Below are 281,095 nucleotides of genomic sequence, written 5' to 3' on the forward strand. Positions count from 1 at the left end.
CTACAGGAAAGTAGTTTCAAAATTTGGCACTAAACGTATGTTCTTTCATAAAAATTTTCAAAATATTGCTCGTCACGATATTACAACATTGAAGATATTAAAATATCATTTGTCTTAAATAATTACACCTTTGGTTCTCTCAAAACTTGGCCAATCTATTATCAACTATTTCTAAAAGGCTCGAGACTCTTATCTTTGAAAGATTTACATCTTTAGATTTGGAAGGTTATCTGCATTTTCGATCATATTATCTTAAGAGTTTTCTGTTTAATCATAAAATGACATTGGAATCAGAAAATCAATAAAACTATACTTGTCATGTTTTTCTTGGTCATATTCTTCGTGTGATCGTCATATTATTCCTACGGATATATGATTCTTATTAACCGCGTAGATATTAGATAGAGATGCGAAAATATCGAAACTGGTTACAGTTTCTGCGAATGGCCTTGCTTCTCATTACACTCGTGCCAAGAGAAGCTGTTTATTGAGTTAAGAGGAGTTCAATAGGATTCGAGAGGCCAATGAAAGAATCATTGCACGTTGGTGCAGTATTTCACATAAAAACAAGAAAAAGTACGGACAGACTCAGCTAGAAACGCAAGCGGGGTGAAAGTGATTTTTTTTTTAGAAATCTTGGCAATCGATCTCGCCAATGGCAAACTGTCAAGCCGATTGTCTGTAAGGCGGTTTATCTTGGCGTGAGAAAAGCAACTGAATGAGCAAGTCAGGGAATCGCAATTGCATAATTGATCACAACTGATTGCTTGAGTTTATCTCCTTGAATTTAAGTTCTTTTAAACTTACTGCCTTCTCTATTAGTGCTATATACTTATTCTAAAACCTTAGCGAGGAAATTATTCACTTAATATCAAACATTTTTGGAATCGATATTTAATTTTTAATTAAGATTCATTAATCTTTTCTTCGTAAGATTTGCATAAATTTTTAGAACGTGTATTTGAAGCATCTGTAGATTTACTGAAAGTTTGGAGTTCAAAAGTAGCACCATAGTATGCATCCTAAAAAAATGTTAGTATGGTACTTATACTCAAAAGCTTTATAAAGTAGACAGATTTATGGTTATCTTTTTTATATACAGTTTGAATAAAAAACAAAGCTACATATTACGTATTCTATCGGTACATATAACCCTGTTCAATAAATTTTTGATGACATTCCCAAGTCTGTTGCGAATTCCTTTTATTCGATATCAGATCGTAATCTTTATGTCAGATTTGGCTCATGCTAAAGAAACAGTATATCTAGTATGCGTGATTGTATGACGTAATTAAAAAAAATTTGTCGTAATAATATAACAAAATAGTCAAGTTGAATTAACAGCACTAACATTTTTGCATACGTTCAAGAGCAGTTTTAAAACGATCAATTATAATAAATCATTAATAATAATCAAAATTAAAATTGTACATGATATGTATATTGTATGTGTATACATAATTTCATATGAGATCTCCAGTTTGCCAGTCTATCTTCCTTATCCTCGCATATCGATACTTTCTCATCCTTACCTACGTTCGATTATCATTATACGTTCGAATTCGAAATTCAAAGATGCGCACAAATGAAATAATCCTGGCTTACGAACGTTTTTCGAAAATGTATTTAGAAACGTAAAATGGGTCACTTTGTGTAGCTATCTCCTTCTTATGGTGTGATCTGAACAGTCTATATTGTTTTCTCATTTACTATGCGCATGATAAGTTACCGACTGCATACACAACATAGTCATTGACAGATTGACTATGAATAATTAATATTATTTTACAAAATAAAAGATCTGTTGTTGTTTTACGCGACCGTTGCCAGCTACTTCGTTGCGTGTGGTTTGAAAAAGCTAAATCCAACCCACATCGAATATATTGATGATATTCATTTTTAATTGAGTTATAATAGGCATTTCTTACAGCCTCACATATGCAGTTGTGCATGGGGCTTTAAGCTTGTTAAACTCTTGTTTATATACATATGATATATGTATATATGCATGGATATATTGGGTTCCTCGTTTTCGATGATGAGTTGAATATTAATTCCTATGTTCGCCGTAGCAAATCGCAGAAGACGTAAGAAACACTGATTTTTCTCCAAGTTGGTATTTCAGGAACTGAGACACGAAGTTCCATTTAATATCACATCTATCCTGTTCTTGTCAGTCAATAGAATAATCACCACGTGTTTGGCAATGATTTGGCGCTAGTATAGAGCCTAAAAATGGCGCTAGTTCATCGTATTAATAGTAATTTTGGTTTTGTATTAAATACATTATATTGTAAATGTATAACAAATATAAGGAAATTTGTAGCGGAACACAATGCTATGAGATATTCCAATCAAGTTGGTATGCTTTCAGAAAGATAATTTTATAAAAAATTATATTTCTAGTGTCATAACCTTACTCGCAAGATCATAACTTTCAATGAACGTATTATTTTCTCTCCTGCCTTTTTTTTCTTAAATGTGCCTTCAACTCTATATCAATTGGTTCTTTTCCTTCATTATAATTTAGTTATTGTTTTATTCGTTTCTTATTTCATTTATTAAAGGTTATCTTACTAATTGAAGCCTTAACATTTATTTGTATAATATAATATAATTGATAAATATCTAATATTTAATAAAAGACTATAAATAACTTAACACATATAATATAACTAATCTCCTTTAATTAAATAACATAACAAGTGTTATCAGCATTGTTATATGTATATTGTTCAGTAAATATCAGTATTTAAAGCAGTATGAAGTGAGAAAATATTTTGTAGGTGCAAATGAACTTAATTATAAATCATTTGAGCAAATGCTTAAATTCAGGCAGAATGAAGCAAGAAAATCTATTTTAGTAAAGCTAAATAATATGAATCATATTGGTCAATTGGAAGATTTTTGTAACCATTATGCAACTATTGTAAACATTTTTCCTTATCACACAATGAATAATAACGTAAGTGTAGACATCAGAAATTTTTATTTCATAGATCTTTATTTAAACATTATAATATACAATTTAATGAACTTTATATATAATTTCAATGTAGCATGATTATTTATAGAATTTTGTATTAATCGAATTACAATCGGCTGAAGCTGTGAGACACATCAGAGATATAGCTGTCCTTAAAAGAGATATAGGACATGTAAAAAGTGTGACATCATTATTTGTATATAGATCACTGAATAAATCCTGTTCAAATGTATCAAAAAAAGATATATATTCCAACTTTAATGTTCCAGAGCTAGATGAAATCAGAAAATTACTGGAACAAGTAGATTCTGTAATGTATTAACGTATTAAACTATAAATTTAATTTTATGATTATAAATTACATATAATAATAGAAAATGTTTTAATGTTTTAGGTGTCAGATCAAATGATATACCTATATAATGGTTTAAAAATTACAGATCTAGACATAAGATTGAGATTTTATACTGCTAATCAGATTTCTTATCACTTATCTAAGTTATTTCTCAATATATGTGTGGTACCATTTGGATCCTCTGTTAATGGGTTTGGTCAATTAGGATGTGATCTTGATTTACTATGTAAAACTATTGTGGATATTGATAAAAATATTGTAAGTATGAAGAAGTATTTTGACGTATATATAATTATGTTATCAGTTTTGTATATCTTTGATAAAAAAAAATTGCTTTGTTTTCAGAACTGGAGGAAGTTCTTGTTTATGACACGAAATATCCCTCTTACAGAAAGAAATGAACAAAAAGAATTCTTAGAAGCAGTAGGTACAGTAATGAAAATATGTGTTCCTGGAATCATTGATATAAAAAAGGTTCTTGGAGCTCGGGTTCCCATAATTAAATTTTATAACACATATACAAATATGCAATGTGATCTTAGTAGCACAAACATGTATGTAATAAATATATATTTTTCATCTTTTTGGGGTATTACAATAGTTTTTAAATTATTTGTACAGGATTGCATTACACATGTCCGAGTTGTTATATACATATGGACAATTGGATTGGCGCATTAAGCCACTTGTTTTCACCATTCGTAAGTGGGCAAGAGTTATGAATTTGACAAAGGAACATCCGGGTCACTGGATAACAAATTTTTCCCTTACTTTGTTAATTATATTTTATTTACAAGTGAAAAATATATTACCATCTGTGAAAACCATAAACCACTTTGTAGGTAAGTATGAACATTAAAAAAATTCTTTATATTCACTTATTGTATTGTACTTTTTATTTCTCTGTTTGCAGGACTCAATAAGAGTAACAAGACTTCAACAACTCCTGATTTTGATTGGTTTGTAGATTACAAAAAATCCATAAAGTGTACCAATAATGAAAATTTGCACAGTCTTTTATTTAATTTTTTTGAATATTATAGTATTTTCGATTTTAAAACGCAAGCAATTTGTATAAGAGAGGGAACATCCAAACCGAAATCTGATTTCTCACCTCTTTATATTCATAATCCATTTGATACAACATTAAATGTCAGTAAAAACGTTACCTTATGTGAACTAATACGTTTGATAGATCACTTTCAAAAAGCATTTAATACAATGTTAAATTCAGCTGAAAAAGACATTATTTTGAAACTAATTAATTTAAAATCAAAACCAACAAAAACTAATTATGTACTTAACAATCAAAAAACAGGAATAGAACTAGAGGAAAAGCTTTTTTCAACCGTAACTAATATTAATAGTTTGAAAAAAGTACAAGGGAATATAATGAAGTAATAATAAATATGACATTTCAAATTAATTTATTTGTAGCTGATTTTTCTAAACTTCGCCTGTCCTGTAAATATAATTTTGATATTAAAAATTTTGAAATTAGGAGATGGATAATGCAAGAATCGTCATCATGTATTTATTCTTAAATTTAAGTAGATGTATGAAAAATAGAATAAGTATTTGATAGAAAAACTTTGATAATTAAAAAAGAAATGAAAAATGTAAATTTACTTCTATATACTATCATAGCTAATAAATCGTGCATTATATACTTTATTAAGATAAAAATGACATAATTCAGATTACAATCTAAATACTAATGTTATAATACCATATGTATAAAACAGATAGATTTTACCGAATAGTAGTGTATATAAAATCAGCAAGTTTTTATAGTCAAGCAAAAAAAATTGTATAACGTCTTCATTTTAATATTTTTTATTATACCCCATATCTTTTTTTTAAATCTTATTAAAATTTAGAAATATAAAGCAAACTGTGTTGGAAAAACGTGTTGCACCAGTTCTACAAAAAATAATTGTATAAATAGCTTGTTTTAGTAATATAAACTGTACATACAAAATTGTAGGACTTGCTCTAGTAGGAAAAAAAAATAAAAGAATACGTAAAATCATGTTAGTAAATCGTCTGCATCGAATAATGGAAATATCTATCGATAATTAAACGATTTTTATAATTTATAACTTGTATATTTCTCTATATTATCAGCAATTTGATATTTTTCATACATAATTAATCGTGTACATTTACTATAATTATAACTCATGATCTGTACGAAGACCGTGATATCTTCTTAATTTTTTAACGATTGTATTTAACTTTCACGAGGAACCTTCGTTTTTCGTGGAAGCTGAGTATTGTGTATTTCTGATGAAACAATCACTTCAATATTTGACACGTGTATGTAATTGTAAAAACATTTATCGCAATTATACTCCTATATAATTGAAGTACAATTGTAGACGATGGATCCTCGTGTGTTTGGCAAATTACAAGTACACTTGTAATTAGGCTATCTTTTCTTATCAGGACAAAATGCTATCACTTCGATTTTCCATGTACAATCGATGATTCGTTCGTCGTTCAATTATAGGGTTTGAGTGTGCATTGTATTTGTTATATATAAAATTTGAATTTGTTATATATAAATTCTAATTCTTCCTTTTTTTTTACGATTCAATTTTAATTGTTCACTTTACAAAATCCATTCTTCTTAATCCAATTCTAATTTCAAATTAAAGAAAACACATGATTTGAGCAGTATAGGAAATTATTTCCTTCATTTCCACTCTCCTTCTTCTTCTTCTTCTCCTTCTTGCTTATTTCCTTCTTATACTTTTTCATAGTAGGAGTAGGAGTAGTGGTAGTAGTGGTGGTAGTAGTAATAGTAGTAATAATAGTAGCAGTAGTAGTAGTAGTAGCAGTAGTAGTAGTAGTAGTAGTAAGTAGTAGTAGTAGTAATTAAATCGTAACTGTATGTATACCCACATATAGTTTATCGACGTATTCCTATAATCCTATTTTGAGCCTCTGAATGTTTATGCAGCATGTAAGGATTGCATCAACAGTAAGAGTATCATTTATTAATTTCTTTTTTCTCTTTTATATACGTATATGTAATATGTATACTTTTTTTACGTATTATTTGACTATTGGCAGCAATATTATGACCTTCGGCGCTTCAAAGTGCAATCAAAACGCTGTTCGATAAAAAATTGAAGACTGCTCTACGTTGAAGGCTGGTTGACCCTGAAACAACTCTGACTAGACATACATGGGAGTAGAAATTACTCGATCAATTATACAAGATGATTATATAAACGTTGAAAACACTTCTTGGTCCAGACCGAGAAATAAAACATTCGAAAAATTTACAATGTCTCGTAAAAGTAAAAACATGCACTTGTCGAAGGTGCTTTAATCAATAGCAGTTTATAGCGATAAACGATTCCTAATTCGTAAGATCATCTTCGTCTGTGGTATTATATACATCACACGAAATGCCCTTTATATTTATTATAATACCTCTAATAAAACGCTCAAAATACTTGGAAAAAAATCCTCGTAGTACCATTTTGCGTAACAATGTATTATTTTTTTTCTACCAATAACAATATGTTATCGATCGAAAAAGTACAGTCCTTCTATAATACTTTCCCCGATGTATGCTAGGCATTATTTTGGAGGGTATCGATTCCTTCCCGGATAGCCAAACGCAGCCTAACTACTCAGAACAGCCTAGTAAATACTTTTATTTCGATATAATTTTCTTCCTACTTAACATCTACTTCCACACTTTGGCCATCCGGGCTGGATACCTCTTGAAAGAAAGCTTCTTTAAAACCTTCACCGTAGCTTCCTTTGAATCATTTTAATTTGTCTTGCTCTTTCGGTGATGACGATGATGATGCACGTGACGATGATGCAGGTGTGACCTTGTTTCCTGTACGGCCGCCACCAGTGTTCTCACGGTTTCCTCGTGCCCCTCGAAACTGTCCGTTTTCTTCAGCTGGCTAAGAGATGAGGCTCCCCCCTCGCTGGCCGTTACACTGCGTTTGCTTTTTGGCCGAGGAAATGTTTCCCAGGAACGCTGCTTCTGCACCAGAGACGATGACTTCGGTGTAGGCCCGATCAAAAGAACCATTGTTTTCCTGGGATCCTGCGCGGATTGACCTACCGTCCCATCGACAATACTCGATCGCCTGCTTCCCGAGCCGGTGGTACTTAGGCTGTCACAGCTCGCACGTCGACGTCTCCTCACCTCCGTCGAGGCCTTCTCATCCGCGTAGAACACGTCCTCCGAGTCACTAGCTGGATACACCTTGGTTCCCTTGCCTGCAGGAATCGATTGCTCGTCGGGAACCGCGTGTACCTGAGCCTGAACTCGCTTCTTCACCTCTCCCGTGCTGGACGCCTCCGAAATTCGTTGATATTCTCCTTCTTCCCCTGCTAGAAGTATGTGAATGATTTAAATGAATGAACTAGGATGATAAAATCAAATATGTCGCTTCATGCATCCTTCTTTGAGAAATTAGTCATATTAATGTTTCGGAGAACCGATATTGTAAAATTAAAAGAAACAATGTAGCTAAGATATATGGTTTTTAAATGATGTTTGATATGAAATGTTTGTTCTATTATGTAGAAGAATTTGAAGAATTTGGCATGAGAGATAGGTAATTGAATGATGAATTGAATTGAACCGTGCATTTACACAGACATTGGTTTAATTAAAATTTTCATGATGTGCACCGAATGAAAAGAATACTCGAACTGTGTAACTTGGAAGGAAGGTGGAAATATCATCCATCATCCATTAATACCCATTACATTGTTTTAAGTGGAACAGTATGTAATAACCGCATCACTTGTCAGTACGTTTGCTCCCAAACGAGCCACTCTGTGCATCAACTTATACCTTAATTAATTAGCCGGCGTAACTTTGAATGAAAGCGATACTTTGCCGCACTCGTTCCTGAATTGGGCGCGATAGTACAATAATTCTCGTGTACATTCATCAGGGTTTTATTTACATCGATCATAAATGCTATCTACATAATCCTCTGAACTATCGTCAAATTTATAGCATCAAATTCTTTCTAGCAACATTATTTACTCGTGCATACAATCCTCACAGATCGATTCTTACCAGTCGTATGCGACTGTGGTTGCTGGGAATCCGTGCATCTTTCTGGTTGATCGAGTCCCTCGGCAGAATTATCTCCACTGCCACCCTTCAGAGATCGATACAAAGATCGTACTTTGCTGGCAGACCAGTGACCAGGCGGTGTTTTAGGCTTCGTACTATCGGGAGACTTCCTCGGTCGTCGGCTCTGACTACGATCACGACTTTCCTCTCTTCCTGGCGATTTCTTACGATCTTCTTTACTTCTAGCTTTTTCGATCAATTGGCTAAGCATTCCTCTTTTCGAGTCCGTTGATTTGGCCGTTCCATAGACAATAATGTTTCCACTCGAATCCAAGATAGCTTCGACATCAGCGGAAGGAGTACGGCAACGTGTTGGTACCTCCTTCGTTTCTAAATGAAAAATTCACGTGGATCACGTGATAATCTTGAAATTGGAGTATATTGAAATTAAGAGTAGATACCTTTCATGTAAAGCGCATTATCTGCACTAGTTGCAGTAGCACGCGAATGTCGATGATCCTTGGTCGGGGCTTGGGTTTGCGGTTGCGGTGGTTCCTGCATTTGTAAACGTGCCAAGTGATCCAGTAACGCCTGCAAATGCTGATTACTGGCTGCATCAGAGGCTATCATGCTTACTTCACCAGCACTAACTCCGGTTGCGAAAGATTTTATATACGGTTCTAATTGTTGAGCAAGATTCTGCAATTGTTTTACCTGACTTCTCAATGATAGGATATCGTTCATCTGAATGAACAAAGGAATTCATTAATCAACGTATCTTCAAGACGTTTAAGCTTTGCCAATAATAAAATCTAAATAATACCTGAGAATGGAATATTTCTTTTTCTATGTGAATTCTACATAACTGTTCATCCCAAAGTGTATCGAACACGTTTCTAAGACGTTCTAGTTCCATCTGATAATGCTCTAATTGTTGCTCTAGCACCCGACAATCCCTCGCAACCTGTTCGTAACGTATGCCCAACGGAGGTGTGTTAGCTCTTCTCAGAACTGCCACATCACGATGTAATTCTTCTAAACGTTCCTTCACAGTGAGCAATTGCTGATTCAATTCCTTCAGCTGACTATCAAATGTTCGACAGTGGCTGGAAAACGGTCCACCGTCGGTCCCGCTCTTGGTTGGAATCCTCTGAGCAGACTTGCTGCTCTGCTTGGAAAAGAAATATCTCACGTAAACTCTGAGCCATTTCTTCCCAGAACGTCAGACGTGTATATAGATATATACGGGTCTGAATAAACTGTCTGATACTGACTACCACATCATCGGCTAAGAAACTAACAAGAAACGAAACGTTTTCACGTCTGCCGAGAACAGTCAATTTGCTACAAGAATGACTGTATTCTAATCTGGCTACTAACTACCACCATACGATTAAGTACAAGCCACATCATATATCGAGTAAAATCCTGTAAACAAAAATACTTACACAGAAGTGTGCGCGAGAAATGCAATGAAAAAGAAACTTGTAATATGAACGTAAAGATGGAATTCGTAATCGAGAGGTGGCCAGGCTAAATGTATCTAAGTACCTGAATCACTGGCGGATCCTGTTGAGCCGTCGTGTGAGTTTGGTCATATAATGATTCCTTCTGGGACTGACCGACGTACGGTTGCAGTGCGCGAGCAAATTCATTCTTATAATTAGTCTTCAAATGTGCAGTCAGTAGAGGCGGCCTCGATGGATATCCTAATTGCGCGACTCGACTTAGTCGTTCCAACATCGGATGGGCTAGCTCGAGAAATTGATATTTCGTCGCGCCGCTAGTAAAGGCAGTGCATAGCATTAAATGCATCTGCAGCACGGGAAGTGCGCTACCTAATGAAAGCAATTGGCTTCGAACCATCCTTTCCTTCGTTTCAAACTGTCGCTGCAATTCTGTCAGAGTACTTCCGTGCGTCTTCGTTATGGCCTCCTGCATTCCCTGACAGAAAGAATTCAATGTCCTTTTTTCGGAATCCAAACTATGTCGTAGTTCATCCAATTGTGATTTTAAAGCCAACACTCCGTCTCGCACGCCAGCTTGCAGCTCACAAATGGAATTAACAGCTCGTTCCATCTTCTTCGAAGCCTGTTGCCAGGCACTTTCAATATCAACGCAGTGAAGCCTCGCATCCGCAGGAGTGTCGCGAAAACAAGTAGCACAGAGCATGCACTTGGCACTTTGACTATACATTATGTATTGTTCTCCGTGGGTCGGGCAACGACGTTGTGTATCCTTGGTGCATTTGCTCATATGTAACACCTCGTGTGTGGAGAACATCTTCGCACGATGGGTATTCTCCCTGCAGTGTGTACACAATGCTTGTCCTATATTCAAAAATAGTTTTAAGTTTCAAGGATAAGATAGTAGAATGATTGGGGTTACATTTATTATTGTTTGCTACTTACCACATGTTGTACAAAAAAACATAGTAGACTTGTCCCGTTTATCACAGTTGGCACAAGGTGGATTCTCAGAGTTTGCCAACTCAACTAGCTGACGTATCAGTTGATCAGGTGGTGGTTGTTGTGCTCCATCTTTCAACTGTGTCTGTTGCCTATGAGCAGTAATGTATTGCAAATTTGTGGTAACAGGCAATAGAAAGTATAAAGAATGATATGAAAAATACTTCAACTCTTGCAAAAGAATATTATCATAAACTATATAGAAAAATTCTCAGAGAAGTCATATATAAAGAGAAAAAGATTTCAGAGAACCATTACAACAGAATAAACAATTACAATAAGATGAATCTACAGAATTCCATTCTGAACGATAAATCAGAAACACGTACACTTTACAATAAAGAAATATGTCTAAACAAGTACTTGCAAAACAAACATAATTTACAACTTATACAAACAATAAAAATAAGTTTAGCTATATGGGTTTTATTTCATATATATCTCAATGGAGTTAAGCAAAACTTATCGCACCCATACATTCTATGCCACAAACATCAAAACGATTAGGAAATTTCATTCTTTAAACCCAAGATTATTGAAACAAAAGTGTACGAAGCAAAAGATCATCGTAGAGAAGGAACTGGCAAAGACATAACAAATTTTGTCATTATGTTAAGACACAAAATTTACACACAGACATTAGAACTAATAGGAAATGTAATAACATGCACATAGTAGCCGAACCTAACCCAGACCTGGGATCGTCACCCACCCTAAGGACGCCATGCAATAACAGTCGTTGTTATCTACCCGCAGATGGGACAGGAGACTTTTCCCTCAAGATGAGGGCCACGGATGCAGCGGGCACAAAAGGTGTGAAAGCAGGACAGCAGACAAGGCTCGTTGTAATAGTCATGACAGACACCGCAGATGAGAGGATTCCTAGGCCCGCCACCGGTCACACCTGTCGTACCGTCATTCTCGCCGACGTCGATGCCGTCGACCGTCGTCCCCGCCGAGTTCGCCATCGTCGGCCAAACCAACGGCGGCCACCTGGAAACCAGAATCCAGAACGTGCTTCACCGACCACCACCTCAGCACCCTCCTTCATTTTTTTCTTTCTTTACGGTTACTTCACTATCAAAATTAAATCACTATTTAATAAAATCAAATGAAATACAACGTGCAACTACTTGAAATGATAAAAAGAAGGAATGTTTACCCTAAGACCGTTGGCCCGCCCGCCGCAGAAAAACCTGATAGGTAGTTTATCGGCTCGTCATTCTGACGTAGTATGGTGGGCGCAAACCCCCAGTTTGCGCCTGACGATCGACTCTGACGTCACTGAAATGGCACCAATCTCACCCCCTCCACTAAGGATGATACGTGCACGTAGAAAAGAGGACGGGCTGCTGCTGCTGTTGCTGCTGCTGCACGCGCTGCTACGTGGTAAGGGTGCACCGGCCTGCACACAAGGTAACTATGACGTAAGTGTGCAGGAGTAGTGATGCACATACGTGCATGCATTCACAATGGATATTTGACCCTTTCTCCTACAAATTTTCAAATAATTTTATTGTTTCTATAAGGAATATGTTTGAAAATTTTAAAAATTTGTTTATATAGAATCTTATTTAAGCATTGAACATTTTTAAGAGCTATCTTTGCGTATAATGGATACGTGAGTAGTGATGCACGAATGTACGCCCACAGATAATGGGTATTTGACCCCTTTTTCTACAAATTTTCAAATAATTTTATTGTTTCTATAAGATATATATTTGAAAATTTGAAAAAATTGCCTACGTATAGTTCAAAATCTTATTTACACATTGGAAACTCTTAAAAACTTTCTTTGCATTTAATAGATACTAAAACGGATATGTATATAAGAACAGAGAATTTAAACTCTCTGAATAATAATTCATAATAATCGCTCGAAATATACAACCTGTAATTTAATAATCACTGTAAATAAAATAATAAATAATTATAGATATAGTTTAAATAATAAATAATAACAAGTTTCGTTATCATCTGCAAAATTCTAACATTTTCAAACACGCGGTAATCGTGAGACACGATAAATGATGTAAGATACTGTAAAAATTGTAAATAGCAAAACTTGTAATAAACGGCATTTTTCGCGTGTCCCAGAACTTCAGAGTAATATCTTCTGCCCATAAGCAAAGATGAGTACCATATTCATCTTCACTTATAAGTAACAGCTAGAGTTGCATATGGCAATAAAATAGTACTGCGTTAACTGGCCGGGATTTTGCTTTGTTAACTGGCCATCGCTATCCCCACTAGTTCTTCAAACTGATTCCATGCCTTTGGTTTTAGACATATATGTAAAATAAACAAATATGTAAAAAATATGTGTGGGTATTCGTATCTCATTTGTCTTCTATCAAGAAAAACGATACTTGAGATTTTCTGTAACTAGCTAAATGAAATTTTAACCCATGACCAGAGTCAAATACTGTATACATTTGTAGGCTAGATCTATATGGGTGAAAACAGCACCTCGACGTTCTCACCCCTCAGCACCGTCATCATTCGTTTTCTACACTTCTGCAGGGACCTACATACACATTGATATATGAGCCCTTCAGAAACCACATTGATCAACTGTATAAGTGGAAAGGCACAGAAAAGTAACGATTAGTCTACTAACACAACTAATGAAGTGTGACTAAGTAAAGATTTTATATATTAGATTTTATATAATTAAAGATTTTATATATATAAGATTGTATATATTTTTTTTTATATTATATATATTTTGCGCATTTTTATAGTTTTAAATTTTCTTTAAGTAGATCAAAATTCGCAGTCTACCGATGATATTACAGATACTGCCTTCTAAGTTCACCTTAGAATTTATTTACATTTATTTTTTGAAAATTAAACATTGATTACTTATGTAATGGAAATAGGAAATCAACAAAATACAGAGTTGATCAATCTGACTTCTGAAAGATTCATATACAGTAATAATAAGAGAATCATTCGATCCTCATTATGTATATCACGACAGATTGCGATTATTCAGATACAGTTTGACGAACGATGTCCGATAATGATTATGCATTTGAGAAAAATATATTTTTAGTGATATCACGATATCTTTTCTCATCGTTATGGTAATCTCGTTTTCATGAAATTATTGTGAGATTTATGAAATACTATCGTAACATAGCGGTGAAAAGGCGAACTAATTTCTCTATCTGTCCTTGTCCACACTAGTGCCACAGACAAGGTACAGAATAGACGTGACATTCAATGCATTTTCGTTTTGGAGGTCATTCTACTCTTATAATATTTTCGAATCGCATACGACGTAATCGATTTAGTATAGTAGCGGATCCTATGACATTACAAATAGGGTGTATAGGACAAGACATTTTACGCATGAAGTAAAATAACAATATGTACTCTTTGTACTCCAACTGTATTATGATACAACTGATCGGAAAGGTAATTTCGTGCAAAAACTATTGACGAATTAATGCAAACCGCTCGTCTGCACCGGTCCAAAAATTGGGCGCGCAAACGCGTCGGCGTTTATACAGATATTATACATATTATTATACATATTTTATACAGATTATAATTTACGATTCGATTGTGAATGATTAATTGGATTGAGCATGACTAATCGTTTTTTTGACTAATCGTTTCACCGATTCTGTTTCCTAGATCCTATTAGGCTCGAATGTCACTTACTCATTTTAAAACAAGTACCTGTCTGGAGGTTACACTGTCTATAAATGCATACACTAAGGCACCAAACCTCCCACTTCGGCCCATATAAACCATATAAACAATACATCTACAATAGTATATACATTTAAAGGTGTTATACCATCTAATATAGCATAGCTTATGGGTAATATGTTACATTATATTATAAAACTAAATTTGATGTAAATTACTGTATATTCTCACAATTTCATTGAAGAAATCAATATCACAAAGAGAATCCTCCCGTTTTATCATTCGCCCTTAACTGTCGTCATTCTAAGCCCTCATCCTCGCCATCTTCACAAATTAGAAAAAAGGAATATACAAACATTTCGAAATATATTTTTGTTTACATATTAAATGTAAATGAAAATTCAAAGTGGGAATAAACAAGTAAATGTTTATAATTAACACAAAATATTTAGAAATACGAACAATTTTCAGAAACATTCACAAAAACCTATATAAATTAATTAAACAGTCTCCGTCTTTCATCTTAATCATAGTCATATCGTCTATATTTGTCATGTGACATATCAGCCCCTCTACATCTATTATCAATCGTACCCTCTGTCTTTGTCGAATACTGTGATGGTGTCTTTCTATCGCCACTCCTATCGTTTGTTCTTGTCGCACGCTATCCCCTTCCTGTCTGCGGTCGTCATGTACTGCCAACTGTTAGGTAGTGAAGGAACTGAAACTTGGCTCATTTATGGATAGATGGCAAAACGTGGTATGTCCGAACACAAAAATGGAGCTACATGATCTGAAACGTGTGTTGGATAAGCCATATGATGCCATCTATCCAAAAACAGCCTAAGTTATAATTCCTTCGATATGTAATAGATGGCGGGATGTGGCATATCCGTAGACAAAACTTGAGCTACTTGATCTGAAACATGGCTTGGGTAAGCCATTGAGTGTCATCTACCTTATAACGCTCCAAGTTTCAGTTCCTTCGCTATATAATAGATGGCAACACATGCCTTGATCGCAGACAAAGAGGGTAATAGTGTACGACAAAGACAAACAATAGGAGTGCCGATAGAAAAAGAGGGGTACAGTGTGCAACAAAGACACACGATACAGACAAAATAGAGGATACAATAGTAGAAACAAAGAGCACAGCGCGCGACAAAAATGGACTGTACGAAGGAAATGGGCAGAGTTATGGTTTATGATGAAAGTGTGGGATTTCTTTCAAAAATCTATTTTATCTAATAATGTTGGGAAAATCTATCCAATATAAGTAATATCCAATATAATTGACAATTAGTCTTAACTTTTTTACAATATGGATATTTATATGTCGGAGATGAAAGGACATCGGGGCCTCCCTTTTGGAATGTTGGAGAAAACCCCAATACCCTAGTCCAGACTTTTACTATAGCTACACTTAAGTAACAAAAATAAGAAATAGTTTTAATGTTCTAATCCGATTTTATGACGATGGGCTTGGGCTCGAAGTGACATAGCGGGTCACTGAACGTAGCCACGGTCACGGGAGGGACGTGTACCTGACAGAGGAATGGAATGATTATATGGCTTTTCTTAAAAACAAAGATTGACCTGAGAGGTGGGGAGAGGAATATATAAGGGCAGTTCCACTTGGATTTTGGTAGAGTTCATGCAAATAAGTTTTACTTGTACGTGGAGTTATACGTGTATCACATCGCATTCGTCGTCTCGTGGACCGTGGATTCGTTATCGAACCTGAATTCGTTGTCATCAGCATCTCGACCATCCGATCGCCGCTATTACTTATAGCCTTTTGTAGTGCCCACATTTGTACCAATAAATATCAGCTATATCCGCGATGGTAAATTTGAGTGAAGGTTCATCGAACACCCAAAATTCCAACCCTAATCCGACATATATAATATTAACAAAGGTCTACAAAGGAAAAAGAAATAAAAAATGCTAAGATATGTACTACTTACAACATATATCGCATCGAGAAGGAAACCATTAAGAATAATGTACGGTAATAACATAAAATATAATATAGTGTTTCTTATTTTTATTATATAACTAATATGCTATGACATATATCGTATTCGAAAATATTAAGATTTGCCTTGAAAAGCTGATATGCAGTAGTAAAGTAATAAATCGATCTATTCTTAAATCTAGTTTCAATTAATTGAGGAAATTTGTTTAATTTAGTTCATTTTTCAGGCCCATTTTCTCTGTATTATTAATAATTGAAATAAATCACAATATTTATCAGATTAATTAAACTATAAATTTATACAATATTTATATAGGCAACTACCATTTTATTATTAGATAAAATAAGTTTTATCGAACAAGACGAAATTAAACTACAAAGCGACAAATGCTTTATCCATTCTTGCCTTGCTATTTTATATTCTGGTTAATAATACATCTCATTACGAAATTGAGATCTAAATTAACTTCCAGAATTGTAGAAAAAGAAACGAAGGACCAATAAGGATCAAGGACAGTTACGATAATTTGTCATTTGCAATTGATCCTAAATGCATGTATTAACCATAAAAAGCGAATGTTCAAACTTGATTTATTTAAAAACAAAGAATTTTTTAATAAAATATTTATCATTTGACTTTTCTAGACATCAGTATTAAAGACTAGAAATTAACGTTATTACAACGACGATACTGATTTTTGCTCGTATTCCTACAATACCTATACAAATTTCCTAAAAATTGAATTACAACAGATTGGTACTAATCAATCAAAGAAAGAACATGTTATCCATAACTGATAGTATATCCCATAGAAATCATAAGTGTTTCTTTAATAGCAGGATGTAGCTGTTTCTCTATGTATCTGGTCAAAGCCTGGCTGGCACCGCGTAAAAACACATCTTCCATTTCTCTGGCGACGTGTTCTTTCGACTGCCAATTTCTACTATCGTTTTCTAAGTCAATCGGGAAAATATTATCCAACGTTTCATCGATATACAAATGTCTGGTTTCTTTCGGCGCATCGTTTTCACTTATGTGATAGCTATTTTCTCTTTTAACGTTCGCCTTTGATTCGTTGTTGTCGTCTAAACTTTTCGGAAGAATCTTCGTTATATTGTTCAAGTTGCTTTGCCTCGTTTGATGTTGTTCGGTGCAATTGCCAGTTTCGTTGGTTTTTGACCGTTTACTGGTCAATGCTGTTGCAAAATCTTCAGGAGTAATTGTCTCCGTAGATCGTAATATCTTTATGGGATGACTGCTGGCTTCCTGACCACTTTCGAAAGATCCTGGAAAGCGGCGAACGCTCGAGGAACTTACGACAACGTCAGATTCGACCAGGGCTCGCTTTTCTCTTGGTGAAGATTTAGTGAGCCAAATGTTTTTTCTCCATATTCCTAATTTCGTAAGAGGTGCGCTTACGATACGAGACTGACGAGTTTCGTTTGGTATAACGATATCTACTTCTTTTGAAACACCCACCAATTGACGTGGTTCCGCTGCTTCATAATCATCGTGCAATGTTAGGGGCAGAAGTCCATACTGCAGAAGATTAAATGTTTTATTCTTGATACAGCAGAAATTAAAAGTCAGTTAGAGGATAACTTATCAATACCTGAGCACTTACAATGGCTATAAAAAGTATTTACATATCATTGTATTTATTATAGCATTTATATGCTAAAGGGTTAATTAGGCCCAGAGTATATTAGATTTTGTATCATTTGGTAGTACTTTCGTATAAGTACAGGACTTGGATATTACGAAGATGAAATGTAGAACTTGATAAAAACGCTCCAGTGGAAAATAAAGGAATGTACCCATAATTTTTGTAGCCACTGTATCATAGAAAACTTTTATGGATATATTGTATGTATATTTTTAATATATTATAAAATTTCATTCTCTCATTTTATCTGTGAAATGAGGCACCACTTTTATGATTATATTGGTAAAAAGATTTCTATAAGTGTTCGCGTGTCTTTTTGAGCTACTATAGACTACAGATATTTACGCAAAGTCATAGTTTTATGAAAAAGATTAAAGAAATGGAACCTAAGCAAAAATATGTTGTTACGTATTATATGTAATCTCTATATTTTTGCACTTTTAAGTTTCCCATAAATACATCAATATCCGCAGTCTACTTATTAGAAGCGAAATAAATGAATTACCTCGTCTCGAGGTGGATAAAATGGAGGCCACTTGTCTTGTCTTTTAATTTGCTTGTCTAAACGCGTAGGGCGACAACCGTAAGCGTAGATAGAAGCAAATCTGGGCTCTAAGAAGCTGGACTCCGTTCGAATGCGCATCTGTCCTCTACCACGAGCGATTGGACTTGTTAAAAAGTCAACACCTGCTCGTCTCAATCTTAGAGTCATCGTACAAGATTCAGCCTGTATAGGTGGCTGATGATCCCGTGGCATTAACGAAACTATCCCAGAGACGGATAAATCATTAAACATCACCCGAGTCTGCAGAGAATTGTTGCTAGGCTCGTAAATACATTTTTCGACCCTGGCCCATGGATTTCCGGTGTTTCTAGCACCTTGTGGCAACTAAACAGCAGAGAACTATGTTAAAAAGGAATTAACGTTTAGAATTCTTTTTTAATAATAAAGTTTAAATATAAGTTTCCCGCTTAAAGCTTTTGATAAATCTCAACAGGCAACTATTCTGTGTGTATAATTTATTAAAGAAAAAATTCAATTTTCCATCCGAGACTTGTTTTAAACTCCTATCTTTGATGTAAATTTGAATGCAATTCACGTAATAAATATTACTTTAACAGCAATCCGGGAGACTGACATCTCAAGTGGTACAGAACGGAGTTCTTGTTGATAAAACATTCCCGCTTCCTCCTCTTCAAGTCCTTTCCTTCTGCTCGAGTCTTTGTGAAGTGCATCTAGGGCACGTTCCAATCTTCCGCCGCAGGCTTCCCAATTGCCGATGTTCGAACGAGCAGAACTGATCGATGAATATGTCAGTAGCAAGATCACTGATACCTTAAAGGCTGACACCATCTCTGTAAACAACAGAAGAAGTGAAGTAGCATGGTTATAAAATAATTTTGAACATTTATGCAATTATACATAATCACATAAATATCACTGCATACATTTCAATTTCAACATGATAAGACTGCAACCGTAAATCGCAATAAGAAGAAAAAGATTTGCAGATTGCCAAAACGTAAAATACTCAAGGCAAAAACTGATAAAAATCTAGCATTTAAACGAGGAGAAAAGTAGCCAGGTCATTGTCCTTTCTATGTTTCTGTGATAAAGACAACTGCAATGACACTTTCAAGGCTCATAAAAAGGCAAGAAGGCGCATCTACGTGTGGTGGCATCATTAAAATATCTCAGTAGGTATATCCTGTAGAAACTCAGTGAATTCGAGCCGCTGAAACAGAGCATGAATGCGTCTTCCTTCCGTCTATTTCAGCGACAATCGAGTGAAACCAGGAAGCACAATTTGGACGCGAACTGCCTCTATTTTATTCACCGATTATTATTCATTCTTCCGAGTAACTATCGAATTAGTCGCACTGATATTCCAAAACGCTAGAATATATTCTAATCTTTTCCTTAATATCTAATTAGAAAAAAATATCATAAAATAAAAAAAAATCTACGAAATTTTGTAAAATGTTATCAATTCGTGAAAATACAAGTTTCACAAAACTTGCAACTGAAAAATCTTACACAAATTTAATACTATCAAACGCTTCTGTGTAATATCCAATTTTTAAAAATACTACAAAATAAAGCAATATTTGCAATATTTCTAATCCATAAAAATGTAATGTTCACTTTTGCCAAGTTCCAATTGAGAAATCTTATACAAAATCAATGCTATTTAGCGTTTCGTACGAAACACGTTGGCTTCAGTCTTACAAGTTGTTAAATGGTGGACGATGTTATAACACGAAAAACAATACGATTTCCCAGCACAGATGCAACACGAGTTTCTCAATTTCCTAATTGACCGATATTGAAACGCTGTAGTGTACGTAGGCGTAGTGTTTCATTCGGGTACACGCAACCTTTTTACGGGATCTCAAGTACGAAATCTTATTGTTTAGACGGAATGTATGAATCTTGGTTGGCAAGGTGAATAAGGCCAGCACCACTATTTTTGTATGCTAATGCGCGATTCGATGTTGATTTCATCTGCTGGTGCTTTCGCGCTCCGTTAACCGGTACTCTAATGTCGATTTTGCAATTTTTTTGCCAGGGAGTATTCATATCTTCGTAGTATCATCTTTTCTACCTTAGTTCCTGTGCCATAAGCCGTATATTTCTTTGACAAAACTTTGAAGAATCCACTTTAGAGAATACTATTATTGTAAATTCTAATTATCTATATGAATGATCAATTCCAGAAAAAGAGAGAGAAAGATTCAGTACAAAAAAAATGGAACAAACTTAGACAATTATTTTCATCCAGATTTGTTCTCAGATAAATTCTTTATATCAGATAAAATTGTTAAAGTATACAACGACAAATGTAATTTTTATTGTCTGTAATTAATATATAATATTATATATAATATTATTGTATTAATTAACAATAATTATTAATTATTTCTGTAAAAATTATATACCGATAAATATCAAATGACATCGAGTAAGAGTAAAGTAAAGTGTAAGGGAAAGTGCAAAGATTTTCTCTCTAATATAAAGTAAAAAAAGAAAGAAAGTATATACTTTGATTATTACCAGCGAAAAGTAGCAGCTAAAATAGTGCATGTCAAAGTAGTGAGAAGTATGAATTAAAATTTATACATATACGTATGTACTTACTGAAAACTCGATATTAAATGACGAAAAATTTCGTACAAATTTTCTGATTATTCCTTCGGGAGATGGAAGTACTCAGCTTGCACCTTTGGTGTAAGGCAGATCGAATAACAATGAAAGTGGCTAGATACGCGAGGCAACTCCTACTCTTAAGTCTTTCTTTCTTTCTTCTTCCGCTGGTGCGTGGAATACACTCGAAAGCAACGAGCTTGATCGCAGCATCGCGTGAGATTTATTCTGTAAATTAACGATTTCATAATTTACAAATGAATCAGTAATTATGGCATGGTAATCTTTAAATAAATAAGCACTTACACGCTTTAATATAATGTAAACAAATTCATATGTTAATAATAATAATAATAATAATAAATAAAAATATTAACATATATATATAATTAAATTGAAATGTTACTCAAATTTTTTAAAAATTGAACTTGCAATTTTTTAAATCTACGATTTGATATTGTCTAATATCGTATTCTGATTATAGATATCAAACTTACATTAATACAAGAGTATAAAAATAATTTCGGATTGTATTTCATATTTCACACTTCAAGTGATTATAGTGAAATTAATCGGGCGAATTATAGATAAATTGAAATTGAAGGATACGCGATCGATGCGACCTCAAACAGTCTATCACGCTATGCCTCTATTTCTTAATTGAGAATGGAAATAAACATGATGCATCAACTTGCTTATTACGTGTGTGATAGTGCGAATTATGCTGCAATTACGAACATTCGTTAGATATCATGTGTTTATAGGAAAACGTCCAAGTTACTTGTGAATTGAATCACCTTCAAATTCCTAACAGAAACACACGAACAGTTTTCTAGGTTATGTACATAAAATGTATTTTTCTCAAAGGAATTTGTGTTTACTTATTATAATTTTAGGTGAGATATTCATATATTTTATTGCACTTTCTATCATAATACAATTTCAATCTTCCCTATCTGCTTAGTTCATGTGATAGGTGTTTTCGCACGAATGGACAAATGCGAGATGCTAGAAGTAATTTCGTTCAAAAATTCTGATGGAGAACCTGAACCTGATACGGGAAACATCAAATATGAAGAAGAGAATAAAATTATCGAAGCGAACGTGACAATAAACAATTCAACTGCTAATGTGACTAAAGTCAATTGCCTAACGGATAAAGTCTATGGACCAGTAGAAGTAACATAATAAAATATTTGAGAATATTAAATTTAAAATGGAAGGGAATAAATTACAAGCATTAACTATTTCAGATTGTTAATGCAACCAGATTAATGAAATTATTAATCTTAGAACCTGGACCATCAAACAAAAGTAGAAATGATAAAGAAGGCAGACTTTTACCAGGAACTTGTGTGATAGTATTATTTTATGCTAGATGGAGTATATTCAGTAGTCAAGCTGCACCGCACTTTAATGCATTACCACGTTCATTTCCACATATTAAGGCAGTGGCATTAGATGCAATTAAATACCAAAAGTAATAAGTACAATAAAGTAAAACAATTTATTTATATGATTAAAAGAAGTCTATAAACATTTTGCGTTTTCCATGTTTTTAGTTTCAATGCTCAATATGGAATTGTTGGAGTCCCAACATTAATGCTTGTTCACAATGGAAAACCTGTAGCAAAATTTAATTACACTGTTTATACATTAGAAGCTTTTGCAAGATTTATAACACAAATAACTAATTTACAACCAAATGGGTCATTATATGTTACATCTTTGGATTTTTCTGGCCCTGTTTCTAGTACACCTTCTAATGGGACGGATTATTGTCTAGTCCTTTCATGGATCTTCATTACTGCATGTGCTTTATACTTCACATCTCAAAGCAGGTGGTGGCAACAGTTTGTAGAATTAATTCAAAATACATGGCGTGAAAGTAATGCTCAACACGAGCATGCTGATTAGAATATAAAAAGGGACTATCTTATATTCCATACAAGAAATTATGTCATGAGATACAAACATAAGATCTTTCTTATTAATTCGCATGATATTCTATGCGGTATAAATGTTAAAAGAATGTAAATATACTTCGATAAATAAGTAAAATGTATGTTATTTAAAAAAAACACGTAATTAACAATTCTTTTACCTTCCTCCAGTATTCATAAAATTATCTATGCTACAAATTTTGCATTTTGCACATGAGTAATATACATTACGATCAATTTATATACTATAATGAAAATATTGCAAAACTTAATTTTTAGTGGTAGTAGAAATTACAAAATAAGCTACGGGAAGTTTCGTAATTATGAAGTTCAAACGGAACTTGAACACACCGCGCGCCTTTTGTCAATTGAGCATCTAATTTATTTCCAACAGTTTTCAATTGTTTTAACATATGTCTACAATTGCAAATGGTCTGACATTCTCAAAATAGGAAATACAACGATATTATGATAATTCGTGTTACAGTGAGACAATTATTATGTTGTATATGATAAAGCTTGAATTTGACTTCGATAGTTCTATACCGAAACTCGCATGTAATGGCCGACTTCGCGATTCACTTATCACATCCCTAACTTCATGATTGTTGTGTGCGGCATTTGTTTGCGCTGAAGTTCGTCTCTAATGAGTTTTGTTATCGCTGTTATTATAAGAAAGAGATGCTGTTTATTTTTATGTAATATAATTGATCATACTTGAGTAAACATCCTATGGGAAATCAAGTCTCCTGAAGAAACATCATGACATTATTCTGTATCTGGACACAATTAAGAGATTTTACTGATTTTTGTGATTCATCGTCAGGTTAGGTTCTTAACGAGAAGCCGGCTTTATTTTTTAATTAAGGATAGGGATAGGCGAACGAGAAAAGAACCAGTTAAGTTTGTAAAAGGAGTAGAGGGCCAGGTTAAGGTCAACAAAGACTCTCTACGAAGTCGGTAGTAAAACGATAAAAATGGGCTCGTTGAATCTCATTTGCCCGATGTGCTGCGGTGAAACGTTTAACAATCCACAGTCATTAAAGTATCATTTATTAAGCATGACGGACAACCTATACTGTCCTAGTTGTTCGCAGCGATCTGACTCAGTAATGGCACTCATTCAACATTTGGATCGATGTGGACAAAGCGTTGAATCAGAGGCATCATCTGAATCAAAGTACGAGCCTAAGGAAGAAACTCAACAAGAATCTCAACCGGACACAGAAGTGCTAATGGTTGGCACCAAATAAATCTTTTTTTATAACTATATGTATTTTAGTGTTTGCTTAATAATTTTAATTTTAGGACACAAATGTTGAAGGAATAGATCAAAGTTTTCTAGCAACTGTAAATGATAGTGGAATTATGATAGTTGGAGGACCTCAAACTATACAAGTTGATGAAAATGGTGTGTAGAAATTTTAATTTAATCTATGTTAATTATATTTATTTGATTATTGTTTCTAATAAAAATATCAGGAGATATTAAAGTCGTAGAAAAGATGGAAACTGAAGAGACACAAATGGAGCAAAATTCTCTGGAATTTAAGATTACAGAAAAAGTTCCTAATATCACAAGCAAAGCAGAAGAGAAATCTTTATCCCAGGATCAACTAGTAACAATTTCAACCACTTCAGAGGCAGATGATAAAAACGGAAATAAAAATGTAATTACTATTTTACCTGATGGGTCAGAACTTTTAGATGGAGAAACTGGCGCTCTGATAAATATGGATCATATAAATGATGTAGGTGAATTAGATGAAGATGGACTTCTACATGTTAAACAAGAACTTTGTGAGGTATAAACAAGGAAGGCATTATTTATTAGCATGTATACAAATGAATAAATTGTATAATAGAGAGAATATTTAATTATTATAGATAGAACCAGAAGCAGTTTATAGTTGTACTAGTTGTGATATGAGCTTTAATTCTGTTGTGGAACATATAAAACAATTTCATGATGGACAAGAAGTATTACTTGAAATAGCTGATCAGTTAGATGATATACCTACAGTACCTGCAACTAACACCTTACATACAGAATCAGGAAATGTAATCAATACTAGACAAAGACAGAGTATGAATACTCTGCGTACAGAAGAGTGTGTAGACAGTGAAGGAAGATTATATACAAGAAAAGTAGTACAAATAGAAAGATTCTGGGATAGAACTCCAGCACAAACATCACTTCAATCTACTAAAGCACCAATGATTGAAAAGTTCTTTTCCAATGTAGAAGGAGTGAAAGTATGACAAACATCTATTTCTTTTTATATTATAAAAAAAATTTTATATTTTTTGGTATATATATATATATATATATTGACTATAGGTACGAGAAAAAAGATTAGCTGCAACACCAATGAGAATGTATAGATGTAATCAGTGCCTTCAGCAGTTCTCCAAATTAGGAAACTTCCGAGTGCATGCATGTCTTCACGGCAATAATCGTTGCGATAGTTGTGACCAAACTTTCGCAACACCGAAAGCATTACAACTACATGCAAAGGTACACGAAGGTGAACCTGATCCAAATCAAAAAACTTTCATATGCGAAACTTGTGGTACAGAATTTTGTTCGCACAAAAGCTTGCGCTTGCATTCTCGAATGCACGCGCCAGTCAGAGCAAGGCATGTTGATGCACCTGAAGGAACACCTAGTGCAACATTTACGTGTCCCGAGTGTGGTAATATCTTGAATATTTAGTTCAAGAATATAATTGGTTTTTTCATCTTAAAACACATTTGCATTTAGTCAACTGTTAATTATTCATAGGTAAAACGTTAGCGGAATCATACAAAGAAGCACACATGGCATTACATTCTGGTGACTCTGTAACTTGTACTGTATGCAATAGAAAATTCGATTCTGCTGATAGCTTAGCAATGCATGCCGCAGTACATACAGAACTAAGTCAACCACATTCGCCAACACCACCTACTACTGAAACAGCTACAACTGCCGAACCTGCAGAAAGTCAAAAGCCTTATCAGTGTCAACATTGTGGTCGAAGATTTACGAGACCTCACGAGAAAGTGAAACACGAACGTATTCATACCGGAGAAAAGCCACACGCGTGTGAAGTAAACATAGTATAAGTAATATAATTAAGATGTTGTGATTTCTATTATAGTACTATACAAATACTTTATTATTTCTTAGGTTTGCGGTAAAACTTTTCGTGTTTCTTATTGTCTGACTTTACACATGAGAACTCACACTGGTGTCAGACCATATGGATGCCAACATTGTGGTAAAAGATTTAAAGCTTCTTCTGTGTACAATCATCATTTACTTACACACGGGGAAGAACGTGCTTACACGTGCCCTTATTGCCCAAAAACTTTCAAAACACGTGTTCAATTAGCAGGACACAAAAACAGCCACACTAAACCATTTCGATGTACTGAGTGTTCCCGCCCATTTGCTTCCTTGTACGCCGCACGTGCTCATATACAAACTCACAAAAAAGACAATAACCTAAAATTCAGTTGTTATATTTGTGGTGCATCCTATGGTAGAGCATTTGCATTGAAAGATCATTTGAAACAACATGGTCAAGATGTAATAGCTCCACCGGAGCCGGTAAGAGAAGAAGAAATTCACGAAGGAGAAGATTTTTTACTTGCAGAAGAAGAGGTTGAGGATGATGAACTAGTTATTCCGTCACCGTTACCCGTTGCGCAATCATCAGAAGCTGATGACACAGAATGAGACTACAAAAGCTAGTCAGATGTTTGTTACAAAAATTGTAGTTTAACATTGTTCAATATAGCAAAAAAAGGATAATGACGGATAAATACCTATTTTCTGTAGTGTTCAAAGAATATCAGAAAAATTTGTATTCATGCATTGAATATTATAAAATTTTAATTTTTATGAACAAATGACATTCTAATATGAACTGCTGCTGTGACTAAATATGGTAGTATTCATTTGTAAATAACATGCTATGAATTTGTATATCCTTGATAGTATTGTGTGGATAGAACTTGTTAAATACGAATAACGATTGTATGAGAGACTAGTTTTATTATGTCTGTTTAATATATTAAAGTAAAAAAATCTATATTATTTAATTTATGATATATTTTGACAATTCAGTTCCATTATTAGTTGTGTTCAATACTTCAGACCTTTCTTAATTTTTATTTTCATTGTTATTTATTAGCTATATAAGAAAACATACAATAAAAAGGTTAAAAAATATTACTTTATTTTAACTATAAAAGAATAAAAATCTGATAAGAGAGAGGGAAAGAGAAGATCAAAGATTAATTTTAGAATTAATTTAAGTTCTAATGATGTTAAAATTTGTAACAAGAAATATAAGTGTATTTGTAAAAATATCTTATGTAAAGATTAATAATTTCAATTACTTTTATTCTTTTACTATCGAAAATTAAGTAGAATTATTTGCACAATTAAATCGTACTAGCCTACTTTTATGTATTTTTTCTATAAAAAAGTTAAGAATCGTAACGTTTATCTAGATAATTCTAGATATGACTGACTAGAAAATAATCTATCAAGTACAAACTATATAGAAAGTATAATAAGAAATATATAATACAATGTTCTTCATTATATTATATATTGTTATGCAATTACATAAAATGTTGTACGAGATATCTTTATTTAAGTGTGCCAAATTTATATGCTTGTAAATAAGCAAACAGATGAACTAATTTATATACATAAAAAATCTATCACGCATCATTATAGAGATATTTATATAAAATTCGCGTGTACTTATATGTACATCTTCGCAAGCAAATAAAATACGATTATAAATCGAAATATGGATCAGGCGATAAATAGTCATTATTTTTCATAAAAAGAAAATATTCTTTTAAATATTAGAATTTATCGGAAATTAGTCTGAACCAACATGACATATTTTGGATCTTACTAAAGAGCTAAATAAACAAGCTTGCTCTTAATGTTAATGTACCATCTGTTGCATTTAGATTAAACTCTTGGGATTATGATTAAACCCTCAGTACCTTATTAGAATTCATATAATTCTTATACCTTAGTATATTAAAGGACATGGATTTTTTACATCTGTTGAATAAAACTTGCATATTAGACATACAGTGGAATTATCATATGAAGAATATCTACGAGTTTATAACTACCAAGTCGGAAGTATGATTTTGTGTTTAAAAAATCATCCTGTTATTATATTCACTATCAGTGTAATTGATAAATATATAAATTCTTAGTGGGAAAATGTCGACACTAGTAAGCATATGTTTCCTTCAGAAATTTGGGAAATACGACCTACATTGGAATTAATCGGAAAAATCATCAGTGTTTTACCAATTATCATCATTGGGTCCTTAGCTAATGGTGGATTAATTTATGTGGTGCTCAAAGAAAGATCATTACGCACTACGACAAATCTCTTGATTGTGAACATGTGTATCGCAGATTTTGGTATGTGTTTGATTTGTCCGTGGATGTTTCTTTGCATTGATCTGTTCCAAAATTATATTTTGGGAGATATTGGCTGTCGAACGGATGGGGCATTAGTGCATGCTTTAACATTAGTTGCAGTTTTTAACTTGAGTGCAATCAGTTATGATCGCGTTTCAGCTATTGTTCTTAATTGCTCGGGAAAATTATCAAGAAGGTGATAAAACGAAGTACTAATAATATCAAAAACTTATACGAGAAATTGTATACATTTTTATATTTCTTTATTGAAGGATGATGCATATTTTACTTTTCTCTACTTGGATTTGTGGAATATCTGTTGCTATCCCTTTAATCTATTTTCGACATTACTACGAAAGACAATGGAAAAATTATTTAGAAACGTATTGTACTGAAGACACTGTGCTTGTCTACCCCTATTGGCATATCTTTGCCAGTTTAAGCGTTTGGGCACCATTGGCTATTATGGCAATATGTTACTCAGCCATTCTTATAAAAGTATTTAAATAATAAATATTTAATCTTCCTTACATGTAATATAAAAATATAGATAAAACTCCACATTTTATTTTCAATTTCTAGTTAGATCGCTATGAATCACAAGCTCTGAGAAGTAAGTATCCTATTGTAGTAAAATATAAAAGAAGAGTAGCACGAGTACTGGCATTAATAGTTCTAGCATTCATTGTATGCCGTGTACCATTTACTGTGTTAATAATTCAAAGGGCACAGTTATTGGAAGAAACGCCTAAAACAGGACAAGCAGAATCTATGTACCCATTATGGTAATTATTTCAAAATCATTTCATTAATAAAATATTCCTTCAGTGTAGCGTATAATATACGTATAAATTTTTATAGGTATATTAGTAGGTATTTAATACTGCTTAATGCAGCAATAAATCCTTTATTATATGGTTGTAGTAGTAGTTCACTAAGAAAGGAATTAGCATTGTGCCCAGCTACATCTTGGTTAATCTACAAGAAGAAAGAACGAAAATCGAAATCGTGCAATGTTTCACAATTAAAGGCACAGAATGTCAATGATCTAAGACCACGATCTCCTTGTGTACGAACAAATTATAATGACAGAGATACAATACCGAATATTTCATCAACTACTATATAAGTAAATTTAGAAATCAATCTACTTTAATTTCGATATGCCTTATATATTTTATTGAGAAATATAACAAGGATATGATGAACAGCATCTAATATATCAAATCCCTTACACGGATGCACTTTTTATCTATTTTTGTGTTGCATACTTACATTTCAAAAATATAAAATAGTAATGCAATCAGTTAAACAAAGTAAAAATGGCAGTTTTAAATATAAAGCACTTCTCGATCAAATCGAGATTCAATCTATTTTTGTACAAGTAGAAAATAAAAATGCATGTATACCTAGACATCTGAAGTATTATTATTTAATCGCTACATTTTTAAGACTGTCAGCTGTAAGTTTTCCACCACTGGCAGTAAGTAAAACGTTTCCACTCCAAGATGCCTCTCCACTACCATTTACTACAAGATCAACCTGTATAGAGAATTAAATTCTGGTAATTTAAAAATATATAATCCTTTTTACTTTATTAAATAAAAAATAATAAACGTACCTGTAATTTTTCCCATACTTTTTTCTTTGGATTAAGTACATCGTCTGGCGATCCATCTTCGTATCCATCAACAATGACTTTTTCACCTGGTTTACTATCAAGTGGAGGTCTCAATGGTTCAACTCGCCTTACTGGTTCATCCCTACATATTAAATTATGATTAGAGAAATTATTTATGTAATAAAAGAAATTTATTGATTCAACTGAAACATACACAGAAGCACATAAAACCATTCCATGAGATTGGACACCTCTTAAATTTGCTGGTTTCAAGTTTGCAAGGATAACTACCATTCTGTCTTGCATCTCTTCTATGGGTACATAATTTACAAGTCCACTGATTATTGTACGAGGTCCACTAGCTTCTCCAATATCAATTTTTTCTATATAAAGTGAATCAGCATCAGGATGTTTTGATACTTCAACTATTTTTCCAACTCTGATGTCTAACCGAGCTGGTGTTAATTCCTCTACCACTTCTAGATGTTTGATATAAATATTATAATATTATATAAATTTATAATTTGCTTAATGTTCATATTTCATATAAAAAGTATTACTTGGTTTTTGTGGAGGATATGCTTTACTCAACAAACTTTTTAATTTTGGATCTGCTTCAAATTCTTTCCTAATTGGATCTAAAAGTCTATTAATATAAACCTCAACCGCACTTTTCAAATCTCCAGGATGTATTTCTTCTTTAGCAAAGGCATTCTCTAGATTCTCAAATGTATCAAATGATATATCTCCACCTAAAAATAATAAAATTTATATTACAATAAATTTACTAAAAATTCCAAGAATAATAAAAGTGACACAAACCAAATTCAGCTGTCCTTTGTATATTAAAGGTTTCTCCTTCTTTTAATAAAGGGTATATTACATGTTTGGCAAATGAAAGAACTCCATTGTCATTCACATTACCAGGTTCACAAAATGCTTTTTTTAATTTCTTTTTAATAGCTGCAGCATTATCCAACAAATCAATCTTTGAATCTTCTTCAGAAGAAGACATTTTTGATCCTGCTAAGCCAGGAACTAAAATACAATTTCATATATTGTATACAGTAATCTTAAAGTTGTTATATTTAATGGTTTTATATTGCATACATACTCATTGGATTCATTAAATGGATACGTTTTTCATATCCAAGCAATGGCAAATACTTTTCTGAGAAGGTGAAGATCTTTCTTTGATCTAACCCACCAAATTGAGCATCAACTTCCAAATAATGTTCATCTAAAGCTTGCAAACCTGGATACAATAATCCAGAGAGCAAAGGGTTTGCAACTTGTTTAACTACTTCAGCACCTGCTTTTTTTGCGTCATGCTCAGTTACAATAGAACTTAAACGATACACATCTAATGTATATTCCCTATAATATATTTGATTAATAAAAAATGATTAATATAGCATGATCATAGCAAATTATATATGATTACTTACTTAGATAACTGATAATCTGTTCCCTTAACAAACTTCAACTTTTCCAAAGGTACATCTATAGACCTAAGCATAGCTTTGATTATTATTTCATAATATTGAGTACGAAGTTCTAAAAGTTCCCATGGTGCTTTCATGTTATCCAAATACGCATGAAGATCAGCAAATAATACAGTAACCTCTGCACCAGATTTTAAGAAATCTGCTATTTTAGATATTGGTGTAAAGTAGCCAATATGAGGTTTACCAGTTGTAGCAGTACCCCAATAAAGCTTCAAATCTCGTTGTTTGAGAATACTTTTAAGTTTCTCATCACCAAGCCACTCAGCTAAGTTTCTGGTAATGAATTCATACTTCTCCTCCCATTTTAATTCGACCATGTTTGTTGCTCTAAATAAAATACGAAATAAAATATTAAAATTACAACATAATTTAAAATAACATTGCCAACAACAATAATAACAATTAAGTAAAATAACACACGTATTTGGCCACGTGTACAACACGTCAAATTCTTAGATTTAACCTCGTAATATTTTATTACAAATTTAATTTCAATAATATTGATTTCATTTCGACATTACATAATCAGACATAATCATTACAAAATCAGATATTATTAAGTAAAGTACAACAAATTAATACCAACAGTATAACCTGATAGTGACAGATAATTGTAATTACTTATTTTACAACTATTCGGAATGAATTAATTAAAAATAAAAATTAAGAAACAATTTACTTATTATAACCTATATGTTTTAATATTACAATTAAATTAATTACATCGCGTAACTTCTGCTAAAGTACCAAAATTTCGCGACTTGCGAAACTGGAAAGAGCTGATAAATCGAACTCATATAACTGAATACGAGTTGCGACTGACTGACACTCGACATATGTATAAGAAGTAGGTTGTACTCTACACTGTGTATAATATATAGGCAAATGCAACTTGTAAATTCGCAATAATGTTACATCATTTATTTCTTTTTAATATTGAAAAGACATGAAATGTAATACAATAAACAGCAAAAATGTATAAATATTTAAACGATTAATCTAATATTTCAATTTTCTTTATTGTCATTTCCTCTCAATATTATTATCTTAATTATTAACCTAAATTTTTATATCTTCTTTCTCCTGACTAGTTTCATTGCTTTGTTTTGGCGTACTTGGTTCCAAATTAACATCTTTACTACTAATACCTAATTTAGTAATTAATTCATATCTTTCCTTAGCAACCTTTTCCAATCTCTTATAAAAAGTTGATGTTACAGTAAACATACGTTTGAAATCACGGCGATCTAAGCGCAGTAATTCACATACTTCTAACGCAATTGCACTTTCTAATCTTCTTCGATCGGGATATATTAAAGCTGCTTCACCGAAATAACCTCCATCCTTCTCGTGACATATCTTACGAAAAAAAATAACAATTGTATCTGTCATATGGAAGAAAAACGACTTTTTATAATCTATGTCAATACTGAATTTTATATACTTCTTTTGCATTGAATGTAATAAGAGCAACGGTTCCACTGACTATAAAGAACATACAGTCACCGTCAGTTCTACTTTTATATATGATATCTTCGTTGAGATAAATAACCGGCTTTAAAATTCCTATAAAGATTATTATAATCATAAAAGAAAACCAAACAACTTTCAAAATAAACACACAAATAAAAAAACATACATATGTACATATTTTTTCTATATCTTACCCATTAAATTTCCAATAATGGCGCGTGGTAAAGAATGTAAAATGGTCGCTATATCTACTAATCCGCGGCTACCGTGGATCATGATTTCTTGATTCAAATGATCTAAATATGAAAATGCAAATAGCAAATGAAATACAAGCTATATACGAACTATAATACAAGCTATATGTATGTATATTAACTTGATAAAGTTCGGGATATAGCATTCTCTTTAAAATAACTGCCCTGAAAACGATACTCATAATAAGCAATAAGCTTTTTCTTAAGATTCTCTGGAAGTTTCTTTTCGTGAATATATTCTTTCACTTGATGCATAATTCGCTGATATTTTAATTCTGGTTCTGCAGCTGATTGAACTAATTGTAAAACTATGACTTATAATATGAAAAATGATTAGACATTTGTTCTCAATGCATAATTAAAAATTAATTATGTTAAAAAAAAGGATTACCCATAAAATATATTGTACATCCTTTTCCAAACAACAATAAGATACAACGTATTATTGTATCGGATTTACCCAAGGAATGGAACTCTATGAAACTTGATGCAAAGAAATTGCTCATACCTATGTGATAATAGGTCAGATAAATATCAAAGTCAGATTTCTTATACAATCCGGTAGTAATCAGAAACATATCTGAATTCTGCAATAGATTGTAATTCTACAATAAATCAGTCATTGAAGAGTTGAGAAAGTAAGCTCAAAGTAAAAATAAATTTATACCTCTTTAGTAACGCCAGTTATATGTGCAATAATAAATGGAAAGATGTGTGTTATACAGCTACACCAATGAAATATTAACAGTACCAAAAACGCTAACCAGATGGACTTCTCTTCAGCTTGAGAAATTGCAAAATTCTGAAAGATATTTCTCTTTATGTATCAACATAATAATTAAATAATACACACACACATATATATATATATATTTGTTTTTCTATCTGCAAAGTTTTGTTCACTCTTATGACTATTTCTTACTGCAATAATTTGTCGCACGTAAAAACGCAATGTATAAATACGTGCAATTTTTATAAGCGGCAAAATTTCAGGAATTAGTAAAATAGAATTTGAATTGGGCCCAGGAGGTAAAATACGATCTTTATAAAACCAAATGTATGGAACCGACGATATAAAATCGATAAAAAAATATCCTTTCACGTAATGCCTATATAAAAACAATAGTTTTAGTATTTCGTTAATTATAATAAAAAAAGGATCTTAATGGATTACCGGATTATTAAAACTGGATCTAGAAAAATTTCATGACCATCTTGTGATTTGAAACCTGTTATAAAATTAAGTACAATATCAAATATGCAGATAATGTATGCAGGATGCACTGGATCCCAACTTTCTGGACTAGAACTTTTAGCTACTCTCTGAAACGCCAAAATGTATGGTACCATAATGAACATGTACAGGTATATAAATGTCATTAGAAGGTCCCAATAATATCTACATAAATATAAATACACGTTACGATTGAATTTCATCACAATTCTAAGAAAACTGTCTGAAAAATTGAAATTACCTTAAGTCACTACAGGGATGTATTACCCACCATGTTAAAGAACGTCCATGTCTTCTCTTTTCAAAAGCAATCGCAGCTAGACTGCGTAAGAAATTTCGTGTTAACGGATGATCCACAGAAACAAGAAAAATTTTCTGAAAGCTTCGTTTCCAGCGGGTATAAAATCTTGCATTTGGCGGTAATTTAGGTAAATTACTGTCGGATGTTTTCGGTAGTTCACAGATATGAATGTCTAACAATCTCTTTGGTACTCCTCGTTTAATCTTCATTTCATAATCCTTTTAATAAAGTAACGCGTAGTGCAATGATATAATATGATTTCTACAACTGTATGTAGAATGTATCTTTATAGAGAAGTTACTTTCAAATCCAAATGTAAACAAAAGATAATAGCTTGCTTCTGTCCCTTTTTTTCAATAAAAGAAATTGAAATATAAAAAAAGTTAACATGTCGAATACAGAAGAAATTTTATGTAAACTATTTGATATTCGAGATTGGATCCCTGAGTTTTCAATTGGTAAATCCATTTTCTTTTTCCGCCTTTTAATAAATAGACAAGTAGACAAATTATCGCAGAAACGTACAACTTTTTAAGCGACGTAAAAAATTTATATATTAATTATACTTTACACATTATTATTGTTCTACACTGCAACTTAGACACAATATTTACATGGAGACCTAGATAAAATATCTTAGGTATAGCTGTGACATTATGGATAAATCGTGTACTCATAAAATCTCTTAATACCACAGAACACACACCAAAATTATTTTATACAATGATGGCACCTTGTTGTACAAAATACAGAATATTATATATCGTAACAATTTGACAAATTTCTTACTGTACATATTAAAGCATAAATCATAATGTCCCTAAGTTTTATTGTAAAATAATTTCATTCTGAAATCGTAATCTATACGTTAGTATGTACAATAAATTATGAACTTACGATCGATCAGTTTTGAACAAAACAAGTAAATATTAATAATGAACCTGTTAAAAATTTTTCACTATAATAAAATGTTTGCACCCCATATCCTATTAAAACAATTCGCTCTAACTAAATTCCTCCAACAACGAATAAAGATATTCCATAAATAAAACAAATAAACGTCCATAAAAAACGGTACGTAATAAAATATAATATAGAAAAATATCTAATGTACAAGTTGGTAAATTTATTCGCTGCTGGTGAAATGAATTGTATTTGGAATGTAATTTTTTTGATACTTATAAACTATGTCGTTTTCACTATTAGACTGTAAATTCTTTTTTGAAAAAAATATTATGCTGTTCTAAATACTCAGCTTCTTTCTTTTTGTACTTCAGACGATGTAAATCAAGCAGATTTATGTTTCCGGGAGACCTTAATAATTTCTTTAAAAAATGAACCTATGAAGAAGACAGAACCAATAGGCGGTTATTGTATTCTGGTAGAATCCATCGGGCCCAAGGCTCGGGAATTTTTAGTGCATGTGCAATCTTCGATGTCTATTGATGGTCATTTCGGTGGGTCAAAAATTATTAGTTCGGCAACGTCGAAATTCCACTGCCTAGAAGAAAAAAGGACAGAGTTGGTTAATTTTAATAAACCTGTGTTTCTATAATAATATTAATGTTATATAATATTGCAGATTCATATACGAAGATGGACTGCATGAAAAAACAATTTTTATAGGCATTGAAGAGAATTGTTACTCTGTAAAATTGACACGCACTTGTCTGTGCGATAAATCTACTGAAACTAAAGATTTATCCTTTTGCACTAACAGCAACCTAATAAGTGAAGGAGTAAATATATTACTTATGCGATATTTGGCGCTTATAAATTATGAGGGAACATTAACTTTTGAAAGCATTTCCATAGATGGAGATCTTGCTGAATCCAACTATGTAAGAAAATATGAACGAGTACCGATAAATTTAAAATAAATAACGAGATACTTTCTCTATTAGATATGTATTCCTGCTGAACGTATGGAATTAGATGGACATTATTTAGATGTTTATACGATCGAACGTAAAATATGCAAAGAAGATGGAACTATTCATACTATAAGAACTTATTTAACTCCGAAAGCTAGAATACTCCGACATAATTGGTTGGATGTGCCATACGTATTAAAAATTAATCCATTAACTGATCCAGATGTCCGAAGTAAAACAATAAGAATAGAAACTCCTCTCAGAGATTGCTGGATAGAAGATATTGAAATGTTTTCTAAATATTTAGATATGAAAGTAAGAAAGTAAAATATTAAGTATTTTTCCTGTGGAATAATTTATCAAAATAAAATGCATATTTTACACCATCAATAGTTTTCCAAAATTGCTGAACAAACAGAATATCTAGCTGACCATCCAGAAATAAAGCAATTGATCGCAGATTACGTTCAAACACTATTAGTTGGTAATCATCTTTTCAACTGCGGAAACATTGTACCAATACTTCTCAAACAGGTCAAATGCACAGTATTTTATGATAATGTATTAATATTATTTATAAATTACTGGTCTCCACAGTAAAACCTGAAAACGTGATAGACTTTACAATACAACATTTTAAAGCGTTTGCAAAGAATCCAATGACCTGGGAGACCAGTACATTGAAAGAAGATTATGATAGTAGTGTAACATCACAGCTAGCAGAAAAGAAGTTGGATACATTTTGCGGTATCTGTGGATTTTATATAGATTATACCACATTGAAGAAATTTTCTTCCACATCTTTTATAGAGGAATGTCATGAGATGAAGGCAAATACTTTGAATTATATAACGAAGACAAGCTCATTATTAAAATAAACAATCAATTTCAGAGTTCTGATGGCTTTACAAAATCTATCTGCTCGGAAGATTCAAACAATACTGCACCTGATAATCAAGAAAAATTTGATGTATCTACTCCAATAAATTCTATGCCTGATATCTTACCGCAATTAAAGAGAACTTGTGATCAATGTCAAGCTATTATTCAAATTTGTGGAGATCATAAAGTAAATTTTATATGTATTTATAATACAATTTTATATCGGTATTATATTTATAAAACAATCATATAATTCTTTAATTTCCAGTCTTATTCGATATGTCCTGGATGTCTTAAAGTATTCAAAATATGTACTAAATGTACTACTATTGATCAAATATTACAAAAGCTAAAATAATAAAACACATAGTTACAGATTATATTTGAATTTATGAAGAATATTTTCTATTAACACTAAAGTTTACCTGTATCATTTTCTGCTAGGAGATATATCTTTTTGCGAGTTACATATAACACAATTTTCCTAAAAAATAAGATTGAAACATAAAAAAATTGAAAAACTTTCTAAATTACTTAAATTATTTACTAAAAGTAAAATACTTACCACTACCTCGAAATTTGGTAGACAATCTTCATGAAACGAATGTTTACAATAAAATACAACTAGATTCCTTGGTTCTGTAATGAATAACATATTGCAATTAAAGTAATACTAATAATATATTTGAATAATTCATATTATTTTAATAGATACCTCTTACAATTATTTTCCTATGGCAAGCTCCACACATTTGGTCATCTATAGAATGTGACCATAATCATTAACGTAAATGAAATTTGTGCAATCGTTTTAGAATTACAATTATTTAATACTAACCATCTATAAATATCCCTTTTTGATAACATTTAACTAGCCTTTCATGTAAATTGAAATAATCATTGGATAACATTTTTCTACATCCTTCTTGTACTGACACTTGGAGATTGTAGTCACACATCATCTTAACTAAAGCTTTCTTTAAACCAGGAATTTCTAAAGACGGTTCTATTCTTTGTACCATAAGTCTAGGATCAACATATGTGCCTATTTTTTGCAACAAAAATGTAATAGCCTCTGAAAGAAACAAATTAATTTAGTCCGATTAAGGATTATAATTTTATTATTTAATAATAATTTTATGAAATATTAAAAATATTAGCACTTCATTATTACTTACTGGGCTTATCCAGAGAATAAATAATCAAATCATTCCACAGTTCCTCGTCATCGTGTTCTTGACAAAATGCGATCGCACTCTGCATATCGTTTAATTCTCGAGTCATAAGTGCTAAAGCTTCAGAAGTGTTTCCAATTCTACCAAGTAGATATACCATTTCTGGATAAAATTTTCGCTGACTACAGATATCTAGTGCTTGTTGTATTGGATAATTATTAGAACGGCGTAGAAGAGGTAACAATTTATCTCTTGAATAATTAGCATAAAGCTGGACTAACAATCCATGATATTTATCTTCTGTATCTTTTTTATTTAATTCATCTAAATACTGTTATAAGTCATCTTTGAAATGTAGTTATTATGAAAGAGAAATTATTATATTTATTTCACATCTGTTTTTTATATCTTACCAAGTATAAGTATCGATGATTATGCTGCAATTTTTGTACAACGATATCAGATGGTACTGCATCCTTTTCTAAAAAAAATTGTATAGCACGTTCCGCATCTAAATCCATTAAACCTTCTATCATGTCGTAAACGGTATTATACAGATGGTATTTTTTAATAAGCTGAAATACATCTTTATGTCTCAATTTTAAATACATGGCTAACGCTTTGTCGTATTTTTCATCATGAATATATAGAATAGCTAAAGCTTCTAACAGTACATTTTGTCGTTGATTATCAACGATAAGATGTTCCAAAACACCATTTACAACAGCTGCAACTTTATATAATTTAGGAGACCATTCTTTGACTAGTTGAAGAAATCCATCAGGATCCATTTTCAAATATTCATAAAGAACCATTTCGTAAATCAATGGATCTAACGTGACATCGCCTCTTGGGAGATAAGAAGAAATAGACCTCAGTTGGTGAACTCTTGCAAATTTATATACCTGCAATGAAATAGTATTACTCAATGGAACTATGAATGAAACTGGGACATTGTAAAGTAAAAAATGATACTAACTTCTTCCTCCCATAATTTTTTATCCTTTCCTAAAATTTTAGAGCAGAGTTTTCCTGCCTCATCATATTTTCCACAAGCTAACAAATGATCTAAGTATATACGGCCAACATAAACAAAAGTGTACTTCTTACAATCTTTGCCATTATCTAATGTTACTGCCTCTAATGCTTGTTCGAATTTTCCATGACTCAATAGCCACTCAATTCTGTCATCCGCATCATATAAACTAGCTACAACAATATCTTTTGGACTGACAATAAAAAACCTAAAAATAATCATATAAAAATAAGATTAGTTTTAATATAATAAATTTAGTAGAATTGAACTAAATACCTGTTTTCCTCTTTCAAACAGTCTAAATGATAATCATTACAACTGTATTCTTTATAACCACGAAGTGTAAGTGAATTTGCACACACAAGAGTAAAATCATGATACTTTGGTTCAACAACATGTAATGTGGGTCTCTGACTCTTTCCATCTTCATCCAATTCTTTCAAGCAACCTAGTAATACTAACTGATTTTCTAAAGGTGCAATACCGGAAATGTAAAAGTCCACTTGGAAAGTTGAAACTAAAATTGAAGTTTTATCATTATTGTCTACCATTTCTTATATATTTAATAATATCTTTTTTATTACATATAAAATGTATACCTGGATCTACCACAAATTCCGGTAGGTCTCTATTAACCATTTCCTGTATCGACCTCTTTCTAATTTGACAAATTCGCACTATGTCAACCCAACCAATTAATAATGTTCTATCATCTGACCATCGAAGATTACATCTGTAGTGTTCTGGTAATGCACTGTATAGAATATGATTAAGAATTAATTTAGCCTCAATAACATATAAAAATTTTGCATACCATTTTCCTACTTACTCAGTAGATCTAGTCCACTTAATGAGACCTAATGAACATTTGGCATTTAAATCATAGATTCTGACACCAGTATCAGATGCCCAAGCCACAAAATGTCCAATCCATGCAATTGATCTTACTCCTCCCTCTGCATCGCACAATACAGTTAGTTTCATTCTGGATAAAAATGTTTTTTCATACAAAACCAATTTATCATCCCCTAGAAATAATTTTCATCTCTGAGAAGCTAATTTTTAAATGTATTTAAGAACTAAATATATAAAACAAAATAACCACCTGTAATAAATCTTCTTCCGCTACAACTTTTATAATAATTTGGATCTATAGCTATACTTTTAACTAATCTACCCATGCTCATATTATGATTATTCTCTGTGCTATAAAGACCATATATAAAAACTTTTCCATCATCACTACAGGATGCAATGAAATCTCCATTATGGTCTATAGAAATCTGATTGACAGCAACTGTATGTGCTTGTAAACTTTTAGACTGTATATTATTTCCTTGATGATCTAAAAGATGTATCATACCCCAGTGTGAACCCAGACAAAGGAACTAAACAAAGATTAAATTACTGTAATAAGCATTAATGTAGCGATAGTAGTATGTCATGCAAAAAATTAACCAAGATTTAGAATTTCGACTATATAATGTATACATTCTACTATGCTTAACCTTCATAACACAACATTATTTTTATCATATAATTTTTACAAGTAGTATTAATTATATTTCACACCTTAGGATGTACTGCAATGCAACTAGCTGCATCATTTTGTAATATATGTTCTAAATCATTTCGTACTCTGACGTATTTGAGTCTAGGTTCTACCTCATCTACCTCAGAGTCTGAATCATTCTGATTATTCTGTTCTTCCTATAAAATATAATTTTACACAATTAATAATCTCCAAAGCATTTTATTAATAAAGAATTATAAGTAATACCTTATTCGAGGTATTTTCCATGCCCGTTTCTTTAATTTTTTTATTATAAGGAAGCTTACTAATGTTCGTAACCACGAAATGTCAAATCTGTTCTTCGTATACAGTTATATATCATAAACTTTCTTTTTCCTAGTTTCGTTCCGTTATTTTCACTTTACATTAATTTACATCATGAAAGAATCATTAGAGGAATTAAAAATGTTCAAAAATACATTTTCAATAAATAATTTTGTAAAACAGATAATCATACAACATACTAATACAAATACAGTGGCTCTTTTCTAGTGGGGCTAGTTTCTATATTACCAAATATTAGTACAGTTTATTTCACTATGATGAAAGATCAATGTCAATTAGTGTTGGGTTTGGAGATAGTTATTGTATACAAAAATAACGAAAACACTGTTTCTCCTTGTTAATTACTCATTGTGTTCTGCAAATATATTGTCTTTCAATAGAAAATAACTCAAAATGTCCAGAAATAGTAACAATTGTAACGATAGCACGTCGTCTACACGATCACCACAACAACGCAAAGAGATTCTAAGGAGGATTATAACTAGAGCACAATCTTTACGTATGGTTTTTAATAATATGCATTATAGAAAAATTATATATTATACGCAATGTAAATTTTTTAGAAGATGCAGTTAATGCTGATACTATACACACTTTGGAATTATGTATGGAAGAGACAGATAATATAAACTCTGAAACAACTTTAGAAGAAAAGGGTATATAATTCTTAAGCGTATTGTTCTTCATTTGATTTATTTTGATTTCTTCAAATATTTTCTTATCATTTTATATGTTATTTTTTTAGTGCATAATCAAGAAGAGGTATTAATGGATTCAGAAATGATGAGCATATCTTCTAACATTTTAAAACAATGTACAAGATCTTTGACAAAATTTGTATGTTCATATAATCAAGCAGAATTTGCTGAAAAATTGGTACGTGTTGCATCAATAAGTACTTTTCTTGTTAACAACTATTGTTCTTAAATAAGTTATTTATTAATTTAGGTGGAATATATGAAGAAATGTTCTGATATTACATCAAAAACACCAGATTGGTCATTTCTAGAATCACGAGTTACAAAATGTTTTAAAAGAACACCACATTATACCACATTACTAGGTTTTTATCAAATTTTACTGTTACAATTTTGTATGACTAATATGAAGAAGATATTGTATTGTATTTTTATCTTTCATATTTCTAGGTACTTTGGTACCATTAGAAAAAAAGGAAATTAACAAAAGAAAACCAACAGTTAGAGAAGCTCAAGCACAAATAAAAAAACCAGATAAAGTAGTGGCAGTTGAAAAAGAAGAAGAAAGTGCAGAACAAACTGTAAAAATGAACAAAATCATCTCTAAATATTATAAAACCTACTCCAAACCTCTTGATTTTTTTAAATTAATTTTACATCCAAATGATTTTGGAAAAACTATTCAAAATATTTTACAAATGTCCTTTCTTGTCCGAGATGGAAGGGTAATAGTAGCAAAAGGTAATATTAGTTTTGACAATTACAAACTATGATTTCTATTTATTAAATTCTACTTTGTCAACAGATGAATCTGGAATACTTGTTGTTCAACCCTGCTCTAGAGACATGACAACTGAAGTAATGGCAGGAAAAAGATCTAACATTCAAAACGTGATGTATCTAAACATGGAACAATGGAAGGTAATCAGAACTTCATTCATGTATACATATTCATGTAATTAAATGTTGCTCTATACTAAATAATTTTATATTTCAGATTTTAAGGGACACTTATCGATTAAAAAAACCAATGATTAAATCTGATACTGAAACATAATAATAATTACTCTTAAAGAGCAATAATTTTTTATAAAATGTAAACTATTTCCATAATTAAACTAAACAAATTATACTTCTTTCTGTATTTGGAAGTAAACTAATTTCCCCTCCCTAATTGGAGGAAAAATGCTTTACAAAAACGGAAAATTGTTAAACTGTACATTTATCTGTATATTTTTGTAAAACTTTTATTAATTCCTAACATATCCTATAATGTTAAAGTAAATGTTAAATAACAATATCGATTTCATCTGCAATGAAAACATCCGGAACAAAATTATAAAATTTATATAATATTTACGATTATGTTCATGATCTCGACAAGTTTCTATACTTTTTATGTATTTTTGGGCGAAAAACAATCTTCTAATCCCCTTTTTGTAATGTTTAAAGATCCCAATACTTTTGGATGAAAGTCAATATTTATAAATAAAAAGAAACAAGCCTCTATTATTAGAAGATCGTTTTAATTATTTCTTAATGACATGATTATGATGGCTGTGAATCAAGTTTATTATTTTGCCAACGATTCTGCTTTTGCTACTACTTCTTCAATCGGTCCGACCATGTAGAACGCGACTTCTGGTAAATGATCATACTCTCCACCAAGGATTTTCTTGAATCCTTTAATAGTTTCTTCTAGCGGTACTAATTTGCCGGGATGACCAGTGAACACTTCAGCAACCTACACATAAATGATCAGTTAACAGAAACAATACATTATGGAAGATTAATATTATAAAGTATAATGTATGTACATACCTGGAATGGTTGAGACAAGAACCTTTGGATCTTACGAGCACGCGCTACAGTCAGTTTATCTTCTTCCGATAATTCATCCATACCTAAGATGGCAATAATATCTTGAAGTGATTTATAATCTTGTAAGATTTTTTGCACACCGCGAGCAACACTATAATGTTCAGCACCAATAATGTTAGGGTCCATGATACGAGAAGTGGAGTCGAGTGGATCGACAGCAGGATAGATACCTACAGTAATGAAAAAATTATAAATTTTTATATAATTTATTTTTATCAGTTATGAAAGTAAGCGGTTATAAATACATATACTTACCCAATTCGGCAATAGCTCGAGACAATACAGTCGTAGCGTCCAAGTGAGCAAAAGTGGTTGCTGGAGCAGGATCTGTCAAATCATCAGCAGGTACATAAATAGCCTGTACAGATGTGATAGATCCTTTTCTTGTAGTCGTAATACGCTCCTGCATGCTACCCATATCAGTTGCCAATGTTGGTTGATAACCTACAGCAGATGGAATACGACCTAACAAGGCTGACACCTATAAAAGAGAACGATTTTAATAATAATAATAATAATATTCAAATTATAATACATACTTCAGAACCAGCTTGAGTAAACCGGAAGATGTTATCAATGAATAATAATACATCCTGTCCTTCTTGATCTCGGAAGTATTCGGCAACGGTTAAACCAGTTAAAGCAACACGAGCACGAGCGCCTGGCGGTTCGTTCATTTGACCATATACCAGAGCTACTTTGGAGGTTTTATCTTTCAATGAAATGACACCAGATTCAATCATTTCATGATACAAGTCATTGCCTTCACGGGTTCGTTCACCTACACCAGCAAACACAGAATAACCGCCATGGGCCTTTGCTACGTTATTAATCAGTTCCATAATCAATACAGTTTTCCCGACCCCGGCACCGCCAAACAAACCTATTCAATTAGTAATAAAAACTAGTAACAATTATATATTATAAAAGTAAATCAAATTTTGAATGATAAAATATGAATTTTACCAATTTTTCCTCCCTTAGCATAAGGAGCAAGAAGATCTACGACTTTTATTCCAGTTACTAAAATCTCCTGTTCGACAGACATTTCTACAAATTCAGGAGCGTCCGCATGGATGGCAGCAAGTTTGTCAGTAGGAATAGGTCCACGTTCATCAATTGGTTCACCAATAACATTAATAATGCGACCCAGTGTCTCAGCACCAACTGGAATACGAATTGGATATCCAGAATCCAGGACAGTTTGTCCACGAACCAGACCTTCAGTACCTACATACATATAATTGTGTTTCAGTAAAAGTAAAAACTATTTATATGAAATATTCTTTTACTAAATTACTTCTTTTCTAAATTATAGAATTACAACATGAAATTACCATCCATAGCAATGGTGCGCACTGTGTTCTCTCCCAAATGCTGAGCTACTTCAAGTACCAGCCTGGGGGTACGATTTTGGACTTCCAAGGCATTAAGAATTGGAGGGAGATCATCATCAAATTGTACATCAACAACTGCACCAATGACAGCTACAACTTTTCCTTGTGCACCAGCTTTAGATCCTGCAGCTTTTGCATAATCTCTGCCTAATTATAAAAAATTATTTCTTTTAATATTTGCTTTGTATATAATTGAATATTGCTTATATGAAATTTTTGAAATTATATAATAATATTTTATAAATTAGACAATGATACAAAAAAATCATAAATGAAATAAAGTAAAGTAAAGAAAAAATCATAAAGTTGAAATAATATTAGATAATCCTTATGAAGGTAAGTTACATAATACAAACTACATGTGAGTGCTTCATAGAAAACTGAACTGTTTTATATTCTTCATTATTTCTTTCAGATCTAAATCTCATAGTAAGTAGTATTGACTGTTTACATGTGACTATTTAAAACATCGTATCAAGACACGAAGATTCCCTCTAATCCACGAGACATGACTGCCGAAAACAGTCAAAAAGACAAGAAGGATTTTTTATGATACAAAATAATAAAATGCATCAACTAGAATTCGAATAAGGTTTAAGTGATAATATTGATAATAATCGTAATCGAACTAACAAATTATTTTGATGTCGTCAAAAATTAATCGATGACCTTAATGCCGCCATGTTGCACAGTAGAGTTACCACTACAGTTTGATCAAATAATATGTATTATATAATCAATACAACACCTTTCTTTTTCAATACTTAGGTGTCAATCGAGCAAAGAAGAATTACTTTCCGTACAAGCATGAAGAAGGAATAACAAACTACGTGAAGTAATAATAAATAACGAGTATCATCAATAACAAGTAAAATACAATTCCATGAAGCACAGTGTTGTGATCTGAATAAAAATGAATATTAATAAAACTTAGGAGATAATTTTTTTTGTACTCACTATTTACTGATAATGCCCCGGAGATTCTAGCAACTTCATTTTGAAGAAGAGTGGGTTTGACGGCCCTTAAGGCGCCAGCAGCTGCTTTCGATACGACGTTCAACATTTTAACCGGCCAAGTGAAGAAGAGCGACCGGAATGGTCTCTGATTCGTATGGACCGTGCCCCGTACTAACGGCGTATGCGCATACACAAAATTCTATCTCTGCGCATGTTTCTAGCGCACCTTCATTACACGATCACATACACAGGTCTAACACTCCCGTGGTAAGGCTCTTAACGTCATAAGATGTATTTTCCAAATCAACTGATAGCCATAGAGCGTTGCAATCTAAAAGTGAGAACAACGCATAAAATGCCCCGCAGTTAACGTACAAACTTTGCCAGTATGTTCTATTTAGTTCTATAAGTAAAAACAGGTAAAAATGAGACCAAAATGAAATATGGAGAGGCGAAGACAGTGGAATTGGAAGTAAACGAAGTAGCAATATAAAAGTAGAATGCTTTTGAGAACACCATCTTTCGCTGTAACATTAATAAAAGATATAACTCAAACTCAAAATGTAGCAAAAAGTCCATAGATGCTTCGTTAAAAAGTTATAATAAATATATAATGTTGATATAATATTTGATATAATCGATATAATTCTTTGTTACAACTTTTTAATGAAACATTTATGGAGTTTTTGCTACATAACATTTTAGTCTTATTTTTATTTATAGAACACAGTTGCAAAGCTTGTACAATAAATTATGGAACACTATATAGTTATACTCCACGGTTGTGTGTATCCTACCCATATGTACATTTATACAACTGTATTACATATATGTAATTCAAATTCTTGGCTTGAACCGCCATACTGCTTACCGAACAAATCGAGAAACATTTGTCGTTCACTAGCTCACAGAGTGTTATTTCCATTCATCACAGGAGTTGCTCGATCGTGCTTCACTATCAGATTGTTCTATCTTTTCTTTAAGCCTTGTTCTTAAAGAAATATAGGTTTCCCTTTTTCCTTTAAGTTACAATATGATTGGGGGAAATTATTCGTTTAATAAACATTCGATTTGTATTATGTAACTACACATGCGCTATTAGCAATCTGACTTGTATTCTATTCACTGGATCATGTGGCGTGTAGTTTCATAGGAAGCCGGTTAAATTAAGTTTAGTTTATTTTGATATTAATGAGTTTTTAGGAAAATAAGTACAAAATGGTTGAAGAACAACAGAAACGAGTCGAAGAACATACTAGCAAAATAGTCGAAGAAATTGATAAATCAATGAGAAAAATGAAGGTGCTTTGAATTTATAGTATTTTTAGGTTATATCGTGAAACACGCGCATTTGGAAGCTTTTATTGTTAAAAGAAATTATGTATATATTAATATGAAGTACATATGAAGAATTTATAAAGAATGATGGGAAGAATAAATTAGTAGACTATATAGAGAATTTGGTATTCAATTTTAGGGTGATGCATATAGATGTGCTGCAATTTGTTGTGATAATGAGACCTATAGTATACAACGAGTACAGAACTGTGTAAAAAATTGCAATAATTCACTAGATCAAGCTCAAGAATATGCTAGAGAAGAACTGGAAAGAGTTCAAGTACGTTTTATCGTCTTTTTTCTCTAAATGAAAAGTCTGCAAATCAACAGAATATTTAATGATATTATTTTTTAGAATCGATTACAAAGGTGTGTTATGGATTGTAATGATAGAATAAAAGATGCAGCAGGTCCAAATCCATCACAGCGTGATTTGGAAAAATATAGTGAGATATTTGATAAGTGTGTAACAAAATGTGTAGATAATTATTGTGAAACATTACCTACCTTACAAAAAACAATGAAAAATGTTTTATCTGAGAAGAAATATCAACAGTAACATAAATAAAACTAATGACTTGCAATCTATAGATAATAAAGTTATTAGATACTAAACTGCCAATATTTTGTGTATATTGCATAGAATTTTTTCTTATTATGTATAAATACAATTTTTAGTACTACTTTATAAAAATGTTTCAATAATATACATTTTAATTGCATTTAAATATAAAAGACAACTATGTGTAAACGATATTTTATACACAAGAAAATAGTGAACATAATGAATTTTATGATTATTGTATTTATTAATTAATACACTTGATGATTGCAGTGGTACATTTTCATTTCTCTTTTTATTCTTTTCTCTCACTCGCTTTCATTCTCTCTCCCTCTCCCTCCCAGCCTTTCTATTTTGTTCAACGTAATAACAAATTCTGTGTTGCAATCAATATCATTTCTTTATTGTTACAATAGACATTACGCTTATTGCACACTTTTTTCATGATATAAAACCTTTCCACCACTCTCGCTCAAAATACAAAATAATTGGTCAAAATATGTTGCGTAAATTTTGTTCTAAACTGTAGGTAATCTGCGAATAAATTGTTTAAATAATAATAATTTAAATATAAATATCAACACAACATAATTCAATTGTTTCTTCACGTGTACAAGTTCCTATAAAATTAGCCATTGGGCTTAGTATTCATTTTCTTTCGTTTTTTTCTTTCTGAAAGGATCATTGTAACATTCAATTCTTATCATAGCTGCAAAGATTAAGGTGGCTCAGTGCACTTCTTGTGCAATGTAAGGTATGAGCGAAGTGCCCCATTTTTTGCAATAAACAGCCCTTTGCTGATATGCAAACTCGCAAAAATTCGACGAGAGTGATTACATTTCAAGTAACGACACAACTTCTCGCTTATCACCTTTTTTTTTGTCTTTTTTTATATTTTTTTTCTTTTTTTTTTAATACGCGTCTCAAATTCCTAAATGCGACTCGTACATGTGTCGATTATGACTCAATGTCGTCAAATGGAATGGCATGAGTGTTTTTTTTAGTTTTGGAAAATGTCAATTTTCTCAGATGTCTCGAGGTATAAGTGAATGCTGCGGTATTTATTTCGCACCTGGCGTCGCACGGATTGAGAAAAAAGGTCTATGTAACATTTTGTATCCCAATCAGTCAGACTCTTCGGACTAGATTTTTTTTTCTTTTAATAAGATTGAGATTACGCGCTTCTTTATTAAACGCTGGTCATATGTGAATAACTGTAGGTACATCTGGTAGAAAAAGAATTGAAGGTACAAGGTGAATGTAAGTTATGGCGCTGTGGCAACAAATTTGGCCAGTGCGTTTCGCCCTTATGAAAATTTGAATTCCAATCGTTCGCGCATTATCCTCTTTTTCTTCTTTTCTTTTCGTAGAAACTCAATTAAATTCGAAGATGGTACAAAACAAGACAAGTACCTACATATTCTGCTTTAGATTTTGAGGTAATCAGATATCACAAAATACAAAGAACAGTAGTTAATTTTTTTAGGAAGTTCCTGCGTTTTTTAACGGTGCAAAAATTGAAAACGTTGGATGAATTTTGTTTTTGAAACCAATACATAATTTCCTTCAAACAATAAACTTGATTCATAAAAATTTAACTAATAGAATTCTCAAAGCAGAATAGAAATCACTTTGATTCACCGTTAATTAAATTGTAACTTATTTTAATCTCAATTAAAGAGCAAAAAGTCACTTTTGTTTACATCACAGATAGGTATTTGAAAATACCCATCCTCATTAAAGCCCAATGCGAAACATATTAGAGTACTGGTCAAGTTTGCCGGAACACCTATTCGAAAACTTCTAAATAGAACTGCGTTTCTTGGTCCTATCCTAAGCTATCACCGATTGTAAATTAGTTTCTTCGATCTCCATTGCTTAATTAATATCGTGTTTAATTGTGCACCTGCAGAATGGAACATTTCAAGTATCCTATCAGCAGGTTCACCGTACTATATGCCTATGATCGCGGAGCAAAACAGTCGTTTTCGTAGCTGTGTGCAACTAGTTATTCTTTTTTCACAATCTGCAGGATTTCTGTCTCTTCGTTCTTTGAAATAGATCTCAAGTTTCTCAGAAAATAGTATGTAGTTGTTAACAACATTCTGCACTGTATATTAAATTATAGGCGTTACGAACTCGCTGCGTTGCTTACCGTATCATTACCGCAACATCGCCTAATATGGCTGACATAAGGCTTGACCCCGTCGTTACGAACTTTCCCTCTACTTACATGGATATTCAATTTGTACTTTGAAATTGAGTCAACTATTTGTTTCCTTCGTGAGCTTTGGTCGAATTCAGTTCCCACATAGTTACTATGCAACTTGACACGAACAAAGAAAACTTGGACAATGTTACTATGTTTACAATGCTTACGGAGAGAACGTACTTATATGGTATTTTTTGAATATTATATTACCGACCAGTTCGAATAGTTACACGGGTGCTTATTGAAAAGACAAAGTAACGTTTATTGGGGAATTCCAGTCACTACATGGTAACTGTTTCAATCAAAGCACAATTTTAACCCGCTTATAGAAATTCGAACGCCGCGGGCAAGCCTTTCATTTCAATTAAATAATAACTTTGTTAGCCGACCTAGCTAATCTGCATTTAAAAAAGAAACATCAAACAACTAGGAAGAAAGACTACTGATTTTAAAGAAGAGAGTGCGTACTTTTAGGTAGAGTAGGTAAGTATCTTTGAAGTCGATTGAATACGTGAGAATCTTCGGTATATTTTATAATTTTGAACTTTGTCGTTTGGCACTCGAGCCTTGAACATCGCTTATACATATTTTATAATCATAAAATGCGTCAAAATTACATAATGATTTTAATGACGTGAAAAAGGAACCATTTCAAACATTTCTCTCTCTACTGCCCTTACTAAAATTTTTATCAAAAAAAAAAAAAAAGAGAATAATAAAAGTTTCCTATGTACTACTAATTGTTCGCTAAATTACAAGTATAATGCGCAACAAATAACCTCATCAACTACGAATGACTCTCACGCATTCCTCAGGCTCCTATCACGAACATGTTCTTTTTTTCCTAAACGTTGGGGCTATGATGACCTTTTTTCACGTTGGAAAAGAAACTTCATTGGAGCATTAAAAGCTCCAAAGGAAAAAAATATCGAAAAAAAATATAGTCGTCTAGAAAGTAACAGAAATAACGCGAGCAACCCCTTTGCTCTTCGGTTTGCCTTGCAGAAAACCAAGTCGCGCTTAAAAAAGGCTTAGAACACACTTTGAATATCGATCCCTGTAGGCGAATAAGACAACTCGCATCCACTGGTGCATGTATTCACCCGCTAACTCTAAAAAGAAGAACAACACCGTGTTCCCTACTCTCGCTCGCGTTTAACATCACTTTTATAAAATAAAAATGGAACATCTCGTGCGTTTTGAAATGTCTCGTTAACTGCATTAAATACGAAAAGGTAAAACTTTTTTTAGATCACATAATTGAAATTTTCCATTTTCAAAAAGAATTTTATAGCATTCGTAATATTAAATGTACGGATTCTGTTATATTAATACAACTTAACGTCGCGTGACAATCGAGTAATTTAAAATAATATCTTGTATTTTTAAATAACCATCATTTTCTTAAATTTTAGTTTAAGTACGTCGAGGAATCATTTATCATTTGATCGTTACCATCAAGAGATAACGAAATATCATCGAAGACCTACAATTTCACTTTTACGCATCTTTAGTTTACAAAATGTGCTTTTGGTTTTTTTTTCGAGTTATTTCAAATAGCTGTTTTTTTTCTCAATCATATAACTGGTGCCGCACGAGTCTTCCCTTCTTAATGTTTCTCTTAAATCTCATAGTATGATGTATGCGCCGACCGATAGCTAAAATTTGAAAATCGCATTGTGCACCGATAACTATACGTCACATATAAATCTGTGACAAGAAAAAACTAACGAGCTAACAGAAAATATACTAAGCACTTTTAGAATATTAGCGAATTAGAAAGTGCTATTTTTGCGATCGGTCTACGCACAAGATATACTAATTAATAGCTGCTCCCAATGTGAAAATAGTAGAATTCTAACATAAATCAGATTTGCCTACATGGATCATCTCGACAACAATGCCTTTGTTAGACTTAGTGTTTCACAAAAGGTTTAATGGTTTACCAAAAGGTGTAACCGCCTTCTGTTCCCCCTCCTAGGAAATTTTTCTTTTGCGATATAGCCACGCTGTGACTCGCCATTGCAGCTAGTTGGGCGGCATTTGGAACTGTTGGGGGTGGTGGCAAGACAGGTTGTGAGATACTATCAAATCGATTAGTAGCATCGAATCCATTCTTCAAAAGAGTTTATCAAATTAGTATGCTCATATATATAATAACAAAGAATATGCAATAAAATTTAATTACTTACAGGCATCACAAGTGTAGGGGGCCTAACTGGAGGCTGCATTGCTGCTGCAGGGTAATATGCTGCAGCTGCAGCTAATGGTGGATAATATTGCAATGGACCATATGCAGGATAACCCGCTAAGTATCCTGGGTATCCTTGACCATACATTGGTTGATACATCTATACAAATTAATTACAAAGTTCTGAAGAAAATTTCTAATGTATCAACACATTTTTCTTAGATGAATGCAACAAAGTCCTCACCATCGGATGAGTAAGAGTTTGATCATACGTTGGCGGCGGTGGTCCTTGCGCTGCATAAAGTTGTGGTTGATTAGGAAATACTCCATACGGTGCGGCACCTGCAACTATATTGTAAAATTCGCATGTAATCGGATCACTAAAACCTGACGGAATCGACACATCGAAACACAGAGATGATTCTCTTACGTGTACTACCGTAGGTAGCAGGCTGTGCCGGCGCAGGGACAAAACCTGTTGGTGGATGAGGTGTCACCGGGTATGCTGTAACACATGCAATGGAAAATGCAAGTCCGTTCAGTTTGTTGGCCGTAGGTTCGATCTAAGCCAACGGTACGTGGTACCACTGCCAGAAAGGATAAGAGAGAACATGAATTATCAAACAATAGGAAACATCGGAACTCTTCATTCACTTTCAATTCTTTCACACTATATACTTCATAAGTTCCTTTTCTGTCTCCTATTGATCGTATAACTCATATCCTCAGCATCGAAACGTTTTTGACGCTAATCTTTTTCTATTGTACATTATTACTAAGAAACTATTCTTTTTCCATCTTTGATTAAAAATTTAATTCTAATGTAAAGAATGCGTCAAATACGTCTTGATTCCAAAAGTGGTACTCCCACACCCAAGTATATCTTACACATGACATACACCGTTTTTATCAAGGTACTATTCAAAGCTCAAACAATGTTAGTCACTAAATAATGGTGAAAAGAAATAACCGAAAAAACGGTATCGTTGCCTTCTTGTTACCTTTAGAGTTTACAGCAGTTTTCACAGTCTTATATATTCATACAAGTGGAGAGCAAACGTTGCAATCGAAACGTGTCAAGAAAAAAGGAAATCAATGAAGAAACTAATAATGCATGTCCGCGTAAACTTCAGTGGTACAAGACAGGCTTCGTAGTAAAAACATTTACGGCTCTTTCGAAAATCCATCATCCATCAGTGCTTTCCTTTTTACATAATATCTTGAATAATCTCAGTGACGCACAAAAACACAGAGGGTAGTAGAAAATTTGAATTTGGGGGATTCTCGAAAGAAGCGTAGTTGAAAGCGAGACACTTGAGAATAGCTTAGCAAACTATACTTCTGGTACCTTAACTGTGAATAAATAAACAACAGCACGTATATATATATGTATATATATGTGTATATATATATATATATATATATATATATATATATATATGTTTGGAATTTGACATGGAGCAATCTGTGGTACATCTTGTCACTAGTATAATTAAAATGAAAAAAAGTCTCGGACAATGTTCTTTATTTTCTGTTTGTTCTTTTTCTTTTTAAAGAAACAAAGAACCGCGTTGAAAAAAAAAGAAAAATAAGAGAAGAACGGGAAGGTTCTTCGTCGAATTCTTTTCACCTTCTTGAAACATAATACACAGAAAAGTTATACAAACAAGTCTAACAATACAGCCACTACGGGTGTGATATGTAATGTTCGACAGTCAAAAGAATCGTCAGGCAGTCAGTCAAGAATTAAAAAAAAAAATTAAGAAAAAGAAAGAAGAAGAATAACAAGAATAAAATGAGAAACTATTCTCAAATGAAAACTCGCGTTAATCGACCTACCTTTACTTCTAAACTAAGATATACGAAACCGATCTCAAAGCAAATAGCGTTACGCAATCAAGGTAAAAGCCAAATACATTCGTCTAAATAGTCGAACCTCTGAATATTCATGAACTGATATTAAGTGTTTGAGGAGTTAAATGCATCAGATGATTCCGATAGAAAAATGTTACTTTTCAGCATCCGTCTCGTATCTCATAGGAAAATATGCAGGGGAAAAGCCCTAATTTCCTCGATTAGTTTTCCTGATATTGAAAAGTGTCATAAAATTTAAAAATAAAGATATAAAGTTCTCGACAAATTCGCAAACATGTTTGAACACAGTTATGAAACATTCTGGTTCGACTAGATCAAAAAAGGAAATAAATGACAAAAAACAGAGCTAAAATAAAGCCAGGAATAAATAGGGTAAATGGATTGTTCCAAAAAGTGATGTTAAAAAACAAGCCCAGTAATTAAAAATCGATTAAGTGAGACAGAATTTCTTTTTCTCTTGTCGTTTTTTTTTTTTTAAAGTAACGGTATAAGTAATCCAATTAAATTGAATTCTCATTCGAATTAACTAAGAAATCGTCATTGCTTTCGGGCGGTGAATGTGTAATTTATACAATGAGTACAGTGGTACGATGAAAAAGGTATACATATATATATATGTCCGTAATATGTACATATATATATGTATATGTATATCAAGTTCCACACATTCAAAAAGTTGTGACAAGATTCAGCAAACCACAAATTTCTGCAAATATCCATAAATAAAGATCAAACATGATTAAAAGTTCTTTATAATTGCATAATATATATTATTAATTGGGCGCTGTTCGCGTAAACATTGCCACGAGCAGATTTTCGTCATCGGCCAGGTTCAACTCTTATTCTCGTAAGCAAACACGAGAACGCCCAATTTTCATGTTTTTTTAAAAGTAGAGACTAAATTATGCCCTGTTCCATAGCCATTTAACATACGCAAAGCACACACAAGAAATATGTTATTCTCTTATTTCTTTCTTTTAAAGCAATAATTATCTCCATATTAAAAAGACGAATGGAACGCATATATGCTTCATTTGGCGTAGCAATCGTTCATTTGTCATTCGAAATTTCTTGTTAATGCAACAAATTCTGAACGTTAACATAGATCTAGAACGCGTATGATAAATAGCTCAAGCCCAGTAGCAGTGGATGGACATGTTGTACTCTAACATAGACGTCAGCCCACACCAAATTGTCCATGATAATTGAACACTGGTCCAACGCATGGAAACGAGCACTCTCCTCAAATTATGTTATATTGCACTTTATACAAGCCTATGTGTAGGATGATACCGTTTCCTTCATCCTCCGCGTAACTAGAAGCGTTCATATAGCTTGTGCATTTTCCCATTTGTAAAAGATGAGGCTCGTTATATCCATTCTTAGATCAGCCTTCAATCGAATAATAAATTTATGTGTCAGTGCCACGGTGCAAACAATCATCGAATCCAATAACAATTGATTATAATATTAATATGCTAGTACGAGTTTACTGGGTAACTTGAACAGTGTTCTTTCTTTTTTTTCTTTCTTTTCTTCTTTTTTTGCTTTATATTCTCCTAATTCCTTTCTTTCTCTTTTCCCTCTTTCTGCCTCTCCCACTTTTTCATCCCCTTTCTTTCTGCTCTTTATTCGACCCGCCTTTCTCTCGTACACGCACGCATTCCCTCTCATCTTCTGCTCTCTGTTATTACTTTCGTAACCTAATTTGTCCCAATGAGCATATTCGACCTAATTTGCCATCAGAACCAAATGGTCTATCGCGTTTTACCCACTCACGCGAGAAACTGGGCGAAACCTGCCCGTTTTGTTTCGTTATAATCGCGATTCATCTATTTCATTCTTTTTTTAAACTAGACGATTTTATTCATCGAAATGCTTCGGTGGAACAGTTTTTGTGCCTCAGAGAACCCAGCGACCGAGGAATGATCGAAGATTTCACTTTCACTGTATTCACATAATATTTAGAGGAATCTTCAAAAGCAAGTATTCTTTGAGAAATAATAATTATATTGAAATTATTGAAAATTATATTAATAGTAATAGCTTAATTATTGTTATTCAATCTCTATTAATTGGTCATTTTTATAAAAGAACATAATAATGTACTAAACTAAGATTATTTTCAATATATAACATGATCTAATTTTATTAATCTCATTTTCCCATGTTTCTGTTAAAACAACGTGTATTTAAGATCATTTAAAAATATTTCTATATTTTGCTCAGTATTTTGATATTTTGTTCCACTTGCTATAATTTCAAGAACATCCCTGTAGAAGAACAATGTTACAAGCTTTACCATCAGGTGATATCTATTCATCTGCTATTCTTCCCTTGGTTTCTAGTCTTGATATAAATTTAATCGACTTTTTATCGAACATGTCTAGACCGCTGGGTTTAAGAAGGTAGAGACATCCTTATATTCACAACTCTCGATGAATATCGTTGAATACTATCTCATATTTAAGCTCACTATTAACAGTATACATGATATATTCTGCCAAACATGCACATGCAACTCAAAAACGCTCGAGAGATTCCTATGACCTTGTAGCAACAATCCGACTGGACCAATTTCTTAATAATTTCCCAGAATTTTCGTTGAAGGAAGAAAAGCAATTTTTAGAGATGTTAATGAATTCGATGGTTTGTTCACGACAGGAATAGGAACGTCTCTGTGTCGTGTCTAAAAGACCATTTATAAAATTCCTCAACTACACGATTAAAAACCGACGAAAATAATTCGTTCGATTCCTTCTTAACCATTTTCTATCTTTCTTCAGAACAAAATGTTACAGTTTATTCGTAAGAAAAGCTTATATCTGCAAAAAAGGAAACACATCGACCATTAGAAAGTTAAGAAGGCAACGAGCGAAGGCAAACATAAAAGATAGAATTATGAAAAAATCTACAACATGTTACGAACATGCATTACGTTAAAACGTGCGAGCAACTTCTATACGAAAAAAAAAAATTAAATAAGATATATTTATATTCTTTCTTTTCTCGATCGTTTTTTGATCGGATATAAATGAAGGAATAAAATGTTAGTCATCGAAGAAGCTCACACGTCACGCGTCTTTCTAGCAACGCATTCCAAGCATGCAAACTAAAATACAAATATGTAAAAAATGATCAAAGCTATGTATATATGTATATATTTGCACACAAAGTAGGTAAGGAGGCAAACAAACATAATTTCGCTCTTGAAATATTTTTCGTTACATATTATATTCATCTAAAAGATATCTATGAAACATGCTTCATCGTTTTGTTTGTTATTTTTAGTCGACGAAGCATGTTTTTATTTTCATGTCATTTTTATCAACTTTTCTTCCTTTTATAATTTGATCATGATTTTATTACGTTTCTTCCTTTTTTACTTTTAAAGTTATTACCGAGAGAGGCAATATTTATTTATAAGTTACATATATGAATGTATACACGCTATACATTTTTCTTTCTTTTATTTGTTTCTTTCCAATTAAACGGAAATAAACTAATGCGCTACTATTGTTGAAGAAAGTATATTTTTCCCTTGTATATCAACTACAAGTAAGTACGTGCAAAACTGACCACAAGTTTCATCTTTTATATCATTAATTAACTTCTGATTTATTTCAACATATTATTAAAAGAATAGAAAACGATAATTATCAAATATTTTAACAAATATATACTTATTTTTAGTGTTTCTTTTCATCTTGAGAAACTTGTAGCCGGAATCAAAGCAACATGCACTATTGTTAAAAGTGAGCTACCAAGTTTCTATTGAGTAAAAATATTATAAATACGCTGAGCTTAAATACAGCATTCGTGTCCACCCCGTTGACTCACTGTGAAATCTTGCGACGCATCATTTATAAGAGAATTTATTTACTTTTTTGCATTCTTAATTTACCCAAAAAAAGAAACGAAACCAAATATTGTATATATACTGTAAGAAACTTGAATTCTCTCTTTAATAAAAGCCACAAGAGATACAGTGAGTATTGAAACAAAGAAAATAAAAAAAAAGAAAAAAATAGAAAAAGAGAAAAATAAGCAATCAGCCAATACCACGATTTCATTACGAAATATTTGTACACCCATATCAATATCTTACGTTCATATTGATTTGGATATATAGCAGCCGACGTCTCCAATTCAAAAAGTATAACTCTCTGATCATGTGTTTAAACTCATTCACAAAAAGACTTACAAATACCATTGATGATCCTAAGCGATCTCTGTTTACGAGGGTATTCGTTTTCTAATATCGCGAGATGACAGTTTCGCTCAAAACGCCTGCGATACAACTTTTTACGCGGTCGGAAGAGTACGTATCATTGTTCAACTATGTACAAGCGTGCGGTACAAGCAATCTCTTAACACATGGAACGGATTTTTCGATCCTTTTAATACCTGATGATCGTGGATTAATAACCAACGTAGGCCTGGAAAAATGAGGAAACTGGTATTAGTCTATTAGGGATTGATTTTAATTCACGTGACATTCCTACAATTTTTTCACGATATTTATAAAATATATATTCTTCACATTATTTCCTTTTATAATTTTACAAACCAGGCATTCCACGATCTCTTGGTATTACGGTTAGCTAATAAAAAAATTAATGATAAGAGGAATATTGGAAGGGGTTGGAGACAAAATTTGATCGCTTGAAACATCGAAGGCGGGAAAATAAGGGTGATTCGATGTTGAATATTTTTGTTCGTTTTCTTTTCACTTTTTGAATCAGGAGGCGCACGGTGCGTTTATATCTTCATATATATATTTGGTAGAATATATATATATATGTGTGTGTATGTGTGTGTGTGTGTATACGTAATATATGTTGGTATATAAACACGTAGTGAGTTAGGTAATATATAGAGTAAGGTGAGGTTAGATACGTGGCTTAGGCTGCGCGAACGCCGGTCTCCGAAGCTCCACCTACTGACTGGGATCAAATCGTCTTTGTAATGGTCCGCTGCAAACATATTGACAGCCACAACTGTAGGCGCTATCCTTCGGTTTTTTAGCGGCTATACCGTCACGGTAATATGCTCGCAGATTTGCACCAGTATAATCCTCAATTTCTCGTCGTAATCATTAACGGTGTAATACTGATCTACTTACAGACTAAACTTTTACACATCCCTTAAACGCTATTGCTCTGTAATCATACATTTGCCTTAGGAACAGAGCGGACTGAATTAGGAATAATCACATAAGTGTCCGAGCTGTTAATTAAGTACAATAGTAGATTACTATAAAATCATGTAGTCATGGTCCAAGCTGTACGTCAATTAAATATTTCCATCAGCACGTAAAAGACTTGGAAAGCCAGTAGTAATATTAAATTACATACCTCACTCGTACGAGTTATTAAACAGCTTCTTTATAAAAGCTTCTACTGAGCATTATAGACAATCTATATATACTGATACATTTTTGGAGGTTATAGAAAAAGATAATTTCAAACGCTCCTCTATAATCTATTTTATGATATATCAATTGAAATTAAGACATCTCATAGATGTGAAAAAATTATAAATTGAAATTAATGCTTGATGACTCTCTTAAATATATAAAATGTTTTTTAAGGTATAACGAATCTTAATTCATCAAAATTATATCATTCATGTATCTTAACTATAAATTAGAAAAATAATATAATTGTGTCAGAACAAAATTATCCATTATTAACCTTAGTATATCTATAAGCACTACAAAATAAAAAAAATGTAAATGGCTTCCAGAAGTCTGTTGTATAATATTACACAATCTAACTTTATTTTTTACCTTCTTTTCTTAAAGCATCAATAGAAACTGAATTATTTATGGAAAATTAAATTACAAATTACAATATTAATGTAGATGTGTATCATAAAAAAAAATATTATTCTTTCTTTGCCATGACAATGTTACTAATGCTTTTAAGTTCCAATTACCAAAAAATATAATTTCTAATAAAAAGCTTAACACAACTTTTGAGAAATATGAAAAATATTTGTATTCTTCTATTTAGAGTTCGATAAAATTTAAAATTTTTATTTTCAGTAAGAACGCTATAATACATGATAAAATTTAATAATAATGATATTTTTGAACTCGATAAAATTTTTCTTGAACGCATAAAGCGTACATTATTCGTACATGTATACTAAATTCTTGAATACATACAGTAGTTTGTGAAATGTAACATAGAGATAAAGTTACATGTGATACGAAACTAATAATATTGATAACATTCGAATGAAATTATATCGTTTTAGATAGCATACGATTTTTAATAAAGAGTCATCGTGAAAATTATTCAAGACGAACTTTGGAAGCCATTTTGTATTTCCCACACACAATGCGGTATTGATTTATCTGTCACTGGGCAGAAATTCAAGTTTCTCTCATCGCATTAAAACGAGACTTTATATGTGTAATAATGATACGAGTCTCGATCAAATTTAAACGTGCACCATTCTTCACAGGTGTCGGATAGCATTGCTAACATAAAAAAAACTCGTCGTCGTACGAGTGACAAGTGGTATTCTCGACTTGAAAACACGAGATATTCTTAACGTGTATAACACATATTGCTAGTCGTATTACACGATTACGATATATAGTTACCTTTCTTGTCGGTCATTATTGCTTAATGTTTCACAAATTCTAGAAAAAAATACGTTATTCTTAATTAAATCACCGATTTAAATTACAATACTGAGGAGACAAGCAACGGCTGTGACACTTGACGTACACTAGCGCCCTTTATTGAGCCTTCCCGTGGCTCGCTCGATGCTTTGCTTCCATTGGCTTGAATCTTACATCACGCTGTCCAATCATTACAAAATAACCCGCTCATAATTGGGCGGTAAAAATTCAATACATTTTATTGTATAATCATTTTTCTAGTTATTTAATATTAAAGCAAAAATGACTTGGACATAAGCCTTTATATCTGAATCTAAGTAAAAAGATTTCACAATAACTTTTGGAATATCTTTCGCAATAATTTTTTAGCACGAAATATTTAAAATTGCATTCGATCATTTAAAAATAATTATTATTATTCAAATGTTCGAAATTTGAAAAACAAGTTTTTTTATTCGTATTTCTCTTCATTTCATATTCCATAAATCTTAAACAATGGCACTAATTCTAATTTAATAAAATAATTACTTCCTTTGTTTAAATATAGTATAACTTACATCTATTGTACCAAAAATTGTTTACATTAGATGGAAAATTACGTAAATTAAAGATTAATATTTTGTTAGACAAGAACAGAGGAGAAAATTCCTCTCTAATGAAAACTATGAAATTATGTCGCTTGCATTGAAAAGTTAACCATAGTCGTTATACTTGTGAATTTGTAAATTGTATACAGCTGTACAAGTGAGGTTCTTGTGTGCAAATTTATTTGATTCAAAGAAAAAAGTTGTTATCTTTCATTTAGTAAGAGAAATTTATTCTGCTTTTATTTATATTTTATAGTTTAAAAGTATATTTAACAACTTCATACAATTTGATTATGTCACGTAAACTTTATTGTGACATTTGACAATAGTTCGATAATACATTTGATAATAGTCCAAGTATTATATGTTTATTATAAATATTTATAAAAAATGCCATTATAAAGAGTAATTATTAATATAACGATATATAATGTTTATTTTGTTATCTATTTATTATTAAAAAGATAACGAATATTTATGGCTTTAGCTGTATAACCTCTCAAAGTAGTTCATTAATCACTTGTGGATATTATTCCAATCAATCAATTTAAACACAATTAATTTGTAGAATTTTCAATGGCCCATGATAAAAAAACTGTAAGACGAAGTCGATCACGTGAACGCGATCGCGAACGTGAAAGAGAGCGAGAACGTCGAGATAGAAGACGTTCAAGAAGTAGATCAAAGGATCGAAAAAAAGATAGGAAACGTTCAAGATCGCGTGAAAGATCAAGGGAAAGGGATAGATCACGCGAAAAAGATAGAGATAGATCAAGAGAAAGGCGAGAATTTAAAGACAAATCAAAGGATGACAAAAAGCGTAAACCAAGTCCTATATTTGTCATAGAAGACGAAAGTAAGAAAGAGAACAAAACTGAACCAAAGAAAGAGGAGGAGGAAACTGATGAAAAACCAAAGCCTCCTCCAAAGAAAGAACCATTAAGTTTAGAAGAATTATTAGCTAAGAAAAAGGCAGAAGAAGAAGCACGTGCTAAACCAAAGTTTCTAACTAAAGAAGAACGTACTGCTTTAGCATTACAAAAACGACAAGAAGAAGTTGAAGCAATAAGAAAACAACAGGAGGATATACGTAAATCTTTTCATAGTGAAAATGTTGGGAAAGATAAGGAGTGGGATGAGAGAGACAGGTATATATATATATATATATATATAATATTTATTTACATAAATTAAATTCATAAAATAACAATTTATATTTTATTACAACTTTTCAAACAGACGTAGAGATGGTCAGCGTACAAGAGAGGATGAAATTAAAGACAAGGATAAAGAGAAAGAAGTAGAAGCTATTAAGGAACGTTATTTAGGATTAGTGAAGAAAAAACGACGTGTTAGAAGATTAAATGACAGAAAATTTGTATTTGACTGGGATACTTCAGAAGACACATCTGTTGACTATAATAATATATACAAGGAAAGGCATCAGGTACAATTTTTTGGTAGAGGGAACTTTGCTGGAATAGATATTAAAGCACAAAAACGAGATCAAAGTAAATTTTATGGAGAATTACTAGAAAAACGAAGAACAGAAGCTGAAAAGGAACAGGAAAAGTATGTATCCTTTCCTAAAAGTACAATTTATTTATGTAAAAATATACAATTTTTTCATGAATTTATATGTTCTTTTCTAGAATGCGATTAAAGAAAGTGAAGAGAAAAGAAGAGAAGCAAAAGTGGGATGACAGACATTGGTCAGAGAAAGCTCTTCATGAAATGACAGAAAGAGATTGGCGTATATTCAGAGAGGATTATAATATTACAATAAAAGGAGGACGTATACCTGATCCAATTAGATCATGGAAAGAATCAGGATTTCCAAAAGAAATTCTTGACATCATTGATAAAGTGGGATATAAAGATTTAACACCTATACAGAGACAAGCTATTCCCATAGGACTTCAGAATCGCGATATTATTGGAGTTGCTGAAACTGGATCTGGAAAAACGCTAGCATTTTTAATTCCATTACTATTATGGATTACTAGTTTACCAAAAATTGAAAGATTAGAAGAAGCAGATCAAGGTCCTTATAGTATAATTTTAGCACCAACTCGGTATGTTTATTATCTATATTTTTAATCCTTTTAATTTACCAGTAAATACTCTATAAATTACATTTTACCAGGGAGTTGGCTCAACAAATTGAAGAAGAGACTAATAAATTTGGACAACCATTGGGTATAAGAACAGTTGTAGTTGTAGGTGGTCTCTCAAGAGAAGAACAAGGATTCAGGTTGAGAATGGGATGCGAGGTACTATTTTTATATATTTATAATGTAAAAAACCATTTCCTACATCTTAAATTAACTTCTACTATTACAGATTGTTATAGCCACACCAGGACGATTAATTGATGTATTAGAAAACCGATACTTAGTTTTAAACCAGTGTACTTATATTGTATTGGATGAAGCTGATAGAATGATAGATATGGGTTTTGAGCCAGGTATGTAAACTACTAATTCATCTTGTGTATAAGGTAAGTAAATATTAATTATCAAAATTATCAATTTTTAGATGTCCAAAAAATTCTGGAATATATGCCAGTTACAAATCTAAAACCAGACAACGAGGACGCTGAAAATGAAGAAAAACTTTTAGCTAATTACAATACAAAGAAAAAATATAGACAAGTAAGAAATAATATTTAATATTACATTTTATCTAAATCCAAATATATATAATGAACAAATTTATTGTTTTTCTAGACTGTTATGTTTACAGCAACAATGCCACCTGCAGTAGAACGATTAGCTAGAACGTATTTAAGGCGACCTGCTGTTGTATACATCGGCAGCGTAGGAAAACCGACGGAGAGAACAGAACAAATTGTACATATAATGGGTGAAGCTGATAAGCGTAAGAAATTAATGGAAATACTTAGCAGAGGAGTTGAACCGCCAGTCATCATATTCGTTAATCAAAAGAAGGGAGCTGATGTTCTTGCAAGAGGTTTAGAGAAACTGGGCGTACGTTTGAGTTTTAAATATTATATAATATCCTAAATTCAGCAAGAACATATCCTATTTGTATTGTAAAACTCGACATGTGGTGCAATATTTTACTTAATTTTTCAGTATAATGCTTGCACTCTTCATGGTGGTAAAGGACAAGAACAAAGAGAGTATGCACTTGCTTCTCTGAAAAGTGGTAGTAAAGATATTTTGGTTGCCACTGATGTAGCAGGCCGTGGTATTGATATTAAAGATGTGTCTATGGTCATTAATTACGATATGGCTAAGACTATAGAAGGTAAATATATATTATTAAAAGAAATCGAATTGTGTGGACAGGAATATATGTTGCTTTTCACATGTTTGTAGACTACACGCATCGTATTGGTAGAACTGGACGTGCTGGAAAAGCTGGTCTTGCCATTTCATTCTGTACCAAAGACGATAGTCATCTGTTCTACGATCTGAAGCAAACTATTCTTGCAAGTCCTATATCTACTTGTCCACCTGAATTACTAAATCATCCAGATGCTCAACATAAACCTGGAACAGTGGTTACAAAAAAACGTCGAGAAGAGAAAATATTTGCCTAAAAAGAAAAAAAAATGTATTTGTAAGTATTTGTTTACAACTATCATGTACGTTTATTTCTTATACGCAAGTACATATTTTTTCATAGAAAATAAGTAGGATATGGACAAAGTATATATGTAACAGAAAAGTAAATAGATAAAAATATAAATAAATACATTTTAGGAAAATAATTGTTATTATTATTACAAATCAGTTTATGTAAATTAAAAAGTTGCTAACATGTATATTTTAGGATTACAATTAAAAAATAAGTGTCTTCAACTATCGTTTTGAAAAAATGAATATATTTATTTTACATGTATTGTACTCTTAGATAATTTTAAAAATATACATGTTTTCATTTACTTAGAGTTGTTAAATTAATTTATTTTCTTAAATGAAATTATTTATTGTCATCAAAATTAATGACTTATATAATACTTTTATCGCAATCCTTATGATTCATATTTACCAAATAACTATAGTCAAGGAAGCGGGGCAGGTGGAGGAGTATAGTCTCCATCGACTTTACACTCTTCATCCCAATTATCTGGAATCATTGGTTTTAAAATCTGTACTAACTTTTCAAGAGGACATACTGTTGTACACCCAGGAACATTCAGAGGATATGGTTTATGTTCAGTGCTATTTTTTAAAAACATCTAAAAAGGATAGAATGTAAATCAGTAATAAAAATGACTTTTACATTTAAGATTTGTTATGCTATAATTTACCTGAACATTCCATCCACCGTTTTTTTCATGCAACTCAATCATTATCATAATATTATAATGTGGCATTTGATTGTTCCATACATGCATAAGATCCATTAAAGTTACAATAGTACTGTCATGACCAACATACATAAACATTTTTCTTTCTTCAGGTTTCAAAATATTATTTTTTTTCGCTAACATATCGCTAACAATCTTTTTTAGAAAAGGTCCTCCTTTAAGTTTCTTAAGATCATCATTATACACATTAAGTTGAAAATCGTATAATGTAAGCGGTATTAGTTTATCAGGATAATAATCTTTAGTCCACTCGGGAAGAGTCAAGTTCATATGTTTCTAAAGCAATCAATTTGTGTTATTAATGCAATTTTTATAATGTATAATTTCCCATTTTTGTTAGAAAATCAATACAAACCTCTGCTGTTAAAGTTCCGTAAAGTGAACTCACATCACCGGGAGTTGAAATCACCATACCTGTTAAATTCGTCAATTCTTCGTAGAGTTGTTTATTTTCGTCTTGAATTCGTTGAACTTCTGACAAGTTCGTAATTGTATGTCGTAATTTAGTATATTTTGGACATGTATCCCATATTAACATTAACTAAAAATATAAAATTATATAAAATATATAATTATTTAAATATTTAAATAAAATGTGTACCCTATCTTCCGAACGTGGTTGATAAAATAAGGTAACAGGTTGCCAAGCTAAATCACGTTTAAAAGACTGTTTCTCAGTTGGTTTCCACAAAGCTGCTGCTTCTAACATGGCAGACATTTTTGTACGGTCAACAGCAGTGGATTGCAAGTAAAATATGTTAGGGCTATAAGTTGGACCCAAAAAATTATTGTACTGTTTCCTTAAGAAAACACCTTGATTGTATTGATTTCTTCTTCCTTCCTATAGAAGATTATTTATGTTGATAATAAAAATGTTGATATAGTAATAGAAAACGTATAAAGCATTACATTTGTTAATTGACCCCAACCATAAGGCTCCATGGAATTATTGATATAAGGATCATTTGGATAAGTGTCTTGTGGTGCTCTGTCTCCATGCCTCATTACCTGAAAGTTTATTGCCATAGTTAGAAATTCCATATCTTTTTTATTGATTATGTGATAACATTAATCAAATTACAAACAAATTTAGCTCAAATATGGAAGAAAAAAGAAATGCTCTTTTTTCATTTGATTTTTTTATATTTACCACTGTTACTAGTCGAAGGGTATCACTTTCAATATCTTTATTATCTTCATCATTACTTGTCTCAACATTTTCAAGTAATGTAGGCAATTCTAGAAGATAAGAACATATGTTACTTTAAATTATTATTTCAAGGACATTCTGAAACTAAACACTCAAACATTAGAAATAGTCATAATTGCAGAAATATCGATAAATTGCAATATTTTTCATGTTTTTTGTCACGTTTAAAGACAAACACATATTCGTTCACAGTTTGATACGCGATATTTGGAAATTTACGAAATATGATTCGCATAGGTATAAAAAAAAATTACCTAAAGTTAAACAGATAACACTCAGGAAAAGAAAGAGTTTAAAAACAATCATTATCGAATTATAATTTTTTTTCTAAGATTTCTATTGACACTGAACTTCCACAAGCTATTCTGTAAACAGAACGAAAGCATATTGGTGCTTAAATAAGTGTCAGCAAATTAATCCTTTGTCCCCACCATGTGAAAACCGGTATTATACGGTATAATGTTACTTGCAATAAATCTATGTTGTATACTCAAATATCCAACATTTATTTCATTCATATTAACTATACTATATAAGTGTAGAATATTCCCCGCACGTACTTCAAGTACTTCACGTATCGTTATCACTTCGTGAAACCTAAAAAAAGGGCATAAATTAGTAATATGTTAAAAGAAAATCCTACAATTATTTTTTAACAAACTAAATATTTTTGGTGAAATTACGAATACGAAATACTGTTTTCACTAATTTACTTTAATGAGGTTTAGTCAGCGAATTTTTAATGTCGTTTGAATTTTTTACAAATAATATATACATTTGAAGGAAGTACAAAGAAAACTATGCGTTGTTATGCAATAAGCACATTGACTTGCAATAATTTCTATTTTCACGTTATACTATCTTATTCTTGAATTTCATGTTTTATAAAGAACATGTACTAATAAAAATATATTGTAATATATCCTTGAAAGTGAATAGTATGAAACTAGAACAGTTTAAAAATATTAGAATATATTATTCTATTGTATGAATTGCATCAAAGCGTTGGAGTAAAAGATGTAGTTCTCGGGTGCTGTGGATTTGATCTTACTAAATAATAAATTAAAAAGTAATTGCGTAAAAAAGAACAAATCCAATACTCGAAACCGATACTAACCCGTTTTTAATGAAATGCAAATTTAATAATGTCATTATAGTAACCGTTAAACACTGCTGGCTATAAGAAAATATTTTAAAAAACATTTTGTACATAATAGAATCGATACTCAAACATGCGAAAAAAAACATCATTGTCAAATTTATTAGAAAAGTATGCGGATAATGTTAATAATTGACAATTGTATTGTACAATTGATAATAATTAATGATAGTAGATACTTATGTAATTCTTGATTATCAATTGTCACCTTCACCTTGATCGTAGTTAATGACTATTTCTTGGTGTTAATATTTTACGAACGTTAAAAATGACTTTTCAAAATGCTAATATTTGAGAAAATGAAACAACAAAAGAGAAATATTAATCAGAATATTCCTTTAAAGTTTAAATACATTTTCAAAGAAAATGAAAGTTCAAAGACTGAAGAAAAATTAAAATGATATGCTCGTTATAAAAGGAGTACCGATTGAAAAATTATACTTTTGAAATTGTAGTATTGTACATTGTAGTATTATTATATCAACATATGTAGGAAAACGGAAAATACATTAATGCGAGGATATAACAAATGTTAAAGAAATCATTGCATTTGAATCCGAGAAACCTTGCCTACTCTCATTTTAGTGGAATTTGTCTACTACATCAGTCTCTTGTCATTTTTTATTGTCAAGGCAACGACATAATCAACCAGGATATTCATTCGTTTTACCGAAATATCTTCCAACCGCGTTATCCTCTAAACAAGTTTTTATAGGCATCTACGAGGATTGATTTCCCTCAGCGCGATCCGAAAATTCTTAATCGCTAAGTAGAAACCTTTAAAATCAAAGTTACGTATGCAAGCGTCTTCGTGAAGTTAAGAATCATCAGAAACGTCGAAGACGTGATTTCACTGAAAGGACCTGGACCTGTAGATACGAAAACCGCTTCAGCCGTGGATCGCATAAACGAGGGTAGTCAAACGGCGGTGTCGAAACCCCGGAAATCCCGTCGCAAGAAGCCAAAAAACGCTACAGCCAATTCCAAGGTCTTTTTTCAAACTCTTTGATCTATTATTTTTCAATCTTCAATTCTTAAATTATTTATTGATCGAGTTCATTCCCGTTAACTTCTTTCGATATATATAATACGAACGATAAATATAATATATATAATATATTACAATACGATAAAAAAATTTGTTTCTCAATATAACATTTACAGAAATCGTTAGTGGAGTTGAAGAACGTCTATCTTTCTTTCATTTTTTATTAATTAATATTTAGATGATTTTTATTATATCATATTAATTAAAGGCAAAAGCTATGTCAACTCCTTGCGGCGAATTTCGAAAGGAGATCCAAAAGTGTAATGTCCAAGCTGGAGCACAAGTGATGAATCAACAACCATGTTCCATACCAACAATTCAAAATCAAACTACCTCGGCGGCACCGATGCGACCTAGATCTGTCTATACGGCGCATAGTTATCATGCACAGACAGATGAAACTAATTTCCAGGTACTTTACATAATAATTAGCGTGGTTACTAATTATTAAAGGTAATCTTCATTCTTTAAAATAATTTATCTTTCTTCTTTAGCGATACAGTGAATTTCCCAAGTACTTTGAAGCACCACCGTCGGAGCAATGGGGTGGATTAGCCGGTACAACGGCATTTTCTAATTCAACAGCACTTTGGCGACAACCACGAAATTCTAAAACTATTGCACCATATTATGAAGAGACATGTCTCTACGCAGAAAACTGGAGAGAACATGATACCGATGCTGCTATTGTAGCTACACCGCATGGTACAATTTCATTGAGACTTCACAACAGAATTCGGGTTGATATGACGATCGATCGTGCAGTTAGAGTAATTAATTTTAAGGTATCTTCTTTTTTCTATTTTATAACCAAATTCCTGTTTCAAGCAAATCTGAATACCATAATTAAGCCATCTGTGTAAAAACAACATAATACGAGTTCATAGTAATGCAGTAACACAAACGGAAAGCAATCTCTAATACCTACATGATTATTATCTGAATTGCATTTATCGTCAGCGTAGAATAATATTGTACTATCGTTGAGCGGTTCTGGAGCGGCTGCGGCATTACTCCATCCAAATGGAAGAATATATCAGTATGGATCAAGAGTTGAAATCCTGGCCCATGACGCCCATGGCAATAACAAGTCAGTGGTATCTATAACATTATTAAAGTATCATTAACAAGTATTATTATCCTTCATCAGATATGCGAAGATGTGGTATAAAGGGGTGAGCTTTACTTCAGAGCAGTGTGCTCTAGTTTATTTAGTTGATACGGCGGGGACAAGAACAACTACGGATTCATTTTCAGATATGGGTCAGGTATGAAAAACAGATATCATTATATAAACTGTATAACTGTACTAAGAGGAGATGTTTAACTTTTAGGACTTTTCTCTTAGTGTTTTTTACTCTCGTTCTCGACATGGTGCAGCATGCTTACAAGAAGCTGCAGCAGCTTTAAGTGCTGCTCAATACTGGTTAACTAATGAGGGTGTAGAAAATTGGATCATTAATAATGTTAGAGTTTCACAAACACCTGATGGTCTTGTCAGGTAATTTTATTCATGAAAATTGTAAGAAAAAGTCATTTATACAATAGCGCAACAGTCAATAAGCACACAAATTTTTATTTATTAGGATTGCACGAAATAGTAACAAATACCAATTACGAACATCGCCTAGTAATGGAACAGCTTCATTAACAACACCATTTTTACATTGTACGGCATCTCTTGGTCAAACTTCCCATCTTTTTGTTCGTCGTGGTGAGCGACGTATGCATTATGATGGAACTAGTTTTATTGTACGAAACGCGGGTCACAGTGCTGGATTTGATGATAACAATCAATTGAAAGTTTATTAAGAAAATTTGACATGAACTTATTACCGTAAGCTTTAGAAATGTTTATTGGCGGCAATAATAACACTTACATTCAGTATATAGATTTAATTTTAATGCCGTAAATATACATAAAGCTACATGAAAATGGAAAGTTACATCTTTGAAAATTAATCTCTGATAAAGTAACTTCTTCACGAAATCTATAATACATTTTACTCAGTTTTTAAGTTTAGAAATTTAATCCATTTTAAAGACGTTTAGCCATTTAATTGAATTGTCTTTACTTAAAGTCTGTGCAAAACACAGTTACAGTAAGGTAGAGTACAATATATTCTACAAAAAGTTTTCTTAAAATTTAGAATGATTGATATTTCCACTGACTTGTTCCTTGTACTTATTTTGTATACTTCCCAATAAAACACAATTTATCAAATATCATTTAGTCGTTATGGCTTTTACATAAATTATGAACATGCGCATACTGTATTCCATACTATTATAAAATAATACACTTACGTATGAAAGATGTATACTTCATATCTTTTTCTCTCCTTTGCTGTTAAGAATCTATTGGTAACTCCGAATATGAATCATCACTTTCATTAGATAATATTTCACCTTCTTCAGATTCACTTTCAGGTTCAATACCATCAATTAATGGTCGCATTTTGCGTTTGGCGGGCCCTCTTCTAGAATATTGAATTATGATACAATACAATTTAATAAATATACAATAAGTGTATTATTTACACAAATGTACATACAACTGTAATTTTGTATGTTCGTTTGAAGATTGTCCTTTTAAAGTAGAACAAGATGGTTTTTCAAAATCAATTGTATTTTTCTGTTGATCCCTTCTCTGTTCTTCAAACTCTTGAATATCATTAATGATTTCCTGTGCTATATTTGAATTGAATAATTTTAAACTAGCATCTGATAGATTTATGAATTTTGATGCTTCTTTCTTCTGTTCATAAGCTTTACTAAGTTCATTAATTTTTGACAATATTTGATTCTTGTCACTTAAATCTTTTAGTGTTGGCAATATAGAATATGGATTAAAACACTGTGAATTCTTTACAATATATGGTTTTTCCATACCGTACTAGAAATACAAAATTATATATGATATATACATATAATTCACAAGCACTATTTATATGTATTTAAGAGTTTTCATCAAATTTACCTCTGAATCAAAAAGACAGAAATGAAATGCATTACTTTCAATTAGTTTACACAATATATAATTAGCATCTAAATGTTCTGCTTCTTTTATTTCTGCATGAAGTTCCAGAATACTTTTCCAATCATCTAGTTTAATTTTAATTCTAAATTGATCTATTGGCATTTTGAAGTATATTCCATATAAAAGATATAATCCTCCAATACGTTCTTTAAAACGAGGAGGTAGAAGAATGAATTGTTTACATATATGTAATGCTTCTTCGCAAAATTCTAATAGCTCCAAAAAGGATGGACGGCCCCTACAAATATAGAGAAAAGATTTATGCAATTTTAAACAATTTATTATTTACTTCAATGATTCCAAATGCATATTCGAAATAAGATTATAGCAAAATTAACCATAACAATTAAATTTAGTGAAATTTAATCTCAACTTACGCAAAGACCAGTGAAAACTTCATTGCTTTCCAGATATCGCAAAAAGTTTCAAATCTAATGTTATCTGCACGTTCAAAACGAGTAATTAATTGTTCGCAATCTTCTTTGAAGCCGTTCATAAACAATGATTTGTTTGTTGCCATTTCAGATCTTGGTAACACAGCTATTATTATATTTAATGAGTACGACAATAAAAGGAATATTTTCTTAAAGACTATAAATTATTATTTTAACCTTCTTTGATACGAACTTCAACTTGTTTGTATTTGAAAACACTTCATCAACATATAGCATTACTTCAAGTTATGTGTGATGGGAGATGTGCATTATGACCGCTGCTATCCCCTCCATTTCTTGGAACTGCCTTCGTGGAGCATGCACTATTATACATATACTATACTATATACATATATACATGCATGAAACTAACATAGTACGCACCCTTGCACTATGACTTATGACCAGTTTCGGCCCCGAACTGTGATTAGGACGCAAAATATGTCGTAATTTGCATGTGACATATGTATAACATCTGTGAATGTTCATAGACACTTTATTTAAAAAATGACATAAAAAGGAAAATAAGACGAGTTTTAAAAAAATAATGACTAACTGATCACAGAGTTGTCTTCAGTTTTAGACACCACATCATTAGTGTATATTGCGAAAACTGCAATACTTTCTTTTATTATTATTACAATTTACATATACGATATATTATAAATCACTATAAACATTATACCTAACTGAAAACGTACTCAAAATGTCTGTTTATTGCTTTTTTTCAATGATATAGTAATTACAAATGATACAAATGTATTCATTATACATTAATATATATGTACTGCACGAATTATTTTAAAGTTGAAATTTTATGGCGTAATACGTTTAGGATCACGAGGGAACATCGAGACTTTTCTAATGTTGTCTAAGCCAAGATATAACATAACAACACGCTCCAATCCAATACCACCACCAGCATGAGGAGGGCAACCATATTTAAATGCATCAATATATGATCTTATCTTTTCTATGTCTACAATTAAAAAAAATATGTTACATTATTACTGCAAACATATAAAAATATAAAATATTCCTACCAATTTCATGATGCTTTGCACGTTCTGTAAGAAGTTCAGGATCATGAATACGTTGCGCACCAGACATAATTTCTTCACCGCGCATGAACATGTCGTAAGAATTTGATGCTTTCTATAATAAATGTAACATATTTAATGTATTATTGTAACGCATTATTCTAAAAATGGGTATTCTAAGAGCTTACCGGATTATTTGGATTTGGCATGGTATAAAACGGTCTTACTGCCAATGGATAATTATCCAAGATGTAAAAATCCGTATCATACTAGAAGTAAGACAATATTGAAAAAAGTAGATTCATATTTACAAATAATATTTTAAAGAAAAACCCACTTTTGCTTTAACAAGTTTGCCTAACAATTTTTCATCCGGCGTAGATAAATCATCTTCTTCGCCCAAAGTTACACCAGCTTCCGATAATAATTCAATAGCATCCTTAAATTCTAATTTCAAAGGCGGATCTAAAAATTTAAATGGTTCGACATTATACTGCTGACGTACAGCCTCGATTTCGGCAGCGTAACTAAAATTAAATATAAGATTAGTATTTTATAATTACAGAAAAAGTATTTTACATCTTTTAGTCAACTTTACTAACTTGTCACGGAGACCTTTAAACATCTCTACAAATAACTGTCCAATAGTATCAACTACTTCGTGATAATGGTATTTAAATGCCATTTCTAAATCGAGACCGACGAATTCTGTCAAATGTCTATGAGTATTTGAATCTTCAGCTCTAAAAACTAAGAAATTCCCATACATAATAACATATTTCCAAAAAACGAAATGAAAGAATTAAATTTTTTAAATTAAACATTACCTGCTCCTGTTGTAAAAACTTTATCAAAGTCAGCAGCTATTGCCATTTGTTTGTAAAGTTGTGGAGACTGTGCTAAATAAGCATTTCCTTTAAAATATGATACTGTGAATACATTTGCACCACCTTCACTTGCAGCAGATATAATTTTTGGTGTATGAATTTCAACAAATCCCTATAAATTAAAATGTGTGAATAAAATTCTATATGCTGTTTATGATTTTATAAAATTTATTACTTTTCTGACAACCTACTTTACTTGTAAGTATATCTCTGAATAATTTACAGACACCTGCTTCTATTCTATATATAGCCTGATTAGCAGGAGTCCTTAGATCCAAGACTCTGTTATCTAGTCTAGTATCTTGATTCACTTTTATGTTCAAAGCATTATCATCGGCTTCCCCTACAGGTCTTGAAGCATCTTCAATTTGTAAAGGCAATTGTGGTTTTGCAACACTTATTACAAAAACTTTTTCAATGTGAACTTCAACATCTTTTTGAGTACATGAACCAATTTTGGAAGAAACACATTTTACAACTGCTTCTACATCCACAATAGATTCTTTGGTAATGCTACAAAATAATTTTGTAAAATAAAAAGTAACATTAATTTTTATTAACTCATTTACACCACTTACTTGGATATAAATTTAATCATTTGTTTGCTGACTTTTTCATTGACTGCAACTAAACCTTGTATTGTATAAGATTGCTGTCTTAGAACGATAAAACACTGTTTACCTGTTTAAGGGAGAAATATTTAATTTGATTATATAAATATTAAATGTTCTTGCTTTATTTTTAAATGGTATACCTTTAGCACGACTAGTATGTAAACGTCCCCTTAACCATATAGTCTGATTTTCTAAATTGGGATTCAAATTTTTAACATCAGTAAATTTCCTTTCTGTGTGTTTTTCTTTACTCTGTATTAATCCTATTTCTCCATATTTCCCAACTGATATATCCTCTTCCTGAACTGCATCTTGTTGTGCTTGCTATATATATAAATCAAAAATGCTTTGTTGAAAGCCTATACATCAAACTTTAGAAAATAATTTTTTTTTATTAAAATATGCAATGATTTAACTTACAATCTGAGCTTTACGTTCAGCTTTCTTTGCTGCTTTTTCTGCCTCTCTTTGCTGTTTTTTAAGAGCCTTCTTAGAAAGCTCATCGCTTAAGAAAGAAAAATAGAGAAACTCAAAAACATAATTTTGAAATAACTGTCTTTTAAAAATAATAATTTATCTTACCTCTCTGTAGTTAGATTATCACGTTTATCTTCTGTCATCTACAAATGTAATGCAATACCATATTAATTTAACAAAATATATGGTTAAGTATATTATATAAAGAAAAAATAGAATAGATACAGAAAGAATAAAAATAAACGTTTGCTTAAAATTACAACCTGAAATTTATTAAATTGAAAATACGCACCTTTATTTTATTCAAACTTGAAAATAGCACGTAATTAATGACAAATTGGCAGTACTTTTCTTATCACATACGAGTAGAGGTTATCTACATTGACTACATTAAATACATATATATGCAAGCTAATAGAAATCAAAGAAAAAGCATTAAAAAGAGCACCAAGAAATAAAAAATGAACTAGTAAAGGAGTGTATAAAGGAAAGAGAGAGAAACTGAGGAAATGGCCAAGAGCAAAGAGCAAGAAAGAGAAAAAAGGGACTAGAAGAGGTGAGAAATGGAGAAACGCAGATAGAAGCAAGAGAAGAGCAAGAAAGGATGACAGCAGACCAAATTTTAGAAGAAAGAAGAAAGAGAGAAGCAGAAGAGAGGGGGAAAAGGATAAGGGAATCCAAATATAACATACATTACAGAAATATCGCCAAAGAAGAATTACCAAAGTACTTAGAAGGGAGGATGAAGTGGAAAGACAGAAGAATATTAGCAAGATTCAGATGTGGAAACGAGACCAAAGCAAAGGAATACTGGAAAGAAGAGGGAGAAAAAAGATGCAGACTATGTAGAAGGAAAGAAGAAGACCTGAGACATGTAATAGAAGAATGTGAAATAACGGGAGGACCAAAGGACATAGGAAAAACACTAAATGATACTGGAGAAGGTTTAACAGAAATAAAAGCAATAACAGAGAGGAGAAGGGCAATACAAGACGGGAAGGAAGCACAGCAAGGAGGCAAAAGCCCAAAGTTGCAACAGTTTTTAGTCATTAGTTGTTAATTTTTAGTTTTTAGTTTTAGTTTTTAGAGATAGAATAATTAAGGGAGTGCAATATAATAGAGTGGATAAGAGGGGAGATAGACATATAAGAAGCGAAACAGGTATAAGAGATATAAAATCGCAAGTTCGTCCAAAACCGAAAGGCACGAACTAAGCAATAATAAAATAATAAAATAAATACATATATACTTATTCAAAAATTTGCCGGAAGTGCACCTCCCAAGTGCGTTCCGAAATTTACCATTTTTTAAAGATAAGTTTTAAGTAACAAGGATACAAAGATATTACATAATTCCGAAACGTTGTTCATTCAACATTCACGCTTTTAAATAAATGATTAATTAGAATATTATATCATAATATTTTTATTATAAATGTCCAGACGAAGATCATGATTGTCGAGTACCAAATGATTTGCATTTCTAAGAATAAAAGAAGGATAAGGGGACAAACTGTAAATTAACTTTATTTTCTTATGTCGATAATTTGTAAAGACGTCTTGTTAAAAGATTATTAAAATATGAATTCCTTAATGTAAAATAAAAAGATCTTTATCTAGTCTATGACATTAACAAGATTTAGGTGAGGAATATGTTAGAGAAGATGAGCTCGCATCGCAATCTCTTTTTAAATATAGAATTAAAAGTTTGAGTTCAAGAAACAATCATTTTTGCTCCACCGTCTGCAGAATCCAATAAAATAGATACTTGTTCTTCTGGAGATATTGGTACAGAATCTCTAATTAATGGCCTTTCATTGGTTTTCACTGTTGCTTGTTGCTCAGATTTTAAAGTTTTCACAGCACTTTGCATAGCATCATTCCAATTTTCCAAGCCCAGCCTTTTATCACCTGAAAAAACAGGAGCTCGAGATTTGCGAGCGAGCATCACCTTACCACAGGATATTAAAACAAATAACAAGAAATAGGTGCAATGGCATTTTTATATCTACAATCATCTAATGAATCTTTTTAATAATTTCTTTTGTTATCTACATATATATAACGTTGAAAATCATATTACATATGATAGGTATGAAAAAATATTTTGTCGTCTTTATTTCTTACTTTTCAGTTTGTCTGATGAATCATCAAATGATGGATCTTGAATATTTAGCATCAAGCCATTACCACTAAGATACAAACGATTGGGAGAATTAGCAATCTAAAACAAAAATTACGTTTATCATATAATTTTTCGATAATTCATTACAAAAAACAGAATTTTTCTATAATTACCGTGCGAGAAATGTTTTGTGCTGCACGGATTTTTCGTAATTTTAAATAACCTGGGTTTTGACTAAGAGCCAAGCCAAGGTACACTGGAGTTAAGGATATTTCCATTCAGAAAGAATATATGCAACATTATAATCATTTATATTGTTTTTTAAAGGATATCATTTTGGCAGCTTCTGCTTCACCCTCTGCTTGAACAATTTTTTGTTGTTTCTCCTGTTTTGCTTTTTCTACGAAGAACGCAGCTCTTTGCGCCTCCTGTTGAGCAACTTGCTTAGATTCTACAGCAGCTGTATATTCTTTACCAAAACTTAATTCAGTTATTGACACATCATCTAAGACAATATTAAAATCTCTAGCACGTTCAGTTAATTCTTTTCTTACTAAATTTGAAACCTGTTGTCTCTGCGTAATTAGCTGAGATGCATTAAACTTTGCTACAACTGATTTTAATACTTCATTACAAATACTTGGCAAAACCTAAAACACAAACGATTATATTTCAATAACAATTTTATTGAAATTTTAATATGAAAATATTTTGATATTTTACACCAACCTTTTCATCATAATCAAGACCTAAATGACGATACATTGCTGGTAACATAGTTGCATCAGGACGAGACAGCACACGAAGAGAAATATTGACCATTTGTAAATCTTTGGAGCCTGTAGGGGAAGATAATTTCCTAGGCCTACTTCTAATGTCGTAAATAATTGGCCAATGAAACCATGGAATACGAAAATGAAGACCTTCGGTTAATATATCTTGTTGAATTCCTCCCAAACGAGAGAATATAATTGCTCTATGACCAGCTTCCACTGAAATAAGACATAATCATATAACTACAAATGTTTAAAAGCAAATGTTTTTTGCTTTGAATTTTATTTTTTTCATTAGTTTTTTTATCAAATTTTATATATATATACATATCGATAATAATTTGTATATATTACTTGTAATATATAAATATTAATTTTTTTCTTCTTTCTTTAGTAAATTATGTAAACCAAACCTGTATACATAGATTTCCAAAAGCCATAACTCGTCACGCCGACCGCTGCAAGGCATGAAGCGGCAACTCCTATACCATTAGGAGTTTTAGGCAATTTAAATTCGTTCATTTTATTGTATAATATTATTTACTGCAATTATGTCTATATCTTCTCACGATGACCTAAAAATTAATAATTTCTAACAAATATATTGTACTTCGAGATCAAAAATGCAATAACGAACTTTGAATGAGAAATGCTAAGCACGAGCCGGGATTCACAGTAAAGAACGATACCACAGAAAGCTTACATACTTGCAAACCATAAGGTGGCTATACTATATGCATATGATTTGTCCCCTATGAAGCCTTATTTTCAAGTGACGATGACGAAGAATATCTTCGTTTATTGCAATAGATAAAACACTAAATTTTCTAGTCTTCTCTACTGTCTCATTAATAAAATAATTTACTTAGTAATAAGTAAAAAATAATATCGGTATGAAAGACATATATAATCTATAATTGCTGACTAGACTAACACTAGTCAGCAATAGTTATAGTCGCAGCAATCAAATTTTGTTTACGTTTACTATCTCGTCTTGTTAAACAGACTATAGAAATCATATATCCCAATATGAGATAATTCTTTTAACTTTTATCTAATCGAATTACTTATATTACGCAATTTTGTCTAAGCCAAATAGCCAGAATAAATACTATAAAAAGACACATAATTTATATCTCTGTTCTATACTTCAACATCTATGTATGTACGTTTAGAATATAGAATTACGAATATAGTCACATGAACATGGCGCTGTGTTATATGAGGTAGTGAACTGTCGCTGAACTTTTTTAACAAATTTTGTTGTATTTAATAAGACTAATGTTAAAAATTGTTTTTGTTTAGATTGCTTTGCCGGCGAAGCATCAATCCTTGTACTTTCCGGAATTTATATACCTCCAGGTAACTTATTATATAATGTGTAACCTTCGCTCTATTTAAATGTCATTTATGCTTTTTATAAATGAAATTATGAAAGTAATTTTCTAGCCCACGAAATGTTGCCATATCTAAACCACTGTTCACGGGAAGTACAATTTGCGAAACTCATGATGAGAAAAACATGCGCCTTAAGAGACCCATGTCACCACATTTGTCTATTTACCAAATTCAATTAACATCTTTTCTTTCAATTACACATCGCACAACAGGCATGATATTATCAAGTTATGCCATGTTGCTTGGTATAGGTAAAATTATTATTTATCTCTGCAGAATAAAGCTAGAGATAAAAATCTGTAAACAAATAATTTTTGTTGTAATTGCAGGAACATTACTTATCCCAGGTGGTATTCCTTGCCTCATAGAAATCATTACAAATTTAGGTTTGTCTGTACCTGTTCTTTTCATGGGAAAAGTTTTGCTTGCTTTACCTGCTACGTATCATGTACTTAATGGATTTCGTCACTTGGTAGTTAAAGTTTCTTAAAAACTATTGGATTTATATATGTTTCTAATTAATATTTTGTTACTAATAAAATCTTGTTTATAGGCTTGGGATTTAGGAATGTTTCTTTCAATTAAGGAAGTGTATTACACTGGTTATGTGGTAATTATATTATCAGCAGCTTTTGCTGCTAATCTTGCTGCAATGTAAATTTAAATAATTATATTGTCACATTGTGATGTAATTTCTATTGAAAATTAATTGTACTGTTAGATTAATGTGTTTCATCTTGTACTTTCGAAATTATATCTAATTTATGACAAAAACTAAAAGTAGACATTATTAGTAATTAATTTATAATAGTAAATACAAAATAATTTAGGAATGTATAAGCTGGTTTAAAAATTATATTTTAATATATGCAAATATGTGAATAAATATATCACACAAAACCTTCAAGAGATGAGTCGATAAATTTTTTGTAAATTGCCATAAATCGTGCGACAAATGCTTCTAAATGGAAAATTGGTTTTGATCCTCTGTGCATTCTATGTTCATATTCTGCTGCAACTGTTGCAATTTCAATTTTTAGCTGAAGATCACAATTTTTTATACATTCTTGTAAAAGACCCTTAAATATTAAATCACATGGTATAGCATGTGTTAATAATTCATAGAGCCTGTTTCTTATTGTAAGAAGCTTTTTTGGATTCTGTTCACTGACCATCATATTTGCTGTATTACGAATATACACTTGCCAATCTGGTTCTGTAATACTTTGGTCTGCAGTAAATGGATATCTAAAAATAAAAAGTGAATAAAGTGATATACTGTTTTAGTTAAATGTATCAAAACAAATTTATTGATGGATGAATATACTTACTGCTCAACTTTACAAGCTTCAAGCATTAATATCGCTCGTCTGAGATTTCTGCCACTACATTCAGCCAATCTTGTAGCCAGTTCATCTGGTAAAGTTAAACCTTCGCGTTTACAAATTGAATGCAAAATATCTTTTATATCTGATATTGATGGTGCTGGAACTCTAATCCCTAAACACCGTGATCTGATAGCTGGCAGAACACGAGATGTTGAATTTGCACAAAGTATTAGCCTACATGTAGTGACATATTTCTCCATTGTTCTTCGAAGAGCATGCTGTGCCTCTTTTGTAAGTTGATCCACATTAGTCAGTAATACCACTAATAAAAAATTATGGTTATTAAAGAATGCACAAAATTAAATAATGATCAATTGTTAAATGAAACTTGAAATATACCTTTAAATTCTTTTTGTCCACTGGGATCTATTTGATGTGTTTGAGCTGTTGTTTTTACCAAGTCCATCACTACTACCCTATCATGTATACCAACATCGCTTGGGTTTACTTCAATGTGATAGTTGCTACTTATTGTTGTTATCTCTAGCTTCTTCTTGGAAGGTGTCTGAAATCATAAAGTTATCATTTTCAAAATCAAACTAAATATATAAAAATATACCTTACTTCAAATGTCATAGTTTCCATTCTTAATCTGTCAACACCACTTCCATATAATTCTCTTATGATACACATTATACGGGTCTTTTTTCCTGCCCCTGATGGTCCATAAACTAATAAATGTGGAAAATCTCCTTTTTCTATCTAAAATTATAGTATAAGTCATTTGAATTCATTTATATTTAATGATATTACAAATAAAATAAATAACGTCATACTTCCAGTATAACCTATTTTTTAACTTACTATTTACTGAACATACTTTAATTATATTTTAAGGCAATATTACCATGTTTTTTAAATATTCTGCTTGTTCTTTATGATAATCCAATTTTCCAAGTACTGTTGGGCGATATTTATCTACCCAGAGACTCATATTTGCTTAAAGAATGTAGAAAACAAGTGTTGTTATTTGAATTCCACTTAATTGAAGACGTAATAAATGATTATTAAATATTATATTAACAGTATAAACACATTTCGAACATTTACTCGATTATTTAGCAGCAATTTTTTCTTTCACTTATGTATATGTGTATAATTCTAAACAAAGGATTAAATTAACCCGGTATATATTGCTTCTATGACGCTATGAAGTAACGAATTAAAAAGCGCGCGAAACTGTGAGCTATTTTTTTACACTTCTTACAACCCTATAATTAGGGTATATACATTAGATGCCTTTGTAAAATTAGATCAATAGATCCAAATAGATCAATAAACAATTCCATTTCAACTTTTAATTAAATTTTATCTTTTATTTGTATATTTTATTATACAATATATGTTTATTTCTAATAAAAAATTAACACACTTTGGTAGACACATTGTAAAAAACAGATAAGTATTATCGACAATGAAATAATTACATACTCCAAGAGTATGTAGATTTTGTGAAAATGAAATTACATACGAAGTAAACTTAATCATAGTATCATACTTAAAAGATCATTACTAATAATGGCAGTGTGAAGATGCTATGATATGCACTAATAATATAATTTATATGCACATATAAATCAATGAAGACTGTTATCATGTAAAATGAAGCGAATTTTTCATTTAAAACTACAATCAAATACAATCAAACACAATCAGATTTTTTATATAGGGTTAAGTTTGGTTGATAAAATAGAATGAACTCAATTTTGAAATTAGATTTGAATAGTAGATTCTTAAATGTTTAGAAATAAACTTGAAGTAAATTAGCTTACTTCAACAGAAGATAGAGTAGAATATTTCAGATTTCATTATCACATGCTTTCAAGGATATGTACAAGATACACAACATATGTGTACTAGATTAATATTTTAAGTGCAAATTAAATTAATATTGTATAGTGCACCAATATGTAAATGCTCTTAATTCACAGAATCATTTTGATTATAGAAAATATATAATCTTATCTCAAGTAATAATTCCATGAAATTTGCAACAATTTATAAGTACATTTACTTAAATTATATCATGCAAGCAGGTCGCATGATTTATAATTGTGACACTTTGGATAAATGTATTGTCCAATATTTTTTCTTTTGTCTTGGATATATACAAATAATGTTTAAGACTATTAATATGACTTATACTTATTACTTAAGCTTGTTCAAAATTATATGGCCAGTAGATAAAAATAATTAGTGTATACATAAACAGTACGAAAGTAAAATATCTTATTCACTTACATTGATTTTACTAGAGGTGCAAACTGCACATGTAACCCTACATGAAATATTTAATTGTTTACTGTATTAAAAATAAAAAATATTACGTTCGATATCTTAAAGTATATCGAATAATATATGTTTATACCCAAACACCATGTGGATTTTTACTCGTAGGTACCGCAGTCTCCAATTGTCTTGGTGAACCTATCATTTTACGCGTACTACCAGGTTTATGGGTACCTATATGTAGAAATCGATAAATTAATTAACATTTTCAGTTGTATTTTAATTTAAGTCACAAATACCTTCAAATAATGATTTGACTTGTTCATCTTGACAAGCAACAGCAAGACTTTGTAAATTAGCTTCTTTCATATCCGCTACTAATCGTTCTACTTGTAATTTTTTCTCAACAATTGCTGACTCTAAACTTACTACTTCCAATTTTAATGTTTCCGCACATTGAGAAGCTAGTTCAGCAGAACGTTTAGCTTGTTCTACTTCATTTTGAAGATGTTCGACTTCAGTAATGATTTTACGTTCCATTATTTGTCTTTCATCTGTTTCACGACTTATATTATGTTGTTCTATAGCAAGTTCTTCCATAACTAATCTGCAATGCAAAAGAACACAATTAATTTTGTGTTATATCAAAAAAGTTAAGCTTATAATCTTTTACCTAATTTTATTTTTGCACTGAAGTAATTCTGTTTCACAATTTGCAAGTTTTGATCTCAGTAAAGTAATTTCTGATTTTAATGTCTTTTCTTGTTGTCTAACTATTTCACTTTCTTCTTCGACATGTGCTAGTTCTTTTAGCTATAAAAACAAACACTATTATAAGAAGAGTTACCAAAATACTTAGAAGGGAGGATGAAATGGAAGGACAGAAAAATATTAGCAAGATTCAGATGTGGAAACGAGACCAAAGCAAGGGAATACTGGAAAGAAGAGGGAGAAAAAAGATGCAGACTATGTAAAAAGGAAGAAGAAGACCTGAGGCATGTAATAGAAGAATGCGAAATAACAGAAGGACCAAAGGACATAGAAAAAATACTAAATGAGACTGAAGAAGGACTAACAGAACTAAAAGCAATAATAGAGAAGAGAAGGGCAATACAAGACAGGGAGGAATGACAATAATGAAGTACAGCAAGGAGGCAAAAGCTCAAAAGTTGCCATAGTTTTAGAGACAGAATAATTAAGGGAGTGCAATATAATAGAGTAGATAAGAGGGGAGGTAGATATATAAGAAGCGGAATAGGTAAAAGAGATGTAAAACCGAAAGCTCACCCAAAGCTGAAAGGCACGGACTAAGCAATAATAAAATAAAATAAAATAAAATAATAAAAACAAACACTATTACAATCATGATAATTATACAAAGTATTGTCATATTATATAAAATACATACCTGTTCTTCAATAAGACGTCCTGTAGTTTCCATGCGATTTACTTCCTGAGAAATGAAATCCATCTGATGCATTTGTTCTCTATTTTTAGTTTCCCAATACAATATTTCAGCATCAAACTGAAGATAAATTATGAAATATATGTTTAAAAATTTTGTCACGATTAAATTATTAAAAATATAACTAAATATATAATTACGTAATTCGTACTTTAGTAAGATCCGCTTGCTGTGCATTAATAGTATCACGTTGTTTATTGACTAGTCTAATAAGTTCAACATAGCGTTGAGTGTAAGCAACTGTAACCATATTTTGAGCTTGACCAGATAATTGGTTTACAGATTGAGCTTGTCCTTTTGTTTCTTGAAATTCCTAAGCATACAAGAAAGATTAACAGCATTAATTGCAGTAACTATATTATTGTTATCATTATATTATGTCTACACCAACATATTGTTCTAGCTATCTATATCTGTGTATACCAATGTATTGATCTAGCTATCTATATTTGTGTATATATTTAAAAAATATCTTGTCTGTAGAACCTGAATAAGATTTCTCTTTAGTTTGACAGAATTACTGGAAGATGGTTGATCTTCTTTATGAACATGAGGACTTCCAATATTTGTACTAGATTGAAACTGTGATCTTCCAGGACTATTTAAATTAGGTGGTGGAGGATCTCTGTATGGGGGTAAAGTTCTTAAAGGTGGTGAAGCTGGACCTGGAGGATCCCTATATGGGGGAACTTCACGCACTTTCTTTTGTGATAAATGTGTGTTACTTTCACTGCTACTAGCACGGGTAGGAGACTGAGCTGGTTTTTGCATATTTTTTCTTATATTCAATTCCTTATTTTTTAAATGCAACGTAGGTTGAACTATGGCAACATTTTCCATCGGAATCTAAAATATAAATGTAAAATATGGAAAGATATTATACACAATTAATTATGAGAATGCACAAATAACTTAAATATTATTTACTTCTGTATTATTTTCCATAACATGTCCATGTAATCCTCCAAACGTTAATGATTTTCTGATGTCACGATTTCTATCAAGACATCCTTGTAAGTCATCAAATTCGGAATTTGGGGTTGTGGTATTCTTAGCATCATCTTGTGCACTATTATGTTCTGAGGCAGAACTCATCACACCATTTGATCGTGTACCATGGTTTAAACGAGTTCCTAATGAACTAGAAGCCTTATTATTTTCTGGGGTAGAACGTCTTAATATCAATTGAACTTCTGAAGAATATTCTCCCCATTTCATCAGAATCTTATTAAAAAAGATTATATTATTATACAAACCCATATAAGTTATAAATTAATTATTTAAAAATTGAATGCATTAATACCTTTAAAGGATTCTCATATGGAGCTAAAAGACGTTCGTTAGTTCTCCACCTTTCTATTAAAGTAAATCTACCTGTTTGGCCCGTTGCATGGGCAAGAGCATATACTACATCCTAAAAGTTACATTTTATTATACAGACTATGCTTCTATTAAATTATTAAAGTATAGAATTCAGTGTTTAAAATTATAAATATTACATCATCCAACGCACTTGTGATATTTAAATAAACATTGCTAACCTGACATGTAGTGGTTTCCGTAACACCACATACAATACGCTGTATTCCTTCTACCCATACTTTTAACTCCATAACGTCACCAATTTAGAATCCCAAGATTAAGCCTTTGCATTGCAAAATTTTATTCCTGCAAAATGATAGACCACTCGTCAAACTTAAATTTACGTCGTATCATTAGAGTGAATATTTCACGCAATAAGAAAGTCAATGATTACATGCGTTCACTGATAATTATTATCAAGCTTCATTAAATAAATACGCTTGATAAAACTTAAATAATATTGCAATAATCGTTGCTTATAACCTTAACTATATAATTATCAAAATGACAGATTTACGTCCATGTTAATGCAGAAGATAGGTAAACGCTTTTCTCTACGTTCATTAGCAGTTTGGCCACTTTGTTAGAAAATTAGGCTTTTTTAAACAATAATTAATCGATATGTATCTTTAACAGACAAATGCATTTCTTTTACATATCCTCAAATTATACAACTCATAATATTTGATACTAAATAATCAAAGAAATTTGATAAGAAACATTCAGTAGTACACGTAATTCTAATTTTACTACATCACACAAGAGGGAGTTGAAAACCTCCGTATAGGGAAATGAGTTATTCCTTTCATATCACAATCTATTTTATTTTAGAATGTGGTTTTCCTCGTTCTGTGTTTATTGTTGACATGTGATTAATTTTATATGATTAATGTTTTTATAATATCTTGCATATAGTTTGAAATATATAGTATAAATAAAATGCCGAAAGTACGCACGCAAAAAACAACTCGTATTCATAAAGAAGTCGCAAAACAGGGTATGATATATCTATAATATGTATTTTTCTTGTGAAATGATTAATTTTTAATGATACATTAATTTTCCAGGAATTTTATTCAATACGAATATTGGACAACATATTCTAAAAAATCCGCTTGTTATTCAAAGTATGGTTGAAAAAGCGGCAGTTAGACCAACAGATGTAGTATTAGAAATAGGTCCAGGTACTGGTAATATGACAGTAAAATTACTGGACAAAGCTAAAAAAGTAATAGCATGTGAATTGGATACTCGAATGGTAGCTGAGTTACAGAAACGTGTGCAAGGTACAATTTATCAGTCAAAATTACAAATTATGATAGGCGATGTCTTGAAAACAGACTTACCATTTTTTGATTTATGTGTTGCCAATATACCCTATCAAATATCATCACCTTTAGTATTCAAATTACTTTTACATAGGCCACTGTTCAGGTATGTTCAGTTTGTTTAAAAATTTATTTATTGATATTTGAGAAATTATTAATTTTTAACATACAGGGAATACAAGCAGAAATGGACTTAGCACATTATTTTCTGCAGATGTGCCGTACTTATGTTTCAAAGAGAGTTTGCTGAACGTTTAGTAGCTAAACCAGGAGATAAATTATATTGTCGTTTAAGTATAAATACTCAGTTGTTAGCACGAGTGGACTTGCTTATGAAAGTAGGGAAAAACAATTTTAGACCACCACCAAAAGTAGAGTCAAATGTAGTTAGAATAGAACCACGTAATCCACCACCTCCAATTAATTACCAAGAATGGGATGGTTTAACACGAATTGCATTTGTCAGAAAAAATAAAACTCTCTCAGCAGCATTTAAGCAAACTACAGTCTTAACAATGTTAGAGAAAAATTACAAGCTTCATTGTAGTTTGAATAACAAGGTAATTAAAGATGTAATAAGTATTACAAGAATATTAGTTTAAATGTTACAAAACTTCTTGTTTTATGATATGTAGGAAATTCCAGAGGGATTTAATATCAAGGAAATGATAAATGATATTTTACAAATAGCAGATGCAGAAAATAAACGTGCAAGAACTATGGATATAGATGATTTTATCAGGTATGCAAATGTTATATTAATTATTTTAATAATCATAACTGTAAGATTAATTTTATATTAAAATTTTTAGCCTTTTACATGCGTTTAACGCGCGAGGAGTGCATTTTACATAAATCAAAATTTGATTAATGTAAAAAAACTGTGTTATGTTTTGAGAAAATGTAAGGAAAATACAGTTTTTTGAATAATTTAAAAGTATTATTTTCATTCTCTCACATTTTATACCTCAGAACATTACTTAAAAAAGAAAAAAAAAGAGGAAACAATATTATCTGTTATAAACTAATTACTTTATGATTCATACATAACATGTATAATTTTACACATAGCACTTCTAAATCTACGTACTTTACAAAAAATTATATCTGTGTAAAGTTTTAATTAAATTATTAGCTTATAACATACAAATATATTTACAAACATTCTTTGGGAATTAAAGTCGTAGGGAAATATAATAAGGACTGTTGTACCTTTATGAAAGTAATAGTGATATATATATACACACACACGCGCACACACGCACGCACACATATATATGTTCGTACGTATTTATGCAGAATATTTTCTTTTCCATATATTGCCCAAAATTTAACATAAATTTTAACACATTAAGTTTGGTCGCATCTTTTATGTAAACAATTTATACATTAGAAAAAATTATAAATAAAGCCTGTAATTTTACGTCAGTACTTTATACACAATTTCCATATATTTTACAACACATGTGGAAGCCATTTTTATTAAAAATATAGAGAAATAAAATAATATTTCATATAATGCAGTATGTTTCCATTTAAAAATGTTAAACGTCTCTGCACCCTTATAACCATATTGATGATGATGAACAAATGAATATATTCAAAATTAATGTGAATTCATCATGTTTTATCGTTGTTGTATTTCACGTGCACATGATAATTTAAAAAAATTCATTAGTAACTTTCAATTAAATAGGTAATCGTTAAATGGTTTTAATTAAATTCAGTGATATCGTTCTGAATCCAAGCCAATTAACAATCAAATGCATCATTTTCATCGATTTTGATTTGGCGTTACCCTGAGATCTTTTGTAACCCCTTGCAAATTTTGTAGGAGTTGCACACGTTTATTTCTTTTTCTAATTAAATCATTTTTCGAATCGGAATGTTTCAATATTGTATTTCAATTTCAAGCTGGATGTCGTCGAGTTAGTCGTGATCGATTTGATGAACTATGTGTTCTACTGCTAGATCGTTTCCTCTTTTTACTTTTATGCCTATCTTTATGCTTCGATTTTTTTTTACGTGTATACGATTTACTTGAATAATTACTGCATTGACTGTGCGACCTAAAATCTCCATCGGAATCTGAACTACTTAGAATTACTTCTCTTGTCTTGGACTTAAATTCACGATCTTTTCTTAACACGTCTCTGGCTGTCCAAGAGCTGTCATTATCACTCATATCTCGTTGAGATTCCCGTCTTCTAGAACTATCTCTTTTTTCTTTCTGGGATGCATAAGAAGATACACTGCTACTTCTAGACTCAGATTGTCGATCACTCTTGTATCTTGACTCTTTTCGGTGAGCTTCTTTTGTATCTGATACTTGTCTGGTTTTACCTCTGGTTCTAATTATCTTCTCACTTCTGCTCGTATCAAAATCACTTGAACTAGTGGCATATTTCCTTTTAGATTTTCGCAGTGTACGAGATTTCACATTCTTCACAACTTCGTCTGAATCAGTACTATTACTACTGAATGATTCATTATCCGAATATCGAGTTTCTTTCTTAATTAAATCTTTACGAACCCGTACAGTGCCTTTCGTAGAATATTGTAAAGTTCTCGATTTTTTTTCATCCAAAGGTTTTGATTCGATTTCATGAGAACTGCTGCCACTACTACTACTACTTAATCTTCTTTTCGACGTCCGTTGAGTATTCCTCTTCGATGCCTTTTTTCTAGCATCACTTTCACCTGAACTGGATAAATTCTTACTCGTTCGATTACGAACTCTTGCTTCTATAGATCGCTTGCGCCTTTTACTAGTTGTACTTCTTTTCGTATGTTTTCTAGTGCGACTTTGATATTTTCTGCTTCTTCGGAAATTGTAATCGCTGTCTGAATCAGAATTACTTTCGTTAGATGATGATGCCAATGCTCGGTTCTTAATACTGTGAGATGTACTAGGTTGGATAATATCTTCATATGAAGCAGGTGCTGGAACTCTAATAATGATATTAAAATAACATAGCTATGATTTCGATTGATGTCAAGTGTTCTGAAATAAAATATTTTCACTTACTGAGCGTTATCGTTTGATATGTGAGAAATGTTTATTTCTTCAGGATCGGATGAAAGTAATTCTATGATTTCTGGAGTTCTTTCATGACGAGGTTTCACATAACCAATCACTTCGCAATCATTATCTGATGTGGAGGAATCAGAGGAAATAGTTAATACATCTGGTACATTGTACGGGATTTCCAATTGGAACGTTTGTGCTACGGTACTTGGACCTAATTAAAAAAATACTTTACATTTTAATTTCATGTAAAATAACGATGTGAAACAAAAAAAACAAATGAAAGTTTTACCAGGCATATTAATTGTATGTGGTCCTACACTAGGCATATCTGTGTTCATTCTAAGGTCGATTGCTTCATCTAGAACTCGGACATCTGAATCATCAGAACTAGTGCTAGTACTGCTAGATGCAGGTGACAAAATATGTGATACATATTCATTTGACAATCCTATAATGAATATTACTAATTTTAGAAAGAAAGGGTGTAAGGTATCACGTATGATATACAAATAAGTAATGGAACTATATCACATACCTTGTGGTAAATAAGTTACAGATTGATCATAGCCAACTAAATCGAAATTAGTTCGCGCATAATTAAGTAATTCATGTACAAAGTGATCTGTATATGTGCTGAAATGAGGGCGTACTAACTCTCGAAATTCTGGGCTTCTGATATCATAGTGACTAAGAGCATCCAATATGATACTTAATACATATGCAACAAGTGAAGAATTGTTATTAAGTAATACTTGCAATTCTCTATTTAACCATGGTATAAGTCGGTTTAATTCTCTCGGTTCTCTCCTTAGACAGAATAAGAAAACGTTATATTGATTTTTCATGCAAATAATGTATAAATAGTACCAAGTACTAATACTTACCGATAAAAATCGGCACTACATTCGCGAAAGCGGCCAAATACATCTGGTAATGCAGTAGCCCAAATTCCGAGCCTATAGATGGTGCGACGATAATCAGCTGGATTTACACGTCTACGTAAGCGCTCTCCTATTGGAACTTGTGGTGCTATGCTTGGTAATTGTTCTCTTCTTGCAACCTGTTCTGGATTAAGCACTATTTCATGTGGGCGTCTGTGATGTCCTGTCATAGTTGTTCTACAATGATTTAATTTATTTGTTTATGACATTGTTATATATTTAATATTAAATATTAATCTTAGATTAAGATTTATATGATACCTATAATGAAAACGATGAGTGGCAACATCCACAGCATGACCCAATTCAAAATTAAGGTCAAAAGTGGCAAATTCTCTAGGTACATGATACTGGTCATAATCTTCTTCTGATCTAACATTGTGTATGATGGATTTGAATGTCTGCTTACATAATGGACATTCTGTCTTTATTTTAGACCACTGAAGTAAACAAGTAAAACAAAATTGATGAAGGCAACTATCAGTGAACGAGGTATTCACTAATTTGCCCAAACAAATGCTACAATTTGGCGGAGGTGACACTGCACCATCACTCCGATCACTACTATCTGGATTCTGTACAGGTGCTTCTGATTTAATAGGTTCTTCTGCACCTGCGGTTGAATCTTTTACTTCTAATGGGCCTTCCATTATAGATTAATATATTTGTCCATTTATTAAAAGGAACTACCCTGAAATACATTAAATCATATATAAATTCAACAAAGTTAACATTAATATACTTGTATAAAAAAAAATTCCATCTATAATATATTATATATAAATTAAGTATATACACTATAAAGTGAAATTAGTAAACTGTAAGTTAAATAATGTCATTAGTAATATTAATAATTATCCACTAATTTATGAAGACTATACAAGATATTTTACATATATCTAATTGTTATTATTATTACAGTTTATAAATATTCACAGACTACGATAGGTTGTTTAAAATGTTACATAAATAATTTCAGTTTACGATAAAAATGAATAATTAACAAAAATACAAGACTGTATATAAACTCTATTACGTCGACGTAAATGTCATACGTACGTGTAAAAATATCAAGATAAAAATTTTTTCGTCTTAAAATTCATTGAAAAAAGATAAGCTTGTATTAACCTTCAAGAACGTATTTTTATTAAAACAAGAAAGAAAGTGAAGAAAAAGACGTCATACGGAAAAGAAAGAGGCGTCATAAAGCTGTTTTATAATCGGTATGTTTCCATTTTATTCAACTTGTTATTGATTATCGATGTCACTATTTTTTTTCATAAATCATACGGTTCTAGAAGTGTGAGTTTTTACCTTCGAGAAACGAGAAGGAAATTTTAATGTCGGCGTTTAAACGAAAAATAATTAATATCTCAATGAAACTATCTTTTCTCGGGAACAGTACTTTTATAGCAACCCATGATCGCAGAACGGAAACTGGTGTAGCATAATGCTATGAATGAGATATTAACCGAAGGTAAGAATTATTATCATCAGTGATACCTTCTTAAAAAAAATTCCTAGCAGAAAGAAGATAGCACATAAATACACGGTCTGGTTGAAATAATATTTATTTGTTCAAACTTTATCTTCAATATTTTAAGTTATTAGTATTAACTACTTATATTGTTTATTACCTCATTTATAATAATATAAAAATAAGTAATAATACATATAATTGTAAATTTTTGTTAATTTGCTTCAACTGTATCGACTAACTTAATAGTAGTGAAAATTAAGTAATCCCAGTAGTACCAACATTTTATCTCGAAATAATTTATTGCACAAAGACAAAAAAGCTTGAATACTTGATGCTTTTTATTCAATTCGATCGTGATTACGTAGAATTACCTAACATGGTACAAATAGTACTTTTATCAATTTCTTTTATTTATTATGTATATTTGTTATTTCTAAATATTTGAAAAATCAAATAATATAAATACTTTTTATACGTTGTTTTGATGTACTTTTATTTTTCTTATACATTCATAATATTATATTTTAAACAGATGGTTTACGAACATAATTTGTCAGAATCAACCGATAACTATAACCAGTTTATTTTCTAAAATATTATATTGTAAAATGATGGAGATAAAATAGAAATAATTCTTCAATTAAAGAAAGCCTTGTACGTATCATGATCATAAGATAAAGCTGCTATGTTAGGAGATTATGTTTCATATCATTAGCCAAAGAGAAGAATGGAAACATACATATATAGTTCGCAAATAATGCTTTATCATGTCATTACTAAATCATTTCAACTGTCTTGCTAAGATATGTATTACTTAAAGAATCGTAGTTATTTCACTATTGATAATATATAGATTGCAGATTTTTACGCAAATTTATTTTTTTGAAAATATAATTAAAAAGGTAGAGCCTCGGTAGAAAATTTTACCTACCAAATATTATAGAAAGCATTATACTTTGAATACTTTATATATATTTTCATGCGTATTCTGTGTAATTTTGTACTTTCAAATTAGTAGTTTAAGCGTAGTCTAATAATATAATACTCAATAGATTATAGGGGCAAAATGATGGATATATTTTTACGAATATTTTGTTAAAATTAATGAATCCTTTTGGTACTAACTGTAATATCTCCGTAATTATCCCTGAACTTGCAATAGTGCCGCGTTATTTGACCGGAAGTTTTGCCTTCAGTTCATTGACTTTTACTATTCCCATTAGTTTTTGGAAGTAATTTCGTTCAGTAAAACCGAATATGTCTGTTTTAATAAAATATCAATTCCATATTTTATACTAGGTTCTAACGTATTACACTTGCACTTAATGAGGAACACTTAAGATTTCCTGGAACTCTATTTTTCTTAAGAACTGGTCAGATATGGTCCTGAGTCGCAGTCAGTTAATGTAAAATTACGGTGACTCTGATTTCGTGAGGTAAAAATAGCTTATTGTTACGTAGTCGAACAGCAGCGATGTTCATTAATATTGCCGTAAAAATATCCCGTATACAATATTGTATCTAAATATTTTTATGTAGCAGGTACATTAATTTGTGACAATAACGGGTATTTGCGTCTTGCCGTTCAATACTAGCCATAGTTATTTTTTAATCTACATATACATACATATGTATTTTTATGATAACGTTATTCAATAAAAAAGAAAGAGGATGGAGAAAGTATTACATACATTAAATACAAAATTAATTGCTGCAAATAAACATCAAGATTTGATTAATAAATACAAAACATTATGTACAGATGAAGAACGTATAGTATTTACTCTTAATGTTATGCTAGAATATAATATAATTCCACAAGCTTGTGGTGATATAAAAGATGCAAAGAAATCTGAGAAATTGAGAGAGCAAGGTAATAAACTATTTGTTTCAACACCATTGAAAAATTATACATGTATGGACGCATTAAAATTGTATACAAAAAGCATAGCTTATGCTCCTTATCCATCTGAACAACTTGCTTTGGCATATGCCAACAGATCTGCTGTTCTAATGAAGTTACATAAATGTGAGTTATGTATTCAAGACATAGATAGAGCACTAGCACTCACATATCCAGATAATTTACGTGCTAAACTTTGTGTAAGAAAAGTTGAGTGTTTAAATGCTCTGAAACATCCTCGTATGGAAGATGCCATAAAAGAAGCACAATATTGGTTGGAAAAGATGTCTTCAGATGATATCAACCGAAAAAAATTAAGTGAAAAACTAAATAATACAAAACACAATTTAGCATCTCAAAAGTTGAAGAAACAGAATATCATAAAACAACCACCGCTTCCTAAGATAAAAACTCATAATATTGAAGTTCCTTGCGCTTCTGATGCAGTAACTATAAAGTATAATGAAGAATATGGCAGACATATTGTAGCTACTCGTAAAATAAGACCTGGTGAAGTAATTGCAGTAGAAAAACCATACTCATTAATATTAACACCTGATAATATACATACACATTGCTCAAATTGTTTGGAGGTGTCTTGGGCCAATATACCTTGTGAGCACTGTACATATGCTATGTATTGTTCAGAGGAATGTAAGGCTATGGAATGGAAAAAGTATCATGATGTTGAATGCACAGTATTTCCCTCTATGTTAAAGATGAATTTTGTCAAATTAGATCTGTTTAGTCTAAGACTTGCAATTCAGGCTGTGAGAGAAGCTACAAATATACAAGAACTAAGGAAGGAGTTAAAAGAAGTTGATAGTTGTGTTGGTAAATAGCTATATACATTACCATGATGAAATTAATATGAGTGTTAATTTTGTATTTTCTTACATTCTTTTCAGCTTCTCGAACAAAAGGTTTTTCTAAAGATGGAACTTTTCCTAGTGATAAATATAGGAGTTTATTAGGTCTTGTGACTAATACTGAAAAACGTTCAGTACAAGATCTCTTTAGAAGATCTTTAGATGCAAGCTTTATTTTATATTTTGTAGCAACATGTACTAATATGTTTGGAAATCCATTAAGCAAAGATTTATCTGTGTTAATAAAAAATGCTGATGTTACATTTGTTGGTAGTCTTATTTTGAGACATCAGCAACTGATTCCTAGTAATATTCATAGTGTATGTGATTTTCATATTGCTTTAGTGCAATTACTTTTTTTCGTCATAAATTATTAATATTGGGTTGCTCGGAATGTTCGTGCCGATTTTCGGTAGATGATATTAGGACATAATAGATAATTAATGTAAATGACTATTTGTAGTTCTCTGAGGAATGTGGATTAGAGGCAGTTGAACGTGGTGCTGCAGCCATGCCATTCTCCAGCTTAATTAATCACAGTTGTAATCCAAATATCTTAAGGCATTCAAGATCTAAATATGTTATTATCTATGCTATATATCCTATTGAAGAAGGTGAACAGGTATATACAGAGTGGTTGGTAAGGGGGTGATTCTACGCGAAAAAAGAAGTCGAAAATATAGAATAGAAATTTTTCGTTTGAGGCTTTGTTTTCGAGAAAATCGACTTTGAATTTTCGTTCGATACGCGTGCACTTTATCACGTCTCGTTATAACGGATCTCACTGTAGATCGTTGTCTCGATGGAAAAATTAAAAAAAAAAATTAAAAAAAAAATTGTTATTTTATATTTTCGACTTCTTTTTTCGCGTAGAATCACCCCCTTTCCGCTTGTACCACCAGTTACCAACCACCCTGTATATTTAAGTGATACATAAATAGTACATTATGATACTAATGTTTTGCCATTCACAAATTTTTTATTCTTCTTTTTAAGTTATATGATATTTATACTCAACATTATGCTATTACACCAAAAGCTGTGAGACAAAAAAAACTTTTGAAGCAGTATTATTTTAAGTGTAATTGTCTACCATGTCAAGAGGATTGGCCACTATACTATAATCTAAAATCTTTCAGAGTAAGTTATTAGTTAATTAGGAATATTTTAAAGTATTACTTTGTACTATTATTTACCTCCGCGATTTATTATTTTATAGAATTTAGTTAAGAAGGAGGAAGATAAGAATAGGATTAGACATGTGTTAAGAAAATTTAATAAATATGTCGATATTGCAACAGAAGGAAATATATCGGATAAACATATCGTTGATGATTTGTTAAAAATGATTGAAGTACTATATGAATTGGTGCCAATGCCATGTACTGAAATGAATAATGTAGTAGAAACTTTGAAGCGTGTCTACGATTTAAATGGAAATCGGTTTGAAATCCCTGAACTGTAAATAAAGTCTTATATGATAAAATTTATACAAAACAAAATTTTAATATGTTTTGTATAAAAATAATGTGTAAAATAATGTGTAAAAATGTGTATGAAAAATAAATGTGTGTTTTAAACTATTTGTCTCTTCTTTACATCGAATATTTCTATATATGTTTTAATATTTAATAATATTTATTTATAATAATATCTATTTATATTATATATTTGTATATATTAAAAATATATGTGCTATGAATACGACGTCAATGTGTATTTGATGTCAATAACATTTTATATATTGACATATAAAATATGTATTATATTATTTTTATTAAGTACAAATTGACAGAGATCGAGAAAATAAAATACCTGTAAAACCATACAAATGTTATAATGTTCAATTGCCAATAAGGTTGGATAGTAACTAAAATAATGATTAAAGTATGTTCATTGGAACCGAATAATTATATAGATACTGCAGTGATGTTCTTACTGAACTTCAAAGGGTACAGTTTATAGCATATATTTGAGGTAGTGAAGAAGGTAAAAGGTGCATAAAAAATTGGTATAAATTATGAACTTTCAAAATACTGAATGTCAATTCCTCAAAATGTATCCTATGTATTAGGATCTATCTTGCTAGCAACCAGCTGAATATTGGTAATAAAATTGTTAACCCTATTGAGTGGTATATACTATTTGTACCACTGCAAGTGGTACAAACTGTTTGGAAATGATTATTGAAGTAAGTAATTCTCCATTCTACAGCAGGATGTACAGGACTATGTTTTTCTAAATACATCATTAATGTATTTGATGTAGTGACACCTACAAAAGAAAGTGCATTGTTACATTGTTTATTAAACAGTCTGTTAAACGATAAGTAACTCATTTAAAAAATTATATTTAACAAAACTTATATAAATGTACCAAGAGATGTGGTTTTGAGATCCTTTAGCATAGAATATCCATCACCACCGCTTTGCAAGAAGTCAGTCAGAAGTACATTATAAGTTCGATTTTTTTCAAGTTTGTTATATGTTGGTACATCACAGGATGCACACAATACTTCTACTGAAATTACTCTTGAATTTTTTGGTTGAGTTAAATCATAGACCACCTGTAGTCATTTAAATAAAGTAATATGATTAATTACTATTTAACAATATTCAATTATTGGTTAGTAGTAATAGCTAGAATGTTATGTATATTTAATCACATACTTGAAGTCCTGAAACTTGCAAAAATGCTCCAAAGAGATTAGCAGTATTATCCTTGTCTAGATTGTAAACGCTCCATTCTAATACAGACAATAACAATTCTCCAGTCATTGAAACTTTTAGGATAGTGTTATGAAAGGGTAGCACGTTAAGAACATCACCCATGGTAATTTTATCTTCATTGCCTCTTGTGATAGAACTTCTGATACTGCCACTATTATGAATAGCTATTGCAGCATCCGTCCAACTGGATTGGTCTGCATATTCACCAACATTGTAATCAATCATGCTATCTGTGATTAAATTGCCCAGGTTACACTCTCTTAGTCTACAAACTTTACTATCTCCTTCGAGGAGGACTCGTGTCTTTCCGAGTATTCTTAAGCTAATATTATCAATAGCATCTCTCATCTGTTCTAATTCGTTTAAAATATCTTTCGCCTATTACGAAACAAAACAAACAATTATATAATTAATATAATTTCTAGTTTGATGTTACTGGTTCTATTTAATTGATAAATGCACATTGTTGAATGTATTTTATAACATGATTTTTCAATAATAACAAGCAATAATTATTATTAATCTGTGGATTTGTTATAGATCTATAAGGAGATTCTACTCTTTTAATCATATTCTCAAGAATATGAAATTGCATAAAAATCCATAGTCTAATCATTATTATAAAAGTACATTTTGAAAGTCATGATATGTTAATAGGAGCATAGAAATCCTTCAAATGAAGTCAGGAACAAGGAAAGTAAATGTTTTGGGAGAGACAGAGAATATAAACCATCTCCTCTGGTTACATACTCCTAATACATACTTCCTATAGCCTGGTTAAGGAAAAATAAAATTTCTGAGGTCGAAAAGTGGGAGTAGTAGAGATGATTAAAATCAAATCGGTATTGAAAATGAACCAATTACTTGATTTTTAAGTATAATTTCTACACTTTTAGAATCACATTGTAGAGATGATACATCTATTTAATATTCAAATATAACTTAAAAGATAATCTTTTATTTTAATAATTACTAACAAAAAATTGTTCTACAATATCTCTCAAAGAAGTTATATGTATATGGCACATGTTACAGTTATATGTTATAGTATATGGCAACAATAATAGTAGAGTTAACAAAATTTTATAAAAAACTATTGCATTCTATGTATGATGCAATGGAATTTAGAACAGTTTAGCAATGAACTTTTCTTGTCTATAATATTCTGTTATGGACAGGGCTAATATATTAGGAGCATATTTAAATCGAATTGGTAACTTCTATTTTCTATCTTTCTCATATAATAGTGCGAATCTTGTCTGTGACACCACACTAGAAATTTAACGACATCCTCGAGTATTCTATGTTCCTGTTAACATTTCTCGATTTTCGGACTAAGTTCAAACACTCAATAGATGGCACTGATCTCTAATTCTTTCTTATCGTTATCCTTGTACAGTTTATCGGGACGTGTGTATAAAGGTACTGCTGCATTAAGGAGCTATAGATCTATTTTTCAATAATTTGAGAAAACTAACAAGAATCAATTCAATGTCAATCAAAATCAAATTACTTTTTGAAATATCAACTAATTAGTCAACCATCGGTTAAATTGATAATAATAAACTTTTGTTTTTTTGAATATGAAACTTGTCTTCTTCTTCCAATAAATATAATTAAGATATTAGAGCTGCCTTTTTATTGTTATAAACCTTATATGCCTATGTTACCATGTATATATATTTGCATCGATAATGTTGTCAATTTCATTACAAGATATGGATTTATATAATTGCACATCAAAAGAAGATCCGACTTTGATATCGAATAATGTAGATGACAATTATTTCTGTTATATATATACAAATTTAACGCTCACCTGTTCAATACTGCTATCAACAAGAATAGGATTGCCATTAATATCAGTCACTTCTCCCTTATCATCGAAGGTCACCGTAAGATTGCCAAGATACTTAGTATAAGCGTAAGCTTGAACCACATAAACCTTTCTTCCACTTTTCTGTATTACTTCTGTTGGATATAAACCTTCTGGTACCTCCAAATCCGGTTGTATGCCATTATAAAGGAAAGTATTCGTGTGTCCACCGATCACTATATCGATATCTTCCACTTCTCGACCAATCTTCTTGTCCATCTCAAATCCAGAATGTCCCACAGCGATCAATATGTTCACACCCTGGCTTTTTAATTGTTTTGCTTCTCTACGAATGCTCTCCACTTCGTCTAAGAAAATCACGTTTTCCGTTCTGGCAATTATCTTGGTTTCTGGTGTTAGATAACCGATTACGCCGATTTTTACTCCATTTACGGTTAGAATTGTACTGTTTTTTAACTTTGTGGCTGCCAGATCTGGTTGTTTGCTTAAGTCCAGGTTGGAAGTGACTATGGGGAACGAGGCGTTCTGGATGAAAGGTATTAAACCTTCCACGCTATCGTCGAACTCGTGGTTTCCTAAACTCTGTAATTTTGTGACAGAAAAAAATAGAGAACGATAAAAGATCGACGGCATGGATGGATAGTACGGAAGTATTTTCACACGAGATACTCTACCGTGACATTTGGAGCCAGAAGATTCAAGAATTTGGCTACAATTTCCCACTTGTACACGCTGAACCACATAGATCCTTGATAAGTATCGCCAGCGTTGAGGAAGAGACATGGGACCGATGAGTTTCTGGCTTGTCGAACCAGAGTAGCTATTCTCGCGAATCCACCATAGCATTTCTTCTCCTCTGCTTCTTTCTTCGAGCAAACGCTTGATAATCTTGATGTTTGCTCGAATCTGTGAACATTAATCGGGCAATTTTTTAGGCTAATTGACAGATTAATAGTGTAATTAACAGGTTAATTGTTTGAGTTAAAAGGATGTATCTGAATCAAGCTGATAGTCTAATTTGTCTTGTAATTGGCTAGATTCAGTTATGAATAATTTATAAGTAATCTGCGTTTGAAAACAGGCTACTCGACTCGTTATTAGTGATGTGATAAACAGTGGAATATAATACCAAGTATATGAAAACACACTACTTTCTAGATATTGAGTATCATCGAAATTAGAAAATCATCGCGAAAACAAACTGATTTTCTTTCGTATGGCCTTCATACGTGAAGGTATTTCACTGGATAATTAACGTGAAAACTAACGTTTAAATCGCACGTGGAGTATTAGTTATCGTTACGTTGTTCGTAATTAATGTCGATGCGTTGCGATCGCGTAGCGCCGATATTTTGACTATTTGAATATTTAGCTGAAATAATTTGCGATGGAGCGTACTGAAAAACTTACTGAACGCAATAAATAGCGACAATCCGCGAGAAACAAACTGACTGTTAGACTGGGGATATTTACGCAAATGCGCATCTTATTAGTATTTCTACATCTGGAGATTTTTAGAAGATGGACGAACATAAAATGGGACGATCGAAGTGAAACAATGGAGAAATACGGCGATAAGAATGCTACTCGATGTCTGTGCATCTTGAAAACCTTTCGCAACATCTATTTTTTTATTTTATTTCTTTTAATTGCGGGAACTACAGAGTCTCCGCTGTTCGAATCAATATAAAAGTCGACTAATCGCGATAAAATCAATCTCTTATCTTATTCCTTTTTTTTTTATAGAATGATTTTTACAAAGATAAATCTGATAACAGGGAAACGTTGTGGCGAAAGCGAATAATTTCCGACGATTATTACTATCAGACAATTTGCGACTGTAGATGTTTCTTATCTTTACTCGTTTTTTTTTTTTTTTTAAATAATGAAAATAAAGAAAGAGGCAAAAGTAAGAAATTGTGATAAAAATTAATAATCACGCTAACTATTAATTTGAACAAATTCAGAATATACGTACGCATTTCTTTTTCTATATTTCTTCCTTCTGTAAAGATACGAAACGTATCCTTTTATGATATCCATATATTCTTTAGAAAATCAGAGATATCTTTCCTCCCGAATTCTCCTTTTGTAAAAAGTAAAAAAATAAAAAAAAAAGAAATAAAAAGGAAAGAGAAGCGGAAGAAGGATATAAAATCCAGGTACCTCGAATGCATATCATTGGTGTGAACGATTCGAAGGGTGAGTCCCTCAGATTCCTGGGGTTCCGTAGGCACAGGGTTGCCGAGGACTTCACTGGAGAACGCCAGAACGGTCGTAATCATGATCCAAGCGACGAGCATTTTGTCACACGGCTGTTCACGCTTCGGCTGCATTCTTGTTCAATTTCACACTGTTCCGTTAACCGGTTGTTTTAAATGTAATAAGGCAAGCGACTTGGGTATCGTGGTGGCTATCAGCCAGAAAGAATGGAGAGGAAGGGGACAAATTGGTTCACCAATTGCGACCTTGTCCGATTCGTAGTTTCATCGCTGACTAATATTCCTTTCTTTTCTATTATCTGTCCCGTTTTTCTCCTTCGTTTTAACGATCAGCCGTTTCGTTTTAAGACAATCCATTCATTTTCTGGATCATTAGGTTTCTCGTTTTCGAGGAAGTCGCCAGGATCCTTTGTTTGGATTTTCTATTAAACCAAGAAAAGAAAAAGATGCATCGTGACTATCCGCTATCGTCTAGCTCGTTAATTTTTATTGTAAACGAGGTTTTGTCGTTAAATTACTTCTCGTTGAATACCGCGCAGAATACTCACGTAACGAGAAACAATCTCCACTATCTTAACGAACTTACATCTCCTGAGGACTGTTATAAATTATCCATCATGTGTTCCTTAGAAATATTATTTTGCATACTTGTAGTTTTATCATAAACGCAAAAAATCCTAGAGCCTAATCGTTGATAGTGGGGACACAATTTTTAGGATGGTTTTGTAACGAGGACATAGCGTACGTATTATAATTTGCGGCCAGTTTTATCGAAGACAGATTCATTTATGGTTTAGCGAATTAATTAATATTAGTTATTAATTAATAATAATGAATAATTAATAACTCGTTGAACTATATCGCGTGTTTTATCGAGCGTGAAAGTGTTAATGATGAATCAGCTGGATCGAGGATACTTGGGAGAAAAGTCGCGAGAAGAAGGTAAAGGACTTAAAAAAGTAGTTTACCGAGATGAACGATGAGGCAATAATTGCATACTGTCATCCACGACACGGGTGAATATAATTTCCTTGCACAACATTTCTTGTACAACGACAAATGACTTAAATATCCTTTCGATAATCAATTACGTGTATTCCGGTTATCCGTGTGAATGCTTTACTATCCAATTCTGTTACTTGTCTTCTAACTGAATCGTTTTCAACCGATACATATATTTCTATTTTAGAAAAAGCGTGGCATTTTCGTTAAATTCTTGCATATTCGAAGATCTTCAAGTTCGAGAGAAATACGAAAGAACCGTTTCGATAATCGTACGATAATGATTTCTTAAAACATTGACAATTTCTTTTTCTCACCGAGGCGAAAGCGAGATCGAGACAAAAAAATTCGAAGATCGCAGAAGAGCTAATTTGCCTACTTTTAATTTTGCGATACAGAATTTAGACGAAGCTCGATAGAAATTTTCTAGCCGTCTAAGCTGCAAGTTGTGCCGCTGACAAAGCAGGTATTGATTGCTTTATCGGATCCAGAAATTGTTTAACGATACCTGACATTTTTTGAGGTACCTCGTCGGCATGTATTTATTATTTATACTTCTATTTCACGCATGCCGAGATTTTTTGTCGCGAGTAAGCAAAAATTCCACTCACACGCATTATGCGTAATATACACCACCGCTCGAAAGTATTCGGGTATTGGTATATTTCTGACATGATGCATTTTGATTACAGAATTACGGGCAAATCAATCTGCAATGATTTTATCCTCTACAATTATCACAGCTACGTGTAATAGTATTAGGCCATCCTATAAGTAACGTCGGTTTTTGATTAATAACTTACAGCGAAAAGAATTAAAACCTATTGACGTTTATTTCTAATCGTCAATTTCAATCATCGGTTTCTATGATCTTTCCCTATTTTTTCCTATTTTTCTCTCGAAGTTTTGAGTCAAACAACTCATTCAACGCTGATTCTATTTGCCTACTACCATTGAATTTTTTACTAAACGATTTTCTTCTAAAAATGAGTCTTCGATATTTTCTCACGCTTAGAGCACGACCTGTATTTCACGAACGTTTTTAAAAATATCCTTAGTTGTGCTGGCTTTTTAAAATTCCCATAGTATGCAATTTTGTAACTGACACATATTTTATAAATTCTATTAATATGAAAATATTTTCTTTCTAAGAAACAAAGGGAGAAGGCCTTATAAAATACATCACCATTATCTAAGGCAAATTACTTATGACGGATTAAATTGATTTCTGAAAGACAAAATGTAATACTACTATTGATGTTTGTTATTGTAAAACCTTGTAGAATTCCGCTAACAAGTTGTTTATCTTCAAATTCTTCAATTTCTGAATTGTACATCAGATTTAAGAAGGTCTAAGACTAAAATGACTTTCAGAGATATGGTGTGGAGTGCTGATAAGGAATATTGTAAAGCAAGTCCACTTTATGGCCTCACGGAGGTTGGAATTACAATAAATTTATCTCCCTCTCTCCTCTCCCTCTCTTTCTAAAACGATTATTGAGTATTTATGTTATATAATTATTATACAATTAATATACTATGTCATTTTTACATACATTACGCCATATAACTACACATATATAATTATATAATTATACATACATACACTATATAATCAAACACTAAATAAGTTTGTTAATTTTTTACTAAATATAATACAACCGGTGATACTGAAACAACAAATTTGACAATTTCAAAAGTAAAGTGAAAGGTAAGAGGAAAACGCAATTTAGCACTGTAGTCTGATTCGTAAATTCGAAGTTTCATAAAAAGGTAGTGACTGTTGCTTCTAATTATTAATTCATCGTTAATTTGCACGCTTTGGTACGACTGCTATTACTAGACTGCTAGATTTTTATGCAAATTCATACGTTTGAAAATACTTATAGGTAAAAAAGTACAGACTGTGTAGAAAATTGCTCTATCTACCAAGCACTGTACAAAGTACCACATGTGGAATATTTTACATACGTTCTGCGCATTTATCATGTGCATTTTATGCAATTCTGCATTTTCAAATTCCCTCTAAATGCACATGTAAAATGTATTTCCTACAAATGTATACGAGGAAACGATTGACCTCAATTAGCTATGAGCGTTTAACATTTAGGACTTAGAAAGGTGGCACTTGCGATAAATACGGTTACATAACGAGTTATTTAGCATTGCATTAGAAAAATGACAATGACAAATCAACTACGCGGCTTTGTTTTGTCTCACGTCTAATTGATACGCTGTACTTTCTCATATTGGAAAAAATGAATCAACTATATCCGGTTTGTATTAATTTAACGAATGTAACTTCTGAATGAAATGGCCTTCGTACCACTCGGCAGATGTCTATCTACTTCGCGTTTTCTATTTCCTCATCGAGTTCCGTTCAATGAGAACTGATTTCCATTCGAACAAACGAAGGCTCCGTTATTTCATTTAATTGCTACAGATTAAAAAACTGGATAGCATAGCTACATGTGACTATGTTTATCTTCTCGTCGGATCATCGAATAGAATCTATCATTAAATTTTCAAATGTAGAAGTTTCATGAATCTAAAATATAAAAAGTCATACTTTGCTGAATCGCGAGACAACTTAAACTAACAATGAGCCATTAAAACCACGGTTGATAAGAATTTCGACAAGCGTCTATGACAGAAAGCATACTATTAGATTAAAGATCTTAAAATATTCAAGCGTAATAAAGACGTGTGTGATGCCTCATGACAAGTGATAAAGGGTGTTCTTTATCATTGTTAGATGTTTATGACTCGGACAACACATCTCCCTTTTTTGAGAAAATTCGAATTGTCTACCTCACCAAGCTGTAAACTTCACGATGCGGACCTCATTAACACGTTGACTGCCACGACACCCGTATTAGGGTGTCAGCAAAGTTTCTACTACTTGCGAAGGATCGTCGTAGGTATTTGAAAAGATATTCCATAATAATAAAACTGTTGAATTGTTATAAAAGTAATATGAAAATGGTTTATTAAAAAAATTATTTAGAATGTAAAACTAAGAAATAAGTTTTCAATTTTTCTTTTCGACATTGTAACGAATTAGGGCAGAGATTTTAAGTTATACCGTTCGTTGCTCGGCCAAGATTCAAACTGATTTTGTAGAAAGTGGAGAGGAATGGAAACAAAAGAAACGAGAAATCATTCTTGAGACCACCACTGGAGCGACTCGAATTACTAAAATATCGATGGGAGCACCCAGCAGAGAACGCTTGGTACTGCTGATGGAGATTTCTTTGAAAACGTGTTAAGGGGCTAAAAGACGAGGGTACAATTAAACCATGGAAAACCCGGGGACGGAAAGTCAGGATATAAGGACGAAACGGAGCTTTTGGTGGGAGGAGCAACAACATCCTACGATAATTTTCATCAGAGCGTCGTACTGTTCCTATATACTAAAAGTGCAAATAAACTGCCAAACCATATTAATACTCGATATATTTAATTTACCTTCACCTCGAGCGTTAATCTCATTTAAGGTTCGCGATATCAATCGATCGGTTGAACCTGACCGATCGCTATTTAGTTGATAATTCGCAACAAAGTGAATGTGGCGATCGAAGGGGCTCGTTTCTAACTATACATACTAAGATCACGCAAACAAGAAATAAGCAATTTTTTAATTTAAAAATGAATTCTATGTTCCCAAAACTGTCATCTCAATTGATTGTAGAATTTAATGTGTATTTTTACGTCCTATCAATACACGATACAGAAACATTTAAAAAATGATTCTTCACCCGATTGTTTATGAAATTTCATAGATTTATTAGTTATTTTCAGGAAACTTATATTTCTGAATTATAAAAAAATTATATTGTTCGAAATTAAGAAATTAATAAAAATGTACTTGTAATGTCCCTTTCGTGTGCTGTTCATATAATACTAGATCTATCTAAATGTATTATATATACAAGATTATAAAAATAAATATGTGTACGCAAACGTATCTGTGCCTAGATAAAATTCCACGTTAATTCTGTTAGAAAACCTTGAATGTTTTCAGCAATCACGAAAGATAAAAATCTGAAGCCAATCATATCGATTGACACAAAGATCTAATTGATAATCTAATCCTGACAAATGCTAATCTGTTTATTAAAGATTCCTACGTAAGTACACAAAGATTTTATTAAGCCGCTGGTTGTACCTTGAAAAGCGAAAACATGATAGTTAGATATTTTAACTAAAGATAATAAAAATACCGCACCAATCGTACCGCGTTGAGCCACATGATCGATTGGCATTAATCACGAATCACTTGAACGAAATTTTAAAAGGATCCGAAGACGTACTACGTCTTACGACGTGGCTGTGACAATAATAAATCTTCACAAATCACTCGATGTCCATGTACCGCCTGTCACCTTTGCCATTGTTCAACAAATTTCCAAATTTTCATCCCTTTCGAACACGTAATTCTGTATACTGTACTCAATAGAAGGGATTTAAAGAAGAATGATCTATCGAGGAACGATCAGGCATCCGGAGCGCGCTCATTCGAATGTATTCGACTGTCGAACTAAAAATATCTCACTCCTCATAACGAGGAGAGATCCTGATGCCAATCACTCACCGATGGATCTCCTCTGTGCAATGAAAGTTGGCCGCTGGTTACACAACGATCACACGGCTGACTCGAGCACGACGTCGAGTGCACGACGGCGATGAAGTTGCGTTTCCGCTAACGAACCGATTTTGCCGAGCGACCGACGTCGACTGAACACGATCGCCGACCGAAAACCTCGAGCCGCCTCCGTTTGTCCCCCGATCCATCCACGAATTGCTCCTCCGGCTCGTGGATTTCAGAGCAAACCGGTTGAGACGGTGGTAAATTCTGCCGAGTGCACGTGGTTCATCCTCGACGCGGAGAAGGTGGGAAGGCAGCTTTTGGAAAAATCTGTTTGACGTGCGGCGAACGGTGAACGATAAACGACGAATGTGCGTGAAATTTGAATTTTTCTTGTATCTTGGCAGTTTTTAATTTTCACCTGTAAATTGCGCGCGGTTGTCTTTCGGCGAGAGATTTTTAGAATCACCGAATTCAAATTTGATAGGGAGAAATTAATTTCGGTTGGATCGATATTGACTCTTAAAAATGTGAAATTAGATAAGGGGATTATTATGGCCAAGAGAGTGGCGATCTAATTAGCTTGATCTTCTTGATTAACAGGCTAACTTTCCAATTCTCGTAGGCAGCTAGAAGTTAGAAGTTAGAGCAGTTAGAAGTTTAGAGGTTGTGAATCGTAATGATGGAAGTTCGTCTATAATAGTTGTTATTCTACGAAGAGAATTTACAAATTGCCGATACATTATTCATCGATAGATACCATAAAGCTTTAACGTTTCGAATACCACGAATATTGCGTATGACATTATTTAATTTAAAAACAATCTGTTAAAATTTGTTTATCAGAGCTGGAAGATATAAAAATCATTAGCATAATAGTTTTCGTGCTGTTTTTGTGAAAGTTTGAAAATTGTCCAAATATATATGTCGGGTTATCGTTAGGTTTAGGGGCGTGTAACGAATCTTCATTCGGACTAGCCATCGTTGTTGTATGATAGAGATTTACTGGTATAAATATGATTTTTACAAAGTTTGACAAATAACCGTGATGATTAGACACTCGAGATGTTAATGACAATGTTCTTAGCTTCAATAACGAATCCACGGTCAACGGGGTAACTCTTTGTTAAACGTAGAATATATTTTGGAGCACAAAGTAACATTTGCTGTGACGCTCGGTATAATACTGCACGTAAAGACGATGTGAAAACTCTCCAAGGTGATCGCAAGAATAAAAGACTGATGAAAACTTTCCTCTCCTTACGATCGCGTTCGTTTTGTTATATATTGGCTGGGGATACCAACAAAATTCCAGCCGCTGTTGCTAAGCAGTTCCGCGTAGCGGCGACATTGTTCCTGCCCGGGGTTTGATTGTTAATACAACGAGTGTCCCATAATATTGGCACTTCTCTGTTAGGTAAAAACGTTCATCCCGTGACCGTGGCTACGTTCAGCGACCAGTTGTGTCACCTCGTGCCCAAGCCCACTGTCACAAATCTCGGCCAAACATAATCGGATTGAATCATAACAACTACTTCTAATAGTTATAATAAATAGTCTAGACTAAAGTATTGGGGATTTTCTCAAAAATTCTAAAAGAAAGGCCCCGATGTCTATTCATCTCCGACATATATATACTACATAATTTCTTAGTACCTTCTTTTCGAACGAACGATCGATTGTGTCAGTTCAGCGTTGTAGTTTTTAAAGTTTTTAAAGTTGGTGCTTTTAAAGTTCAATGGCAGACTCGCAAACGAGTTTGTTTGATCGATTAGAGGTAGTTGAGATCGTCTTGATTTTATTCTTTTTCAGAGCTAAATATATACGTTCACATTTGACTTTACCTCGTGAACACGACGTGATCATAAACTATGCATAATGCATAACGTATAAATGTGATGGAAATATATATGGAATAAAAATAGAAGATGAAATAAATTGACCAGCGTTCGAGCGTATCTATTCTGTTGGCACATGGCCTTTATAAAAATTGCTCCAATTATTCTCAATTTAATTGTCGTATGCATACGATCTTACCCATGATAAAGCGTCACGTCGTTCGATACGATCGCGAAAATATTTCTGGCTGCAGAGTAAATCTGTGATAATATCACTAATTCGCGTATTTTTATGTCGAGTATTAAAAATTTTCCACTCTATTAAAGATATATCCCTCCCACTGTTCGTGTTATCATCTCTATAGATATAGAATAATATCTTTGTTCTATACTATTTTTTCATTGCAACTTAATTTTGAAAGGAATAATAGCTTCTGACACCATGTTCTTTCATCGTGAAATAAATGAGAAATAACGGCCGTTTTATCTCTCGATAACTCGTTATCAAATCGTTCATCAAATTTAACAAATCTCGAGGCAACGAAAATCCAAATGATTTGTCAATAGATTTCACACAGAGTCGTCACGCTTCGAATCATTTTCCGTCTTTCTTTCGTATTTCTTCACATTTCTTATATTCCTGTTACTTCGACAACGTTAAACAAGAACTTGAACAGCTTGCATTCATCTGTTTCGAAATTTTACCATTTTAATAGAAATTCGAAATTATATCGAAGAGTCAAGGAGAACTTCTCTGTGTTTACGTAATGCCACTTTGTGATCAAACAAGCGCATCAATAGCACCTTATCGCGAATTACGGTACACGAGGATGACGATGCACTCATCTTCCGGTAGAAGATTCGCCTTGCGGATCGTTACTCGATCACAGACGCGGCTTTATTAAGCGACATGGTCAGAACTCGAATATAGAACGATTTTGTCATCGCGCCAGGATGCGCGGCATCGACTAGCGACGTTTCTTCTCTTTTGACTTCGTCTCTTCTCACTTTGTCTCTTAGAGGCAAACAGAGGATGGTTGAAGATCGTGGCTGAAGATGCGACGAGTCGTAATTCTCGTCTTTTGCAAAGAAGCAATTAAAAGATTCGTAAGAGTAAGCACATCTTTGCGCGTGCTGGTCTTCCCTCAGGAAAGCAATATTCTAGCATCTTTCACTTTTGTTCGATCTACTATAATTTTTCAAAACGAAATATTCATTGTGCTAAATAATTTTTATCAGTATCTTGTAGCTATATATGGCAGAAGAATTTTTTTCCATAAATATTCCGATCTTCGTAAATGTTCCCCGTGTATGTTTGCATAATCTTTGTTCGATGTATTTCAATTTCTTTAAACGAAATATTCATCGTATAAAGTTATTTAAAGATTATAAATTATAAATTTTATCATGAAAGGTAATACGAGAATAAACTGATTGCTCAGTTTGGTACGTTTGAATCTGTCAGATTATTTTTCAATTGTATGTCGCATTAAGATACTTTTTCTCGGTCGTCAAATTGGTTAACCACGTAATATAATCATATAAAAGTGATAAACAAGTCACCAGGTATGGAGGCATCATGTTTTTCCTGTATGATCTGCATTTGCTAACTTCGATTAGGGTATATGCAAATATTTCATCAATACGACTATCTCGAAAATGACAGTTGAGTATGATAGGGAAATCGATGAATTGGAAGTGTGACGTTCAAAGGAAATGACCTCGTCGGTTGCTTAGGCGTAACGAAGAAATAATAGAAGAAATAACAAGTAAATATACAATAGTAATGATACCGTTGATGATTGTGAAGCTTGCTGATAGCGTTCTTATCGATAGTAAAGCGGGACTGTAAAAAGCTTTGCGTTCTTGCATTGATATACGTTATACGTACATATATATTTGCATGAGGAATACGCGAAAACACGGATTTTACATTACTTTTAATCGAATTTCTGTTGACTGCATTTGCCAGTGTACATTATCGTCTATAACGCTATGCGAATTTTACCTGAGGAATTAATGGTAAATTAATAATCGAACCAACGTTTATTACGTTTTTATGGAAATAGCAGAATATAAATCTGAATTGTTAACGTTTGATATTAAATATAAATTTATCATTAAAATATCGATGCGCGCATTAAGGTAGTTGTTAACACTGAAAGAATTTTCTTGATTCGATTAAAAATTTATAAAATTACAAAATTTGAAATGATAGACGTTGTCAAGTTACCTAACAGTTACACAAGGTTTTGCAATAATTACATCGGTTTCATTGTTGTATATTGTTCTTCAAGATTCAACTTAATTGTTGTAATATCATATTTTATGTAGCTAAGGCGATTACGAAGAATAAGATCATTGCAAATTGATTTATTTGTAACTGTATGATCAACACATTCATCGTTATTAAAATACCACCTGTATTTGTTTCTCATCGAAAGTGTCTTCGTTCTAAATAACGATGTTTGCTCTGGAACCGCCTTTGTTTTATGTGTTTAGTCATCTTATCGGAATATCTGAAATGCCAGTTGTATCAGCAGCATTACTTAAGCATGTTATTAAACGGACGTAATATATGCGTAGTAATGAATGTTAAACTAAGTACATCTTTTTCTTTTTGCAAAACAAGCAAATGTTGGAATACTTTTGAATTTGCAATATACATAGCGTTTCTCAAACGTACATATCTACGTAGATCTTTAATCGATCAAAAACTTTTTAAATAATTGAATTTCTTCTTCCTAAATATATTCTGTTTCAATATAATTTAATTTCTTTCTCAACATATTTATTAAAAATTGTTGGTTTGTTTAAGTCAGTTGAGACATCACGTATACATATATTACTGAAACAAGAAATCGATTTAAATCACGATAAGGGGAAACGCAATAGCGAGCGATTTTGCAAGGGTTTTAGCGAAGTATTACAAAGTTCGTTAGCTGGTTAATTAGGCCGAATTTTGAAATCTATTGTCTGATGTATCGGGAGATTTTCCATGGATATAAATTATCGAGGTCGTTTCGCCATCTGTTTTATATACGGAGTTACCTTTTCTATCGAAGTCGCAAAAAAAAATCGTACGAATAACTTAACAACCAGTTTCTACATGAGTAAGGAAACACGCGATAAAGAGTACATTAGTAACCACGTAAAAACGCATTGACGTAATAAACTCAAGCTTATACTTCAAGAGCACCGTAATTAAAACACGTTTACACGGTAATCCTTAATATAATGGCTAATTGACTGATCAAATAGTTTTTTATCTCTTACGAAGCGTACACTTTCGACAAATATCTTGTCGATTAAACCTTATCAATTTCGATGATGATCACATTATATCATGTCGTATTTTCCTCTCTCAAATCTTTCAGATGACACATATAACTCGTAGGAAGTTGCTACAAGTGTCCGAATACTTTGGCTATACGTGTAACTGCGGGGACGAGAAAGGCTGAAATTTCTCATTTCGATTTTTTCTAGCGTTAATTAACTTTGTATCGTTTAACGATTAAAAGAGACATCATTCGCCTCCATTCGGCGAGATGATCGACGAAGAATCGGGTTGTTAGACAGTTCGCTTTCTACCACGAGTGATTTCAATTCCTGGGATACTGCTCGTACGAAGAACAAGAGCAAATCGAGCCAGATAAAAAGGATTCCTAAGGTAAGAGAGCCTGCCAATTGTTCGAGGGTCCCTTAGTTTGAAATTCTTTTACCTGCAGCCCTTCTCCTTTCATCCGCATTTATCCATATAAGTCAGCCTCTTTTTGCCCTAAACTAGTTAATCTACCTTCGACGAAGCCTTCGTGGAATCGTTGGTCAGACTTCAATCGAGGCAAGAATGTAATCGTGTAACCTTGATCTTCACGTGCAACAGCCGCTTCAAAATTTATATTCTTAATTCTTCTTTGATATACTTCGTTGTTAATTGTAGGATAAAGTTTCAGCATGTTTTGTGTTTCTTAGTTTTAGGATGATGTTAATCTCGGAACGCTACAGTAGGTACACTGTATCACTTACTGGCTTTTGTTTTACCCATTTTCCAGAGAAGCTCTTTGTTACTTATACTTCCTGCATCCTTTTTGCAAGTATACGATATTATTACAAGTTGTTTTACAGGTTAAAAATTATCAGTGTTAATTATATCATTTTGCAGTAATATTCTATCATCAGTAACAGTTCTGACAATAGAGTTTCAGAATAGGTATGTTTGACGCGCGATGCGAGATGTTTATGGGATACATTTTATTAAACATATTTCATTCATTTTATTATACAATTTGTTATTAGTCGGCTGTAAGTCAATCATCTTACTATGAACTGTCGTGAAACGTATTAATGATATCAGAGATTAATTTGTAACGTATAAAATGGTAAAAATTGTTTATACAATAGGATTTTACAAGTTATAACTTGTAACTTGTAAATTTACCAATGTTATTAAGTAATAGCTTACCATGCAAGAGGATTCTGAGAAAGTAGAATATTTCAAGATTAATACACAGTGGATACAAAAAGAACCTGCATGTCGCTGTACATATTACGAAATTTACATAATTAACTAGCTTATACCAAGTATAATCAAATTTTGTGTCAATTAGTAGTACTTTCATGTATATTATAAAAATTTGATACTACGAAAATGAAACGTAGAATTTGTTAAAGGAACGTTTCACTGGACGATAATGGTACATGCAAATCCTCTTTATAGCCACTCTAATTAAAAAATATTATTCGAATCTTACTTATATATCAAACACACGTATTTTCGACGTTCTGATGATATTTAATCGACAGAGACGTTAACGATCGTCACTAAACAATGTCACTAAGCGTATTTATCTCGACGAAACGATACGGCAATATGCTAAGCACCTACGAATAAGACTGTCATCCAGGATCCCGAGACAAATAACGTGTGTCTCAAAGCATTCCACGTGATTCGTTAAACAAGAAAATCCAATTGCAATTTAATTAACCTACCTCATACTGATTCTATTGATTGATAAGAAAAAAGAACCTTGAAATAAAGAGACACCCCAGTCTATATATACGTTGGCGTATCACGCAAAGACCTCGACTTCAGAGTTTTAATCGTCAAGAACAATATTAGCGATCTGAAGTAAAAGTTTCCGAAAAATTTCCGTGTTTACACCGGTACGAACGTTCCGAGCAACAAAAGAGACAATCTGCCTTCTCCCGGCGGAATTTTTTATCGTGTTTGTTGTATAACCAGCATTGTATTATCCTGATAGTGAATTTGTCTGGTCGTGGAAGGAATGCAAACGTGGTTCCTTCCGTCAGCTAGACAGTTGAGGACGAGCGTTCACGACCGACAGGTGTGTTGCGTGATTGTTAAATTTGCGATTAATCACGACGCGTTTTGCGGCTAATTATGGCCGCGTTTTGGCAAATCGACCGATTACGCGGCAAATTGCGACATTTCCGCCGAGAAATTAGATTCTCCGCGACGCGGATTGTGACAATTATTTCGCGCTCCCTTTCGTAACTCTGTTCTCGCTGTTTTGTCATCTGGAATTTTTTTTCTATCGTTGCCCGCTGGTTCAGCCACAAATTACAACATTCGCGTACGATGAAATTCATACTCGTGCTTAATATTAGGTTGTCGCATACAGTTTGCCCGTCGTTTCGTTTATATACAGAGTGTGTCCTGGATGGTTTTCGCAAACGAAGTGGTGTTCTACGAGTAAAACTAGGAAACGGATGTCGTATAAACACAAGTTAATGAATACTTTATTAAAGATCAGAGAAAAAGTACGAAACGAGTCTCTCGGAAGGCAAACTGATCAACTCCGCTTCTCGTAAGTTTCTCGATTTCATTACATATTTGGACACGTGATTGATATTGGACTTGGCGAGGAAACGAGCTGTTTGCTTCCACGGGCTTATTTATTGCAAGAAAATATACATAAATTAACGTGAATCCCCAGGTATTAAAAAGTTGTAACTTTAAAAACAATTTCCTTCGCTTCGTAATTTATGGAGTTAATCAGTACGGCTTCTGAGCGGCTGAAATAACAATGAACTGATGCTTTATTCGATCGATGATATTTATGTTAATGATGTTTATGTCAATTTCGCTTCAAAGTAATTGAATAACAAGTTCAATTTGGGATACCTGGCATGAACAAGTTATCAGTATTAAATATGGAATTGTTATCTAATTCTCTAGAGCTGACAGAAGATAACAGTGAAATATCTTACACTGTAAATGTTTATGCATTTATGGAAAATTTTCAAACATGAAAAAACGCAAAATGCAGCTAAGAAATTTCTATTTAGGTGTTGTTTGTTTGGTTACTTTAGTTTTACTCTTGTTTAGTCTAGTTATACATTTGTTTAGATCCACGGTTTATCGATCAGATATTCAAAACACTGAATTTTATAATCATAGATTTGATAACCGACTTTAAGCTTTTCTTAAGCATTGCAAAACGGTATAAATGGAGAAGATTAAGTAATTTTGAGGCTGTAAAAAATATAATATACATTCCTTTTTTAGTAACGGATTCGGAAACTTTTGTAAAAAGTATGATAAAAATATATCTAAATGAATGAACGTAAATTGAATTTGTAAAATATACTTCTGCAGCAACCTAATATTTAGTATCTTGTACAGATAGCGTAACAGTCTTTATAAGCTATCATTACATCTCACAGATAAGACATCAAGTCACGTTGCTGTTTAGTAATCTAAACATTTCATGGCCAAGTAGTCTATACGTTTCAAGGTAGAAATTAACTGTTGAAATTCGTGGAATGTAGAAAAAGAAAGAAGAATAATACGCTGCCTACAAATATGCAGAGTGTCACACACAATTGGACCAAGCCACAGCGTTCAAACGGTAAAAGATAGGAAAAAGCATTAGGAAAAGTTAAATGGTTCGAGTGAATGGCGCAATTGTTTCGTCCGAAAGTGGAGACGTTTTAAAAATTTCAAAGCCACCTCTACTTTTTTATATAGAACTACACATTTTTTTATACACTTTTTAATTCTCCACAGAAAAGCATCGAGGTACATTCGAATCGAAAAATTAGTTTAAAGGATATTTTAATCTTGTTGTAACTTGTTGTAAAACTTATCGTATAAAAGACAAGGAGAAACGATACAGTGCTTTTATGATCATGTTTCCCTTGTCTTGCATACGCTCAATTTGATGAAATCAACATCGAAATATTTTTCAGACTATCATTTTAAATATAAATATCTTTTGAAATGGTTTTTTTGCAGATAAAAAGATGTATGCATAGTTCCATTTAAAAAAAACGTAAGTGACCCTAAAATCATCGACAGGCCTTCACTTTTGGAGAAGTTAACTGCACCATATGATGTATCGCTCGAAGTTATTTAATTTTTCCTAATCAGGTCCGTTTCTATTTTCTGTCATTTTAACGTTACGGCTTGACTCAGTTTTCTGAGACACTTTACATACGATGTCACGATGAATTAGACCATTAATCATTCCGTCAATCGTCCCTCCCAGCGAATTAATTAATGCCAAATTAGTTCTGTCAGTGGCGAATGATAAATTCACTGTACTGTTACGAAACAACGCGATAATGATATCGCGATTGCTTTAACCTAATTATACATAAAGGACGGTTATTGTTTTCGAGGATCTGAAGGGATTGAAAGAATAGGCTGTTTGTCCACTTTATCGACGTTTAATCTTTTCAGAAGCCAAATTCATCGCCAGTGCTTTTTCTACGTCCTTAGATTTCATGAAACAGGTATCATTTTCAATTATTTTAACGGTTACTTTTGAAGGGTTATTAACGACACACAGCGATCTAATCGCTCGAGGTTTACAACGAAGCCAACATCGTTGTTTTTCTCTTATCATTATTTTTCAATTTATCCTTTCAGTTTAGCTTCCGAAAGACACGCGTGACCAATAATCAAGATTGTAGCTTTTATTTATGTATTTCAAGAAATATTTGTTTTGACATTGTATGTATCTACAAACCTTTACTTTACACACTTTACACGCAGGTAGCCATCTAACAGAAGACTTAAATGAAATGGATATAGTAGTCCGATAATCTCATTTAGTGTTCCTCCTTGCTGGTTTACTTCGGCTATCTACTTAGGCTATCTACACCAACGATACGAATTCATCCTCCTATTAGCTTTGACAACGCAATACACGCCAAGAAGAACCTGCAAACAACTTGACATTTTGAGAACCGTATGCTCTGACAAGCACATAGCCTGAATTGTCGCGTATCTTTGCACAATGATCGAAAAGATTAGAAAGGTCGCTCGCAAAGTTCGTTGCGATTTACATTTCTATTCGATATACATTTATCGAATTATATAAATGTCATTTTGTTCCATAAGCTCTCTCCATCTTTCACGTAACTCCAATATTCCATCCTTCCAGAAGGTCTCAAGTTTTTCGGCGAAAACCTTTCCAATATGATTTTTTATATCGACTTTATAACGAACTTTTCGAGCAGCATTTAACACGTGTAATATTTTATTAAAAATCAACGAACATATTTAGGGATGCTTCTAGTAATGTTTTCCAGTGTGATATGCTTGAAAACAATTTCCTCGACGGAGAGGTGCTAAGCAAAATTTATTATTTTATTAAATTCCTTAAAAATCCGAACGAACTTTCCGACCAAACAATATTACATCTGATATATTGATAATGGTTTCGTATTATTCAAGCATGTAATGTAAAAACACATTCATAACGCTTTCTTTACAGCGTCCATTGCTTCTTTTTATTGTCTTATTTAACAGTAATTAACATTTTTATATGTAATACGTGAATTCGCGTCTCCAGTCCATGAAATGTTAAAAGAAACCTAAAGGCAAGCTTAAGACAAGATATATACAATTTCTATCGTAGAAAGTCAATCCAAACACTATGCAACTACAACAACTATTCATATCGTTTAGAAAGATTGAATATGTATTCTTTGATCTTCGTTCGTAAGAAGGTCGCATAGATCGACGGTCCAGACTAATCTTGGTTAAAGTTACGTTCGAACATATTCCTTTCAGATTCTCCTTTCTCTTAAAAGTCGTCGAATAAGACTCGACGAAGTTTCACGTTTCAATGTGCAAACTTGAAAGCTCGAGCAGTGATCGCGAGAGCCTTCGTCGTAGTGCCTAATGTCGTCTAAATCGTGGTACGAACTAGTTTCCAACTATGAATGCAGGACACGTTATTTCGTTCTCGTAGAGAAACTCGAGGGAAGCGACTTGGATGCGGTGAAGAAGATTCCAGAGACGTAATTCCTGGAGGAGAGTCGTGACGTTCCCGATGCACGAATTCAATCCACGATGCTTCCGTTTTTGCTGTTACCGTTTCTGCTTCAGATATGTTACGGATTCACCGGAAGGGGACTGTATTATCCGGGACGATCGGATTTATTCGAGTTGTCGGTGATACACCTAAATGATTTCCACGCGAGGTAAGCCGCATGCTTGTCTCTGATAACACGCGTTTTAATTGTAAAACGAATTAAACTTCGGTGATTTCATTTTCTGGCTATTTTATAACATTCTTTCAATCTCGAGAGATTGCATACTGTAGGAGAGCTTGAAGGAACTCGAGTAAAAAAATAACGAAACTTTTTCGTGAAGCTATCTCTAGGATATCTGCCAAAAAGCCATCGAAAGAAATGAAATGTGGTTAATAAAATGGCAAACTGTTTTTAAATTTGTTTGTTAAAATCGTCATATTTAAACAGCAAGTTTGTATAGTAGAATATGTAGTAAATGGTAAGATGCGTTGTTCCTATGTCTTTTAAGAAATAATTTCGATTTAATAATCTAATGATTCCGCAGGAAGGTAGTGCGCGTTTCTTCTAACTACTGATTCAACCTTGATTTCTAATTGTTTTACAGAATCCATATATATAGTTACTACAAAAAAGCCGAACGGCAGAATGTATATTATATATTCAGTGAATGGTAATTCAATGAGAACGCGAATGACGTTGCGAGAATCGAAAAAACTGGGTCAATGGAAACGTTTTATGTTAATTAATGTTAATGTTGCTGTTGTATACATACTAAGTTTATTATTCGCGATAATTGTTTGTACTGTTAGGATGCAGAGGAACTAGCGTATTAAGTATTGACAAGGAAGCCTAATTTTTCTCAGATCTGCTAGGATTAAGTTAGTACAAATTAACTAATTAAACAATTTACAAGTTACAACTTATACTTAAAGATATGTAATATATTATTGATATATCATTTATATAGTAATGGTAGTAATGGTATTTATATAGTATGGTAATACTTTGCAAAGTATGCTAATGATGTTAGTGATTAGCCTTGAACAGAGAAATTAATATTATAACGAATATTATATTCCGTATATTTCACGTTCTATTTTTGTACACTGTTCTCGCGTTCTCTGCATTTTTACGTCAAAACATAGACATCCATATCTACAAACACGACATGAAATTTTATTACACTTCCACAAACAATTCAGATGATTCACGATAATTCGCATCGAGTGGTTTTCAATATAAAATAATTTGTTGAATTGATCATATTGATCGATCGTAAACACATCGATGTTTAATACACGATGCATAAATAACATCGATAACAGTCGTAATTAACAATTTTATGATCGAACGACGATTCGCATTAAAGGAGAGACACTACGCAGAAAAGGGGAATGAAAATTGGTTACATAATCGACTGGTCGTTCAACAATGGAAACGGAATTCTAAAAGCGTGAGCTGCTTGATTTCCGAGGTCTTAGCAAGTGAAATCTCAAGGTCAGGGAAGCGATGATTCGGACTAATCGTGACAACTCTTTTTTATCGCGTTCGTTTTTCTATTAACGAGCTTCGTTTTGCTCAATATCTACCCTCGACGCGAGTTTCCATTCTGTTCGAGTAATATTTGTACTCGATTTGTACATTTGTACTGTATTTGTTTTTTCGGAATTCAATTATAGCATCATAAAAGTATCGCGAAAGTATCTGAATACTCGCCATGGAGAACTTTTATCATCATATTGTACGTATTGTATGAAACATTACGAAATTTCATTGCCACTATAACGAGACGATATTGTTTACGTTCATAAAATTTGTATCAGTTTGAAAACGTGTACAAAAGTAACAATATAGTCGTTGCAAAAGTACATACGGTAAAACATTAGTACACAGGCTGAATATTCATTTTAAGCGTATAATTAGTTTCAAGCATAGTCTTGAATATAGCGATTTGCTAATACGATGAATAGTTGACTGTCAAAGATAATAAATAAATCATGACATTAAATATTTTGTAACTTTTACGTACGTATTGTTCTGATATTTTATCGATATAACGATGACAGTCGAGTCTCATTACAATGCTAATAAAATTCAAAATGTTTTACGTAACGCAATATACGTGTTAAAGCTTTCTGTGATAGCTATTAGAATACTATTAAAGTACTTTCTATCTGTCGACATCATCTTTTGCGAACCACTGTATTGCTCAAACTTATTCACGAAGGAAAATATTTTCTAGATTCGAGCAAACAGGTCCTCGATCCGAAGCGTGTCACGAAGGCGAGGAGAAGGATTGCGTCGGTGGAATCTCAAGAGTCTCCACGGCAGTGAATCGTTTAATGAATGAAAGGCCGAATCCAATTTTCTTGAACGCTGGCGATCACTATCAAGGGACACTGTGGTACAACGTTCACCGTTGGAACGCGACTGCTACCTTCATGAACATGTTACCGCACGATGTTATGGTAAGATGGCCTCATGAAATAATCACGCGAAAACAAGTATGTTGAGGCTGAACTATCGCCAATTATCAGCACGAGAGAAGAGATTTTAAATATGTGATAAGGAAAAAAACATTTTATTTTTTTCTATTGATTCGAAACGAAACTTGAAGCGTATCGTGATAATTAAAGCCAACTAAAGTAACAAAATGATAATCATCCCTGGAAATAAATGACAGAGATGGAGTTAGAGATAGAGTCTTCCGAAGAACGATGTAAAAGTGGAACGAAATTGGAGAGACGATAAGCTGATAAAAAAGAATAGGAAAAGGGGTTTCTTTCCGCTGTTGATCGGTCGACCGGTTTAATTGGGTCAGAAAGTTAACAATCGATCATTTGAACGTGGCTCGTTCTCGTCGTTAAACGAAATTTAATGTTTGAAACCGATGGAGCTGAATTTATCGTGTCAAATTTGGTCGATAAAGCCACGGGAAAACATGGTTTCGCTCGTGATCGCGTAACAGTCTGTTAATTAAATTGATCCAGATATTGAGTGCGAGGATCTACGCGACCGAGTCAGTAAATTTCTGACGATCATGGAAGATTATGGTTTTGTTGTAAAAGAAGGTCGATTGATTGTAATAATTGCGGAATTGGCAAATGGTAACTTATAGATAATAATAAAATACTAAAATAATAATAAAATAGTGATAATAACAACATAAATGTTGATAACTTATATCTATTTGATAATACAAAATCTGATATGTAAACATGACATTCTTGAATCGTACCGATAATAATCGATAATCAATGTTATCTCAGTTTATTTAGATTTCGTAGATAAAACCATTTAATAAAATAATAAAATAAATCGTAGATAGAGTTCGTACTTACAATTATTAGAAGAAAAGATTATAAGATGATTAATTTTTCAGACAATAGGAAACCATGAATTTGACGATGATATCGAGGGTGTGGTTCCGTTTTTAAAAATGGTCAAGGCACCAGTAGTAGTCACCAATATCGATGCAAGTGAAGAGCCAACGATGCAGGTTAATACATTATATTATAACTAAGATTTCCATTGAAATTTCAAGCCTAAAGCATGAATGTTGCTGCAATATTTTTAGGGACTCTATAAGAACAGCACAATCATTGAAAGGAATGGCACGAAGATCGGAGTCATCGGCGTTATTATATCGACTACGGACGTTCGTATCGAATTTTAATTTCACGTTTGATTAATCCTTCGTCGACGTAATTGAGCGAATCATGAGTTTTTTATAAGGATAGAATGCACTTGCAACATTAAGGTCTCGTCATCTTCCAATATTGACTAATTAACTGAAGATATTTTGTTTAAGATCAATATAGAAAATAATAATAAATAATAAATTATTAAATAATAGAAAATAATAAATAATTCCAAGTATTTTATCGTTTAACAATACTAAACTAATAATACTAAAATTTAATCGATGCATTTAATCGAAATTCCAAACAGAGGATAACGCTATGTATTTTACAAAGGTACTTAAAAAATTCAAGAATATCTAGATTTCGTTTTTGAAAATATTCCGGAAGGAGATTTAACAGAAACGAAAAAGAAAGATTGTTTTGGGTTAACTAGCAAATCATTTCGATTTTTATTTTATGCTAAATAGGATAAACAAAAGTTTGATAATTAAGTAAAGAAATAACTGGAAGAAAAATTGTTTGCTTATTTAAATAAACTAATACAAACGACATCTTCAAAACGACATCTGATAAAATAATATATTAGTTAAATGATTATTTTCTAAATATTTTATTCGATTAGTCTAACATAATCGAATATGATGTATTGTATTTGAATAGTTGAATAATTTAATAGCTGAAACTTATTTCACATTCAACGAGACAAACCATCAGTTTTATTCTTAATTTATCTTGTTTCTCTTATGGCCTTATATATGAATGAGATAAAAATGGTCATAAAAGTCACTATTAAACTATATCTTAATCATCAATACGTTTAAACGGATTCCAAGAAGCACGGAGATAATTGCACGAGACAGAAAACGGGAGAAGATTACGTTGACGAAGGTTTAACCGGAAGAGTGATTCGACGTTACTCTGGTCCTTAATTGAAACTTACAAATTACCAGACAATTTCCATTACCGGGAAATTAAAGTTTCTGGATGAGGTGGAATCGGTGAATGACGAGGCACGGAGATTGAAGTCCCGAGGGATCGACATTATTATCGTTTTAAGCCATTGTGGATTGGATGTGGACAGAATAATGGCAGCCAAGTGTCCTCTGATCGACCTTATCGTTGGTGGACATTCTCATACGTTTCTTTATTCAGGTAATTACAACATTTGCAAGTATTCGAAAGTATTCTGTCTATCTCGATTAAGATAAATATACTTTTGCTTTTTGTTAAAACAAGTTGTTGATCGAAGTACTGTATTATTGGAACTGATACACTCTTGCCATTCTTGTCTTGAATTTTATATAGTTTTTCTAGATCTGCCTCTTTTTTCTTCGTTTCTCTTCAATTTCCTTTTAAGACTCTTTTAAAAACAAAATCTAGATATTCTCGAACTTTTCAAGTATTTTTTAAAATACGTAATAGTGTTATCCTGTATTTGGAATATTAGTTAAACATATTGATTAAAATTTTCTATTATCCTGTAGTATTCATCGTCCCAAATGTTCAAATAGAACAGTACTGAAAGTTTGTATATAGTTAGCACTCATGCAACCTTCGACGATGGCCATGGCCAGCTCTGCCTCTAAAACAATCGAATATAAACTCGTAAAGAAAGATGACTCATTGTACTACCGCAAAGAGAATAATTTACTGAAAACCTTGCAACGGTATTTCAAACAGATGATACGCGAAACAAAATATTATAAGTTGAATCATTTTGAATTTTATACGAATCATATCGTAGGTAAATGATATACTTCTTCGTATGATCGATCAGGAAGGAAAATATCAAACACTTAATCAGAGAATTCATATGTTACGATCTAACGATCATCTTCGTTCTACCCTCAAAAATAAATAAGAATGTCAAACTGAAGTTTGGAGTTTTATTTTTTTATTAGAGTGATGTTTAAAAAATAAAATAGTGGTTTTAAATTAGAGTGCTAAAATAAATTAGAATGGTTTTTAAAATATTATTTTATTACTATTATTATCGTTATTTTACTATCGACTACTGTGATTATCCTGTGAAAAAATTTTTAAATAGTATTACTATTAGTATAGTTATAGTATATTATTATTATTAGCATATTATGTGTATATTTTATCAGACCATAGCGATCATTTGCTGGAAGATCTTATTTCTATTGATTGTTAAACCTTGTGTCGATAAAATACTTATCATTTAGGACCAGCCCCTTTCATCGACGAGCCAGAGGATGAATATCCCGTGGTGGTGGTTCAAGAGGAGACCAACAGAACAGTGTTGATCGTTCAGGCAGCTGCTTTCACAAAGTTGGTAATTTGTTCTAGATAAAAAAAGAAACTGCCTGTTGTTTCGTCTACTTCTCTTCTTGAAAATGAGGAAGTGGTTTCCTGTTTGTGCCAGGTACCTGGGGAACTTGACGGTGTGGTTCGATGCGGATGGTGAAGTGGTTGATTGGGACGGAAATCCGATTCTCCTTGATTACTCTATCGAGGAAGGTTAGAATAAATCTCTGCTTTTATTATATGTACACATTATACCAAACATTTAGGGGATGGTTACCGTAAGCGGTCTTTTTTGTATCAATCAAGTAAATGAAAATGAAGGAATCTTGTAATATTGATGGATTCATGTATTATTCATATAAATTATCTGTACAAAATTCCAGTTCGAAATTTTAAATAATTACCTCTTAACTTGTACTTTATTTATATTTTTCTGATTGAAAGAATCGATCTTTTTTTAATTTGTTAGGCATTAATCAAAATTAATTTTTTATTAATTGAGAATGTGTTTTTTCGTGAAACGTAATTAGATGATTACTTATCAAAATTTTTCTTCAGATCCTGAGATGCTGAAGGCTTTGGCACCATGGAAAGTAAGGGTGGATGAGAAGGCAGGAACGAAGATTGCTCGAACGAGAGTTTTCCTCGACAATAAATGTCGCAGAAACGAATGCAACCTTGGAAATTTGATCACAGATGCCATGGTCGATGCTGTATGTCACAAATATTTCGTCTGTCCCCTGGAATTAACGATTAAACAATTATTTTGAGGCAAATTAAAGTGATGTCTATACACGGATTTTCTAATGAAATGTGTTTGCTAAATGATCGTAGTATGTGGAGAGAGCAGAGAATAAAACTGTGTGGACATACGCTGCAGTTGGTGTTTACAATCCTGGAGGAATACGCGCTCCTATAGACTCCATAGGTCAAGATATCACTTTTGCCGATCTGATAATGGCTCAACCTTTCGAGAACACTTGGGACATCCTCGAATTAAAAGGCAGCTGCATTCTGCAGGTATAACATTTTATCTTAATTCACATTAATTTAAAGAAACTTAATATCGGCCGGAGCATGTACCGTAACTGGAACTGCTTCAATTACACAGCAATTAATTCGGTGAAAAATATTTCGAATAAAAGTCGAATGGTTTCGAGAAAGTATAATTTCACTTAATTAATTTGTTTTATAAGTAGACACGTGAAGTGTCCATTTACAAAGTCGTAATCACAAATCGTTTCTGAAATTATAATACAATAAATTGTTAATATACGTACATATGTAATCTTTTGCTAAATTTTCTAAATGGAATTTTATTATAATTATATAAATATATAATTTCACCAAAAATTTCCTTTCAATTACGTGCTTCACCCTGTGTGTGTTCATTATTAGAAAGCTGTAGCTTATTCTAGAGAAGATTGTACGAAACGAATGAATTTACTTTTTACAGAAAGCGTAATCAACTTTTACGTTTTTATGTTTACATACTTTTACGTTCCAACTCCTATCAACGAGCACCGTTTCTACCGACGTGTAACAAGTGCTGCCATGCGCTAGGCTCTCGTTCTCTTTTGCTTTCCCTGTGTCCTCCTCAAAGCCAACTAACTTATATATAGATATCTGATAAATATTTTATTAATATATACCGTGACGTTATATATTTAATTTAACCATTTCAGATCTTAGAAATGGAAGAAGATATTTTAATATGGTCAGGGCTAAAAGTGGTTTATAAAATAAAAGGAAATTCCAGGAAGGTGGAGGATGTCAAAATAAGGTGAGTACTTATATTTTCACCGATAACTTCAATAAATCTTCGTAATTCGCGTATTCTTCTAGATGTAGAGCTTGCGAGGTACCAAGGTACGAAGAGCTGGTGTTAGATCAGTGGTACAGAATTGTACTTCCAACCTTCTTAGTCCAAGGCGGGGATGGATTCGTCCCATTCGAAACCTGTGGTAGAAATCACGAAGTCGGTTACTTGGACTGGGTAGTATTGTCTAAATATATGAAGAAGATCAGCCCTATATTAACTGGACGAGATCGTCGAGTGATCTTTTTAGATGGAAATAGTTCTTAGTTAGCTCGGTAAATATTCATTTTCCTAGCAAAACGATAGGTAAGGAAGATTCAAAGACTTTCTAGAATCATATTTCGCAAACTGATGTTAATATCACAGTATTGTAAAGTGCATTTAATCTAAAATGAACTTGTGCAATATAAATGTAAATTTAATAAAAATGCTATTTCATAATCTCGCTTGTTCGTTCGCTTCATTCCTTCGATAATACACAGGATAGCTAGCAAGGTACTAACTGATAAGGAAATTTAATTACTTGAGAACGATAACAGATAATTTTAATCTATTTCTTTTTCATGTTACGAAAGAAACGTTAAGCACATTAAGGGAGAGAATTAATGATAAAACGATTCAAAATGTCCAACATTCTTGGCAATCACGGTAATGAAGCAACTCTGGGAATCATAACCATTTAAGATTAGATTACTTAATTTCGGAATTTTTAATTTTATCGAATTTCATTACTAATTAAACTAAATTACCTTAAATTTCAACAATCTGATATAAATTATTATCTATAACTCGAACGAAACTTAATATTTACGAGCAATAATCCCTAAAGGATAATAAATCTTTAAATAATAATAATGATATTAATAAAAAATACATAAAAATAGAATAATAATAACGATTATGACTATTAAATGCTCAAAGAATATTTAAGAGCTAAAATTAGTCAGTACCCGGTGTCTCGCCGTTCACCCTCTATCTTTCAAAGCGGGAGAAAATCGAATTACGACAGATCGATCAATTTCGTTCGATTTCAACGAGGCATTTGCTAAAAAGCTTTTAATGAAAAAGCGACGACGAAGAGGTCGCGATATCGTGGTATCGTCGTGAAAGCAGGAAACGTCTCGCTTATCTCGCGGTATCTGGACATCGCGGCAGGTGAAGCATTTAAATAATATATCGAACAGGTGAAATAGCAGCTGTTCGTCTGCATCGCCCTCCGCCAGCACGCGTGAACAGCTTTGTAGTGCCGCGAGAACTCTCTTTTTTCGCTCGAAATTCGCGTTCCACGTTCTCCTCTTACTGTGACACAGTTTCTTCAGAGTCCAGTCTTTCTCGTTTTCAAACACGATTTCCAGACATCTGGAAAATATTAGCTTCCTACATTTAATTCATAGCATCACCCCAGTTCATACACGTGTTAATAATTCACTTGTACATTACATAAAAATCAATTTCAAGGTTATTCCAATATACGATTTGTGTAACAGTAATTCACGAGATAAACGTCAAGAAACTAATACTTGTAGCTTCGTTGCTTTGTTCCATTTTCCCAATTTACGAACCTGATCAATATCCCATTCTAACGCGCGAATATTCTATCCTATCGTAATACGTAAACCAATCTTCCACGAACAAGAACAATACAACAAACTAAATTTCGCAACTTGGAAATGTTCCCCAAGTTGCTCGAGTCCGAGCAACCCTCCGATCATTTACCTCCAGCTAACCATCATCCATTCTGCTCGCCAACCAATCCCATCCCGCGGCTCAGCCAAAACACGTTGTCAGTTTGAAATCCGCGGTCAGATCGAGCCATTTGCTTGCATCGTGTTGCGATTCATCGGTGGCTGAGTTCCTCCTAGGCTCGGCTTGGAGCAAAGAGGGGATCGCGCGAGTATCCAAAGAAAGGAGGAGTGGAGCCAGTAGCTATGTATCTACTTATCAACCAGAGAGAAACGGAACCAGTATCTGGCAAGTGGTAGGAAAATGTAAGCTGGACGACCGAGTAGAGGGGAATATAGAAAAAGATAGTATTAAGACTCTCGTGTAAGAATGAGAATGAGCGAGAGAATCTTTAGTTGAAGGGGAACGCAGAGGGTGAATTTGAGGAATAACGCGGAGGAGGGGCCGAGAAAAGAGAAAAGACGAAGAGGGTTTCATCGAAGAAGAGAGAGGGAAGAGAGAGAGAGAGAGAGAGAGGAGAGAGAGAGCAGAGAGAGAGAGAGGAGAGAGAGAGAGAGAAGAGAGTGAAAAGGAGGGGATGGTCGGTCGGAGGGGAGGAAAGGCAGCTGCAAGCAGCAGTCGGTGCAAGGGAGAGATCGCGCGAGGGTAGAGGGAGACGGGACCAGTGTCATGGAGGCAGGTCTGCCTAGTGGCTGTCCGTCGACCTGCTCCCTTGCTTTACCTGACAGCGCTCGCCAGTGTTTCGAAAGCCGCGTTCACCGATGGGTCGACTCGCGATCCACTCGTGAGCTCGTTAAGCTCGCCACGCTCGGATCGTCGACCCCCTTTTTTTTTTTTTCGAAAAGATCAACGACGCCGGGACCCGTTCGTTCGTCGTCTAACTCCAAGTAAAGCCCGGTCGAATCGACTTGGAAAACGGAAGCTGTGCGTGTCTGCCGCGGGAGAAGAACACGTTAGAGGGAAACGGAGTGGGTGAACACGGAGGAGCATATAGAGGGCAATACAGAGAGGGAGAGGTAGTGGAGAAAGAGGGAGGAAAGTGACACGTTGCGATACGATCGATCCAACGACCAAGTTATACGTGCGTTTTAAACGAACACGCTCCGAAAACACGATCGGCACAATGTGCTCGTGACAAGAGCGTTTTTTGGAGTCTCTCCTGTGACCGATCGTGCTCCTTTTTTCTTTTTTTTTCTTTTTTTTTCTACAAATTAAGTCAGAAACAGCGGGTCTTTTCGTTGCTTGTTCGTCGGTTAGAGAAGTTTGAGAATATTAGAAAGAGTGGAGGAGAAGAAGGAGGAAGAGAGGAACGTATAACAGAGACAGTGAAAGATACAGGCCCGGAGGAGGAAACGGATAAAACGTGGGCGTTGAGTGATTGTTGTCGGTGCTAGTTTCCATTGGGAGTCATGAGAGATACCAGCGATATGATGGAGGACTCCTTGTCCGAGGTATGTAATAGCTGATAAATCAGTCTTGTTTCGTTTTCGGTTCCCTCGTGTATATAACATGGTCCTCAACTCGTGCTGTGCTGATTGAAATTAGAGGGATTCTATGGCACGAAATAAGAGCACAATCAGGAATAACAAAATTGCCTCGGAGGTTTCAATTCCGGGAAAATCGAGTTTGAAAAGTTACCAAACGGACGTGCATTTGTCTAATCCCACTGGACAGGAATGGAAAATTGACAAGGAGATTGTTCTACATGCGACAACAAGTCGGGTATGTAGAACGAAGCTTTTTCGTTTGAGGCCTTGTTTTCGAGAAAACAACGTCCGAACGTGTTTAACCAAGAATTAGCCTGGCACACGTGCATTTTACAAATTTTCGGATAAAGTTATACATGGAATTCTGAAAGAAATTTCGAACATAGTTTTTCGTTTAAAGCTTTGTTACGGAGAAGATAAAGTTTGAACATGTTTAACCGGGTCCAAACTAGTCGGTTTGAACGAGAATTAGCCGGATACATGCTGTTTGACAAATTTTCAAATTCCATTTCCTCAAGAACGAAGCCTGACATAAAAAGATCTTATTCTACATTTTCCACTTATCTTCGTACGTAGAATAATCTTCCGTCAATGGTCCATTCCTATTCGGAATTAATCAAATACACGTATACTTGACAACTTTTCAAGACATAGGATTTCTAATTTCAATTGTACCCAATTTCTAAATAAAATGTGGGATCACAGCGTGCACATTGTTCGTTCGTTTTTTGGCTGTTACTCGTTTTATTTAAATTATCATGAGGGCTTGACTCGATATCATTCTTTGACATCGCTAATCCAATCAATTTCTATCTTTCGATCCGTATGCGGGCCACTAAATGATTTTGTCCCGAGTGAAAAGGTTGAAAAGAAGATAAGGTTCCTTACATAAATTGTGTATAACGATCGAAAGGTCTTGGATATAAAATAGAAGGTAAAATGATCCAAGATCGCGGGACGTTCGCGCGAGAATGTGTGGACGTAACGCGACGATTTAGAAACACCTTGTGCACCGTGTAGTGGCCCGTTTATGGGGTCCCGGAAAGGAAACGCGTTCCAGCTCGACCTGTACGCTTCAGAATTTCGTTTGTACTGGTGCTTCTACTTTATCCGGAGTTTAATGCCGCATCGTGGAAACCTCGAGAACGCTTATTTGCATTTTACACGAAAATTCGTAACTTCTTTTTTCTTTATTCGTGTCTCTATTCGTGACGGTTTCCACGAAATTCTGCGAACATTTCCTTGGTTGTTTATTTTTTCTCTCCGAGGATAATTCATTGTGGATAGAAGAAGAAAAGAAAAGAACGAATAGTCGATGAATGTTCCTTCAATAATTGAAATTTAACTCTGACCTGGTGGTTCTCGAATTTTTTATGTCTCAATCTTTCTCAGTTTCAAGAGAGAAAAGCAGTTTTAACATTTAACGAATAAGCGTTCTTTTGTATTTTCCTAAAATTTAAGAAATTATCTAGTGATAGAAAAGTGCGATTCAAAAATGGCCCGAAGAACACCAGCTTAAGACACCAACAGCTTCGAAGCACATTTTCGTGCACTGTTGCAAACAAAAATTAACAAACAATAGCTTTTTAAATTTGTATTGATACGTCAAATAAAATGTGACGTGTGCACTTGAATGATATCAAGCATTTTAAAAATCACTTTAAGGTAAAACCAACGTTCATTGTTTCGTTACAAATGAAATAAAATATAAAATCTCTATCGTGTCGAATAATTACAAATAATTATGTACATTCGACTTACGATTTCTCAGAAATCTAATAAAAGAGAAATCCTTCATCTGTGAAGGAATATTAGAAGATTAATATACATACACCGTTTTGTATAATGTATGATGAATAGCGGATTATCATTGCAGATCCATACTTTTATGAATACAGCTGAAAGAACTTATAAAATATAAAGAATATCGGATATTTTATCTATATTTTCCCGCGTATTATGTATATTTCTACGTCTTTTGATTTTCCTTGAACGCATAAAAATTCCCGTTCTAGCGAATAAATGTCAGAGTAAATTACGGCATTTGTATATAGCTCGTCTGTCTACAGCTTGTCTATAGTTAGTCGAAATTTGATTTAATTTCTCGCTGCATCGTGCCATGAAATTTGCTATGTATCCGCGGGATCATGAATCCAGTGCCATTATCGGTTATGTTCTCTCGTGTCTTCCTCACCATACGTATGTAAATTTGCATTCGTTTTATGTTCAGACACTCGTCCCCGTTTTCTATAGCTTCCCTTATATGCGCATTTTATTGGACTCTTTCTCGTCGTCCTTCCACCCAGGGGAATAGAATTTGTTCTCAATTTTCTCGACTCTACTTCGTCGAAGATGGAACAAATTTTCCTTTGGCCAGATTGCCGGATATACAGTGGCTCACGAAGGTATTTCAACGAGTTTGGGAATATGCTACGTGTGTTGCAGGAAATACTTGGAAGTTTCATTAGCACCGTAACGAGTACACCATGGATTTTTATGAAAATTTATATTTTTATGGACACAGCTTATTCGTTTCAAGTATTAAAAGCCATGACCAATACTTTTATTATTACTCTGCTTTGAATATTTTACATATCTTTGTTTACTGCAGGTATCTTGTACGTTTTTGCAACTTCGGTTGTAAATGGATTTTGCATAAATGCATAAAAATCCCCGGTCTAGTAACGAGTTTCAACTGTCATGATCGTATTGGCGAAATTTGAAAGCAATATAAAAATGTGTATGAAGACTGTAAGACAAGTTACGTACGATAAGTTGCGTTTCATATTTTCCTACACCAGCAAAATTGTCTCTTTATTTGGCTTTGAAGCTAAATAAAATTTCCAAGCTATAATCTTAATAATTACGACATTGGGCTTCGGCAAAATTTCTTCGTCCTATTAGCCGTTCTTAAAAGACATACGTACGTCCAACCTAATTGAATCTCTTCATCTTCTATTTTGTCACGTTAAAATTGTTCTGTGTACTCGTTAAGCGGCATCGAAATCAGTAAATCAACATTAATGGACTTAGCATATTCTTCGTACGTGGTCTTTATTTGCGACCGAATGCACGAAAAATACGGGAGCAAAACGGTTCTCGTTTGCTTCACGAAAACCGTGTACCGTTAATTCCTTTCAACTTGTTTCGTTGTAGAAAAAAAAAAGAAGAAAGTGGGTTCGAGAAGCGACGTTATTTTTAAAACTCGCGACTAATTAAAAAGTTCAACCTCGCGGCGACTTCTTTCCAGCGTGGCTTGCCACGCGAGAAAGCACTGGATCAATTAAAAAACTTCTAACGTTGCAGTAAACAGCTTCCCTTTTTCCCAACGAAAACCCAGCTGAAAACTCGTCATTCAAGGAAAAAACGTTTCAACGCGACGACGCGAGTAACTTTCCTTTTTCCCACAAAACCCTTCTGCTGTAGCAAATCACGATGTAACACAATCTTGCTTCTCATAGAATATCCTGTAGAACGTTTACAATCGCTTCCATTGAAAACCGAGTAACAATTCTCGCACGAGTAACAATCGGAGAATGTGGAAAGATAAGGCGAATCGAGAAAAACAATCTAGTCCCGGAGCAGAGATTAAGCAACGTGTAATGGACAGATTCTTATGCAAATTCGTATCTCGGAATGTAATGAAAAAAAGCAGAAGCTTGGTGGTAAATTGTTTTACCTACAGTTACAAGCATTGTAGAAAGCACTGTACTACGGATGCTTTATATACTTTTTCGTATTATCTGCTCCTCTGACAGTTGTTAGATTTCCTTCAAAATTGGGAAAAGTTAAGTTGCAAAGTAGGAAGTTTAGTTTCGTATTTCGAACGCCTACGTTCGCTTAAAGGTATTTTGTGAATGCTCGAGTTGCTGTTCCTTGACGGCACAAAAAATAATTTCTTCCCTCTAACGTTTCGGTCGAATCATTATTCATGAGTACTCAACGAACCTGCGGATAATGCAACAGTATGCAAACACAGAAAAAAAGGGGGCCACTTTGGACGACGACAGGAAATATTTCGCCAAATAAGGTGCACTTTAAACACGAACCCGAGTTTCTTTATTTTCGTGTACTGTAACTTTGCCCTCCTGGAAGTTGTTACGTAGACTACGGATTTTTCAATTTTCAATTTATGTCACATATACAAAAGATTGTTGAATAAATGTGGTACTCTCTGCGCGTGTATACGCGTTTCTGAATCTCATTGTACGTGTGTGTAAAGAATAATAAAGCTACAAAAGGGTACAGAATAAATATACGAATAAATAGTATGGAAAGATATGTATAAAATATTCAAAGTAATTTACTGGGGAAAATATTGAAGAAAACTCTTCATTTAAGATCTTCGTTTAAATTTAATTTACAGTCGAGGACTTGTAGGCTGTAACACTGTAAATATCGAACATCGAATGTTTTAGAAGCCGGGAAAGAAAACTTCCTCAACCCAAAATTATTTTCGAAATTTAATTTGTTCCCATTACTATAAAACTTTATGCGTACAGTAATCTACGTGCGTCATAAAATTTTCTATTTTTGCGCTAGTATAGTCGAAATTCATCGATAAAAGAAATAATATCTGTAGAAAATTACCTCTTAATAGTAGAGAAAATTGAATATGCCATTCATTTAAATTTGCCAGCACTGTAATAAATAGCAGTCCTGTTTGTTCCTAAATAACTCGTATAAAGGACGAAAAATATATTTTTCCAAGACGATTCTTCTCGTTTCTTTTTCAAAAGAATATTTTGTAATGCTTCAAGTAAGAATTGTTACAAAATCGGTGACATTTAACGTCCATGTGTTCGGGCATGTTTACATTGCATGGCACATCATCTTTCAACATTATTAGTAATTATTTACAAATGGAAATTGCTTTTAAATTCTTTTATTTCTACCCTTACAGCGTTCCCTACAAGCAATCCTCGTTCCAATTTAGTCATTTTTTTAGAGATCGTGGTTCTTCGTTATTTGTACTATCTTTTGTACTTTCGTGCGAATGGTCCGATATCGCGAACAAAATTTTACAATTCACGCATTGGGAACGATTTTCAAGACTGTTTGCTCGATAACACAATAGTTGCATGTTAAGGGTAGAAAATCGCGTTTGTTCCATAAATAGAATGTTAACGTTTAGCGGGTAATGCGACTGCATCGATCGCTAACGCCGAAAGGAAATGTCGGTCGACGTGTATCGGGCTTGTCCGCCGCTAATTAAAACGTTAATGGTACTCGGCGCATACCAATTAAAGTCGATGCATTCGCGTCGACTGTATTAACAGTAATTTCGTGCGTTTAATAATCGTCCTCTGCCCGAAGCTATTCGCTCTCTCTCTCTCTTCTTCTCCCTCTCCCTCTCCGCCAAGAGAACTGTTTCCCTCGAAATTCTCTCCTGTTCACCGTCGCTCGAAACGCGTTCTGTCCGCTCCCAAAACGTTCCACTTCTGTACGAAACTTGTCCCGTGCTGCGATTCACAGTGTGGCGAAGCTCGTTACTCCAGACGAAATTTTAATTAAAGTCGATGGGAATCACGCGGGCCTGTTAGAGTGCTACGAATTGCTAAATAATTCGCTGCCAGTTATTTCCGAGACGCGGATGCTACGAGATGATTAACGTTGCTACGGTGGTTTTGATTAGGCAAAAGAATGGAGACGAGGTCTCGGTTGAGCTTTTCGGAAGTCAAATTAACTTCACTTGGCCGAATTTTTCAATTTCATCGTCGAATTACCATCGACTCTTTGAAGAATGTATGGAAGAATCGTCGTTGTTCATGATCGCTTCATTATCATCTTCGAAGATGTACAAGGACAAGTTGAGACTTTATGAATCTGTTATTTTTACTTAAACCTTATTCCTCGTCGTTGGCGATTATTACCAAACAAACGCGATTTGACGTAAGAAATTATGCAAGTGTTGTCGAGAGTGACAAAGTTCGAAAACGCCTCATCGTCCTAATTAGCAATTCAATTAACTTAACTAACTACGCTTTAATCGCGTTACGATCTAAACAATCTAGCGGAACGAACGAGCAACGTTTCTTTATCAATTTCCAGCAATTTCTAGCCAAAATGTTGTCATTTTTCAATAGATATAATAACTAATAAATCTTTCCTGTCTACATCCACCGCGTCTTTCGATTAATTACTGTAACTGATTATATTATTAATTCTTCCAATAGTCCAATAGCTTCTACAAGCTTTTCCTTTTCGATTAATCGTTCCTTCGGCAATGAACAAAGTAAACTCACATCTCGTATGAAACCTGTCGGTGTCTCGATCCTTACGAACACGAGCCGTGTACGTCTTTATAGATTTCTGCGCAAATTTAATTTAAGGCCAAACAAGTAGAACTAATGCATTCCTTTTTCTTCCATTGTACCGAAAATAAGCCCTGTCCGTGTACGAGATAAATTTCAGCCTCTTCGTCGTTCGCTCGCGGGAAGACTTTTTCGCGGAATTAATGCCGGGATTATCCTATCTCGCTTCGTACGAAACAATTGCGCCCGGTTAAATTACACGGGACAAAATCGCGAGGAAATTTAAATCCCAGAGCGAGCGATGATATTCTTTTCTTCTTTTCGTTGGATCTTTGGATTACCTCGAGCAACATCGTGATACGGGGTCGCGCTAATTAAAACCTCATTTCGCCTGGAAACATTCAGAGCTTCCAATCTTCTCCAAACTCACCCTTTCGTCGAGGGGTGGAAAAGGGAGAGAGAGAGGGAGGAAGAAAAAAAAAGATAGTCAGGTCGACGTGTATTTTCTTCCTCGTCGTCGTCCTCCTCGTCGACGTCGTCGCGGTTGGTCCACCATTCTGCAATTTCCAGCGGGGAACTTTTTATCCACAATTTTTCTATATCAAGCCTTGAGCGACCGTCAAAGGGGGGGGGGAAACATTTTCTTCGTCGTGAACGTTTTCAATGTTCAAAAAGAGCTTGCCCGCGACGGCGGAAGGGAAAAAGCGTTGCAATTACATAATTCACCGTCGCATCAGAATCCTGATAAGATATAAAGCGCGATTACACGCCCGTTGCGGCGTAAGTTCGCGCTGCCAGATATTACTTTCCGCAGCGCACTCTGCTCTTTGAACTTCTCTCTTCCGGCTAGATATAGTTATACAGAGTATCCCAGTAATCGCAGTACAATCTTTCTCTGTGTGAAAAAATACACAGAAAACGTGAAATAAAAATTCACACGGTGCTTCATTTTCGATGAGATCGAATTCACGTATCAAGATCAGTGTACGAAGATTATTGGCAAAAATATTGGCGAATATACGTGTTGTAAGTATTTGTTAATTTTGTAATTTCGACGTTGTTCGATGGAAGTTGTTCTAAGCTAGAAAGAAGTACTTTAATTATATTTACGTAACTGGAAAGAAGGCTAGATGCAAAGATAAAAAAACATAATTCTAGAAACAGCTGCTGCATTTATGAAATTTTGTAACAAATTGTCCTAATGTTACGACAAAAATATTTTTAAAATGTTCATAAATACCAGGATATACAATGTTTAATACCAAGATCGAATAAGAAGAGGTAAATTGGTAGTATAAAATCGATTGATAAGATATTGCATTTTAAAATTGTGCCTCTGTAAAACATGAAACGTGTGATAATGTTTCGAGTTTATATGATTACGTGCACGATGTTCTTCTGCTGTGAGTTCTAGGTATGAAAAAAAACAAATTTTTAAATTCCATCTTCTCGAGAATGAACCGTTTCGAACGAGCAAATTTTATTCTATATTTTCGACATTTTTTCACGTAGAATCGCCCTCTCGTCGATTGTACCACGATTCTTGGTCCACCTTATATATACACGATGTCGATCTTTGGTTAGATTGCGGTTTTCCACGTAGTTGAAAGTTTAACCAAAGTCACAATGCCTCCGACTGTTGGATCGATTCGAATTTTCCCAGTGTCTCCTTTGCTACGGGACCGTTCTTTTCCGATATCGGGATAGAAATTGTCTAAATGCGCCTGGCTCTGGGCAATAATGTTTCTTTACTAGCGTTTCATCCGCTCTCATAGTGGAAATGTAGCTATTGGATGAATTGATTTCCATTGACTTTGAAAATCAATTTCGTTTGGAATTTCAATCCCGTTTCATTCTTTTACGATACTTTAACAGACACTTCAGTTGTGATCTTCTGTACAATAATTTACTAACTAGTAATATCAATAAATTGAGACAATTACAAATTAGAATTACAAATTAGGAACAACTGAAATTTATGATCCACTAATTCTATAAGAAAATAAAATAAACTGTCTTTAATTACTAATTTGTTATTAATTCGTACATTTTGATCAAATTTATAATTGATACATATAATTGATACATATAATTCACATAATATATTGTTATTGTAAATCTACTAAAACGATCAAACACTTGCAAACAATAGGGTGTATTGTCTAATCTCTATCGTCAATCAGTATGATTTTCGAAATTATCAAGTTAGAATCAATTGCGTAAATCGTCCAGGTTCGTTACAATTTGTAAAATATCTTACAATTTCAAGAAAGTCTAGTGACGTTCCCCTTCGCCTTTTCTCTTTCTAAGAATCGTTAACGGTTCCTTGGATACGACGTGGAATCTAAATTTCAAATGGAATCTTATTTCGCGATCGAAAACTTTCCACCTTTTTACACGGCGCGAGTATCCCTTTGAACTTTGCTCCCTGTTCCATCACGGAATTGTCTCGTGAATTCAATCCGAGTACTACGACTATCTTTCACCGCTTTTAATTCCATTTGCTCTTTCTTAAATACAAAGAGACCATTTCAAAAATTGCAGCACGTATAATTTAATTGTAATTTTTTAAGCAATGTTTTTCGTACAGTTCGATAAGAATTATTTAATGTTAAATAAGTGAACCTTGTTATAATAAGCGAAATTTCAAAGGCATAAAATTTGTATCAAAAATATCCTGATGTAGACGAAAGATGATTTAAGAAAAAAATATATAGGAAAGATACATAACGCGAGAAGAAAAGTATTGTACGTGTAGTCACTTCTATGAATTTTTTCTAATTTTTTCAGACAATTCTACGAAAAACTATGAATTTGTTACTTTGACCATTCTAATGCCATAATTTTGATATGTAAGACCTGGCTTCTAAGTAGATATGTAATTACTTACAAAAATATAAAAATACACCTTATTTTATCGAGAACAAATTGCGTTGGAATGTCAAATGTTGCTCGAACCACAAAAAGTTAAGCAAACCAAATTCCTAAATTTGAGGTATCCTTTAAATTTAATCGAGGTCAAATAAAACCTCCATTCGACCAGAGTTTCAGTTTGCTCGATGTACAACAAGCCTGCAAATTTTTACGATAAATGCCCTTCTCTTCTTCTTTCTCTTTTTTTTTTTTTTTTTTTAAATTGCTGCCGTATAAAGCCGGCTATTTGTCGAATGGATTTCTCTGCCTCTTTCACCAACCCCTAACATTTTCTCTTGCTCTCCCTCTCTCTCACTCTCTCTCTCTCTCTCTTTGTGAACTTTCTCTCTTACCGTGAAGAGTACATTATTCGAGATACAACAACGATCCTGTTAAGCGTCCCGTTTTATCGGTTCTCGGTGTAAAATCGATTTATAACATGCAAAACGCGGACGGCCCGTATCGGTATCATATTTACGATGTATGAATATATCGTTTACGAGCCGAACCTCCGCGTTTTGTTCGCCTTTTTATGGCCACCTTGCACATCCGCGCCGCGTAAGAGTATCGATATTCGATATTGCTACCTGCCGATAACTGCGTTTCAATAAAACGGGCAACGCATAAAAACGTTATAAGCGAATTATACGACTATAAGGGAAACACGTTTCGTGCCTTTATTTCCATCAATTAGTCGATTATCAGTCCCAAATAGCGATTATACGTTGCGTTACGACGTTCTGTTCCATTTTACGCGCGCATTCGTATTTCATCGTTTAACACGTTGGCTATCGTGCCAATTTTATTGTTATATATTATTATATATTTTCGCACTCTGGCAGCCGCAATAGATTGAAATATATTACAAATACTGTGCCATAACGGCCATCTGGAAGTACAAAAGAAAAATAGTACCGGTGTATGGCGTAAAGATGATGTACTACGGTAAAGTGGAAGCCGGAGGCCATTCAAAGCCGAAAGACAGTAGATTTAATAAATAGTAATAAATAAAATAAAATACAACGTCATAACGTTTAGCTTTTTCAAGATGTCGTATTGCATTCTCTGCTTTTTCCTCTCGACATTATCTAAAATCTATGTTCCTGGAAGCGCGTGCTTCGCTTCTATCTCGTTGTGTGAAATCTGTGTCGTTCACATTGCTAGTAATTTTGAAGCCTAAGACGTTTATTTTATCTTCATCGGTCTGTATAACTTAACGTGGGTTATCGATGACCACCGGTGGCGGACAACGTGTTAAGAGGAATTTTCGTCCGTGTTCGTAATTTCCTATCTCTGCAGGAAATCCTTTACAATAACACCGATGGTAGCCAGTAATTCCTGCTTTTATCTCCTCTTTTTCTTTTTTTCCCTAGTGTTCTATGAATTTATATTTTCATCCAGTCATCCAACGATTAATTCAGCACGTCTTCGTATTATCGCGTACACGTATTTACCACGTCTTTTTTTAATTAGCCTTACAAAGTCCGCAATCCGCATGAATTTGTATTTTTTCTCTACATCGCCGAAGACCGTTTCCTACTTCCGTCTTGTATTCCGTTTAATTATGATTCCCGCATATCGGTGTTCGTAAGCGTTAGGACAGTTGAGAAGATGAGATAAGCTTGAAACGTCATTAAGAACTTATTGAATATTACATTAAATCTTTATGATTCTATATATAGTACGTACTTCATGAAAAATCCATATATTCTATAATAAAAAATCTCATAAATGATAAGATAAAAATACGCATTGGTGTTATTAGATTTCCCACTGCGTTTCTTATTAATCTCCAATTCCATGCATTCTATAAATGATTCCACGAGAATCAGATTTTCGAATCTGTGCGAACTCCGTTGAATTTCCTAACAAATTCGTTTGAACATTTCTTAATTAGATTTAACGTTTAACATGCACCAATCTAATAATCTTTTATTATAATATATACACGTTGCAGATGGATGTTCTGTGATTTCTGTATATATTTCCAGATTAGTTTCAAATTTGATCAATGGTAGTCGAGTAACGTTATATAATTGTGTTAATGAAATTTCACAGTATCTCGTAAAGCATACATAATAAAATTCATAAAAATGTTCTATGTTGGGCGTCTAAATACTTTGACGAGCCACTCTACGTACAAATATTTTTAGAGGACCGATCTCATTACTTTTCTGACGAACTTTGTATGTACAGACACGCATGTAAGCACAAATATAAGCACGAGCACACAGAGAGAATAAAATTCGATAATTCAACAAGAGGAAATACAGTGGTCGCCGATAGGATCGTTTATTGTATCATGTCAATATTTTTCCACCCCCTCTTCCGGCTTATCGTTCCGCTACCTTGCCAGCAAAAATATCGGTTTTCGATAGCAGACAGTGCACCGACCTGGCAGCATTGTAGTTACAAGAATTAAACGATACGGAAACGCGTGAATAAAAAATCAAAATCACACACCCGCGCGCTCGCTAACCCTTCAACGATCAAAGCCTTAAATCGCCATTTGAAAATTGCGAAACAGATATACAGAATTATTATAATTAATATATATGCATAATATATATTTTCTTATTTTCACTATTTTAACATATAATAATATAATATAATAATAATTTATTGTATTCTAGACTACATGTCTAGAATACAACTGTTGCTTTTTTACGATTAATCGATTAAATCATTAGCACTACAGTGATCTGAGCACAATAATGAAAACTTAATTCCTATAACGAATCATAGAGAATTTTAAAAGAATACTCGAGATATTTCCCTGCGTTAAATATAGATCTCATCGATCTTTACGAAATATCAAACGCAAAGCTGAAAATTAATAAACTTTGTACTTTACCGTAAAGATTATTATGTATAGGAAATTTCATAAAATTCAGCGTCCAAATATATAATTTGAGTTTCTCAATAATTTGAGTTTCTAATAGAACGTAGAATCGAAATAGGAGAGTAAAAGAAGGCAAACAAGAGTTCGCTGCAATTATAAAATCATTGTGTTACGTTAATGTAATAAAGATAAAGAGTTAAGGGTTACCGACTCGCTAATTTATTAACTGGCGAACCTGGAACTTTCCAGCGATATTTATCAGGAATTTTTCAATTTATTCACGTCAATGGAGAAAGTATCAATCCAATTTCACGTTGTATTAACGCGAGTTAATTTGTTTAATTTATATTAATGCTCGTCGAGTGAACGACCGGGGCGTTATTAAAATTCCTTTTGTATTTGTAATTTAGATCGATGACGGGCGGAGAGGTGGCCGGAAGTAATTTGCGCCAGCATTTTATGGACAAATTAGTCGCGTTTATCGGGCATTTATGCGCGTTTAAAATTGATAAGTCTGTCGAGGGGTTGTTGGCCATAACGAGGCTAATTTGTGATTAACGTTTCACGGATAAATTAACCATGCTGCGTAACGAGCAGAGTGGAAACGGAGATTGAATGTTTTGACGTGTTCCATGAAAGTGGTCCTGGATATCTGCTTTTGCAACACCAACGAAATTACTATGGAAGATAATAGGGAAAAATTTACGATAAAGACATTTACGCATTTACGTTTACGATATATATTTTTGCCAATTTTTAATTTTAATATCACTAGATGACTAAAGAGAAGTATTTCAGTACGAAATAAGGAAATGATAGGATAAGTTCGAAGATGTAAAATCTTTCAAAATTAGACGATAAATTCACAATGTTTCGTAAAAAATAATTTAATATTAGTCCATTAATTAACTTTTTAAACGTTCAATATGACTACAATACATAAAAGATAATTTTAAATTGTCGACAATCTTGATATTGATAAAAAATTGGAAATCATGAGAAGAAACGTAACAAGCATAGTTTTGTTGTTTCTTTTCGCTTTATAATAAAAAAAGGGATATTTCAATATAAAATACGTAGAAAAAGAACCTGCTTAAAAGAACCTGTTAGATGCAAATCTGACGAAGTTTTAACGATGAGTTTTAAACGATATTTTTGTAAGGGGACAATTTTAATAACATGATATTAACACGCCGAAGATTAAAACTGCTTCTTCGTAAAAAAATGAAGACTATGACTTATCGACGTTATTCAAATGGAATCTTTAATTAAGGAATTAACTGAGTCTACAATTAAGAAATTGAGAAAAACTACAGGTACACGCGAGATTGCTGTTCGCTCATGTAGAAAAGATCAATCGACGCTCGTGACTAATGGAGTATCGCAAAAAGCGAACGACTGCAACGGCTTGTTAGCTTATTAGACTTTTTTCACTATGCTAATCTATCTTTTCGTGCGTTCGTTTTCTACCTCGTTTCAGATTTTTATTTAACGAGCCCCGGTTTGTTACTCTTCACCCTTTTGTTGTCTCGTCGTTTCATCGCGAAAACGTGCCGGTTTATCGCGTGAAATATGGCAGAGGGTTTTCAACGTTGCTCTTGAAAACATTCAACCACCGCGACGTGCCTTCTTTCGCGTGCTTATCGACGATCTTACATATTTCGCGGTGCATGATTTCAATTTATTCTCGCGCGCGATCGTAGTAATAATCGCAGCAATAATCGGGCGAAAGTTTCCTACGAGATTCGTTCGCAAATACTATATTTAGTAAATTACGTAACGGGCAGCATGCTATTTAAACCTAACTTTCACGTGATTCGTGTTTTTATCGAATCAGATACTTTCCAAGATTTCCAGATTCTATCGAGTTAAGTGGTTCGTTCTACATTTTGTCTCGAGATGGAATATAGTTCAGAGTAATGCAAATTGCCTGCCTTTCTAAAAATAGATCACAAGCCACTGCTTATATTATCGTTCGCAAGAATCGGAATAGTTTGGTCGATTCGTGGTAATAAGTTGAAGAATCTGGAGCGTATCCTCTCCAATCGTATTCTTTGTTCCTTAAAATCGCGTTTCTGATGTAGCTGCATCTCTGTCCGTGTCAAGGCCACAATTAACTACGACTCTGAAGTGAAAACCGGGTCAGAGTTTGCAGAGGAGCTTTATTTACTCTGCGAATCAATATTGCGGATGTGCTATTAATCTTCCGAGCTGCTAACACGGTCTTGCCGCAAAGCTGCCTCTAAACTTAGTTGAAATTAAACGAAGAAACTGTGTTCTTAACAAAGAGCCGCGACTAAAGCGAAGGAGCTTTGCGAGATTGCAAAGAACTGTTCTGTTACCTTCGTGTAATAAAGAGAGACGAAACGTGGTGAGAGCGAAGAAAATAAATTTCTTCGAGTTTCCACCGCAAACAAAAGTTTGCTAGTTTTGCTTTTTAAACGCCTCCACGGGCGTTACTCCTCTATTTTCTATTTCATCCACGGTCTGCTTGATCGGCGTTTATTACCCTCGTTCCGCGAATAATCTCCCCTTCGTTCGAAGCTGGTGGATGAAAATATTCTTCCGTCGTCCTTTTTCCACATTTTTTTTTATCTTATTTCCCTTCGGCCCCGAGCATTCTCAAAGGGACTTCTCTTTTTTGAAATTACAATGAACCAGAGGCTTTAGTAGGTGTGTATGTGTGTGTACGTGTATCAGAGCGTACGATCGATCCGATTCTCGTCCGCGTTTAATCGCGCATAAATTGAGCAATCCTCTTTAATTGCAGCCTGAACGGACCGTGGAAGTTGTTCCCGCATCGCCAGGATTTACATATTCGAAGCTACTTTATAGGAGACGAAATCGCGTTTCCTGGTCGGGCAACGTGCTGCATACGCTTTTCACGCAAATCAGATTTTACCCCTTTTTATCCCTTTTCTCTACGAGACGAATCGCTTATTTTTATTGTCGTTTTCGAGAAAGAGTCTTGCGCTCCTCGCAGTTTGATCGGATCCTTCTTTTTCCCTTTTTATTCTTCTATATTTCTATCTCTCTATATCTCTCTTTATTCTCTTTTTATTTTTTCTACGCGAAGAATTATTTTCATTCTCGTTTTCCAAAAACATTTGCGTATCCCTGGTAATTCGACGGGATGCTTTCTTTTTCCTCTGTTTTCTTTTTCTCTTCTTTTCATTTTTCTACGTGAAGAATGATTTGTTCTCTTTTTCGAAAAGTATCTTTGTATTTCTTTTGTATTTCTTGATGGGTTTCTCCTTTCCCCCCCTCCCTTTACCTCTTTTCTTTCGTACGCGAAGAATCATTTTCTTTAGTTTCATTTTCGTGTTCGAGAAATACTTTGTATCGCTTGTAGTCCGATAGGGTTCATCTGTGTGATTAAAAACCGACACATTTGCATATGGAGATTTATATACGGTGTAGGTAATTTGACGTCCTAAAATCACGTGCTCGGATCGATTAAAATGCATGCACCTCGAGATTCCACGATCTTCGTGCACGATCTTTTACCTCGTTGGTAAAAGACGATGACGAGCATCATCAAATTTTTTGCGCTGCCTTTGAACCTCGTAAACGATCCCCTTCACGATGCTTCGCGTGGAACCACCCCTTTATCTGCTTCTTGGATAATTATCTTGCAAATTCTTCGCGTCTTCTTCAATGTAGAAGATACGCTTCTAGGCTTTAACCCTTTTCGTTCGTTATTTCATAAATTTAAGTGCGTCTTGTCGAGTAAAATCCGCCTTATAACCGCAAAGGTTAAGAATTTTTATTATCAATTTACGAAAACTTTAATACTTTGCTGTTGTAATACTACTTTACGTACGAATGCCTTGCTCGTCGAAATTAATTTGGTTGAAATTGAACGAACGTTAATTAAAATTGAACTCAGTCACATCTTTTCCCGAATGTATTAATTCGTTCTAATAAATTACATTAATTATACAAAAATGGAAGAATTCGTTTCTTCCAAATGTAATCCAAACAACATGATAAAATCAGTTGTACTTATGTACTGTAATGATTAATGCTGATTTCTCTTTATTACATCGGTAGTCAGTTCGTGCATGTATAACGATGTATATCGACCATTTCCGTGAGTGTCTTAAATTATCGTAATTCGTTTTCTGCAATAACGAGATAACGCTCCGCACGCGAAATATGAAACATTCCAACATTACGATACCGTATGTTTTACTGTATACCTTAGACAGCAAATTATTCAGTTCGTCGAGCATTAGGGTTGGTCCATTAATGTCTATATAATTTTGCATATAATAAAATGTTCAATTTTATTATCTGAATTTTCCAATCTTTCTTTCCTTTTTTCAATAAATGTTTTTTATCGTTGTACGTATATCATCAGACATTATTTTACAGCTGAGAATTTTCTCTTTCATATGTGATATTGATTCAATACCTACATATATGAATTTCCTTTCATTGTGTTTAAGATTCAGTGAAGTTGAAATAATTAAACATCGATCGTTTTATATACAGACAACCTAGCAGAAAATTGAAAACTTTCCTCGTGGGTTTAATTCAATGATCAGAGACTGTGATTCGAATGTCTACCAAAAAAAAAAAAAAATATCGGAAAGCTTGGAATTGCTTGAAAATGAATATTCGACAATTTCTACATAGGACTATGGTCGAACGGTTCAAGTTTTATTTCTTTTCGTTTTTGTCCTTAGAAATTTTCAGGAAGCTATTTTTCAGTTACCGAGTGACCAGTTTATGGCTGACCTTGGACCCTAAATTCGGGAAATTTATTGCGAGCATAACGAGGGTGCGCGTATCTGGGAAAACGCGTTCATACCCAGTGACCCAGAGAAACCGGACAATAAAGGAGAAAATAGTTGACAGTAGTGGGTTACTATATTGCATCGTTGGCACCAAGTGACTTTTCCTTTCTACCGATAACCCTCGCCAATTTTGTTAGCACAATATGACTACCCTTAATCACCAAAGCAAAGTACCTTCCTGAAAATATATTGGACTGGGTCAACACGTTTCGAACGTACATACTAATAGCTATTTTTATTACTTGTATATAAAATAAAATATTATATAGAACTGAACAAATGTTAAAAAATTATTGATATTTTTAAGAACTACTGCCTCATTTGAAATTCCATATTATATAGAATTTACATATTCAATGGTATAATAGGTTCATCAATTTTGTGTAATTAAATTAAATTTTGTCTTCTATTTATGCAACAAATAGATTGAGTCTAGTATAATCTATATATACCTATTTATCTGTCTATTTTCTATCTATATTCATAGTTACTTGTATCCATCAATGTTATTCAGACGAATACCCAAAGAAATCGACATATATATTAGAGGCCCTAATAGAATATTATGGGGTCAACGCATAATTGTCCTCATTATTTTCGTATGACTCTTGCAAACTTTTATTTTGATCATTATTTTGCACCAATCTGAAAATTCCAATCCATCGATCGTTTTTCTAATCTAACTTCTCACCTAGGATCTAGCTCTGAGAAGTTGTGGCAAATGTGTATCGTGTGTTCAAACGTTTATGTTACATACGATTGTGAACATACTCGAAGCTGTTGAAAGCGTTTCAAATATCGTGACTAGATCTGTTCCGTTTAATCTATCCACAGATGTGCTCGTACTTTTATAGAAGTAACACGACAATTTCCCTCAGAATGTCGCCGCTCGGTTAGTCTTGTTCTTGCAAGCGGTCTATTTGGTTTTATTCGGCTTTCTCTCTCTTCGTGCCCTCTCTTTTTGCGTTTTTGGTCAGCTTAAAAGATTTCACGAGCTACGTTTAACTTGTGCCGCCTAACGAACGGACGCTGCCACGTATTGGCGGCTCTTGATGCAGAGCGAGGGACTTTATGGTAAATGGAGTGGATAATTAAGCGTTTACCGCCAAGTCAATCGGCATCTTGGAATTTTCTTCTAAATAAGCGTTATTTCCGCGGCGATAGTGACAACGTACGATCGTCGATTACGAAGTACTACATTAACCAGACCGCCACGCCGGTCGACCGGTTTCTCTGCGCCTTTGCACGTTTCAATTTTTAAAAATTATCAACGTTCTGGAAGACAGGAAGCGCCGACAACCGCGCGCAATCTCGTTAAACCCCCTGGCGGATATTATTTTTTTTTTTGCAACTGTCTTCTTCCCTTTCATAACGAGGATGTCCTTTTTTTCTTGGTTTGGTACAAACGTGGTCAATTTTCGTGCGCTTCACGTCTCTGTTGCATTCCCTCGGGGATGGTTCATCGCATCATTTATTTTATGCCCGTATTAAACAGCAGTCTCGTCCGAGTTTAACACTTTTGCGAATAACGTTAAATTCTTCCTATATTATCGCGTTTTGAACGTGAAATGTTTATTTTACGAAGTGGAATGTTATAGTTGATTATTTTAAGCTATTCAGAAGCGAATTTTTATTAAGGACTCAAAGAGAAATTACTTTTTCCTATTTACCTATTTATTTTTTCTTCGTTTCTTTTAGGTAATGTACGTACGTAGATAACGTACATTGGTAGATTAGAATGTTCATGGATTTATATGAAATTTGAAATTGTAAAAATGCACAGAATTCACATAGTATATACAGTGATTCCAGAAATATTTAAATACATTAAATTTTTGTTATCACATGAAAGTGTACTATCAAGTCGCATGAAACTTAATGTGTTTGGACTTAATTAGTATATAGATGTAATTAGAAATACAATACCGTACAAGTACATTTTGTGGTCTCTATAAAAGTCTATATATAAAGCACCCAAAGCACAGTACTCGTTGTAATACTTGCATGGTGGTTTCATTTTTTAAATTGTATTCGTAAAAGTATATCATTGAACGTTAAAGTTAATCCTGAAAGGATTTTTAGGTCTAGCATTGAAAATTTAGATGATAAATAAAATGGAATCGACGAACCGTAAAAAGAAACTTTTGATTTCAGGAGACGATGATGGACTACGAGGGTGACGGAGGGGAGTTGGAAGAGCTCGTTGATCTGGCAACCGACGTAGCGGATTCATCCTCGACAATTCGAGGTAATTAAACTTTCATTCTTCACCCCACGTTTCCCTCTCCCCCTCTCTCTTCCCTATAGATAAAGAAGAGACCGCGGTTCAATGAACAGGATGTTTTCGTTTAAATAGGGAAGCTTTCCAAGGGGTCGCAATTAGGGGTGCAATTGAGTAAAATGTACACGAATCTGAATTTTCCTCCAACAATCGTGGCACTAACAATCCAATTAATTAGCAACGACTGAAAAGCCACTCTGATAATAATGATCTTTCATAAAATAAACTTATAATAAATTGTTCAAGTATAGTAAATTGTATAGTAAATTGTTGATGAAGTTCACGACGTCTATTGCTCTGGTTCTTTAATAGTTTCCATTTCCTTCAAGTAAACGGTTGATTTTGGAATATTCACAACTCTAGGTAAGTTGTGAATAAACTTTTCATTTCATACCTGAAATCCCAAATTGCATCTTTGTTTCCTCGAGGTGAAATCCTGAAGCACCCTTAAAAACTCCTTCGAGTAAATACAGTGACGGATAAAAGAAAGTTTAAAATGATAAAAACATTATGAATTTTGGTAGCTTCCGTACTGAAAATTCTTTGCCATATTGATAACAGTGCTATAATATTTTACCATATGTCCTACTGGACAAATTGTAAAATTTAAATAAATAAAAAAAAAATATCGATAACAGTGATCCATTCTATGTATCATACATATATATACATTGCTTTTATCAAATATAAATTCATTTTGTAAAATTATCGTGTCTCTCTATTGTCTTCTTATTTTACGAACCTTATCTTGTACCATTGTATAAAGCTACAATACATTCTATTGTTTTATCTCCTTTATATCACTTAACGATTGAAGTTTCAAAATGTTTCATACAACGCGCATAATATATTCATAAAAGGTGTCTTCTATTGTTCAAATACCTGTATGAGCTTGTGTATGTTTCGTTCGAGAGTTCTCTTCACTTCAGCTAACGTTATTATCCCTCGAGGCATTCATAAAGCTTGCAAACAAGTTCCTTGCAATTCAAATGCTCCTTCGAATATCCTCGTTTCCATTTCTATTCCTAACTACCCTCTTGTTTTACACCCCCTTTCCGTCCCGGTGAAACCAGTGCATTCGTGCAGTTTATTTGCTCGTTAATTAGATTGTCGTAGAATAGCGGGGTAGAGAAAACGGCATTAAGAGAGTAGGTTCGCGTGTAACGAGGCGGAATAACGCCGAGACCTGTGCGGTGGATAGGCTGGAGGAAGAGGGTGGATGGGTGCTCGCGGGCGTAAGGGGTGGCTCTCGAAAATTGTTAAGCTAAATAAACGTTCAGCTGCGGGGAAAATTGGTAGAAACGCAATTACTGTGCTATCCTGCACAAAAGGGGAATATTTTCACCCTAATATTCCCGAGACAGAATAATTATTTACAGCCGCAAGAGAAAACTGTTTGTCACGGTCTTTCACTTTGTGCTGACTTAGTCATAGAGAAAACCACTTCCAGGTAGCGCCTTGTAAGCGTATCGTTAAAACGTTTCGTGTCAGACCCTTGATCGGATGGGTTCCTTCCAGGAGACGAGAATGGTTAGAAAGGGGACAAGTGTTCTTGCGTGGAAGACTGTGATGTAAGAAAAAATGTGACGGTTATGGTTAATTACTTCCGTTAGTGTCGGTCGAGGGATGAAAGATCGAGCAATCTTTCCAACCCCTCGGCTTGTAAGTAAATTCTTCTTCAATTTACAAAATTTAAAAGTCATCACAGTAATATCTCTTCAACATAAATATATGCAACATTAGGATCGATCGATAAATGATTTTTGGAAATATATTTTTGAATATCTTTGTAACGACTACTTCAAAACAGCGGCTATAATTGCAACAACTCAAAAACATATGATCCTTGTTCTTCTTCCGACATATTGCGTATAGTTCATCAATCTCGTGTATCAATCGTTGAAATTTTTCATTGTCTACAAATATTTCTATCCTTTTACAAATCCTATTTTACATATATCTTCCTAAAATTGAGAATCTTCTCTTTCATACATGATTTCAATGTCTTAACTTTCCCATATAAAAATCTCATTTCATTGGGGGATTCAACGAAGAAGGACCTATGTGTCAGTCACGGTTTTTTAATACCAGTTAATTACTATTAACTCCAACAATTTCAGCCATAAAACAAATCCCAAAAAAGGTGATGAAACTATTCTAAAGCTCACTAGAAACGAGGTTGCTCGAACGAGAATGCCAATCTTCCACAATTCTATAAAGAAAGAAACTCAAAGGAATCCGTTCTGGACCGGTCAGAAGGGACGCAGAAGATGCAATAACATCGAGATTGTCAAAAGTGGAGCCAAGCTTCCGTGTTCTCGGTCAGAAAGAGTCAAAGTCCTCGAGTCGAACGGTTAAGGGGCGAAGGAAAAAGGAACGAGGCGATTCCCTTTTTGGCGAAGAAGAGATTTTCTCGCGCGATTATTTTGACCAGGCGAAATTGTCCGGATCCCAGGATTCGTGTAATTACGTCCTTGGTTCTCGCGCGATGACTTTACGACAAAGTATACCTTTGGTTTACCACTTTATAATCAAGCAACCTCGCCTGTTCCCCTTCCGCGATTTGAGCTGTCCACTTAAACGCGTTCGGTAATCGCTCCTAATTACCCGGTCCTCCTGCTCAGCCTGTCTTTCACTTTCGAATGGTGGCTAGTGGATTCCTCGAGGCAACGTGGAACTTTCGGTCACGCGATCTTCCCGAAACGATCCACGATCGTATCGATCGCGACTACATAACGTCGAAACTGATACCGGATTGATATAGCAAAATACATGTATCGACGACAGCTTTTAAAAAGTATTTCTCAACGACGTAACGAATGTTCTGGAAATTTTTCAAGTAAAACCAAGTGAAAAGAACTATTCCCAATGTTAGTCCTGAAGATAGGAATCGTGGAAATCCTTTTGCAACTGAACGTGCTAGGCTTCAACGTCTTAAAGTTCGATTTTCAACATTGCATTCGTTGCGTATTTTGAGACACACCGTTAGTCTTAGATGTAATAACGAAAGAATGAGAAAGGGTCGTATATCATACGTCCGGCAAGAGAAAATAATCAAAATTGAGCGAATGACTTGAATAACCCTATGCTAGGATTATTTGAGTTCACAAAAAGGTATTACGTAAGAATTAAACTTCATTGAGACAATTTTAAACGAATAAAAAATACGATGGAGGATTTAGTAGAATATTTAATAGAGATACCAAAATTAATTTGATTATTTATAAAATTGTTATTGCAACAAAGAATATCTGAATTTTTGATGGGTCACTATATAGTATGATATACGTCGTAAAAATTTTAAGAAGACTCCAATGATTTTGCAAACTTATTTAATTTTCTGCAAGTGTTTTAATACTGATAAATTGGTTGAATATCAATATATATCGTGTCATTCCCATCACTAGTTCCAACTTCGTTCGGTTTCACGACGAGCTACCAAAAACTTCTGTTTTTTTTTTAATTCTTTCTGGTTGCTTTTAATTGCTTCTACCGGTCTCTCCGGTCCATCGTCTTCGATCGATAATTTGTAGGGTCGACAGGGATTGCGATCGAAATTTCTTCCTTGGTTTCTTCCAATCGTCTTTAATTGGCTCAAACGGTAATTATTTCAAGCTTCTCATTTCAACCTACCGCGACAAGCTTCTTTTATGCCCTGTTTTGCATATACAAAAAATTGTACCTTAACAAGACATGATCTAATTAAAAATTACTATATTCCACGAATTAATTTTAGTTTTAGTTAAAACTGATCTCTAAACTGATCAAAGCAGATATGTTTCTACCGTTAATAAAAGAAATTGATAAAAAGAAAGCTTTGTCTGACAATCTTCGAAAGCTCGGTCTCGAGAGGACTGGAACTTTTACTTTCCATGTGATATAACCAGTCCAAAATTATTTTTGCGTCGCTTCCTTCAGCATAAAATGATTATTAGCAATCATCTTCCACATCAACTCTATCAAATCAAATTTATTTATACGATTCTCGATTCTCTGCCAATTTACGAACGTCCTCGTGAATTTCGTTCCCCTGGGCTTCGCCTTGTCGCGTAAATAACTTATCGATGCGTCTGTAGGTTTGCTGTTCGTGAGCTCACGGTTCGTCGTCTCGGCTCTTTTGTCAAAGAACAAAGGTAATCGAGTTTCCCCAGGAATATGGGAAATTTGTTGCTCTCCAGCAGTCTCATGCGAGACAGAAATGTTTCTCGATCCCTTCTCGAACCGTACCTGCTTTCGTAGGATGCGCAGAAATCCTAGAAAATTTTTATTCCAAGGGCCATGGGGAAGGGTCGTGCCTTTTCTGCCAACAATTTTTCCCCTATCATCAGTCTGCCTGGGAATTTCGATGATCTTTCCCCGTGTGTCATGTGGACGGCTTACTATTTCCATATACATTTGATAATATAAAAAAAGAAAGAAATGAATTTTTTATAACTAATTCCGATAAGTAGAGTAAGATTAATAGAGCTTCTCTCAAAAATACAATTTTCGATTCGTTTAGGTGAGTTGAGTTTGATAAATTGAAATTCAGATTACCGGAAAAGAAACATCGATCCATTATCAAGTTCTTACGCTTCGTTAGAATTATCGAAGCTCATCTGTTTTACTGAAATTAATCAAATAATCGCAATTTGATTAATCTGAATCTAGGACGTCATTTCATAAAGCGTTATTTCATAAAATTTACATTTAGTAAAAACAACATATATTCTGATTTTATTTGAAAGTTTAATCGTCTAATTCATATACTTCACTAGAATTATTAATATTCTATTTTTCATTCAGCTAATCGAACCTAAACAACTTGACTAATCCAAATCAAAATTATTATACACCAAGGCCACCGTATATTAATTTATCAAGATCTCGATAGCCTGCAACACAGAATCGATCGACCTGATTCTAACACATCTCCGCCATTAATCGTTGCCCCTTAACCGTCTGAAATAAATTTTCAACTGACTCGATCGGGCTTCTTGGTCTCGTTACCATCTCGGTATCGAGAGTTAGAGCGGCTCCCAGTTTCCGGGACAACATCAGGACACCAGATAACGACATCATCTTTCTCTCTCTTTTCGACTGTTTCAAAGTCCATTTATAAGATTCATTAAAGTTTTGCCGGTCGTTACCATTAATCACAAAGCGGTGGGATGCCTGTTCGTGCGCTATACACGGGGAAAATAACTTTCCGCTTACGGGCGTACGAATCTACTGACCCCTTTTTGAAATATGAATTTTATATGCTAATGGCGGCTCGCTTCGGCGAGTTACTTCGGCCGCTTACAACCGTAGGCGTTTCAATCTTCCGACAAAAATTCCGGCAGCCGAGCAATTTCTGTTCCAAGGGGTGGCTGAATAATAGAAAGAGCCGTACGGATCGAATTCGCTGCGATTTACGATCTATAAATTTCGTTTCTCTTTCTCTCTCGCTTATTTGTAATCCGCGTCGAAATTTGTTTGCGATGAAAGTTTTTTTGATTTTGAAAGATGAAAAGTCCGTGAAACCGAAAAGAACGCGGGAAAGTCAAACCTCCGTTCCATTTTTGTCATTCGAATCCCTCTAAACGATAAATAACGTTAAATTCGATTCGTGCGATTGATTTTCCAGAATATTGCCACGATATGAATTTGTCTTTATTTTAATAACAGCGACAATACGATTGAGTTTGCGTTTACATTTGCTGGGTTTTAATTGCTACGATCTTAAGACTTTAAGAGCACATTTTTCTTCATTCTTTGATCTTAATTTCATTTTACGAACGAGCAGGAAAATTGAAGTTTTATCAATCGAAAAATCAAGTTTCAACCCATCTCTAGTTCTTGCTTTTCCCAATGGAACCGCTAATCTTTCCAGAAGAACGTTTCCTCTCACCCTAGGAGAATTTGTTCCAACGGTCTTTACGTAATCTTCGATAGTCGAAGAATCTTTAAGGGGTGTCATAAGTTGACAGAAGACGTCCGGACTTATTCTTCTTTCCCATCAGGCTATCATCATCCGTCTTCTTGACTTCCTAACGATGAGTGGAAGAACATTTTACATGGACCTTATGAAACTTTTATCTATGGTACACCTTCCTTATTCTCGAAAAGGGAGATCGTTCCTATTATTATTCAAGTTTGCTATATTTATAACTCGAGGTAACTTTTATATTTTTATTATGTGGGGTGATTTGGAAAGTGTTTATTCATGAAAATCTAATTGATCTTTCTATTTTAATGTCCCTTGACTTGAATCAATAGAGTTCAAAAGGGAACAACTCGTCAGTTTCAAAGTGAATTACAGTCATTTTTTAAATGTTCGATAGTACTCAGGGAAATTTTGAATTTGATTGTTTATGTATGTATGGAAGCGCCAAAGGAATTTTTATGTATTGTTTACGAGAAATTCAAAGGTGAAAGAATGCACATAACCCTTATGATAATATCCAACAGATAAAACAAAAGTATAAATTCCAAATATTCGCAGTCTAATAACGATTTCAGTGAAAAATATATCACGTGAAAGTTGAAGTGTTTCAATGGCGATGTAATTTGATTTGCCTGAAACGTATCGATTTACCGAATCTATAGAATAGTTCTTGTTCGCCTGTTCAACAATAGAACGTTTGATAGACTCAGTTGGTAATAGAACCGTTCAAGGAGGTGATCCTGTAATTGTTTTAAACAGTATAGATCATATCCGTGGGACATGGACACGTTGTTTACCCTTCGAGCCCTTTAAATCTCTGACTAACCTAACTCAATCCATACAACTTTTCCTCGCCTGAGAGACCATAGAAAGGAGACATTTAAATCTGGCTATCCCTGTGGGAACGTCCGGCGTCCACGTCCCGGGGGTTTGTCGTCCGGTGGGAAAAAAACAATGAACTCGTTTCTGACTGGTCCAGACTCCGTTCTGGTGTCGATCGTATGAAAGGAAAAAAGAAGAGAGCGACTAACGTTCGAGGCTTTTTAAAAAAGCAAAAGAAAAAAAGGGAACGATTTACGTATCGAGAAAAAATCGTTTGGTTCGTGAGACATGATCTCAACTGGTTCCTCTCAAATAATTTTCTTGTTAATCTACGTACGCGAATCGAGATTTTAATCGGGACTCGTTTGACCGTTATATCGACTTGCCTAATTAATGTTCGTCTAAATTATAATTAAAAATATTATTTACATATATAAAAATATAATTTTAATTTAAAATTTTTATCATTACATTTTTTAGTAGTAAAGTGATATAACTTTTTGTAGTTATTGTCTACATTTTGTACTTATTGTAGTTATATGTTGTTACAGTCCCATAATTTAATTTCAGCATGTTTACCGAATCTGAATTTAATTAATTACCTTTCATTGTGTATTTCATTAAATAATAATAGAACTTTCATTCAGTTTTTAAATTAAAGGACAGCAAATTCTAGTTCAAGTAGATTATTAAAATCCTTGGTTTCTGTGATTTGATCAATTTTGTTTATCAGATTTGATTATGTTTTGCTAGAAATGGTACAAGTGCAATTTCCAACATTCGCCAAGGATATTCCCTCCACCCTCTCGTTTATCAAAAGCAACATCCTTTACCGTGCAGGAAAATACGATATATCCATACAAACACCATTTCCCTAAACGAACGCAAATTCTGCTTTCCAACTATCCTCCCAACCCCAACACGTTGTTACATAATTCATAACGAGAACAGACTTTCTTGTTCAATCCTCTCGCTTCTCATCCCTTGGAAAGTAATAATTCTCAACTTATTTAATCTCCCTTATTCAGATATAATACACTTTGTAGACTATCTTTTTAATTCTACGAACTCTGCGTAAATATTTATATCTAATTTAAATAAAATTTTATTTATACTCTATCGTTACACACTCCTAAACGTGACTTTTCAAACATTCGATACTCCCTACCCGATGTTCACAATCAGATTTGATCTCCTTTCTACCACCTCGTCCTCCACCAAACGCCAATTCTCCCACAAATTCCCAGGGAGTATCACCATGATCGTTTAATTACGAACGACACTTATCCTTAAGAGTGCTTTAAAATATCGATTTAGATTCACAAATTATTTAATTTTCAACTTAGACCTAACAATTTTGTGATCCGACTATTCATCTGTACAAACGCATCTGTTTTAGAATTTGCTTGAACGTGATTTCTTAAGAGTCAAGAATCTCATATTAAATATCCACTGTGAAACCCAATTTCATTTTTTTCACCATCCCATTCTCCTCGAAACATCTACCAACTCTCCCATCAGTTTCCCAAAAGGTATCCTATACCGAAATATCGTTTAATCGAACACCATATTCCGGATGTCCACGGTATCCACGTTCCCAGGAATAGGTGAGCAATGAACTGGCCCTACCTGACGTCTCGTCGAGGGTTCTCAGAAGGGTGTACTCGTACAGGGGTGTGTGTGTGTATATATATATGTATATATACAGAGTATGGTTGGGCACTATTACAACGAATAAGAGAGAAGGGAAGAGAGTAAAGGAGGCTCGTGCGAAATTCGATGATTCGCAGGAACGGATGACGGGGTGTTTAGCGACAGGTAGTTCCCATGGGAGGTTCATGGCGGAGGATTCCCACAGGAACGAGACGCGAAACCGGGCCACGAGACTCGAGGCGAATTCCGGTCGGCGATTCTCTTTGATTCTTTCGCGAGGCTCGCTTTTATCGAGTCGAGAATCGAGTTCTATGGCTTTTCACGTATTCCGCTTCATTTGTGTGCTCTCTCTCTCTCTCCCTCTCTCTCTCGATCCCTGACAAAAATTCATCGGTAAGCTAAGGATTTTTATGCATTTATGGGAAACTTAAAACTGCAAAAATGAATAGAATCGTATAACGTGAAAGGACATATAAAATATCTTAAGTATACTTGCTCGTTATAACATTTAGCGAGTGAAATAAATCTCTGATTAAGTTTTACTTCCTTAGTTGCGTTGAGAAAACATTTAATTTGCATAAACGTTCGCAGTCTACTCATCACCAATGTTTAACTGTCCCTCAGGAAGTTTGTTCTGCTTTTGCATAAATCATTTAAGCGATCGTTCTCTTTTTACCTTCCCCTCTTTTTCCTTGCTTTTTTAAAATCAGCGTTTGCAAACTGGGGAAAAATTCTCTTCTCTGTATGAACGATAATTCGTGGAAATTTGCGAATTTGCCAGAGGAACGACGTACAGTTGCTCGTGAAAGCATTCGAACATTTAACGTAGAAAGTTTTTACCCGTATATCATATGTGTTACGTAAAACGTTTTGAAGTTTCATTTCGATTTATTAAAATTTTTTCACCGGTAGTTTCCATATATATTTATAGATTGGTTACAAATTTTATCAATATGATCACGATAGATGGCACAGCTAATTCGACTGTAATTGGCAGCTAATAGACTGCAGAAAAGGACACAATAAATCAAATTTCTTATCTTCTACGGGGAAGCAGTAAATCAATTGGGATAATTGGGATTTCCAAATTATCTTCTTATTTCATGTTCTTCAAAATTTTCAAGTTATTGCTAGCCATAATAATTACACCTTTGGTATCCTCCAAACTTGTCAGTTTCGTTTTCAACGGACTCACCTTTTAATCCAACAGACTGTTTTCTTTCGAGATTACCATATCAATTAAAATCTTTCTGTTTAATCATAACGTAAGACCAAAGTCAAGAAATTAACAAAACTGTACCTATTACATGTTTCCTCTGTGAACCTCATATTCATACAGAACTTCATAGAACTTTCCTGCAAACGACGTATTTGTGATTCTTTAGGATCGCGTTTTTAATGACTGGTTGCGCTTCCTTGCGAACAAACGTTTCGTAAACATTGCAGTACAACGAAGAACCACAAACACGTCATCTAATAACTATCCTAAAACTTCAAAATCTAAGAAAGTTTCTCAAGTGTAATACTTTCACGAACCACTCTCGAAAGACAAACTGCAAACTGGATTGCTAAACTTTCAAAATCCCATACTTCGTCACTACTCACCCCCGTGCGAACCTTTATACATACATACACACGCAAATGCATTGCTGGGTCTCTGCGCAGATGCCGCGGAGAGGTTGCTGACGTTACTGGGCGTGGACGAGGATCTCGAGGACCTGGTGTCGTCCTCCGAAGACGAAGGTGTCGAACTGGATGATCTCGACGAGGACGAGGAGGAAGACCAGCGCGAGAACGTCAGACTGTTGCATCAGTTGGCCGCTTCTTTGGCTGAGGAATTGAAGCAATCTCATCAGAAACAGACTTCGAACAGGCTCCTGGCCAGAGGTGATCCCTTCGATAGGGATCGAATGGAGCTGATTGGGACGAGTTACCTGGAACACAGTTGCCTTGATGAGTTCGAAGACCCGAAAGGAAGCAGCTGTTATCGAGACAGCGTGGCCGATAAGTGTCACAGACAAGATTCGTCTCATTCGTTTGGCAAACAACACGCGATCTTCGAGCCTTATCAATGTTTGGAGGGCCGTTTGAGGATGGACCAGGAGAGAGATGAAGGCAACAGCGACGTCGAGCAGGTTCCAGCGTCCTGGAATGCCGGTTGGGACGCCTGTGCTACGGAAGCCCTCAGATATCTCGTGGAGGACGAGGGACTGCCGCCTCATCATCCTACAGTCTTGGCGATGAAGGATCATCTGGAACTCCAAAGGGAACGCGCCTTCGCTCGATACACCACGTAAAGGAGTCGCTCTGATTTTTATCGGATGAGGTACTTCTTTTTTTTTCATTTTTGTTTATTCTTAAAGGGAGGCCCGTCTGGCTTTTACCGATAGGAAAGCTCCCAGTGATGGAGAGCAATCGCGAGCCGAACAGAATGGAAACGAGGGGGTATTTCCTGTTCGGAAGCGGAGGTTGAAAGATGAATGTGGGGATGGATGATCGGAGGTGGTCAGATTCTTGTGGAATTAAGGAAGTCTAAGGTAATAGGTGTAGTTATGGGTCTGGGGTGGAGGAATTTATAAGAGGATTAATAATTATGTACATTATCGGTTGGGAAGTATTAGGCCACTTACTGAGTGAATTTGAAAATTAATTGGAAGATTATTAAACGTTGAGATTGTTAACAAGTGATTAGTAAAGCGATTAGTCTTGAAGATTGTTATCTGGTTTGGAACCTACGTAGACATATGAGATATTTTTCTAATGTGCAAAATTATCTCAAGTTCGTTTTACATATAACTTTTTTCTTAATAACATGTTAAACATGTCCTTATTATGAGTCTTTCTGTACTTTGTACAAATATTTCTTATAAATTCTCAAGTACAAAATCATGATCAATTAGTAATTTCCTTGATAATTTGAACCAGCTATCGCATTTTATATCGAATCATAAAGTGTCCTAATACATTGATCAACTCCATAAAATGAGAACTACAAAAAGGTAATGATGTTACTTACAATCGCTGTCATTTAAGTCATATTATTATTATATCATCATAGAATAAATAACTAATGGAAATAAGTCGTTTATTTTTCGAAACTCAAATACTAATCGCGTATCTGTGTGATAAAATTGAGAAATTTAAATTATTCGATTTACATAATTTAAATAAAAGCAGGAGTTGATCAGTTTGGCTTTCAAGAGGTTCACTTATGAACAGGGCTGTATTCATCCACTTTTCAAGAAAACCTTTTCAAGAAAAATCTAGAAAAGGTTAAATCGTTGATATTCGACTTCTGAGATATCTTAAAGTTTGGACTTCAGCAGCGAATTTCAATGGTTATACACTGGAAGCCTCGTGTCCCACATTCACTTTTCAATCATCTCGAGTGGAAGCTTCGTGATCGTCCGCACCTTGGCGATTTTGCTCGAGCAGAGAAGTTCCTGTCACAATAAAAAGAAGGAAACATGACGAAACGAAGAAGGAGAATCTCTTTCCATTCAGAATAAAATGCATTCACCGTGTGTTTGTAAAGTGAACGACGCTTTCATACGGCGCACCGTGAGAGAGACACTGTGCTCGTCAAGTAGATTCGAACTTCTCCATAGATTTTTCTGGAGGATGTGGCTGTGGCTTCGTTCCGGGCAACTTTTTTTCAGGACGAGTTTTCTCGTCCAGCAATTACCGTGAGAATGTCGCGCGACTGATTTCTTCATAGCTTTGTCGCACGTCAAAAGTGAACGCCCGCTCGTCAATCCCTTTCTACGACCTTTCTCCTCACCTGAAAATTAACAATTAAGTGTTAGATCGTGTAATAAGTTCGTTCGCATTTCCTTGACAGAGCACCAAACTTTTATATAAGATTACTTTTATATAAGAGCTATTTAATCGCCGATCTATCCTTTGCAATTGAATCGAGTAACTTACCATATTCATGTAGTTATTTAATAACTGATATTCCACTCACATTCTTGATGTTATTTAACGATTAGCCGTGAACAAAATTTTCCGAGCATCGAAATAATAGAAGGAAACAGGAATAATTTCACGATGATCCAAGAACGTTGTTCTTCCTTCGTTACTATCGTTAGATAATAGAATTATAAGCAATATTTATATTATATCACTTGTCATATATCAACCAGCTAATATAGATAACGTTTATGTAAAATTCCTGAGAATATTCATCAGAAGACAGATGAACTTGTTACACGATTTAATAAATAATCAACCAAAAATTCTAAAAACTCTAGGCTAATTAATACTAAGTACTATACTCTTCAAAGAGTTGAGATTCACGTTTGACGAAGGCTTCCAGCGACAAAACGATTCCGTTTTTTACTAGGCATTGTACAGTCACTGATATATTCCGTTTCTGGCTAAAAGACGATCGTGGATTGATAGATCTGCGATTCCTCAGGTTCCTACATCGATGATACAGCAGAAGGAGGATGAACTTAACATCCAATGGCGCGTACAGATTCACGTGTTTGCATTCAATTACCAAATCAGCATACTTTTCTTTTTTATTAATTCGTCCAACCATAAAGCGAGCCACCTTTTTTATTATTTTTTTTTTTCTTTAGTAGCACAATTTTGTACTGGTTTTCATGTATTGTCGTTAATAATATTATAATCGCCATCCTTACTAGCATTATCGATTATTTTTCTTTTCCATTTTTTACTATTTTTTTTTTAATTATTTTTTTATATTATTTATTGTACCCTTATCGTGTTAGGCTAAGGAAATAAAGTTCTCTTTTCTCGCACGCTTTCGATCCATTGGACGTTAGATTCACTCCACGGAAAACGAATGTCAATAAACGATGTCAATACAAAGGGGTTCATACGCTGGATCGATATGAACGAGAGAAAAAAAAGGGCTGAACATCCCATGGGGCAGAATTTCTTAATTAATGTCGACAAAGAGAAACCTGTAGATTTTTATCATGTATCGCTTTCGACTTTTTAACCTTTCAAACTTGCAAACAATGAAATATCATGTTAAGCCTGATATTAAAGAGTTAAATTATTTTTAAGGATACGAAAATAATTCGATCGATCGATTGATCAGGTCGATTGAAGAAATTTTAGATTTGATAAAAACGATTTTTTTTTATATTTGTCTTTTTTCGGAGAAGTGAACGGATACACTTCATATAGTGTCCTGTACATTTCAATTTTTTTAAACAAAATAGTCATCGTGTTACGTTATTTTTATTACCGCGGATATTTATACAAATATGGGAAATCTTAGTGTTCAAATATGCACGTAATGTTCAAAAACATATAAACTATATAAAGTGATATCCATTATGATATTTATCAAACTATCTAAGTTCTATTTCTTTGGCTTTATTCCCCAATGCAAATTTGCTTGAACATCTGCAGTTTAGTGCGTCAGTTTTATCGATATCGACTGATTTTGCACATTTGAAGGGTTGAAAAGCGAGGAGAGACGTCCGTTGAAATCAGAACTAAATACTCCTAGAACAAACTTGTAGATTATTTTACCGTAACCGTGTGATAATTCTAAATTATCAAGTTTTTTAATCGTTCGAATATTGCATCGCATTTGTGCCCGTTTTCTCAACATTTTCACCAAAAGTTTACCAAGTGCCTCCGTTTAAGTCAGGCTCGTAAATCTTGACCTCATAAATAGACGGTGGATTTTTATGCAGATTCATATTTTTGAAGATAAACATAAAGAAAATAGAACTCTCGGTAGAAAATTGTTTTGCCTGCCAAATATTATAGAAAGCAGTATACGTTGGACATTTTATACATTTTTTCATATTACGTGCACTCCCTGCAGTTTTCATATAAACGCATAAAAATTTGTGCAAGCTATACTCGTAAAACTTACTCTACACGCTAATTTCAAAACAGGAATGCTCAAGAACTTACAAAAAAAAAAAAAAAAAAAAAAAAAGAAAGGAAAGGAAAAACAGTGCAATGCAATGTTCGATCGATTCCGATTAAAAATTCGTATACGATTGGGGGATCCAGTGTCGTCGATGGAGCGACGAAAATATTTAACGCTAGCTAATATCGAATTCTAAAAAGACAGTTCATCGATTAGATAGGTTTATAGAATATTTCTAGATGATTAAGTCAGCGACGAATCGTTCCTGGTGTACGAGGACAATTGTTCAACGTCGACATTGGATCGATGAAAAAGTCGTAAATCGGAGCATAAATTGTGGCGAGTGATTTTCGATCGACGATCGAATCTTTGATCACGAATCACTCGCTCGAAGAACCAGAGAGAATTTTCTGCCACGATCATCGATCTCGTGGGGACGACGTTCCATTTCGTTTATTTTTACGCTTTAATCTTTACGATGCCTATGTTTGATTATAATTAAATAATTACTGTGTACGCAGTTTCATTGAAAAATTCAATTTCAATCTATTACAATCCGTTATAACTAGACTGCTAGAATACTCGTGCAGATTTATACTTTCACACACATGATTTAAAAATTGAAATCGAAGAGAAGAGATCTTTTCTACTTATTAAATATTGAAACAAATATTTATACTCTTTATGTATTTTTAACTGTTTATCGTGCAGTTTATGTGTTTTTAAATACTATGTGTATTCTATGGACTCGTGCACAGTTAAATTTTTTATATATACGTTTACTTATAATTTAAGTCCACTTATAATTTATATTTTTCAACGTAAAGATCGAGGACGACTGGACGCACTATTATTTTTGTAACTAATAAAATTGCGAACGAATATTTCATGTAAAAGTAGTTTGATTCCATAATGGGGAATTTAATGAAATACTTGAATGTTTTCCAAGTTCTTAATTACTATTTTTTAGAATAAAATTATTAATAGCTAGTTGCACATTCCAATACGAACTTAACAATATGTGTAATACAGCATTGAAACCATTAAAGATGGCAATTAAGAGAGAAATTCAGATCTTTAATTAAATTACCTTTATGAAATCAAACAACTTTCACTTTCATCGAACATTTTTCCCTATCTTTGATAATTTGAAACATTGTGCGAATATTAAAGAATCTGTTTTTTTCTTTAATAATCGAGATTATTCAAAAATGGCTGGAAAAATGAATCACGCAGCGTGAAGATGAAATCGCGTGTCTCCTCTGAACGACAACTTCCTCTAAATATTCGCGATGAACACGTTTCCACGAGATCGAGTCAGGATCGACTCACCACTTGTACATATGTGTAATATATCGTTTTAACTTATATACGACTATTGTTACTTTTACAATAAATCATTGTAGATAACATTGACCAGTAAATAAACGAGCGCTAAGTTAATTGAACTCTTTTTTTCATAACTCCATTCCACGATGATTAATCATGCATCATTATTAGAATGCGGATATTTATGCAAATTTGCATTTTTATACACATAATTTACAAAATGGAACTTACGTAGAAGGTTGTCTAATTTACTAGATATCGTAAAGGGTGCTGTATCGAATATCGAAAAGAGTTTCAATGTTTTCTACATTTTTTCATATTACGTGTATTCTATGCATCTTTGTATGCTTGAATTTTCAATAAACGCATAAAAATCCGCGTTTTGTTTTCTACAGTGCTAATGAAAGCTCAAAATATTTTATATAGCACGTCTAATACATACATTGCTGATCATAAGTATTAGAACATTTATTCGTTATATTTATCGGAAAAATTGAACGAATTTTATTTCATGTAGTATTCTATGTTGCAAGTCGTGTATGTGTGGCACGAATAAAATTACAGATCCATAATAAAATAAGTAGAAAATAAAAGTGAAAGGCATATATGTATTTGTATCAAATATCATCAACTGACCTAATTCTTATGGCCGTCGGTGTACACAAAAGGTTTCCACGGTAAGTATTGAAATATCATACTTTTCTCAAGCACAGTACCTTCAGAAATGACATAGTAAACAACGATCGCTTGTCGTCGAAAAACAATTTTCCAGATAATTTGTCTTTTCATCTGCCACAAAGGAACAGACGAAGGGAACGTCCTTTCAGCTTGTCCAGCTTGAAGAAGTCGAGGAACGTGTACATTGTACATTATCGAGATTTCGGAGGGATCCAAGAGAACAGAGAAATCCAGGAAGCATCATGGTGGCTGTGGGCTGTGGACACTAGAAGAACCCATAGGAAGGCTCTATCTGGCACGCGACCAGGTTGAAAAGGATCCCATGGGCAGGTTTATCGTGGCAGCTTGCCTTGGGGATCTCTCTACGCCAATGGGGCATCTGGTGTCGGTTCGTAGCACATGCCATGCATCTGCTCCGTCGAGGTACTTTTGTTGTCTTCGACGTTCGTTCGGCGAAAATACGTCCAAGCTGCTGTTACCAAGGGAATCTATGCTCTTTCTCACACCGAATCGTTCCTCCATCAAAGATTTACCGATGCTGATTTATCTTTATTCGAGATTTTAATTAGCGATCGATTAAAGAAACCGTTAGCCTCGATTCGAATCTCCCGCCGATTCTAATCGATGACCACCTTCGTAGCATTTTCGAGCAGCAACGGTTGCCAGATGAACGAGACTGATTTTGTAGGGCGGCAAGGAAAGATCATATCTAGTAATTTCTCGTTGAAAATTGGAAGATCTGGTGGATATATACGAAGATAAGAGTTTAAGCTCTCCTAATTGGACACGTTTCTTGATTCTCTCGAAGGACATCGTATCTCGTATCTCGAAGATTGAAATTCTCAGAGGACGTTCGATTTTTTGATATCGCTATTCCGAAACTTTTTATTATCGTTCGAAAATCTTCGTCTGGCGATTTCTGTTTCAAAAATTTATAAATCTTACTTGTACGCTTTGCGAGAGTTTTAAGTTCTTCCTTGGAATATAATTGGACGTGTTTCTTCATTTTCCTGGAGAAGACGCAAACTTACGTATCTAGAGGATTTAAATTCCCAGAGGGGACAATAAATCCAACGTCCAAGTTCTCGGAATTGCCATTCCACTTTGCAATCTTCATTGAAAGTTACGAACAACTGCTTCTGAAACTTTCTGCTATCGTTCGAACGTGGCAATCTCTATCGAGACTTACGAAGTCCGATAACATCACTTTTTTCACCCATCTGACATTCAATGTTCAAATAGCCTGTTTCATAAATTTTATTCCGAAACGCGAATTTGAAACGCCTTCTGCACGATCATTTACTAACTAATTCGATTCGATTATCTATAAATACATATAAATCTACGTGTCTCCGTGTACTGTAAAACGCTGTAGCTAACGCTATAATACCATGAACGAGGATTTACGAACCAATTGCATAATTCATTTCATAGCGCATCTCGCTATAGTCGAAAATCCAAAATCGAATTATCCAAAAGGGTGCTGATCGTTGGCCTACGCTTCTCGCGAGTTTAATTCGCCTCCTTTTAATTCCGACGATCTCTAATCATCCCCGGGAACATCCTGCCGGGTGTTCGAGTTGGCTGATGCCTTTTTTTCCACACGAAATCGTTTCGATTTTTTCGACTGGCTACAGTGTGGCCGTGAACGAGAAGGCAGAGGGTGGCCGAGAGGGGAGCGAACAGCTGTTCCTGGTTGAACCGTCAGGTGGTATCCCCGTGTTCGTCAGCTGCGGGGGTGAAAATACGAGAAAGGGTTGCGAGCAGACTCGTTTCTGCCGATCGGTCACCGAATTCCCCGGAATAGGTCGATTGGAAAACTCGAGACACGAATATTCGTGGGATCAGGATTCCTTCGTTTGTTTTTTTTTAATATCTTTTTTTATATCGACAGCGGTGTAAAGTAGTTGGTGGCAGATGCTTGGAACCTGGAAATATAGAGTTCCATGGGCTGATGAATGAAACGGAGTGTGCACGTTTAAATTCTTTAAATATTCTTGGATACTATTTGTTGGTTGAAACAGTTAGGGGATTGATTCTGTTAGATCGATTATTTGAACGACGGTAAAGACATTATGGAAATGTCGGAGTCCATGAGTTAATAAGCGAAATGCTACAAGCTTGGATCCTTTTAATAGTTTTGGATATCACATTGGTTGAAACGATTAGGGAATTGACTTTATCAGATCAGTAAAATTATTTGAATGAAGGCAAAGATGAAAACATAAAGTTTCATGGGTTAATAAGTGAAACGGAGTCTACAAACTTGGATTCATTGAATAATTTTGCATACTACATTGGTCGAAACGATTAGAAGATTGAAATTATAAATGGATTCTATTGGATCAACTATGTACATTTGATAAATATGTATCAATTCATTTATATGAAATTAACACTTTTTATAAACATATTCGAACAGATAAGAAGAAAAATAGTTTCAAAGGCTATCGTACAAGAATATATGAACAACAGCTACAATATACAATCCCGTAATTATTTCAATCAATTTACATTCAAATAATCAAGAAAAGATTTTCGGGAGTGCAAACCGACCAATGCAACGAGAGATAAATTGTTTCTGCTGATAAACCTAAGATGTTGAAGAATTGTATACACTGTTTTACAGGTGCAGCACATACTTGACAATTTTTTCTCCCATCTCGAGCAGTTGTCTCCACAATTGCGTTCATTTATCTTCCATGGAGGGACGAAGATGTTGGTGGCTTCTGGAAAAAGAAGGTAAATACTATCGCTATGAAACACGAAGAAGCAAACGATAAACTCCTCGTCGTTAACTAAAGGTAAATTCCATCAGAAGCTTGGTAAGGAAGTTTGTTTAAAAGATCGAAGGCAGATCTGCTGATGCATTTACCCTTGTAATGTGCTAATTAAACTTGGGAACCGGTTACCAACATTCTTTCCAAGACCAATTGCAGTATCAGGACTGTCGATATCGAGTTGGTTTCCTTGTTCGTATCGCATTTGATGAAGCGTGCGTGTCTTCGGCTACATAAAGTTAATTAGTTCAATATTTGATAGTGGACACGCTGATAGCCAGAGTAATTGAATACGTTATCTCGCTTCTTGAATTTTTCCGATTTTTTAAATTCCAAGTTATTTCGTTTAATGTTACGGAACTTGGCAGATCCTTTGTGTGGAATTTTCGTTGCCTTTCACCGAACGTTACGAGCTTCGTCGACCAAGGATTGAGAAACCTAGGTGTGTGGCACGAGCCAGGCCCTAATCAAAGATCACTGTTTCCTGGCAGATGTTTCTGATTTTTCAAAATGTGAGAGGGGGAGTCACCTTTCTTCTTTCATGATATTTTCAATGGTGATCTTCTTATCGCTTTTCCTGGAAATATTGGGCATAAATTAGCAGCGGAATTTTAAAAATATTTAAAGACGCTGTTGAATAATATATACACCGTTTCTTTTGATGGCTTACATATATATAGCGTTTTCTCTTTTCACCGATGATTTCCTTTTATTTATACTAGTCTAGTAGCCTACGACTTTTCATACTGTATAAAGATACACTTTTAATAAAATCTGACCATCTATTTTTATGTAATATGAATTTCAAAATATATCGATTACCGAAAAACGCTGTCCATAGACTGCAGATACCTATGCAATTTTATGTTTCTACAAACACAATTTGAAAGATAGAATCTAAGCAGAAGTTTGTTCACCTGCTAAATACCATAATGAGTACTGTACTTTGGATGTTTTCTGTATTTTCACATGTTATGTGTATCCCCCACAAGTGGATAAGAATCCACAGTCTATAGACTATTATGGCAATGAATATTTCGAATAATAATATCGAGAAATAAACGAAGCAACCAGGAAATAATGTTGAAAAATGCCGCGTTGCGATGGAAAGGTGGGCCAAGCTTCACGGCACGGTTAGTAGAAACTGGCAGCAGATGTATACTTCCGGCAGCTGTAAGAGTGGTGTCGTGTGCCTTTATGTTGCACGCGCCGATTGGCCATTAAAGAATAGGCGCAGCTGGGGGATTTGATGATTTCGAATGGAATCAATTTTCTGACCCAACTGATCGATGTATCGTCCTTCGTCTGTAATTTTGTTTAAATTATTACAAACATTCGTTCCGAAATTCTACTCGCTCGCGATGAGAAGTATGTCGGTATAAATTAACTTCTCAAGTTTCCATAATTAAATTTCAGACGAAATAATTTAGCGTGAGGATGCTACACGGAAAGAGAGAGAAAGCGAGAGAGAGAGAGAGAGAGAGAGAGAGATAATACAATATACGGATGGAAGTTTGTACAGAGTCACACGTGATAATTTATGCCGGGTTTTTATCGCGCCAATGGGAACATCCAACTTTTTTTTTAATATCTTGCAACTCGCTGCACATGCTGGAACCATCTGTCGTTGAACAAAACTTTTCACTTTCGTAGTTACGGCCGCGAGACTTTTATTGCCGGCGTACGCATCGCATTTTGTGTTTTAACATCTTCATGCTTTGCCTCTTTTCTCGAGCTGAGAGGGAAATAGCTTTCGCGTTACATTCAAGACCTGCAGAAATATGCCTGAACTGCATATTAAGCTGGAAAATGATTGTAGTAGCGAATCAGAGAATTTTTACTGGGTATAGAAACTTTTAGTTGCTTTCTTGGTAGGAATTATCAAACTCGGTGCAATTATGAATCTGACATTTGTTGTTCTTATAATTGCTACAAGTATGCAGTTATTTAATGTTAATTGATGATTACTAACAGATGATTAATGTTATCCTTTGTTGAAATGTCGATTCGTCGATATTAGAACATTCAATTATTTCAGATTACAAGCAAAGTATTGAAACTTGCACCCGAGGAATCAAAACGGAAATACACGAAAGAACATGTGTATCTATTTAAACGTTTGGCAAAGAAAAATCGTGCAAATCCTCAAGAATGTAGTCTCTTAACTCTACAACATTTCTACGAAAGATTACAAATTAAAACAAGAAAGAGAAAGAAATTCTGTAAGAAAAAATTACGAAAGTGTAACTATTTATTTTTAACATATTACTTACTTTTATAATAGTCTATGTTAATATATACATTTAGATGCACGTGTTGTAAATTAGTGGTCTTAGTGTTAAATTCTGCTTCTATAAAATCGGTTGAGACGACTAATATAAATTCATATAGATGAATATGGAGGTGCGAGTTATGATCGCTACTGAATTCCTGTAGATATAGGAACATATAAATTTTAACTCTGTTGGAATAAGCTTCAGAAGCAACTTGATTCGCCTTCAAAAAATCGAGACAGTTAATTTGGACGGTTTCTCTCACTGAGAAATGGCTGAAAGATCCCGGAAGATCCGGGCATATTGTGCATGGAAACAGCAGCATCTCTGTCCAAACTATTCTACACTGTAATTCGAATGATTTTATCTCGTGTCTGCATCGACGTGTTACGATTCTCGGACGTGGCAATTCAGCCAATTTACTCGATTCCCCCGACGTTCCACAATGGCTTGCCAGAAGTCCCCATGACAATATCGTGGACATCGTGGAATGCAGACAGATCGAGCTGAACCGACACGTTCTCCACGCGAATTCACTGCCTTTTGTCGCAATATATCACTTTGCGGACCGCTTGGACAGTGATAGAAAAATTATAACTGCACAAAGTACGTAGTATTATAAATGAAGCAAATATTTATGAGAGATCGATAGAATTCCTCGAATATTTTTCTAATTTTTCATAGACGAGATAATTAATATTTGAATGTTTGATGATCCAGATCTTGGAAATGAGACAGTGATTTTACGAAGTTATAAATTAAAGAAATATTTGTAAAATATCCATCAGAATACTCTTAAATATATTTCTGTTTGATCACTAAAGAAGTTATTATGATTTGAAAATGACTGTCTACCGTGACTATGACTTTGATCTAATGATCCAAATTTTCATTGTACATTGATTCTGCTTTGCATTTGCGGATGCTTGTCACGTGAAATTAATGCGCGGTACGTGTCTCGAATAGGCGTTGGTTGCCCTGGAACCATAGAATTAAGCAACATATCCCATCGTCCAAATTGTATTATATTATAGTGGCTATAAAAAATATTAGCATATACGTTTGTTCTCCAAGAAAGCGACTTTTTTAAACAGGTATTACATTCAATTTTTGACAGCATTTCAATTTTCTCTAGTCATATGGAAGTACTAAATGGCACGAAATTTAATATATTTGAATCTAATTAATTAATATATATATTTTATAATAGATACAACAAAGTATAAAATACTTTTTTAAATAAAAATACTTTTTTGTAACCACCGTATATAGAGAACAAAAAATTTGTCCAAACGTTTCTCACGTTCGTCGGTAAACGTAATTCTCTTTCAGAGTTTTGATTGATGGTAATTCTTGATTAAAAGATTAGCTTGCTTGTTACGTAATAACATTTAGAGATGAACCTGGGTCGATGTCCGATTCAGAATATCCTTCCGTGCAGATAACTTCTGTTTGTTTAAACTGCCATTTGGAGCTGCTTTGCTGTACTGGATATCGGAGCCTTTAATTAAACTGTCTGTAAACCTAGTCGTTCCTGTGTTTGCATCGTAGATGCGCATAGATATACTTATGCAAGCGAGTTATCGGCAAATCGACGTTAATTGCCATTTGGCTTAACTCAGTGACAAGGCGCGCAATAGTTGGAATCTTCAAGCACGATTAATGTATGATATCTTTTCTGATTTGTCCAATGAGATTTTATATATGTTATTTATCATTATAATAAATTCTTTGCACCTTGATGAAGTAATATGTAATTCATTTATGCCTTCCAGTAATGTTTATGTAACTCTTATTCGTTATTTCCCTGCTTGATCCTTAAATTTTAATTAATGCAATGATTAAATCCACTTATGTGACCTCTATCATGGTATTGCTCGTAAGAAATGACTTTAACCAATTTTTGCAGTAAATGTAATAAAATGTACGAATCAATGACGAATCGGTTCCTTTTATATTCTAAGCGTAACTAATTGATTTTGCATACCTTTAATCAAACATTATTGTATCCTATCATATACTTTTTCTATTATCTTATACCCTGTGTAAGAGTTGAAAATTCAAGTGAAATTTTATAATTATTAAAGAAAAAATGCATAAAATATCTAAAGCGAAATTTCAAATAATATTAAACATGTAATGCTAATATCTACTAAAGATTTATGGAAACACGGTATAATATTTAATACGTAAAACAAATTTCTACTTAAATATCATTTAATCGCATTGATAAAAATATGAATTAGCATAGGCATTCGCAATCTGGTTATGAAACACGATACATCTATTGTTTGCATCTCCATGGACAGGTAAGTGATGAATTCCACTGTAACACAAGGCACCGAGGAAATCTTTACAAGTTTAAAAAATTGTTGGCACGCGCGTAGAGGCCGGAAGCGGGGGCTCGAAACCGAGGGTGCAAACGAAAGAGGTGGACTCCACGTTTGTCTCTCGAGCCCTCCACTAACTTTTTCCCCCCATATGGCCGGCACATGTGGGTTCCCCATGGGCTACGGAGGGGGCAAAGTAATCGGGAAACCAGCTGATGGTCGCCGTTTGTTGGCCTTCTTCAGTTACTCTTGGACCGTGCTGTGCTCCGAATCCGCTTTCGCGGCGTTCCATCCAACCGTCTCCGATTTCCACGATAAATTGCAGCAAGTATCACCGTGAGAAACGACCTTAACCCGTTCCTTAACTGGATCCACGAGAGGAAAGACGAGACAGAGCAGCAGCAGCAGCGCAGGACGCCGATATAATCGAGGTGAGTTCGATGAAATCTCGACGACGCCATTCAATGCAGAGCTTCGCTCTCTGATCCGCTATTTACTCTGAGTCAAACTCTGAAATTTAATTAATAGTTACTTGACAGTTTCCATGTTAATATATCTTATACTCAAGTGAACGTAGAAGTTGGATAATTGGTAGTTGTTTCAGCGAGGCTTCAATTAAATCTGAACGTTTAATTTCCTGCTAGGTCGGCCGATTCGATCGATGTTTTTGCTGTCGGTATTAAAGATAAGAATACGCTCCAACGTGCAGAGATGCTCCATCAAGAGTCGGTATAGTTCAAAGCTTAATTGCTAGCCGTTAGGCGGTTTATCGAGGTTTTTCACTCTCGATAGCGCAATTAGCGCTAATTAAACTTGTTAATTGCTGCTCGAAAGTTTAAGACTGTGCTACGAAGGCGTCGGGAAACGACGCTGGAAATATCGTCTACGAGAGAAATAGGGTTTTATCGTTCTGTTATGAAATCTCGATAAATAATTAGTCTTACAAGTTTTTTCAAATTACTTTCCTATAATTGCACAGTGGCTAGAAAAAGTATTTGCACTGTATATATTATAACATTTATTACAGCAAGTAATTAGCTACAAGTTTATTAAATTTCGTATACGTGCCTATAAAAGTTTGGTACTACGAAAATGAAGTACATATGTCATAATAGATATTGCTTGATAAATAAAAGACGTTCTATTTGAAAGTAAGTATAGATGCAAATACTTTTCGTAGTTATTAAATTGATTTTATACTGTTACCTTTTGGGTTACGTGGTCTTACAAAATTCCCTAAGTCCAAAGCAAAAGTATTTTTAAAGCGTTGATGGATTTAAATTAAATCTCATAATTCTTAAATCTGAATACTATTTAGTAAACAGCTTCGTTTTGCTCAATGATTTATGAGGCAGATGGTCGTAGAAGCCAAAGAAGAATATCGTGTATATCTTGTCAAATTAACTGATATTATCAAAGTTTATCACGCACTTGCAAACAATCGTGTATCTGTAAATTGACACAATCATTAAACAAATATATACAACCATAACACTCAATTCTCTAATTATTTCAATCAATTTACATTCATACAACCAATCAAAGATACCGGAGGGACCGAATGCTCGAATATAAAGCGGAGCGAAATAAAAATGGAATAGAGTTTACGTAATAAATGAAGACTCAATGTCCTATTTTCACTCGTTCGTGTGTTTCGTCGACAATATTCTAGGAATTTGGCGAATAACTGTTCTTCCAGGACTGTTAGCCAAGTTAAAACGCTCGTGTTCGCGAATTTTCGAAGAAGATAAATGTTTATCGTTGCTCAGAGCGGAAGTGGAAAAAGTTAAAGTGGCTGCCAGAGTCTTTCAAAACTTCCTATAGCCCGTGCTTAAAACTTCTCCAGCGTAAATAGAGGGGGAAGATATTCTAACTTTTTTCCAGTCATAAAAGTAGCAATTCCTGGGCTACAAGCTCATCAGAATTATTGTTCCATCTTATTGACGATCAAATAGAAACTTTGACGATATTTCTACCATAAAATCGCAACCTTCCGGACGTTAAACTATTCTCGTTTCTTTTCAATCTTGACAAACCTGGGAAGAAGATAACGTTGTTAATAGAGAAATTCTTATTAATATTTAAGCAATATAGTGCTTGATCATATTTAGATTAACATACTTTTTGTCTATTGTTATGTAAAGGCACGTATTCTATTTGACAACAATGAGAATTTTATTTGTTTTTCGAGTGTGTAATATGACATAGTCGTTTGTGGATATTTAACTCAGTTTGTATTAATAACAGATAAATGTTGCTGAACTATGTGTCTTAATAGGAAGGTTATGATTAAAAGCAGTATTCAACGCCTTCTTGTGACATTTATAAGAAGCTTTAAAAAGCTTTGTATCACGAGATACAACTGTAATAAGAATGAATGATAAAATCGTTGCAAGTCAATTATGGTATTCGTAATCTTGTAACTAAATTATATTCTCTTAGAACTAAACGTGGGACCACATACCTTTGCACAGTGAAGTACGTAATACGTAGAAAAATTAATGTTCGATAAATTTTTTTACTATTACATCGTACTTTAATGTTAATGCTACTCGCCTGAAAGATAACTCGAACGTTAAACAGTAAAACCGCTTTTCCAAAAATTATGGACTATAAAGTTCAATCTAGAATTCTAAATGTACAACTGTCCTACTACAACGATGCGACTAAAACGAATAAGTTTAAAAGAAGACAGCGAAAGAAACGACTACATTTTCATTTGCAATAAAAAGGGTAATAAAAAGAGCTACTCGAAGCTTCATTGTTTTCGACTGTCCATCTTACTCTGTTCCAGCGGTCAGCGAATCGAGGAACAGTGAAATGCTTTTTAAAAGTTGCAGCCGTCGAGATAAAGCAATTCGCTTTCAGCGCTTTTCCACGCAATCGAGTCGAGTTGTTCTGAAAACTCTGAATGGTCAAAAAGAAAGGAAGGGAAAAGAAAAGAGAGAAACGAAGACAATCGAAGGGTAGTGCGCGCGCGCGCGCGTGTGTGTGTGTATGTTCGTTTTCGAAAGTGTAACACGTTCGAAGGCCCGTATTTTGGCCATTGAACCCCGCCAGTGGCTGGCACACGGGGGTGAATCTGGCGATGGGGGATGGGAATCCTTAGTAACAGTGTAATCCCGAGTATTGATTTCGAGGGGCTGGCTTTAGGCTTGTGTTACATCTGTATACACGGCGTCCTACAAACATCGGTCAACCTGAGCAAGCGACGAGAGATCGAGAGGCGTGATCAAACCGACCGCTTTTCCAGCGTGTCGAGCAAATTACAGTAGCTAGGAAAATTGCTAATAATTAGCCGAGCGATCCGAATAATAGCGGAGAATTTGTTAGGGAATTAATCGCTGCCTTAAGCCTGGTTCAGATTAGCCGAATGAGTTATACGAATTCAACTCGTAGTCGAATAATCTTCTTGAAGAGAATACAAGTTAAGTAGTAAATTGTAGCGACATCACGTTACTCAGGGAATAATTACAGCGTTGCTCACCAAAGTATTTCATCGTTTATCATTGAATATTTATAGATCATTTATCAACTGAATATTCGAATACATTATACGTCTCATGCAAAACTTTTTGAAATTTTATTAGCATTATAGTGTAATACGACTGTCATAATCATACTCTTAGAATTTTTTAACCAATTTGAAGATGTATGTATAGTTAGAAAACGTTCAAATATACACTTACAAACGTGCAAACGTATGTTCAGTAAAGAAATTAATATACAGCATGAATAACCATTTTGGATGACAATTCTAAGCTAATAAGGAGAATGCAAGTTGCTGGAATTTAAATTGCGTGGATTCAGGCGAAGTAACTTAACTAATCTGAGAGAGACTTTGAATTCGAGGAAAGTCGAGAGTTTCGAGAGGATCGTCCGCCGAGAAAGATGGTAATTGGTAATACTTTAGCGTATTCGTTGAAATAAAGAGGGATAACGAAACGAGAACGTTAAGAAGAGAATAGCGAGGATTTTCCAGGATTAACTGGAACGATTGTAATACAATTGGGCTCGTGTTTGCAGAATAAAAGTGAATTTTAATTGGGGCTGAGACGTAAAAAGAACGGCCCGGTGATTTAGATTCCCTTTCGGCCGATGGAATAATGTCTGGCGAGCTTAAGAGCTTGCACAATTTAGCAAATGAAAGCAACGAGCTTTTAAAATGGTTTGTAAGAAGGAACTCTCTCAAAGATGAAACCTTAAATGAGAACAAAAGACGAACGAGCGAGTGTATATACTTTTTAAAAGAGAGTAATCGTAATATATACTGTCGCTTAAAAGTGTCTGGATATCTGGCTTACTCTTGAAAAGATACTTTAATTACGCTTTGATCGCTACAACCTTTAACGATTTTATGTTTTATAATCATCTTACCTAAGTACAACAGTATATTATAATCCGATCAAATTGATTTTCCAAGTCAGAAATTGAATAAAACAGGATGAAATATCGAATTAAGGAAATTTTGTTAAGAGAAAAGAATTTTCAAGACTACTAGGTTGTAGGAAATTACTAGACAATTTAAAAGTGCAAAAGTTCAGAAAATCCACGTAATGTGTAAAAATATACAAAATATCTAGAATACTTGTTATATTAGTATATATAGTGAGCGAAGCAAATCTTTATATACATTCCATTTCCAAGGTTATTTTAGTAATAATATAAAATTTAGAAGTTAAAAAAAAAACAACTTTAAAAATTAAATAACTCGTGTGGAAGTCTTGTGAGCGATTTACGATCCGACGATAGCAATTGTGAGTTAAAAATGTTTTTTTCTCAAATTTCAGATGATACCGGATTCGGAAAGCATTTGTCAGACTTCCGAGGCTGCGGTTAGGAGTACGGACGTATATCACAAGATTAAGAACACGCCGGAAGGGGAAGCGGCCTCGGTGACCGCCTGGAAGCGATATCAGCAACTAGTGGCGATCGTCGAGTCCAGGGGAGGAAAGTTCAACCGGAAGTCGATGATCGAGGCAATCTTTCGCGGAAACGATCTCGTCTACGCGAGCCATTGATTTCAGGATCAATATCGTAGATCTACGTTGCAATGAATTTTTACCAAAGCGAGCGGATTTATATTTATACAGTGGCGTGGAACAATTTAGGTTGTAAAGATACGATTTGTTGCCTTGTAATATTTAATTACACGATATCGATAATTGCACTGCAGATCATAAAGCGTTCGTGGCAATTTTTAAAGCACAGCATAGAATGCGTGCAATGTGCAAAAGATTTATCAAAGATACGGAATATAATTTTTAGTAGGTGACACGACTCTCTACGCAGATTGTTTCTCAGTAAGTTTCGTAGTAGACTACGGATGTTTATGCAAATTTAGATTTTTATAAAAACACGATTAAACGAACGAACCCAAAGTAAAGGTTCTTTTCATTCGGAATACTTTACTTTGGATATTTTATACATCTTTGTACAAAATGCATAGATATCGGTACTATATATCGTGAGCTATGTTTATAAAAATATAAAATTGCATAGAAAATCCGCACTCTGTGGATAATGTATTGCGATATTTCTTAAAATACTCGAATAGTTTAGACAGCGATAAGTTAATTGATTGCTCGTTAGAAGTGTTACTTTCAAAGCTTTATCATAGTCGTTGTATTTATAACGATATACTCTAATTAATCGTTCTCTGATTATATACTCTAATTAATTGAGACTATGGAACCAGCGAGCATCGACGAGCGTTTCTCTGACAAATTGACACAATGATATACGTTCGATTCTCTTCGATATCAAAATGTCGAAAATCAATTAATCGACGTAGCAACGTGACAATAACGCGATCTCAGCTTCAACACATACTCACGTATCTCCTTTTTCCTCGAATGGATAATCAATCTCTACGCCACTGGCGAGAACAATTAGAGATACGATTAACGATGCCAAACCGTGTATTGCTAGTCAATGTTAGAGTAATAAAAAGACAGTATGTATACAGGTTAATTAGTTAATTAAACGAAGATTAGGACCTATCCGAGGGTGTACACGTGTAATCTCTGCAACAAGTCAAGGAAAAACAACTATACACTGGGTACACACGTGCCACGTAATTGCAGTCAGGTTGCTGTGAGAAGATTTCACGATCGTCTACGATTCTAATCACTAGTTAAAGCTGAGGAAGATATTTATCTACTAGAAGATTGAGACTCTATCGTGATTTTGTAAATTTTCGTAATTCTTTTTCCATTTTTCCGTATTTTTATAAGGATTCTATCATGGAAATAAATTCTTTCCTTTAAAAAGAATTATAAGGGTAAATTATGAAATCTTCCATTTATTATGTTCTATACTACATATGGTTTTTCTTTCATCTTTTGTTATTTTTTATACGACAAGTTTTACGATCTTAAAAGTTATTTCAATGTTGCGTTTTTTTGGATTATTTAGATCCAATTGTGTCTTTTTATTGTTATTAACGAACATCCTAACTTTGAAGGCGTTGATTGGATCATAAAATTTCAAGAGTTGTCAACAAAACTAGGTCGAGATACTTTAATATTTTCTGATAAAGAATAAAATAGATGTATCGATTGGTTTATGACAAAGCATCTAGTCCCTTCTAAGAAGACATCTAGAATATTGAAAACTTGAAGCCAATGACTTCATGGTAAAAAATCATGAATTACAATATTCTTCATTTTCATTCAACTTTGAAAGATTTTCTTTATATCGATAAAGGTAACCAAGATAAACGAGATTCTCTCTCTTTATTCTCGTTATTTTTTGTCAATTTATTATTATTCTTTATTCCCTGTTATGTCTGTTATGATCGTTAATTATTCTCTGTATCGGTCCGAGCTGGGAATTAAACTGGACAAACGCACCTGTGAACACACGTGTTGCCACGTACACATATATGTATATTTAATGAATTAAATAATACCGTACAAAATGTACAAGATATATACAAAACGATCTTTATACAATAATCGAAGGCGTTGAACATGTTGTTTTCAAAAACATCTCGCGTTACGTAAATGGCCGATACGGCATTGTGGGAACAACGGGAGCACATATTTTACACATATTTTACACCATTTCTGTTTAGACATTGTCTCGTATCTATACGGATCGTAACTCAGTCTCGTTGCAATTTCGATTCCAGACCCATAAGTTATTACGTCGGCCGGTCGTGATTTATGGACAGATGACGCACCGCAATGTATCGTTCTATTAAAACGCAGAATCACCGTTTCAAATCAGTTTTTTCGAATTTTCCTTTCCATTTGTTTCCCCGTATCGCGTACACGCTTTCGTACGATTTTTTAATCGAGTTTTAATCTATCGTCGTTGAAATATCATTCAGGCAATTACACGAAAACCTGCGAAGGTTTAAAGGAATCTTCTTGCACTCTATTTATTTAAACTTTGGAAAATCGATAGTTATCGAGCAGAAAATAGGAAACTCACAATTTAATTAATTTTCCTTTCCATTTGTATCTCTATATAGCGCACACACTCTCATACGATCTTGAAATCGAACTTCGATCTATCCTCGCTCAAATATCGGTAATTAGCTGTTGGAAAAATTTAAATGCGTCCTTCCGCATCCTGATTGTATTTATTCGAACCTTGAAAAGCCAATAATTATCGAACGAGAAAACAAGAAACTGACAATTGGATTAATTATCTTCTTTAACCGGGCTGGCTACATTCTTGCAAACTTTCCAATCCGGCTACTTCCGTGTGGTTGTTATATAATTTTCTAGATCTTAGGCGTAGAGGAACTGCGGGAGATTACCTCGCGATTTCTACTTAGGCACGACCCTCGCTTTCGTAAAAGAGCAAATTTTTCTACAGCCTTAACGATCTTCTTGTATAAAGAAAAATTCTGTACATTTTACAAAATCGATTCTATATATAAGATTTCTAATGCAAGATCAGTCCTAATTTTTCTAAAAGAAGAACACGTCTCTTTGTGAAAGAATACTTTGTACAGTCTTTCCATTCCTCTCGTGCCAAAGTCTTACGCTTTTTTTCAGAAATGACTCGCCATTGTTTTGTACAAGATATACCTTAGCTTCTTAAAAGAAATTAATTATAATATTGGCTTATATTACAATGAACACTTTGTACAATCTTCCTTATCCTCGTCTTTTACTCTATTGTTACTTCATCCAAGACCTTCTCCAACCTACTTTACTAACATCATTGGCTATCATGCTATCATTGCTTTTAATCATTGACTTCACCTCAGGGCACTGTAAATTTTCCATTAACTCCTGTATGCTTTGATAGCGTATAATAGACCTGAAGAAGTTAGTTTCAAGCGTAACAATTAGACTATCCTGATTATGATGTAATCAGGCCTAAATTTAGGCTAAAGATGCCACCCTAAATTTAAAATTGGTATCCTTTTTAATTCTACTGGTCAAATTCTATTAAGAAAAAAAACAATCAAAAAAGAAAAAAGACGAAAAATGGGTCAGAAAATTAGAGTGCACTAAAACGCAGATCGTTCTCTCCAAAGAAATTTCCACAAATTCTGTCCTCCAGAATTTTCATATAAATTCAGTAACGAAGATTTTCTTGAAGTCAGGTGCAGATCCGCCAATGTCGTGCCTGCAGATGTCCCCATTGTCCAGGTAGCTGACATCCGAGTTTTTTAGGGTGCTCTTCAAGCTCTCGATCGAAAGGTTCGGCATCCTCCGATCGACTGTGAGCTTGTCGAGATCGTTCATCGAGTAGCCGGGACCTATTCTCGTTTTCTTCAAATGATACGACTGTATGCTCGGCTTCGTGTCTATCAGATTGTTCCTCCTCTCTTCCGTCCCGTTCTCGATGATCCTCGGCGTGAAAGATCGCATGTTGACCTTTACCTCGCTGGCTCTCTTCGAGGGCAGCAGCTCCACCTGCAAAACAGCACGTTCTCACGATCCTCCATTATGCAATCAATGAAAGGCCAATCATGTTCTCCATGAAGTAATTCCAACGGTCTTCGCACTTTTCACCGACAATGTGCATGGGTAAAATGGAGATCGTTTTGTTGGTTTGTTTGCGATGGATTTTTCAACGAGGTTTAGTGTAAACTTTTAGGTGATAATTGGAAACTTGGTGGTAATGTGCGATGTAGAAGATTATGGCAGTTTGGTGTAAGTCTAATGCGTTCGTTGTTAAGTTGCTCCGCTTTTGGAATTGTATATTTTTTAATGTAAAAAATGGCTGTATCTTAGGTCTGAATGATAATGTTGGTGTCGGCAAATTTTCGTTGCCAAGTATGTTTAAGCGCGATTTGCTTGGAATTTCAGATGATAAATGGTAGGTTGGCGATTATGTGTGATGAAGAAGACTGTGACAATTTGATGTAAATTTAACGCGTACATTGCATTATTAAAATGTTAGGAACTCTGCTTTTAGGAGTATACATTTTTTTTCTTATATCAGAAACATTTCATCATGAGGTTTATTTTAAACTAGTGTTTGTTTCGGCACATTTTCGCTGTGAAGTATGATTCAACGTGGTTTGCGTGGAATTTCATGTGATGAATGGAAAGCTGGTGGTGATGTGCAATGGAGAAGACTATAGCAATCTGGTGTATGTTTAACGAATTCATTGCGCACTGCTAGAATGCAGTTACTTCGCTTTTGGAATTGCATATTTTTCCATTAGAAATGACTTTATTTCAAGCGATAGTATTTTATTTGTTTCAGCACATTTTCGTTGCCGACTTTGGCGTGATAAATGGAAAGCTGTGGCGGTGGTGTGAGATGGAAAAAATCATGGGAATTCGGTACAAGTTTCACATTTACGGTGCTAAAATATAATATACGAGCATAGTTTTCACTTCAGGAATTGCACCTTTTCTTCCATTAGAAGTGTTGAATTGAGTTTGAGTTTAACCGATGATGTTCCTTTTAACACATTGTTCGTTACTTTTGCTATGAAATTTTATTAAAGCAGATGTACTAATTAAATTAACGGTTCAAATGACGTATGTGTAAATTGCAGCAAAAACGTTACATGGACTTTGGTAACTACGACCTCGAATCCAACCCTTTGCACTTCAACAAAATATACAACAAAACTCTTTGAAACTAAAAGTTACGTTTTGAAAAGAAGAAAGTTATTGTAGCAATATAAATACTAAATCTAAATTGTAAAGATTATTATACGTTTTTTCTATTCCATTTCCTAACTTATATCAATGAAAATAAAACGAGGTAAAAATTAAAAAGAGAAAAAGGAATAATGTTTCCAAAAAAATGTAAAAATAGAGTACAAGTTTATAAGTTTCTCAAATTTTCCTTTATGAAAATTGTAAGACGCTTTAGGAAGTATGAAAGGGTGCTGCTGGAAATGTTACCTTAGTTCCCTTACGTTGAAAGTATTCGAAATCGTCGTTGGCCACTGTAGTAACGGAGCAACAGCTTCTGCTGCGACTCCTGCAAGAGCTCATGGTATCGAAATCTCCATTCTCCAGATCGCAGCTCTCATCATCGGAAGTCTCATAACCATCACCTTCCTCCTGAGTCTCCTCTCTCTGAGTATTCTGCTGTTCTTTCTTCTGATCTTGCTTCTTTAAGTCGTACGTCCTCGAGTCCAGCGCCGGTCGATGGTACCTGAAACATTTTCCATAAAAAGTATTCATGCTACTCTTATATAGATCCTCTTGCACGATAATTTAGAAAATGATAATATTAGCGAATTGATAATTTGCAAGTTGCTGCACGATTTTGCAATATTTCAAAATAGGCAACAGGTGATTTTATAATCTTATTAATTTATAAAATTTATTTATAGAAATTCAGTCGCTTTATTATCAAATAAAATTCATTATTAGTACTGATGATAGCTCGTAGCTAGATGACTTGCAAACTTTTACTAATAATGCTAGGCCAATTATCCAATAGAATTCTAGGAAGCTTTTCAAACTTTTAATATTTATATCAAACAATTTTTAATATAATCATTAAACATTTGTAAATAGTCTTATAAAACTACGCTTATTCCATTACTAAACTTGTCATTAGAGCTTAAGAATTGTTTAATATTGGTAACTTGTAAGTTGTAAACTTTCGCTAATAATATTACTTGAACAGTGCAAGGGAGTCTCGATAATACAATTTCCAAAGAAATCAATAATGTTTACGATTGGCATCTAGCATGATCGAAGCTCTGATTTCTCCTCAGAGCGATTCTAGGGCAACGTGGCTCTTCCTGCAGATTGTTATCTAAGCCAATGATCAAATTTTCCAAGCCAAGCGCGCTCCTTGCGTGCCTTCTCGGAGGTTCTTCTCGAATCTCATCTAGACTCTTAGTAAACTTCCTTTTGCTGCAAGGATCATCCAGCTGGACTAGGTTTTCCATATTCTGACCAAAGACGTCGGTACTACCAATTTTTCGACGACTGCCGGGTAGCTCCTGGAAAATCTCATTTGGTCTTGGACGTTTGTTCTGCTGGTCCACGGTGCTCTTTCTCGTTGTTTCCACGACGTTTGCTTCTTGGCGTGGCTCGAAGGTCGAGCTGGCGTAGGAAGAGAGTTCTGCGGGGAGAGAAGCGTAATTATTGTCCTCGTTGAGAGATTGTATTCTTGGGTAGTGCTGTATCCCCATCGTTATCGTACCAGTTTTGCCTGCAACATCATTTCCATTGTCTCTTTTTTACCCTTCCAGGGCATTCGTCGGCGAATTTTGTTATTTAGGAATTCTTTGCTGGCTACACGAAAAGTTTTATTTTATCAATTATTAGTCTCTTAACTAGAAAATAAATTTCTCTCTCTTTGAAATAAAATTTCTCGCTCTTTGAAAATAAATTTCTGTAATTATTAAATTGAAAATTATTGAAAACACGACAATTTCTGATAGATTGACTTTGATTCTTGTAATATAACTGTGTTACGTATTATCTTGTTGTCTGGCCTTCGGTGGTTCTTCAATTAAGATCATTATACAGTCAGAATGGAAGAATTAAAAAATTGGGAAAGTGTGAAAGACTTGACGCATTATCTCACTAATTGGCCTTTACTGATTCTTAAATTAAAATCAGTATAGGGTTAGGATAAAAGAATTCAACGACTGACCCACTCACTGGTCCTATTAATCAACTCCATAAATTGAAAATTACAGAAAAATAATGATTCTTTACCATTTAGTTTACCATTATTTATGTCATCTGCTTACGAATTCGTTTCATCGAATAAATCGTTCTTAAGAACTGGATATTCGTGTGCTTATGCAACGAAATTATAAAATTAGTAGAAAAGATGGAGTTAATTAGTTTGTCTTCCGAAAGACTCGGTTGAAAAAGTGCGAGAGAATTGATTTTCAAGGGCAGGAGAAAAGTGTACCGTCAGAAATTCTAGAAAACGTGACCGAGAATATCGATTTCCTACTTGCACAGTGGCCCATAATTCAAGGTATTTGTGCTATCGTTTGCGAGGAAACGGCACTTTCTATCGGCGACGGATTATCGTCCCACGAAATTCCTAACGCGTGTTAACCGGGTCGTGCGATGGTTCCCGATCAAAAATTCAGAGCATGTTCCGAGAGATAGTTGCCTATCGGCAGCTATTTGTCCCTGGTATCCAATAAAATGGCCCCTTCGGAGAATTCGTGATTCTCTAAAGATTTTTCGAAGTACAGATAATGCGCAAGAAACCATTGTCAGAGGATTCAGGAATTTTTAATAAATATTCAGCGTTGCAACAGCACCGGCATTGTTCGGCAGATCAATATGGCTGTGAAACCTTCGCACATTTCTATAAATAGGAGTGAAATCCATTGGTGGAAGTTGCTTCGAAATAATGAATATTCATCGGAATGAATGAATTTTTTAAATCGTTTCGGAAAATGATTTTGGAAATGTATGTAAATAAGGATACTACATAAGTGGAGTACTCTGACAGAGTATTAGAATTTGGTCTTGTCACGGATGCGTGCGGATCGAATACATCCAAGTAAAGACAATTTTTTAAAAATTAACCACCAATTATCCTTGTTATCATTCGTAAAAGAAATTATTAATTTCGTAATAATAATACTATACTTTTAAAATTATTCGAATAAATAATAATGAAACACTCGAATAAATAGAAAGCAGAATTTTAACGAATAACGAACGACTTTTATCCGGAAAAGATTATTCTGCCCGGAAAGAATTTGATAATTATTTCGACTAAATATTTATTCCAAAAGGATCGAAATAATGTTCTAATTAAAAGTTGTACTCTTAACGCTTCGTAAATTAATTTAATCGCGATTAGTTTGATACACAAACCGTATCCTCGTTTCAACAATAATTAAAAAATATATTCTTTGCTTTTGAAATTATACTACGAACCATATAAAGTGCATTGTGGTCACGAAAGTATTCGAACACTTGTACCCACTTTTTATAAATATATGTGTGTCATACTTCCATATTTCGTATTAACTGTAGTTTTTATAACATATAATAAATTGCGATGGCCGGACATAGAGCGTGTCAATGGGCAACAAGCGTAAATGTCAGCACTAAAGAAATCCTACATAAGCTAGCTACCGCTAAAAACAACGAGAAAGAGAGAGAAAGAGAGAGAGAGAGAGAGAGAGAGAGAGAGAGAAAGGAGGAGAGAAGAGGCAATAATAGAAGGAGCAAAGGAAGCGTGTCGAAAAATTAGTGTACACTCGCCTCTGTTCTGATGATTGTGCAACCGGCCGTAGAGGCTTCCGTTAGTCAAGGGGAACTTGAGTCCGTGGTTCAGGTTCAACTGCAGCTTATACTCGGCGTCCTGCTCGAAGTGACGAAACTTCCCATCAATGCCGCCTGGAAGCGTAACAGAAATTTTTTCGTGAAATCGTCTAGAAACGGGCCGTCAATTTCTCTTCTGTTGTGGCCGTTGCGCAAAATTCGCTCACCTCGCGATCTATATTAGCGGAGCCGCAAAAATGAAACACATAGTGAAATCAAGCGTCGTGGCTCGACGTTGGCCGGCTATAAATCATTTCGCAGACAGAAATATCGGGACGATCGACGATCGAGAAACGTTCGGAGTATTATTTTATAGGAAACGAGAGGCAAAAAAAGGGGGGGGGCGGGAAGAACAAATAAATGGCGCTAGTAAAAGAGAAATTAACCGCGCGATACGCGGTTACCAGGATTGCGAGATGACGGGCTGTCGCGTAACTGATATTTCTCCTTGACGATTACGCGTTCGATGCAGCTCGTTCCCACGCGTGTACTCTGGGTCGACACGTTGCATTTTTCATCCTGCAATCGATACCATCCTCGCAAGAAAATATCGTAAAATTGAGCTATCGTGTCTTGATGCAAGATTTCTTGTAAGCATCAGATGTACCATAAGTCGGATATTCTATTCTATTGGAACACTCGCTGATCTCGTACAAAATATGATAATTGGACTGCCGATGTTTACGTAGATTTATATATTCTTATCTATATAATTAAGGATTAGAAAGATAATTGCTTTACTTACTAAACATTATAACGCTATATTATCAGTTACGCTATAAGCATTAGGATACCCACGTACTTGTTACATTTATTGAATTCCAAATTTCACTTTATTTAGTATTCTATTATGAGATGCATGCGGTGCAAATGCAATAATAGATTTATAATAAAATAATTAGAAACTAATGACAACGAAAAGCATTTAATTTATATCTGCTAGATATCAATAATATTTGTGATCGACGATGTACCATCGCATATCCTGTGCATTTTAACACATTCAAGTCCCCCATAAATGCATAAAAGTCCACAATCTAGCAATTAAATTAATTTAATTTATCAAAGAAACGACGAATCGATTAAAATGTTACATCCGTGTATGATCGTGATCCAATAAGCTTGCAGAAAATCTCACCTTTATTCAATTTATATTAGAACAGAGAATCACGTACCGTGAGATAATCTCCTCGCGTGATCCTGTTTCGTGTAGACCTTCGCCACGTAGCGACAGAACATTTTGTCGAACAGCGCCAGAAACACCGGCAGCAGGGTGTCCTTTACCAGAGGCAACCAAGTCGCCAGATTCTGGGTTGTGCAGAAATCCCTTAGCAGACCTGGCTTGATAGATATCACCTGGTAGGAGAAAGAAGATTGTTCTATGTTATTACCACGGTCCATTCTCTCCAGTCTCCTACATTCCTTTTTCTTTCAATCCCTCTCCCTCTTCTACACGCGATCTTTTATTTCTGACTTTTGTTCAAAATCTAAAATTTTCTTACTCGTATCCTTCACTGGTTATTCCAGCAAACGAATAAACGTAAATATTCAAACCTTTGGAAGTGTTCATATCGTGTTCTCATCGTACTCATCGTACATCGAGATCGTGCTCATGTACTGTTATCATAAATCCACTCGAGTGTCTTACGTTATATTTTTATTCTCAAATAAAGCTTCAACCGATCTATATTTATACAACATTTCTTCTCACGTATAACCATAATACATACCAGTATCATTTGGAAAAATAGGAAAAACACTCCACACACATATTTCACCCTGCCGCATTTTCCTCTACTACGAATCTCATCTAAGAAACTTAAATTCTTCTTTGAAACTTCCATTTCGTCGTGCGATCGCGAGAAATATATTTCCAGGATTTCTCTAGGATTTCCCTAAGCTACGAAGGGATAGTTTATTCTCTCGATCGATGAGATTTCGCCAAGAAATCGTGTCAGGAACGCTACATCGTGGCTTTCGCCGAGCGAAATATGCAGTGGAATGCAATTGGAATCGCGCGCGGCTAATTACTCGGCTCGTCTGCCCTCGACGCGTCGATAAACAAGCGACGCGCACGCTTCTGTAATTTCGCGGCCATGCTAATGCAGCTGCGGAAAGAGCAAGAAACCGAGAAAAGGGTGCGATGGAAAAAGAGGGAACGAGGGAAACGTCGAAACGCGTCGCCTTATATGGCCGGTGTGTTACTTTCGATTTTAACCAACCGCGAGCGGGAAATCTCGCAGTGAAAATTGCGTTCGGTCGCGCTTTCAGAAGCGCGTTTTTTTTTCTTCATTGCGTGGCTGACGCGTAGATAAGTATGCCTTGTATACCTTCGATACCTTCTCCGTGTAATAGCGCGTGAAGGAGAAACAGAGTTGCGTTGCAGTGGAACTCTTTGTTGAAACAAGATTCTAGACCTACTGCGATCCTTGAATTTTTATATTTCAATTTCGCTCTCGTTTCAGCAAACAGACAGTATTTGTAACGTTCGAGGAATATTCCATATAAGACTGAAGCGAGAAATCATGCACACCGACAAGAGTTTACAAGGTCTTCACGTTTTATTCAAGCCGCGTGGAAATATTTTTCGATATTAGGAAAATACAATTGGATTAAAAATAAGCGGGAATGTGATATATTATTCTAAACAATCAGACTAACGTTCCTATTTTTCTGGATCGCGTGACTAGGTTGTATAATCATCAAATAATCTGAGAATCAACCCGTATCGTGTATAATGATAAACATTTTTAATGCGGCAAAGGAAATACATAAAAAATAGGCATTTCAAAAGATAATTCTAGCTTAACGTTTTAATATCTTTAACACGCTTACTATAATCTCGGTAATTTTTCAGAAAATATTTTACGATCTCCTTGCATCGTTTCTCGTTTCGCATTTTGACTTTTATATCCACTTCCTATTTTCCTATCGGATAAATAAAATTCTGTTGTATCTATTATTTATGTTGAAACGCAACTGCAAAGAATACAGAGCTTCTCCAAAGATGCTGAGATCCCCTGAAAGACAGATGTCCGCTATTTTCCAACCTTCCACCAAACAGTTCCAATACGTAGCCCGCGTTAACAAACGCAGCACTCGTTGCAAAAATGAGAATGGTCGAGCGACTCATGAATATTCACCGAGCTTCGTTCCGCGTTAACATTCGAGTCGAATAGTTCGCGACTGGATAAAACAAGATATACGACTACGACCCTTCGTACGTTCGACAAGAATATAACCGCGAACAGCTGTGGAAAAAGCGGCAAGAAATCGTGGCCGATTACGCAACAATGAAAGTTCATAGTCGTATTTCGTATCTCTCGGCCAGTGCAGAAGTTAATGACAGGATCGACGTAAGAAAAGGTTTCTAGTCGCTTGGGAAATCGCGCCGCGATTCTAGACTGGATTTACATAGAATTATATGTGCGATATGAATTGCACGTGGTCATTCGTGCATACTGGCTAATTTGATGAAATTACACGGATAAAATAAAAATAACAAAAATATCGAAAACGTTCCAAAAATGATTCCGAACCAGTAAAATTCTTCTAAGACACATTTTAATGCTTAAGGGCCTTACCAGATCATTACAAATGACCGGTTTCAAAATTTAATTTAAAATTGTGCACATTCATTGTTATTTCTTTCGTTCGTCTAACTCTATGTAAATTCTCATATTATCTGGTTAATCAATTTCGCAATTTTCGTTAATCTAAATTTATTATTATATTAAATCATTTTTGTTACTATATACGTACACATTTGTGTCGTTGTTTCTTTGTAAATATAATAAAAGGGAAATAAAATAATTTTGAAAAATCTATCGAAAATATCGCTCGATAAATTTGCTCGCTTAGATTATTGAATTTGGCGACGCGGCGAGAGAGTGGCTCTAGCGATTTGAATTCTGCGCGGCTAATACGCGCGCAATAGCTGATATGAAATCGAAACTAGTATACCTTAATTAGATAGAGGGGAAACGTGCGTAGCGTTGGGCGCACCGAAAGCGACTCTCCCGTGGAAAGGGAAACCTCGAAATATCGTTCTATTAACACAGTGAAACCGTTTCATGGACGATATAATTGAATTTCGAATTTCACCCGGGAAACTAAGATTTCCTTCGCGTGATTCTGTGAAGAGGAAAGAAAATAAAGAAAATAAATCGCGTTGCTTTTTATGATACTTTCAGGGTTACGAACATCCTTATTTGGTTTATTGTTCTTATGTTCAGACTTTCTATCGGTCCATTTAAGAATCTAGTTGTTCCTGTACGATAATTCGATAATTAATGATTATCATATGTATGTTTCCATTGGCTGGAAAAACCAATAAATCAAAAACTCATCGTCTCAACGAATTTATCTTCTAGTTCTAGCGCTGAAGCTAATATGTAAAATTCATCATATTTTTTTTAGGAAATATTCTAAATCTCTTCTAGAATTTCTCTTTATCAGAAGATAAAAGCAAAGCCCCAACAGAAAGACGATCGAAAACTGGTTTCTCATTAGCAGGATTAATCCCAAGTTAATATTGCTATCTAATAATTATCATCTGCATGTTCCCAGTAACTGAAGAAACAAAAAACCAAAAACTCGTCGTTCCAACTTTAGTCGTTCTAATGTTAAAACTATCAAGGATAGAACAGGTTATGTCTAGATTCAGAAAGGCCACACGAAGATCACCGACTTGTACATATTATCAAAAAATCCATCTCCAACGACTGTGACCAGACAATTACAGTAGAATATCCTCTTCTATACTGCTCGACATACCGAAACCATTGTGCCTCAAAATCAACAATACTTTAGCAAGCTATAGCATAACAATAACAAAGATAAATTGTCTGATAAACTGACAAACTGGCTAACTGAGTAGTTACTATAGTCGCTAATGGTCAAAGTAGTTGATGCGACTATAAGCAACCCAATTAACCAGTTAACTGCATTTGACGAGTATATTCGTTGTCGCTTGCATTTATTTACGCACCCCATGACCTAACCCAATGAGAGACTTCTAAAACTAAATAGTTGATTCTTCCATAGTTCCATAGTTTGATTGAAAACTTCCATAGTTGATTGGTTAAGAAAAAAGAAATTGGCATTTGCGTATTATTTCCGAAGTGTTAGTAGTATTGTACAGGATGCTTTTTACTATGTCAATAACGATCATATGATCTAGAATATTTGCCGTTCTCATGAAATAGAATCCTTTTTTCTAAAATTATGATAAAATTATAATAAAATAACCTTATAAACCTTTTTCCCTCCTTCGCCGCAATATCGAACATTTACCATATTTCTTGTAAAGTATTCTAAACCGTTTCTCTACAATTTCTCTCTGTCACAAAATAAAAAAGAAAGCTTCGGTAGAAAGACGATCGAAAGCTCGTTCCCCATAATTCGATCACGCCCCTGCTCTTCAACCTCCATTACTCGACAATTACAATACTCACGCAATCTCGAGCAACAGATTTTCTGCTCCGAATCTTTCGAAGAATACTCGTTGGCGTACTTTCGGCTTGTGGCGTATATTTAACACGTAACTAGCGTCGTTGCACGCGTGCTGCACAAGCGAATCGCCCCGGTTCGCGCGATTCCACAATGAGGGGCGCGTCGTATACTTCTCTCTCTCTTCTTCCTCTTATCTCGCAACTATTATCTTGTCTCTGTCCATGAGCAACGCGAGTTTCTCCAATCAATTTCAACGGTGATTCGCGTTGAATCCTGAACGAGCCTTCCAAGCATTTTACGCTATCGCTCAAGAGTCTAGATACCTGCTTACTTTTGACAAGATACACTTTAATTATAAGATCACGAACGAATCATATTACAACGATTTATCCTTTATAATCAGCATAGCTACAGTAACGCACAAAAATATTCCGACACTTGTAGAAATCTTTTATGAATATGTGTATTCATTAGTATGTTCATTAATATATTCATTAATATATTCGTTAATATGTTCATGTATATATTATACGAAGCATTCTGTAGTATCATTAACACCGTAACAAGACTACAGCTTAGATAATAAGTTCATTCACGTTTCCTTAAAAGAGTACATGGACACGTTATTACATTCATATAAATAATCTATCTATATAATCTATCGATATAATCAAGGAGTAATTCATTTATCCCATTTCTCTAGAAATATGTGTTTCATAATAAATTTCACAGAAATCTCGTATCTTTAAATCTTATTAGATAATTTTTATAACATCCTTGGAAATGATGAACTGTTCCAGTGTTCAAATACACTTTCGCGAATCGCTATATGTATGTAGTAGTAGATATACATACATACGAGTATATAGTAAATAGTAAAACATATTTTTGCTATCATTCTAACAGGTAATCTAGATTTAAAGCCATAATAAATACCATAAAAACATAATAAGTATTAATTCATCGTTAATTTGTACACTCTGATAAAATTCATATATTGTTATTACGAATCGACCAAAGTGGCCGGATATTTATGAGTAATAGCGTAGCTTGCCTTTTAATTGTTCGACGAAGAACGCGGGAGAGTCACGGTGCTCGACTCGCGTAGAATTCGAGCGAATATATCTCTGGCTTTCTCGTTGATCGAGGTCGGTTCGGTTGACAGCGATTTGCTTCGCGCGGGGTGTTTGAAAGGAAAGTGCAACGCGAGTAAAAAGACCGAAGGTCTGAAAGTTGAGTTTATTCTGTGCCAGTGTCGCCCGGTAATCGCTTATGCTTCCTAGTCATCGTGAAACCGAATATTTCCTGATCGATGCGCTTAGAATTCTTTTCACGTTCGTTTTGGAGAGCGTGATGAATTCTGACATGGAAATAATACACTTGTAACACTTATTTTATAATAGATTACAGTGACGAGTACATTAATAGATCATGGTAAATTTAATGTAATTTGGTTTATGACTATTAATTAATAATTCCTGATAATAATCCAAGTAATTATTATTGAAAATATCGATTTAGAAGCCGATCTATATTAAATATAGATTTTATTAAACATTGTAATATAATTCTATTGTAAGGGTTTGTAATAATATCTTATTGTATTGTAAATATAAAGATCAATGAACTTTAAAACATAACGTGAAATTTATTATATAAAGCAAAAAGAAAATAATAGTGCTTCAAAAGTACGAGAAATGTATTTTTAAATACGCTGTTACAGAGAAAGAAATAGAAGTAAAACTTACAATATAATTAGTCGAGTAATTAGTATACGTGTAAGCGTTTCCTATTTATGTACTGGCCACTAAATATAATATCGTGGATGCGTTTATGTAACGCACTACATTGGAACGTTCAAGTATTTGTATAAAATCATTCGGAGAGATACGATCGTAAAAGTTAATGAGAAAAGTAAAATCGGAACAACGTAAATATTCGTCGACAGCAATAAATTGTTACGAATTAACATATTAACGTTATTAGTAGCAGTCAGACTTCGAAAATGAAATTATGGAAGATTTTTAACGAGAAATTAATATAAAAATTTGTTTATACCTTATAAATATATTTTTAAAATCTCATCGGTTCTTACAGAACGAAACAATTTTCGTCGGTTTTTATGAAAAATAGAATGAAACGATTTTTTTCTGGACGAAAGAGACAGAGAGGAATGGAGGAGATTTCAATGCGTGGATCGAAGCAACCTAATTCACTGTTGGTCGCTGCAATAATCAACGAGATACGTCACACGAGCGATTATAAATATTAATGAGTAAGGTCAGGAGAAGTTTCTCTAGTGACAAGCTTGCCATCCAACGAATCATAATTGAGTCTGATATCGAGGTCGTAATCCATATTAAGCTCACACTTTCGAATATACTTGTACATTATCGGTCGTGTGTAATGATACTAGTTTTTTCTGTTGCTCCTCCTCGCGTTCCTGTACCGCTTTTTTAATGCTGGAATTTCCTTATTGATATGATTTTACATGGTTTCTTTTATTCTAGCGAAACTACTTCTTTAGTATCTTTAACATTATTCTTTTTACTGCCTGTTTTTCTTGGTGACCTTGTTCTGCTTAAAATTTTTTTATCGTTATGAAATATTCCTCCTTAGTCTTCTTGCACTATTCTCTTTTTTACTGCTGAAATTCTTCTTCTTGCACCATTAACGATGATTTTTATTATTACTATCTCCTTTTGCATCGCTTTTCCACTACCAGAATTTATAGTTTTAAAGTCTCCAATGTTCTTCCTCTCATTGTCGCTTTTTATGTTTCGATACTCCTGTATCGTGCACTTTTATTGCTGGAATTTCCTTCTCAAGGAAACTAAATATTCCGCTTTTTGCAATTGCCAAGAATATAAACTCCTATTTCTTTCGAGTGCCGTGGAATATAATTTTGTATCTAATTTAATAAAAACTCATACATGCATTCAATATGAAAGGAAAGTCTCGGTCATTTGTCTCCCTTTCTGAAGTGCTAACTTTCTCAATGATGAACGGAATTCCGGTGTGAGAGGAAGAGAATAATACCGGAGACTCGTTCACTTCCGGAGGAAGGGAATTCGAGCTAGGTTCCGGTTTTCAAGGGTACCCTTTCCTTTTTGTAATCCATTTGAATATAAAGAAAACATTTTTTGAAGTATTCCTGCTATTTCAAATAATCTAATAATTTTAATGTTCATGGCTCAATCATGTTAATAAATTCAATAATAACTAGAAATTAAAGATATGTTTAAATGTCATCGAACAAGTAAATCATTATAGAACGATCTCTATAATCGAATACCAATTTACCAGGCTGATTTAATGAGCGAATTAAACCAACGATCTGCTCGTGTAATCGCAAGTAGTTTTTTAATAGCGCGTGACAAATAACATAATCGGAAATAAGTCAAATCATGCCCATTACGAAATCATGCCCGTTACAGTCAATAATTCAACTCACGCTACTAATCGGTCGATAGAAAGATAAATTGAAAAATATCACTTATCAGATCAGACAGAACTTTCTATAATTTGTGATTTCCTAACTCTACTGCAATTCTTGAATTTCTATATTTCAATCATACCCTTATTTTAGAAAACTGCTTTCCTTGTCAATAATAATAAACGTTCAATAAATAATATTTTTGCAAGCTTTCAAATAGTTCCTCGCCTTCTCTGAAACCCATTTTTGAGTTGCGTCACCTTTGAAATACGTGTACCATATATTCTAACGTTAAAAAAGTTACAATTAGATTTAAAATAACTAAAGATACGCAGCGAAATTAACCCGAGTCTACACAAATGAAAAAAAGAAGAAGATAAAATGTAAAGCAAAAGGATATTTACCAAAACTGGAAGATATTGGAAGACATAGCAAACGAAGAGAATGCTGTAAATCGTTGATCTTCCGCTAGCTTCGTCTATCTGGACTCTCTTCTTTCGTAAACAAGCTCTGCTGTTAGTGGATCCACTGGTGCACGATCCACTCGAAGGATCCCAATGTTGAGGATGGCATTCGAAGGCTCCTGAAGAATTCTTCGAACTCGTTTCCGATAGATCTGACACTGATTTCAGCAACTCGGCTTTTGGTGTACGACAGATGTTCCTGACCAAAGCCATCAGTAGGCTGATCACAGTCGTCATTGTCAACAGACACCGTAGTGAATTCATGAAAATTCCATATTTCAGAGAGATCTCCTGCGCTAGGAAGACACAGAGATCTGGTTCGAAGTTGAGGACCCCGGTGACACCAACGCAAGCGCTGATCACGCTTAAACTGACCAGATGATACTTAAGATGATTTTTCGTAAGATTTAATGCTTCGTCGCCCATGCTTATCGCGGTGAAAATTGCGATTGAGGTCAGTGTCAGTTCTTGAAGGATGCTAGATGAGTTTAGCATCCAGACTAGGGTCGAGCAGAATTCTGTGAAATAAAATAATAATTATGTACTTTATTAATATTTCAGTTTTAAGAGCCAAGGAATGAAAACTCTGTTTACATTAAATCTTATCTCTTTTCACTTATGCTTCCACTTTTACCACACGTACCTACTTACACGTGTTATATTTAAATCCTCTCTCATTTTTACTTCATCCTATTTACACCTTCTCCTCAATCCCTTACTTTATTTAATTTGCTTTCTACTGCTCGTAGCCAATTAACTACCATCTCATTTTCGCTTCATTCTAACGCCTCCCCTGGTGCTCAAGTGACACCGGTAATTATGAAACCTTACGAAATTGTTTTATCATGTAGAAAGCACAGGCAACGTTAAAAAAATCATAGAAATTATACTTTTTCGTTGTGCATTTTTACATAACTCGTGTATTTAATTTATTTTGTGTAAGTATTTACAGTCCAATTAATCGTACAATGTATAAGCAAAGTTCTCTAATGTAATAATTTCAATAAAAAGTTTCCTTTGCTCCACGCTTCTAAATAAAAGTTTCCTACATAAAAGAATACTAAAAGATTAGAACGAGTTTTAGAATTATTTTGCCGAGTTTCCAACGCATCAATTACCTGTTTCCAAAGCTTTTATTATATTTAGAAAGAATGCATTTAAGGGATAAGATTGCCCCTGTCTATTCTCAAGCCTCTTTCAATCGCTTTCTCTTCAGACACTCCTATCATTTTCTCTTCCTACAATAATGATAGAGCAACAGATGCGTAACTTCTTGTTTCATTACCTCCAAAGTGATTAGTTGGCCGAATGAGAGTAAGAATGGCGTACAACAGCAATCCAAGCTGGTGAACCAAACTCTGCGAGAGGATGGCTACCGTGAACACGTCGATCTTCCGTTTCGCCGAGGATGGCTGGTTCTGATAAATCAGAAGAGACCAAGATAACAGCAGGATGCATATCGGAGAACCGACACAGGTGGGCAGCCATTCTCCTACCTCGCTTCGCATCTCTGAAATCAAAAGACAACCTCTCTTTTAATACCTATGCGAAAAGGAAAAAGAAAAATTAGCGTGCCTTTTTAATAGAAGATATAAATAATTCACATTTTAATAAGATGAAAGGAAAGTGAGGTGGAACGCCTATTCTCTCTGTCAAGGTTCTTTTCATTGACCCACAGGGAAAGTATAGAATTTATTGCCAGACTTAAAAGAGGCTTTTGAATCCTTTCAGGTTTGAATTTCTTGTAGTTTCTGCGAAAAATTATTTCTTTTTATTAACTGTCAGTAGACTGCGGATATTTGATTATATGAATTATAAACATACAGTGGCGAATAAAAGAAAGCCGAATTGATACTGACACTATAAACTTTAGTAAGCTTTTGTATCAACAATCTTTTATCATATTGATGATAATCACCTATTACATAGTACTATTATATTTATTCGCTCTTTAATTAAATGTAGATCTACTTTGTAAAATTATAGATACCATCTCTACATGTATTATACTTTTCATACTTTTCATTTTATAAACTTTCTCTTCTCTGCCACTTTAATTAAAGACATGGGACCCAAGTGGACAAATTGCGTTACTTATATTTTTGTGCTTACGTATCTTATGTACACTCCCTGCATTTTTGCACTTTCAAATTTTTACTAACAACTAGTGATTTCTCAATTTACTAATATTGTCGATAAATTAGTAGACAAGATATACACATGCGTAAACGGATATTTAATCGAAGATATGTGTACATATATATATATATATATAATTTACATTCGAATAAGATGAAAGGAAAGTGAGATGGAACGTCTATTCTCTGTTAAGATACTTTTCATTAATCCACGGGGAAAGTATAGAATTTTCTATACGAGGCTTCTGCCAGGCGAAAGAAGATCGAACAAGCCGAAAAAAGAATCACTTCAATTCATCCAATTAAGTCTTTCACGCGAGGTAATTTCGCGCTAATCGTCCATCTCGATCTCTACTCCCAGGAGAAGGCTCGAAACGGAACGAACTTTACAACCGGTAAAATGAAACGAGCAAACTATTCATTAAAATGCACTGGATCTGTCCCAGTTTACCAGAGGTGGAGAGATGGTCTCGGATATTCGTGTGATTTTAAATTCGAAAATAGTGCCATAAAAGGCACAGGAAACATAAATTTAACAATCGAGGAAGATTAAAGATCGCATCATCTACTTATCTCAATTCTCTCACTTTTCAATAATTTGGAAACCAAATTTATCGATGAAGAACCAACTATCTAGGTCGTCTAACAATTTTCTATTATTTCGATGCTTTCCAATCCAACGAGTATCCTGCATGAAACCAATAGAATCATCATAACTAATTTTACGACGCTCAGTATTTTCCAAATATTCAGGAATAGATGGATAGCAAGAATACGTATTTAATCCTGAAATCAGATAAAACAAAATTTACTTGGCGATGTATTGAATTTTAAAATCGCTTCTCTGCGCAAGACTTATCATGTTTCTTTTTTATTTTTCATTTATTTATTTGATTCTTCTCGGCTTTGAATGGTACGCTATACACCAATACTATATTTTTCTTTCATGCTATGATATTTATCTCTCTAGTTTTTAATACTAGCTTAAAACCTGTTAATTATCCTATTATATCATGTTTCATCTTCCCTGCAAACGAGGCTAGAACAGTTAGCTTCCAAGAATTTGACTGAGAGGTGACGACGAAATGACTGGAAAATGCCACAAGAATCAACGGATAGACAGAGACAGAGAGAGGAAATAAAAAAAAAAAGAAAAAAGGAAAACGCAAGGGAAATTACAGGTGCAAGGAAAGGCTGGTTTCCTCGGCTCGTTTCAGAGGCAAGGTTCTCGTCAGTGAGAGTGGCAATGCCTTAATCTCGATGAAAGCTCTCGCAATTAGCGTCGTACGCGTCGAATTATTACATCCTCGTGCTCGAGGAAGAATGGCGGGAATGATCGTTAATCAACGAAGTTATTATCGCGAGAAGAAGGAAGTTCTTGATTGGTTTCACGTAAAATGTCAACGATGGTAAGAGAGAAGGATAACGTGAAGAGACACCGGGCAGATCATGATTTTTCTTCCTCGTTTCAAGTTCCAAGTATTCAGCCACGAACTCTGCTTCTTCTTTCGTCTCAACTCGGTTTCGCTTTGCAACTTTCTATTCCGCGTGTGGCTGTGGTCTAATTTATTATTGGAAACGAGTCGAATTTTAAAGGATTCGTTCAACATTTCCACCGAAATCGTTCACATCGCTGAACATTTTTCAGTCCATGAAATTTATCTTATTTCCATCAATTCTAAACAATTCAGTAACGTAAATCATCGATGATCATCGCGTTGAAAATCACGTTCACTAATTAACTAATCAACGTGTTAAGGGAATGTACAAACAATTTGAAGATACGAGCCAGTAAAAAATAACTTTAAAAATATTTTAAACAGCGTGGAGAGCAATATTCCCAAGTTGAGTAACTCTCTCTTTAAAAACGATGAAGTGTTCAACGATTAGTTGCATAAATTCCCAAGTTTTGCGCAAGTCGTGCTATTATCTTTTTTATCGTCGATATCACGTAAACTTCATAATTTTACCGGGTTTTCACCAAGTCAGAAATTTTCAACGATTGTTACGCGACGAGGAAATTTCACTTTGGAGCTGTCAGTCAAGCTGAGGCCTCTTCGAGGCAATTTCTTGGCGGAAAGACTTTACCGGGATCGCGGAGGTTTCCAAGAAAAGAAAGAAAAGAATCCCAACGAGGATCGAATCGAAACACGCGAATATGAAGCGAATGGCTCGTGAAATCTTTCCACACCCTCGGTTACTTTCTCGTGGTCCTTATCTCGTTGATCAAAAATTGTAAATATGTATCTTCCATCTCCTGTACCTCCGAGTGACCGGCTAAATACCTTCTCCTCTATATTAGTAGATTAGTACACTGAAAATGGCAGAAAGGAAATAGCTGGAGTAAGGAAACATGAATGTTTTCCCCGACTGACGACCACTATCACCCCTTCCACTGCTCAAGCCTTCCATCACTTGTCTTGCTAGCTATCACCTCCTCCTACTTCTCCTCCTAACCCCAATCCTTTATGCTAAAGATTTGTATAAATTTTTATTCGTTTACCCTTCAAGATACCCGTACTATGCTGCGGACAATTAACAAAGAAGCCTTTAAGAGAACGGATCTTGTCTATAGTGGAGGGGTAGCAACTAACAAATAAATTTCCGCTCCTCCCTCTTGCCTTTTGTAGGTTGCACAGAGAAGAATGTTGAATAGTATACGAGAATAGTTAGTAAAATTGGTACACTAAAAAGTGCAGCAAGGGAATAGCGGGAGTAAGAAAGTAAGAAATTTGGAAGCAAAGAATGCTTCCAAAATTCTTAAGTATTCAAAATAGCATGAGGTAGATTAGAAAGGTTCTTGTAAGCTTATGAGTCTTAAATGTTCGTACAGTAGGTCTTACGTTTTCATACTGTTAACATCATATTCATGCAACGTGCGATATTATAAGGCGGAAAATTTCGGTTATCCTTGTAAGAAATCGCTAAGGAGAATCGATGCAATAATCTTAATGCGTTAGTTGCGTAAGTAAATGGAGAAAATAATTAGCGAGGTGAAAATTTCAAGGAAATCTGGCTACTGGGAGTTTAGAAAAATATTTGTATCAAACTTGATACAGGATATTTAATAATTCTTTCAAAGTATTTAAGTGTTGTAATATTTTAATATCACAACACTTAATGATCGTCTTTCATACGTATGCCTAACTATCTTGTATATAATTAATGTATAATTAAAGTTATATAACGATGATAAATATCTCTATGTAACCATGTTTTTCTATTATTGAAAAATGGATATCAATATTAACAAAAACACTTGTTCAGAATCAAACCTGTTGTTACTTGTAAAATTTCGTCAGTAATAATGTAGTACAATTATACAAGAAGAAAAATTACGTCTTTTTTATAAGACCATTTTAAAAAATGCATTTCTATTACTAATAACTTGTAAAGAAGTAACTTTTAATAATAAAAACAAAAAGAATCCGATACCGGCAATTTTAATTAGTTTGATGGTTGTAACGTTTTAAGTGGCGCTTGGACGAAGTGAAATTAGATTCAAAGTAGAAAAAGTCACGGAAACCAGGTTAATTTTCCCTCTACTGATAACAATGTCGTTCGAAGGAACCAGTCTGAAGATCTTGTCTCCATTATACTCGGTTCTTTAGCTCGATGTGAACGTCATTCTTCCTGCTGTTTCTGCCGGAAGTAGGTTACGCCGAAGAAAGTCCGCAGAATCGCGCGCGTCTGTATGGTAATGCCATAAAAAGGATTTACTTTCGCAGGAATTTGGACAGATGTCTCGAGATTTTCGTTTAGTTTTTTTTTAGAGAAGAAACATGTATTTCTTATTCTATTTTCTCCATCCTTTCACAACTGTGTCCTTTTTAGTCTGCAATAAAGACCGTTCTTTTATTATTCGTTAATAATATAGTTCTGTATAAAAAGAAGACATGGTGTGCATTGCAATTTGAAAATAGGATTATGTTATAGAATTATATTAATATTATAGCAGAAATCTTACAAATCGTAAATTTCCAGTTACTAACAATAATAATAGAAACATTTGGCATTTATGCATTATAATGTTATGGAATTCAAGATCATGAAAATACATATGATATACAAAAATATATAAAATATCCAAAGTATATTTTTATTGTAATATTACTTATGTCCCATTTCTTTGACTGTATTCGCAAAATACAACACATATATACAAACTTGAATAAATATCTGTAGTCTCATAATAAAACTTTCTCGTATAATAGTAACAGGTTTAGTACTAAAACTGGTGAAATTCTACAAATTTATGAATCACAAATCACTTGATTATTGTATTTCACTGATTAAAATTCTGAACGTGAGGTCTATACGCTATACATTACAACCAACAACTAATGGTTACTCCATTCACTTTTATTATTATCAACGAGTTATTCGCTAATAAATTACTGTTCAAGAGAGTCAATTTTACCGAAAAGAAATAGATCTACAGTTTAGCTAATAAATGAATTACTAAAGTGCAGTGTTGCGTGCACGCAAGTACAATGAAGCGTGAAAGGATTAAAATTCTATTTTCAGGGAAGCTAAACTTTTAAAGAACCTTAAACTTTTAAAGGAAAACTTACAATTCTATTTTCATAGCAAATTAAGTTTTCCATAGATTATCTAAAGAAAACGTAAAAAATTCCATTTCCGTAGAAGAAAGTTAAATTTTTAAAGGATTTAAAAAATAGACAAAAAACCGAAAATCCAAAGCACTCAGGATTCGAATTCTTTCGTTAAAACGATAAAGCACCTAAAAAAATACCTCGAGGTTCATCAAGACCAGTTTATAGCCTAGGATTCCTCCTAACAAGTTCAAATGTTCCTCTCGAAATGTTAAAAAAGAAAACATCCATCGAAGAAGCAGTACAAGTTTAAAAGCCACCGCTTCCTAATCACGTGGATCGCAGCACACACAGATAGAGGAACACGTTTATGACCAGCATGCCGGTCCATGGACTACGAGAAGCAGCGGTGAGAGGTGTGTCGTTCGATTAGACTGGAATGCTGGGAGGTGTGTAGCATCGAGCAAGGTCAGAAAAAACGCTCGTCGTCACGAAGCCACATGAGATCATCGAGGAAGACGTTAATATCTGCTAAGCCTGACCCTATTCTAACTGAGAGTCAACCGGTACTAACAAAATAAAATTCTTTTCAGAGATCTATGACTATTCCAATAAAATATCAAAACGCGAAAGAAGAACATTCTAAAGAGTGGACATTTGTTAGGCTTTTTACTGTTATTTTAAAGTTTACGAACGGTGCGATAAATCTGAATCACGCGATCTCCGTCAATTTCTCCTGGTCTCGAAAGGCATCACTGGATAGCTTGTAGAAGTACATAGCCAACACTTGAATGCCATAAACGCGTATTAAATTTTTAGCAGCAATATCCTCCAAGCTAAAGATATCTTTGGTATACGAGTTGGTGCAGCTTTTTATGGTAAATAGAAAGATGTGTTTGAATATTTAAATACTTTCTATAATTTCTATATGTAGAATAACGAGCATATAATCGTTGAAAATAATTGTATAATCATAGTGTTCCAAAGTACAGGAAGTGTATTTTTAAATTCTATGGATAGTACAAAAAGAATTTAATATAATAAAGTAATTGAATTTTTATACTACAGGAAATATATAAGTACATTTCTTCTAAGAAAATAATTATGACTACCAACTAAAGACTTAATCGTAATTCAATCTACATCAAAACCACTCTGCATTTCCTGCTAATTCTGTTACTCATTCGAAACTACTATTACATCAATAGTAATTTCCCCTACTTTTATAGGTTTTACGTAAACGAAAAACTTTTGTTAAAGTACGAAAATTCTAAACCTAATATTTTTTAAATTCCTGACACCCACGAAGCACATAATAATTCTAAGCTCGTTTCGCTTTCTCCAGAAAAGTATTAGCCTGAACTTTGCAATCAAAAATAATTTTCATTTCAATCCATCTTTATCTTCCCTCGCGTCGAATATCATCGAAGAACTTGGTCGACCAATTTAACTTCCTGAAACTCCAATAGACGTTCCTGAATAGCGCAATTTATCGGTAGCCGTTCGAGATTCAATTCGAAGTATCACACGCAGCATTCGCGAAGCCAAGGGAACGGCAATTCCCGCAATTACCTCTAGTAGGATGAAATTACGTTTCATGATTGTGACCTCTGGCCAATTAGGTCTTCTCTGTCGAGCAATCAACCAGCCTACGTGAAAACGATATTTAGTGTCACGAGTATCATGCCCCCGGCAAAACTGGATGCTCTAACTCGGTCATGTGAAACTCTGTCGCCCACTCTTTCACGGTGTCTCCCGTTCCTCTATGCTTCTTTATCTCGCGTAAGGAATGCTCCCTGTCTCTTCTGGGGCTTGAAAAGGACTCTGGCCTCCACCTTGAAACCGTTTCTCACGATGGTTATGCGCGATCCACCCAACAGGAATTTCGTTTTGCCAGGTAAGACGAGAAGAGGTAAACGTATGGCTTGATCCATGTACATACACTCGTACGTTTCTGAATTTGGTGGTTCAGGTGGAAACTGGTTCCCAGAGAATTTCTCTGTCGATTGGATGAATTAATGTATCGACAAAGAGTCGACTTGTTTTCAAAGGAATCTTGGTTTCGATGAACTCTTCGGACTTTCCGAAGAAAAATAAAAATACAGGCGAATCGGAGGATCGTGTACTAATTTCTAAAATCGCAAGCAGATAAAATATGCAGCTGCCATGATGCGTTCAAAGATAATTCCAGCGAATTAAACAATTAGTTCTCAGAAAAATTTCTCCGCCGATTGGATGATTTGATGCATCGATGAAGAGCCGCCGTGTTTTTAAAGAAATCTTGATTTCGACGAACTCTTCGGAATTTGCAAAGAGAAATGAAAATGTACGGTATAATCACCGACTGAAAGCTTGTCTTTCTGAAGAAGTTTTCATCTCGATAAATTCTTGCGAATCGCAAAAAGAAACAGAAATGACTCTAACGAATTGTGAACCTGGTTTCAAAAATATTTCTCTGCCAATCGAATGCATTGGAGCATCTATCGAGTCAACTTCTCATCAAAAAGTTTTTATCTCGATCAAGTTCTCTCTTCAAAATTACCTACCAGAAGGAACATAAAAATACAAACGAAGATCCGAGGATCACGTATCAACTTCCAAAATTATAAGCAGACGAAGCTGAATGCTCAGAGACTGCGACATCAGTTCCAAGATAATTCTAGCGAATTAGAACCCTTCTAATTCGAGTTGTTGGCACCGGCACATGGGGTGACTGCATCATGGTCGAAAAGTAGGTTACGAATACCGGCGAGAAAGTAACCGAGAACCGATCTGTCGTATCGTCGAGAAAGATTAGGCGCGGCCGGTTTGCATCGGCGATCACATTATCGGTTGAACGTGGCTTTGGCCACTTCGTTGGCCGTCTCCGAAGATTCAGGACGGCCTCTGTATGGCTTCGAGTGCCTTGATGCATCGATACTTTTTGTAGCTCGAGCCACCGTCAAGTACGTGCGTGCCAAATTCCATTCGGCCAAACGCAACCGCACTGTCTATGTTCCGCGTTGTTTCGAGGTCAGGGAAAAACGGCTATTTCGCGAACTAGGAATCTTCTCCACACATTATCGAATTTCTTCCGATACTTCTTGTGCGATTCCGTTAATATTATTAGCGAAATTTTACAAGTCACAACCTACAAATTAGAAATAAAATGAGAAAACTATGATAATCAGTTTTTGTAGACCTTTCCAATTTGAAAAGGAGGACTTAATACAATGTGGTTGAAGAAGAAAATAATAGCTGAGTTGAATTGAAAATATAAAGAATTGAAAAACAGCGGATAACTCACGAGAGTGTGTAATCAAAGACCCTTAGGATTCTTAAAAAAATATATCATTTCCCCTCCTATTTTTCTGTTTAAGCGTGCACATAAAATTATTTTACTACCTTAGAGTAGCTATTCCACGATAGAAGTCGTATACCATAGAATCTTCGTTTAGAAAACAAAATTAACATTTGCTAGAATAAGATTTTATTAGAATTGGATAATCAGGTGATTTGTAGTTCTTGAAACTTATATTTGTAAACTATAACAAGTAAATTATGTATATGTGTTATATGAGGGAATTTATTGACACAGTTAATTCAATTGTGTAAGACAGCTCTACTATACACGTTAATGCATGGATTGTCAAAATACTATGAAAAACGTAGCTAATATTAAAAAGCTAGAACTAAAATTTCCAAGGCAATTTAATCAATTCGCCATTACGATTTCCTTTTACCAGAAAGCTCTTCAATTGACGGCTTCTAATTGTAAATAATAGTAGATTAGTGAAAAAATTATCCGTATGAATATTTTACGAGGTTGATTCTCTATTTACGTGGGACTGTACCGTAAGAAAAACTTGTTTCTGTCTCGTAATAGGAGCTAACAGGAATATCTGATTACTTCCTTGTTATACTCTTTGCGAACTACACGCGATTATTTTTAAAGTTTCGCAAATCCAAACTACAAACCCTACGAGCCAACCAATTTAAAATCAGACCGAGATAAAAGGCTAAAGGAGTAATATCCTGCGAATCAGAATTCCGGAATACGACCGAATTAGAATTTCATCGCGGAACGAGCATAATTTCGAAATTATAGTACTAGGGTCGGCGTATCCGATTGAGGACTGCATTTACATTGTTATGCTCATTGAGCGAATTAATGCACCGTCCATAAGCTGACGCAAGGACGCGAGGCGGAGATGTCCTTGATATTTTACAAATCATTTCCGTTGTTAGCCAGAAATAATCGAAAACTAGGAAAGAAAAAGAATATCGGAAAAGAAAGATATAGAATAAATAAAAATAAGAGAAAATAATTTGGTACTCACTGCAGAGTGTCAGTGATTATGCGGAACTATCGTTGCCGTGGAATGCAACCGCATCGCTATTCAGAGCCTGCGGATGCGCGCGATCTCGATCAATCGGATCCTCGTGGCCGGTGCGACGCGATTTCTACGTTTTTGTTTCCGCCTCAGGCATCCTCAGCCTCCTCTGTTCTGGTCCAAGTACCGCGTGTTACGATTATATCAAAGATCGTACAAAATATTTACAGCTCGATGATCACTTCTAATCCAGGAAATGATACTTCTCTCTGTCACACTTTCTCTGATTAAACTTTACACTAGAACAAAAATACTCGAGTGCCCAATTTAAGGAATTGTAAAAAAGAGCAAGAGAGTAATAATTTTTTGAAAGAATAATTCCCGCCAAAACGCGAACAAATCGGTTTATGCACACCGATTGTCGGCTCTTGATGTCAACGCGGAGTACGAACACTGCGGAACATTTTTCCAAAAAACAAACTATCCAAAACAGTCACCGTATTTGTTTCGCGTATATCAATCGATTGGAAACTTTCACTGTTTGGGATACCTTTAAAATTTCACTGGACCATCAGATTTTTGCTGCAATATGGGCACCGACCGTTAAATTAAATTTCCAATTAAATCGCCAATCTTCGTCTCGTGATCGACGACTGACCATTGACACGCATGAATGACAAGTGAAATTGTTTGAGCTGTCGTTAAACGTGGTATGTAAAGAACGGGCGCGTCTATACGATACCAGCTGTCGAGCGAGCAATATTGCCGCGAAGAAGCCCGGACCGGGACTGACTGGCCATAGGATTCATTTGGGTCAGCAGCACAACGTAGTATAGCGAAGGCAGGGTTCCGACTATACTATCTGTTACACGGCGAAGTGAAGGTGCAGTGCCGTGTGTTACTATAACGGAGCTATCCTCGCGGCGCGGTTCGATTCTTCTTGCGATCCCGCGATTTGATGCTCGCCCGTTTCTCGCGCTAATAACTATCACGTGAAATTCGACCAACTTTCATTAAAAGAAGAAGAAGAAGAAGAAAATAAAGAAACAAAGAGGAAGAAAGATTCCACTATATTTTAGACGATTTCGTCATGTTACGAGAACCACAGCGTTTATTCACTACGGTTCTGTAATTGTTAAAATAAAGTTATATAAAACGAACAGTTTTTGTCTTACGTAAAGGTAGAACTTTGACTCAGACTCCTTTCAGATGTGCGAAGACTTGGGATGATACAGGAACGACGCAGGAAAACGAAGACATGGAGCTGACAGGAACGTAGTTAACATTTTATTTGTATTTTACTTCTAACTGTTTAACAAAGTTGCTTTGGCTCACTTTGACGAGTCATTATTTTTTAAAAGAAAAATATATATGTATATCATACATAACTGCCTCTCCCTTGGGAAAAATATTCTCTGCAGTCTCGCGAGGTATTTTCGATTTGTCACATTTGATCAGTCGATTGAACACTTTTAGGATTTGTAGTTAAGGGAAGTCTTCGGTTTCAGCTCAACGTAATAGGAATAATCGAGCTGCAAAACAACATAACGATTATTTACAAAGGCTCTTTTAAAGGGGTAAGCGTTTCCTCGATATAGGATTGGACATAGGGGTTGTTTCCCAGCTGCCTTCGCGGTTCCATTGTCTACTAGATCCCATAGGTCGATCATCTGACACTCTGCTTGCCTGAAACACAAAATTTTTATTTGTAACATTAAAAAAACATGCTTATTAATTTCATCGAGTTTCAAAGTTATTTCATTACAGGTTTGCGAAACCAAAGCACAGCGATTCCTCCAACACGACGTATCCAACGTGAAGATTCCTTAGAGTGAAGTACACGGATGTGACATCTTTTCTGCTAAAGATCTCGTAAACTTTCATCGTCCGATCTCTAGAACATAAAACCGGTGATAATAAATACCAAAGCAGATGTAACGATCCAGGGAATGGCAAGCTTATGCACCTCATCTCTTTGCTCTCGTAGTAAGGGTTATTGACTATAGGTCTTCCCGTTGAGAGCATTAAGTTTGCCATCAAAGACATCTTGCCGGCGAACACAGCATGTTCTGGCGTGTTCTTCTTGATCCACTCGAACAGTTCCTCTTGCTCGATGTCGCTGTACTCGCCTTATTACATATATCATATTTTTATACGATGAAAAATTAGATAATAAAGAGCTTGTTTATTAACCTTCGGAGGCTGGGCCAATTTTGACTCACGCGGATAATTCACAATTATTACTTTTTATAAAAATTATACTTATATATCGTTATTATTCTGTCAAACTATATGAACGATTTTATTTGTTAAGAAAATATATTTGTTACTAGACTACGGATTATTATGCATTTATATCTGTATTTACATTATTTATTTCTTATATGTTTTTTTCTTGTTATAACTTTTAATAGGTAAAATAAATTTCTATATAAGTTCTATTTAATGGTGCTCATAAAAATATAAATTTGCATAAAAAAACTGCAGTCTAGTTATCACGTGCAGGTAAGAAGCTTTTTTTTAGTGGATATTTCGCTTTTTTTCGTTAGGAAATAAAATACGTATTTAAGTAGTGAAATAGTATGTAAAAGTTGCGAAGGTCGACAACATTAAGAATCACAGTTTAGTTGTAATTTCTTTCTAACCAGTTTACGTTATTAAATTCTATTGAGTTCACGCTGTAATTATGAAAACGAATTTCAAAAAATCCTCTTTTATCTAGATCTTACAATGTTATTCAATTTGAAGAAATTCAGGCATCATAGATAACCATGTTCTTTTCAATTAAAGGAATATTGTCCGTACCTAACGAGTTTCTACAATATATCTGTTATATCAACATATTTTTTGTAATTTGAAAAAATAGTCTTGTTTTATTTATATTTTTTAATAATGTTCTTATACATTTTTACACACTATTTCATTGCTTGATCGTTAATTGTTCCGTAGAGCCTGATAATTACCTATGATACTTCGTTCTTCCTGCAGTCTCTCTAAACCATGATAAGACATCGCGGATATCAATAGGAGAGTAAGAGCAGTCTTAGTCATCTCGTTCTTCAAACCAAGCTTTTCCAAGTATCTATTCGCGCAAACAGTGCCGGCTATTATACAGAGATGGGGGTTCATGAACAGCTTGAGTCTCATGATGAAAACTGCCATGATGATGAAAGCTCCGGTCTGCAGGCCGTTGTAAGCCATATCCGCCTCTATGCATTTAGGGTATCCTTTGATTTTGTAATTCCTGTACCAGAAATAGACCGCCAGCATTCCAGCCAATATAGCAGACGGCAGAAGCAACGTTTTTATAATCGCTTCGAAGCTTCTGTATTGGAGGAAATCGAATTCGGGAGAGCACGTGTACAGCATCGTGTGGAAGTCTTTGTAACTGGTCAGTTTCGCTTTGAGTAAGTCGAACACGTGCGCGTTGTCCTCGGATAACGAGGCGGAAAACGATTCTAAGTACAGCGTGCATATAATTGTGAGAACGATCTCGAGAATCGTTTGGAGCTTTATGCCCATGAAATGAGTCAGCTTCTCCGTTAAGCTTACAACGTTACTGATGAGTAAAAGATTGAAGTACAGAGAATACAGCAAGGGGAAACCATCTGTGATTCCGGTTGCTAATAAAATTGACCAACCATGAACTTTAAAAATACATCTGTAAAGGTCGTTTGGGATTATTTTCATCCATTTTAATATCAATAGAGCAACGACCTGCGTGGTGAGTACAAAATGTGAAAATTGCCAGCAACATAAGCTAATTACCGTCGCTATACCCATTTTCTGAAAGAAATAAATTGTTTGTTACTTCATACAGAATATTTCAGACCTGTGAGTGTTTGATTAATATTTCTCAACACACCTGAAGTAAATCTTTGGGCACTTTCTGAGAATCTTGCAAAGTGCCCTCTCTAATAATCAGAGTCAACCTATACATTTGAGAGAGTAATACAGGGTATGCGAAACTTTCTCTCAGTGGTGGAGTCCATTGGACACGAGTACATTCGTTATGATTATAAAAGAATAGAAGCACTGCTATGATTCCACTACTCAAACTATTACCAAGGAAGGCAGCATAGTAGAACAGTACAGCTGCCGTAAATATAGTAAAAATCCAAACGATTTGTAAGTAAAAATAAACTGGAACACCAAGACCCTCGCAACTAGTCACTGGTGGCAAACCTTCTCCTCTTTCTATCTGAAAGTGATTCTTTTCTAGTTCTTCCGTAGGAAGTGACACTCACATTGAATTTCTCAATGCATACAGAGTCTGTGTACCAAATATTCTTTATGTATTATTATAGTATTTGACTCTGTATACAGTTCTAACAAACATGAATCTCACTTGCCAACACTGCTCTATGGATATAATCCCCAGATTCTTGGCACAATGATAAAGATATCCAGCTACCAGCTGTAAATTATCAATTATGTTTTATACAAGTCGATCTTCTTAACCCTGCTACGACCTTAAAATTTTTATTTTCCTATCTTGCTCATATTTCAATAAACAACAAGATATCTAATGTTTTGGAATGAACTTTAACATAACCATGGCATAAGATATTTTATATTTTTTAACTATAGAAAGACACGATTATAGCCCTCTTGCGCAATTAAACTAATATCATACGATTATAAAAATATGTTAGATTAAAGTAGGGATTAATTAAATCAAGACTAGATAACCAAATATATATTGATACAATAAAATGATTCAAGAATTATTGTACAAGAGAGTCTAGATAAGAAAATAACTGGAAGGACGCAGCAAAGTTAACCTAACCAAAAAATAGATTTATCGTCGAATACCGAATAGAGAATAATACCTCTGGCAGCAAGCTATACTTTCTAGGTGCATTAATAATGTTTCCATATTCCGAGATATTATCATGGCTGATTTTTCTAAGTCCATCCATGAATGTTTTCGACTCCGCGATAGTCTTGTAATACGAGTAATACATCCCCTGAACAGAAACAAAAACAAAACATACCTGTTATCTTCGTGAATAATTTGTCAGTTTCTCGAAATCGTTCGAATCTCGTACCATTTCCGTGCGGAAGGACATTTCTCTCTCGATTTCGGACAGATGCGAGAAATGCCGGTCATTTTCGAACAGCGTCGACACATGCCACCAATGGAAAAAGCCAAATGCCAAACCTGTCACGGCACACGAGATGATTTTATGATAACGCTGACCAGGAAACCACACCAATTAGCCTTTTTCCTTCGCAAGGAGGCTTGTACCTATCAAATCCACCGCTAACTCGTACAAATTCACTGGTTTACGGCGTAATTTCTCGCCGCTTTTACGCTTCCTGTCACTTTCCGTCGCCATCTTTAAGATCCGACTAAATTCAGTCACGTGACTGCATGGAACTATCAGCGCGCCATCGATCGGAAATTTCAAAATGCCTGTCGATCGGTCAAAAATTAGTTTGACTTTAATCGATTTTCTAATAAAGAAGGTTACAAGGAGAATGTCAACTTTAATTTCAATCTCTTAATAAAGTTATAAAATGACTATGGTAGGTGTTTATGTACGTGCGGCATGTATATTAAATGTAGGATATTTCAATAATAGTGGTAGAAATTTATGCGTAACTAGCTGCGGTTTGTTATTAAGGAAATTAATTTACTATATATTTATATTGTTAAATTAGTGTTGCATGGTGAGATATTGAGGATTTTGAAGGTTATTTAATTTTCTAAAACGAAAATGAATTTCCCTTGTGCGAGGCAGTTTCTACGGCCCTGGATGCGCGCGTACAGCCAAGCGTGCATTGGCACTCCCGTTATCGATCAGTCGCGTGTTAGTCCACCGTGACATGGAGGATCTTCTGCTGCAGATCGTCCGAGAATCAAGCAATGCAAAATTACAAAATTTGCGGAAATCTGCGCAAGAAGCGTATGGTGAGTCGATTTAAAAGATTCGATTTATATATTTCTTATGATAAGATGGTCACACTTGCCCCATAAATTTAAAGCTGATCGATACTTGTGATAATTATACTCGCCCTACAGTACCTTATCCACCATTGACTTGTCAATTATAATTTTTATATTGGTAAAAAGCTCTTTTTTATAAATTTATGATAAGTAAGATTCTGAAACAAACGATATATTTTACTTTACTTGTTTAATTAATTTAACATGTTTATGTAGATTTCCTGGACAAACAGCAGGGATTACTACGCGATCCACCCCACGAATTACGAGCAAAATGTCTACATACCTTTCAGCTAGCACTAGAAACGAAGAGGAGCAAATTCGTTGCATTTGGTCTGTCGGGATTACATGTGAGTATTTCATTGAATTCCTCTTTCTTCTTTTTGTCCATATTGTGCCAGTTTAGTATCGTATATATGTAAATGACGCATTCGCCCGCGGGAAGGAACTCTGCGATAAAGGGTACGATATCAGTGACCAGCTGTAACATAATATTTCTTTACTGTTCTTCGTTTTAATCCGAGACACATAGTTACTTCACAGTGCTGTTTTTCAATAGACGATGGATATATGTCTAAAGTCAATTAGAATATTTTATTCAAATTTCATCATAATTGGACTGCGGGTTTTTATGCATTTATACAAAATTTAGATTGAAATAAAATATGCAAAAATATATATAACACTCCAAATATATTACTCGTAATATTTAGCGAGTGAAATAAATCTCCACTTAGATGTCTTCCTTTCATTCATAAAATACATATTTGCATAAACATCCGCAATCTACTCAAAGTAAATAATCTGTAATTAATATAAACGTTTTGAATTCAGAAAATGTTAAGGGATGATAGATTCCAGTCGCCGTACGAGCCAGAGGATGATTCTCTTTGGCTACCCGCGCAAATGTTGCACGCAATGAGTTCCATGTTATCCCAATCTGACGACACGCAGACGGACATGCTAAAAGTGAGCCTAAATTTAACCCCTTTTTTAACCCTGCTGCCTTCTTTGCGTTATTTTTGACGCATTTTACTATCGGTAATAAATTTCTTAAATCCGAGGAAAAAATGAGATAATTCCATTGATCCAATTTTTTACAATCTTTTAACCAAAGATTTTGTTGAAACATTAAATCTATTTTTGTTTATTAAAACGGGAGCGTGGCATTCAGACATAAAAATTCGAGGACTGCAGCAGGTCTAACACTCAACTGGTATCGTTACTGAATTTTAAGACATCTAATTTTATTTTTTATTTTACACTCTACGTGATAATGGCAATCAATGATCTTTGTCGACTAAAGTGCAAAATAGAAATTAAAATTAAGTAAGTTGCGATGGTCAGCCACGATTCTGGTCGAGGATTAAGATTCATCGAAACTAATTAAGAAATATTCCACGACATATTAATCTGTATAGGTTCTGTTACAAGTTGCCTGTTCCTCTTACTGGACAATGAACGGTCGTTTAATAATCGCCATTCTCACTACTTGCTGCGAGGCTTTCGAAAATGGGAATCAAGCTGTGAGGACCGCGGCTCAAGCTGCAACCAGTCAAACGTTACGGTCTTTTTGCCTATTCCTAGGTAATTTCATTCAATGCTGTTATCCGTAGTACGTTCTAGAATTTCGTGATTGTCCTTGTGATTATTTCTGGAATTTATCAGATACTCCAACGTGATGTTCAACGAAAGTTTGATCAATAAATCTCTGCTCGCGTGACTAGTGAAACGTTCTTTGCGAATTCCGTGATTGATAAGCTGTTTCCTTTGAAACACTTTCGAGGATTTTTTCTTGAACGTTAGTAGAATTCATTAATAGGATGTTTGCTTATGTGAATTTGTATTTTTACGAATGTGGCTAAAATAAATCAAACTTGAGCAAAGCATTTGAATATTTTCGATATTTAGATATTTCAAATACTTTGAATATTTGTATATCTTATACTTGGATATTACTACACTATATCTATACATACTTTAGATACTTGTTTGTATTTATGTTTATATTGAATATTCTATATATTTTATATCATTTTTTATATTTATAATTTGAAATTTTTTAATTTAAATGTATAAAGATCTATTCATTACGCTATTAATCTCCGCTACTAATTAGTAAAAATATCTTACTTTTCACAGACGAGGAATGTCAAGAAATGGACGAGAATGCAAAGAAGAATAAGAATTTATGGGAAAGAGGTGTCTCCTGTTTCAACGAAGCTCTGCCAATTCTTCAATACATCTGCAGCAAACTGGACGAAGCTCAGAAGTAAGGGAAAAAATATTAATTTTATTTGAATACACATCAATTTTAGGAAACCTTATTACAGTAATGGAAGAAATGGAAACACCGTGGTATTTCTGTTGGAATGTCTGCATACCTTGATATCCTCTTTGCCGCAGAAAATTCATACGAACGCACATTTTACCACCTTCCTTTGGCAGAAATTCTGTCCTGCACTGATAGCTTTCCTAGGTACACCGAGGGTCGACAAGACGTTCACGTCTAGGGAAGGAAAAGAGAACGAAATTGGAAGAGGATCTGGATACTTGGCCACTTCTTTGAGCTTCGATAGTCATCAGGCTAAAACTGTTTATAGGTACATAATTTTAGATACAATAGTTATAAAATTTAATATTATTATTAGACGGATATTTATACAATATTACACTTCTATTACAATGCTAGAATATTTATTATGTCATTAATATTGGAATACATTAGTTGTTTCAATATTTGGAAAATCTGTTTCACAAGAAATCATTAAATAATTTAAAGAATGTAAAAACGTACACATATATATATTATATTAAAGATTTTTGAGAAAAGAACAAAAGCTTTAAAATAATAAGATAAGTAAGTTATTTAATTCATTTGCAAAGGACAGTAAAATAAAAATGTACACACTGTATATTTACATCTTTAAACTTCCTATAAATGTATAAATATTCGCAGTCTAATTATGATTCATAAAAAATTTGATGTCTAAAGTAACTTGAAAGTGAAATTTGACAATTTTTATACCTATAGCATTGGAACAGAATTAGTTCGATTAGTGGGCTGCGTGGGACCCCTTCGTCCAGTTTTAGAATCAGTATTTCACAGAATGTTACTGTATCCTCCACCTCAGCAACGCTTAGAATCTTTGAAGGCTTTGAAAGAGCTTTTACGAAGTCCTAGTCGAATCGTTGACTTTGCTGGTCCATTATTGGTGGAAGAAGATAAATCTAGTCATATTCAGAGCGACATGGCCTTGATGAGATTGTGAGTCACTATATTAAAGTCCTTTATCTAAAATAACAGAAGTTTATTAATTTGATAATAATTAAAAATATAGAGCAATGGATTCCATCGAAGAATCAACAACTGGTGGTTTAAGTACATTGCACGCTAGTGTGTCGTGCGTGGTTGCAATGCTCTCCGCTCTTCAGGAATTATGCGAGGGGAAGGCTATTAATCACACCTACACGTGCACGATCAATAGCTTGTACGAAGACTTGGAATCCTGTGACTACAAAGGACCTTTGACTTATCAGTGCATGGCACGGTTGCCGAAAACATACAGGTGAATTTTAATACTGTAAGATATTGTAAGAAACACTGTGCGATTTAAAGGATCACTATCTTTTTCGTAAATTCTCTGTCGAATAATCACTCTGCGAAACGTTATAAAGTACAAATATTCCAATTACGCAATTAATTTCACAATTTTACATTTCTTCATAGAATTACTAAACAGACAGATATTACTACGTTTCGTAAGTGCAAAGGACTAAATTAACATTGAATAGGTTGATGAAGTGCTTCGTAGATGCATTGTTAAGAATGTAATTAGAAAAACCCATAAAAAGCTCTTTGATTTACTTTCAGAGAGCAATTGGAGCTGATGAAGAAGGGAATAGGCTCCGATTCTGACTCCTCGGGGCACGGTCCATCGGAAGATGGTGATTCCACGGACACAGAAGGTCCTCAGAACGAATCTGACGAGGTTCAAGAAGAAAATAGCTTGGAAGACAACGACTACGCGATAGAGAACGAAAGGGAGAGATTGAGATTAGAAAAATTACCAAAGTGTCTTCACGTGGGTCGTCAGGTGGCTGATGAATGCAACGTGGATATGGAAAGGCATAATGCTAGAAAGTTCGTCAGGACATTGAAAAGTGACTTGATTCCTATGGTTTTGAGTCTCAGAAGCAACATAGAAGTCGACGAAGCTCTGCAGAACTTTGCTTCGGAATATTGTCAAGGTACGATAATCGTATACACGAGAAATTGATTCTTGCCCAGAATAATGTTGATTTTATCGTGTTTACTGACGGATAATGTATTGTCTGTTGCTTCCCGAGACCATGTCCCAACTTTTTGGTAATTCTTGAATTCTGAATTGTGCTTTCTTAGAAAATTATTAAGATTTTGATGCGAAATATTTGGTTACTGCTTTGAGAGTTTTCATTAGGCTAAATTTTCTATTCTTTATAGAATTATGTAGCGACTGTGATAAATGAAAATTTGTCCGTGTTAAGTCTAGAAAATAGAGTGGATGTCGCAATAATTTTTTATAAGTCTTTATTTTATCTAACGTTGTTTTTTTAATATTCCTTTTCGTCTTTAGTAAATTGTGGACGTTTACGCATTTATGAGAAATTTCAAGATATAAAGACGCACAAAATGCATCAATGTATTCAAATACATGAAATATTCAAAGTACAATATGTAATGTTACAAATTCTTATAATATTTAATGACGAATGAAAGAAATTTCCGTTTGAAGATTCCATTCCCTTAATACTAATAATTCTATTCGTAAAAATATAAATTTGCATGAACATCCACAATCTTATTATTATATGTGTTATTTATAATTCTTCTAATTGCTACTTATAAGCTTCGTCAGTTATCATTTAATTCTCCTTTATAAATTCCAAAACCAAAAGATGAAACGACATTGCGTTTACAGGAGTTTTCACAGCACAACAAAAGATGCAGGAACAGACGGACACCAGTACAGATTCATGTGCCTTGATTACGATCATGAACGCCGATGGAATTTACTTGGCCACCTATGCGGCATTATTGTTGAACTTGAAGTTGATTAGGATTAATTACTATCACGAGGATAATCGTCAGGTCCCCATCAGTGAGGTATCAATGACGTCTAACACATCGTTTAAATGTTTTTCTGCAACTCTGATAATTTCTCAAAAGCTCCTATCGCATTCTCCAGGAACAATTTGTGGAAGAAGTACACGGATCTGGAGTTCTAGTCTATCTTTCGGCAACTTGGTTGTCTGAACTTTACCAACAAGTTCTAGCGTGTAATTTACTCGAGAAATGTGGCTATAATCCGCACTACACGGATAACAGTGCTCTGATAAACGTATTAACTGGTAAATCAATTTTCTATAATCTGAAACGAGATTGTCGAGTCTCTGGCCATCGAATTAGGACCGTTCAAAATTTCTAACAGAACGAATAAGAATCTTGTAATGATAATTTAAGGACTTTCTAAATAACAATTTCTCGGCTTTTTCCACGAATTCTTATATATATGGAACAATGTTTTGTACCAAATATCGTTTTGGTAAGTATCAAACTTTTTTCCAACCAAGGACAATTTACTCTTTGCGATATAATACTAAAGTTTGAAGAAGAAAAATAAAATTTTGGTGCGTGTCCTTGATTCGATGATCGAAGGCTGTAAATCCTGAAAACTAATAGATACATTTACTTTCGTAAGATGTTGATGGGATTCCTGGAAGCCAGAGAGGCGGACAGCTTTTGTCTGACTACATACGATTGGAAAAAGCTCAGCTATCTCGAAGCGAACCAACATCGGAAGCAGAAGCAGGAGCGAAGCTTTCGAGAAGAGTATTGACGTGTTGTTGGGGAAGCATGATGACTGTGTTGACGACAGGATTGAATCCTCCTAAGGAACAAAATAACAAGGGAATACTGAGCAGAGACGGCGATAGACGAGGTATCAGGGATACCGTGATTTTGTCGTTGGAAGGTCTTCATAAAGCTGCAATTTTGAGCAATGTACTTGGTCAGTATTATTTCTTAATAAACTGTTTAATAAATTACTCTAAATACCTGAGGATATACATACAAATGTTCCCAATACGTATAGCGATTCCAGTTTTTATTTCTTCCGACTTTCATTTCCACTTATTCTTATTCAAATTTATTTTCTCGTTAATTAGGTCTACAGAATCGTTGTGGTTCCATCTTCGCTCTGCTGGTGAAAGCAGCCTGCACAGAGCAGTCTATTTCGAAAATCACGAGGACGAAGGATGTTCTGCGCCTGAAATTACAAAACAGAGCAACTAATATTCACACATCGCACGCGTTGAGTATGGACGTACTTCTGGGCAAGGGTTTAGAACTTGGAAGTCATGGCAGCGATTGCTGGCCTCATGTTTTCACGTAAGACATCGCTAACAATTGAAATATTTTCCAATTTCTATCCAACTTATCGAATTTATAAAGTACTGGTTAATTTTAATTTATTAAATATTGGCAGCAACTGATTAAGTAGCTTTATACTTTAAAAAGGTGTTGTTTGTACGTGAGCAAATTGGAACATGATTTCTTCGGAAAGAATCAGAATCCATCGCTGCCTAAGACTCAGCAGAAGAAAGACAAGAAAGATAGTTCGAATGGAGATCCAAAGGGAAGCCAAGATAGGCTAAAACTTAATTTCAACATCACCGAGGAAGAAGAAACTTGGTAAAGCGTATAGAAAATTTTGATTCTCGATGAATCCACTAAACTCTCCATTACTAAAAGACAGTTTATTATTTTAGTGTCGATGTCTATAGTTTTCTATCCAGTCCATACACACAAAACTCCAGTACAGACACAATCCCAGAAATAATCCAAGAATCGAACGCGGACAGTCAATTTAATGGAATACTTCCTGCCGACTATGCCGCAAAAATTATCTGCGTTTTATCCCAACAAGTCGACAGGCTATTTGAAAATGCTGCGCTAAAGTTGAACCTTAAAGCGTTATGTCTATTCTTGTCTGCTCTTTGCAGAGCTAGTAAAGCTCAGTTATTCAAAACCACGGATGGTCTCAAAGACAATAAGAGGTTCTGGTGGAGAAGAAGCAAACCCAGAGAAAACGAAATGAATGTGCTGCTCTTGGCTCGATTAGGAGAAGTTATGTTGAAGTGCGTGAAGAGTGGAAGGCCTCTGATTCATATAATGAGGGTGAGAGAATCTTCGTCCATCCTTTAAGAGCTGTATTATTGTGTCATTCTTGACAGAATCGTATTTTCCTATTTGCTAGAAAATTTCTTCAACTTTTAGTTTCGTGATTGTAGAAATCCTACTTAAGAGGTGGTTAATAAGTTGAGATATCAAAAGTTAAGTCTTTATAGATTGAAACTAAAGCGAGATTGAAATAGTAAAAATAAAATATTCAGGAGTCGCAGCAGATTCAAGATTTTATAAACGTGATGCGTTTCAAAGTTTCTAAATTGGATATGCGTATTTCAGGTTTGGAGTATCCTAGGGCCGCACTTTATGGAGGCAGCTTGTCACAAGGACCGTGGCATTTCAAAAAAAGCAGTACAATGCATTCACGACTCGATGGCAGCTTTGTTGAACGAGCAAGTGGAATTGCCTCATTTCCATTTCAACGAGGCTCTTTTCAAACCTTTCGAGAACCTATTGTGCCTAGAACTATGCGACAGTGACGTTCAGGATCAAGTGAGTCATTGTTTGTCTTTAACCTTATCAGAGTGTAGCTCGAGAGAAACCTCAATATAGAGCAACAAAGTATTATTATATACATTCAAGTACATTGCTATAAATTTCAAATCCTAAATGTCACCATTAGACTGCGAATATTCATGCAAATTAATATTTTTATAAACATCATTAAAGAAATGGAACCTAAGCAGGTTTGTTTTATTTATTAAGTATTATAATGACTACACTATTTTGCATATTTCATACATTTTTGCTATTCTATGTGCATTTTGTGCATTTTAGTATCTTTAAATTCCTCACAAATGCATAAAAATCCACAGTCTGATCATCGTACCTAATATTAATATACATCTTCTATAAAAAGTGGGAAAATTACATATTTTTTGTATTTGACACCAGAGATGCAAAGGGTGGGTCTTTGACAATAAAGAAGTAATTATTTTCTAAATATACTGAATTCTCCGTTATTTTACATTATTACAGAATCAAAACGAAAGCGTTATAGATTCAAAAAATTCGGTGAAAGCAATTTATTAGAAAATAATTATTTCTTAAATAGTTCATTTTCAATACTTGATTACTTTAATGTATTACCAAAGCGTTAAGTCGATCCAAAAGCAATATAAATTCCAAAAGCTCTTCGCGATAAAGAAGCGTAACTGTTTTTTAAATTCTTCGCACTTAATTCCCCCTCATTTTGTTAAATCAGCGAAGGCTTAAATCGACGCAAAAGAATTATAAATTCCTTCCAGATCGTCAGTTGCATCTGTGAGTTCGTCGAGACCAACAGAACCGAGATTCGATCGGGCTGGCGACCTCTTTTCGGAGCGCTACGCGTAGCTTCAGTTGGTAATTCAGATTCTGTCGAATCTGCGCCACTCTTGGAGGTCTTCAGGGTCTTCCTATCCACGGACAACACGCTTGTATTCGCCAATGCGGCGCTAGATTGCATTCTATGTCTCCTGAAGCACGTCCGTGGAATCGGTGATACGGAGGGTCACCAGGATGATCAAGATCAGATCGACGTTGCAGAATCCAGAAGAATGAGACTCTGTGTCGAAAGTCTGAAATATCTTCTCAGCTGTTCTGATATTCTTGCATCGATGTATGGCATGCCAGCTTGTCCGATTTTCCATTCAGCTCAAAGAATCCAAGTTTCGACCATTCCTCAATACGTTGATCCTACGATACCCAATTCCGAGTTGATCAGATTCGATAAACACGCTGAATCGATGCAGGAGACTATACCTGAAAGGCCACATGACGTATTAATGGATAACGTTCATACAATTACAACTCTGCAAAGTATGGACAAGCCAAGTGGCATTCTGAGAGTCTGGTACATTTTGATCGAAGGCCTAGCAAGCGCTACCATGATTTGCCCTAAACGTTATCAACCTCACGCGTTGGAAACCTTGTTCCATTTACTGAGAGACACGTTGAATGTTCCTGGGCCAACGTTTGGTTTATACTGTGTCAATCACCTGCTTCTGCCTATGGTGCAGAACTGGTTGAGGAGGACGTCGAAGATCTTCAGAGGATGGGACAATTTCGCGCCTAATTTTAAACAATGCTGTGGACTGACTACGGATCTGGTTGTTGATTACTTAACTCATTTACAAGGTAATTAACATATCATCTACCTTGTTACGTTCTCTCGGTCATTTTCTAGCCGATCTCATTTCGCTCTGATCAAAAAGTATCTCGAGTTATCTGGAAGTGTCTTAAAGAATAAAAAAGCTGTCGTTGACGTGCAGATTTGTAGATTTCTCGTTTCAATTTCACGTTAAATTTTTGTCTTTTTTATTGAAATAAAAGCAAGATTGAAATAGAAAAATTCGAGGATTGCAGCAGGGTTAATAACACGCGATGCTTAAAGCAGAGAGAAGAGACAATTTCGACGAGATAAATTTATAATTTGCGTTTACAAATGGATTTTAGGACCCGAGGTACTTAGAAACAACGCCTATTTATCAGCTACGACGTTGATGTTGAAGCAATTGTTGCTAGTAATGGCGGAATGCGTGGTCCAACCCACGGAGAGTATAGCTCGTCTAGGTTGCGCCTGTATTAGGTAAGTATCTTTTGATCGAAACCTAGGCCTATAAGAATTGTTTAGGAGTTTGAAACCTCTGCGAGCTGGGACATATGTACGCACAATATATTAACACGGATCGAGATCAAAGTCCTCTATTCGTTCCAACGCTTGATGACTCACTATCGAATTAAGATCACCGAGTCGCAAAGAAGGCGCTCCATTCTTCTCACCGTTTGAAAACCTAATCTAACTCGAAGAATCGACCTGTTTCGTTAAATCAGAAAATCTATCAAACGCTCATCCATTTCGAGGATCCATTTCCCATCACCCGTTACTGATACACTGATGCTCGTACACTCATTAAGAAGATCGAACGAAAACCGAACGAGGCTCCAAAAAGATGCATCAGAATTCAAAGATCGAAGATTCAAGATCTAACTCATTTTAATCATCATTGGGAACTAATCTGTTTTACCAAGTTAAGAAAAAAAAGAAAACGATTAAATGTACGCATTGCTGCCAAACTTACACCCATGTTAATTGAAAGAGTCTCCAGTGGAAGAACTTGGAGAAGAACGAAGATCGATTGAGATCTCCTATGATGATTGAAAGAATCGAAGGAAAAGAGAGAAGGTTCGAAGAGGACGAGGATCGATCAGAAGAGAGAAAGGGTGAATCATAACGCGGAGGTTCGTTGGAATGTCCATCGACGGAGGTTAGATATATCGTCGTTACGGGCGTAGCGTGCGTGTAAGATGATAACGAAGCTTGACAGGCTGTCCGGTGGGATAAGGTAGCCACCGACACTCGACACCCCCGGAGCGTCGTGTCAGCGACTCACACAAATCCGACAAGAGGACGTATACAAGAGACAGCCCCCGTCTCTTCCGTCTATCTTGCTCTAACTATGGTCCGGATGGATCCGTTTGTCGTTCGTTTTCTCCATATTAATGCACGGCATACATCGACACGCGTGTAATTCAATCTTAGCCGGGGTCGATCGCGAAGTATCGATGTACAGGCGTGCGCGGAGTTTAAAAACGGGACAGGTTCGCGGGCAGATAGCTAGCCTGGCACTGAATGACGAACGGGATCCTGATCTGAAATCTTAGAGTCACCCACTCTTGGTAGCAACCTATATCTGCTGTTTGCGAGCGGAGAAATTAACCCTTTCGCGAGTTAGCCATTCGTGTACGATCTATTTTCCCGTTTCGTACGAGTCCTACAAATTTGTCGAGTTACACAAAATTGTTAGGCACGATCTTTGTATTCAAAGATATTCTCGTTCTTCTCAAAGTGATCCTCAGTGATCAATTCGTGCAATTATAGACATAAGAATTAGGAAAAAGATAAAGCAGGAAATATGAAAATGATACGATGATAAGAATTCGGACATCGCAGTGGCCGTGTTGATTTTTTAATAAGGAATTTAATAAAGAATATTTCGTCCCAAAAGAAAATTTATCAATTTTTTAATTGGAGTTTGTAGCGTGATTTGAGGTGGATGAATTTTTTTTTGCTACCGATCTTTCGAGTAATTATTCGAGCGATTGTTTTAGAAGATATCACGCTTTATAAACTGTTATATAAATATATGTATAACCGAAACAAAGTAATTGTAGATCTTTTCTCACGAATTCCAATGACATGATTCTAACCGTTATCTTAACTATCAAATAATTAATCAGCCATGTTAAGACTTTCGAGGATTCCTGTGCGAAATATCTTACGTGTTAAAAATTATACTAAGTTTCTAAATACCTGGAAGGTTTAATTTTCAGGATTCTTCTATGATTCAATGCGATGATGTCTGCAATGTCTGCGCAGGCACGTTCTAGTGAGCAGCGGGCCGCTACTCACCCCAGAACAATGGGAAGTTTGCGGCGTCGCCTGTTACCGCGCTTGTTCAAATTCCCTGCAAGAGTTGCACCAGCTGACCATGGCTTTCTCGCCGAGATCCGAGTCCTTTTACGGTGACGTTGCACAGGTCAAGGTTGCAGCGCGACGAGATGCGACCATCGAAGAATCGGAAAGGCTGCGACAGCTCGCTGCTCAGGTAAGTTGATTCGTTACGCTTTTTTATTTAAATATTCTTCAATATGGAAGAAGATATTATCACTTTTCTGGCTGTTTGACGTTCGTTGTGCTTCTCTGTGTCCTCACAATCGCTACCAAGAGTTGTCAACTGAACGTGTTCGTTCGATAATCGCCAAAGCGGTGATCGATGATGGTTAGATAGAGAACCTTTATGACTCGATGTGTTTCCTTCTTTTCTCGTGAATCGAAGGATTTTCAGCGGTACGGAGGCAACTCCTATATGTGAAATGTATCTGTTGAAAGAGAAAGAAAGGTTTCATATCGAAGAGTACAAGAGCACAAAAGTTATGTAGTAGTCTAGTTTGAAAAACTATTAGATCGGCCAATAAGTTCGTGTCACGATTCGCCAATACTCTTTATGAGATATTCTCATACTCTTTGGAGGATGAAAAACGATAAGATTAGAAGACAGAGCTAAAAGATTAAGCCCACTCTAGAAGAGATACTTGAGTGGTAAATCAATGAATATATTATGAGTTTCATAAGGAAAATACAATAACAATTGCTATATACAGTATTTGTTCTCTTTACATTGTAGATATTTTATCATCATAGAAAGATTTAAGAAGTTTCTAAAAAAGTTTCAATCTTAAAGATTCAATCTTAAATAAACAAGAGCAAAATTTGTGATCCGTTAAATGAAATAGAAATTTGGTGGATGCAACAGGTGTCTAAAATCTTGAATATTCGACGATCGACTATCCATCGATATTTAAGAAAAACTAAAAATGGAACCGATGCTGAAAACATCTAAACAATACAGAAATGAAATACGCAAACTTGTTGGGCGACCTGAGTGCTTGATTTTTAGTTGGTTTTCGTTGGTTTACTCAAATTATTGGAGAGTGGAGGTGTCTCCTTATTGCAGTTACCCTTCGATTGACTGTTTATTTTTGTCAACATGTAGATGGTTATTCGTGATTTACTTATTCGGTGAATGAGTGAGAGAGTGTTTCTGTGTAACGTAGAAGTTAAAAACGCATATGTCGAGAAAAAAAAGATTGTCTGCGAGAGAGTGTCACACGTGGTGCCCTCCTGACCTGACTTGCTCCCAGGTGAGCCAGCTGCGCGAGGTATTGTCTGCGATCAAGAGACAGAATGCGGCGTCACTGCCGACGACACCTTTCCAGGATTCGATGACCATTGAGACGACACTGATCGACCAGCACACTACCTCCTACTCCGTTGGTTGTAGGCAGCACACGACACCCCTCGATTACACTAACACTACGTCGAACACGGGTCCCCATTGGCTTTAGCCGCCCACGGTAACTCACGTCATGGATTTTAAGAAAAAAAAATCAATGAGAAAATATTTAAAAAATTAAAGGAAAAAAAAAAGAAAAAAAAAAAACGATAGGAAAGAGCAAACAGACAAACGAATGTAATCGCATCGATTCTTCTTCTGTCGACCGATGAAACGATGAGAAACAATATTTTAGAGAGTTTTCGATTCGCGACGATTACGATTCATCGCGGTTTTGACCGAGACGAGAAATATACTCGTGACGCGTGGTCGTCGTCGACAGGCCTGCTTTCGAGAGCCACGTTCTTCGCGACTCGAGATTCACTGCAACCGCAGCTTTTCTGCCTTATCTAGTTCCTTACGAGAAACTTTTCTCCTCAAGCGACATTGTGATCGTAAATCTCGTGTACGATTTTGTTTTAGAGCACACCGGGTTTGTGATCTATTTCTTTTTTCTTTTTTTTATAACGTATGATAGTTTTCGTCGAGTAAAATCCAAAAATACTAGGTTTCCAGACGCAGAGATGGCCACCTTAGTGGCTCGTTCTACTTGAAAAATCTATGATATGTTGTAAAAGAAAAAAAAGTCAGAAATTCAGTGTGCTTTAAAACGAGGTTCAGCCTAAATGTTTATTCTAGACACACAGATTTTTCTATTTTTTTGCATCGACGTGCCTCGTGAATCGTGCGCTTTGCGTGTATTTATGCTGTCATCTGAATGGCTGATGGCAATACGGTGGCGTAGAATTAATAACCATACAAAACCGTTGCTTAAACGGTTCTTTTAAAATAAATACACAAGAAGATGTCTTTTAAACTGTTTTTATCCGAATTCTATGCCATTGTGCAATGCAATTAGATGTTTGTTAAAAAATGCCAAACTAGACAGAGAGAGAGAGAAAGAGAGAGAAAATAATGAGAAAAAGATCTTTGTACTTGAGACTGCGTATTGTCGATACGTTCGTGGTTTTAATGTATTTTTGTACCGCTCGAATGTGTTCGATGCAGAATGTGTCAAATACAGATATGCTTTTATCATTCGCTCTGATGCGTTCTTGTATTGCACCCTTATTCCTTCATCGGCCTGCGCGATGAAAATCGTATGGGAAAACAGAGAAAAGGATGGGAAAGAATCGAAGTAAGCCTGTCGACGCTGATACGACGCGATTGGTCATCAATCATCTCGTTTAGACGTTTGCACTCGCTGGTAGAAGGCACAGGTCAGGCTGCAGAACCTCTTCGACGAGGTCCTTTTCATTACAATCATTCGATCACCACGGTTCCTGAAAAATTTGCCGAATATTTTTATTTGAATAGATTTTTCATCGGGAAGATCTTATATTAGATTTAATACACAAGTATTAAGTTTCCACTTGCACTTACAGATGTATCAATTGCAGATACAGAAGATATAAATAATTATTAGAATAAAGGACCCCGTCGTTGGCCGAGATATCATTTAAATTTAACTTGGCACGGTCTTGCGTATCACCATTAAAATCCATGGCTTGAGTCCATGGCTAGAATTTCACTGTCACATAATATGTACGTGATGAGATATACGACACCTATTCTAGAAGCTGCAGCTTTCGTAGAATGCACACATGTTTACTGACCGACTGAATTAATCGAATCATGTTAGGTTCGAGTTAGAGCCCGCCGTATCTCGATGATCTTTCGATTATTCACGAAAATACGGTGAACATCGCGTCACGATGAACATGAACATCATCTTTAGTCACGAAATCACGACCATCATCTGCAACTGTTTTTCAGACATCACGCACGATTGCTTTTGTAGCTTCTCGAATCGAATACGCATAAGTAAAACGAGAGGAAAGGAAAATTAAACAGATAAGATCGAGAGATAAAAGTTAAATTAAACGTACGAAGAAAAAAATTTGCGTTTGACAAAAGACGAAAACTCGTGTCGAGGATCTACGAAGAATCGTGCGATGAAAATTCAATCCTGTTAGGTAGGCATATTGAAGAAAGATCTTGTGCCTTCAGGTGTTCCTCCTGGAGGAACAACGCACCGAAGATACTTCGAGAAGATCTGACGACAGATCCTACGTTTTCCTTCTGTATCCACCCTCGGTGGCTTCCACACTCAATCCCGACCTTTATATCGTTAGAGTTCAGCTCAGAGCCTTGATTGTTGGCCTCTTGGTCCATCAGATGCTTCTTCATTGCATCGCCATTATTCTTTTGCAAGGTCCTGACTCGTCTTTCCCTAGGTATGTATTGTTTAAATAAATAGCAACGAATCTTTCTAATTAATCTTCTTAACACGTTCGCTATCACAGAGAAAGATTATAGATTTACATATTAAGTTTTACGATAGCTATTCAAAATTTATGGCAAGGAAATTAAGCCAAAGATAGAAATTTGAAGAGTATCTGTTTTCAAATATCATAACATTACCACTATACGAATAGTAATTTATTTTTTAAATTAAACTTATTATTATTAATTTAGAAAAGAACATTTCTTAAAAAAATAGGTGTCAATGAATGTTATGTAGTAATAATTATCACTAAATTAGCGCATTAAATAATTTGAAATATAAACGATTATCCGTACAGCGTATATCGTTACAAGTTCCGATAATCAATGTTTCATCGTTATTAATATACTTCTGTCACGAATAATAACATTCTGAGATTTCTTTTACAGCTTAGAATTGAATCCAAATTAACTTTAAATTTAATTTTAAAAAGCGAACGTGTTGAACATAGTTAAGACACAGTTACAAAATTCACTTCGATTCCAGTTTGTCTAACGTCATACCACAATCAGCAGCATCGACATCGTCAAAAACAGTGATACCAGGTTTCCTGTCTTGTCTAACCAATCAGCACATAGACATTTTCCTCTCAGCTTTGGATCTATCTTACGCAACCGCTTTAAAATTTGACTGTCGTCCTGGATTAAAATTCTTGGTCCAAAAGGTGGCTAATCTGCCTCAACCAGCGAATCTCTATCGTCAAGCTGGAGTGGCTTGGACAATCAAGATCGTCACTCTATTCGAGCTCTGTTTACACAAAATAGAAGACACGCAAGCTAGCCTAGAAACCGTGAAAATGATCCTCGCTTCGAACTCAGGCGACAAAGAACCTCTCAAAGAACCGAGTCTTCGAAAACTCTCGAAATATCTAAAACAATTACGGACTACATTCGAAGAACTTTGCGAAAGTTACGTGGAAGTGGTTTTGGACGAAGATGGAAGACACACGAAAGTAGATAGCTTTTCTGAAAGGAAGATATTTTTGCTGATAGCTCAACCGGACGATTTTCCAGAGATCACAGGAAAAGAACCGATCAGTGACAGAGTTCTGGCTACTCCAGCTCCCATCGAATTGCCCGAAGGTCCAGACGATATAGAAGATGGGGAAGATCAAATGGATCAAGAATATCAAGAAGATCAGGAGGATATCGAGAACTATAATCCAAATTTGGACGACGAAAGTGGATTGGAGGAACTTGGTCCAGAGTGTGAAGACGATCCGAGACCTTTTAGGCTGTCTGACCTAGCGGTGGAGTATTCTACTGATTCTGGTCCCCAGTCTGAACCTGAAACCGATGACTCTAGACCAGTCTCTAGATTAGGATCGGTTACAGAGAAGGTTGTGTACCCTGATAGATCTGGCGGTACTTCCAGCGAAGGATACATAGATGGAAAATACAATTCCACTACACCAGCACCTTCACGATTCATTAATACCAGAGATAATTTGTATTACAAGTTTGATTCTTTAAGAAGAACCGAGTCTGTCGACTCTTTTGGGACTTCTGTGTTGGAAATCAAATCCACGAACACTGGCTTGATGTACAATGAAGCTGATTTGTTCAGGAAATCAAAGTTGGAGAGAAGAAGGAGCGATGCTTGTCTGTTGACTCGGAAAAGTTCCTTGAGATTCGTCGAGCCAATTGAAACCGACGACTCTGAGAAATTCGTGAGGTTCAATCCCAATAATATTCGATGTAGATCGGTGATGGAACTGAGAAAAACAGCTGGGTCCACGGTGTCTGAATCGTCGAACGATCTTGAGATGTCTCCGCGTGTTTCCTCGAAAATTGGAGAAAAGGAAGAGGACGATTTACCTAAAATTTTCGATAATATAGATGAGTTGCTCCGTGATTACGAGAGAAGCAAACGAGGCTTTAGAACTAATCCGTTTTTAAGAAAGGATGGCGGTGATTCTAACGCGGAGACTGAAGAGATAGCAAGTCAGGAATCTGTGTTTCATAAGAAGAGTAATGTATGCAAGGATAGCGAAGCTCATAGGAATGCTTGGGCAGAGATGCTGAGCACAGTTTTGGATTGGACCCTGGCTTTGTCTGTAAGTTGTAAATGTTTTTTTCAACTTTTTCGAATTTTTATAAATGAGGATTTCAAGTGCGATTCGTGAACAACGCTTATGTATTTATAAAATATTTCGAAGTACAAAGACGCATTGAAAATATATAAAAAATGTATATACACATTTACATAAAATTTAATAAGTATATATAAAATATTTAGGATATTTCCATTCAATGAAACATGAATATTTAACGATAAATATGTGTCTTTATGTAAAATCATCATTTCATAATTGAGAACAAAAAATTCAAATAATAAACGAAATAAACGTTAAAAAAGTATAAAGTAATATTTTTAATTTTTATTTTACTTAAATGTCACGAGTGCTAGAATAATTTATTTTAATTTTTAAGATTAGTTTCCTATATAAAAACACCTGCATATAAAACGAAGGAAACATTCTCTACATAAAATGTCCAAAGCATAGTTACAAAACCTGCGACAATATTCAACAGCTAAATAAATCTCTACCTGGATTTCACTTTTTAATTATATTCGTAGGAATATGAATTTGCATAGGTATGCACAGTTTACCGATGAGGCTAGCTTCAGTGCTGTTGAAATATCAGAATACATTTTCCATATCGATTTCCGCGTATTTTCCACGACTCACGCCCGGAAGCCTCGATTATAAAAATTCTGTGATATCACAAAGGCCTGAAATCTCTGATTTTTAACTTGTTATTCGAATCGACGCCTTATCTTATCAAAAGCATGATGTTAAAAATATTTTTCACAGGATGATCAACTGATTCCGCTGCTTCCTGTTTTCGTCAGCGGTGTAAGAGTGTTGACACGGTACGCGGTCGACCAGGTTCTCAAGCAACGACTGTCCACGCTTTTTCATCGAATCGCAGTGTTATACGGGTTGACGAGCAATTAGGAACAGCTTCAATACATCTGGGAACAGATGTATTTTCACAATTCATTCTGAAGTTCTTCGGTGCTAATCGAAGACACTGGATATTAATCGAGTGTCTGCACGAAATTCGAACGTTGAAAGGATGTTTGAAACTGTTTCTCAGCGTTTACAAAGAATCTATGACTGTCTGAAGAACGTAACTGGTTTCAGTCAATACATTCTCAATAAGTATTAAATCTTCCACTTTACGACGAAGAAGAACGTTAATAGACTGATGACCAGAGTCAATCTACGAGTTTAAGACGACAGATTGTTGTATTTCAGGATGTTTTTCAAGAGGAACAACCAGCGAACGATTTTAACTCTATTTTAAGAAGCTGTATTTTCCACATTCATCCTCTCGCTGAAGTTTTAAGGACCATTTCGCATGTCACGATCATTAATCGACTTCGAGAAAGAGATCGGAAATTTGACGAGGGAGTAAGGTTTAGAGATACTTTCTTCATTCATAATTTTCATCGTGAAGGGAAGAAGAGATAACAAGGATTCCACGATTCTCGTGAAGATAAAAGATTACTTCGTTACGCGAGTAACGAAGTCGCAAGTTTTCAGCTTCACGAAAAATTGAAGCAACTTCGAGTAATATAAATAGGAGCATTGCGTCCATAATTCTCTTCAAAAAGGAAAGAGATAGGAAAAATTGCACGATTACCAAGAAGATCAACGACGATTTTGTTACTTCGGGAGAAATACCAATTCTCAGTTTCACAAGGAAGCGAATGATTTTCAATTCGTACGGCGTAATCAGTTACATCGTGCATATATAAACGATAATATAAACGTCATGCATATGTAAACGATGAACGATATAGAAAAAGGAGGAAAAACGAGAAAGAGGTTCCATGTCAAGGGATCATCATCTACGTCATATCTCTTTGCAAAGTTCCACGATAAAGAAGATAAAAGATCGTTTCGTTACTTCGCAAATGAACATAAATTCTCGGCTTCACGAAGAACTGAACGATTTCCAGTTCGAACAATATAATCAGAAACATCATATACGTAAGAAAACAACGTAATTTCGATTCATTTTTCAAAGGAAAGAAACGATGTCCCCTTTTCATCGTGGAAGCCTCGCCTATCTCTAGTTTACCGCTGAGACGCGTCGACACGAAGAGACAAGGATTTTATTTACGATCCACTCTGCACGCACATCTTCTCGATTCTCATTTTATGCTCTTTGCGCTTAACTGTAGTTTGCGGTCCAGTCGCAGAGTCGGATGTACCGGGATTTTACATCCATCGGTCGAACACACGCGTCGCGACCAGTTCGATATATTTCGTCAGCTGCCACGGAGTTTATCTACGGATTTTTCGACATTTTTAGCAGAATTCTACAATTTTTTTTCTTTTTTTTTTAACGAGGCACCAACGATTTCTAACGAAATTCTATAATTTTCCCAGCTTCTTCTTTTCTTCCTTTTTTAAGAGAAACTAGCTATTTTTAAAAGAATTGTAGGATTTCTTTTCTTTCTTTTTCACGGAAAAGGAGAAAATTCGTGAAAAATCTCAGAGTGATTCTTCTGCCTCAATATATCTAAAAGTAAATCTAGAACTTCCAAGAACAAGGAAGTGCATTTCATGTTTCTTTCTAGATTTACTTTTTGAAATATTTCTCACTCAACTATATTCCGTTTTTTCTGATTCATCCATGAATTGGATACATCAGAGAGTTACTGTTACTAGTATAAAAGACGAGAGAGTAATTAGCGAGTTAAGAGTTAAAGATCGACGTTGATTTTGAAAGTTAGAAACAGATTGCCTAGGATAGAAATATTATTTTTCGTGTGAACAAAATGACGAAAGAGTTTCAGATTGATAGAAAGCTTTCTGATTTTGCCAAAGAGTTCTTGAATACATCGTAATTGAAAACAATCGTAGCGAAATGAGACGAAAAATAAGAAGAAGAAGAAAAGAAAAATGACGTTATATTTTCCTGTAAATAGTAAGTCTTGCTTCTGGTTCATGGCGACACGATTAAACCAGATGGGCTAGATATTTTTATTGTTAATTTTTACCGTTACGATATTTAGCCGACGACTAGTAAATGGTTTTTAGTTTCGTTTGTCGCTTCGATATATATTATACATATATTTTGTATATCGTTTGTATGTTAAAAACGAGAAGAGAAGAATTGACGATTGTTGTATAAATCGATCCATCGCCCCCTCGAATTTTCTAATTCTGTCCTCAGATAATTCCATCGGTGTTGTAAGTATTGTTGAGCGTCAGATCCTTTAAATGATGAAAAAAAAAGAATGTGGAGGGGTTACTTATTGATAATAAAACGTGCCTACGTAGAACCCTGTCTTCTTTTGTTTTTTCTTCTTTAAAAAAACAACACACACGAAAAAGAGATAAAGGAAATTTACCCAAAACCGAATAATTTTCTCTGTGCGAGAAAAAGAACGAAATGCGGACAGTATTGACACATATAGTATTTTTAATCGAGATCAGCGTAACCTGAGCACGGTAGACGAGTAAGAGATGTATGAGCGTGAAACGTTCGATTATTTCAAGTTAATAAAATTGTACTACCGAATCTATCGTTCGATGAGGGCAACTGGTTGCAGAACGTTACTTATAGAAGATAAAATGAAACGAAACTGCATCCAGTTTTCCTCGAGTTAAAAAATTTCATTCCCTGTCCTGCACGAACTAGCACATTAAATGATTATATTACGTTCTAACTAAAATTTTGAAGAATTTTTGTATAAACGTTCAAAAACTTTGCTCAAAGAACTCTTATACAAATTTTGGAAAATTTCTTTGGGAACTTCCATAAAAACTTCGATAAAAATCTCCCTAGAAACTCGTAATTTCCATCCAGTTCCAAAACTTGCGTCGACTGAGTTAATAGATGAAAGAACAGTCATACGATTACCTTCCCTTCGAAGCTCGATGTACTTCGAGAAGTATCAAAGGTGTCGACGATTTCCTGCGAGACGAAGTGCATTTTAGTTCGTTTTAACGGGCTTAGGAAAGGGCGGGAGAGTCTTGTCTGCGGTCAAGTCATCCTCGTAAAGAGGGAAGCTTATGAGCGACGGTCGCCTCGGCTTATTCCATGCTTTTATTCCTGTCCCATTCGGCGAGGTAGTAAACATCAGCGAAGAGGAAGCGGGAAAGCGTGCAACCTCTGAAGAAGATGACGAACGCAGAGGAACGTCACGTTTCTTTGGTGAAAGTTCACGCATAGATTCTGTTCTTCCAAAGACTACGCCTTCCATGATTATTCTGTGTCGTGAAATTTTTCAATTCTTTCTATTTAGAATTTTGTATTATGCAATGGCTACAAATAATATTTGCACACCTCCTTTTTTTTCAATGAAATATATTCTATTAGGTTCTACTATATCATTTTCATAGCACGTTAAATTTTTGTAGTCGTACGAAAGTACCACTAATGTACTTGGACCTAATTAATTAGTATGTAAATGTAATAACAGACACAATGGTGTGTGAATGCTTTTTGTAGTCACTCTATATCTTGTTCCTTGAAACGAAGGAAACATTATCTTTAATAACTTACTTGCTGTAGTCCTCGAATTTTTATTTATGAATCTCACTTTTACTTTAGAAAAAATACTTTCAATATTTTAACAAAATTCTTAGAAAAATCATCCGAACGTTTTTTGTCAAAACCTAGAAAATGCAACAAAAGTAAGAAAACATAATTGCGTCAAATGTGATTCAAAGAATACAATAGAATTAATTGTCAGACGATTGTCCGAGCTTGTAAAATGTTGGGATAATTATTTACGTGGAAATGCAAATACGAAATAAAAAACAATGGAGCGAATAAAGGAAATGTTGGAAAACTCAATCGAAAGAGGAAAATGGTTGTGAATTCCTTCGAACCTATTTTTTTTTTTTGTACGTGGACAAATCCTCATGGACACTCCGCTGCTGCATTAATCGTGTAACAGCAGAGTAGTGTCGGACTCCTACCGACTAAAACTCCACGATGACCATCCTACGCGTGTGACAGGGGTGCTCCAGGAACCTCTTATGAATTAACTTCCGTTGCAACTAAGTCGGTGCGGGCCGCTCAAGCTGGCAACTATTGAGTGCGGGCCGCTCAAGCTGGCAACCAATTGAGTGCGGGCCACTCAAGCTGGCAACTAACTGAGTGCGGGCCGCTCAAGCTGGCAACTAAGTCAGTGCGGGCCGCCTATTTGTTCTCTACGCGTAGCTTGGCAGCAGAATCGTTGGATAATCCATTAATTCTTCATTCAGACAGCAATTTCGCCTGGGACTCGACGCTTAAGTAACTTTCTAATCCTTCCAATTGTTGTACAATACAACTTCGTTTTAGAATTTCTAAAAACTTGCATTATCAACTCGAAACTCAATTATTTACCACAATCATCCACTCAATTCGATGAAATCAATTTTAAAGAAATTTTATCGCTAAATCTTAATTTTCATCTTACACGAGGAAGATATTTAATTCAACTCAAGGAACATTCAGAGCTGAAATATTCTGCTTTACTTCGTAGAAAATCGTACAAACGAGGAATGACGTTTTTTAGTCGGCTCGTAAAACCGATGGAAAAAAGAGTGGAAAACAGGGTGGGTTGGAAGTAAAGGGAGTGAGGATGGAACAGTGACGTAGACCGCAACTATCCATTCGTTCGTCATTTCCAGTATGCTTTAAATATTAAATAGAGCTTGCAGCGCGCCCGTAAAAAGGATTACTCGTGGCCTCTGTGCCCTCTGAAAAAAGGGAGAACCACATACCTCTGTGGGCAGATGTGTGTTTCCAAGCCGTATCAAGATTTTCCTACTCGAATTGCGAAGAAGATTAATTCGTTGATTCTACCTTTGTTACATTTTTCCTGCTAATGACAGGAACGAGAAACAACGAACGAAAAATCGTCGATGTTCTCGATGACTCTTTACTAATGCTATATCTATATTCGTTCCTACGTATACGAAGCTTCCTCGTGGTGGATCTAGTGAACGGGGACATGCAGGAACCTGTTCAGGCAAGATTTTATTTCATGGAAAATATCTGTATTTACAATGTTACATGACTATCTTCCCACTTTGCGGATACACGTACGCGCTGGCTCAATTTACAGCCGCGTATCGAGCCCTGATCCCTCTACGCGCTCCTCCAGCGATGCTTTTTCTAAACGATCGAGTTAGAGACGCTCTTAGAGTCGAGATCCTTTCCTAACACCTCGGGACTTTCTCACGACGACAGCGTATCTACACATTCGTGTTCCAGTTCTCAGTCACCGTCGATACCAATCACACTTCGTGTGACCGCGAAAAATCGACCATTTCCTCGAGCACTACCACTACATCACCAAGTTCCTAACACCTTCGCTCGACCCTTCTCTCAACTCTCTATTGCAAACATTATCGTTTCATCGATATCACATTTATAACATTTAAAGTCACAGACTCGTTTACAAATCTCTTCAGTAAGGTCTCCATACATCGTTCCTTTGCTCGTTCTCTTCGCCCATAACTCCGATCTCCAGCCTGTTGCTGCTGATCGTCAGATTGCTGCCGGCGATTGTGACCTGTTCCTCGCTCAAATCACCATGCAGATGCAGATGAATCTGGTTCTGGTTCACCGTGCTGTACAACTGTGGATAAAGGACCATTGGCGCTGGACTGATGTAATTTTGGCTTGGATTATTATAGTAGCCTTGGTAGTTTGGATTGTAATTGTGTGAGGCGACCGGGACCGGCGTAGCTGGTCCAGAGGTCCAGGAACCGTAGTGGTAACCTGGACTTCCGCTGCCTGTCCCACCGCCCGCGAAGATGTCTGGATCGCTGGTCTTGCTGGGTACCAATGGCAACGAGGTCGACGAAGTTCCGTGACTTGGATACATGGAGACGCAGTTCGGCGTGTACGTGTCCTGTTGACTGTCTGACGGAAGAACTGCAAGATTTGAGACAGACTGTGCAGTTGTTGTTAGATATGTAAGTTTCTGCTGAAGGAATGGATACTTGGAGGCTGTGACTGAGGTTGAAGCGTGGTTGAAACGAGTAAGTTAGTCGAGTGGTTTTTATATAGAGGATATTTCAGATATTTCGAGAAAAAAACATAGACGTCTCTGGTTGTAAATCAGGACAACCGGTGATCTCGAATTGAACGTGTTAATTGATCCAGATCGTTAGAGTAATAATTAATTAATTAGAACTTTGTATTGTACGAGATAAAGATCCAAGATACACGGATCCAGAGAACAGTTGCGAATGCTATTTGCAACAATTTTAGAAGAAAATAATGGATTAATAACCATAGATATTAATACTTCTACAATTTTCTAGCGCGACCCTCGTTGAATTAAATGGTATGAAATCTAAGTCTGACTTAGTAGCTAGTGTGTGCATAGTATGTATGACGTAACATATAGAATATAATAAATAGAAAATGAAATATGTAATAGAAGGTATAGTTGGAGAGACAATGCAGATATTATCAAAAACGTATTAATATGAATATTCGTTATGCAAGTATAATTGATGAGATTTGTTGAATATGTGAGTTCTTTACTCATCTCAATCTAAGGTTTCAAATATGGAGGTTTAATAATATCCTTATGGTTTTTCAAGTTTATCTAGTTTTCCTGTACCTGGGTGTCTTTGTATTAATGAGCGGATGTGTACGTATATGTATATCTAGAACTAGAAGTGTTTGTTAAGAGATTAAAAGTGTTCTGTTTGAAGCGATCAAACAGGTGTCAGCAATTTCGCTGTGATAACAATTATGAGCGACGTATGTGAGAATCTGGCAAAAATAACAAGATTATACGAATTATTCGTATTTTACTGGTGTTAACAAGTGGTTACGTCACACAGAAGAGGAAGAACGCCTTCTTGGAAAATATTCTGCGTCACAACAGCGTAGAGATGGCTACATATCAGAATTTTCCTTTAGATATGAATGCCAATCGCTGTTTTGTATTTAATCCTTTTACAGTGTAATAAAGTAATGAAAATGTTTAGAACGAACAATTTGAAAAACAATTGTTCCTTTATCTACGATTTTAAATAAAATTTAAAATTACTATAAAATCGCTATATCTGATGGTTTGCTTTCGTGCTATACACTGAAAGGATTGAGAAATATTTTGGTACTAACCAGTGGGTAATGGTACCGGTTCCGTCGTGGGATGATGAGAAAGGGCTTCCCCTGGATACGAAAACGCTCCTCCAGGAATCGGCGAAAACGAGCCACCACTGCTTACTGGTGGAGCTGGATAAGAAGATGCTGCAGATGGGTAAGTCCACTCTGCAGCAGCCGTACTCGTATCTGCAACAAAAATCATTACAATCCATTAGAAAAATTCTTTAATAATCATACTGTGATTATTTATGCGAATTCATATCGTTATGAGAATAATTGAAAGAGTAAATTTGTTATATCTATTATATTTGAATATTTTATATATTTTTGCCAATTATGTGCATTTTATGTATGTTTGTACTTTTGTATGTAGGTATATATTTCTCTATATACCTTTATGTATCATATATATGCAATCTATGCATATTCGCACCTTTAAATTTCCCATAAGCGCATAATAATTCGCAGTGTATCAACGATATTTCTTAGTATACCGACAATGAGTACAAACGTTGGATACTTTCAACTTATAAGACGGGATTCCAAGGAGAAGACTCATAGGCGATTGACTCGATTCTACGCACTGTTTGTAAAATGGTAACGGTGTTCTGAGTGAGTAACTCCGTCAGATTAATTGAAATGACTCACGGAGTCGAAGTATGCCGGAAGTCTAAATGATTGCTACAAGTACACGTTAATTGGTCACGGATGTTTATACAAATTCATATTTTCATGAATGCAACTAAAAAATTGGAACTTTGGGAAGCAGAGGCAGGGACTCATTTCGTTCATTAAATATTATAACCAGCCTTGCAATTTTAACAAATTTAAAAATGCAAAGATGCGTAGAATACATATAATAATAGGCAATAGTATATCAAATATCTAAAATACATTTGCTGCTGAACTGAATTGTAAAAAACAATCGAGGTTATTACTATCGAAATTTTCTAAAATTCAAAAAGGAAACATCGCTGATTACTGATTAATTACAGATAATTTTTCATTTTCATGTAACATACAAAAGACAAGTACATTACTCACGAACTTAGCTACTCGATTTATAATTTAACACTCCATACTCTGGATATTTCACGTAGATACACATCTTTTCATATTATCCTCATTTTTACAATTTAAATTCCTCAAAAAATGAAAAAACATCTGAAATCTATCCATACTAATCGGACATTTAAAAAGTACGTGACTTTTCGCAGGTCCAGCGTAAAAATCACAAGGTCTACGTCATTTATACCAAGTAATTATCCGATATTAATTATCATCTCTTGAAATATTTATCGCAGAGTACGCGACTTCCGTCGGACGTGCAATGAATTTCCAAGTACCTGCCTCCGCGGTAATGACGAGACGAGCAACCGGTAAAAGTTACGGAAATACAGAGAGGAAAATATCGTACGCTGAGTCAACGATGATTCGGCAAAATTATTACTCGCCATTATTCCGTCGAAGCTGAACGCGACTGACTTGTGATTATGAAATACGTATTCTCCAGAGATCGAGAATAAAGTTTCACGAAAAGAACCAACATCGACACACAATATTTCACTCCCCCCTTTTTTTTATTCGTCCTCTCAATTGGCCGTTTCAGCTTTCATTCGACATCTGTAACACTATAGTCTGCTTCCTGTTGACCTTCGAGTATTTATTCAATGATTCGATCATTTCTATTGGTCGTTCTATTTTATTAAAAAAAAAAAAAAAAAAAAAAGGAAAAGATTATAAAACGTTATTGTATCGCGTACGATACGAGGAAACGTTTAGGAAGTCAATCAAAGAGTTCAAGGAACTTGAACTTCACAGGTTTGTCTCATGTTTGCAGAGGTGCATACGTGATGACTACAATATGAGAGTCGTTCACTAGCGGGAAGACTCGGTGGAAAGCCCGGGCATTGATGATTCTCGGCGGATAGTCGTCGGCCCGATGACAAAACACTCTTTCTCAAGGGCGCGTTCGTCGCCCAGCCACTTCCAAGAAGAACTATTACAAGGAAGTAGTTTCGAAAACTCCGGATTCTATATTGTCAAAAATTTTCGAAATCTTCTACGTTTTGTTCTCTACAGAGACATTTCCTACAATTGGATTAATATTATTAGCGAAATTTTACAAGTCACAAGTTGCAATTTAGAATTTAGATTAAGCATATAAATATGTACATATCCATTCAACTATAGTGTTAGAAATATGTCAAAGTAGATATTAAGCAAATTTGCAACTAACGGAAAATAGTTAATTTCCACTATACCTGATTTCCAATAAAAATGAAAATACGACGAAGTTACGCCTATTATGCATTATTGTAAATACAAGGAAAGATCTTCGAGTCAGAGTCAGATTTCACCAGTTCAGTCAGCTTGGCAAACTGTGTTTTACCTAAACGTAAAAAAAAAATACGGTTCTTACGAAATTAGGTATTCCACTCTACCAGATATGCCACAAGATTTTCCTGTTTGAGTGAAAACGGCTGATTCGGCCGAGCAGATCGCGTAGCTGCAGAATAAAGTCGAATTTTACAGAGATTTGACTCCGATTTCCCGCGGCAAATCGATAGATTCGTTTTACTCGGTCGACAATAAGCGAGAAACTTACATTTTACAGTGCGAATGGAAAGCAGGAGAACCTTTCGGGTCAAGGCGGGGAAGTCGCCGAGAGAATTGATTAGAAAACCGTCGATTTTAATAGGCGATAAATCACGGGTTTCGCCATTGACTTGAACTGCACGCTTCGTAATCCCGTGTTGGATTATGAGGGGCTGCTGGCCGCGCAAGAAACAGACGGCGGTTTTGTAATTAACGGTTGCTAATTCCCTCGTAAACCTACGGACAGGCCTTTACACTCCGCGAGCCAAGTCAAATTATTTAACCTGTCGAGGCTGAACTCAATGGCAGCAGCCTCTTTAAAACGTTTCCTGTATTTTACTTTGTTGCATTAGAGTGTCGTTTATCGAGAAGTCTCGACGTTTATGGCTTCCGTGAAGGATTAAGCGAATCTCACGTTTTCGAGCTGATCGCTTCGACACTCGAATATTGTCAGTCTATAAATTATACGACTTATATGACGTATTTTGAAACGCGTGGGACATATTAGAATTAACACGCTGGAATTTGTGAATTTTCGTAGTGGAGCTGAACGTGTCAGTGTTCTCAAATATTCTCACAGTCAATGATTTATACGAGCTATATAAATTCGCAAATTCTTAATCTTAACAATTGCGACAGAATTCAATTTCTACGAACTTGTCTGAGGACAATTGGCAACTAAAAATACACTTCGATAAATGAAGTTCAGATAAACGGCTTTTACGCAAACAGAGTTCTATTGTAATCGCGAATCGACTAAAATCTTATTCCAATAAAGAAAAAGCGTTCTACTGGATTGCGATAAACACGAGCTCGATGAAATATTATAAGAATCTCGGAAGCTAAGCTACTTCCTTACCGAAGAATTTCCTTGTCAGCTACGCTTTGATTCTCGAGGAAGGCGTTCGAACCGCCACGCCGTAAGATCAGGTCGAGGTCGCGGGTGGAAGATCCGCTAGCAAAACTGTCGTTACGCCTACCGACCAGAGAAGGTCGAGGTCGTTTCGGAATTCTCAAAAGGGACCGCGCACCGTGGGGATGGGGGCGTGCGGGTGATTACCGAAAATGGCCGTGTATTTGCCGCAATTACCGGAACAACGGTAACAAAACAAAGCACACCAGCATGGGTCGACCATCTGTTGGATAATAGTCCATTTCGAGCCTCTTCAGGGAACAGGCTAGTTCTATGAATCATGAAAAAGAGGAGATCGAACTTGCCTTGAGATCCGACCAAGGAAGATATCAGGTGGATATTTGATCATTTTCTATTCATCCTTAATCACACATTGTCGATCTCTTGAAAAAATTTCATTTACACACTGAACCACGGTACCTGAGATTAATCGTTAAAGGAAAAGTTTCTATGAATTACGGAAAAAAGAAAAGAAGGAGATCGAACCTGTCTCGAGATTCGATCAAGAAAGACGTCAACTGTGATATCCAATCGTTTTGTATTCACTTTTATTCACAATATTGTCGGTCTCCTGCAAGAATTGAGTCATACACTGAACCACCTTGGCAGATAAAATTAATCGTCAAAGAGAAGGTTTCCATAAATCAGAGGAACAAAGAACAAAGTTGTCTGAAAACCTTTCCAAGCATAACATCGAATGAAATATTCATTTCATTGGAAACATTATTCCCTATTCGCTCCTGTTCCCGAGCTTTGCATTGTTTCTAAAAATACAGTCGCACACCGAAACATCCTCTCCAAGATCAAGTAGATCAACGAATAATAGATTAAGAAGCGGAGACAGATCACTGGTATGACATGAAATCGTGTTATTCTCGACACTCGGGATTTCATAGTTTCATCGTTTCAACCGCAGACACCAGAGATTTGCAATGTTGAGTAAGGACAACTTTGCGGATCGAACTTTCCCATAGACCATTTCCATTTATCGGTGATCTCGATGTCGTTACAGGGTTGGTCACCGCGCTCGATCGGCAAGCAGACGACTCTTTGAAGAAATCATAAGGTGTAACATCGGCGTTGATCCTGACCAAAGGAACGCACGAGTCCTGACCAAAGGAACTCCGAGTTGTTTACTACTTCCTTCTCTTCGTGTCTCTCTTCCTCCTTCCCTGGATCTCTGTCCGTAGCTCTGCGGGTGTGAAACCACAGTGAGGTGGTTTTGGTGCTTAGTCTCTCGACCAGCCATCTACTTAACGAACCGTCCATCGACCGCCGTCATTTCGTCGTTTCTCGGTTTCTCTCCCACCTAACTCTCCACCCCACACCGAGCTTCATGCTACCGCTAGCCCGTTCCTTCGATCGGCTTCATCTTCTTCTTCTTCTTCTTTCAACGATCGAGTGGTCTGCCGATCATCTATTCCACAAAGAAAGTGGCAACACGATAGTAGATACTTTGGATCGTTTCCATTGTTGGTAACTAACAAGCTGCATAGAGTAGGATATAGTAAGGGTTATTTTAGTCGCCTAATCTCCAACATCTGAACCATTTCTAGACTAATAGTACGCTACGTCCTAAGATAGCTTTTACAGCGACTGTTGAAAATTTGATTCTTTCTAGCATCGTTGAAGACACTACGAGATTATAATTAAAAAGCTGCTAAAATTATATCGTTCGTTGCTTTGTTAGTTCTTATATAATTTCTCCTCGCTGACTCGAATAACTCTACCTTACTCTCCCAGAGAAGTTGGGACACTTTTGGAGTTTCAAAGTCTAGAATACCAGAGACAGGAGACAAAATATCCAAGGAAATTGTCCTTGACACGTTTTAGGCTGCTGCTTTGTGCACCCTAACCTTTGGCCTGCGCCAAGAATTTCAACCAAGCGAACTCTCTAGTACCAAAGTGCAGAAGTATGAACGTCCACGTCTTAGCCTGAAAATACTTGAGCTTCGAACGTATTTAGAACATGGGACATTTTGAAAGCGGAATTTTAAATTGCAAATAGATACGAACTTGCTGGAGTCTGGGAGTTTTTAACCAGCGTAGAAAAGAAGGTTTGGGGTCGAACAGAGAATATTTTCATACCAGAACTTGGAAGTGGAAATAAATGCTGCCTTGTTAGAACTTGGAATTCTTTAGTCAGTGGACACATTGTGAGAAGTTTCGGAATCGAAAAGAGAACGAACGTTACGAACAACGTCGAACAGACGAAGCCGTGGGGCTTCGTTTCCCACCGAGATAGATGCTCGTTTGGTCGTGTAACGTAAGTCGATATTGCGTCGTCTCGATATTCCTGCTCGACACGAATGTCGACACACGCTAACCGTACGTGTATGACACATATCAAGAGGCCGCGTGTACACTGGTAAACCCTGCATAACGTCCATAGAGGAGAGAGAGAAGTCTTACGCATACGAGCGGCCAGGAAACTCTTGTTGCCTTGCGTATCGCTTACCATCAGCGATTTCTTCTTATACACCGAGTATCCTGTCCCGAGGATAGTGTTTCCCCTCGATGACTTCGGGATCGCGAGCAACCGACTACCATCACGATCGTTATTTGACGTCCTTGCTAACTCAATAATCTACGAGGAAAATCATTCTTTCCATTCCTCTCCTAATCTTCTGACCTTACAACTTAGAATCGGAACTACAGATCGATGTATGCAGCCTATAGTCTTGTGTCACGATCTATTATAAAAAAGAATCAAGAATTTCAAATTTAGAACTAGAGATCGATGTAGTATATCGTATGTGTGTCCTGCATGATGCGATGTCAATAACTTTTTTCTAGATTTATCACGTAAAAATCGACTTATTTCACGAAATTCACGCTGTTCGTTCGAAATGTTGCTTAAAAGTGAAGTATCGAAAACCGTGTTAAATTAGTGACTCGCATCGATCAACTTGTATGACGCGAGATTAGATTCAATCTTTGGATACAATAGAAAAGAAAGCTGATAAAAAAGATACCGACTGATCAGTCTTAGATCGGTTTTACCACGTGAAGATCGTTGACTTGAAGAGAGAATTTCTAGAAAATCCTATCGAAAAGAGTATTACTGTGTATTCCTAGGTGCGTATCGTTGTATCTCTAAATATCCTTTAAACGCGTAGAAATCCGAAAGCTTCCGCAAAAAAGGATAACGAATCCACGATTGATACAACAATATTCGGTATTATTCCCACACGATGTACGACGATTGAAGTTGTAACACACGAAACGTGAGAAAGTAACAACGAATCTGGAAGAAACGCGAGACGAATGGCGAAGTTGCCGGTAATTTGCAGAAGGACCATCCACGGTTCGTCAATCTCTCAAAAGTAGGCGGCTTTCGACGACGGTTTCAATGCCCATCCACTGCTAATTTCGTTCATCCTGCTTGCGTTTTCGCGCTGTACTCTCCGTTCTTCGTTATTTTCCATTCATCTCTCCATTCATCTCCTCGAATCGTTCTGAAAGAAGAAAATCTGTTTAACAGGGCGTCGGCCGCAGAAGAGGCGAGTTTTGCACGCACGCATCGCCGCAATTTGCTCCTGAAAACGAACAATAGCGGCACAAGGAGTCTCCGGCTCGTTCGACTGCGGAGAAAAAGATCTCGGGACTCTGTTCCACCTTTTCTCTTTTTTCTTCGTTCCGCAGCCGCTCCTTCTGTTTTTCCCCTTTGTCCCGTCGCCTTTCAGGAGACGCCTTTCGCAACTTTCATTCGAGCCTCTTCCACACGCGCCGCGTAATTTCGAGGGTGAATGAAGAGCATGAATGGAGAGGCCCCATCACCGGTGTGCCCGGAAATTCACGGGCCCCGTACTCCATTTCGATCGATTATCATCGGTAGACACGCGAATTTCCTAGCTTCTTCTTCTTCTCATCCTCTTTGGATCTTCTCGTCGATGCTTTATTTCTCGCGTTATTGTTGTATGTTAAACGCCAAATAAAGTAATTTACGTCTTGTTTTCTCAAAGTGTTTTATGGGTATATGTATTATGTATGCTAAAACTTTTACGAGCGCGAAGTAAGGAAGCAAAACTTTCTGAAATTTCCTTCGCATTACGGTGAAACGCGACTATTATGATTGCATTGATATTTGATAATAATTGAAAATCTTGTGAAAGTTTGACAGTGACAAAGTATTTAAATAATAATTCATTCCATTAATAATCCATAATATTCATTGGTGTCGTTACTAACACCAAGTATATGTTTCACTCAGATAAGTGTGCTATATACGTATTAATGTTTTATGAAATATTTTAAAACTTTTATGTATTTTAGTTTCGAACTGGTTTCAAATTTTACTCTTGCGACAAAGTAAAGAAAATTTTCAAACAAGACACATAATATATTGTTGAAAATCTTCTACGATAAGCGTTCAAATGCTTTTATGAATTACTATGTATAACATATCCTCTTTGATTATGGAACCATAGAATTTGATTGTTAAACCCTGAGACACTCTGAATAATCAAGATTATTTTTAGTTCGACGTTATATCGAAGGCCTGTACGACACAAAAATATAAGAGTCGTCAATTACCTTGAAGAATTTCAAAGAAGATGTTCGCGTGCAAGCAGAATACTTTGCGGGTTCGAGCCACCATTCAATTTGGCATGAAGAACTGAAAGGAGCCTTCCAAATCTCCATCACATATATTACATTTTTGCGCAAAATAAACAGATTTACCTTAAGGAATAAGAAAGTATCTACCTTTTATGTTGCTGCAAGCTACGAAGGGAACGCGAGATCGCGAGATTTCAACGAAAGCGTCGTCGATCGGTGGTAATCAATTGATCACGGGTCGATCGGATGGTTGATTGGCGTTCAATTAAGGTTCGACTGGAAAAAAAGCAGGTCGAGGTAAAGACTCCTCTGGACATCTCCGATACTTCACTTAGTTACCATCTGTCGTGGAGAGCTCAAACGAATCGTCAATTGTTACCTCGCTTCTTCGCATCGTCTGTCTTCGAATACGCTTTTTCAGGAACCAACGACGCTCTTAGAAAACTGTTTTCCAACTTTGTTAAACATCAATCGACGCCCGTGCTGGATTTCCGACCGACAGTTTGCTGAACTCGTTTCTGCGCTATTTCGTTCTTTGCCGAGATAATTATTACTACATTAGGATTAATGTTTTTAATGTTACAGGTCGATGAATTCATCGTAGAATTGGCTAAATGATAACAGATAGATTCATTTAAAGATACAAAGGATACGTTGAAATCGTACGACCACATAGATGAGATTTCTGACTGTTATAGGATGTTCTTCGCGCGAGAAATTAAGTGTTGCTTGAAAAACTTGCTGGAATAACGAGTAGTTTGGGAGATAATTACATGCAAAACTTCAAATAGATCACCTTATATATGAGACATTGAGATTGAAAAGTGGACTAAGCCAACGCTAAATAATCTGAAAAGAAATACTATACGATTGACGATGGAATCATACAGATCTTTTAATATAAATCGAAAGAGTACCATGAAACCCTTAGAAATATTTGAGAAAAAGTAACGTGTGGTAAGTGATGTAGGAGCTAAAGATATGGAGCTAATACGTTAAGTATCGTGTATAGTAACCTAAAACGTAATAAACTGCACGAGTCAGAATGACCCGCCTTCACCGCTTTATGATACGCTTTATTGGAATGAATTAATGCTATATAAACCGTTGTTCAGAAAAAGCATGGCTTAATGGATTTTGCTCTCAATGTAAGTACATACATACTTGTGTATCGAAGAAAATGAATAAAATTCATGGCCAGGAGGTTCCTTACAGCGAAGACTGTATGGTTCGATCGCGTTAAAGAATCCTCACCCTGATGTTACAGTTCACGCCCGCCGGCGTAATTCAATTTGGCTCCGTATTGTTCGACATCTAACGAAGGAGAGGAAAAACGAAGAAAAGACGGAGAACTGATAGACGACCAAAATCGTCTGCAGGTAAAATGAGAGGATCTCTCGAGATCGGGACGAAGATCCGTGCCCTCTCGAGCGTGGATCACGTAACTGCCTCCACCTCTTCTTCCCCTTCTTCTCCCTCGACTTATTCTTGCCTTGCTTAGTCTTCTCCTTCTCCTATTTTTTTCTCCTCTGCTTGCTCTCCTTCTCTCTCCGGACACGATCCAGCCAATGTACCTGAGATGTTACGAGTACAGGAATTTTGTGTAACGAAAAAAAATCTGGCCAGTATGGGCTTCCTTTCGATCCTAATTCGTCTACCTTACCGGTACTTCCGTTCACCATCTCGGTGGTTCTTCTCGTGCTTTTCTTTCCCTTCCTCTTTCCTTCAAATTCGTTTCACTTTTCAATTCTCTCTATAAGTACGTCTCTTTGCTTTTTTCGTAACGTCGTGATTTATTTTTCCAATTGTTGCAGATATGATGACAAATTAATTTCATTTAGATCCTGGTTGAAAAGCTTCGTGGAAAGAGGAATATAAAACAAAATTGCATGTTTGAGTAACGTGATACTTGAAAAACTTTGTTTTATGCCTACAAAATACAGGACATTCTGTGCTTTTTCATATTTATAAAATAAACGAATCGAATAATTATTTAATCGTCTGAATACAAAGTATATTAGACATTATACTCTATATATGTACCGTAAATCTATTTAATAAACTTAAGAATTTTATAATTTAATATAACATTACTTGAAACAAAAACTTGAAAGCCATTCTACACAGATAGTATAGTATGTCCCATATTATAAAACCTTCCGTAACCTAATTGGTTGAATTTACAACTAACCATTTCTCCATTTTATACGCTTGCTAAGCTTTATTGTAAGTTAATAAACGTAAATATGCGTTTGTTAGCGATGACCCTGCGAGATTAAGATTTTTGCATGAGAGTCGGACAAGTCAGCGAGATTAATGACGACATTAGCATCCCTGGAATTTCCGGGCTTCGAAATCGCGTCGACTATGTAAAGTCGGTCTTGAAAGTGTCGTGGGTGGTCTTAGAGCGGAGACTTAGTCACAAAAGCGGTTGGACTTCAACGAGATCTAACAAGAATATCAAGAAGAAGAAAGGAATCATCTTGTTGAAATCATAGCGAAACAATTTTCTTAGCTATGTTTTCGCGCCATAAAATCATAAATTTTTTTACTGACTTTATAATTTCATTTTATTTAAAATGATCAGAATCAAAGACTTGATGGCAAGGTCGTGATTAGAATCAAGAATGAATACCAGACAGCTACGACCGGTTGAGAAATAGTATGGTAATTCGTTGTGAGGATTTCTGCGAACGGCAGGACATTACGAGAAACGTGGTGGGACCTTTAAATCCTTTTGCAGAAGCCAACATCATTTACGGTTTGGCCAAGTAACGGGGAGGAGCGCGAGACGAATGGAGAATGAGGCGAGGAACTCATTATTAAATAGAAGCTTCTGCTTCGTGCGAGCGTATCTGATCTCTTACTGTACAAAAGCTCTTCCCTTTTTAAGCACTGACACTCCTTTGTTTCTAATGTTTTGTTATTTTTAGATTTATCAAAATAAATATACAATAGAATATTAACTGTTGGAACATCGATTACTGCAACATCGATTAATGGAAAATCTGAGAGTGGTTTGGAAAGCAGAACAGAAACTGAGGAAAATCGGTATATTATTATGTTGATTATCTTTTTTCCCTATTTAATATTGTCTAATGTTTAGAAAGTAACGCGTGAAATATGAAAATCAAACTATTCAACTCTACCTCTTGCCAATTGCTCAATTTTATCGTAAATGTATAATTAGTATCGAATACCTCAAAAAATATATATGTAGCCATAAATTCTAGGGTGTGTTTTAAAAATAATGTCTCGAGCGGTCAAACTTCTGTACTTAAAAAAACTCGATATCAAAACAAATAACAGTTGTAAAAGTGCAGCGTGTGAAAATTTGCAATTTCCTTCTAGGACGCGATGCACCAAGAATTCCTCAAAAAACAATCGAAACACTCGATTCAATGAGATAATCCTGGAGCAGTCTCGATGCTTTTTATCTCATGATGAAAGAAACTGTTCCAAATAAATGACTGTTAATGGTAAAACGCGAGATGAACGTGGTCGGAAGTGCAGTTTTCCGTTTCTTCAGTCGACTAAGCGCTTATTATTGCAACAAGCCTAGCCGTCTTTTTATATCCAAGATTTTCGAGAGTTTTTGCTCCGATGTTTCGGTAGGATGACGATCTCGGGAAGCGGGATCCTCTGGATCGTGAACTGCTTTCTCGCTTCGCTCGTCCGGCTCAATTCTTTCTACGTTTCGAGCCGGCGGATCGACCTCGATCGATTTGCTCGAGATTGTCCCTCGATCATCTCTCAGATCGATTCGAACGAGTATCCTGATGATTGCCGGACGCCTCGAATTTCGGCCAGTTCATCCATCAGCCAGCCAATCGATCCACTTCAGAAATTTTTATCCACGCTGACTTTCGCAATTCGTTTACAAAGCGTGTCATTATTTAGAGAATATTGTTTCTTGGAAGCTATCTTTTCTATCGATTTAATAGTTTAACAGTGGATTAAAACGATGGCGTGCCGCAATAATTTTGCTGTAAAACTTGAGCCTTCCAGAGCTGAATTTTCTTGAGCTGCGAAACACAAATTCTTCTTATATTTCGTACATATCCATATTCATACGTAATATCCGTATATTTTCTGATATTTCTTCTTTTACAAAAATTCTATTTTCACTAAACATCTCTAGAAATCAGCTACATTCTTAAAATACCTTCAAACGAATTTTTCAGTGGTAAGCAGCCGGGGACAGCGTACGTCGAACGAGCAGAGAGCGTCGTGGGAAAAGCGTGCATGCGTCCGGGGCGAAGGGTTCGATTCAATCCACCCTCCTCCCAAGAGTAGCCCTCATGCCAAAACTCGTCTATCTCATCCTAGATTCTCAACTCTCTCTCTCTCTCTCTCTCTCTCTCTCTCTCTCTCTCTCTCTCTCCACAATCAAATAAATTGTAACAACTCTCTCTGACAAAGAACAAGAAAAAAAGAAAGAAAAATAGAAAACGCGATCTTCCGATCTTGAACAACAAGGATCTTAGATAATAAAGACAAAATAGAGACACCAAATAATAAAAAGTGATTACGCTCTGTCGCTTATTTGAGTCAGCTTGTCGTCTACTGGATGTTTATCTACTGGATAGAGCGATCAAACGCGATCGAATCACGAGGCCACGAGGAACCTACTTCCGGCTATCTCCGGAAAGCACCTCGGTTGGATCCTGAGCATTTGAAAGGGGGAATACATGGAAACGAAACGTTCCATTCGTCCCGGTTATTATCGCGGTCTTGGCCTAGCGGTCACCACGGGTTTCCTTGAGTCGTCCGCCAAGTGCGCGCCTGATTGGACGGACACGAAGGATGTCGTGTCACCAGGATACGCGATAAACCGACAGGCGATAAAGTTCACCGAGCACCGCAGCCCAGGGATTTCTGAAATTCCATTTTGCGGAAGCCGAGGATCTCGTCCAGTTCTCCTTCCATGATCCTGAATGTACTTATAATGGCTCGCAAAAGTATATCAACACTTATAGGAAGCTCTTATGAACATATATTACGTGCATTACATGAAACATTAAAAAATTTCATTAGCACTGTAATGAGGCACGACTACTATGGCTGTGTATCGGTAAAATTTGAAACCAATTCGAAGATGTACGTAGAGGTTTTAAGATACTTATCGCAAGCACGTACTTTGTAAAGATGTATTATTTGAACGATGTATTATTTTGACGCTGAAGTATTTGAACAAATATTCGATTATTCGCTGTATTAACGAGCCACATATTCATCCTTAGCAATAATAATAATAATACTGCGTTTAAGAGCAGTATTCGTATTATATGCTAATTCTTCACTAACCGTATGTTTGCAGTGAATGTCTTGTAACCTGTACACATTTTCAGGTTTCAGTTTCAGGTTTCAAGTTAAACTCTTTCATACGTTTTATATGTAATATATGTACAAAGTTTTCTACGCTAATTGTTGAAATAGCTTTTGTGAGACACCGAAAACCGAAAAGTACTTAAATCTTTCCTAAAGCTGTTTGATACTTGGAAAAGAGACTCGTTGAAACTTTTCATTCTACGGATCATTTTTTCTTAACGAAAGGGAAGATTCCATTCAGGAAGTGTGATGTCCTGTTGCAACGTACGAAGGGTGCGTTTGCATGAATTCAAAATAGAGTTCAGTGATTGGTCGACTGCGAGCAGGGAAATAAGTAGCAAGGCGCAACAACGGTCGTGGCTGTCTGGGACGACGGTGGCGACGGATTTACGAGTTTAATTAAGTTCTGCGGTCGCGTTCGTCATTTCGGTGAGCATCGAAGCCTCGTTTGCGACCAAGTTTCCTTACTTACACGCGTCCTGACTTATAGTAAGCGAAAGGAGCGTTAAAATTCCCACAAATATGTGCAAAGTATACGAAGGAACTTTTTCAACTCTTACGAGGCTAATGGTACGATATGTGCCAAACTAACTTCTAGAAGATTATTGGGTTACTATAATTTTTCTCAAGCAATTCACCTAATGGAACCCAGAACCCAGTACCTCCAACGAACCACATTTCACATTCTGCAGTTCACAGTCTGCAACGATACATCGACGTATTTCAATATTAATTACAGCTAAAAAGATCCTAACTTTACGAATGTCTGTGCACAATACGTAAAAGCGATTACATTAACGTTGAAAGGAAAATTCGTCTGTAAAAAACTAAAAAAATGAAGCCAAGTATGCTTGATGCATTAAAATCTCCACAAATTTGTATATACCAGGAAACATATTTTCTGAGAAATAAGACCCAGGACGTCGATATTTTCTTGAATCATTGTGAAAATAAGAGCAAGCCGATTTTCATAGTTAATGATGTACTTAAAGAGGGTGTTGATTGCACGTTTCCTAATGTGTCACGGATCCTTTAGAGTTCCCGCGGCAAGTTTAAGCTTGTACGTTAATAACCTGCTGATAGAGCATGATAGGGGTTGGCGTGTTGCGAGGGAGACTCGCGAAAGGAGTGTGTGTGACACTTTCCTAATTGCCTGGCAACTTCTCTGCCTCGCACCCCTTTAAGAAAGGTAACCCTTTCCCCGGACAGACCTCAGACGCTTCGAAGGCGCCGACGTGACGAAGAAATTTAATCAACCACACGTGATACCAGCCGCGAGAATTAAAAAGAAGTACCGCGCTCGAGAGAATGGCAACTGACTTTCCAGATGAAATTCTATGCGAATCCGGCCGCAGCTTGACATTAAACGACAAAGGCCTCTCTTCCTTCTCTTTCTCTCTATCTTATTATAGCAGCAGAGTACCGTTTAACTAAAATTCCCAACCATCCCAAGGAGGAATAATGATTCCGTACAAGCACGCACTAGCCTTCCATTAAGCCCCGTCGGACAAAATCTTCGTTCACGAGTAAGAAACACGACAATCATCAGTAGGTGGAGAAAAAGGCAGAGAAACGAGCAGAGAGGTAGCCGTGTTTTCTGCCACGAGTGGAGGCACGTGGGAATCGCGAGATTCGAAAATCTTTGCCTCCTTCGTTTCCCCTTCGCTTCTTCAACTTTTCTATCCAATTACCGGTAAATAGATACACAAATATATTTATGCAATCTTTATAATCGAAGCTTCCGGGTATGAGTTGCGTTTTTGAGGAAAATAGAGGTCACAAATGTAAAATATCGCGAGTGACGTTTCCTGCCTGATAAATTCTGCAGCGAAACTATCTCTCCATCTAATCTTGAGTAATTTAAATACACGTTTCTGTCACTTTCTGGAATATTTAGGAAATATTATTGGCATTAATCGCGAGGGCTGAATTAATTATGTTAAATCAACGTAATAACGAAACCAATGTTATTTGCCCCTTGCAGAATATCGTAGATTTTTCACCTACATATTTTCAATATGTTGCAATCTATCAGATTACTTCAACCATTTTTTCCAATCATTTCATTCTGAAACTCTTCTGTCTAGTCGTCGAATGAAATAAATATCCGAAAGTTAATTATCTATCGTAACGTAAAATTAAGAAATTTGCAAAAAGTGGATCACTTTAATCTTTAAGGAGCACACTCGTGAAATAACTTGATGCGACGACAAACTGTTCCTCTCCCTTTTTATGCATCTTGCCTCAAAAGAATCTTGACTAGTTTCGACACTAAACGGTAGAAGACATTGTCTAACATAATTTAACGTAATTCCTTGCTGTTGCCCGTTTCTACGTTTTCTACGACGCGACGTCTCGAAGAAAGCAGCCGAGCGAGCAAGCGAGACAGATCCACCGCTTTCGGGTTGCGACTACGAGTAAACGTCGAGGCAGACAGAAGAAGTGAGCGGAGAATATACAATCAGCGTGATTGTTTGACACCCCATAATCAGCATCCTTACCCCTACTACGTCAACAGCATCTTTGTCTCTCCTGTCCTCTTTATTTTCTCTTCTCGCCCCTCTCGTTTCGACCAACAGGCAAGAGGACTTGCAACCTTCTTCCTTCGATTCTCTGCACCAGCTCTTCAGGTACTCGGCCCGCTTGCCACTGGCAGAGCCTTATTACCCCGATCACGACTCGAGATGAGACTCCAGGGAAGAAGACGAGAAACGGACACGGTTATATTATAAGAGACAGGAATAACGCTCGCTTCCCTTTTTTCTTCACCTGCAGAACCCTTCTAGCCAAGATTGTTGCTGTATGAGTTTGTTTCTGGTGCGTTTATGACGAATAGAAACGTGTACTGTGTTCGAGATTGGAAAGAAGGTTGGCGAGAGGAATGCTACTCTGATTGGTACACTGGCTCATGAAAGTATTCCAATACTTATCATAGGAAATTTTTATGCCCATATCATATGTGTTATATTTTGGAATTTAATTAACACTGTGATGAGAAACAACTGTCATGATTTTAGTGGTAAAAACATAAATGATTCCATTCGTTTCGATTACCTACTTAGTTTATCTAAAATCTTGTCAATGAAGTTCCAATCGAATTACTATAGTCGTCAATATACTATTGTTAATCCATTATTTTCCTACAATGCTTGCAAACAATCACCGAAAACTTTTTCTCTATATTTTTAATCGTTACCTTGCATACAAAAATTTCACCGATTAATCGCTTCTCTGTGGTGGTAATCTATGGTAATTCATATGAATTATCATATTTTCTATGAAACTAACAGGTGTTCCAATATTTGTAGACAGCGATACATGTCTCTTGTCCTTGTGCCATCCTAACAGCCACAATCTTCTTAGCCACAAATAGTTTGCATCTCGTGATACTTCATACAGTAGAAAGTATGTATTACCATGTTACTCGTTTGTCGAAAACAAATACAGAAATTTCATCTAACCTAATAACTAGAATGCGTGTTTTGATTTATAGAAAGTTTAAATGCGCAAACATGGATGGAACGCGCACAATACTTGCAAAAGTATGCAAAATATCCAAAGTGCTATCCTCGTTATAATATTCAGTGGATGGGACGAATCTTTCCCTGGGCTCTGGCTCTTTAACTGCGTTCATAAAAAACTAAATTTGCATAAATACACGCAGTCTACTAATAGCGTTGAAAGTTTCCTCGTCTAGTCAGGCACGGCAGTTTGATTCATAGTCCGTAAACGTGGCTGGCCGAGTCACGATCGACAGTGATCATGTAGGTGAGATTTAGAGAGCAATCACGCGAAGGAGAGACCGGTGGCGGTGCAGAAAGAGAGACGAAATGGCGAAGAAGAAGAAGATTACGAAGAAGATGGGGAGCAAGAGGGAGGAATAGAGGTTCGATTCAACAACGTCTGGCATCGCAAGCGAACCGAGCCCGAAACAAAAGGAGGAGTTCGTGCCAGCAGCGAACGGCAAAAACAACATGGATCCAGCTCTCGATCGATCGATCGCTTCTCGATCGATCCCTGGTATTACGCAGACGTGCACGTGAGTCGTACGTGAGTGCACGGGCCTGTCTTGTAGGTTGTACCGACTGTAAATTCAGCGGGGATCACTGAATCGGTGGCCTGCCTCGAAAACACCGAAGAACAGAGAGACTCGGCTACGATGGGAGGAGACGATGAGGAGGAGGAAGAAAATTGCATCCACCGACGCTCATTTCGCACTCTGAGCTCATTCGTACGTGTGCCGGCCCTTGCATCTGCTCATTAGGCGTGAAGAAAGAGAAGAGCAAGAGAGGAGAGATGAATGAGCGACTGGTAAAGCAAGCATTTCGCCTGAGATTTCCATTCATGTGATAGGCGTGAAAATACTTACATTACGGGCGAACGATCCCGATCGTGAGTCCAAAAATGAAATTTTCCAAACCCTTTGAGGGGTCGCCAAAGTAACTTCTTCGTGATTTTATTGCTTGTAAAGCATTGGCAAAAGAAGTCGTAGCACATACTCTTATTTTTCAACGAAGGGTTCTTTTTCCAAGTGTTTCTTTAATTGTATCAAATTTTTGTAATCAGATTCGGTAGTCTTGATATTACGAGTAAAATTTGTAAAATTGTTAAAAGGATAAAAAAATACATGTTTCGTGCCAGAACTAAACAGAGAAACAAGTCCGATAATATGATATTAATTGACAAAATGCTAAATCTCAAAACCGTTTCCCTGCGAAAGATAGGAAGTGCGACCTATCCTGTACTTCCCCTGTAATCTTCATATAACATGGTTTGGTCACAAACGGTGGGTTAAAGAAAAGATGTAAACCACTGTCTTGCATGAACCAAAGAAGAATGGCGAGGGAAAGTTCGCTTCCCCAGATGAGGTAATTACAATGGTGGCCGATCCAGGAAGGTGACACGGGTGCAGTAAAGTTGGCCCGGAAGGTAGCGCGATCGACGGAGAAGGTAGCGGAGGTCGAAGAGGAGGAGGAGATTAGGGCAAAGAGAAACCGCAACGTAGCTTCAAAGAGGTCTTGCCAGCTAGGGGCGCGTCTACTTAACTTTGATCAGGTCGAGACCGCTGATGCGAGACGAGCCATGCAGAAATAAACTGGCTGCCGAGTTTCCCGCCTTTTTGCATCTTGAATTATCGACTCTTTCGATACCTTCACTGGCCTCGAAATATTTCTTAAAAAGTTACCGCTTAACCTTGTCAGATCAATTTAAACCATTTCCAGAAATTTTCGAGAATTTTTTCCATCTAGAGGCTATGATTCATGGTAAATGATGAAAAAACGAAGCAAACGGTGGATAAATCTGTTTACTGAGCACAACGAGAATGTAACAATGCGAGGACAGGACACTTTTGCCTCGTGGTAGAGAGATCCAACGGTGAATCGTGGCGGAGATCAGCGAGAGAAGAGATGGAAACGGCAGGTTGAACAGGTCGTTATTACGTTGAATTAGAGGGTGCAGAGCCGGAACGAGGTATGAAACTATTACCTCGCGAAACGGCAGACCTCCCCTCCTCTTGATCCCTCGCCATCGCCTCTCCTCCTCCCCATTTTGATAGAGGAGAAGGGGTTGGGTGGGGTTTGTGCGTAGTTTCGAGTCGCTCCACGAGCCACGAGGATGCTGGTCGTGAGCGAAAGATGATGATGCCCGAAGAGTATCCGCTATCGAAACGAAAGGAGCAAACAGACCGGAAGACACGGCCACTATCTTCTCGCACTTACTCGATCGAACTAGCGTTAGAATCTAAAAAATGTGAAAGAAAACTGAAGAAAATTCACAAGTCACAAGTTAACGAATTTCGTTGCATGGTTGGAAAGAGTTTTACGTGACTCGTAGGATCTCATTAAAAATATTACAACAATTGTGCAAGTAGCTCTGATAATTAATTAGCCACGTAGCTTGGATATTCTGATTCTAACCGATCCGTTTCGTCTATATTTGTAATCCACCGTATCGAGAAATCGGAGGAAACTGTCTTATATCTGTATCTCGATTAAACTAATTATAATTTAGAAAACAAGTCGTTATTACCAGAATGATTCGTGAAATTCACGAACGTTCAAAGCTTAACACTATGTTACACTAGTGTCAGGTGTGTGTTAATTCCTAGTGCACGATATTGTGCATCTCTTTACTTATTTATTAATTCTACCTTCCCTCTTCAAATATTTTGGGATATTAAATTGTCCAACAGACACGACCTAAACCATACTTTATTAATTATTGACCTAAAAGTTACACTACCAGCTATATCGAGGCACCAAGTATAAATTTCTCACCCCTTCTATTGTCCAATTATTTTAACAGAAATTTGTCATTTTATTCACATTATGCAGTCAAATTCCATGTATGTAATATACACATATATGCAAAATTCGCATCTTACGATATAAGATACCAAATAAAGTAAAATCTATCAGAATCTTCCAATAAACGTAACATCACATAGACGTCCTAAAACTTATGAACAACGCTGTATGTTGGAAATTAGCCTGCTGTTACAGCGTTAAAATCGACAAAGAGGCACGAAAGCTATAGTGAAAGGTGTGAGACTCACCACCATGCTGAGGACTGTGCTTGTAGCAATCTTGATGAGCCGAGGAGCCACTATTAGCCCCGAGGTGTGTACTGGAAGCAGGCGATGCGGTCGGATCGGTGTTGTTGGGGTTGGTACAGGCACCACTAACCGAATTCGCGGTGACGTTGTTGCCGACGTGATGCTTATTCCTCCTGTACGGCTCTGGTTCCCGTAGGTAGGGAGTGAACGGGCTTGGTGCGTCGGGAAAGGTCCCTCGTGCCAGTCCAGGAACTCGGGATAATGCGGGAACTCGCGCCAATCCAGGAATGTGTGTCTGCCCTGAAAGATAAATAACACGTTTCTCTCCAGTTTTACTCCAATTTTAGCGTTTTATGCGTCAGTGAATTTATTTATATCCTAAACGAAACCGGAGGCAACTTTAATCTTATTGCATTCTTTCAGTCTTTTTCGATCCAAACTTGCGAATTTTTCTAATTGTAAGATTAAAACATTTTGGATCGGTGCATATAAAATGTTGTTTCCCAAAATCTGCTATATTCACATACATTCAATGTTAAGAAGATGTAATTTGAAAAATTACCGTGAAGTTGCTGGAAATATAAGTTTATGTACTATTTGTGAAATGTGAAAAGTTAAAAAAATTTTCTGCTCTATTTCAAGTATTTGTTAATATATAAATTACTAGAAGGAAAACTGTAACAGCTACGTTCCAAGAAACTTTGAACCGGAGAACTGGTCATTTTTATAAACTCGCCGTAACTAAACTAATTAGTAAACTCATATGGTAATTTCCCCAATTAAAAATATAATGTTTGACGGAAATTACGTGCGATTAAATTTCTACTTGCAAAAACGACTGCGCATTTCACATGCATCAACGAGTATTTATGCAAATTCTTCCTTTTGAGTGAAATGGGAGAAAGATTGAAATATAAAAATACGATGCCAATAGAATCAGGTACGATTAACAATTAACTGAATTAACAATTCAAAGTGTAAACATCGAGAGATTTGTAGAAGTGCGCAAAGACGCAAGGAAGATTGGATAATCTTGCTATCCAAAGCAGGGATGTTCAGCATCCTGGACGAAGAGGGACAAGGAAGACATATGTTTGTGCAATTAGCCCAATAGAGAGGGATAATTAAGAAATTCGAGTGGCTCGCGTCTCGATCGACTTCAATAGCATTCCTCGCACATTCCAACCACCGCCGGTGAATTGATGGAGCTCTGGCAGAGCCAAGTATCGAGTTGCCTGCATAGTATACACAGCGAACATGGCGATTCTCTATTGGGGCGGATCGCAATATGCACGCAGTCCGTGTGTATCGTTATACGGCGATGCACATTATGCGCCACGTGCATAGGCTCGAGTGCTTACGTAATCACTGAACAGGACATTCAGTGGCAAAATCACTAGGCTATATAACCTCTGGCATTTTATTCGCGAAATATCGATCGTTATAGGAAGCTCTGGATAATTTTTCTCCTTTACGTTTCCTTGAAAAAAGATCTTCTCGTTCCACTTTTCGCTCGAAGAGCACACGGTTGCAGAGGATCGGCGTCGATCGAGAGATGTAGAGCATGTTCCCCTTTCCTCTCGGAATCAGAAGAGGAAGCCCAGAATGGGAGCTCGCGAGGCGCAAATTGTTATTCTTCCAGTGAGAGAAGGAACGAAAAGGAAGACGAGAATAGTAGTTGAAAGAGGAAAGAAAACACGCTCGGCTGTGAGAGGAAGAGAGAAACTTCGGCCACGAGGGCGAACGACAAATAAAGTTCGACCGCAAACTGCACGAAATTGTCGGTGAGCCCAGATGGTCAGCTCCGGTGCGCCAACCGATGCCTACAAGATTATTCCTCGCTACCGACTACCACGATCGCCGGGCCAGGAGAAACAAGGGAGCTCTGTGTTCAGCTCCTCGACCGGATCCCACGACTTCTCACGTACCGGACGCTCGTAATGCTCCAAACGTACCGGCCGACACTCTTTTTGGATGGCTCGCCGAGGTGTTTCCATTCAAGAGGAGCAAAGTAGAATGGGATGTAGCACGGCGGCGGATAATTCAGAATGGATCACGGATTGCGACGGAGGAGAGCAAGGCAGCGCGCTTTCGTCCTTTCTACGAGGCAGAGGTTTCAATTACACCTTTCAAGAGATTTTCCCTCTGAACTCTTCTCTAAGAGATTCTTTTCGATTTCTCGCTGTGTCTTCTAGTGTTTGATGTTTCTATTAAAAAGAAATAAGATCAGGAATATGATTATCGAATATATTACAGGAAAAAGTGTCTTGATACGACAAAATGTATTTGCTTAAGTTCTCGTAACTACTTTCCTCGAGGTTCTTTTCCTACAATCTCTTTTGCTTTCTCCGATGTTTCTATTAAATAACGTTTCTATTAAAGAAGAATGAAGAGAGGAGCGTAACGATCGTAAAATATATCAAGAGCCAAAGAAGCGACTTGCTACGACAGTAAGTTTTATGAATATTAAATTTCCACAACTTTTCTTCGGATTTCTATGTCTGTCAACAATAGTGAAAAAAATGAAACGACTAGAATCAGGATCGTCGAATATACAAAACAAGGACGAAAGAAGTGAGTTGATACACGAGTCACGGTATTTAATTAATTTCACGCTTTTCACAACTACATAAGGGGATCTAACACACCTGAACGAGGATTGTTCTTCGACCGATCCAACATCAGAGCACCAAGGATCTCTTCGAATGTTAGATCATCAAGGCTTGACTTCGCTATCGCGTCGTGCCTGTTCGGGATATCTGAAAACGTACCTGCTATCCGAATCTAGAAGCGGAAAGGCGGTTAATTACAATAAACAAGAACGATCGTGATATAACACCTTCACCGATTGCCCCTTCGCCTGTTCGTTGAACATGGTGAAGCAGAGAGACAGAGAGAGAGAGAGAGGGAGAGAGAACAATAATTCCAATCTCCGCAGCACGAGTGGTGGGCTTATCTAATCAAAGTGTGGCAGCCCCAGAGGACGGAAATAGCGCGGCTTTTTCCTCCTCTCTAATAACGGGGCCCCTCCCTCCGCTCGTCTTACGTCCTCCTTCACGTCGTGGTCTGCCAGCATTTCGAGAATTTTACACGAATCTTTCCTCCTTTTTCCTTTTTGCTTTCGTACAAAACTATTTTTCTCTCTATTTGCTAGATTTTCCTCCTTCGTAAAAATTTATCGCAGAAAAGGTCCTCTTCTTGGAAGGAACGATAAAGAAAATTCCTATTCCTCGATGGTATAGGAAACAGGTCAGTCTAGACTCTAGAGAAGTCGAATATTTCCTTTTTTTCTTTTTCATTCTTGTAGGAAGATACTCTCTCTCTCTCTCCTTCTCTCTCTCTCTCTCTCTCACTCTCTATTTGCTAGATTTTTCTCCTTCATGAAAATTTATGGTAAAAATATTCTTTTCTCAGAAAGAAGGATAAAGCAAGATTCTACTCTTCAATGATGCCAATCAGCTCGGAGCAGTCGAGCCCCGTTACTTGAAATAATTTCGTTATTTACCTGATCTGACAGTACTTCGTACGATTTATATTTTCGTACTAGCGAGCTTTATGATAAATTGACGCAGCAATAATGTAAATGTAAGAACCGATTTAGAAAGGAATTATTAGAAAAGATGCAAAGCTTATCGAGTAGGACCTTGATGATTCGCGAATGAACACCAACACACACCATTTATCGCTGATCCACTAGAGATAGGTATCATCAAACTGTTTATAAGCTAACTGTACTTTAATGATGATTTTCAGTTCTTTTTGTGTTTTAGAATTCTAACCTACTGTCAATGAATTGGTAGATACAAACAACGACGATACTTGGACGAATCGGTGGATACAAACAAGGAATTCATCGAGACAAGTGATCCAGTATCTCGATCTAAGGATTCTTTCCAATCATCCGGTAATATCTTTCAATTGCGATCTCTGTATAGTTTCAATGGACGGCTACTGGGAGTAATATCGTTCGATAACGCGCGATTTCTCTCGATCCATCTGGATGAATCTGCTTCCGATTCGCTCTAAAATTCACCATCTCCCCGAGACGTGCTTTTCCAATCCATGATCGTACCGATTTTGATATTTATAAGCTGTAATACACCGCTGCAACCACGTTTTAGTCTAGTTGTTTAAGAATTCAAATAGATTTTTTGATATTTTGAATCACGGTTGCAACACTTAAGCTTGGAACGAACGTGTATGGCTTTGGAAAGGGTTTTTTACGAGGGCAAGGGAAAATGATTTCGAGAGAGACGAACGCGTCGTGTATTCCTGTCTAATCGAAATTCCAAACGCGGAGCAATTACTGGACAAGCAAATTCAATTTCAACCTTTGACTGACAGCGGCCGATCCATCGATATTGTTTTGCTGGGAACGTTTCGATGATTTTCGGCCACGGTGACGGCTACCCGGTAGCCACTTTGTTTCGTTCCCTTTTCTCCGGTCGTTCCACCCGATTCATGGCTACCTTTTCCATTCGTTTTCGTTTCCAGGCATGATCGAGAAATTGGTTGAACGTTTTCCACAGTCGAGGAGGAATCAGAATGAGAAACTAGTCTAATGATACTTTACATTGTCATCGACGTAAGTTCTCTCACTATCAGCCTGTATGGTATATCGATAGGAGAGTAATACACCTCTAAGCATCGATACTCGAATAGAAATTGTTAAGGAAGATACGAAGGTTGTGTAACTAACGACTATTTGCTTTCCTTACTCCAGATTTACAAGAATTATTACTTTTAGAACTGAGCGATTGTTACAATGAAGCTGCCACAGTTCGTCGTTCGTAGTTTCTTTGAAAATAACGTATACATTAAGAAATTTCCTAGATAGAACGAGAGGAAATTTTTAATCTTCTCCTAAGCAAGTACGGTGGTAAAATTCTTACCAACTTCCTTTCTCAAACGCGTTCCTGACGCGTTCAAACGGTTCTGGTCAGGCTGTCGCAGCCTTGGAAGTCCGTTAATCCGGTTACGTGTCGTTCCGGGCCACGGTAGCCGCGTTTGCAGTATTTACACGCGCTGACGGGCCGGCGAATTACAGAAATTGCACGATTACCAGCGAAACAGCCGGTCGAGGCGAGACGGGAAAAAGAGGGACCAAAGCCGAAAAACGGGGCGGGCAGGGGTGGTGATTTTCGATAACAAAAAGCTCACGATTATCCACGCAATAATGATAGCCGGCAGGTGTCTGCGGAGCGGCGCGCTTCGCATCGTTGCGAGGACAATGAAAGCGCCGGTTGTTTTGCCCGACGGCGCTCGTACGCTGGTTGTTACATAGATTGTCCCTGGTGCGTGCCAGGGCCAGGAGGAGCCACGCCATCGCTGCCCAAAACTCGTGTATGCAATATGTCGTGATGCGTGTCCTGTCTCGAAGCCGATTCCTTTCATCCGCCACGGAGTCCGACCGGCGATTGCCGTCTGGAATAGTTTTCACGCGTCGCGCGTCTGTCTATTCTCTGGATGATGCTATTCAAACAGTCGATTAAGCGCTTCAGCTGAGGAAGCTTGGATCTCTGAGAACTAAAGAAGAGATTGATGGTTTCAGAATTGTCGAATTGTTTCTGTCTTGTCCAATTATCCACTTGGATCTGTAAAAGCTCCAGCAGAAATCGATGATCTTTAAGCAGGTATTTAATTGTTTTACTCTTCGATGGATGATTTCTGATATCGAAGCAGTTTGTTTGCCATAAAAGTCGATTATCTTCTTAAACTGAAGAAGCTTGGATTTATAGAAAAAACTATAGAAAAAAGTTGACGGTCTCTCGTATATTAAATTGTCTAATTGGTCTTAAAAATTAAACAGAGTATCTATGATAGAATCTATTTGAGAAATTAAGCTCGAATATCTACGTATAATTTACGTTTTTTGTTACCATAAATGATTTTTTGATATTCCGTTGATTTCCATAGGTTACTCGTTAAAACAACGAAAAAAAAAAACATCAATTTGCTTGTTTTGACTTTTTCCGGCCGAAATACATGCGATCAAACATGTCGAGAAACGTACAGAGAACTGTCAGTTTTTATATATTAACAGATAAATAGTTGAAAATTCTATCCTGTCTTCGAATCTGACGAAAGTCAAATCCTAAATAACTTCGATTGTGAAAATTGTATGCCTCTACAGAAAATTCCACGAGTATTATAGATTTCGACGCTTAGTGCTATATCGATTGACCGGCAGAACGTGAACGAGCTATAAAAACGTTAGAAAAATCAATCACGCTGGACCATTTCGAAAAACAACAGCGGTGAAAAAAAAATCTGCGAGACCGACGGGCACGCATCGTCCTACGCCTATCAATACTTTATACAACAAATGCGAAACGTCCGCAAAAAGCTGCCGTATTCGTGGTCGACTCCGCAGCGGCTATTAATCTGATATCGAAATAACAGGCATTTTTTTCTACGGATGGAAGCCTGAAATTGGTGGCACTCGCTTAAGCTGGAACAATCGTTCTGTATTTTTTGAATTTCTCTCTCTCTCTCTCTCTCTCTCTCTTTCTCTCCGCCCGTCGACGAGAGCATCATCGAAAAATATTTATGGAAATAAATTTACATTTTGTGGAACCATTATGTGAAACCGATAATGGATAATCAAAAACTGCTGAAGTTTGAATATTTCCAGATTCAACGAAATTATTTTCAAATAATTGCAGGAATAATCATTGTTTTCCTGCTTTTCACTGTTCCAGTTGTCTCCGTGGTTTCCGAATATTCAATATGTGTACGTACGTTTCTCTGCTCTGCAGATGTCAAAGTGAGAGAAACGCATCAGGAACTTCTCAATTAATGTTCGCTCGGTTAACGTAATTTTTTATACCTATAGAATATCTGTAAAGATTTCCCAGTAATTTTCTTCCTTTTTTTCAAACTTAAAGAGTATATGATTTTCCTTTGGAGGATTTCATAGTGTTTCTTAAAACGTACCAATGTTCCCTGCATTCCATCAAACTAAACAAAAATGTATCAACTCGTGCATTAATCTTCGCTCGATTAAGACAAGTTTCATAAAGGATATCTGGAAAAGTATCAAGCTAGCCCTTCTTCTTTCCAAATTCTAAAAAGGCTATGAATACAGCGTATTGAACGATGGTTTCAGTTATTTGTATATCAAGCCGGTATCGCAAATACGCATCATACGACACCGTTATTAAGCATGGTCAAGCATCGATAATTAACGGATATTTTTCGAGGTTTTCATAGTATATTACGGTAAGTGGATTACTTTTCACGCGGCAGTGTGCTGGTAAAAGCATTGTCTATGTAGTACAGCTTGGTGAATAGCTAACCCAAAACACGCATACGCGCGGTACGCACGTCGACCACTGCATCATCGCGCACCATCTGCTCGGTAATGACTTCCCATTACCGCGTATAGGGACTTTCGTTGAATTATCGGTACATTTTCAGGGAATCCACGGATAGTAGCAGCCGGTGGCCGCGGATAGATCTCGCGATCCACGGCCTACCAGAGAATGGAAAGTGTTTGATCTACTCACTCGTTTTGGAGCGCGGTTCTCTGGGTCCATCGACGGTCACCTTGATGGCTCTCGTATACGTAGCCACTTGGGGTGGTGTCGTTGATACAGTAATTGTGATGCTGAAACTTTTCCCTAAAACAGAAAAATCGAATATGATAAAAGAACGATGTATATATGTACCTCCCTTAGTTAAAAATAAAGTATCAAGTTAAGTACTACTCCTTCGTAAAGATATATTGTTATTACATATGTAGCTAGGATCCTGTTCAGTTTTACAGGCTGTAGCTAAATTGAATGGAGCAAAGTAAATATGGCACAAAGAAAGTAATAAAACCTCGGTTTCGAAATGGCAGACAGGACATTTTCAATACAAGAGAATGATTCTTTATATAAAAGAAGCAATAAAATATCTGTTTAGAAGAGAAATTTATCACCAATCGAATTTCACAGTTAAAGAAATCTTATAGACAAGAAGATACTGAATGAATCTTTTTGTATTCTATAAAAGATGCCTAGTTAGAAGAACAATTAATTATCCATCGAAATGTAGATTTACTGAAACTTTCGAATAATATTTCTTGTATTCTAACGAAGTAAAGTTTGTATAATATACATTCTGTAATAAGAAGTAATAACATTTCTAGTTAGAAGAGGAATTTATTACCTATCGAGTTGCAAACAAATTCGCGACAGACCTATATTCTGTGGTCAGTGGTGCCACGAGCGAATCTCGATCTAAATACTTTACGATTTCGTACCGCAATTACATCCACGTCCATTAGGTTTCGAGAGACCGCGAGTTTCTTAGAGCGCGCAGACTCTAAAGCGGGAGAGAAAAGGACGTTCCGGGGGTGGAGCACCGGTGTGCATATATCACCGACGAAGGTCTCGAAGTTGAAGGTCCGGTATATTAATTCCCTCTCCATAAACGTCCGTCGCGGAGATTGACTACACTTTCTTAAACGGCCCATCGCACGCTAATATGCATTTGGTAATTCGCTGCCTGTTCCAACGAAACAACCCCTTGTCTCTTTCGGATGCTAAAGTCAACTGGATTATAGCTGTGGTTCTTCTCGAGTTACTTTGTGTCGGCACGGTCCACTTAAAAATAGATTGCCTTTATAGGAAAGAGGTGTTGATCGTCTTGTTGCAATTCTTTCAGTCGGGGATAAAAAATAAAGGTGATACGAGAAGAAGCCCATTATTGGTTGATTTTCCGATTTTAATATTACTTTTATGACTAAAAATATAAATTTTAATACGATAAACAGTGGCTCGCGAACGTATTTGAACAATTAATACAGCCAATGTTCACATGTAATATCATGTATGTTACATAAAACATTTGAAAATTTCATTGATACTGGAATGAGACACGGCTGTGATGATCAAAAGTACCTGTAATTGTTGATAGCTTTCAATCTTTTGATATTGATAAAAAATAAGGAGATAATTTTTAAGACATGCGATGTATCGACATACAACGTACTGAAATTTAGAGCTACTCTCGCGTAAGAAATTAAGAACATGACTTAACATCAATGTTTTCTTTCCGTAGAAATTCAAAGTTTCAAGAAAAGAATTCTGCGATCTGCCAAACCATCGACATCTAAATGGAACTGGAAGAAGATCTGGGCCATGAAATTCGACAAACACCCGAGAAAATACGAAGAAGGCCCTTCGTTTGCGTTAAAGAGAGGATATCTAACGTGTCGCGGACATATAGTCGTTTGTGTTGGCGTAAACGTCAACGATTTGTAATTGTCTCCCCTTGGTGCACCCTGGTCCACCTCGCTGTGTCTGTCAACATGATAACCGGCATCAAACACCCCCAACCCCGCCACCCCCGGGAGCTGCAACTGACTGCAGAGAGGCACGGCGTTATATCCTAGTTATAGCATGCCCTCTCCCCCGCGTGCAGCCGCTCACCCTCCACCCCTTTTGCCCCCATTGCAGCCCCTGAGCCCGCGATGCTGTCGCTCTCGCGCCCGTCATTGCATCCTTGTTATCGTCATCGTTTCGGTCCAGCGCAAAGTGGCTCGTTTCAGAACACCAAAAATCGCGCGTGTCGCGGTTCCTCTTTCTGGCTTTCGCTTTAAAATCGATTAGCCGCATCGATCGCATTCGCGCGCCGTTACGTCTGTCTTTTCGCTCTTACCGCGGCCTGCATGACAACGTTCGTCGTTGATGGATCGGACAGGAAATACAATTTTTTCGACGGTTGTAAATGTAGCAAATTTGTCTAGACAGTAAAGCGCTCGTTGTTATGCTGGACACTACAGAAGGTTTCGACGTTCCTACGATTTTGTATTCAAGGATACGCCTTAGGCTCGAAGAACGCCATTTAATTTCAATGTATAATTTACAGAATCCAGATGGTTGCAAAAGGATGCCATTATAAGAAAGTAAAAGAGGGTTGAATGTAAAAGGGTGAAAAAAAAGCGTGAAAAGTATCGGAAGCTGACCGAAGCGATATCGTAAGCGATGATAGGAAGGGAATCCGCGCACGACACCCGAATGCCCCTTTCCCTCCATCGTCCGAGTCCATCGCATTTGGGGCTAATAATGCCGCACGGCCGATTTCCCCCACCGATGGCCGGACCTGCGGTTAATACTCGATGATGGGAACGGTCATCTGCAGAGACAGGACACCCAGGCTGTGCATTCGCGAACGACGGACGGACAGACCGACAGACAAAACCGGGCCACGCGTATGTGCCACCTATATAACGTGCACCACATCGCCGGTTATCCAGCGCGACTCCGGCTCGCTTCGATGTGTCGGTGCGTTTCCAACGGTGCCGAGGATGAGATGAACGCCATCCCAAACCGCCCACACAACCATCCGAAACCACTCGAAACCGTCCGTTAATACTCGTGGCACCGAGGTGGAGGGAGGGGGAAGGGAGAGCAGAGAGACGAGGTCTCTCTCGCGTAGGGCTAGGTAGCTACTCTCTCTCCAAGTGGGAGAGCCAGGAGCTGGGATGGAAAAGCGAAGGGTTCGGTGGAACGGGGACGAAGGTCCCGAGTCTCGCAACAGGATGTCTCTGCAATTGTCAAATAATTACTATCGGTGGTAATTTCAGCCGTGTCGATATAGACTGCGGTATATTACTAATTATAGGCACGGGGCTGCCTTGGTCCCGACGATGATGGAACGCCCGTTTCAACCTCTGTAGCCCCTCTCTTTGATCCGGCGCTACCAGCCAGCTCTCTTTCCTTTCGTTTACGATCCTCTGAAGAAATATCGTGCCTTCACGGAAGGTGATAATTGCAAACATCTTACTAGTCTCTTGCTTCCTTTAACTCTTTCAACAACGTTGATCTTGTATATTTTATATTTCTTTTAGATAAGATTTGTTGTAGTTACTTCATTTTGTTGTTAGAATATATTATTAGTCGATCTAGTCTGACCAGACTACGGTGGTCACGTTTGATTCGGTTTGATGAATTCTTAATATTCATGTACGAGAAAATTTCAAGCTCGACGCTTCCGAATTTTCCGTCGAATTCCTTGGACGAATCGGCAATATCGAGAGGGGGGATCGGAGCGGTGCGGTAGGATTCAATCAAATTAATAAGTCGCGGAAACAAAACCTCGATGATAGGAGGGTAGGTAGACTGGCCGGTCGCGGCCGGTACGAGGGTGGTTTGGTCAATCGTCGAAATTGAGTATTACGGATTATCGAGGAGAGATAGTGAAAAAAAATACCAAAAACTAGACAAAGGGATCGAAGGATTCCGGCGAGGGACGTGTCCCTTTCGCTAATTGATTTCGGGGATAGCGTGTCCGGTGTCAGGAGGTGGATGGAACCTCGCTGACCCTGCACTTCATGATGAAATCGAATGAAACATAGATGATGCTATCGACGGGCGTACAGCTCGAGCGCGAGCAGTCCAGCTCGTTAATTCATAAATGCATCGTACGGTGCGTGGGGTGCAAAATGCATTTGTAGAACCCGATGAGTTTACCTGCTGGCCCGTAGATAATCGTCGCCCGATCTACGTACACGCGCGTCCCTGAAATCTGCGACTTAATCGGCGTAAAAACGGATTATTTAAAAAGCTACCGGACGATCAATTCATTCGACAATCATTTATTAAAAGCTCGGTTCCTGTGATACGTGTAACTTTGTTCGCGGCTGACACGATTTAATTTCCACATTGAAGCTTAATCTATACCTTTTAAAGCAGTTTAACAACTGCGGTTTTCCGAACAGCGAATTAACTAACGTAAAGTGCAAACGGTAAAGAAGATATTTAACATTTCTAATTAACTCTCAGACTATTCGTTTCTGCCTGCTTTAATCGAAGCGCCTTTCAAAAAAGGGATCCGAAGATAAAATTATTAACTGAGTAGATTGCGTTGAAAGCTTTAGTTTTACTTTTTTAATATTAACTACGCTTCGATTGATACTGTAACGCTTCTTAAGGAATTCTCTTCATGCTTACGAAATATGTATATAAAAATTGTATAATAAATCTACTATATGATTAGAAAATACACTAGACATCTAAAGTTATGTGCAAAAGTTTCTGGATAGATTTTTCACTTTGTATAAAAAAGATACTTAAAGGAATCTGAAATAATATTAGGTGTAAAGGTCTGACAAGTAAAAGAAAACAGTACGGCAAATAAACATCGTCATATAACTGTATAATATTAATTACAATCTTTCTTAATATTGCTTTTGAAATAGAAAGTTTTGCATCATAAACTAATACATCCGTTTCAAAAAGCCTTGTTATTAACTTTTGAGGCATATTAACCAAAGAAACTAAGTGTAAAGTAAATTAGTAATATAAATAAACTTAAAACTAAAAAATAAAGAAATTTATATTTGTGTTTTACAGAAACAAGGTAGGAACATTGATCGGATTTGCTTGATTTTCGAGACTTAGCCTCTTTCTCTCTGGCCGACGGACGATGATTTCTGATTAACGGCCAGTTGTTTCGGATGCTAGGTCGGGGCTACCGGCGGACATCGAGTAATGACTCTGGGGGCAGCGGGATGCGAGGGAACTCGCGGATGCGGAGGGTTTAAAAGCGAGAGACGAGTCAAGCGGGGTTGAGGCCAGTTGATGACGATGATGATTACAATAACCGTGCTTTTAGGGGGTTCGAAATCACGGTACATGCCTCTCTCGTGCAGATAATTTACTGGCTGCTTTTTCAACGACTTACAAAGCAAACTGCCACTGACGATGACACTCGAAACCTCAAAACTAACTCTCTCTATTGGCTCGTTTAATCAGTTGCTTCGAGTTTTGATCATTTATCTTCAATCATTGATCTATATCTTCAAATCTAACCGTTGTGTTTTTAACGTAGAATCTTAAAAAACGTTTACATTTAGACATATATGATTTTAGTTTAGATATTTCAGGTATAATATTATAGTGTCAGCAGTTTACATTTAGATACGAGATATTAATTTCATTTTTATATCACTATGAAATCTAATGGCGTGATAAAGGTTAGGTTATGTCTCATGTATGTATTTGAAAAAAAGGATGAGAACCAAGAAAACTGTTTAAAAGACTCACCCCTGCCGCTTCTCCCAACGAACCTCAAGTCATTGAACTTGGCGACTTGGTTCTTCATCAAGGTAGTGGAATTCCTTAGTTCGGCGCAACAGTTCTCATCGTTACCCGCTCGCACTGTCACTAGAGTTCCATCGACGACTTCGCCCAGGGCGACAACTTTGAACGCCACCGGAAGCGTCTTGTTGGACCGCCAATGAGTTGGCAGTTGACTGCATAGAAAATACGGTGATCCTGCAAAAAATTATAAAAGCAATTAGTGTCTTTGCTGTAGAGACAGGCGGAATAGAATTGGTTCTGTTCCTTCAGATGCAATTAAATTTTTGTAACAAGTATTACTTTACGTACTTTTTTAATGAATATTCTAAATTAATATTTGGGAAAAATGATATTTTACAATTATATAAAGATTTTTACGTTCTTAAATTTAATTCATCTAACTCTATTCTCGGCCGCCATATTTAACTGTATACTTGTACAAACATTATTCTTGTCTTCTTCTAAAATATGATTAATATGACTAAGAATCTACGTAGAAACATTATAATTTTTTACTAACCTGATATTTCACCAACTACATATAGAAAATTTTGCAATAAAACCATCCGTGCCCGAAAATTCAATGAAAAGTTTCGCAATAAAATTTCCGTTACGCGTACTGTTTTCCAGCTTCTTCGAATAGAAGACAACGTCAAACTTTTTAACCAATCAATGATCGTTTCTTGAAAGCCATATTAAGATTAGAACTTTCACCGAGTAAACTATAAAACTTGTACCGCAAAGGACTCAAAAGTGCAGAAAGAAAGGAACAACAGAAACCTTTATCCATATACTTTACAAACAAATCATTTAAATCTTCAAAAACACATTACACATTAATGTAAATCTATACAAACGAACCAGACAATTTTACTAACCTAGTAATCCTAGTTTACAAACAATATGAATATTCACATCCATCCATACATCCTCGCAAACAAATTACTTGAGTCACTACAAATATACCGTAATAAATTTACAAAGTTTCCATAAACGATTAAAGACAGACTAATTTCAATGTTAGAAATATTACGAACCTGTTCGAACTAATTCGCCAGGGTGTTCAGCCTGTGCCTCGCCGACGAGTCTCTCGGTCCACCACAGCTCGCCGACGGCGGCACCCTCGCTCATCTCGCCACCTCCTCCCCCGGCGTCGGCGTCGTCGGCCTGCTGGTACCTGGTGTTCACCCCCTGGAGAGGCGCCAGTGAGGGGCCGCACGGGCCGGCGCCTTCGTGGGATCCAACGGTGGCGTAATTCTCCCCGCAGCCCACGGAACCCACCGGTAGATGCATCCCATCGGCCAGTAGCCGCCCCTCGTCGCCCAAGCACGCACCCTCCGGGCAAGACGTCGTGACTTCACTTGCCTCCTCGATCTATACACTCCACCGGAGCCTGTTATCTACTTCCTGGCTGCTACCAGTAACTCCTCCTCCAGCAGCTGCTTCTCCACTTCTGGTCCACACAATGGATATCCAGGATACTTACCGACACATTCATCGTATCTTATAATACGTACGAAGTATTGTCGGCGTTCTCGAAATTTCTCCGAGTTCCATAACGGCAGCTCTTAAACTTACTCGTTTCCCGCCAACGCCATGACAATATTTATCGAATAACAACGTAACACCTCCAATCAGAAACTGTTTCTCCCCTCTATTGCACTTTTAGTCCGCGAGGTGTCACTACAGAGATCGATGCACGATCTATCAAGGATTTATTATTAAACTATACGATCACTTATTGATGACGTAACACGTTTTTACCCAGATTGGAGGCTCCTACAGGTTGCTGGACGCGAGGTACGCCGAGGTTTCCGAACCTCTGACACCAGTTGGTCTAATGACAGCTTAAATGAGAAGCTTTCACTTTTGTTTCGCGACAAAGATTCGATACTGTGCGCAGACACGATTGTTGACGAGGCTCGTTTGTAGATTCGAGAAAACACAGTACATCGAAATAGAGGTTGGAAATGAAACACAATTACAGGAACGTCAGTCGCGGTCGACGGTGCGCGACGTAATGCCGGCGGCGCGGCTTCAGCCGCGTGTTCCGCGTAAGCGGCCCGGGACGGCCTAAGCCTTGCAATTCCAAAGCTCCCCACCGTCGACATCATCCTCCCGCCGCGCCTCCTCTCTTCCATATCCCCACTGTTAGATCGCCCGCCCTCTGATCGAGTGCACTCGTTTTCTGGCCAGTGTTCGCATTTTCATATTTCTCTGCTTATTTATACGCAGTCTATTCTCTCACGCGAAGAGTTTTTCACCAGCTTCCGGCGAATATGTTGCATTGTTCAACTACTGGGAAATTGTGTTAGTCATGGCAAATGATCATATCAATTAGTAATCGAATGCATTTGATCAAATGGTTTTAATGTACTTAGTATCTTAATATATCTCAAACTGTTAATTAGTTTCGTTATAGAAGTATACGATTAGTGTTCGATTCTCTAGGAACAAATGATTTACTTTCACTCGTTGTAAGATGACATGAATAATGGTATATTACAAGGTAAATTTAAAAACACCACCACTTTTTAATATATGTGCACATAAAGTTATTCAATGTAATTGCTGAACGTAGTACGTGTATTTAATTTTGTATATTTAACCAATTGAATAAGGGCGTGCAAATTAGGTTAAGTAGCGCCACGTACTAAGGAAGTAGGATTTCGATCTATAGGTCGTTCGATAGGAACTGCTTGCGATTCTCGAAAGCGTCAGTGGCGTTAGTCAGCACAAGTAAGTGTTCCAAATTATGGTTGTAGCTTTGAGAGAAGAATTACAGAAATCATTTAATATAAAAGAGTGCTGAATGTTATCACTGTGAGCTTTAGGTTAGCTCGAAATGAAGTTGAATCGTAAAGTGCACGTTAAGGTGGCGTTACAAAGTGATCATTTATTTAACCTTTCGCATAAACCTTTTAGATATGATCATAGAATATTAAGCATTACTAGTATCCACGGTATCCACATTCAGTTTAACAATGCAGTAATTAGATTAGTTTGAAGTAAAGTTGAATCATAAAGAATTGAAAACAGTATCCATTCGTTCACTTTTAAGTACCTCAAAATGTGTAAAAATCCAGAGATACAGTATATTAATCAGCTGTACAGGAGAAAAGATACATTGAAGGCCATTTCGATATCGTGAAAGGTAAATCCAACCTGTTTCATGGCTACAGCGAATTTACGGAAAATCCCATGTGTCATCGTAGTTGCTATCTATAATTGTATCCATTTATAAATATATTTGCATATGCTAGTGAGCCCGATTTTGCAACTGATCAAAACCCGATTCGACCAATCATGTAGTACCAATATATATAAAACGTATAGATGTCGTTGATGTAATATTTGACGTGGTCGAACTAATTCATGCTAATTAGTCATTTCTCTACATAGTCTTTTGGCTAGTTCTAACACCGATAAGGAGGAAGTATCATCAAAACTCCGTGTGTTATCATGTTCTTTTTCACAGCGGGCCACTCAGGGGTTTCAGCACCCGCGATTTCGTAATCTTGCAGAATGGCGTTAAACGCTCATATCTTTTTCTGAAATAATTGATAGTCGAATAGTCGGGGATTCTAATAATTCCTAGTATATAACAGGATAATATCCGCATGCACTATCAGGAAAGTTATTCAATTTTCTGGGAAGCGAGGGAAATTCAAATGTTTTTCATCATGGCTTGCTTTCCACCTAACTTTTATTCTGATGTTTCCAGATTAAACAGAATCCTATAAAACCTCAATGGCGAAAGTAAACGAAGTAATAGAGTACATATTTTGATGTTTATAAATTGGAAAATACATTAAAAACTGATGATAATTAATCATAGGAAAAAAGTGGCTTTTCTAAGTTAGTGAGTTGCATCTCTAATACCTATTTCAATATATCGTAGAACTGTATAAACCTCAAGTGACGAAAACGAACGGAATAATAAAAAATCTTGATTTTTGTAGTTTGAAACTTGGACAAAAGTCGCTCATAGGGGTTGAAAGAGTGACTTCTCCAGGTTACAAGATCCAAGTGGCAATCCAGTGTATCAGCAAGGCGTAACAAGTGTCTGTGTGACGTCACGCGGCTTTCTGGAGGCGGAGCCTGTGATCGCGGGAGCAGGTGGGGGTGGGACTCTCCCGCATCGTGGATCGTTTGCCCCACCCTCGGGATTTTGTTCCTTCGTACCACCGCCACCTTCAACCTCCTCCTTTTCTCCCCCGTCGTCTCTTTTACTCTCTTTTGAACTTTGTTCGGTGACCCCCCACCTGTCTCTACTCTACCAAGGTAGGAAGCTGTTACCTCTGATATCCATTGCAAGATTCAATCCACCAGGAACTTTGTAGAATTGTATCTTTGGTCAGATATCTATCTTCTACACAGACGCCAAACATTATTACTAGACATATAAGTTAGCTGGTAATGATAATTGATAGGGTTTAGGTTTGGACGAGTTCTCTTCAGATATTTCTCCTTGCTTCAATTCGAAAATCACTGATTGTTCTCCTAAATTGTTTAAAATCATGATAATAGTTTGATGATCTTTGTATATCTTGAAAATTCTTCAAAATTTCTAGTAAATTCTTTCTTTCTAGTAAATTCAAGTCTAGAAATTTAGATTCGTCATCCGTAGGTAGGTACTCCACTTTGAAAAGCAATGGTAGTTCTAGAATAATGTATCATAATAGATACAGATAGATAGATAGATAGACAGATAGATAATAATAGTTTGATAACTTTTACATATTTTGAAAATTCTTTATGATTCTACTATTACATCTTCTAAAGAAAATCAGCTATTAAATTACTATCTATGTGTCTTGTATACAGCTTTTACAGTTCAATGAAGTACTAAAATTTCTCCCATGTCGTTTCAACATCCTATAATCTGACCAATCCTTTTCAATTTCCAGTTGCAAGAACACCGAACTGCCACAAAATACTCGAGTAAGCTGTAATCAAATAACCGTTGACCCTTTGAAGTTAACCGGTGAAGTCAAACGATCCAGCCCGACGACGCACCGATATTACTTGATACGTAACTTCGTTGAAGTTGGAAAGAATTTTCCCGGAATACATACGTGAAAAGATGGTGTAAGGCGCTTTAAAGGTCTCCGGTCGGCGTGTTCCCGCAACGCTACCGTTTATTGCACTGTGGTCTGCTAAAGTGCAATCGAGGAAGCAAAATGCGGTTTCACTCGTTCGTGCGGGGCTCGCAAGAATGTAATTAACCCCTCGGAAGTGGCACGGTGCTTCGACCCGTGGCCGATTTTACCTGCGTTTTCTTATCTCTCTGTCTTTAAAAGTGAGAAGCGCGGACGAGGGACACCTCGCCGATCGGTTTTGTCGGTTCACACCGATCTACCGCAAAAATCGGGTCTGCGTGTCGTGAAACCGCAATTACTTACGCGAAAGACGCCGGCCAGATCTATCGCAGTTGTCACGTGTGTTTATGGTTGTTCGACCATGATGTAATCCCATTGTTTTTTACTTGATTTTTCTAACCTGTAAGTTGAGACTTTTTCTTTTAATTGGGTAGTTTGCTTCTTTTAATAAGAAAATGTATAAATAATGTGGTAATTCAATTCGTGGTTAGCAATACTTAATAGATAGAATAGTTAGACATTGTTATTTGTCTTGTGAATTAATGATCAATTAAGATGAGATCTTTTGAAATAAATTTTCTTTGGTAGCGTTGTGTTGTAGTTAGTAGATTTCTTTTAACAGAAAATTGTACAAATCGTGTGGTTGTAGGTATGTAAAAGATAGCGATTGTTACTTATCCTATGAATTAGTAATTAATTCGATTTTTTTAAAAGAAATATAGGAATTGTGCGATATTTTCAAAGTAACGTCGGATTGTAAAGCTCGTTATGAGGTGAGCGAGATAACAGATTAATGGGCGGAGGGAAAGCAGAAACATTTTTTACGCTTTTTATCAGGATAGCGACATCGCTTGGAAACGATACCGGTGGCCAGCGCCACCGGAAGGGCTTCGTAAGACACACTTATCGACAACTCGATTCTCAGAAAATAGTGTCTCGTGAAAAGGTCTTTCCCCTGATAACTTTGGTAATCGAAGAATTCTTAATGCGATATGTTCGAACTCATTAATCATGTACATGTCGAAATAATCTTCCGAAGATTTGTCCACGAAAATCTGCTTCCTTTAACTATGGAATTTTGTTTCAATGGAAAATAGATAGAAAGAGATCGTAAGTAGAGGTTTCCTAAATTCAACAGAATCTTGTTAACTAAATAGGAAACTTTAAATTTTATTATGAAAGATAGTGAAGAGAATTTTATTAATATTGTGTAAAGATCTTTTTACGGGGTTAAATTTTGTCTGAGAAAAGGGATCGTACAACCGGACGTAAGTTAATCTGCCTTTTGCGTAAAAGCCGAGCTAATGAACTATAAATAAGGGAGGAATACTTACGGCAAGTGGACAGCCGCACTTACTGACCCTTCGTAATTAAAATCCCGCCCTAAATCAGGACTAGGGACGCGATTAGACGACCTCTCTTCCTCTCTTCTGTAAAACCCAAATCTGCGACCCTTAGCTCCTTCGACCCGTTCTCCCTTCGTTCTTACGTTCACGCACTCTCGGATCGTCTGAATAGGTACCATCGTTTGTTTTATTCCTAGGTGTTGGGCATGTAGGTATATTTTATTCGATACATCTTTCATTTGGAGAATCTAATAAATTCAGCTTTAATTCTACTAGATTGGTTGATTTTACTTGTGTATTTACAACTATATTTTGGAGATTCTCATAAATACCAGTTAATTGAATACTTATACATATATACATATTTCAATGATCAAAACATAAAGTTCACAAAAAGTCGATTAACATTGCTTGAAAAACTATCAGCCGTTGGAAATTTTATGAATAAACTGTTTCATCATAAAGTATATCTTAGATGCTTTAGATTGTTTGAGTTACAGATAAAATTAATAGAGGTAGCTTTCGCAGCTTCACTTAAGTAAGTTAGTAATTTGTTTATATCTCTATAAAACCTTTTCGCAAGAGAAATATCCAATGCCTTGAATTAGATTGTAGAAGTATTGAAAGAATATTCTAGTAACAATTTACAACAATGAATATTATGTTGGATATTATATTGTGAACTAGGCAACAGAAATTTCAATAAAAATCATTGATTTCGTTCTTTTTAATTGAACAGAAACCAAATAACAGATAAAACTTTGGAAATACATAATCGTTTTTACAAACTTTATGAAGAGGAGGAAGATACTGTTAATGTTGCATTTAATAAAGTTTAATATTATCGTGATCCGACGATAATTGTCTCATGGTACTGGCAAGTATTTCGATTAGATGAAACAAGCAAAAGTGGTAGGCCTTCGTGACTATGTGGAACAATTCATGCCGTTTCCGTTTCCGTCGATGCAATTCCGCTTCCGTTAATCCAATTGCAAAGCGTGCAGCTAATAATACTCGCTAGGGTGGCCACGCGATTATAGGAAGGGGATGCAGTCAAAGAATATAACAGGCCTATGAAAGAGGGTGGTCGATTTAGAAGGCAAATGACTGCATGATTATCATTATCGTAATATTTTTAATTCCACCGACAGCTGTTCTTTTTCATAGTTATCGTGTTCGTGATTCTCTTGCATATTACTTCACATAAAATTCTAAGAAGAATATGAAGCGCGTAAAATAAAGATATCTGTATCCTTATAATAATGAATATATGTATTATACCTACAATGGAAAATTTAAGCAGTCAATTTTCGAATTTTCCGCTTTAAATATCGTTACTCTTCTGGCATACATTCTCTTTTGCAGTATAATTAGTCCAAATTCGTGAGTCGATTTAAACGTAAATTGAACTAAATTTGATATTTGGAGGAAGGTAGTGAGAAGGTGGAAATTAAATAGACGAAGAGGAAATAACGCAAAGGGGAATGATAATTATAGGTATGACAAGCCGAAATCTCGACTTCTGCCGTATGAAACGAATGAGAGGATAGGACACACACACGTAGGTACTATTATCTCCCTCCCTTGCACCCCTTCTGGCTAGCCATACTTTCCATGACCACCGACGTAGATATGTACATCTACCCTTGTATAGTCCGTTAATAAGCTTAATAAACCCCCTGTGCGACTACCTCTCTCTAGTGTCCACTGTATTCTAGATTCCGAGGATACAGGGATGGCTCTTGATTCTCGGTCTTCGGTAAATTGTGTTTGGTATTCCGACCATCCATCATGTACAACGGCCTTACAGAAAGTACCTTCGAGCCGAATTTTCATCAACAATTTTGCTTTATCTTGTTAAAAAGTAGAATCTATCTTATGGACACTTTTTGTAATATATAGAAACATTTTCATCGACTGTTATATCTCATCTAGCAAATATATCTCATAAAGCGAACTTGCAAGAGTTTTTTGTTGAATTCCTCATATATGAATGTTTTTTTAACTTTTCTCTTATCTAGAAAATAGAAACTACTATTATTTTTTAATTTAAATATGTTCATCTCAAATCTCGGAAATGGAAAAGAATAGAATTCAAAGAAATGTTAAAAATTTTTTCTAAACTTTAAAATACAGGATAAGATGAGCTACAAATAAGAATGC

The 281,095-nt window shown here is 35.1% G+C and overlaps 33 protein-coding genes and 1 long non-coding RNA gene across 75 annotated transcripts; 17 read left to right on the forward strand and 17 right to left on the reverse strand.

Annotated features, from left to right (window-relative positions):
- The first annotated feature begins 2,235 nt into the window (after positions 1–2,235).
- On the forward strand, positions 2,236–4,771 carry MTPAP (mitochondrial poly(A) polymerase). Its single transcript, XM_069127603.1, has 7 exons — positions 2,236–2,362; positions 2,787–2,965; positions 3,075–3,296; positions 3,381–3,599; positions 3,687–3,895; positions 3,963–4,183; positions 4,255–4,771. Exons 1-7 carry the CDS (start codon positions 2,236–2,238, stop codon positions 4,740–4,742), a joined length of 1,665 nt encoding a protein of 554 aa, XP_068983704.1. The 3' UTR covers positions 4,743–4,771.
- A 396-nt stretch (positions 4,772–5,167) lies between these two features.
- LOC138186799 (RING finger protein 207) lies at positions 5,168–15,043 on the reverse strand. Of its 8 annotated transcripts, XM_069127012.1 has the most exons (10): positions 14,772–15,043; positions 12,040–12,282; positions 11,628–11,870; positions 10,821–10,969; positions 9,961–10,739; positions 9,233–9,577; positions 8,871–9,153; positions 8,410–8,799; positions 7,438–7,709; positions 5,168–7,356 (listed from the first exon to the last, which is right to left on the reverse strand). In XM_069127012.1, exons 3-10 carry the CDS (start codon positions 11,843–11,845, stop codon positions 7,132–7,134), a joined length of 2,661 nt encoding a protein of 886 aa, XP_068983113.1. In that variant the 5' UTR covers positions 11,846–11,870; positions 12,040–12,282; positions 14,772–15,043; the 3' UTR covers positions 5,168–7,131. The 8 variants fall into 8 exon arrangements, with proteins under 8 accessions (XP_068983113.1, XP_068983111.1, XP_068983112.1 ...); XM_069127010.1 differs by having other exon boundaries at positions 5,168–7,709; positions 11,628–11,954; XM_069127011.1 differs by having other exon boundaries at positions 5,168–7,706; positions 14,772–15,042.
- Positions 15,044–17,091: 2,048 nt separating this feature from the next.
- On the reverse strand, positions 17,092–21,917 carry LOC138186665 (uncharacterized). 3 transcript variants are annotated; one of them, XM_069126738.1, is made up of 5 exons: positions 21,828–21,917; positions 21,325–21,558; positions 19,300–19,541; positions 18,691–19,074; positions 17,092–18,058 (listed from the first exon to the last, which is right to left on the reverse strand). In XM_069126738.1, exons 3-5 carry the CDS (start codon positions 19,537–19,539, stop codon positions 17,303–17,305), a joined length of 1,380 nt encoding a protein of 459 aa, XP_068982839.1. In that variant the 5' UTR covers positions 19,540–19,541; positions 21,325–21,558; positions 21,828–21,917; the 3' UTR covers positions 17,092–17,302. The 3 variants fall into 3 exon arrangements, with proteins under 3 accessions (XP_068982839.1, XP_068982840.1, XP_068982841.1); XM_069126739.1 differs by lacking the exons at positions 21,325–21,558; positions 21,828–21,917 and adding an exon at positions 20,565–20,632; XM_069126740.1 differs by lacking the exons at positions 21,325–21,558; positions 21,828–21,917 and adding an exon at positions 20,392–20,494.
- Positions 21,918–21,930: 13 nt separating this feature from the next.
- On the forward strand, positions 21,931–23,388 carry bug (thioredoxin domain-containing protein bug). Of its 2 annotated transcripts, none has more exons than XM_069126754.1 (4): positions 21,931–22,226; positions 22,307–22,509; positions 22,584–22,810; positions 22,893–23,388. In XM_069126754.1, the coding sequence occupies exons 1-4, from the start codon at positions 22,181–22,183 to the stop codon at positions 23,245–23,247; spliced, it is 831 nt and encodes a 276-aa protein (XP_068982855.1). In that variant the 5' UTR covers positions 21,931–22,180; the 3' UTR covers positions 23,248–23,388. The 2 variants fall into 2 exon arrangements, with proteins under 2 accessions (XP_068982855.1, XP_068982854.1); XM_069126753.1 differs by having other exon boundaries at positions 21,933–22,226; positions 22,295–22,509; positions 22,893–23,387.
- Positions 23,389–23,813: 425 nt separating this feature from the next.
- LOC138186658 (zinc finger protein 723) lies at positions 23,814–28,219 on the forward strand. Of its 2 annotated transcripts, none has more exons than XM_069126730.1 (7): positions 23,814–24,511; positions 24,582–24,684; positions 24,768–25,078; positions 25,161–25,529; positions 25,615–25,969; positions 26,059–26,366; positions 26,446–28,219. In XM_069126730.1, the coding sequence occupies exons 1-7, from the start codon at positions 24,251–24,253 to the stop codon at positions 26,995–26,997; spliced, it is 2,259 nt and encodes a 752-aa protein (XP_068982831.1). In that variant the 5' UTR covers positions 23,814–24,250; the 3' UTR covers positions 26,998–28,219. The 2 variants fall into 2 exon arrangements, with proteins under 2 accessions (XP_068982831.1, XP_068982830.1); XM_069126729.1 differs by having other exon boundaries at positions 23,815–24,511; positions 24,756–25,078.
- A 116-nt stretch (positions 28,220–28,335) lies between these two features.
- Positions 28,336–29,868, forward strand: LOC138186667 (tachykinin-like peptides receptor 86C). Its single transcript, XM_069126742.1, has 5 exons — positions 28,336–28,434; positions 28,512–28,921; positions 28,998–29,223; positions 29,308–29,510; positions 29,587–29,868. The coding sequence occupies exons 1-5, from the start codon at positions 28,336–28,338 to the stop codon at positions 29,852–29,854; spliced, it is 1,206 nt and encodes a 401-aa protein (XP_068982843.1). The 3' UTR covers positions 29,855–29,868.
- A 72-nt stretch (positions 29,869–29,940) lies between these two features.
- TyrRS (Tyrosyl-tRNA synthetase) lies at positions 29,941–35,340 on the reverse strand. 2 transcript variants are annotated; one of them, XM_069126736.1, is made up of 15 exons: positions 35,057–35,340; positions 34,756–34,980; positions 34,504–34,690; positions 34,249–34,383; positions 33,973–34,168; positions 33,522–33,623; positions 33,299–33,420; positions 33,125–33,213; positions 31,795–32,199; positions 31,461–31,723; positions 31,169–31,384; positions 30,907–31,098; positions 30,561–30,825; positions 30,347–30,488; positions 30,132–30,267 (listed from the first exon to the last, which is right to left on the reverse strand). In XM_069126736.1, the coding sequence occupies exons 1-15, from the start codon at positions 35,323–35,325 to the stop codon at positions 30,154–30,156; spliced, it is 2,922 nt and encodes a 973-aa protein (XP_068982837.1). In that variant the 5' UTR covers positions 35,326–35,340; the 3' UTR covers positions 30,132–30,153. The 2 variants fall into 2 exon arrangements, with proteins under 2 accessions (XP_068982836.1, XP_068982837.1); XM_069126735.1 differs by lacking the exons at positions 33,125–33,213; positions 33,299–33,420; positions 33,522–33,623; ... (3 more) ...; positions 34,756–34,980; positions 35,057–35,340 and adding an exon at positions 32,578–32,756 and having other exon boundaries at positions 29,941–30,267; positions 31,795–32,181.
- A 164-nt stretch (positions 35,341–35,504) lies between these two features.
- LOC138187123 (ciliogenesis-associated TTC17-interacting protein) lies at positions 35,505–37,737 on the forward strand. The gene is made up of 5 exons (XM_069127604.1): positions 35,505–35,574; positions 36,394–36,637; positions 36,699–36,957; positions 37,021–37,305; positions 37,384–37,737. Exons 1-5 carry the CDS (start codon positions 35,505–35,507, stop codon positions 37,588–37,590), a joined length of 1,065 nt encoding a protein of 354 aa, XP_068983705.1. The 3' UTR covers positions 37,591–37,737.
- lt (vacuolar protein sorting-associated protein light) lies at positions 36,479–42,003 on the reverse strand. Of its 2 annotated transcripts, XR_011174959.1 has the most exons (15): positions 41,864–42,003; positions 41,656–41,793; positions 41,189–41,471; positions 40,913–41,111; positions 40,683–40,837; positions 40,360–40,600; positions 40,027–40,291; positions 39,461–39,952; positions 39,051–39,378; positions 38,711–38,947; positions 38,588–38,632; positions 38,438–38,511; positions 38,298–38,356; positions 37,998–38,221; positions 36,479–36,617 (listed from the first exon to the last, which is right to left on the reverse strand). XR_011174959.1 is itself a non-coding variant. In XM_069126726.1 (14 exons), the coding sequence occupies exons 1-13, from the start codon at positions 41,882–41,884 to the stop codon at positions 38,303–38,305; spliced, it is 2,532 nt and encodes an 843-aa protein (XP_068982827.1). In that variant the 5' UTR covers positions 41,885–41,899; the 3' UTR covers positions 36,480–36,617; positions 38,298–38,302. The 2 variants fall into 2 exon arrangements, 1 of the variants encoding a protein (XP_068982827.1); XM_069126726.1 differs by lacking the exon at positions 37,998–38,221 and having other exon boundaries at positions 36,480–36,617; positions 41,864–41,899.
- On the forward strand, positions 37,650–38,236 carry LOC138186678 (uncharacterized). The gene is given in 3 exon segments (XM_069126760.1): positions 37,650–37,877; positions 37,880–38,059; positions 38,141–38,236. Coding segments are annotated over 3 exon segments (498 nt in total). The 3' UTR covers positions 38,231–38,236.
- Positions 42,004–42,299: 296 nt separating the features above from the next.
- On the forward strand, positions 42,300–43,771 carry Nse4 (SMC5-SMC6 complex kleisin component Non-SMC element 1). Its single transcript, XM_069126748.1, has 7 exons — positions 42,300–42,440; positions 42,505–42,597; positions 42,687–42,817; positions 42,890–43,004; positions 43,090–43,380; positions 43,445–43,560; positions 43,637–43,771. The coding sequence occupies exons 1-7, from the start codon at positions 42,335–42,337 to the stop codon at positions 43,694–43,696; spliced, it is 912 nt and encodes a 303-aa protein (XP_068982849.1). The 5' UTR covers positions 42,300–42,334; the 3' UTR covers positions 43,697–43,771.
- Positions 43,772–44,146: 375 nt separating this feature from the next.
- On the reverse strand, positions 44,147–47,061 carry ATPsynbeta (ATP synthase, beta subunit). The gene is made up of 7 exons (XM_069126737.1): positions 46,875–47,061; positions 45,858–46,064; positions 45,487–45,750; positions 45,060–45,403; positions 44,776–45,001; positions 44,461–44,690; positions 44,147–44,383 (listed from the first exon to the last, which is right to left on the reverse strand). The coding sequence occupies exons 1-7, from the start codon at positions 46,978–46,980 to the stop codon at positions 44,213–44,215; spliced, it is 1,548 nt and encodes a 515-aa protein (XP_068982838.1). The 5' UTR covers positions 46,981–47,061; the 3' UTR covers positions 44,147–44,212.
- A 699-nt stretch (positions 47,062–47,760) lies between these two features.
- Positions 47,761–50,272, forward strand: LOC138186677 (protein FAM136A). The gene is made up of 3 exons (XM_069126759.1): positions 47,761–48,176; positions 48,352–48,492; positions 48,568–50,272. The coding sequence occupies exons 1-3, from the start codon at positions 48,093–48,095 to the stop codon at positions 48,769–48,771; spliced, it is 429 nt and encodes a 142-aa protein (XP_068982860.1). The 5' UTR covers positions 47,761–48,092; the 3' UTR covers positions 48,772–50,272.
- Positions 49,149–61,824, reverse strand: LOC138186675 (DAZ-associated protein 2). Of its 4 annotated transcripts, XM_069126756.1 has the most exons (6): positions 61,669–61,824; positions 53,608–53,682; positions 53,422–53,525; positions 53,179–53,337; positions 52,933–53,102; positions 49,149–52,098 (listed from the first exon to the last, which is right to left on the reverse strand). In XM_069126756.1, coding segments are annotated over exons 1-6 (525 nt in total). In that variant the 5' UTR covers positions 61,685–61,824; the 3' UTR covers positions 49,149–52,097. The 4 variants fall into 4 exon arrangements, with proteins under 4 accessions (XP_068982857.1, XP_068982858.1, XP_068982856.1 ...); XM_069126757.1 differs by having other exon boundaries at positions 49,149–53,102; positions 53,617–53,682; XM_069126755.1 differs by having other exon boundaries at positions 49,149–53,102.
- A 531-nt stretch (positions 61,825–62,355) lies between these two features.
- Positions 62,356–66,536, forward strand: LOC138186657 (probable ATP-dependent RNA helicase DDX23). Of its 2 annotated transcripts, XM_069126728.1 has the most exons (11): positions 62,356–62,493; positions 62,845–63,424; positions 63,516–63,848; positions 63,929–64,351; positions 64,423–64,549; positions 64,620–64,743; positions 64,815–64,930; positions 65,006–65,266; positions 65,375–65,549; positions 65,621–65,864; positions 66,310–66,536. In XM_069126728.1, exons 2-10 carry the CDS (start codon positions 62,853–62,855, stop codon positions 65,842–65,844), a joined length of 2,355 nt encoding a protein of 784 aa, XP_068982829.1. In that variant the 5' UTR covers positions 62,356–62,493; positions 62,845–62,852; the 3' UTR covers positions 65,845–65,864; positions 66,310–66,536. The 2 variants fall into 2 exon arrangements, with proteins under 2 accessions (XP_068982829.1, XP_068982828.1); XM_069126727.1 differs by lacking the exon at positions 62,356–62,493 and having other exon boundaries at positions 62,686–63,424.
- LOC138186669 (prostatic acid phosphatase) lies at positions 65,536–71,091 on the reverse strand. 4 transcript variants are annotated; one of them, XM_069126745.1, is made up of 9 exons: positions 68,542–68,845; positions 68,083–68,425; positions 67,769–67,857; positions 67,528–67,626; positions 67,220–67,459; positions 66,974–67,159; positions 66,559–66,894; positions 66,297–66,486; positions 65,536–65,794 (listed from the first exon to the last, which is right to left on the reverse strand). In XM_069126745.1, the coding sequence occupies exons 2-8, from the start codon at positions 68,132–68,134 to the stop codon at positions 66,310–66,312; spliced, it is 1,179 nt and encodes a 392-aa protein (XP_068982846.1). In that variant the 5' UTR covers positions 68,135–68,425; positions 68,542–68,845; the 3' UTR covers positions 65,536–65,794; positions 66,297–66,309. The 4 variants fall into 4 exon arrangements, with proteins under 4 accessions (XP_068982846.1, XP_068982847.1, XP_068982848.1 ...); XM_069126746.1 differs by lacking the exons at positions 68,083–68,425; positions 68,542–68,845 and adding an exon at positions 70,964–71,091; XM_069126747.1 differs by lacking the exon at positions 68,542–68,845 and having other exon boundaries at positions 68,389–68,410.
- On the forward strand, positions 68,922–71,903 carry fest (wurstfest). Its single transcript, XM_069126743.1, is given in 6 exon segments — positions 68,922–69,975; positions 70,244–70,447; positions 70,530–70,820; positions 71,001–71,303; positions 71,370–71,536; positions 71,622–71,903. Coding segments are annotated over 5 exon segments (1,182 nt in total). The 5' UTR covers positions 68,922–69,975; positions 70,244–70,252; the 3' UTR covers positions 71,848–71,903.
- Positions 71,904–72,377: 474 nt separating this feature from the next.
- On the reverse strand, positions 72,378–73,811 carry Pbp45 (proximal sequence element A Pbp45). Of its 4 annotated transcripts, none has more exons than XM_069126750.1 (5): positions 73,703–73,803; positions 73,453–73,615; positions 73,016–73,313; positions 72,591–72,931; positions 72,378–72,515 (listed from the first exon to the last, which is right to left on the reverse strand). In XM_069126750.1, the coding sequence occupies exons 2-5, from the start codon at positions 73,593–73,595 to the stop codon at positions 72,386–72,388; spliced, it is 912 nt and encodes a 303-aa protein (XP_068982851.1). In that variant the 5' UTR covers positions 73,596–73,615; positions 73,703–73,803; the 3' UTR covers positions 72,378–72,385. The 4 variants fall into 4 exon arrangements, with proteins under 4 accessions (XP_068982851.1, XP_068982852.1, XP_068982853.1 ...); XM_069126751.1 differs by having other exon boundaries at positions 73,687–73,803; XM_069126752.1 differs by having other exon boundaries at positions 72,378–72,512; positions 73,453–73,811.
- Positions 73,812–74,111: 300 nt separating this feature from the next.
- Positions 74,112–77,320, reverse strand: AspRS (aspartyl-tRNA synthetase). Of its 2 annotated transcripts, none has more exons than XM_069127395.1 (12): positions 77,220–77,320; positions 76,633–76,670; positions 76,471–76,555; positions 76,191–76,374; positions 76,015–76,117; positions 75,628–75,949; positions 75,377–75,548; positions 75,152–75,299; positions 74,887–75,076; positions 74,738–74,818; positions 74,553–74,664; positions 74,112–74,488 (listed from the first exon to the last, which is right to left on the reverse strand). In XM_069127395.1, the coding sequence occupies exons 2-12, from the start codon at positions 76,668–76,670 to the stop codon at positions 74,325–74,327; spliced, it is 1,599 nt and encodes a 532-aa protein (XP_068983496.1). In that variant the 5' UTR covers positions 77,220–77,320; the 3' UTR covers positions 74,112–74,324. The 2 variants fall into 2 exon arrangements, with proteins under 2 accessions (XP_068983496.1, XP_068983495.1); XM_069127394.1 differs by lacking the exon at positions 77,220–77,320 and adding an exon at positions 76,820–76,953.
- Positions 76,817–80,136, reverse strand: Phb2 (prohibitin 2). The gene is made up of 6 exons (XM_069127398.1): positions 79,838–80,136; positions 79,381–79,643; positions 78,984–79,301; positions 78,825–78,902; positions 78,654–78,750; positions 76,817–78,437 (listed from the first exon to the last, which is right to left on the reverse strand). Exons 1-6 carry the CDS (start codon positions 79,944–79,946, stop codon positions 78,241–78,243), a joined length of 1,062 nt encoding a protein of 353 aa, XP_068983499.1. The 5' UTR covers positions 79,947–80,136; the 3' UTR covers positions 76,817–78,240.
- Positions 80,137–80,421: 285 nt separating this feature from the next.
- On the forward strand, positions 80,422–81,729 carry LOC138186995 (succinate dehydrogenase cytochrome b560 subunit, mitochondrial). The gene is made up of 5 exons (XM_069127400.1): positions 80,422–80,650; positions 80,730–80,786; positions 80,874–81,073; positions 81,152–81,294; positions 81,376–81,729. Exons 1-5 carry the CDS (start codon positions 80,625–80,627, stop codon positions 81,478–81,480), a joined length of 531 nt encoding a protein of 176 aa, XP_068983501.1. The 5' UTR covers positions 80,422–80,624; the 3' UTR covers positions 81,481–81,729.
- On the reverse strand, positions 81,566–83,377 carry RfC38 (replication factor C subunit RfC38). The gene is made up of 5 exons (XM_069127397.1): positions 83,058–83,377; positions 82,775–82,912; positions 82,550–82,715; positions 82,154–82,472; positions 81,566–82,070 (listed from the first exon to the last, which is right to left on the reverse strand). The coding sequence occupies exons 1-5, from the start codon at positions 83,142–83,144 to the stop codon at positions 81,713–81,715; spliced, it is 1,068 nt and encodes a 355-aa protein (XP_068983498.1). The 5' UTR covers positions 83,145–83,377; the 3' UTR covers positions 81,566–81,712.
- Positions 83,378–84,283: 906 nt separating this feature from the next.
- On the reverse strand, positions 84,284–87,937 carry RASSF8 (ras association domain-containing protein 8). 4 transcript variants are annotated; one of them, XM_069127389.1, is made up of 10 exons: positions 87,784–87,937; positions 87,446–87,572; positions 87,208–87,318; positions 86,832–87,128; positions 86,391–86,750; positions 86,056–86,217; positions 85,848–85,964; positions 85,113–85,252; positions 84,739–85,046; positions 84,284–84,673 (listed from the first exon to the last, which is right to left on the reverse strand). In XM_069127389.1, exons 2-10 carry the CDS (start codon positions 87,515–87,517, stop codon positions 84,573–84,575), a joined length of 1,668 nt encoding a protein of 555 aa, XP_068983490.1. In that variant the 5' UTR covers positions 87,518–87,572; positions 87,784–87,937; the 3' UTR covers positions 84,284–84,572. The 4 variants fall into 4 exon arrangements, with proteins under 4 accessions (XP_068983490.1, XP_068983489.1, XP_068983491.1 ...); XM_069127388.1 differs by having other exon boundaries at positions 87,750–87,929; XM_069127390.1 differs by having other exon boundaries at positions 86,604–86,750; positions 87,661–87,929.
- Positions 87,938–88,049: 112 nt separating this feature from the next.
- LOC138186994 (probable dimethyladenosine transferase) lies at positions 88,050–89,531 on the forward strand. The gene is made up of 5 exons (XM_069127399.1): positions 88,050–88,263; positions 88,334–88,700; positions 88,809–89,154; positions 89,230–89,336; positions 89,407–89,531. The coding sequence occupies exons 1-5, from the start codon at positions 88,206–88,208 to the stop codon at positions 89,447–89,449; spliced, it is 921 nt and encodes a 306-aa protein (XP_068983500.1). The 5' UTR covers positions 88,050–88,205; the 3' UTR covers positions 89,450–89,531.
- A 366-nt stretch (positions 89,532–89,897) lies between these two features.
- On the reverse strand, positions 89,898–94,020 carry LOC138186984 (E3 ubiquitin-protein ligase Topors). The gene is made up of 7 exons (XM_069127377.1): positions 93,881–94,020; positions 92,828–93,257; positions 92,510–92,743; positions 92,161–92,432; positions 91,915–92,073; positions 91,623–91,836; positions 89,898–91,545 (listed from the first exon to the last, which is right to left on the reverse strand). The coding sequence occupies exons 2-7, from the start codon at positions 93,214–93,216 to the stop codon at positions 90,504–90,506; spliced, it is 2,310 nt and encodes a 769-aa protein (XP_068983478.1). The 5' UTR covers positions 93,217–93,257; positions 93,881–94,020; the 3' UTR covers positions 89,898–90,503.
- LOC138186986 (SET and MYND domain-containing protein 4) lies at positions 93,925–98,402 on the forward strand. Of its 5 annotated transcripts, none has more exons than XM_069127381.1 (7): positions 93,925–94,043; positions 95,346–95,482; positions 95,586–96,783; positions 96,858–97,138; positions 97,282–97,440; positions 97,815–97,958; positions 98,038–98,402. In XM_069127381.1, exons 3-7 carry the CDS (start codon positions 95,718–95,720, stop codon positions 98,281–98,283), a joined length of 1,896 nt encoding a protein of 631 aa, XP_068983482.1. In that variant the 5' UTR covers positions 93,925–94,043; positions 95,346–95,482; positions 95,586–95,717; the 3' UTR covers positions 98,284–98,402. The 5 variants fall into 5 exon arrangements, with proteins under 5 accessions (XP_068983482.1, XP_068983480.1, XP_068983481.1 ...); XM_069127379.1 differs by lacking the exon at positions 93,925–94,043 and adding an exon at positions 94,513–94,700; XM_069127380.1 differs by lacking the exon at positions 93,925–94,043 and adding an exon at positions 94,819–94,948.
- Positions 98,403–98,575: 173 nt separating this feature from the next.
- On the reverse strand, positions 98,576–109,346 carry LOC138186987 (protein 5NUC). 3 transcript variants are annotated; one of them, XM_069127384.1, is made up of 7 exons: positions 109,203–109,346; positions 103,551–104,028; positions 102,059–102,290; positions 101,367–101,966; positions 99,488–99,925; positions 99,195–99,384; positions 98,576–99,092 (listed from the first exon to the last, which is right to left on the reverse strand). In XM_069127384.1, the coding sequence occupies exons 2-7, from the start codon at positions 103,718–103,720 to the stop codon at positions 98,896–98,898; spliced, it is 1,827 nt and encodes a 608-aa protein (XP_068983485.1). In that variant the 5' UTR covers positions 103,721–104,028; positions 109,203–109,346; the 3' UTR covers positions 98,576–98,895. The 3 variants fall into 3 exon arrangements, with proteins under 3 accessions (XP_068983485.1, XP_068983487.1, XP_068983486.1); XM_069127386.1 differs by lacking the exon at positions 103,551–104,028 and having other exon boundaries at positions 109,203–109,339; XM_069127385.1 differs by lacking the exons at positions 103,551–104,028; positions 109,203–109,346 and adding an exon at positions 103,363–103,442.
- An 80-nt stretch (positions 109,347–109,426) lies between these two features.
- On the forward strand, positions 109,427–128,497 carry LOC138186989 (apyrase). Of its 3 annotated transcripts, none has more exons than XM_069127392.1 (12): positions 109,427–109,567; positions 120,259–120,490; positions 122,565–122,790; positions 123,705–123,821; positions 123,900–123,980; positions 124,917–125,118; positions 126,156–126,261; positions 126,356–126,450; positions 126,796–126,950; positions 127,072–127,257; positions 127,923–128,020; positions 128,083–128,497. In XM_069127392.1, exons 2-12 carry the CDS (start codon positions 120,360–120,362, stop codon positions 128,321–128,323), a joined length of 1,638 nt encoding a protein of 545 aa, XP_068983493.1. In that variant the 5' UTR covers positions 109,427–109,567; positions 120,259–120,359; the 3' UTR covers positions 128,324–128,497. The 3 variants fall into 3 exon arrangements, with proteins under 3 accessions (XP_068983493.1, XP_068983492.1, XP_068983494.1); XM_069127391.1 differs by lacking the exon at positions 109,427–109,567 and adding an exon at positions 116,152–116,379; XM_069127393.1 differs by lacking the exon at positions 109,427–109,567 and adding an exon at positions 116,840–116,862.
- Positions 128,498–130,354: 1,857 nt separating this feature from the next.
- On the forward strand, positions 130,355–166,010 carry LOC138186682 (uncharacterized). Its single transcript, XM_069126762.1, has 4 exons — positions 130,355–131,190; positions 150,192–150,285; positions 160,367–160,994; positions 161,065–166,010. Exons 1-4 carry the CDS (start codon positions 131,149–131,151, stop codon positions 161,195–161,197), a joined length of 897 nt encoding a protein of 298 aa, XP_068982863.1. The 5' UTR covers positions 130,355–131,148; the 3' UTR covers positions 161,198–166,010.
- Positions 166,011–180,808: 14,798 nt separating this feature from the next.
- On the reverse strand, positions 180,809–208,808 carry LOC138187251 (uncharacterized). 4 transcript variants are annotated; one of them, XM_069127827.1, is made up of 9 exons: positions 208,025–208,808; positions 198,616–198,762; positions 198,297–198,521; positions 196,952–197,529; positions 188,833–189,013; positions 187,598–187,732; positions 185,078–185,561; positions 184,292–184,547; positions 180,809–182,839 (listed from the first exon to the last, which is right to left on the reverse strand). In XM_069127827.1, the coding sequence occupies exons 3-9, from the start codon at positions 198,517–198,519 to the stop codon at positions 182,489–182,491; spliced, it is 2,208 nt and encodes a 735-aa protein (XP_068983928.1). In that variant the 5' UTR covers positions 198,520–198,521; positions 198,616–198,762; positions 208,025–208,808; the 3' UTR covers positions 180,809–182,488. The 4 variants fall into 4 exon arrangements, with proteins under 4 accessions (XP_068983928.1, XP_068983929.1, XP_068983927.1 ...); XM_069127828.1 differs by lacking the exon at positions 198,616–198,762 and having other exon boundaries at positions 184,306–184,547; XM_069127826.1 differs by lacking the exon at positions 198,616–198,762 and having other exon boundaries at positions 208,025–208,807.
- A 475-nt stretch (positions 208,809–209,283) lies between these two features.
- On the reverse strand, positions 209,284–213,421 carry LOC138187252 (C-mannosyltransferase dpy-19). The gene is made up of 9 exons (XM_069127831.1): positions 213,270–213,421; positions 213,070–213,182; positions 212,851–212,988; positions 212,367–212,435; positions 211,884–212,219; positions 210,982–211,804; positions 209,985–210,147; positions 209,784–209,912; positions 209,284–209,704 (listed from the first exon to the last, which is right to left on the reverse strand). Exons 1-9 carry the CDS (start codon positions 213,358–213,360, stop codon positions 209,491–209,493), a joined length of 2,076 nt encoding a protein of 691 aa, XP_068983932.1. The 5' UTR covers positions 213,361–213,421; the 3' UTR covers positions 209,284–209,490.
- Positions 213,422–213,688: 267 nt separating this feature from the next.
- On the forward strand, positions 213,689–234,905 carry LOC138187250 (brefeldin A-inhibited guanine nucleotide-exchange protein 3). 3 transcript variants are annotated; one of them, XM_069127823.1, is made up of 22 exons: positions 213,689–213,935; positions 214,188–214,321; positions 214,806–214,940; positions 215,393–215,558; positions 216,114–216,243; positions 216,290–216,574; positions 217,006–217,239; positions 217,313–217,540; positions 217,846–218,222; positions 218,933–219,117; positions 219,200–219,362; positions 219,713–220,021; positions 220,179–220,401; positions 220,531–220,704; positions 220,782–221,190; positions 221,479–221,691; positions 222,447–223,317; positions 223,636–223,768; positions 225,560–225,788; positions 229,086–229,312; positions 229,849–231,418; positions 232,181–234,905. In XM_069127823.1, the coding sequence occupies exons 1-22, from the start codon at positions 213,851–213,853 to the stop codon at positions 232,322–232,324; spliced, it is 6,624 nt and encodes a 2,207-aa protein (XP_068983924.1). In that variant the 5' UTR covers positions 213,689–213,850; the 3' UTR covers positions 232,325–234,905. The 3 variants fall into 3 exon arrangements, with proteins under 3 accessions (XP_068983924.1, XP_068983925.1, XP_068983926.1); XM_069127824.1 differs by having other exon boundaries at positions 218,945–219,117; XM_069127825.1 differs by having other exon boundaries at positions 216,305–216,574.
- A 2,451-nt stretch (positions 234,906–237,356) lies between these two features.
- Positions 237,357–274,972, reverse strand: LOC138186850 (protein lozenge). Its single transcript, XM_069127097.1, has 6 exons — positions 273,522–274,972; positions 272,449–272,679; positions 266,920–267,033; positions 259,412–259,711; positions 239,469–239,639; positions 237,357–238,262 (listed from the first exon to the last, which is right to left on the reverse strand). Exons 1-6 carry the CDS (start codon positions 273,775–273,777, stop codon positions 237,793–237,795), a joined length of 1,542 nt encoding a protein of 513 aa, XP_068983198.1. The 5' UTR covers positions 273,778–274,972; the 3' UTR covers positions 237,357–237,792.
- A 576-nt stretch (positions 274,973–275,548) lies between these two features.
- On the forward strand, positions 275,549–279,180 carry LOC138186787 (uncharacterized). Of its 2 annotated transcripts, none has more exons than XR_011174995.1 (4): positions 275,549–275,638; positions 276,209–276,346; positions 276,447–276,768; positions 277,395–279,180. It is a non-coding gene; the product is annotated as an uncharacterized LOC138186787 (long non-coding RNA). The 2 variants fall into 2 exon arrangements; XR_011174994.1 differs by having other exon boundaries at positions 276,209–276,342.
- Positions 279,181–281,095: the final 1,915 nt, after the last annotated feature.

This window comes from Bombus flavifrons, chromosome 14, assembly GCF_040668555.2.
Source record: "Bombus flavifrons isolate JBK064 chromosome 14, iyBomFlav1_principal, whole genome shotgun sequence".
Taxonomy (NCBI): Eukaryota; Metazoa; Arthropoda; class Insecta; order Hymenoptera; family Apidae; genus Bombus; species Bombus flavifrons.

Excerpts from the sequence above, each read along its gene's own strand:
- MTPAP (XM_069127603.1), top strand. The coding sequence starts at position 2,236 with ATGGCGCTAGTTCATCGTATTAATAGTAATTTTGGTTTTGTATTAAAT. Across the intron at positions 3,600-3,686 it reads TGGATATTGATAAAAATATT|AACTGGAGGAAGTTCTTGTT; the intron begins GTAAGTATGAAG and ends CTTTGTTTTCAG. Across the intron at positions 4,184-4,254 it reads AACCATAAACCACTTTGTAG|GACTCAATAAGAGTAACAAG; the intron begins GTAAGTATGAAC and ends CTCTGTTTGCAG.
- LOC138186799 (XM_069127010.1), bottom strand. The coding sequence starts at position 11,845 with ATGGCGAACTCGGCGGGGACGACGGTCGACGGCATCGACGTCGGCGAG. Across the intron at positions 9,578-9,960 it reads AGGATCCGCCAGTGATTCAG|AGCAGCAAGTCTGCTCAGAG; the intron begins GTACTTAGATAC and ends TTTTCCAAGCAG. Across the intron at positions 9,154-9,232 it reads AAGAAATATTCCATTCTCAG|ATGAACGATATCCTATCATT; the intron begins GTATTATTTAGA and ends TTGTTCATTCAG.
- LOC138186665 (XM_069126738.1), bottom strand. The coding sequence starts at position 19,539 with ATGGTGTCAGCCTTTAAGGTATCAGTGATCTTGCTACTGACATATTCA. Across the intron at positions 19,075-19,299 it reads TCTCCCGGATTGCTGTTAAA|TTGCCACAAGGTGCTAGAAA; the intron begins GTAATATTTATT and ends TCTGCTGTTTAG. Across the intron at positions 18,059-18,690 it reads TTTATCCACCTCGAGACGAG|TATGGACTTCTGCCCCTAAC; the intron begins GTAATTCATTTA and ends AATCTTCTGCAG.
- bug (XM_069126753.1), top strand. The coding sequence starts at position 22,181 with ATGTATTTTTCTCAAAGGAATTTGTGTTTACTTATTATAATTTTAG. Across the intron at positions 22,227-22,294 it reads TTTACTTATTATAATTTTAG|TTCATGTGATAGGTGTTTTC; the intron begins GTGAGATATTCA and ends CTATCTGCTTAG. Across the intron at positions 22,811-22,892 it reads GATGCAATTAAATACCAAAA|TTTCAATGCTCAATATGGAA; the intron begins GTAATAAGTACA and ends CCATGTTTTTAG.
- LOC138186658 (XM_069126729.1), top strand. The coding sequence starts at position 24,251 with ATGGGCTCGTTGAATCTCATTTGCCCGATGTGCTGCGGTGAAACGTTT. Across the intron at positions 24,512-24,581 it reads CGGACACAGAAGTGCTAATG|GACACAAATGTTGAAGGAAT; the intron begins GTTGGCACCAAA and ends TTTTAATTTTAG. Across the intron at positions 24,685-24,755 it reads TATACAAGTTGATGAAAATG|GAGATATTAAAGTCGTAGAA; the intron begins GTGTGTAGAAAT and ends TAAAAATATCAG.
- LOC138186667 (XM_069126742.1), top strand. The coding sequence starts at position 28,336 with ATGGATTTTTTACATCTGTTGAATAAAACTTGCATATTAGACATACAG. Across the intron at positions 28,435-28,511 it reads TTATAACTACCAAGTCGGAA|TGGGAAAATGTCGACACTAG; the intron begins GTATGATTTTGT and ends ATAAATTCTTAG. Across the intron at positions 28,922-28,997 it reads TCGGGAAAATTATCAAGAAG|GATGATGCATATTTTACTTT; the intron begins GTGATAAAACGA and ends TCTTTATTGAAG.
- TyrRS (XM_069126736.1), bottom strand. The coding sequence starts at position 35,325 with ATGAAGATTAAACGAGGAGTACCAAAGAGATTGTTAGACATTCATATC. Across the intron at positions 34,384-34,503 it reads ACGTGCGACAAATTATTGCA|AATTTTGCAATTTCTCAAGC; the intron begins GTAAGAAATAGT and ends AATATCTTTCAG. Across the intron at positions 31,385-31,460 it reads CCATTTAATGAATCCAATGA|TTCCTGGCTTAGCAGGATCA; the intron begins GTATGTATGCAA and ends ATTGTATTTTAG.
- LOC138187123 (XM_069127604.1), top strand. The coding sequence starts at position 35,505 with ATGTCGAATACAGAAGAAATTTTATGTAAACTATTTGATATTCGAGAT. Across the intron at positions 36,638-36,698 it reads CTAGAAGAAAAAAGGACAGA|ATTCATATACGAAGATGGAC; the intron begins GTTGGTTAATTT and ends ATAATATTGCAG. Across the intron at positions 36,958-37,020 it reads ATCTTGCTGAATCCAACTAT|ATATGTATTCCTGCTGAACG; the intron begins GTAAGAAAATAT and ends TTTCTCTATTAG.
- lt (XM_069126726.1), bottom strand. The coding sequence starts at position 41,884 with ATGGAAAATACCTCGAATAAG. Across the intron at positions 40,838-40,912 it reads AAGTGGACTAGATCTACTGA|TGCATTACCAGAACACTACA; the intron begins GTAAGTAGGAAA and ends TATTCTATACAG. Across the intron at positions 39,379-39,460 it reads ATCATCGATACTTATACTTG|TATTTAGATGAATTAAATAA; the intron begins GTAAGATATAAA and ends GACTTATAACAG.
- Nse4 (XM_069126748.1), top strand. The coding sequence starts at position 42,335 with ATGTCCAGAAATAGTAACAATTGTAACGATAGCACGTCGTCTACACGA. Across the intron at positions 42,598-42,686 it reads AACAACTTTAGAAGAAAAGG|TGCATAATCAAGAAGAGGTA; the intron begins GTATATAATTCT and ends TTATTTTTTTAG. Across the intron at positions 43,005-43,089 it reads ACATTATACCACATTACTAG|GTACTTTGGTACCATTAGAA; the intron begins GTTTTTATCAAA and ends TCATATTTCTAG.
- ATPsynbeta (XM_069126737.1), bottom strand. The coding sequence starts at position 46,980 with ATGTTGAACGTCGTATCGAAAGCAGCTGCTGGCGCCTTAAGGGCCGTC. Across the intron at positions 45,002-45,059 it reads TTACTCAAGCTGGTTCTGAA|GTGTCAGCCTTGTTAGGTCG; the intron begins GTATGTATTATA and ends TCTCTTTTATAG. Across the intron at positions 44,384-44,460 it reads TCTTGTCTCAACCATTCCAG|GTTGCTGAAGTGTTCACTGG; the intron begins GTATGTACATAC and ends ATTTATGTGTAG.
- LOC138186677 (XM_069126759.1), top strand. The coding sequence starts at position 48,093 with ATGGTTGAAGAACAACAGAAACGAGTCGAAGAACATACTAGCAAAATA. Across the intron at positions 48,177-48,351 it reads AATCAATGAGAAAAATGAAG|GGTGATGCATATAGATGTGC; the intron begins GTGCTTTGAATT and ends ATTCAATTTTAG. Across the intron at positions 48,493-48,567 it reads AAGAACTGGAAAGAGTTCAA|AATCGATTACAAAGGTGTGT; the intron begins GTACGTTTTATC and ends ATTATTTTTTAG.
- LOC138186675 (XM_069126755.1), bottom strand. Across the intron at positions 53,338-53,421 it reads AAACTCTTACTCATCCGATG|ATGTATCAACCAATGTATGG; the intron begins GTGAGGACTTTG and ends TAATTTGTATAG. Across the intron at positions 53,103-53,178 it reads CCCCTACACTTGTGATGCCT|AATGGATTCGATGCTACTAA; the intron begins GTAAGTAATTAA and ends ACTCTTTTGAAG.
- LOC138186657 (XM_069126728.1), top strand. The coding sequence starts at position 62,853 with ATGGCCCATGATAAAAAAACTGTAAGACGAAGTCGATCACGTGAACGC. Across the intron at positions 64,931-65,005 it reads CAAAGAAAAAATATAGACAA|ACTGTTATGTTTACAGCAAC; the intron begins GTAAGAAATAAT and ends TTGTTTTTCTAG. Across the intron at positions 65,550-65,620 it reads TATGGCTAAGACTATAGAAG|ACTACACGCATCGTATTGGT; the intron begins GTAAATATATAT and ends ACATGTTTGTAG.
- LOC138186669 (XM_069126745.1), bottom strand. The coding sequence starts at position 68,134 with ATGATTGTTTTTAAACTCTTTCTTTTCCTGAGTGTTATCTGTTTAACT. Across the intron at positions 67,160-67,219 it reads AACCACGTTCGGAAGATAGG|TTAATGTTAATATGGGATAC; the intron begins GTACACATTTTA and ends TTATATTTTTAG. Across the intron at positions 66,895-66,973 it reads ACGGAACTTTAACAGCAGAG|AAACATATGAACTTGACTCT; the intron begins GTTTGTATTGAT and ends TGATTGCTTTAG.
- Pbp45 (XM_069126749.1), bottom strand. The coding sequence starts at position 73,595 with ATGGCAACAAACAAATCATTGTTTATGAACGGCTTCAAAGAAGATTGC. Across the intron at positions 73,314-73,452 it reads AAGTTTTCACTGGTCTTTGC|GGGCCGTCCATCCTTTTTGG; the intron begins GTAAGTTGAGAT and ends CTATATTTGTAG. Across the intron at positions 72,932-73,015 it reads TCTGTCTTTTTGATTCAGAG|TACGGTATGGAAAAACCATA; the intron begins GTAAATTTGATG and ends TTGTATTTCTAG.
- AspRS (XM_069127395.1), bottom strand. The coding sequence starts at position 76,670 with ATGACAGAAGATAAACGTGATAATCTAACTACAGAGAG. Across the intron at positions 76,556-76,632 it reads GATAATCTAACTACAGAGAG|CGATGAGCTTTCTAAGAAGG; the intron begins GTAAGATAAATT and ends TTCTTTCTTAAG. Across the intron at positions 76,118-76,190 it reads ACATACTAGTCGTGCTAAAG|GTAAACAGTGTTTTATCGTT; the intron begins GTATACCATTTA and ends TCCCTTAAACAG.
- Phb2 (XM_069127398.1), bottom strand. The coding sequence starts at position 79,946 with ATGAACGAATTTAAATTGCCTAAAACTCCTAATGGTATAGGAGTTGCC. Across the intron at positions 78,903-78,983 it reads AAGCAGAAGCTGCCAAAATG|CTTGGCTTGGCTCTTAGTCA; the intron begins ATATCCTTTAAA and ends ACTCCAGTGTAC. Across the intron at positions 78,438-78,653 it reads TTCATCAGACAAACTGAAAA|GTGATAAAAGGCTGGGCTTG; the intron begins GTAAGAAATAAA and ends CTGTTTTTTCAG.
- LOC138186995 (XM_069127400.1), top strand. The coding sequence starts at position 80,625 with ATGAACATGGCGCTGTGTTATATGAG. Across the intron at positions 80,651-80,729 it reads ATGGCGCTGTGTTATATGAG|ATTGCTTTGCCGGCGAAGCA; the intron begins GTAGTGAACTGT and ends GTTTTTGTTTAG. Across the intron at positions 80,787-80,873 it reads CGGAATTTATATACCTCCAG|CCCACGAAATGTTGCCATAT; the intron begins GTAACTTATTAT and ends GTAATTTTCTAG.
- RfC38 (XM_069127397.1), bottom strand. The coding sequence starts at position 83,144 with ATGAGTCTCTGGGTAGATAAATATCGCCCAACAGTACTTGGAAAATTG. Across the intron at positions 82,716-82,774 it reads TGGAAACTATGACATTTGAA|ACACCTTCCAAGAAGAAGCT; the intron begins GTAAGGTATATT and ends TTATGATTTCAG. Across the intron at positions 82,071-82,153 it reads GAAGCTTGTAAAGTTGAGCA|ATATCCATTTACTGCAGACC; the intron begins GTAAGTATATTC and ends TTTTATTTTTAG.
- RASSF8 (XM_069127389.1), bottom strand. The coding sequence starts at position 87,517 with ATGGAGTTAAAAGTATGGGTAGAAGGAATACAGCGTATTGTATGTGGT. Across the intron at positions 87,129-87,207 it reads CATATGAGAATCCTTTAAAG|ATTCTGATGAAATGGGGAGA; the intron begins GTATTAATGCAT and ends TTTTTTAATAAG. Across the intron at positions 85,965-86,055 it reads AGCAAGCGGATCTTACTAAA|TTTGATGCTGAAATATTGTA; the intron begins GTACGAATTACG and ends ATTTATCTTCAG.
- LOC138186994 (XM_069127399.1), top strand. The coding sequence starts at position 88,206 with ATGCCGAAAGTACGCACGCAAAAAACAACTCGTATTCATAAAGAAGTC. Across the intron at positions 89,155-89,229 it reads ATTGTAGTTTGAATAACAAG|GAAATTCCAGAGGGATTTAA; the intron begins GTAATTAAAGAT and ends TATGATATGTAG. Across the intron at positions 89,337-89,406 it reads GATATAGATGATTTTATCAG|CCTTTTACATGCGTTTAACG; the intron begins GTATGCAAATGT and ends TAAAATTTTTAG.
- LOC138186984 (XM_069127377.1), bottom strand. The coding sequence starts at position 93,216 with ATGGAAGGCCCATTAGAAGTAAAAGATTCAACCGCAGGTGCAGAAGAA. Across the intron at positions 91,837-91,914 it reads ACATACAATTAATATGCCTG|GTCCAAGTACCGTAGCACAA; the intron begins GTAAAACTTTCA and ends TTTTTTAATTAG. Across the intron at positions 91,546-91,622 it reads ATATCAAACGATAACGCTCA|AGTTCCAGCACCTGCTTCAT; the intron begins GTAAGTGAAAAT and ends TATCATTATTAG.
- LOC138186986 (XM_069127381.1), top strand. The coding sequence starts at position 95,718 with ATGGAGAAAGTATTACATACATTAAATACAAAATTAATTGCTGCAAAT. Across the intron at positions 96,784-96,857 it reads AGAAGTTGATAGTTGTGTTG|CTTCTCGAACAAAAGGTTTT; the intron begins GTAAATAGCTAT and ends CATTCTTTTCAG. Across the intron at positions 97,139-97,281 it reads TTCCTAGTAATATTCATAGT|TTCTCTGAGGAATGTGGATT; the intron begins GTATGTGATTTT and ends GACTATTTGTAG.
- LOC138186987 (XM_069127384.1), bottom strand. The coding sequence starts at position 103,720 with ATGCAGCCGAAGCGTGAACAGCCGTGTGACAAAATGCTCGTCGCTTGG. Across the intron at positions 101,967-102,058 it reads TTCTGGCTCCAAATGTCACG|AGTTTAGGAAACCACGAGTT; the intron begins GTAGAGTATCTC and ends ACAAAATTACAG. Across the intron at positions 99,926-101,366 it reads TTGATAGCAGTATTGAACAG|GCGAAAGATATTTTAAACGA; the intron begins GTGAGCGTTAAA and ends GTTTCGTAATAG.
- LOC138186989 (XM_069127392.1), top strand. The coding sequence starts at position 120,360 with ATGCTTCCGTTTTTGCTGTTACCGTTTCTGCTTCAGATATGTTACGGA. Across the intron at positions 126,451-126,795 it reads TGATTACTCTATCGAGGAAG|ATCCTGAGATGCTGAAGGCT; the intron begins GTTAGAATAAAT and ends ATTTTTCTTCAG. Across the intron at positions 128,021-128,082 it reads GTGGAGGATGTCAAAATAAG|ATGTAGAGCTTGCGAGGTAC; the intron begins GTGAGTACTTAT and ends GTATTCTTCTAG.
- LOC138186682 (XM_069126762.1), top strand. The coding sequence starts at position 131,149 with ATGAGAGATACCAGCGATATGATGGAGGACTCCTTGTCCGAG. Across the intron at positions 131,191-150,191 it reads TGGAGGACTCCTTGTCCGAG|GAGACGATGATGGACTACGA; the intron begins GTATGTAATAGC and ends TTTTGATTTCAG. Across the intron at positions 160,995-161,064 it reads GCCTTCGCTCGATACACCAC|GGAGGCCCGTCTGGCTTTTA; the intron begins GTAAAGGAGTCG and ends TTATTCTTAAAG.
- LOC138187251 (XM_069127827.1), bottom strand. The coding sequence starts at position 198,519 with ATGCGAAGCGAGGTAGGAGAATGGCTGCCCACCTGTGTCGGTTCTCCG. Across the intron at positions 189,014-196,951 it reads TCCAATATCTTCCAGTTTTG|GTGATATCTATCAAGCCAGG; the intron begins GTAAATATCCTT and ends TTCTCCTACCAG. Across the intron at positions 185,562-187,597 it reads GCACAATCATCAGAACAGAG|GCAAAACTGGTACGATAACG; the intron begins GCGAGTGTACAC and ends ATGATGTTGCAG.
- LOC138187252 (XM_069127831.1), bottom strand. The coding sequence starts at position 213,360 with ATGGCGACGGAAAGTGACAGGAAGCGTAAAAGCGGCGAGAAATTACGC. Across the intron at positions 213,183-213,269 it reads GTTAGCGGTGGATTTGATAG|GTTTGGCATTTGGCTTTTTC; the intron begins GTACAAGCCTCC and ends GTGCCGTGACAG. Across the intron at positions 209,705-209,783 it reads TGCTTTGGTTTCGCAAACCT|GCAAGCAGAGTGTCAGATGA; the intron begins GTAATGAAATAA and ends TTTGTGTTTCAG.
- LOC138187250 (XM_069127823.1), top strand. The coding sequence starts at position 213,851 with ATGGAGGATCTTCTGCTGCAGATCGTCCGAGAATCAAGCAATGCAAAA. Across the intron at positions 223,769-225,559 it reads CTAGGTTGCGCCTGTATTAG|GCACGTTCTAGTGAGCAGCG; the intron begins GTAAGTATCTTT and ends ATGTCTGCGCAG. Across the intron at positions 229,313-229,848 it reads CCTGACTCGTCTTTCCCTAG|TTTGTCTAACGTCATACCAC; the intron begins GTATGTATTGTT and ends CTTCGATTCCAG.
- LOC138186850 (XM_069127097.1), bottom strand. The coding sequence starts at position 273,777 with ATGCATCTACCGGTGGGTTCCGTGGGCTGCGGGGAGAATTACGCCACC. Across the intron at positions 272,680-273,521 it reads TGGCGAATTAGTTCGAACAG|GATCACCGTATTTTCTATGC; the intron begins GTTCGTAATATT and ends AATTTTTTGCAG. Across the intron at positions 267,034-272,448 it reads CGTTGGGAGAAGCGGCAGGG|GGAAAAGTTTCAGCATCACA; the intron begins GTGAGTCTTTTA and ends TTTCTGTTTTAG.